Source organism: Artemia sp. Qi Xiang Cuo, chromosome 14 (genome assembly GCF_049724085.1).
Source record: "Artemia sp. Qi Xiang Cuo chromosome 14, ASM4972408v1, whole genome shotgun sequence".
NCBI lineage: Eukaryota > Metazoa > Arthropoda > Branchiopoda > Anostraca > Artemiidae > Artemia > Artemia sp. Qi Xiang Cuo.
This window is the reverse complement of record NC_142807.1, coordinates 60,145,626-60,433,983: the sequence shown is the minus strand read 5'-3', so window position 1 is coordinate 60,433,983 and position 288,358 is coordinate 60,145,626. Positions and strand designations below refer to the sequence as shown.

The 288,358-nt window shown below is 33.4% G+C and overlaps 1 protein-coding gene across 1 annotated transcript; it reads right to left on the bottom strand.

Moving 5' to 3' along the window:
* Positions 1–93,714: 93,714 nt before the first annotated feature.
* Positions 93,715–257,574, bottom strand: Rich (Guanine nucleotide exchange factor subunit Rich). Its single transcript, XM_089100826.1, has 22 exons — positions 257,316–257,574; positions 233,261–233,368; positions 231,565–231,711; positions 228,244–228,421; positions 220,633–220,855; positions 212,492–212,762; positions 210,731–210,865; positions 206,132–206,329; positions 197,407–197,779; positions 176,099–176,394; positions 159,129–159,369; positions 155,871–155,980; positions 148,606–148,737; positions 137,738–137,977; positions 135,686–135,800; positions 133,715–133,857; positions 130,430–130,628; positions 123,759–123,954; positions 120,864–121,078; positions 117,054–117,234; positions 99,304–99,492; positions 93,715–97,057 (listed from the first exon to the last, which is right to left on the bottom strand). Exons 1-22 carry the CDS (start codon positions 257,460–257,462, stop codon positions 96,775–96,777), a joined length of 4,320 nt encoding a protein of 1,439 aa, XP_088956952.1. The 5' UTR covers positions 257,463–257,574; the 3' UTR covers positions 93,715–96,774.
* Between the last annotated feature and the right edge of the window lie 30,784 nt (positions 257,575–288,358).

Genomic DNA, 288,358 nt, shown 5'->3' with positions numbered 1-288,358 from the left:
TTCTATTGATTGAGATGAAACTCTTCCATTGTAAACTCCACCATGTCTAAGTTAAATAAAAATATAAGAAGCAATTTAATCTCTAACACTGTGAAAAATTGGGTCTTAATTAATTCTGAGAGAGAGACAAGGGGAGGGTGGAAGTAGAATTTGATGTGTAATCCCGAGGACCGTACCGTATTCAGGACTTTTGTTTGGAGGTTATTCCTTTTTTTTGGGGGGGGAGGGAACAGAAGACACTTAAAACAGCATAAAAACTGTGTTTTTATACATTTGTATTACGTTTTTCAAAGTCAGACAAACATTTACAACCCTCATTGAGCCTTCGGGTAAATACAGAATTAGTTATAAAGAAGGGTCGGGGGAGTGGTTGGTAGAAATTGATATTTAATTCCTCCTAATTTCCAGGATTTTAAGGTACATATTTGGGGTTCGAGAAAACATTTCTTTCGAGAAAACGAGAAAACATTTAAAATACATTTGGTTTTCAGTAAAGTGCATTTGGTTTTCAGTAAAATACAAATTATGTGTGGTCTCTAGAATGCATGAAGGGTGTCAGCCCTACTCTTTTTAGTTGCATTACTTTTCCGTCTCTTGTATCTATTAAATTACTTTTGGCTCATCACTTATCAGCTGCCTTCTATTCAGGCCATCAACTATCCCCGAATTTTTGGGCATTTCCCCGTAAATCGCTTTGGTCTATTGATGCCTAGAACGCTTGGGCTTAGGGGTGCAAAAGACTTAAAGCCGGCTTTGATTAGGCTTGGACGACTACTTGACTTTATTTCTGATCATTTTGGTTTATTGTAGCTCGCTACTTTTTTTTGAAAAACTTCTTTCGTGGAAAAAGTTTTTAAAATTAATTTCAAGCCAAGTCTTTCGGTCCATACACATGGGTTCATTCATAATAGAATCATTTTTGAACCATCGGCAATGACTCTTGCTTTGCTCACTACGGTCATTTGAATTATTTTTTTCTATAATTTTCTTTTCCAGTGAAGTTAAATATTTGTTGCCTTTCTTGTTGAAATACTCGGAGGTCCCAGACATTATTCAGACATTTGATTTTGTAGCTTGAAGGGTTCATCGTTTTTTGTTCTTGTTTTGTTGTTCCCTCATTAGTGCAAACATTTTGAGTTCTAGTTCCATGTTGAAGCAAAAGAGGAAATCAAACTACACCAAACTAATATTTAAGGGCCATTTTATGACTCAAAGCAACAATGTTGGCTTGAATATCGTCAAAATCAACCTAAATTTCAGATAAGCAGGGGCGTCACGCATAGAGGGGTTAGGAACCCCTTCTTAATGCACTCGAGAAACCTATTTTATTAGGTACATGGGTTAATGGAAATAAATCATAACCTTAAACAGCCCCTGGGGAAAGGTATTTAAGTTACAAATTTAAAAACTGTCAACGTATAGTATTTGTTATTGGACGCATACATTTTTAGGGGGGGGGGGTCAATTTATCACGCAACCGTGATCTCTCTGTACCTTTAAAGGGGGTTACCCGGGCCCCAACCATTTAAACATTTGCCTCTCAATTACTTGGACTATCTATCTTGGTGTTTCTCTTTCTACAATTAGCCATGTCTTGATGCAACCTACTGCAAAATGATGCAACCCCTCCATAATAGCTAAAAACAAATGAAAAGATGCAAAGACGATTTGCTTGCCTATTCCGTAGAAAGGACAGAATGGACGCTATTTGTAAACTTTAATTTTGTTTTAATCTTGAAAGTTTCAAGCCTATCACACACTCAACGTCAAATAAGACTGTTCATCAATCTTCTTCTAGAGTCCTACCTGTTATCATCTTGTGATTTACTTTTAGTTTGTTAACCTCTTGAGATTCAAAATGGTTAGACAAAGACCGATCTGTCTTGAATGCAGATTAAGAGTGTTTTCTATTTCTGTTAAATGTGGAGGACGCAATTCTTTTTTCCTGTAGGAGCTGTAAAGTGTGCTGAAATTAATGCAGCTATATGAACAGAAAGTTGGTTGTATCAACTGTTCCTCTAAGGTTACTCCTGACATGCAGATGAACTTTCCAAAGTCACCTTTTTCGTCTTCTCCTCGCATCTCTTATCTTTCAAATTCAAGCGTTCGGATGTTTAGTTTCTTCAAGGAGATTATTACTGAATCACCGCTGACAATCGTTTCACAGAGGATGACTTCGATAGATAGACAGATAGATATTTATTGGGAAAAAGACTATCACAAACTCTAGTGGGCCGAATTCGCAGTTTTCCGTAAAAAAAAAATACAATAACAAAATAATAAAATAACATATTTTATTAGTATAAATGTTTTTACTTTTATAACTTTGACAAATCAAATAATATTAACATTTTCATTACTAAATATCAGTATATGTACATTAAACTGACAATGCACATTCATTTGTATTTTTTTCAGTAAAGTTCAAATTATGTTCTGGCTTTGGAAAGGCATAGGGGTTTTGAGCTCAACTCACGTTAATTTCTGCTCGTTTTGAGTTTGACTCGGTTATTTATTGTAATTTATGTTCGTTTTGGGTTTCATTTATTTATCGATGCTGATTTGCTGTGGTTTCACGCTTGGTAGATTATTTGATTTTATTTTTTCCAATTTTTGGTTTAATGGGGTTCTTTACTTTCCTTTGAAAAATATATTTTGTGGAAAAAGTTTTTTAAATTAATTTCTGTTCGTTTTATATTGACATAGTCTTTTCAGGGAAAAAGAAAATAATGCTTTAAATCTTTTTTTTTAACACTTTATACCGTAGTTTGGCCTGCTATTTGTATGCTGGAGAAACATTTTCAGCAATTTTTAACAACATACACCATTTTAAAAATCTGGGCACAAATAGTAGTGTTTAATTTAGTTTCGTACCTCCTCTAGTTGACCTGAAATGGAAAATTTGATATCATTCGCAAATAATTCTGTTTACTTTCTTTGATAGCTTGGATACACTTACGCTATTTTGATTTGGTTAAATTTTAAGAGCAGAAGTAGCCTCGAAAGTTTGAACATAATACCCTCAATCGATCTTGGGATACTGCTAAGATGCCTTATTGGGAATTAGCATTAAAACAGTGCATTTTAATTTAATCTTAAGGCAACATTTAGTTTTTAAACATAATGAGAAAATTGGAGGGGGGCGTGGGAGGTGATTATTTGCCCTCCAATCACTTTCGGCTATTAAAAAAGGCACCAGCCCTTTCTATTTTCATTCGAATGAGCCCTTTGCGAAGTTCCTATGACAACTCCTTTGATACGAAGTGCCCTGGTAAAAAAACAACAAAAAAAACACATTGTACCCACATCGATCTTTACTATAAAAATTTCAAGCCCTCCAATCAGTTTCGATTATTAAAAAGGGCAATAGACCTCCTAACTTCCAATTGAATTAACCCCTTTTGAAGTTTCTACGACAGAGCTATCTATACAAACATTATATGCCCCCAGGATATAACTTACAACCTTAGCCCTGGGGGCTCCGGGGGGTTGGTCATCCTCAAGTACATCTCCAGAACTTTCAACTACGTTGAACAAAATAGCTATCTCTAAACTTTGATTAAATGTGTTTGGGGAAATGGTGGGCGTGAGAGGGGGGTTAGTTACTCTCCACTCACTTTCGACTATTAAAAAGGGCCCTAGCCCTTTCAATTTCCAATCAAATGAGCCCTTTTTGAAATTTTGAAAACTACTCCCCATAGGCGGGGAGGAGTAGAATCAAGTAGAGATAGGAAGTGGTCAGAATAGAATCCTTCTTTTAAAACTTTGACCTCATGACTTGTGAACAACGCAACAACATGGTCTAAGTTAAACGTTGAGGAAAGGGGCCCAATGTATAAAAAGTTGTCACTCTTAGGCCATACAAAACAGTCGGGAGGTACGCAGACCCAAAAGATTTGTGATGGGGGAGACATTGTGTTAGTTATATCTAAATTAAAATCTCCGCTGATGATAACAGGTTTAGAGGCAACTTTTTTAAGAAAGATGCAAACCGTGAATCAGACTGTTCCTTGTTGTAATATTATGTCCCATTGCCCTGATAGCTGCAGAGGCAAAAAAAAAAGAAAGAAAAAACAAATATGCTGTCAATGCGAAATATTGTGCGACATCCACCTTTGTAGTTTTTCAAGCCAATGGATTTTCCTTGTTGTTCAAGCCAAGTTACTGTATGTTTCCCTTATACAGGTTTTGGACAGGGTGGTTTTAATAGTATGTTGTGTGTTTCAATCTGACTCTATTTATAAAAGTTATTGGCTGTTCTATTTCTTAGTTTGGGATGTGATCATCTCTTACTAGATTACCATACTAGCTACTGCTGCAACCAGAATAAAACCTGTGTGCAAACAATTGGCAGTTTGCACTATTTATAGCCCCTGCTCAAGGGGTTCTAGTGGTCATGCCATTCCTAGAGAAATGTTTATTGGACCTTTCAGCTATTTTAAACAAAATACCTTTCTAAAATTTTGATCAGACGTCTTGTGGGCTTACATGGGTGCCAAATATCAAAATAGGATATGAGAGGGGAGCTGGCTGCCCTTCAACCACTTTTGAAACTTGAAAAGAGCCCTAGAACTTTTGATTTTCAACCAAATGAGCAATTTATGAAGTTTCCACAACTACCCATTCCATATAAGGTGACTAGGGGAAAGAAATTATACTTTGCAGGCATAGCCTATGGCTCTTTTCTTAGGCAGCACTCTAGTAGTGCCTCTGACCTGATTTCTGTGCTATACCAAAATATTAATGTTTTTAGCATTCAAAAATGAGTTTTCTGCAATATTGGGGTAGGCCCCACAAACTTCACTAATAAAATCTACTTTAGGGTAGTTTAATATTAGATTTTGTAATTGTGCAGAATGATTCCCATTAAGAACTTAGCACTAAAACAATCATATCATGTCATTTACTATTCAGCACTTTCTAAATATAATGGTTTTTACTATAAGAATTGCATCCGAGTCCTTCTGGGAGTAGTAAGTGTGTGACGGCACTAGACCCTTAAGGTCCAAACCGGCGGTGCTGATCTCCATTTCGTGGCCCTTCAGCCAGGAAGTACAATGGGGGGCTGGGGGCCAGCCATCCTGTGCAAGATTCAAGACCCTTTTATTGCGCTGACAAACAGGATGAAGTATCATTAATCTAGCTTGCGGTTCACAAGCCTATCAATCAATCAATCAATCAATCAATTTATTAATACTAAAAAAAACAATACAATTACAAACTTAAAAATTTAAACACGCCCAAGAAGCTAAGCTTGTACAGGGCCAACAAAATAAATAAGACACTATTATAAAGCACTAAAAAAAAAAAAAAAAAAAAAAAAAAAAAAAAAAAAAAAAAAATTTCATAATATACATTTATGAAAATATTATAAATAATAGGATAAAATTGCAGATTTATTTTAAATATATTTAATTAAAAAAAAAAAAAAAAGACATAAATGTGGATAGAATGCAAAAAATGAAGAAAAAAGGGGGAAAATACTATACTGGAAATACCCAGCGAGAAAGTGCCTTTGCAGAAAGAGATAGAGGGACATCAGGAGGGATGGAGTTCCATAGTAAAATAGATTGATAAACAGGAGACCTCTGACCTGCTGTCGATGAACGATTAGGTAAAATGAACCTGCGATAAGAGCTACGTAAAGAAGAAGAATACCTACCTGAGCCTGACAGAAAGAAAAACTGCTGCAGAGATGGTGGGAGTCTACCTAGAAAAGCAGAATGTGCTAAATAAAGGTAACTTTTACCCACAATACGATCCAGCGGAGCTATTCCAGTATCATTATAAAGATCAGAGGAAGGGTAAAAACGAGGTAGAAGAAAAGTAGCCTTCACTGCCCTATTTTGGGCTCTTTGAAGTGAGCAGAGAAGAGATTTATTAGTACTACCCCAGACAGAACAGCAATAAGAAAGGTAAGGAAAAATAAAAGCATAATAAAGAGAAAGCATAACATCAGGGGGAAGAAATGAGTTAACCCTGTATAACAATGAAGATTGGCGGAGGACAAGGGAACGGGTATGAGTTATATGGGGTTTAAAAGAAAGAAAACAGTCAAGATACACACCAACAAATTTCACAATAGTAGCTTGCGGTATAATATCATTCCCATAAGTCAGGATGGTTGGTTCCCCTGCGTCTCTCATACGATAAGGGGTTCTAAAGTGTACAATGGCACTTTTTTGGCTGTTGAGAGTCATACCATTTGACCAGCACCAATCTTTTACTTTATCAAGAAGACCTTGAGCTAGGGAAATGGCAGATGGCAGGTCCACTGCAGCAATCAAGAAGTTACTGTCATCAGCAAAAAGTATAGGGTGCACAAGGGGATGAAGACCATCAACAAGATCATTAATATAAATTAAAAACAAAAGTGGTCCAAGCACAGAGCCCTGTGGGACGCCTTTCACAATCGGCAAGGAAGAGGAAGAAGTACCATTAACCGAAATCTACTGAGATCTCCCTGAGAGGTAAGACCTAAACCATTCAAGTGGGGCTCCATGCACTCCAAATGAAGATAATTAGGACAAAAGAACAGAGTGAACGACCATATCAAATGCCTTTGAAAAGTCAAGAAATAGACCCAAAACACACAAGCCCTTGTCAAGATTAACACGCACAAAATCTGTTGCATCTGAAAGTGCATGCAAGGTAGAGAAACTGGGACGAAAGCCATACTGATGGTTAGTTATGAGAGAATTACCTGCAGTCATATTAGTACTAAATACAAATGAAGAGAGTCTACAATACACTACTTTTTCAACAACCTTAGAAATTACAGGAAGGAGAGAAATAGTTCTATAGTTTGAAATTAGAGATGAATCACCTTTTTTAAACAAAGGTACAACATTAGCAACCTTAAATAAATGAGGAAAAACACCAGAAGAAAGAGAGAGGTTAGTTATGTGTGAGATGGGGTTAGAAACAAACTGACCAATTTTTTTAAGAACATTACAGCTCAAACCAAAACCATCAACTGAACAGCTACTTGAAAGCTGAGAAATAATGTTAGAAATTTTGGTATCAATGCATGGGAAAAGGAAAAATGACTTTTCTGCTAAGGGAAAACTACTTACTCTTCTGTAGGGTGGAATAGGAACTGAAGGAAGTGAGGTAAAATACGAATTGAAGGCGCTTGCTAAAGAATTTTTGTCCACAAAAGATCCACCAGCTTTCCTGTAACGACAAGGGGGGACTGTTTGAGTTTCTTGCGGGAAAGAGCTTCATTAACTGCAGTCCAAACCTTTCGTAAATTCCCCTTACACTCATCAATTCGACGCGAAAAATAGAGCTTTTTGGCTGCACGTACTGAAGAAGTAAGCACTAATTTTTATGAAGTTTATACTTCAAAAGATCATCCTGTGTCTTACTTTTACATGCAGCCTTAAACAGAGACGCCTTCATATGTGTAGCATTGATCAGACCTCTAGACATCCATGGACATTTAGGTATGGAATTCCTTGGCCTCTTTCTAAGAGGAAAATGCTTATCCAACAGAGCTCCCATACGACACAAAAATAAACTCGTTGCACAATCAACATCATTAGCTTCAAGAACACTAGACCAATCATTACTCTGAAGACTATGTATTAAATTAGAAATTTCTTTATCTGTGGAAGTTCTAAAAGAAAACTCACCCCGCTCATCCACAACAATCTCAGTTTGAGGCACAAAAAGTGAAACATAAATAGGGAAGTGATCAGAAAGATCAGTGAAAACAAGACCAGAAGTAAACTTCAAATTCGAAGAATGAGAAATGAAAATATTGTCTATTAAAGTGGCAGAATTTCTAGTAGGGTCAACACGAGAAGGAAAAAAAATTTAAGGAAGTAGACCAGCAGAAGAAAGCACATCAAAGAGATGGTCACATTCATCACTTGATCCAATATTTAACATATTACAATTAAAATCTCCCAAAACACAAATACGTTTTTTAGAGAAAGACCCCACACAAGAAAGTTGATCAAGCAAATCGCAGAACAAATGTGTTGGAAAAGGAGGGGGCTTATAAAACAAACAAACAGTGTCACATGCAAACTGGCTTTTCAGATCAATAACAAGAGAATAAACTGTCCTACTATTTGACACTACTGATGACACAGATTGTTGTTGGAAGAATGCTTTTTGAAATATGTATAGGTTTTAGTGTTGCCCCAAAATGAACCTCATGTAGGGACTCTTTCCAAAGTTGGACTGCTTACTCCATCTGTTTTCCTGTTAAAAAGAAGAATCACATCAATCCTATAGCAATTCTGACTCTTTGGCAATTCATACAAAAGGTAAGTTATGTCAAATACCAAAAACAGTTGGCTAATTAAGGGTAATACCAGACAAACAATCCCTAGACGTCGATAACAAGGCCTTTATCAGTGCTATACATAAAGCTCACTGTAAGGAGGAGGAGGAAGCTCCATCACTTCTTCATACTTTGGAGGACTATCAGATTTTGCATCGTAGGGCGTGGCATTTTGTATCACGGGAATGGTATTCACTGCTGTATCTTGGCGTTTGATCAACAATTTGCGAACCAAAACGCCTAATATAAGTAATATAAAAGGTATTAGAGCTATTATGAACAGGATGTTCTCAAATATAAGAAAACTCATGCATACAATATAAATTACAAAAAAAACAGCCATATAAGCATATAAAAAATCATAAGCAATCTTTACTGTATCTTTGTAAACACAATTGCAAACACAAGCGATCATTATATACGCTAATAATACAAGCGTTAATATACTGAATATTAGAAATATTAGTTCTTTTACGGGCATAAGCAATGTTTGCTTAGTTCAACTCTAAAACGATACTAGAATCTACTATTCGTCAGAATGCTTAAAAGTTCTTCAAATCTTGCTTGTAGGACTGAGTTTACATAACTATTTTCTTTTATTTGAAAAGTATAGCCTATTATCATAGAATATTTTTGCATTCATTAGAAAAAATTATTGATGAAATTTAATGTCTCCAACTGTTTATTTAAACAACAGACTTTGATATTTCGTCATATGACGACTCCATTCTCAAACAAATTTCAATTGGTTATCGCTTGTTCCTAAGTTATCCCTTAAAGCTATTCTTAAGTTGTCGGTCGTTACTATCCGTAGAAGTGAGCAATAACTGTGTATGTATGTCTGTATTTATGTATTTAGTTATTTTGTCTCGAAAACAGCTCATTATTTCTTAGGAAAATTTTGTATCTTGGTATATTCTGGCCTAAAAAACGAACTAGATGGGTCAGAAGATTTAAAAAATTTGTTAAGAGCCTTAATTCTGGGGGAAAAATATTTATATGTGTGACGTAATTTTTAAACACATCAATGACGTCATGTACAAACGTAATTTTGAATTAAACTTAAAAGTTTCAAATTTTGTTTATATTGAATGTCCAATACAAATGAATAATGAATACATTCGAAAAGCATATATACGTCATATTTGACTGAGTAGTGGTTGCAATGCTGATTTTAAATATATAAGGTTCATCAAGTTTAGTCTTACCCATCAAAAGTTACGTACCTGAGAATATTTGCCTTATTTTCGAAAAAAGGAGGAAACACCCCCTAAAAGTCATAGAACCTAAATGAAAATCACACCATCAGATTCAGCGTATTAGAATACCTTACTGAAGAGGTTTCAAGCTCCTACCTACAAAAATGTGGAATTTTGTATTTTTTGCCAGAAGAAAGATCACAGATGCATGTTTATTTGTTTTTTATTTTTTTCCCAGATTGAACGTATCAACCCAGTGGCCCTTGAATATTGCGGGAGGGCTCATTCGAACGAAATTTAAAAGTTCTAGTGCACTTTTTAAGTGACCAAAAACATGGAGGGCAAGTAGGCCCCCTTCGACGTTCATTTTTTTCCCAAAGTCACCCAATCAAAATTTTGAGATAGCCATTTTGTTCAGCATGGTCGAAAAATATAATAACTATGTCTTTGAGGATAACTTAATCCCCCACAGTCCCCAGGGGAAGGGCTGCAAGTTATGAACTTTGCCCAATGTTAATATATAGTATTGGTTATTGGGAAATATACAGACGTTTTCAGGGGGGAATTTTTTCTGGTAGAGGGGGGGGGGTAGATCGGGGATTACGTGGGAGGATCTTTCCATGGAGGAAGTGTTCGTGGGGGAAGAGACATTGCTATGAAGGGGGCGCCAGATTTTCCAGCATTATTTAAAAAAACGATCAGAAATTAAATAAAAAAAGCAAGTTTTAAACTGAAAAACTTCTCAACATCAAAATTTAAAACAAACAGAAACTGTTACGTCTGTGATTGGGCTCACCCCCTAGTCAAAACTTCACTCTTTACGCTAAAGTGTTTTTTAGTACTTTCATAAGAGCTATTTATTCTAATTAACGGCCTTTGTGATTAAGGGTCATTCTTAAAGAATTGGAAAAAAAAAATTCGAACTTTAGCGTAAAGTACTAGGTATTGACTATGGAGGCGAACCCCCCTAATGTACGTAATTAAAATATGCGAATACAGAAGTTCGTTGCGTAAGTTAATTCGTAAGCTACGTATATTTATTACTAATAAAAACGTTCGTAAATAAAATTAAACAACTTTCGAGATAGCCATTTAGCCAAAAAAAAGGAAAATTAATATGCAAGTTTCGTTTTAATTATTCATGTAAGCCAAAATCAAAACCTGCATTAATTTTAAAACGTTCAGAAATTAAATACAAAAACAAGTTTTTTAACCCGAAAGTAAGGAGCGACATTAAAACTTAAAATGATTAGAAATTATTCCGTATATGAAAGGGGCTGTCCCCTCCTCAACGCCTCACTCTTTATGCTAAAGTTTGACTCTTTCTCACAACTCTATTTTTTAAAACAATAAAAAAATTTAGCATAAAGAGCGAGGCGTTGCGGCGGGGACAGCCCGTTTCATATATGGAAAAATTTCTGTTTGTTTTAAGTTTTAATGTCGCTCCTTACTTTCAGTTAAAAAAAACTTGTTTTTGTATTTAATAATATCATTGCTTGACAACATTCTTGTCTAAGGGCCCTTCTGAAGGAAAGACTACAATAATGAAATTCTTAATTCAAAATATGCAGAAAATCTTTGTGTTAGGGTGAACTTGGGTAATTCCGACCCCTTATCGAGTTTTTTTCAGCTTAATTTGTTCCCAAAATTTTTCTGGAGGTGCTGGCACAATTAAAACTATTTGACGTTGTTCTCGGTCATAGTTGTAATATTCTTCACAATCTAGAAAGTTCACAAGCATTGTTGTTTCCGTGACTTACTGCACTTACTGCACTCATCTCAGAGGGGTCGGACTTGCCCCCTAGTATGGGGTAAATCTGACACCCCTAGGCAGATCCTATGTATGCAAAGATAAAAATTCTGTCACCCTAAGACATGATAGAGGATACCTCTATGTACAGGGAAGTTGTACAAAACAAGAACTTTCGTTAATAGTTTGTATGTGCCACAGAGGAGCACAGGTTTTCTGCTTCTCTACTATGGGGTATTTCACTTCTCTACTCTACTATGGGATAATTCCGACAGTGTTGGTCTTACCCCATACATAGAATAAGTCTCTGAGAATGGTATTTTTCAACTTGTTATTGTAAATATGAAAAAGGTAACACTGTACTTCAAACAATGGGGAAAAATTGTAATTTCAATTAGTATAAGAGATTTTTTTTTTTTTTTTAGTTGAAAAAAATTAGTTTTTATTGAAAAAACAATTTCAATCAGAATTGGAGGGAGTCGACAAAGGAAACTTTTGATCACTTGTGCTTCTTAGTGTGATTCTTGTACAGAGTGACGACATGTCGAATTTGGAATGATGGTAGAGAGTGAAGGGACCAGCTGCAGAAAGCTTTAATGGTCCTGCAAAGATGTATTCTTCTTCAACTTCGTCAATGTCATCTTTTTTTAGCCAGTCATATGAATAGTCGCTAGGCTCAGGCAGCAAAGATATTTTATACAAACAAGATTTTTGTCAGGAAAATCAAGCACCCTTCCAATATACCAGCCTTATTGATCACGTTTGCTATCGTGTGCTACAGCATAGTATTCATTTAGCTGTATGTTTAGCTTCTTTTTCTGCTCTTCTTCATTCTTACTATCAACAATATAACTTATGTCCATTTGGTCAGTTGAGGAACCCAGAGAGATGTCAGAGTCTTCACTGGAAAGATCATCTTTCTTTTCCTTTTTCAGCTTTGGCTTGATTGTCTTCTCTTTTACTTTCCCTATTTTGTTCTTGAGCTTTTCTTTTTTCTCTTTCTCTTTCTGTTCAAGCACTATCAAATCCTCTACAAAAGTGATTATTTCAGCTTCCCAAGCAATTCTCTGCCTACCGGATGTCCCGGGTGCTGAGACATTAGGAGGAGGGCGGTGTGCTATAAATAAATGTATATTGTTATTCCAGCACGTATCAACTGCAATCTGATTGACAAGGCAAAGTTTAATGCAGCCAATTTAAAACAATATGTTGAGACAAAGAAATCAGAGAGTCAGAATTTAACAAGAGTGACAACCACAGTGAATACTGCAACTGCTCAGATTACTATGCATTGTTAACATTATGAATAGTTGGCAAATTTACTGATATCTAGGCTAAAATTGCAAAAAAAAAACTAGCCACATTGTATACACGGGGTAAATCCGCCCCCGTGTCGGAGTTAATCCTGTATGAAGTAAGTCCGACATGTCGGGTTTACCCCAAATTCTTGTTTTTCCGGGTAACTCCGACACCCCTTGTATCTCTTGACTGATTTGAGAACAAAATACTAATAAATTACAGGAATTACTTAAACTATCCTATTAACTTATCAGCTATTTAGAGTCGTTTTATCATCTCTCTATTCTTTGTCACTATCAGTTAAAAATTGCTATCTACCTCGTGGCCAACAAAAATGCCTTCCACAAAATTTTGAAATTCCTTTATGACAAAGCGATTGAAAATGGCGGAAATATTGAAGGCTGTTGTCAAGTACCCAAGCCAAAGGAAGAAGTTTGCATATGGAACCACAGATAGTTTAATCACTAAGCCAGATGAGACGGGGGTGTCGAAATTACCCCTGGGTCCAACTTACCCTAGTTCACCCTAAACATATTTTCTGAGTTTCTTCCAAATTTATTAATGCTTTCTCAACATTTACTTGTTTCATTTTTAATATAATGTTTTCTATTCTTCATTTTTGTGTGTACCCGTATTTGAAACTTTTGCAACAATACAGAATTATTTCTTAATAAAGATTTACAAATACCTGTCTCAAAGATTCTAGAAATTAAAAAGATTGTTATTTTGTTACATGTTCAGTTTGGCTATTTAAACACAAATTAGTCACCAATATGTATAAGTCACCAAGTATACATAAATTGTGCAAATTAGTAACCTGTAAGGTTTTCAATGTAATTTTAAATATGAGTACATTCAGAAAGCAATAATCATTCCAACAATAATGAAAATAAAACATAAATACATCCATATAACATAAATTTTCTGCATACTATAAAGTAATCTTTTTTATTACAGCCTTTCCACAAGAATAGTCCATAGACAAAAATGATGCCAGGGGTGAGGGCACAATCAGAAATTGCAACAATTATTATCTTTGGTAAAAGTAACATAATAAATAGAGAATCTAATGGTAGGGAGAATCTATCTCACTTTTTGGTATCACTTTATTGGTTATGAGCAAGCCTTAAATTTAGCGGATAGAAGAGCTTTAGCCAAGGTCCTATCTTTGTATGGTATTTCAGATAAATACATTAAAGTGTCTAGTGCTATGTATGAAAATATTATTGCTGCAGTTACAGTACAAAATGAGTAGCTTTTTACATTGGTTGCATGTATAGAAGCCCCAGTTCCCCTAGCCTTGAATCCTCCCTACTTGCTATGAGTACTTCAATTGATGTTAAAATGAAGCTATGAGGAAACATAATTATTGTTGGTGATTTTAATCTCCAAAATATTCAATGAGTGAACGGATTCGGTTTTTCTGAAAATAGTTTAATAAGACCATTCCTGGAGTGCCTATTTAATTATTCTTTGTACCAGGCAGTTAACTTCCCAACAAGATATACAAATGGTCAGAACCCTTTGCTACTTGATCTTCTACTAGCAAAAGACCAAGAGTCTATAATAAGCATCGAGCCCCTACCACCATTTGGAGCTAGTGACCACATTGTCATAAGTTGCAGTTTTAGACTGTATCCCCAAAGACTAGAATTTACAAAACACGTGTACACTGATTACAGTCATTGTACACTGATTACAGATTACACTGTTTACACTGATTACAGTCACATATTCGTCAGGAACTGACTCAATGTGATTGGTCTTTCATTGAGAATACAGATGTGGAAGAGTCATGGACAACTATGAAAACAATATTATTGAAGTCTATTGAAAATCACTCTTCTACAAAATGGAAAAGGAAACCAAAAACCCTCCCCTATATTACAAAAGAAATTAAAAGGCTAGGAACAGAAAAAAGAAATACTGGAAGCTGTACACAAAGAATCAAAACCAGGCTGGCTATTACACGAAATATAAACAGGCACGTAACCAGCCGAGAAGTCTCACCAGAAATACCACCGAGAAGTATGAGGAATCAGTGGCAGCTGCGAAAAATATCTGTGAGTCTTGGTTGATAACAAGCTCAAATTCAACTTACACACGCAATTTGCAGCAGCCAAAGCCAACCAAACTCTCGGTATAATAAAGAGAACGTTCTGCAGTAGATCTCCAGCAGTGATTACTAAGCTCCTAAAGGGCCTGATCCGACCAAAATCAGAATTTGGGATGTCCATTGCCACGCCAGTTAACAAGCTTGACCAATCAATTCTGGAATCGGTGCAGCAGCGAGCAACGAAATGCATAAGGGGTTTTCAAAATTTGTCGTATTCTACCAGATTCCAGAGGCTCAATATACCCTCTCTCACGTACTGACGTAAGGGAGAGGATGTATTGATGACATACAAATTGATCTGCAACCACGATATCATCCCTGACTTATTCCAGTTAGATACATGAGGGCACCCCCTGAAGCTCTACCAGAAACGTGCTAATACAAGGCTGCGAAACAAATTTTTCTCCAACCGTGTGGTTGGCCTATGGAATTCCCTTAGCCAGAATGCAGTCACGTCCCCTAATACCGAAGCCTTCATGTCAGCTGGTGCAGCAAGCCATGGCGCACTGTTTGAGATGCGCCCGATAACCAGAGTCACCATCATCATCATTGACTGGCGTCTACAGGATTCGTCCTTATCGCTGGCAAATGCGATTTAAGGTAAGGTAATTTAAGGTAATATAAAATCAGGATTTAAGCAGGATCGCATTCTATCCCGATTTATAGACTATGGATCATGTTGATGGACTTTGTCCTAAGGAGCACAGCAAAGGTAACAGAAAAACATGAGTCAAAGATGGAGGTAAAACTCTCCTAGACTTAGATTATGCTGACAATTTAAGCATTCTAGACAAAAATAAATGAACTTATCAAGATTCTGCAGGTTCAGGGTCCAAGAATAGGATTGAATATTAATGTCAAGACTAAGTTGATCAGACTAGGAATATTGTGAAGGCGAAGAAGTGAAATTGGATAATGAGAAGATCGATCAAGTGGACAGCTTCAGTTACCTAGGTGGTATTATTAGTAAAGATGGTGGGTGCAGTGAAGAGATTAAAAATAGAGTAGCCCAGGATGATTTTTCACAGTTGAAAAAAGTTTGACAGAATAGGAGGATAAGTCTGCAAACGAAGATTGAGCAAGAGTGATGACAGTGGTCAAGTATGGTTTTGAAATATGGATGCTCTACAAAATGGAGGAGGATTTGCTGGATATTTTCCAGAGGAATTTGCCTACAGATTGTTTTGGAATTTTGTGGTGCTTGCTTTAGTGCAGTGATGTAGGGTTCTAACTTGAAGATTTGTGGTGCCAAATATTTTTTCGCATCAACGGTGCAACCATGGTGATCTGTTCCTATGTGGGAACGTTGGGTGGTAATGTTGTCTAGGAAATATATGGATACATATCTTTTGTCATGTTTATTGAAATTTAGAATAAAAGACGAATCCAAGTTAGGCATGTAATTGCTCGTAGCAACGTTGCGAGTGAAGTTTGACGCAGCTCTCTCTGCACTCTAGCCGTGCATTTTTGCTTTGCATACTTGGCATGAACTCTGATTCTCTGCTGTCACCAGCACATGAGCCGTTGATTTCTTAGGGTAGATCCGCAGAGATCCTGATCTCCCACCATGACCTGGATGGTAGGTTTTGTTGTTGAAAGGACCCTGAACTTTTTTATGGAGAAATCCAATTTGTGGGATCTTTCCAGCCACGTCACCATCATGCAAGTGACGGTAAAACCGCCAAGCTGCGACCATGAGCGTGTAAAGAAGATTTTGGCTCATGATCCAATACCACTTTTTTCCTCGCAAAATTGGTCTGTATGCCGACAACAAATTATCGACTAGATCAACACCTCCCATTTCCTGATTATAAGGTTTCAAGATAATACCCTCAATTGTTGTCGATATATTGCTGAGGTTTCTTATTGGCACACAAACACAATATCTTTTGATTTAGTTTAAAGCAACATTTAGTTTTAAAGAATAATGAGCAAATTTTATAATTGTTGGGGGTTGACATGCCTAATATCCTCAAGGACATAGTTTCAATGCTGTTCAATTCAATTATACTGAACAAAATGGCTGCATTTAAATTTTGACTGGATGCGTTTGGAAAATGAATGTGCTTGAGAGAAAGGCTGCTTACCCTCCAATCTCTTTTTACTCTTAAAAAGAGCACCAGAACTTTTAATTGTAGACTAAAATTTCGATGATATTCTTAACTATTATGGAAGGGTGCTGCCTATGATATTGCTATATGCCCTTTTGAAAAGCTACATGCATACAGTTTTTTTCGTTTCTTTAAAACTCGTCCTAAATGTTCCCTAAAAGTTTCACCTTAATACGCTTTGCTAAATTTATTACAGTAACTGTAGTGGTCGTATTGGAAGTATACACACAGTGCATTCTGGCTAGTTCAAAATCCCCCACAACTTACCCCCAAAGGTCTAACTTAAAAATAAATGTTTTTCTTCAGATATTGCTTTGTCACCTTTTTGAAAGTCCACATGCTCATAGTTTGTTTTGATTTAGTTCAACAACCACCTAAATATTCCTTAAAAGCTACACCTTGATACCCTTAGCTTGTGAAATGACCCCTGGTAAAAAAAAAACAAAAAAAACAACAAAAACAGCAAATAAACACGTATCCGTGATCTGTCTTCGTGATCTTGCTCGTTTTGAGTTTGACTTGGCTATCTCTTGTAATTTCTTTTGGTTTTGAGTTTCATTTATTTATTAAAAGTGATTTGTGGTAGTTTTACACTTAGAAAATTATTTAAATTTGTTTTTGCTCGTTCTTGGCTTAATGGAGCTCTTTACTTTTCTTTGAAAAACTTGTTTTATACAAAAAAGGTTTTTTAAATTAATCCGTATGAAGGACAAGCGAAGCAAATGTGCAAGGGTGCTATTATGCACCCTTTCAAGATATTATTGATAATTACTTCTTCATTGACTTTTATTCTGTCATTCCAGCAGTTTATTTCCAGCTTCTTCAACCATTTATCTTTTTTAAACTGCTTTTTCAGCCATATCTAATGTAAATTTGAAGTTCTAGGGGGGGGGCGTAGCTAACCCCCTCTTCCCCCCTTCCGTACACTAATGTATATATATATATATATATATATATATATATATATATATATATATATATATATATATATATATATATATATATATATATATATATATATATATATATATATATATATATATATATATATATATATATATATATATATATATATATATATATATATATATATATATATATATATATATACATTCTTAGACCACACTGGCTATACATGACAAACGAAACTCAGAGAAGAGAGAAAGTAACAAAATGAAAAATAAAATCAAAAAGGGTGAAAAAACGAGGATTTTGTCAGCCAGCGAACCATGAAGAAGACAAAATATAAGCAAATATTTCGATATATTCGAATACTCTTTACAATTTCACCTCTGAAATTGGAGGTGAAATTGTAAAGAGTATTCTTGATTATAGGCCATCTTTGTCACTTTCAACTCAATCAAAGGAAGAAATTAAAATCCTCCGAAATTTAAAAAAAGACAAAAACACAGTAATTACGAAAGCGGACAAGGGAAACACAGTTGTAATTATGAATTCTGCAGATTATGAATTAAAAGTTAACACCCTTTTAATGGATAAACATATTTACAAAAAAATAAATTTTGATCCCACGGACAAATACACACAGAAGTTGAGAAATGAACTAGGAATTTTAAAAGATACTAGACTAATTACCCCTCAAATGTACAGAAACTTTTATCCTAAAGGTTGTTCAGCCCCCAAGTTTTATGGTCTGCCTAAAATCAATAAGAAAGATATTCCGTTACGTCCAATTGTAGCATGCTATAGTTCTCCGGCTACGGGTATAGGAAGTTTCTTAGCCACCATTTTTAAGCCTCTTTTAAGCACACAGAAATCCTATATTAAAAACTCCATAGATCTTGTTGAGAAGTTAAAAAATCAAAGTACAACAGCAAATACGGTTTTATCTAGTTTTGATGCAGTTTCTATGTACACTTCATGCGATGTTCATAAATGTGAGCAGGCTTTACAAAGAAAATTGGAGGAAAATTCAGCTTGGTTGGATTACAAAACTTTAGAAATTGATACAATAATGACCCTTGTCCGTCTTTGCAGCAAATACTCCTCGTATTTTAAATTCCAAAACAAATTTTATCTTCAAATAATGGGCTTATCCATGGGCACTGTCTTGTCTCCTTATTTTGCAAACTTTTACATGGATTTCATAGAACAGTCTGCTTTGAATAGTTTCCAGTTAAAACACTCAATCTGGTTTCGTTTCGTTGATGATATCCTTTCTATTTGGGAACATGGACAAGACTCTCTAAGAGATTTTTTTGCACATTTGAACTCTTATGATTCGAATCTCCAGTTCACAATGGAACTCGAAGACTCAGGTAAGCTGCCTTTCTTAGATGTTCTGATTATAAAAACTAATCCTAGTCTTGAATTTTCTATATATAGAAAGCCGACTCATAATGATCGATATCTACATTTCTCTTCCCACCACCCTCCTTCTGTAACAAGAGGGGTAAAAATCTCTTTAGTCGACAGAGTTTTAAAAATTTGTTCCCGTAATCATATAAATTCTGAACTAAATTATGTCAAAGATATTCTTTTTTGCAATGGTTACCCAATCAAACTCTTTGAAAATATAATAGATAGACGATTAAAAAAGATAAAAGAACAAAATAGGCAGCTTGTCCCTCTTGATTCAGTTACACCGGCAATTGAGAAAAAAACTTTCATCTTTTTACAATACATCCCGAAACTTGGCGATAAAATTAGAAAAATTTTAAATAAACATAATCTCTCTGTTTCTTTCAGAACCGAACAAAGGGTTGAAAATTTTTTTAACTCAGGAAAGGATAAAACAGACCCTGTACTGGGTAGTGGTGTCTACAGAATCCCGTGTTCTTGTGGAAAATTTTACATTGGTAGAACCCATCAACAACTAGGTGAACGTTTGCATGAGCACAAAATTTCAATAGACAAGTCCCTGAGATTAAAAAATAACAATGACAACTTTGATTCGGCATTGGCTTCGCATATTTTCGTAAACCCGACCCATCTAGTTCTGTTTGACGAGGCAACTTTAATATCAACTGTTAATGGCGTAACACAAACTTTTAAGGAGGTAATTGAGATAAAAAAATATATGAACCAAAATTTAGCAATAAATAGAGATACTGGAGATATTTCATTAAGCCCAATTTACGACAGTTTAATCTTGAAGGACTCAATCAATATTTTCACCCGAAAAAACTTAAAATAACCTATTTTCATATCTAATGAAAACCGAAATTGTAGACCAGCCAAAATTAATGCAAGACGAAAGATCCTTACACAATCATCTTGGTAAATTTCATTTTCATTGATTCCTGCCTGGTTTTTTATTCAGTGTCTATTCTGTCTTTGTACAGGAAACTTCGAATGGTTAGATTCTCGTTTTTTTTTTGTTCCCTTTTTTGTTTTTGTTTATCACTGAGGACGACTTGGCGGAGGTCCTTGTCGAAATATTTGCTTATATTTTTTCTTCTTCATGGTTCGCTGGCTGACAAAATCCTCGTTTTTTCACCCTTTTTGATTTTATTTTTCATTTTGTTACTTTCTCTCTTCTCTGAGTTTCGTTTGATATATATATATATATATATATATATATATATATATATATATATATATATATATATATATATATATATATATATATATATATATATATATATATATATATATATATATATATATATATATATATATATATATATATATATATATATATATATAAAAATATATATATATATATCAAAATCTTGCAAAGTACAATCGAAATCTTGGCTGGTATTTTTAGAATCTTATCTGAATTTATCAAACATTTTATGCCATCTATTTTGCAACAATTATAGATAGGAGCAAAACTGAATTTTAAGCTAGATTACACACATGATTTTTTTTTTTCCAAAGACTAAAATGTAGGTTAGTTTAAGAAGATCTAGGGGCAATATAGGAATCCAGTTAAATGTAAAAATGTCTTTTTGAATAGAAGAAAAAATGTGTGTACACAAAACATGCAGTGTTACAGTTTGAAAAGTTTTAAATAAAACTCTTGCACATTTGCTTCGCTTGTCCTTCATACGGATTAATTTAAAAAACCTTTTTTTATAAAACAAGTTTTTCAAAGAAAATTAAAGAGCTCCATTAAGCCAAGAACGGGCCAAAACAAATCTAAAGAGTTTTCTAAGTGTAAAACTACCACAAATCACTTTTAATAAATAAATGAAACTCAAAACCAAAAGAAATTACAAGAGATAGCCAAGTCAAACTCAAAACGAGCAAGATCACGAAAACAGATCACGGATAGGTGTTTATTTGCTGTTTATTTTTATTATTTTTTTCCAGGGGTCATTGCACAAGCTAAGGGTATTAAGGTGTAGCTTTTAAGGAATATTTAGGTGGTTGTTGAACTAAATCAAAACAAACTATGAGCATGTGGACTTTCAAAAAGGTGACAAAGCGATATCTGAAGAACAACATATATTTTTAAGTTAGACCTTTGGGTGTAAGTTGTGGGGGATTTTGAACTACCCTGAAGGCACTATGTGTATACTTCTAATACGACCACTACAGTTACTGTAATAAATTTAGCTAAGCATATTAAGGTGAAACTTTTAGGGAACGTTTAGGACGAGTTTTAATGAAACTAAAAAAAACTGTATGAATGTAGTTTTCAAAAGGGCATATAGCAATATCATAGGCAGCACCCTTCCATAATAGTTAAGAATATCATCGAAATTTTAGTCTACAATTAAAAGTTCTGGTGCTCTTTTTAAGAGTAAAAAGAGATTGGAGGGTAAGCAGCCTTTCTCTCAAGCACATTCATTTTCCAAACGCATCCAGTCAAAATTTAAATGCAGCCATTTTGTTCAGTATAATTGAATTGAACAGCATTGAAACTATATATATATATATATATATATATATATATATATATATATATATATATATATATATATATATATATATATAAACTAACCTCCGATTGGTCACAGTGTGTGTAGTGGGGGGAGTAGCGCGCCATTTGTGCATTCACGTGGTCAGCAGGTCTGTCGGCATCAAGCCGTAGTCGAGTGAACATCGTACCTGTGCTAGTTTAGTTATTGTGGTAGTTTGAAATGTGTGCTGCAATAGAAAATCCCGCCAAATGTGAAGTGCGTGCTGTTATAAGTTTTTTTACAGCCAGAGAATATTCTGCAGCAGCTATTCATCGTGAGCTTTGTGCCGTGTACGGACCAAAAGTTATGAGTGAAGGAGTTGTCCGTGAATGGGTACGTTTATTTAAAAGTGGACGAGAAAACGTTCATGATGAAGAGAGGAGTGGTAGACCATCCTTGGTGACTGACAAACTCGTTCAGACAGTTGATGCAAAAGTTCGTGAAAATCAACGTTTCACAATGGCGGAGTTGTCTACTGATTTTCCACAGATTTCTAAGACTCTTTTGTACAAAATAGTGACAGCAAAATTGGGTTACCATAAGTTCTGTGCACGATGGGTGCCCAAAATTCTTACCGACCACCACAAAACTCAAAGAATGGCCTCTGCATTAGACTTTCTGTCACGTTATGATGACGAAGGAGAACCATTGTTAAACAGAATCGTGACCGGTGATGAAACCTGGACTAAGTACGTGAACCCTGAGACAAAAGAACAGTCAAAGATGTGGGCACATTCAGATTCGCCTACCAAACCAAAAAAAGCCCGGCAAGATTTTTCTGCCAGAAAACTGATGGCAACGGTGTTTTGGGATGCCAAAGAGGTGTTGTTGGTTGAATTCATGGAACGTGGGACGACCATTAATCAAGACGTTTACTGTGAAACACTAAAAACATTACGACGGGCTATTCGACTTCTGGTATAATTTTTTCCCACGATAACGCCCGTCCTCACTCTGCTCGCAGAACAACAGCCCTTCTTGAGTCCTTCAAGTGGGAAGTTTTCCCACTAATGAATATATATATATATATATATATATATATATATATATATATATATATATATATATATATATATATATATATATATATATTGTATATATTATATATATTATGTATATATATATATATATATATATATATATATATAATATATATATATATATATATATATATATATATATATATATATATATATATATATATATATATATATATATATATATATATATATATATATATATATATATATATATATATATATATATATATATATATATATATATATATATATATATATATATATATATATATATATATATATATATATATATATATATATATATATATATATATTATCTCTTTAAACGACAAGTAATTATTTATGTATGCATCTTTTCTCGAAAAAGACTTTGCGGAAAATTGGGATCCTGTTATTTTCTGGCCTAAAAAAACGATCTATATAGGTTAAAAGTTTAAGAAAATTCGTTAAGATCCTTAATTTCTGAAAAATATTCATGTCAGTGATGTCATATTTATGAATTTATTTGAGAAGCATACAAACGTTATATTGGCCTCAGTAGTGGTTGTATCGTTTTAGTGTCTATGATGCAGGTAAAATTACACAAGAAATAAATGATTGACATAAAAAATCACATGATTGACGTCATATTTATGAGTAGGCCTTTATTTCAAAAGAAATAAATTTCATCATTTTTCCGCCTCTCCAAGAGTGAACGTATTGTTTTTATACCTATGACGCATGCATCATTACAAAAGGAACATAGCTAAGTATAAAATACCAAGTCTAATTAGTCTATTTGCAAAAGGCGTTTCATACCTAGTGGCTCTATCATACCTAGAGGATTGTGGCTGGCGTTTACCCCCCCCCCCCCCAGTGGCGGTCACCCGCCGGAAAATACCCCCCAGAAAATATCCTCCTGTGGAAAATACCCCACCCCCACGGAAAATACCCCCCCCCCATGAAAAATTTGCGAATTTTCCGCAAATTTCTGAATTTGTGAATTTTATTTGAGTTTTATTTTTTTTTTATTTCCGTAGGGGGAAGGATTATGCACCACTCACTCAAGTTTATGCTTTGTAAAACTCGAGAACAAACTGGTTACTTCTTTAGATTTTTTTCAGCTTAGTGATAGACAAGACAAAGACAATTGACATCATATATGGGAAATATATAATTTGGGCTTTATGTTTGAACTTAAGGAGGGGGGGGGTAATCATCAAACCCTGAAAGTTTCAACTTAATGCCATTAAAGAAAACAGTTTTCTTGGTATATAACCACTAAAAAATTTACAGAAGAATAGCGATGTATCTGGAAATTTTGTTAAATAAAATAAAATAGTTTCCAGGCAGTGAATTTTTCAAGGGGGTTGCTCACATTTGTGTAAATCTTCGTCAGAAACGCAGCCGTAAACACGCAACCGTGATCTTTCTGTACATTTAGGAAGGATTATGCGCCGCTCACTCAGTGCTTTAAGTTCTTTATGATGTTCGGTTATGGTATTTGCACCTTTCATTATTGTTATTTGACTGTGTTTATGGCCATATATTTGGCTTTAAAATACACTGGTCCTTGTATCTATGTATCTATCTATCTAATATGCAGAATAATTGTAACAAACACATTTTGCATGCAGACCCGCTATACTATTTCTAAAGTAATAGTTCTAAAGTAACGACAAAACTAACGAAAAAAACGGTTTGTTCTCGAATTTTACACAGCGTAGATTTGAGTGAGTAGCGCAAAAAACCCAAGCACCAAAATTTCTCCCCCCAACGGAAATAAAAAAATACAAACCTCAAATAAAATTATCAAATTTGGAAAGCCTTATTTTCCACGGAGGGGTACTTTCCAAAGGGTATTTTCCGCGGGAGTTATTTTCCACGGCAGGGTATTATCCGTAGGAAGCATTTTTCTCGGGGCGGTAGGGATTTTTTGCAGGGGGGGGGCTAATTGCCGTTGGCGGTATTTTCTGAGAGAAAGTATTTTCCCGGAGGTATTTTCCACGGGAGGGGGATATTTTCTGGAGGGTATTTTCTGGGGGGGGATCACCAGGGGGATAAGCACCTAGAACCCTAGAGGGCAATTGAACAACCTAGACCATCAAGCGTAACAAGAACAATCCGAGCAGCTAAGGTAAAAGGCATTAAAAATGTCTAAAGTAATGATAAATGAAAATGAAGAACAAGTATTATTATTATTATTTATTTATTTATTGCCTGTCAAAAATAAGGTACATCGACGGAGTAATCACTAAACAACACATCGACAAACACACAACCACAAAACAAGGAAACACAGACACACATCGAACTCCAAATATATCACACACAAAAAAAAAAAGATCCAATACATACATTACATTAATACGAACAAACTATTGTGAACTAATTGGTAACCATGGATGATTAAGCTTACTTTGGAAACGGGATAGAGATTTATTAATTATAATGTTAGAGACAACTAGCTTATACAAATAAATGATTTTACGGTTTCTTGTCCAAGGGGGAAATGTAAAAGACATTTAGCAAATCTGAAGAAGATTGGTCGTAAGTGTTTTTATCTGTAACTTTAAAGAAGGTGCTTGTCTATACAGTCAAAATATTTGTTCATTCACAGAGCTCTATTTTGCTTTTGACCTAGGCTATTGTGTAGGTTATCTGATATGCCAATTGTATTTATTCCTCGGTTTACTCATAAAAGCAATATAATAGGGCATAATAGGTTTAGGGTATGTGAAGAAAACATAGAGACCCGCCTCTCTGTTCACCATTACTTGAAAGTTTATGTCCAGAGTACTTTCTTTATTCAATTAGAGTTCAAAAAAGTTCGACACTCAAATGATTTTAACTAAAGAACTGTAAACCGATTCCCCACGTTAGTTTTTTTCAGTTTAGTGAGAGACAAGACAAAGACAAGTGACATCATATGTGGGAAATATATAATTTGGGCTACATATTTGCACATAAGGGGGGGGGGCAATATTCGACTCATCAAGCCATGAAAGTTTCAACTTAATGCGATCAGCTGTTCGTGATGACATCAACTTATAATTAAAATTATTTTTTTCAAAATTGACGTTATCAAAAGCTACAGCCGTAGGGAGAGGGGGAGATTGAAGTTATCAAATATTTTGCAGTAGGTTGCATCAAGACAGGGCTAATTGTAGAAAGAAAAAAGCCAAAACAGATAGTCCAAGTAATTGAGAGGCAAATGTTTAAATGGCTGGGGGGTGGGGTATTTTCCTGGGGGGTATTTTTCACGGGGATGGTATTTTCTGGGGGGCTATGTTCTGGTAGGATAATCACGGGGGGGAGGGGGGTAAACTCCAGCTACCATAAATATATATGCTGATATTAATTGCAGACAATTCTTTATAACTTTGGATTTCTTAAAGTTAAAAAACGAGAAAATGTTTAAAATGCATTTGGTTTTCTGTAAAGTGCAAATTATTTTTGGTGTCTAGAATGCATGGAGGGTGTCATTCCTACTCATCTTAGTTACATTACTGTTGGGGCTCTTGCATTATTTTTGGCTCATCACTCATCAGTTTGTTCAGGCCTTTAATTACTCCTGAATTTTCGGATATTTCCCCGTAAATTGCTTTGACCTATGGACGCCTAAAGCGGGGGGGGGGGGCGTGAATTTTCTGAACAATTTTAAGTCAGAAAAAAATTATTTCTAAGTATATGACCAATATCCCATTCATCAAGCCCTGAAAGTTTCAACTTAATGCCATGAAAACAATTCTTTCTAGGTATATGACCACTAAAACATTTCAGAAGAATAGCGAGGTATCTGGAAATTTTTTTACATAAGAAAATAGTTTCCAGGACGTGAATTTTTCAGGGGGGTTGCTCACATTCTTGTAAATCTTTTTAAGAAACGCAACCGTAAACACGCAACCGTAATCTTTCTGTCCCTTTCTGTACTTTTTCTATTTCGCAATAACAATCATCATAATATTATTATTTTTTATGTTTTACTCTTATAATAATGCATTATTTCAGTAATATCTTTCAGCATAAATCAGGCTTTATGAAGTACGACAGTAGAGTAGTACCTACCGTTTCTAGCAGACTATGTTCCTTCCGGTGTTATTTGGGGAGATTACGTTCCTTGGCACCTTTCCAGAGCATGTACCTTCCACTTCTAGCAGACTATGTTCCTTTCGGTGTTATATGGGGAGATTACGTTCCTTGGCACCTTTCCAGAGCATGTACCTTCCATTTCTAGTAGACTATGTTCCTTCCTGTGCTATTTGGGGCCATTACGTTCCTTGCTGCCTTTCCATGGCAGACAACGATAACAAACGATGATTACGATGACAACAGACATGTTGTCAATCAGACGGGTTTTTGAAAGCACAGTGTGTACATGTGTGTAGGCTTTGTTATTTAAAAAATTGGACGCTACAATCAGAATTGTTTGATTGGCATTTGCAAAAACGGGGTAATGGATTTGTGAATTGGAGTGTAGGTTTGACATCACCATGCACGTGCGAGGGAAATTTTTTGTTGGTGGGGGGGAGGCTTAAAAAGGCAAAAATGGGTGAACTACATTAGTTTATAAGACGGATCGTGAAAATCCCAAGGTTTTGTGTACCAAAAATGGACCGGAGGTAGCCTCCCCTACATACACGAATGGATATCGCTAGAATATTTTAAGACGGGCTTTGTTATTTAAAAAATTGGATGCTACAATCAGAATTCTTTGATTGACATTTGCAAAAAAGGGGTAATGGATTTGTGAATTGGAGTGTAGGTTTGACATCACCAGGCACGTGTGAGGGAAATGCTTTGTTGGCGGGAGACCTAAAAAGTCAAAAATGGGTGAACTTCATTAGTTTATAAGACGTATCGTGAAAATCCCAATGTTTTGTATACCAAGAATGGACCAGAGGTAGCCCCCCCCCCTGCAAGCACAAATGGATATCGCTTTAATATTTTAAGACGGCCTTTGTTATTAAAAAAATTGGACGCTACAATCAGAATTCTTTGATTGACATTTGCAATAAAGGGATAATGGATTTGTGAATTGGGGTGTAGGTTTGACATCACCAGGCACGTGCGAGGGAAATTTTTGTTGGTGGGGGGCTAAAAAAGGCAAAAATGGGTGAACTACATTAGTTTATAAGACGGATCGTGAAAATCAAAAGGTTTTGTGTACCATCGTGAAAATCCCAAGGTTTTGTGTACCAAGAATGGACCGGAGGTAGCCTCCCCTACATACACGAACGGATATCGCTAGAATATTTTAAGACGGGCTTTGTTATTTAAAAATTTGAACGCTACAATCAGAATTGTTTGATTGACATTTTCAAAAAAGGAGTAATGGCTTTGTGAATTGGAGTGTATGTTTGACATCACCAGGCACGTGCGAGGGAAATTTTTTGTAGGTGGGGGGCTTAAAAAGGCAAAAATGGGTGAACTACATTAGTTTATAAGACGGATCGTGAAAATCCCAAGGTTTTGTGTACCAAGAATGGACCGGAGGTAGCCTCCCCTACATACACGAATGGATATCGCTAGAATATTTTAAGATGGGCTTTGTTTTTTAAAAAATTGGATGCTACAATCAGAATTGTTTGATTGACATTTTCAAAAAAGGGGTAATGGCTTTGTGAATTGGAGTGTAGGTTTGACATCACCAGGCACGTGCGAGGGGAATTTTTTGTAGGTGCGGGGCTTAAAAAGGGAAAAATGGGTGAACTACATTAGTTTATAAGACGGATCGTGAAAATCCCAAGGTTTTGTGTACCAAGAATGGATCTGAGGTAGCCTTCCCTACATACACGAATGAATATCGCTAGAATATTTTAGGACCGGCTTTTTTATTTAAAAAATTGGACACTACAATCAGAATTGTTTGATTGACATTTGCAAAAAAAGGGGTAATGGATTTTTGAATTGGAGTGTAGGTTTGACATCACCAGGTATTGCTTGCCGCTATAGGACCATGCTATTTGCTAGCAGGTATAGGAAATCCCATGCTATTTGCTTGCAGGTATAGGAATTCCCATGCTATTTGCTTGCAGGTACAGGAATTCCCATGCTATTTGCTTGCAGGTATAGGAATTCCCATGCTATTTGGTTGCAGGTATAGGAATTCCCATGCTATTTGCTTGCAGCTATAGGAATTCCCATGCTATTTGCTTGCAGGTATAGGAATTCCCATGCTATTTAGTTGCAGGTCTAGGCATTACCATGCTATTTGCTTGCAGCTATAGGACCATGCTATTTGCTTGCAGCTATAGGACCATGCTATTTGCTTGCAGGTATAGGAAATTCCATGCTATTTGCTTGCAGGTATAGGAAATCCCATGCTATTTGCTTGTAAGTGTAGGAATTTCCATGCTATTTACTTGTAGGTATTGGAAATCCCATGCTATTTGCTTTCAGATATAGGAAATTCCATGCTATTTACTTTTAGGTATAGGAATTACCATGCTATTTGCTTGCAGCTATAGGACCATGCTATTTGCTTGCAGGTATAGGAATTCCAATGCTATTTGCTTGCAGGTATAGGCATTCCCATGCTATTTGCTTGCAGCTATAGGACCAAGCTATTTGCTTGCAGCTACAGGACCATGCTATTTGCTTGCAGGTATAGGAAATTCCATGCTATTTGCTTGCAGCTTTAGGACCATTATATTTGCTTGCAGGTATGGGAAATCCCATGCTATTTGCCTGCAGCTATAGGACCATGCTATTTGCTTGCAGCTATAGGACCATGCTATTTGCTTGCAGGTATAGGAATTCCCATGCTTTTATTAGGGTTATCTTCCTTCCTATGTTATTCAAGAATTCCCATACTATTTGCTTGATGCTCTACACCTTTTCAAAGAGAGTCAGAACTCCCTCACACAATTTCACGTGCAAAGTGCCAAAAAATTAAGTTTTGAGGAAATTACATTCCTTGGCACCTTTCCAGAGCATGTACTTATGGATTCTAGAAGGTCAGTAAATAATTCCTTTTGTGTTTTTTTTGTTAAACATGATTGGTTGAAATAAAAGCGGAACTTTTAAAATCACAACAACTGAAGGTCAGTAAATAATTCCTTTTGTTTTTTTTGTTAAACACGATTGGCTGTAATAAAAGCGGAACTTTTAAAATCACAACAACTAAAGGTCAGTAAATGATTCCTTTTGTTTGGTTAAACACGATTGGTTGAAACAAAAGCATAACTTTTAAAATCACAACAACTGAAGGTCTGTAAATAATTCCATTGTTTTTTTTGTTAAACACGATTGGTTGAAATAAAAGCGTAACTCTTAAAATCACAATTGAAGGTCAGTAAATAATTCCTTTGTTTTTTTTGTTAAACACGATTGGTTTGAAATAAAAGCGGTACTTTTAAAATCACAACAACTGAAGGTCAGTAAATGATTTCTTTTTTTTAAAACACGATTGGTTGAAACAAAAGCAGAACTTTTAAAATCACAACAACTGAAGGTCAGTAAATAATTCCATTGTTTTTTTTTGTTAAACACGATTGGTTGAAATAAAAGAGGAACTTTTAAAATCACAATTGAAGGTCAGTAAATAATTCCTTTGTTTTTTTTGGTTTTTTTGTTAAACACGATTGGCTTAAATAAAAGCGTAACTCTTAAAATCACAACAACTGAAGGTCAGTAAATAATTCCTTTTTTTTTTTAAACACAATTGGCTTAAATAAAAGCGGAACTCTTAAAATCACAACTCAAGGTCAGTAAATAATTCCTTTGTTTTTTTTTTGTTAAACACGATTGGCTGAAATAAAAGCGGAACTTTTAAAATCACAACAACTAAATGTCAGTAAATAATTCCTTTGTTTTTGTTTTTTTTTAAACACGAGCTATTGTAGAAAATAATTTCAAAGTACCAAGTCACATGATATTTACGTTATTATAGAAAATAATTTCAAAGTACCAAGTCACATGATAGTTACGCTATTGTAGAAAATAATTTCAAAGTACCAAGTCACATGATAGTTGCGCTATTGTAGAAAATAATTAAAAAGTACCATCACAAATGATTGTTGCGACATTTTAGAAATTAAATTCATAGTATCAATTGACTTGATATTTACTATATAGTAGAAAATAATTTCAAAGTACCATGTCAAATGATAGTTACGCTATTGCAGATAATAATTTAAAAGTCCCTTGTCACAGGATAGTTATTCTATTATAGAAAATAATTTCAAAGTACCAAGTCACACGATAGTTACGCTACTGTAGAAAATAATTTCAAAGTACCAAGTCACATGATAGTTACGCTATTGTATAAAATAATTTCAAAGTACCAAGTAACATGATAGTTACACTATTGTAGAAAATAATTTCAAAGTACCAAGTCACATGATAGTTACGCTATTGTAGAAAATAGTTTCAAAGTACCAAGTCACATGATAGTTTCGCTTTTGTAGAAAATAATTTCAAAGTACCAAGTCACATGATAGTTATGCTATTGAAGAAAATAATTTCAAAGTACCAAGTCAGATGATAGTTACGTTATTATAGAAAATAATTTCAAAGTACCAAGTCACATGATAGTTACGCTATTATTGAAAATAATTTCAAAGTACCAAGTCCCATGATAATTACGCTATTGTAGGAAATAATTTCAAAGTACCATGTAACATGATAGTTACGCTATTAGAGAAAATAATATCAAAGTACCAAGTCACATGATAGTTACGCTATTATAGAAAATAATATCAAAGTACAAAGTCACATGATAGTTACGCTAATAATGACAAAGCACCAATTCACATGATAGTTATGCTATTTTAGAAAATAATTTCAAAGTACCAAGTCACATGATAGTTACGCTATTGTAGAAAAAAATTTCTAAGTGCCTAGTCACATGATAATTACTCTCTTGTAGAAAATAATTTCAAAGTACCAAGTCACATGATAGTTACGCTATTGTAGAAAATAATTTCAAAGTACCAAGTCACATGATAGTTACGCTATTGTAGAAAATAATTTCAAAGGACCAAGTCACATGATAGTTACGCTATTGTAGAAAATAATTTCAAAGTACCAAGTCCATTGATAGTTACGCTATTGTAGAAAATAATTTCAAATTACCATGTCACATGATAGTTACGCTATTGTAGAAAATCATTTAGAAGTACCAAGTCACATGATAGTTACGCTACAATAGAAAATAATTTCAAAGTACCAAGTCACATGATAGTTACGCTATTGTAGAAAATAATTTGAAAGTACCAAGTCACATGATAGTTACGCTATTTTAGAAAATAATTTCAAAGTACCAAGTCACATGATAGTTACGCTATTATAGAAAATAATTTCAAAGTACCAAGTCAGATGATAGTTACGCTATTGTAGAAAATAATTTCAAAGTACCAAGTCACATTTAGTTATGCTATTATAGAAAATAATTTCAAAGTACCAAGTCACATGATAGTTACGCTATTGTAGAAAATAATTTCAAAGTACCAAGTAGCATGATAGTTAGGCTTTTGTAGAAAATAATTTCAAAGTACCAAGTAACATGATAGTTACGCTATTGTAGAAAATAATTTCAAAGTACCAAGTCACATGATAGTTACGCTATTGTAGAAAACAGTTTCAAAGTACCAAGTCACATGATAGTTTCGCTTTTGTAGAAAATAATTTCAAAGTACCAAGTCACATGATAGTTATGCTATTAAAGAAAATAATTTCAAAGTACCAAGTCAGATGATAGTTACGCTATTATTGAAAATAATTTAAAAGTACCAAGTCACATTATAGGTACGCTATCTTAGAAAATAATTTAAAATTACCAAATAACATGATAGTTACGCTATTTTAGAAAATAATTTCAAAGTACCAATTCAAATGATAGTTAATTTATGTTAGAATATACTTTCAAAGCACAAAGTCACATGATAGTTACGCTCTTTTATAAAATAATTTCAAAGTACAAAGTCACGTGATAGTTACTCTATTGTAGAAAATAATTTCAAAGTACCAAGTGACATGATAGCTACGCTGTTGTAGAAAATAATTTCAAAGTACCAAGTCACATGATAGTTACGATATTATAGAAAATAATTTAAAAGTACCAAGTCACATGATTGTTACGCTATTGTAGAAAATAAATGCAAAGTACCAAGTCACATGATAGTTACGCTATTGTAGAAAATAATTTCAAAGTACCATGTCACATGATAGTTACGCTATTATAGAAAATGACTTCAAAGTACCAAGTCACATGATAGTTACGCTATTGTAGAAAATAATTTCAAAGTACCAAGTCACATGATAGTTACGATATTGTAGAAAATAATTTCAAAGTACCAAGTCACTTGATAGTTACGTTATTGTAGAGAATAATTTCAAAGTACCAAGTCACATGATAGTTACGCTATTTTAGAAAATAATTTCAAAGTACCATGTCATATGATAGTTACGCTATTGTAGAAAATAATTTCAAAGTACCAAGTCACATGATAGTTACGCTACTATAGAAAATAATTTCAAAGTACCAAGTCACATGATATTTACGCTATTGTAGAAAATAATTTCAAAGTACCAAGTCACATGATAGTTACGCTATTATAGAAAATAATTTCAAAGTTCCAAGTCACATGATAGTTACGCTATTATAGACAATAATTTCAAAGTACCAAGTCAGATGATAGTTATGCTATTATTGAAAATAATTTCAAAGTACCAAGTCACATGATAGTTACGCTATTATAGAAAATAATATCAAAGTACCAAGTCACATGATAGTTACGCTATTTTAGAAAATAATTTCAAAGTTCAAAGTCACATGATAGTTAAGATACTATAGAATATATTTTCAAAGTACAATTTCACATGATAGTTATGCTAATATAGAAAATAATTTAAAAGCACCAAGTCACATGATTGTTAAGCTCTTTCAGGAAATAATTTAAAAGTAACGAGTCACATTATAGTTACGCGATAATATAAAATAATATCAAAGTACAAAGTAACATAATAGTTAAGAGTATATAGAAAAGAATTTATAATTAGACAGTAACTTGATAGTTAAACTATTGTAGAAAATAATTTCAAAGTACAAATTCACATGATTGTTTCAACATTGTAGAAAATAATTGACAAGCACCAATTCCATTGTTCGTTAAGCTATTGTATGAAAAAATTTCTAAGTACCATGTCACATGATAGTTACGCTATTGTAGAAAATGATTTCAAAGTACCAAGTCACATGATAGTTACGCTACTGTAGAAAATAATTTCAAAGTACCAAGTCACATGATAGTTACTCTATTGTAGAAAATAATTTCAAAGTACCAAGTCACTTGATAGTTACGTTATTGTAGAGAATAATTTCAAAGTACCAAGTCACATGATAGTTACGCTATTGTAGAAAATAATTTCAAAGTACCATGTCATATGATAGTTACGGTATTGTAGAAAATCATTTCAAAGTACCTAGTCACATGATAGTTACGCTATTATAGACAATAATTTCAAAGTACCAAGTCAGATGATAGTTACGCTATTATAGAAAATAATTTCAAAGTACCAAGTAACATGATAGTTACGCTATTATAGAAAATAATATCAAAGTACCAAGTCACATGATAGTTACGCTATTTTAGAAAATAATTTCAAAGTTCAAAGTCACATGATAGTTACGCTATTATAGAAAATAATTTCAAAGTACCAAGTCACATGATAGTTACGATATTATAGAAAATAATTTAAAAGTCCCAAGTCACTTGAAAGATACGATATTGTAGAATATAAATTGAAAGTAACATGTCACTAGATTTTTACGCTATTTTAAAAAATAATTTCAAAGTACTATGTAACATAATTATTACGCTATTGTACAAAATAATTTGAAAGTACCAAGTCACATGATAGTTACGCTATTGTAGAAAATAATTTCAAAGTACCAAGTCACATGATAGTTACGCTATTGTAGAAAATAATTTCTAAGTACCAAGTCATATGATAGTTACGCTATTCCAGAAAATGATTTCAAAGTACCAAGTCACATGATAGTTACGCTATTCTAGAAAATAATTTTAAAGTACCAAGTCATATGATAGTTACTCTAGTGTATAAAATAATTTACAAGTGCTAAGTCACATGATAGTTACGCTATTGTAGAGAATAATTTCAAAGTACCAATTTACGTGATAGTTACGCTATTATAGATAATAATCTCAAAGTACCAAATCACAGGATAGTTACGCTATTGTATAAAATCATTTCAAAGTACCAAGTCACATGATAGTTACGCTATTATATAAAATAATTTCAAAATACAAAGTCACATGATAGTTACGCTATTATAGAAAATAATTTCAAAGTACCACGTCACATGATAGTTACGATATTATATAAAATAATATCAAAGAACAAATTCAAATGATATTTACTCCATTTTAGAAAATAATTTCAAAGTACCAAGTCACATGATAGTTACGCTATTGTAGAAAATAATTTCAAAATACCAAGTCATATTATATTTAATACATTTTAAAAAATTATTTCAAATTACCAAGTCACATAATAGTTAATCTATTGTAGAAAATTATTTCAAAGTACCGAGTCACAAGATAGTTTGCCTATTGTAGAAAATAATTTCAAAGTACCAAGTCACATGATAGTTACGCTATTGTAGAAATGTAATAAACTCTTTATTGTTTTCACCTATTGGATACACAATACGGAAATTTCATTCAAGAAATTATGAAGAAATTGTAAATAGGTAACAAACTCTTTCTTGAAGTCACTTTTTGTATACATAAAGCAGAAATTTCATTCAAGAAATTATGAAAAAATTGTAAGCAAGTAACAATGTGTCTCTGTGTCTGCAAGGCAGAGCAATTTCATCACAAATTCCACTATTTAATGCCCCCCTCCTCCCCACCGCAGCAGCCCCCGTTGGCGTTCCTCGCCCCCGGTGTTTGCTAGAATTCTTTAAGAATGACCCCTGAATCAGTAAAACCGTTTAATTAGAATAAATAGCTCTTTTGAAAGTACTAAAAACACTTTAGCATAAAGAGCGAGGTATTGACAAGGGGGCGAACACCACCGATGTTTCTGATTGGCTCCTAAAAATGGTAAATTCCACTATTTAATGCCCCTCTCCGGCGTCGGAGGGGGTCATTAAATAGTGGAATTTACCATTTTTTAGGAGCCAATCAGAGACATCGGTGGTGTTCGCCCCCTAGTCAACACCTCACTCTTTATGCTAAAGTGATTTTAGTACTTTCAAAAGAGCTATTTATTCTAATTAAATGGTTTTTGTGATTCCTGGGTCATTCTTAAAGAATTCTAGCAAACATCGGGGGCGGGCAACGCCGCGGGGGGCTGCTGCAGTGGATTGGAGGGGGGCATTAAATAGTGGAATTTGTGAGGAAATTGCTCTGCCTTGCAGACACAGAGACATATTGTTACTTACTTACAATTTTTTCATAATTTCTTGAATGAAATTTCTGCTTTATGTATACAAGAGGTGACTTCAAGGAAGAGTTTGTTACCTATTTACAATTTCTTCATAATTTTTTGAATGAAATTTCCGTATTGTGTATACAATAGGTGAAAACAGTAAATAGTTTATTACATTTCTACAATAGCGTAACTATCATGTCACTTGGTACTTTGAAATTATTTTTTACAATAGCGTAACTATCATGTGACTTGGTACTTTGAAATTATTTTCTAAAATAGTGTAACTATCATGTGACTTGGTACTTTGAAATTATTTTCTACAAAAGCGTAACTATCATGTGACTTGGTACTTTGAAATTATTTTTTTACAATAGCGTAACTATCATGTGACTTGGTACTTTGAAATTATTTTCTACAATAGCGTAACTATCATGTTACTTGGTACTTTGAATTTATTTTCTACAATAGCGTAACTATCATATGACTTGGTACTTTGAAATTATTTTCTACAATAGCATAACTATCATGTGACTTGGTACTTTGAAATTATTTTCTAAAACAGCTTAACGATCATGTCAAATGTTTCTTTGAAATTATTTTCTATAATCGTGTAAATATCATGGGACATTGAGTTTTGAAATTATTTTCTACAATTGCGTAACTATTAAGTAACATGTTAACTTTGAAGTTATTTTCTAACATATAATAACTCTTATGTGACTTGGTACTTTGAAATTATTTTCTACAATATCGTAACTATCATGTGACTTGTTACTTTGAAATTATTTTCTACAATAGCGTAACTATCATGTTACTTGGTACTTTGAAATTATTTTCTATAAAAGCGTAACTATTATGTTACTTGGTACTTTGAAATTATTTTCTACATTAACTTAACTATCATGTGACTTGGAACTTTGAAATTATTTTCTACAATAGCGTACCTATCATGTGACTTGGTACTTTGATATTATTTTCTATAATAGCGTAACTATCATGTGACTTGGTACTTTGAAATTATTTTCTACAATAGTGTAACTATCATGTGACTTGGTACTTTGAAATTATTTTCTACAATAGCGTAACTATCATGTGACTTGGTACTATGAAATTATTTTCTATAATAGCGTAATTATCATGTGACTTGGTACTTTGAAATTATTTTCTACAATAGCGTAACTATCATGTGAGTTGGTACTTTGAAATTATTTTCCATAATAGCGTAACTATCATGTGACTTGGTACTTTGAAATTATTTTCTACAATAGCGTAACGAACATGTGAACCTTTAATTTTAGATTTTTTTCAACAGAATCGTAATAATCAAGAGACATTGCAATTAGATATTATTTTCAACAATAGCCTAGCTATCATGTGACTTGGTACTTTGAAATTATTTTCTACAATAGCGTAACTATCATCTGACTTGCTACTTTGAAATTATTTTCTACAATAGCGTAACTATCATGGGACTTGGTACATTGAAATTATTTTTTATAATAGCATAACTATCATGTGACTTGTTACTTTGAAATTATTTTCTACAATAGCTAGTGTTTAAAAAAAACAAAAAAACAAAGGAATTATTTACTGACATTTAGTTGTTTTGATTTTAAAAGTTCCGCTTTTATTTCAGCCAATCGTGTTTAACAAAAAAAAACAAACAAAGGAATTATTTACTGACATTGAGTTGTGATTTTAAGAGTTCCACTTTTATTTCAGCAAATTGTGTTTAACAAAAAAAAACAAAAACAAAAGGAATTATTTACTGACCTTCAGTTGTTGTGATTTTAAGAGTTCCGCTTTTATTTCAGCCAATCGTGTTTAACAAAAAAAACAAAGGAATTATTTACTGACTTTCAGTTGTGATTTTAAAAGTTCTGCTTTTGTTTCAGCCAGTCGTGTTTAAAAAAAGGAATTATTTACTGACTTCCAGTTGTTGTGATTTTAAAAGTTCCGCTTTTATTTCAGCATATCGTGTTTAACAAAAAAAACAAATGGATTATTTACTGACCTTCAGTTGTGGTTTTAAAATTTCTGCTTTTATTTCAACATAAAGTTTTTAAAAAAAAAAAACAAAGGTATTTTTTAATGAACTTGAGTTTCTTTGATTTTAAAATTTCTGCTTTTATTTCAACCAATCTTGTTTAACAAAAAAAAAAACAATGTAATTATTTACTGACCTCCAGTTGTTGTGATTTTAAAAGTTCTGCTTTTGTTTCAACCAATCGTGTTTAACAAAAAAAAGGAATCATTTACTGAATTTAGTTGTTGTGATTTTAAAAGTTCCGCTTTTATTTCAGCCAATCGTGTTTAACAAAAAAAAAGGAATTATTTACTGACCTTCAGTTGTTGTGATTTAAAAGTTCTGCTTTTTTTTCAACCAATCGTGTTTAACAAAAAAAACAAAAGGAATTATTTACTGACCTTCTAGAATCCATAAGTACATGCTCTGGAAAGATGCTAAGGAACGTAATCTCCTAAAAACCTAATTTTTTGGCAATTTGCACGTGAAACTGTGTGAGGGAGTTCAGACTCTCTTTGAAAAGGTGTAGAGCATCAAGCAAATAGTTTGGGAATTCTTGAATAGCATAGGAAGGAACATAACCCTTATAATAGCATGGGAATTCCTGTACCTGCAAGCAAATGGCATGGTCCTATAGCTGCAAGAAAATAGCATGGTCCTTTAGCTGCAGGCAAATAGCATGGGATTTCCTATACGTGCAAGCAAATAGCAAGGTCCTATAGCTGCAAGCAAATAGCAAGGGAATTACTATACATGAAACCAAATAGCATGGTCGTAAAGCTGCAAGCAAATAGCATGGTCCTATAGCTGCACGCAAATAGCATGGGATTTCCTATACCTGCAAGCAAATAGCATGGGAATGCCTATACCTGCATGCAAATAGCATTGGAATTCCTATACCTGCTAGCAAATAGCATGGTCCTAAAGCTGCAAGCAAATAGCATGGGAATTCCTATACCTGCAAGCAAATATAATGGGAATTCCTATACCTGCAAGCAAATACCATGGGAATTCCTATACCTGCAAGCAAATAGCATGGGAATTCCTATACTTGCAAGCAAATAGCATGGGATTTCCTATACCTGCAAGCAAATAGCATGGGATTTCCTATACCTGCAAGCAAATAGCATGGACCTATAGCTGCAAGCAATGCCTGGTGATATCAAACCTACAATTCACAAATCCATTACCCCTTTTTTTGCAAATGTCAATCAAACAATTCTGATTGTAGCGTCCAATTTTTTAAATACCAAAGCCCGTCTTAAAATATTATAGCAATATCCATTCGTGTATGTAGGGGAGGCTACCTCCAGTCCATTCTTGGTAAACAAAACCTTGGGATTTTCACGATCCGTCTTATAAACTAATGTAGTTCACCCATTTTTGCCTTTTTAAGCCCCCCACCAACAAAAAATTTCCCCTCGCCCGTGCCTGGTGATGTCAAACCTACACTCCAATTCACAAATCCATTACCCCTTTTTTGCAAATGTCAATCAAAGAATTCTGATTGTAGCATCCAATTTTTTAAATAACAAAGCCCGTCTTAAAATATTCTAGCGATATCCATTCGTGTATGTAGGGGAGGCTGCCTCCGGTCCATTCTTGGTACACAAAACCTTGGGATTTTCACGATGGTACACAAAACCTTTTGATTTTCACGATCCGTCTTATAAACTAATGTAGTTCACCCATTTTTGCCTTTTTTTGCCCCCCACCAACAAAAAATTTCCCTCGCACGTGCCTGGTGACGTCAAACCTACACTCCAATTCACAAATCCATTACCCCTTTTTTCAAATGTCAGTCAAACAATTCTGATTGTAGCGTCCAATTTTTTAAATAACAAAGCCCGTCTTAAAATATTCTAGCGATATCCATTCGTGTATGTAGGGGAGGCTACCTCCGGTCCATTCTTGGTACACAAAACCTTAGGATTTTCGCGATGGTACAAAAAACCTTGGGATTTTCACGATCCGTCTTATAAATTAATGTAGTTCACCCATTTTTGCCTTTTTAAGCCCCCCACCAACAAAAATTTCCCTCGCACGTGCCTGGTGATGTCAAACCTACACTCCAATTCACAAATCCATTACCCCTTTTTTGCAAATGTCAATAAAAGAATTCTGATTGTAGCGTCCAATTTTTTAAATAACAAAGCCCGTCTTAAAATATTCTAGCGATATCCATTCGTGTATGTAGGGGAGGCTACCTCCGGTCCATATTTGGTACACAAAACCTTGGGATTTTCACGATCCGTCTTATAAACTAATGCAGTTCACCCATTTTTGCCTTTTTAAGCCCCCCACCAACAAAAAATTTCCCTCGCACGTGCCTGGTGATGTCAAACCTACCCTCCAATTCACAAATCCATGACCCCTTTTTTTGTAAATGTCAATCAAAGAATTCGGATTGTAGCGTCCAATTTTTTAAATAACACAGCCCGTCTTAAAATATTCTAGCGCTATCCATTCGTGTATGTAGGGGAGGCTACCTCCGGTCCATTCTTGGTACACAAAACCTAGGGATTTTCACTATCCGTCTTATAAACTAATATAGTTCACCCATTTTTTCCTTTTAAAGCCTCCCCCCACACCAACAAAAACTTCCCTCGAACGTGCCGGGTGATGTCATACCTACACTCCAATTCACAAATTCATTACCCCGTTTTTGAAAATGTCAATCAAAGAATTCTGATTGTAGCGTCCAATTTTTTAAATAACAAAGCCCGTCTTAAAATATTCTAGCGATATCCATTCGTGTATGTAGGGGAGGCTACCTCCGGTCCATTCTTGGTACACAAAACCTTGGGATTTTCACGATCCGTCTTATAAACTAATGTAGTTCACCCATTTTTAACTTTTTAAGCCCCCCACCACCAAAAAATTTCCCTCGCACGTGCGTGGTGATGTCAAACCTACACTCCAATTCACAAATCCATTACCCCTTTTTTGCAAATGCCAATCAAATAATTCTGATTGTAGCGTCCAAATTTTTAAATAACAAAGCCCGTCTTAAAATATTCTAGCGATATCCATTCGTTTATATAGGGGAGGCTACCTCCGGTCCATTCTCGCTACACAAAACCTTGGGATTTTCACGATCCGTCTTATAAACTAATATAGTTCACCCATTTTTGCCTTTTTAAGCCCCCCACCAAAAAAAAATTTCCCTCACACGTGCCTGGTGATGTCAAACCTACACTCCAATTCACAAATCCATTACCCCTTTTTTGCAAATGCCAATCAAACAATTCTGATTGTAGCGTCCAATTTTTTAAATAACAAAGCCCGTCATAAAATATTCTAGCAATATCCATTGGTGTATGTAGGGGAGGCTACCTCCGGTCCATTCCTGGTACACAAAACCTTGGGATTTTCACGATGGTACAAAAAACCTTGGGATTTTCACGACCCGTCTTATAAACTAATGTAGTTCACCCATTTTTGTATTTTAAGCCCCCCACCAACAAAAAATTTCCCTCGCATGTGCCTGGTGATGTCAAACCTACACTCCAATTCACAAATCCATTAACCCTTTTTTGCAAATGTCAATCAAACAATTCTGATTGTAGCTTCCAATTTTTAAATAACAAAGCCCGTCTTAAAATATTCTAGCGATATCCATTCGTGTATGTAGGGGGGGCTACCTCCGGTTCATTCTTGGTACACAAAACCTAGGAATTTTCACGATCCGTCTTATAAACTAATGTAGTTCACCCATTTTTACCTTTTTAAGCCCCCCCACCAAAAAAAATTTCCCTCGCACGTGCCTGGTGATGTCAAACCTACACTCCAATTCACAAATCTATTACCCCTTTTTTGTAAATGCCAATCAAACAATTATGATTGTAGCATCCAATTTTTTTCAAAAAACAAAGCCCGTCTTAAAATATTCTAGAGATATCCATTCGTGTATGTATGGGAGGCTACCCCCTGTCCATTCTTGGTACACAAAACCTTGGGATTTTCACGATTCGTCTTATAAACCAATGTAGTTCACCCATTTTTGTCTTTTTAAGCCCCCCAACAACAAAAAAATTCCCTCGCACGTGCCTGGTGATGTCAAAACTACACTCCAATTCACAACTCCATTACCCCTTTTTTGCAAATGCCAATCAAACAATTCTGATTGTAGCGTCCAATTTTTTTCAAATAAAAAAGACCGTCATAAAATATTCTAGCGATATCCATTCGTGTATGTAGGGGAGGCTACCTCCGGTCCATTCTTGGTACACAAAACCTTGAGATTTTCACGATGGTACACAAAACCTTGGGATTTTCAGGATCCGTCTTATAAACTAATGTAGTTCACCCATTTTTGCCTTTTTAAGCCCACCAACAAAAAAAAAATTCCCTCGCAAGTGCCTGTTGATGTAAAACCTACACTCCAATTCACAACTTCCTAACCCCTTTTATTGATAATGTCAGTCACACAATTCCGATTTTAGCATCCAATTTTTCAAATAACAAAGCACGTCTTAAAATATTCTAGCGATATCCTTTCGTGTATGTAGGGAAGGCTACCTGCGATCCATTGTCGGTATACAAAACCTTGTGATTTTCACGATACGTCTTATAAACTGATGAAGTTCACCCATTTTTGCCTTTTAAGCCTCCCACCAACAAAAAATTTACCTCGCACGTGCCTGGGGATGTTAAAACTACACTCCAATTCACAAATCCATTAACCCCATTTTTGCAAATGTCAATCAAAGAATTCTGATTGTAGCGTCCAATTTTGTAAATAACAAAGCCCGTCATAAAATATTCTAGCGATATCCATTCGTGTTTGTTGGGGAGGCTACCTCCGGTCCATTCTAGGTACACAAAATCTTGGGATTTTCACGATCCGTCTCATAAACTAATGTAGTTCACCCATTTTTGCCTTATTAAGCCCCCCACCAACAAAAAATTTCCCTCGCACGTGCTTGGTGATGTCAAACCTACACTCCAATTCACAAATCCATTACCCCTTTTTTGCAAATGTCAATCAAACAATTCTGATTGTAGCGTTCAATTTTTTAAATAACAAAGCCCGTCTTAAAATATTCTGGCAATATCCATTCGTGTTTGTAGGGGAGGCTACCTCCGGTCCATTCTTGGTACACAAGACCTTGGGATTTTCATGATGGTACAAAAAACCTTGGGATTTTCACGATCCGTCTTATAAACCAATGTAGTTCACCCCTTTTTGCCTTTTTAAGCCCCCAACCAACAAAACATTTCCCTCGCATGTGCCTGGTGATGTCAAGCCTACACTCCAATTCACAAATCCATTACCCCTTTTTTGCAAATGTCAATCAAAGAATTCTGATTGTAGTGTCCATTTTTTTAAATAGCAAAGCCCGTCTTAAAATATTCTAGCGATATCCATTCGTGTATGTAGGGGGGGGGGCTACCTCCGGTCCATTCTTGGTACACAAAACCTTGGGATTTTCACGATCCGTCTTATAAACCAATGTAGTTCACCCATTTTTGCCTTTTTAAGCACCCCATCAACAAAAATTTCCCTCGCAGGTGCCTGGTGATGTCAAACCTACGCTCCAATTCACAAATCCATTACCCCTTTTTGCAAATGCCAATCAAACAATTCTGATTGTAACGTCCAATTTTTTAAATAACACAGCCCGTCTTAAAATATTCTAGCGATATCCATTAGTGTATGTAGGGGAGGCTACTTCCAGTCCATTCTTGGTACACAAAACCTTGGGATTTTCACGATCCTTCTTATAAACTAATGTAGTTCACCCATTTTTGCCTTTTTAAGCCCCCCACCAACAAAAAATTTCCCTCGCACGTGCCTGGTGATGTCAAACCTACACCCTAGTTCACAAATCCATTACCCCTTTTTTGCAAATGTCAATCAAACAATTCTGATTGTAGCGTTCAGTTTTTTAAATAAAAAAGCCCGTCTTAAAATATTCTAGTGATATCCATTCGTATATGTAGGGGAGGCTACCTCCGGTCCATTCTTGGTACACAAAACCTTGGGATTTTCACGATGGTACACAAAACATTGGGATTTTCACGATCCGTCTTATAAACTAATGTAGTTCACCCATTTTTGCCTTTTTAAGCCCCCCACCAACAAAAAATTACCCTCGCACCTGCCTGGTGATGTCAAACCCACACTCCAATTCTCAAATCCATTACCCCTTTTTTGCAAATGTCAATCAAAGAATTCTGATTGTAACGTCCAATTTTTTAAATAACAAAGCCCGTCTTAAAATATTCTAGCGATATCCATTCGTATATGTAGGGGGCGCTACCTCCGGTCCATTCTTGGTACACAAAACCTTGGGATTTTCACGATCCGTCTTATAAACTAATATAGTTCACCCATTTTTGCCTTTTTAAGCCCCCCACCAACAAAAATTTCCCTCGCACGTGCCTGGGGCTGTAAAACCTAGACTCCAAATCACAAATCCATTACCCCTTTTTTGTAAAGGTCAATCAAAGAATTCTGATTGTAGCGTCCAATTTTTTAAATAACAAAGCCCGTCTTAAAATATTCTAGCGATATCCATTCGTGTATGTAGGGGAGGCTACCTCCGGTCCATTCTTGGTACACAAAACTTTGGAATTTTCACGATCCGTCTTATAAACTAATGTAGTTCACCCATTTTTACCTTTTTTAGCCCCCCCCCCACCAAAAAAAAATTTCCCTCGCACGTGCCTGATGGTGTCACACCTACACTCCAATTCACAAATACATTACCCCGTTTTTGCAAATGCCAATCTAACAATTCTGACTGTAGCGTCCAATTTTTTAAATAACAAAGCCTACACACATGTACACACTGTGCTTTCAAAACCCATCTGACTGAAAACATGTTTGTTATTGTAATCTGCCTTGGAATGGTACTAAGGAACGTAAAGGCCCCAAATAGCACAGGAAGGAACATAGTCTGCTAGAAATGGAAGGTACATGCTCTGGAAAGGTGCCAAGGAACGTAATCTCGCCAAATAACACAGGAAGGAACATAGTCTGCTAGAAATGGTAGGTACTACTCTACTTACGACTCGTTAGTTTATATCGGCAAAGCAGAGATAAGCATACACTTCTTTTTTTATTTCAAAGAATAAAGTCTACAAATTATTTTTCAAAAAAGTATTGTCATACATCATTTCCAGTTTCGTCGTCTAAATGGTTTGAATGTGCAGTTAGCTTTTTGAGAAAATCCAAACAGGGCTTTCTCACTAAGCTAACCTAACCCAAAATGATTGCAACAATTGCTATTCTCCTTCTATTGATTGCAATGAAACTCTTCCATTGTAAACTTCACCATGTCTAAGTTAAATAAAAATATTAGAAGCAATTTAATATCTAACACTGTGAAAAATTGGGTCTTAATTAATTCTGAGAGAGAGACAAGGGGAGGGTGGAAGTAGAATTTGATGTGTAATCCCGAGGACCGTACCGTATTCAGGACTTTTGTTTGGAGGTTATTCCTTTTGGGGGAGGGGGAGGGAACAAAAGACACTTAAAATCGCATCAAACTGTGTTTTTATACATTTGTATTGCGTTTTTCAAAGTCAGACAAACATTTACAACCCTCATTGAGCCTTCGGGTAAATGCAGTATTAGTTATAAAGAAGGGTCGAGGGAGTGGTTGGTAGAAATTGATATTTAATTCCTCTTAATTTCCAGGATTTTAAGGTACTTATTTGGGGTTCGAGAAAACATTTCGTTCGAGAAAACGAGAAAACATTTAAAATGCATTTTGTTTTCAGTAAAGTGCATTGGGTTTTCAGTAAAATGCAAATTATGTGTGGTCTCTAGAATGCATGGAGGGTACCAGCCCTACTCTTTTTAGTTGCATTACTTTTGCGTCTCTTGCATCTGTTAAATTACTTTTGGCTCATCACTTATCAGTTGCCTTCTATTCAGGCCATCAACTATCCCCGAATTTTTGGGTATTTCCCCGTAAATCGCTTTGGTCTATTGATGCCAAGAACGCTTGGGTTTAGGGGTGCAAAAGACTTAAACCCGGGTTTGATTAGGGTTGGACGACTACTTGACTTTATTTCTGATCATTTTGGTTTATTGTAGCTCGCTACCTTTTTTTTGAAAAACTTCTTTCGTGGAAAAAGTTTTTAAAATTAATTTCAAGCCAAGTCTTTCGGTCCATACACATCGGTTCATTCATAATAGGATCATTTTTGAACCATCGGCAATAACTCTTGCTTTGCTCACTACGGTCATTGAAAATATTTTTTTCTATAATTTTCTTTTCCAGTGAACTTAAATATTTGTTGCCTTTCTTGCTGAAATATTCAGAGGTCCCAGACATTATTCAGACATTTGATTGTGTAGCTTGAAGTGTTCATCGTTTTTTGTTCTTGTTTTGTTGTTCCTTCATTAGTGCAAACATTTTGAGTTCTAGTTCCGTGTTGAAGCAAAAGAGGAAATCAAACAACACCAAACTAATATTTAAGGGCCATTTTATGCCTCAAAGCAACAATATCGGCTTGAATATCGTCAAAATCAACCTAAAGTTCGGATAAGCAGGGGCGTCACGCATAGAGGGGTTAGGAACCCCTTCTTAAAGCACTCGGGAAATCTATTTTATTAGGTACATGGGTTAAAGGAAATAAATCATAACCTTAAACAGCCCCCGGGGAAAGGTATTTAAGTTACAAATTTAAAAACTGTTTACGTATAGTATTTGTTATTGGACGCATACATTTTTAGGGGGGGGAAGCGGTTAAATTTAACACGCAACCGTGATCTCTCTGTACCTTTAAAGGGGGATACCCGGACCTTAGCTATTTAAACATTTGCCTCTCAATTACTTGGACTATCTATCTTGGCTTTTCTCTTTCTACAATTAGCCATGTCTTGATGCAACCTACTACAAAATGATGCGACCCCTCCATAATAGCTAAAAACAAATGAAAAGATGCAAAGACGATTTGCTTGCCTATTCCATAGAAAGGACAGAATGGACGCTATTTGTAAACTATAATTTTTGGTTTAAATTTTTATTCTTTGCTCTTCTCCTCTCCCATTTTCACAACTGTGGCCAGTTCGTGTTTCTGAAAGCTTTAAAAAGCTTTCGAATTTTCTTAAGAGTATTGGTCCTGACTTTTGCGCGAAACTTTTGCCAAATTTACAATTCGCATTACGAGCACTTGACCCCTATTGTCAGCAGAAAAGAATTTTGATGATCTGGATAATAAGAGGAATGGCAAACTTTTTGTTTAGATTGCGGTCTTATCACAAATTGTATCCCTTGAAAATTTCTTTGACCTTACACAATTTTATTCATTTTGGACAGGAGAGAAATTTTTGACAATCCAATAGGTACGTGTTTTTTTTTTTTTTTTTTTTGTATAAAAGTAGGCAAAACAAATAAAATATGTCACAATTTTATTTGCACAATTAATATAAAAAAAATTTTGATTATAGTTCCGAAAATTATTTATAATATCCTTCACCTTTGTTGCTTGTCTTCCTAAATCTGAAATAAACACTTTAAAGTGATATTTTTTTTTAAAAGCGTGGGAATTATGGGATCCGGTAATATGAGATCCCGTCTTTGAGTCAACTTGCATTTCTGTCGACCCTGTGATGAGCTTTTCTTAAAACGTTTTGCATTTGGCATCAACGGAGGAGTAAAAACTTGCACAAAACACTGTAAGGCTGAACTTTCACATCCTAAAAGTCATGGAACCTTAATGAAAAACACACCATCAGATTCAGCGTGGTAACGAACTGTAAGTAAGGAGCGACCCGGCTCAATAGTAACCGAAACTTTAAAAAACGGAATTTTGATACCAATAGATACATCAAAGGAATCAGATTTTTATGCTAATTTCAAATTTATAAGTTTCATCAAGTTTAGTCTTACCCATAAAAAGTGAGAAAATTTGCCTTATTTTCGAAAAAAGGGGAAAACACCCCGTAAAATTCATGGAACACACACCATCAGATCCAGCGTACCAAAGAACACTACTAAAGAAGTTTCAAGCTTGTATCTGAAAAAATGCTAAATTTTGTACTTTTTTGCCAAAATAAAAATCACGGAAACGTGTCTATTTTATTATTTTTTCCCCCCAAGGGCGATCGTATCGACCCAGTAAGTCCAATAATATCGTACGAGAGTTCATTCGAACGGAAATTAAAAGTTCTTGTGCCCTCTTTAAGTGACAAAAAAAATTGGAGGGCAACTGGGCCCCCTCCCACGCTTATTTTTTCCCGAAGTCAGCCAATCAAATTTTTGAGATAGCCATTTTGTTCAGCATAGTCGAAAATCTAATTAATATGTCTTTGAGGATGACTTAATCCCCCACAGTTCCCAGGGGAAGAGCTGTAAGTTATAAACTTTGCCCATTGTTTACATATAGTGTTGGTTATTGGGAAGCATACAGGCGTTTTCAGGAGGAATTTTTTTCTGGTGGGGGGAGGGAGGTCGGAATAGGGGTTAAGGGAGAGAATCTGTCCATGGAGGATTTTTTTCTTGGGGGAAGGGACATTTTTATGAAGGGGGCGCCATATTTCCCGGCATTCAACAGCTATCTATTCTAATTAACCGGCCTTTGTGATTCAGGGGTCTGTAATTCAAACAAAATTCGAACTTTAGCGTAAAGAGCGAGGTATTGAATAGGGGGCGAACTCTCTAATATACGTAATAAAAAAATACGAATATAAAAATTCGTTACGTAAGTTAATTCGTAAGTTACGTCAGAACAAAATTTCGAGAAAGCCATTTAGCGAAAAAAAAGAAAATTAACATACGAATTTCGTTTTAATTATTCATGTAGCCTACGGTGAGCCAAAATCAAAGCTGCATTAATTCAAAACGTTCAGAAATTAATTTTTTTTTTTTTAACTGAAAGTAAGGAGTGACATTAAAACTTAAAACGAACAGAAATTATTCTGTATATGAAAGGGACTGTCCCCTGCTCAACGCCTCGCTCTTTACGCTAAAGTTTTTTATTGTTTTAAAAAATAAAGTCGTGAGACAGAGTCACTCGTTGGCGTAAAGAGCGAGGCGTTGACGAGGGGACAGCCCCTTTCATATACGGAATAATTTTTGTTCGTTTTAAGTTTTAATGTCGCTCCATACTTTCAGTTAAAAAAAAAACTTGTTTTTTTTTATTTAATTCCTAAAATAAAACTATATGTGTCTTGATACAGTCTTGGCAAGAACTAATAAAATGAAACTGAATATTTGATATATAATGATATTAGTTGCTCAAAGCTCAAGATTTTATTTCACTCCAATTTTCATTTTATTTTCAATGTTGTAATAAGTACCAAGGAAAAAATTTGTAATATGTTTCGTTTTAGTAAAGCGCAAAATACTCAGAAGACTTTATACTTTTACCGTTAGCGAAACGGCTTGAACAATCTTTGAAAGAGTTAATAAAATTCAAATAAACTCCCATGATTTTTGGAATAAAATATCGTTAATAGTTTTTTTTATGGGGGGGGGGAGGGTCCATGATTTTTGAAATAAAATATCGTTATAAGCTTCTTTTTTGGGAGGGAGGGGGGGGGGGTCGAGCCATGGACGGAGGGCCAGGGGTCAGCTCAAATGATTTTTGGAATAAAATATCGTTCATATTTTTTTTGAGGGGGGGGGGGGTAGGCCGTGGAGGGAGGGCCTGGGGTCAGCTCCCACAATTTTTTGAATATAATATCATTGTTAGTTGTCTTTGTTTTGGGGGGGAAGGGGGGATTCCTGCCATGAAAGGAGGACCAAATGTTAGCTCCCATGATTTTTGGAATAAAGAATCGTTAATGTTTTGTTTTTGCTGTTTTTTTTGGGGGGGAGGGGTCGGGCCATAGAAAGAGGACTAGAGATCAGCTTCCGTGATTTATCGTTGATTAGTTTTTCGGAGGGGGAGGAGATAGAGGCCATGGAGGGTCAGGAGTCACATCCCACAAGTTTTGGAATAAAATATCGTTAATGAATTGTTTTTTTTGGAGGGGGGGTGGAGGATATTGCCATGGAGGACCAGGGGAGTAGTAACCATCTATTGAATTTGCTGGCCCCTCCGTACCAAACCCGTTTTTCTGGTAGGTATTCTATTCTACAGGGCATTACACTCTTTCAAAGAGGAACGAGTATAACTTGATCGGTGATTAGGATTTGAATAAAAGGAATAGTTTTCGTTACAATTCATATTAGTAAGAGAAGTGAATTCAAAGAGAATAGTTTTTACTTGCAAGGATATTCATGGAGAAAAAAAAAATTAGTGCTGCATTTACATTATTGGAGATTAATGATGGAACCAACAGCAGCAGCAGCAACGATATACAAGTACCCAATGTAGATGTGGAAATAACCACTGGCTGTAGACTATGTCTTGAATGGGACACTATGTGTGCTAGATACGTGATATCATTAAGCAAATTTAAGCAGGAGGAGCAACTATGTTTTGCTGGAAAAGTGAATATTCTCCAAATAAATAAACTTCGGTCAGCATTAGATGTCCTATCGAAATATATTGATGAGAACAAAAATGCATCAGTGAATATTATTATTATTGTAACTATGTTCAATAAAATTGTTTCTAAATCAATGGTTTTTTTCTTTCTTTCTATAGTAGACTAGCGTATATTTTTTAGAGTAGAAAAAAAAAATTCTGGTTAGTCTGAAGTTGGTTGTGAGAGAGTTAGGACTCTAAAAAATGGATAGATTCGAGAAAGATCGAATCATGAGAAATCTAGTTCTCATGGAAAAACGTTTAGTTCTAGACGATGGTTTTCTAGAGTTGTCTATTCAAAGGAAGATATTTTCTCGGGGAATGCTTGTCGATATAATGAAAACTGATTTTCCATAATAAGACTATTGTATGAAGCTTCTACATCGTGGTCCAAATGTATTTACACAATTTATTGATATATTGATCACGACACGACAAAATGATATTGTGGATATGCTTTTAAACATTAGTTTAGAAATTTAGGACTTTTTTTTCATGAGAAAGATGGTGCTCAAGGATGATTTACTCCTCTCTCTCTATCTCAGACAATTTTTTGTTGTTGCTTGCTCAGTTTCATTGTGACAGTGAAAGCGTCAACACAAGACGAAATGTTCCATACATGTCTACTATGTATGTACTCACTAGGCAGCTGGTCATCATCATGTGAGAATCGCACAAGGATTGAGGAGTGTGATGAAAAGTGTAGATTATGCAACCCGTGTAAATTGCATAGAGGATATGCTGTACGTCTTGAAGAGGTGTGTGACTCTCATCCTAGAGGTTACCTATGCTCCAATTGTCATTATGATAAATGTAAGCAGTGGGAGAGTACATATCCCGGTATGATTGGAAAGAATCCTATCCGTGATTTTAGTTTATTGGTACGATATTGGTATCGTCGTGGTTTTAGATTGTTCTGGGAGGAGGAACCAGGTCAATGATTTAACTGTTGGAACAACAAGAGAATATGATTTCTATGTCATTGTTGTGAAGAAAATGGATGTTTTGATTATAAGCCCACTGACTTTTATTTGGCAGTGACGGAATATGATTCGGCACTAGAGGACTCTGTTTGTGAAATTGCTTCAAATACGCAAATTGAAACACGTGAATTCTATAGAATGAATGAGAATAGTATCATTGACTATACAAAGAGATATGACAAGAGTGAAGTTACACTCTACTGTAGAAAATGTGACCCTGACATTGCAGAACATCAGGATCAGTACACTGTGAATTCAGATAATCTACCTGCACTAGTTGTTGTCTACAAATAACTATTAGTGGATAAAATATAAATAGTAGAAAATTCGTTTTTAAAATTTATATAATTTTATTTTTTATTAAAAAAAAATTAAAAAAAAAAATTATAAAAATATATTATAATTACCAAAAAATAAAAAATAAAAAAAAGTTTAATTATTTTATACACTATAAAGTAGTTCAATTGATGTAAGTCAACGTAGATGTTGAGAAACTGCTTGTAGGTGTAGCCACGACATCGGAACATGAAAAAGAGTAGTGCATGAAAGCCACATGTCTTAGTCGTTAAATCCTGTACTCTTCGTTGATTTTGAATAATGGTTTTCCCCCTGCTTTCAATAAAGTTGCTGATGTATGGAACGTAGAATTTATATGATAGGCCAAGAGGATCAAAAAATTCAATATTCTTCGCTGTTTGAAAGATGCATAGCCAATGGCCGGTCTTCAAAGTCGATGTACTGTTACTAACAATGATTAAGGTATTTTTAATACTTGGAATTTTTTCAATGAAGTCCGAAGGTATGCAATAAGACATGTAATGGGACATGCATGAATCCATACTAAATATATCGATTATTTGGTTTGTGTTCATGGTGCAAGGTCTAGTAGAAAGCTGCCGTCGGGTTTGATTTCCCAATAGGTTTTAAATTGACTCAGTGATATTAGCGTGATACTCTCAGCCAGAGCATCTGCAAATTTACACTCTAAACGTACATTCTCAGTTCGTAATATGCTCATATCCTGTTTGCCCGACAAGTCCAAAACAATAAACCCATGATTTTCTGAAAACATTGAATCGGTTATTTCATTTTCAAATAGTTGAGAGTCATGATCTACGGACTATGTGCTCAACTCGTACAGAGTTCTACAGAATTTTTTGTCAAATAATAGAGTGTACAGTGGAATACCGTTCACTTTGCACACAATGCTATATAGACCGAAAAAATTAAAATCAGGGGGGAATTCAGTCCAGGATCCAACGGCACTGCCACTCTTCACAAAGGCCAAAGCCAATTTTGATGGAATTTCTCCAATGCTAAATGATGAATCGCTATAGCTACGAGAACCGGCGGCAATGTGACGTTGATTGGTGATTGCATGGGGGACAAGAAGTTTAATGTTGTTACCATTGGCTCTTAGCTTTTCCACTGCCAATGCAACAGATCTTATAACCTGTTGTTTTCGGACATGGAGAATTGCCGATGTGATAATAACATTTGCATCGGGTGCTGCAGGAAGTGTTTTTCCCAAAATGAAATTCGATGGGGCCATCTGTAGCTTTATGTCAATCTTGACATTGGCGGGTAGCCATTGGGATATATTGAATATCTCATGATTTACTTTTCCAACTAGATGATACTCCTGGGTCACTGCAGTAGTCAACTCACCGTCAGTATCAACACCTGTTCGATATTCATAGCCCAATGATTGTCCTCTCCTCTCCTTGTACGACTTTGGCGTCATCATAATAAATTGTATGTAGCTAGCATAGTTTGATAAATTATTGCTAGTGCTCACCAATGTCCCATTAATAAATACATTAATTTGTTTGAATTGGTTCTATAGAATATAGTTTTCATAGGAGAGACCCTTGCTGGCATTTGGAGTTGTATTATCTGACTTTTTTTTCACCGCAACATTTAAATCAATAAATGTTGATGGAAAATCAATAAATAGTCTTCATTGGAAATTATTTGAAAATGTATATTCTACGAAAGGTGCGGTTAGGGGTGAAATTGTTCATAGTGGCCATGCTTGACACTAACCTGGGCGTTTTCAGCATTGAATAGATTTAATGAGGAACTAACTGATGGATATGCTTCTTTGTGGGGGAGATAAGTCATCTTAAGAGAAGAAATCCTTCTTTGATCGAACAATCTTTTTCTTCTTCTTCTTCTTCTGCTTATTGGCCTTCGTTATTTTATTTCTCAAAGTCCTTGTTGATGTCCTTTGCTTCCTGCCTGGGTAGAGACTGATGAGTGAATGACGCGAACGCATCCTTTTCAATCCCTCCCCATTTTGTCGAGATTTTAATTGTTCAGCAATGGCTCCTGCTGAAGATCTAATATTTTCCTTAACACTCTCCTTGAAATTCTTACCTGAACACCAGACCTGTAGTATAGAGGCAGCAAAATTTGATGCAGCAGGTACAAAATATTATTTTGCAAGGGGTAGTGCAGAACGAAATAGCCTAGCAAACTAGCTACCAAGACCATAGCCAGACAGTGTAGTACACCCCTTGTAGTAGTTCAATCCATTGCATATTTGACGTGGACTCAAAGCACCAACAAAGCAATCGATATTGGGATAGGCACATGGAATTCTCCTATTGTTCATTTTAGGTTATTGTACCGTCGTCGTTGACAATGGGTCGAAAATGACAGGTAATCACTGCTAAGCCTTTGTTTATTGCTAGAGGATCACCCAATTCACTTCTTAGTGTTAACTTACAGAGTTCCAAATACGAAGTGTTTATAGGAACATACTGAAGATGCGTTATATTATAGTGATGAACAAGTTCATGAGTTGTTTTTCGTTCAAGAACACGTAGGAGGGGGACATTTGAATTACCGACTCTCGACGTTTCCACAAAGGATGCATAGAGAAATATGCAAGAGTCCGAGGCAAAACCAGGTGGATAATCAGCAAAAATAACTTGATCCATCCCGTAAACGGTGCCAGCATTTTTCCCATGAATCATATTCTGTTTAAAGCCAAGAATATCTCTCAAATTGTCATTGAGAATAACTGTTTCAGTGTCAACAGGTGAGCTAATGTAAATCCTATCATGTTCCAATGAATAATTAAAATGGAATGTACCATTCCGACGATATGAGATTTTTCTATTGATTGTACGACACAAATACCCCATATTATCATATTCAATATATTTCAATTCGACATGTGGTTATTCACTAGATTTAAGTGATTCAACCCATTCATAGTCGGCATAGCCCATCCCGTGCATAGTCCAATTGAATGGTATAACTGTTATATCATACACACGATCCTTTCTCAGGATGTCATAGGTATTTTTGAGAATACAGTCGACAAGAGCCCCTTCATATGCACCGTCAAATTTGATCGCGGGTGAGAATTTTGTCCAAAAATCACTTGTCGTATTCAAGTCATTGTAGAGAGGATCGGAAACGTTGGACATGAAGGTTACGTAGAAATCATTGGGTATTGTCAATATCTTCAACACCGATCCAAGAATCAAAATCAGAGTTGTATCCTAGCCACCGAACAAGTAACTGTTTCTTACCCCCGCGAGTACGTGTCTTTAATATCTTTTCAATTTGATAGATTTCACTAGAATTTTTAACTTTTTGCAATTCATAGTCATAAAAGCAGCCGAGAATCCCTTCATCTTTGGTATCACGCAGGCGATAAGTTATGGGTTTATTTTCTAGGATTTTTGCCACTTTAAAAAGTTCAGTGGACCACAAGTAATTCCCTTTTTCAAAAACATTTGTTGTTCTATTAATTCGAACAGTATCACCAACATTGAATTTATTTTTCTTCTTCTTCTTGACTGTTGATTCATTGGAATATTGTTTAAGAAAGGTGTCAATTGTATCATGATCCGAATGATGAACTTCCGTTGGTGTAGAGTTGGACAATGATCAATGAGGTCGTTGATTATAAATCAACATGATTTTATCTAGATCATAAATAAAAGTCGATGTATTTTTCAATGTACAATATCTTGAAATTAAAAGTCGAATAGTTCTTATCAATCGTTCGGCCCATGCAGCCTTTATAGGACTCTGACTATGATAGAACAGTGTACTATATTTCTCTAGTACTTTTGCAACATGAGGATTAACAAATTCACTACCGCGATCCGTTTGAATTTTTTTATATGAATCCTGTTCGAGAATACTTTCAATGGCCTGAGCAACGTCAGCACCTCTCTTTGATCGCAATGGGATCGCATATGCATAGCGACTAAAAACACTGATTTCAAGTAGAATGTACTTGTAGGGCGTATTGTGACGTCTTTGAAGTTCATCTAGAGTCAGGAGATCTGCTTGCATTATATGCAATGGGTAAAAGGCTTTAGTTTTTCGATATTGATTGGCACGAAGTCTATGATTTCTATGCAGAGTGCAACTTGGTTCATTTTGTAGATAGTCTTGTACACTTTTAGTGCGAACACCCGTGACTTTGGAAAGAGTTGTGGGGGAACTTAAACTCCCCGCCTCATCAATATTTTCATAAACACCTTTCGGAACGTCAGCCATTTTAAACGTAAACACGTTGTGTAACGATCATTACCCCTTTTTATGTTGGATGCTGGTGATCACGGTGACTTGATACGTCTTCCGTTTTCGCTAGCCACCAGTGGTATGACAGTATTTTCCAAAATTGATTTAAAATCTTCTTCTTCTTCAAGTTTATATTTTAATGGTGTCAATGTTGTTGATGATGATGCATGTTCATTTATTTTTTTTAGAATTTGTCTATTGCAAATAAGACTTTTGGGGAAGTTTAATGTATTTAGAAAGTTTTGTAGATGAGTGTCAAATGATAATAGTCCTTTACGATTTGTAACCATGTCATACATTAAATCAAGTCGATTATAGCTCTTGCCCTGATTTATAATCTTTTCCCCATTACCCTCAGCTTGAATTTGACCATTTTCCAAGAGATAGGTTAGGAGTCGTGTTCTTTTTTCAACAAATTTTGGGGGGCATATATTTCCAAATATAAAAAAAAATTAATACAAATCCTCCTTCTTTAATTGTGTTCCAGCAGCAGTAGACTCTTGAGAAGATGATTCTTTTTTTGAATCAGCAGCAGCAGCAGTGGGCTTCGATCGATAGGGTTTTTCCACTCGGCGAAGTGAATCTTGAAGTAAAATCAGCTTTTTATCATCCTCAATAGTTTCATTGTCGAGGAATTTACTCAGATTGTCCTCAAAGTGTTCGACGGGTGAGAGAGCGAGTTCTTTTGGAGTCAATTTATAGGGTTTTGCCAATCTCACTAGAGAAAACTGTTTACAAGTCCTGCAATTATTGGCGTTGAAAGTGTGAAAAATCTACCGCCTGCCTGAAGAAATTATTGCATTTTAAATTCTTTGATTTAATTTTTGAGGCCCAAGTACGTACAATGGAATGATGTTGCTTAGCCTGTTGCTTAATTAGTTCTGGTATTTGAACACAAACCACGGTCAAACTTAAACAAAGTTCAGATATTAGATTAATGAAATCATTGTAAATACCATGTTTGAGCATTGCTTTTCCAAGCTTAGGTTTTGAAGTGCTTAGAACTGAAAACGTACCTATTTTCATGTAGTTTCTTCAGTGTCATGATAGCGACAAATAGGTCTTTTTAGCGTTCACAGGGAGATTTATTGTAATTTCATGGTCGAAAACTTCTGTGACTACACGCAAGTTCTCGGGTGTATTTTGATTAAGTTCCTGCAGAATATAACTGTTAGGTTTATTGTTTGCATGATTGTATGCTGAGAGCAGAAATTTAGGAGCAACTGGATAGAGTCTTTTATTGAGGGTTATTAGCGAGCTAGAATCACGAACAACTCTGTAGATGATATAGTAGGTACAGTTCAAAGCAAGTGTTCGCATACATTTGCTCTGATGAAAGAGATTGTGTAGAACCAGAGTAACGGAAATATGTTCATGATGAGAGCGAACAGTGAACAATTGCAGCATTTGCTGGGACCATTGTTTAATAGATTCAGCCAGATCGTCAATGATCAGCCAAGAGTTTGGTTCAATAATGTTGAAAACATCAAGTCCCTGTATGAACTGTATCTGTACCGATCCCATGGCAGCAATTGCTTTTATTTTATCGTGAGACTCCTGCCAAATACTATAGCAATCGTAGATTTTTTTCGGCTTTTCCGCAAACATTTTATCACGATTTTTAATTATTTTAGTTAAGAGCGTTGTTTTGCCCGACATTGAGGGCCCACACAGAAACGATCTGAATGGTGTTTTAAATTGATACATGTTCCCTTCAACAGTTCACCTGGACAACTAACTGTAGAACATAATTGTCTAATGACTAAATAATTTGCCTACTACTACTCTGTTCTTCAAGACGAAGACGAATAAAGAATCATATTTTTCTTTTATTATATGCACATAAAAAAGTAACAATACACTTAAAGAAAATACACTTTCTTAAATTTATTTATAAAAAATACAACATTTACATGGGTACACACAGAGAAAAAACACTTTTTTTTGTTTACTTATAGAGAAAAAAAAACATTAAATTAGAGAGAGCACTTGAAAAAAAAAATCTGCTCTAAGTCCAAAAAAAAGATAACTTTGATATTGTGGCGGTGCGCCCCCGCACTGGCGGTGGCCGCCCCCCCCCCAAAGGCCGCAAGCCCCCCCCCCCCCCAAAGGCCGCAAGCCCCCCCCCCCCCCTCAAAGGTTTTTAGGAAATAATTTACAGGACTTTATTTAAACCGAGACTTTCCCTATGGGCAATACATTCGGTCCGGTCTGAAGTTAAATAGTGTCCAAGGGGGAGGGTAGTCACACCATCTTGACAAACATAGACCTTGTCGGAAATAGTACTCATGGCTATTTTTTCTACATTTACAGTAAAGTTTCTGTAGTTGAGAGAACGAATTGCCAACAATTTGGCTCGTGGAATTGTATTTTCAACAATACAATTCCTATAAATGTTCATGTTGAAATTCTTATCCACATAGCACGTGGGTACTGCTTTGCATTGTTTCTGGATGTGCTCGTCGTGTGTCTGTATAAAGTACACCTTCGGACCTAGAAATATACCGCGGGAAATAAAGTCGCGTAGCGGTTATGATTTAAAAAAAAAAATCATATTTGGTATCCGACGGTTCAATATCTACGGGTAAATAAAACTCCCATTTGGGTAGTACAAACGTGAACAGAAAATGTAAACGTGCGCCACAACATCCAATAGATTCGGTGTTTTTACTTTTAACAGTAAATAATCCGTGTCACCTTAGCAGACCTCTATTTGCCCCTTTTCAGGCCACTGTACCCTAGCCACATTGTTGTAGAATTCTAACTTGAGCTTTTTTGAGATCTCCAAGATAGCACTGCCTGCAGCAATATTTTTATTCAAGACAATGCGTCTTTTTTTCCTATTCAAAAGTACCATTTCCGGGCCAATGATTGTGAAGGAAGTGAAATTCGGATCGGCAATAATTCGAACACATTGTTCAGGATCGGTCACAACGTCACAACGATTCCTATTGCGAACACTCTCACACATTTTGCCGAAAGCCGAATTCAAAATGAGTTTTTAAATTTTCTTTTTCGGCTTTCGTCTGTGCTGCAGAACGTTTGCTAACAAAAGTGTCAACAAATGTTTTCAAATAGGGTTTTTGACTAAACTCGAGTGCTCGGTGAACCTTTGTGAAATTTAAACCGTTGTTGTAAATTCATTTTAAAGCTACATAGTGCAAAACTATGTTTTTTTCGGCATACTTTCGTCAATCAGTTTTTGTTTTGTATGTGCCCATCATACTCTTTCATTCTTATCTTAATGCATCTGGTAAGGGTTCATAGAGATCTATTTCAAAGGCCTATTAACGAACGGAAAAACAATATATTTTACTGAATCGTGAAGCTAGACTGGTATCTCTCCATCAATTTCAAAAAACCATACAACCGGTCCATTCTACTCAACACTGTTATTGTTTGGGAAACGGGGAGCTTGAGGGTCGTTGAGCCATTTATAGTTGCTTCATGATAGTTCATATTGGGACATGGCCGAGGGGTAGAGAGAATTCATATCGATGATAACTAAATCCGACTCTGTCCTTTTATTCTCTCCCGCTGGACCACTTTCCATGAAACAATCTCCGTGAAAAACAAAACCCCCCCTAATTAAACTTGCGATGACCATGTGCTGATTCCTGTAAGTGATTAGCCCAATTTTTTGCCCACTAATTTTTAGGATAAGGTCCATCACTAGATGAGGCGAAGAAAAATAATAACCCAAATCAAGATTAAATTCATCATAGATTTTGTCCGTATTTTTACACATAATGTCTAACAGGGTTAACACGTCACTCGACAAATACATCTTGCAGTAGTCATAGCCATTTTTACACCCTCCCTCTGCCCAAACTTTTTTAGCAAAACTGTATTCCTCGGGGGTGCAACTACGATCGTGAAGACTCTCGTAAAACGATTCAATTGGAGGAATAGATTCTTCGGCGAATCTCGACATGGAACAATAATGGTCATAAGGATAGACGTCCTTAACCGTCAACAAATCATATGAATCATTTTGAAATTGTTGCTTGAGAAAGTGGGAAGCATTGCGGCCGTTCTCATTATTCTACAAATGAATCAATTCACTCAATGATTTTGGGAAAAAACACCGTGAATCTAAAACGTGAATTTATTCGTCTGGTCAATGCTGGCTTTAACAAATTTCCATATAAATTCCAAAACAAACAACTTTTCCGATGATTTAGGTATGATTTTGTATGTAAAGCTGTCTATCACCCATGCATCATCTATTGTTCCATTTCTTTGAAGATGTGCCAATGCAGGTAGCACATACTTTAGATCGTAGTTAGCATTATGTATAAAAACAAGAAGAAAAAGTTGTTGTTCAATTTTTAAATTACACGAATTGTGAGCCCACCCTCGAAAGTTACTTTTTCCCGCTGAATTAGGGTCAATAAGGTGGTTATGGTCCTGGACGGCGTCTTTTGGGGCAAGGGCACCCCTACACACCCAGAAAATTGTTCCTTTTTCCAACGCTAGCGGCTCTGTATCCGAAAATGTCATTGGGTAGTTGATGTGACATAATCCTGAAATTGCCTTGTTTGCCGTTTTTATTAAAGAAACCAATAGCTTTTCCATGCTTTCTTCCTCACCCTTAGTAAAAAAAACTCTTCCAATTAAGTTTTATTGTTGCAATCGCGACGGGCATGTGCATCGGAACATGCAACAAGTGGGTGTTGCTTGACTATATAGATCATGGACAGAGTTGAAGCCTCATTTAGTATTGTTTCACAGCCCAAACACTGTTTGTCAAATTTCAGCAGAGAATTTTGAAAATTTTTAAATTGCAAAATTTTTTTGTGATCCTCCGATAGTTCAAACAGCTCAGGCACGTGAAGTGTGTTCGACTCCATGTAGTCTTAGGACGTCTGCTTATGTCTACACAGGTAAAGTCGCCGGGGATGCTGGAAACGTTCTGCTTTGTTCTTGACTTGGCAGAAGAGTTGACTGATCGCTGTAACGGTAAAAAAATGACCATAAGAATTTACATCTTTGGGAGGTTTGTAAATAACCCATACACAATTTTTAACATTATCTACTGACGGTGTCCTCACTGAATACAAAACTCCTTTTTTATTCGGTTTTTTCCCCCATCTACAAATTCAGTGTCGTATTGGAGAACAACAACCCCCATCCACAGATAGTTAGGTGCTTTCTCACCCGAGGTTGTTTATTTAAGAGACAATGGGTACATCCCTTCTAAGCCGAACACAACTACTTCAGAATTAATTTTCATACCATAGTGAGCAAAATTATCAAAATTTTTCATTGATGATTCATTTTACAGTGTTTTATGGAATGCCATTAAAAACGTGTACTTAAAACAGTGCAACCCTATGTAATATCCGAAACCCGGAACTCCTCCTGTAGCCGACAACTCTGGATGGCATTTTATTCTTTTACCCGCTCACCTTAAAATAAAGTTTTTTTTAAATCTACTGAAATTCAGATCAATTTGTTAAATGTCTAAAATTGTGAACCCACTTCCCATCTCGGTAAATGTATCCAAAGTTGAAATTAGTTTATTCACCCAGTTGAAAAAGTTGTCTTCAAATTCGTTTAGACCTGGGTAAAAAGTCAGATTGCCTGTTGAAAAGTTAAAATAAAAAATATCCCTGGATGTCCCCTTTTGTAAATAAACTTTTTGATTCACCGCCGCTTTAAATCACCCTTGGCCACTCCAATTCTGGATCAGAATCTCAATTTTTTCTAGAATTCTATAGATATAGCTATGGGTGACTTTAACGAGGTCATTTAAAATAATGCTAGTGTTTTCCTTGTGGGGGCTAAAATCTATCCTGTATGTTTGTGTGCAGATTCTAGCAAATAAAGTTTACATAATTCCGGGCACATAGCACCATTTTCATATCCTGTCCCTGTTTGTTCAGGTCACAATTCACTAATAGTAAAGATGTCGTTAAAATATCCCCTGAAGAAGTTAATCCAACAATTTGCATAAGACTGTCCATTTCTTCCGCTATAAATTGAAAATCCAGAGGGATATCAAATAACGTACTTTCACTAACATCATCCGGCGAGAGGGGGCAATTACCCATGATACTATGAAGTCCTGGACCAGGGAAGGCAGAAGTTTTCACAGCTTCCCCCTGAAACTAGAAAATGAATAGATTAAGTTTTTGTTGTTTTTTTTTGACGAAAGTTTTATCACAATTATAACAGACTTTTCTTTTTTCTTTTTTTTATCAAACAATTTTTTTTTTTAGATAAAAAGTTACACCCCCCTCCCAACCCCTCCCGGGGAGGACCCTTGGGAACCGGGAGCTTCCTTTGAGGTAGGAGGATCGATGCCCTTTCGAGTTGAGATATCAGACTTTACAACACTGTTCAACTGGAACAGGCTCAAATTCTTTCTCAAATGCATCTGTAAACGAAAATAATTGCTTGAAATGATTTCGCCCCAAAATAATGTTTCTTCGCATCATTGTGAAGACATAATCGGTGATTATTAAAAAAAGACCTTCTTATCGCAAAGACACCTTCTCAGGAATGAAACCCCTGCTTAAATTGAAAGCGGATTAAGTAGTAATGGGAACAATTGGATTGCATCGGAGATGCGTAAGAGTTAATTACAAAATCTAAAGTCGTTTTAGAATAATTTGTTAAATATGAAACAGTGAATTGTTTATTTTTAATATTGTTAGTTTTTGTTTAAAAGGAATATTCGAATTTTTGCATCAGAATGTGTCTTTGTTAGCAGTTACAAGGTAAGGTTTTTTTTTATATAGAAATGCATGATAAGCTATGCGTGATAAACTTTCCTTTATATACCGCTAATTTGGTTAATGAAAGAAAATGAAATAGGATTATTATTATAGAAACAAATTTTAAGTTTTACTCATCAAAAGCTATGCGCCTGAGAAAATTTTGTTTTATTTTTGAAAAAATAAGAAAAAAAAATATATACACTTACAAGTTCTGGCTGCACATCAGAAGTCCCTGGCATGGCGTGAAGAGGAGTGTTCCCACCATCTTGATCGGATGAGGCTGACTCGAATTTCTTGCTAGGTTGCATAGAGTCCTGGCCGGTCCGATGAACTAGCAAATCTGATTACTGTTGCCCTTGCAACTTGCATTGATGCAGTATCGATGTCACTAGCTTGTATAGCAGAGATTTCCACCCGTGTGGTCCATTGTCTTTTCGGTTTTTGACCGGACTGCCTTGGGACTGACACTGACCGGGCAGCCTCGTCATCTCGCGCTTTCTTTGATGGAGGAGGGGTACATTATTCGCAATTTGCGGTAGCCATAGCTCTCTTTTCAGCTGGGGCAGCAGCAAATTCTTCATAATTTGTCTTAAAAAGAAGAGAAATAATTTGTATCAAAAGAATTTCCCCCCTTTTTTTTACAGAAAGAAAGTCGGCACAAAGAACCCCACTCTAACCACATAGAATCGAGGAACAGATTCTCTCTCAAACTCCATAAAGCTCTCTTAAAATATAAAAGAATTACTTACTTAACACAAAAATTTCGTTTTTAACGGATACCAAGTAAAGAAAAACTGTGTTAGAATTGATTCATTGCCCTCTTCCCAGTCATATATTTTTATAAAAGCTTCGCGTACATACGAATATCATGGTACTAAACTCCCAAAATTTGAAAAAAAAAAATAAAAAAATGACAAAATTTAATTAGCTAGCTCAATTATTACTCATTCAGAATATTAATGGAGGTCATTGAGCCTTCAATTCAATATAATAAAAACACAAAAAGTTGATAATTATATATTTTTTTTTATATGAAAATATTTTAAAACTTTTATAAATAAATTATTAAAGATTTAAAATCACAGAAAAAGGAAGAAAAAGACTCATGTAAATATCATAAAATAAAAAATTATCAAGTATATAAAGGGTTCATACAGAATATAAAATGAGTGCATAGAGCTTTCAATTCCGTATTATAAAAACACAAAATGTTTATGATTATATATTTTTTTTATATTCAAAGCTTTTAAAAATTATATACCTAAATTACGAAACAGTTAAAATCACAGTAAAAGGAATAAAAAGACTCTTGGACATAGCATTAGCAAAAAAATTATTAAGTTTAGAAAGGGTTTGCCATCTAGACTATATCTCACCATATACCTCGCTAGCACAATTCTTATGTATTCAAAATATTAACAGGGGGGCATAGGATCATCAATTCCATAGCAATGAAACACAAAAAAAATTCTACAATTATTTGCAAAGCTTATAAAAGCTATATACATAAATTACGAAATATTTAAAATCACGGAAAAAAAGGAAGACCAACCTTTGGGATTTGAACGAAATTCGAACTTTAGTGTAAAGAGCAAGATCTTCAGGAGGGGAGGGGCGACCTTTCATATCTGCCGAAACTAATATGCAAATTCTATTTTAATTTTTCATATACAATGAACCAAAATCAAAGTGAACATGCCTCTCTTTTTTGAATATTTACTAAAATTGAAATACATGGATCATTTAATATTTAATGATGAAGGAAGCTTTTTAAAAGAGGTAACCACACAGTGTAAGGAAAGAATTTCTTCCTTAAATTAATGACGAGACAATTTCTTTTTATTATAATAATAAGAAAATTTTACTCACCAGAAATTGCTTAGAATTATTCATTTTCTTTTAAATTTTCACAAAAAACTTCAGTAGTGCTAAGTTGAATGAACTATACAAAACTATTTAAAAACCTAATTTGTAATCTGAATATATACAAACAATAATTGCATAACAGCGAAACAAGACGCACTGGTTTTATAATACAGGTTTATCACTAAAAAAAAGACATGTATATACCTTGAACTAGAAATTGCGTAAATCTCTTGGCAAAGGTGTAATGCCCCTGTAGAATAGAATACCTACCAGAAAAACCTACTAGCAAATTCAATAGATGGTTACTACTCAGGGGTGAGTTCCCATAATTCCAGGGGTGTCACCCACAAGGAGCGACATTAAAACTTAAAACGAACAGAAATTATTCCGTATATGAAAGGGGCTGTCCCCTCTTCAACGCCTCGCTCTTTACGCTAAAGTTTTTTTTAATTGTTTCAAAAAATAAAGTTGTGAGACAGAGTAAAACTTTAGCGTAAAGAGCGAGGCGTTGAGGACGGGACAGCCTCTTTCATATACGGGATAATTTCTTTTCGTTTTAAGTTTTAATGTCGCTCCTTACTTCCAGGTAAAAAAAATTGTTTTTTTTTATTTAATTTTGAATTAATGCAGCTTTGATTTCGGCTCACCGTACATGAATAATTAAAACGAAATTCGCATGTTAATTTTCCTTTTTTTGGCTAAATGGCTTTCTTGAAATTTTTTTCTGACGTAACTTACGAATTTACTTACGTAACGAATTCCAATACTCGTATATTTTTATTACGTATATTAGGGAGTTCGCCCCCTATTCAATTCCTCGGTCTTTACGCTAAAGTTCGAATCACAAACCCCTGAACCACAAAGGGCGGTTAATTAGAATAGACAGCTCTTTTGAAAGTACTAAAAAAACTTTAGCGTAAACAGCGAGGAATTGACTAGGAGGCGAAAACCCTCATATACGTAATAATTTCTGTTCGTTTTAATTTTTAATGTTGCTCCTTACTTTCAGTTGAAAAAACTTGTTTTTTATTTAATTTCTGATCGTTTTTTAAATAATGCTGGGAAATACGGCGCCCCTTTCATAGAAATGTCCCTTCCCCCAAGGAAACATGCTCCATGGAAAGATTCTCCCCTTTAACCCCTACTTCCACCCCCCCCCCCACACTAGAACAAAATTCCTCCTGAAAACGCCTGTATAATTCCCGATAACCAATACTAGCCTATATGTAAACAATGGGCAAAGTTTCCCCTGGGAAGTCATCCTCACACTTCCCCAGGGAAGTGTGGGGGATTAAGTAATCCTCCAAGATATATTAATTAAATTTTCGACTATGTTGAGCAAAATGGCTATCTCAAAATTTTGATTGGCTGACTTCGGGAAAAGAATGAGTGTGGCAGGGGGCCCAGTTGCCCTCCAATTTTTTGGTTACTTAAAAAGTGCGCTAGAACTTTTAATTTCCGCTCGAATGAGCCCTCTCACGATATTCTAAGACTACTGGATCGATACGGTCACCCCTGGGAAAAAAAAACAAAAAAAAAACGAATAAACACGCATCCGTGATCTTTCTTCTGGCAAAATTTTTTTTACAAAATTCCACATTTTTGCAGATAGGAGCTTGAAACTTCTATAGTAGGGTTCTCTGATACGCTGAATCTGATGGTGTGTGTTCCATGACTTTTAGGGGTTGTTCCCCCTTTTTTTGAAAATAAGTCAAATTATCTCAGGCGCGCAACTTTTGAAGAATAACATTTAACTTGAAAATTAGGTGTTTAAAATAAACATTAACATTTGATGACTTTAATCTATCTATTGGTATCAAAGTTCCGCCTGTTAAAGTTTCGACTAGTATTAACTCGGGTTACTCGTTACTTAACTGTTTGATGAAACCAGTTTTCTGTGTCCACTCGGAGATGATCAGCTCAGCCTGAGCGAGATAAACGGTAACTATGCAGGTATATTTTAATTAAATATTTAATATATAGATGTGGTTTGGTATTTGTTATGATGCGTTCTGGGCGGCCTGCTGTCCATAATTCTCTATTTTAGTGTTCATAATTTTGTTGCTAGATTATTTTATTTTCATCTTACTATTGTATACTTCATTATGAATAACATCACTTTAATTCTTTAGTGTGGTCGCTATAACACGTAAGTACCCAGAAATGCATTTGTGACTACAGGAATTTATTTTGGAGTTTATAATCATATTGGAATATATTAAATGAAATACCCGAAGCTCATTTCTTCCTTCATTGATAAACACTACTTTTCAACTGCAAAGGTTCTTTCACCTTCAATGAGGCAGTTGGGACAAAAATTAGGTCCAAGCATTTCCACGCCGAAATCGATCCACCCCAGTCAAATATGACTAATTTTGTAGAATATCAAGTTCAATCAATCGAAACTCAAGCAATAGAAATAGGGAAATTTTAGGGAATTTTAAGGTCCAACTATTTTTATCTTTAAAACTAGGAATTCTTCGGGGATAGTGTCTGAGGACCACAGGTGTGGAATTCTTCCCCGGACAATATAAAGCTAGCAGATAATGTTAGCCAGTTCAAGATTCGATGGGAACGTGATCTTCTGAGAAGTTTTTAACGATCTAGATAAAGATTTATTTATTTGCCTTGATTATTTTGTTATTTGTTTTAAATTTTGTGATTTTTAGGTAAGGTATGAATATATAGTTGTAGTAGGTCATGAGGAGAAGTAGGAACATAAGTTATTTGTTTTACATTTTGTGATTTATAGGTAAGGTATGAATATACAGAAGCAATAGGTCATAAGGAGAAACATAAGTTATTTGTTATACATTTTATGATTTATAAGTAAGGTATGAACATATAGTAGTAGTAGGTCATAGGGAGGAACATAAGTTATTTGTTTTTCCTTTTGAGATTTATAGGTAAGGTATGAATACATAGAAGCAATAGGTCATAAGGAGAAACATAAGTTATTTGTTATACATTTTATGATTTATAAGTAAGGTATGAATACATAGTAGTAGTAGGTCATAGGGAGGAACATAAGTTATTTGGTTTACATTTTGTGATTTATAGGTAAGGTATGAATAATTGAATATATAGTAGCAATAGGTCATAAGGAGGAACATAAGTTATTTGTTTTACAAATTATGATTTATAGGTAAGGTATGAATATATAGTAGTAGTAGGTCATAGGGAGGAACATAAGTTATTTGTTTTACATTTTGTGATTTATAGGTAAGGTATGAATAATTGAATATATAGTAGTAGTAGGTCATAAGAAGGAACATAAGTTATTTGTTTTACAAATTGTGATTTATAGGTAAGGTATGAATATATAGTAGTAGTAGGTCAAAAGGAGTAACATAAGTTATTTTTTTTACATTTTGTGATTTATAGGTAATGTATGAATAATTGAATATATAGTAGTAGTAGGTAATAAGGAGGAACATAAGTTATTTGTTTTAAAAATTATTATTTATAGGTAAGGTATGAATATATAGTATTAGTAGGTCAAAAGGAGGAACATAAGTTATGTTATACATTTTCTGATTTATAGGTAGGGTATGAATATATAGTAGTAGTATGTCATAAGGAGTAACATAAGTTATTTGTTTTACATGTTATGATTTATAAGTAAAGTATGAAAATATAGTATTAGTAGGTCATAAGGAGGAACATAAGTTATTTGTTTTACATTTTGTGATTTATAGGTAAGGTATGAATAATTGAATATATAGTATTATTAAGTCATACGGAGGAACATAAGTTATTTGTTTTACATTTTATGATTTATAAGTAAAGTATGAAAATATAGTAGTAGTAGGTCATAAGGAGGAACATAAGTTATTTGTTTTACATTTTGTGATTTATAGGTAAGGTATGAATAATTGAATATATAGTATTAGTAAGTCATAAGGAGGAACATAAGTTATTTGTTTTACAAATTTTGATTTATAGGTAAGGTATGAATATATAGTAGTAGTAGTTCAAAAGGAGGAACATAAGTTATTTGTTTTACATTTTGTGATTTATAGGTAAGGTATGAATAATTGAATATATAGTAGTAGTAGGTCAAAAGGAGTAACATAAGTTATGTTATAAATTTTATGATTTATAGGTAGGGTATGAATATATAGTAGTAGTAGGTCATAGGGAGGAACATAAGTTATTTGTTTTACATTTTGTGATTTATAGGTAAGGTATGAATAATTGAATATATAGTAGTAGTAGGTCATAAGGAGGAACATAAGTTATTTGTTTTACAAATTATGATTTATAGGAAAGGTATGAATATATAGTAGTAGTAGGTCAAAAGGAGGAACATAAGTTATTTGTTTTACATTTTGTGATTTATAGGTAAGGTATGAATAATTGAATACATAGTAGTAGTAGGTCATAAGGAGGAACATAAGTTATTTGTTTTACAAATTGTGATTTATAGGTAAGGTATGAATATATAGTAGTAGTAGGTCAAAAAGAGGAACATAAGTTATTTGTTTTACATTTTGTGATTTATAGGTAAGGTATGAATAATTGAATATATAGTAGTAGTAGGTTATAAGGAGGAACACAAGTTATTTGTTTTACAAATTATGATTTATAGGTAAGGTATGAATATATAGTAGTAGTAGGTCAAAAGGAGGAACATAAGTTATGTTATAAATTTTCTGATTTATATGTAGGGTATGAATATATAGTAGTAGTAGGTCATAAGGAGGAACATAAGTTATTTGTTTTACATTTTATGATTTATAAGTAAAGTATGAATATATAGTATTAGTAGGTCATAAGGAGGAACATAATTTATTTGTTTTACATTTTCTGATTTATATGTAAAGTATGAATATATAGTATTAGTAGGTCATAAGGAGGAACATAATTTATTTGTTTTACATTTTTTGATTTATAAGTAAAGTATGAATATATAGTATTAGTAGGTCATAAGGAGGAACATAAGTTATTTGTTTTACATTTTATGATTTATAAGTAAAGTATGAATATATAGTAGTAGTAGGTCATAAGGAGGAACATAAGTTATTTGTTTTACAAATTATGATTTATAAGTAAGGTATGAATATATAGTATTAGTAGGTCAAAAGGAGGAACATAAGTTATTTGTTTTAAATTTTGTGATTTATAGGTCATGTATGAATAATTGAATACATAGTATAAGTAGGTCATAAGGAGGAACATAAGTTATTTTTTTTAAAAATTATGATTTATAGGAAATGTATGAATATATATTAGTAGTAGGTCAAAATGATGAACATCAGTTATGTTATACATTTTCTGATTTATAGGTAGGGTATGAATATATAGTAGTAGTAGGTCATAAGGAGGAACATAAGTTATTTGTTTTACATTTTATGATTTATAAGTAAAGTATGAATATATAGTATTAGTAGGTCATAAGGAGGAACATAAGTTATTTGTTTTACATTTTGTGATTTATAGGTAAGTTATGAATAATTGAATATATAGTAGTAGTAGGTCATAAGGAGGAACATAAGTTATTTGTTTTACATTTTATGATTTATAAGTAAAGTATGAATATATAGTATTAGTAGGTCATAAGGAGGAACATAAGTTATTTGTTTTACATTTTGTGATTTATAGGTAATGTATGAATAATTGAATATATAGTAGTAGTAGGTCATAAGGAGGAAAATAAGTTATTTGTTTTAAAAATTGTGATTTATATTTAAGGTATGAATATATAGTAGTAGTAGGTCAAAAGGAGGAACATAAGTTATTTGTTTTACATTTTGTGATTTATAGGTAAGGTATGAATAATTGAATATATAGTAGTAGGATGTCAAAAGGATGAACATTATTTATGTTATACATTTTCTGATTTATAGGTATTTTATGAATATATAGTAGTAGTTGGTCATAAGGAGGAACATAAGTTATTTGTTTTTCATTTTGTGATTTATAGGTAATGTATGAATATATAGTATTAGTAGGTCAAAATTAGGAACATAAGTTATTTGTTTTACAAATTATGATTTATAGGTAAGGTATGAATATATAGTAGTAGTAGGTCAAAAGGAGGAACATAAGTTATTTGTTTTACATTTTGTGATTTATAGGTAAGGTATGAATAATTGAATACATAGTAGTAGTAGGTCATAAGGAGGAACATAAGTTATTTGTTTTACAAATTGTGATTTATAGGTAAGGTATGAATATATAGTAGTAGTAGGTCAAAAGGAGGAACATAAGTTATTTGTTTTACATTTTGTGATTTATAGGCAAGGTATGAATAATTGAATATATAGTAGTAGTAGGTTATAAGGAGGAACACAAGTTATTTGTTTTACAAATTATGATTTATAGGTAAGGTATGAATATATAGTAGTAGTAGGTCAAAAGGAGGAACATAAGTTATGTTATACATTTTCTGATTTATAGGTAGGGTATGAATATATAGTAGTAGTATGTCAAAAGGAGGAAAATAATTTATTTGTTTTACATTTTATGATTTATAATTAAAGTATGAATATATAGTATTAGTAGGTCATAAGGAGGAACATAAGTTATTTGTTTTACATTTTATGATTTATAAGTAAAGTATGAATATATAGTATTAGTAGGTCATAAGGAGGAACATAAGTTATTTGTTTTACATTTTATGATTTATAAGTAAAGTATGAATATATAGTATTAGTAGGTCATAAGGAGGAACATAAGTTATTTGTTTTACATTTTGTGATTTATATGTAAAGTATAAATATATAGTATTAGTAGGTCATAAGGAGGAACATAAGTTATTTGTTTTACAAATTGTGATTTATAGGTAAGGTATGAATATATAGTAGTAGTAGGTCAAAAGGAGGAACATAAGTTATTTGTTTTACATTTTTTGATTTATAGGCAATGTATGAATAATTGAATATATATTAGTAGTATGTCAAAAGGAGGAACATAAGTTATTTTTTTTACAAATTATGATTTATAGGTAAGGTATGAATATATAGTAGTAGTAGGTCAAAAGGAGGAACATAAGTTATGTTATACATTTTCTGATTTATAGGTAGGGTATGAATATATAGTAGTAGTAGGTCAAAAGGAGGAACATAAGTTATTTGTTTTACATTTTATGATTTATAAGTAAAGTATGAATATATAGTATTAGTAGGTCATAAGGAGGAACATAAGTTATTTGTTTTACATTTTGTGATTTATAGGTCAGGTATGAATAATTGAATATATAGTAGTAGTAGGTCATAAGGAGGAACATAAGTTATTTGTTTTACATATTATGATTTATAAGTAAATTATGAATATATAGTATTAGTAGGTCATAAGGAGGAACATAAATTATTTGTTTTACATTTTGTGATTTATAGGTAAGGTATGAATAATTGAATATATAGTAGTAGTAGGTCATAAGGAGGAACATAAGTTATTTGTTTTACAAATTGTGATTTATAGTTAAGGTATGAATATATAGTAGTAGTAGGTCAAAAGGAGGAACATAAGTTATTTGTTTTACATTTTGTGATTTATAGGTAAGGTATGAATAATTGAATATATAGTATTAGGAGGTCAAAAGGAGGAACATAAGTTATGTTATACATTTTCTGATTTATAGGTAGGGTATGAATATATAGTAGTAGTATGTCATAAGGAGGAACATAAGTTATTTGTTTTACATTTTATGATTTATAAGTAAAGTATGAATATATAGTATTAGTAGGTCATAAGGAGGAACATAAGTTATTTGTTTTACATTTTTTGATTTATAAGTAAAGTATGAATATATAGTATTAGTAGGTCATAAGGAGGAACATAAGTTATTTGTTTTACATTTTATGATTTATAAGTAAAGTATGAATATATAGTATTAGTAGGTCATAAGGAGGAACATAAGTTATTTGTTTTACATTTTGTGATTTATAGGTAAAGTATTAATATATAGTATTAGTAGGTCATAAGGAGGAACATAAGTTATTTGTTTTACAAATTGTGATTTATAGGTAAGGTATGAATATATAGTAGTAGTAGGTCAAAAGGAGGAACATAAGTTATTTTTTTTACATTTTTTGATTTATAGTTTATGTTTTAATATTTTAATATATAGTATGAGTAGGTCATAATGATTAAAACAAGTTATTTGTTTTACAAATTTTGAATTAGAGGAAAGGTATGAATATATAGTATTATTAGGTCAATAGGATGAACATAAGATATGTTATAAAGATTCTGAGATATAGTTCGGGTCTGAATATATATAAGTAGTATGTCATAAGGAGTAACATAAGTTATTTGTTTTACATGTTATGATTTATAAGTAAAGTATGAATATATATTATTAGTAGGTCATAAGGAGGAACATAAGTTATTTGTTTTACATTTTGTGATTTATAGGTAAGGTATGAATAATTGAATATATAGTAGTAGTAGGTCATACGGAGGAACATAAGTTATTTGTTTTACATTTTATGATTTATAAGTAAAGTATGAAAATATAGTATTAGTAGGTCATAAGGAGGAACATAAATTATTTGTTTTACATTTTGTGATGTATAGGTAAGGTATGAATAATTGAATATATAGTATTAGTAGGTCATAAGAAGGAACATAAGTTATTTGTTTTACAAATTGTGATTTATAGGTAAGGTATGAATATATAGTAGTAGTAGGTCAAAAGGAGGAACATAAGTTATTTGTTTTACATTTTGTGATTTATAGGTAAGTTATGAATAATTGAATATATAGTAGTAGTAGGTCAAAAGGAGGAACATAAGTTATGTTATACATTTTCTGATTTATAGGTAGGGTATGAATATATAGTAGTAGTAGGTCATAAGGAGGAACATAAGTTATTTGTTTTACATTTTGTGATTTATAGGTAAGGTATGAATAATAGAATATATAGTAGTAGTAGGTCATAAGGAGGAACATAAGTTATTTGTTTTACAAATTATGATTTATAGGTAAGGTATGAATATATAGTAGTAGTAGGTCAAAAGGAGGAACATAAGTTATTTGTTTTACATTTTGTGATTTATAGGTCAGGTATGAATAATTGAATACATATTAGTAGTAGGTCATAAGGATGAACATAAGTTATTTGTTTTACAAATTTTGATTTATATGTAAGGTATGAATATATAGTAGTAGTAGGTCAAAAGGAGGAACATAAGTTATTTGTTTTACATTTTGTGATTTATAGGCAAGGTATGAATAATTGAATATATAGTAGTAGTAGGTTATAAGGAGGAACACAAGTTATTTGTTTTACAAATTATTATTTATAGGTAAGGTATGAATATATAGTAGTAGTAGGTCAAAAGGAGGAACATAAGTTATGTTATACATTTTCTGATTTATATGTAGGGTATGAATATATAGTAGTAGTAGGTCAAAAGGAGGAACATAAGTTATTTGTTTTACATTTTATGATTTATAAGTAAAGTATGAATATATAGTATTAGTAGGTCATAAGGAGGAACATAAGTTATTTTTTTTACATTTTATGATTTATAAGTAAAGTATGAATATATAGTATTAGTAGGTCATAAGGAGGAACATAAGTTATTTGTTTTACATTTTATGATTTATAAGTAAAGTATGAATATATAGTATTAGTAGGTCATAAGGAGGAACATAAGTTATTTGTTTTACATTTTATGATTTATAAGTAAAGTATAAATATATAGTATTAGTAGGTCATAAGGAGGAACATAAGTTATTTGTTTTACAAATTGTGATTTATAGGTAAGGTATGAATATATAGTAGTAGTAGGTCAAAAGGAGGAACATAATTTATTTGTTTTACATTTTGTGATTTATAGGTAAGGTATGAATAATTGAATATATAGTAGTAGTAGGTCATAAGGAGGAACATAAGTTATTTGTTTTACAAATTATGATTTATATGAAAGGTATGAATATATAGTAGTAGTAGGTCAAATGGAGTAACATAAGTTATGTTATAAATTTTATGATTTATAGTTAGGGTATGAATATATAGTAGTAGTAGGTCAAAAGGAGGAACATAAGTTATTTTTTTTACATTTTATGATTTATAAGTAAAGTATGAATATATAGTATTAGTAGGTCATAAGGAGGAACATAAGTTATTTGTTTTACATTTTGTGATTTATAGGTCAGGTATGAATAATTGAATATATAGTAGTAGTAGGTCATAAGGAGGAACATAAGTTATTTGTTTTACATTTTATGATTTATAAGTAAATTATGAATATATATTATTAGTAGGTCATAAGGAGGAACATAAGTTATTTGTTTTACATTTTGTGATTTATAGGTAAGGTATGAATAATTGAATATATAGTAGTAGTAGGTCATAAGGAGGAACATAAGTTATTTGTTTTAAAAATTGTGATTTATAGGTAAGGTATGAATATATAGTAGTAGTAGGTCAAAAGGAGGAACATAAGTTATTTGTTTTACATTTTGTGATTTATAGGCAAGGTATGAATAATTGAATATATAGTAGTAGTAGGTCAAAAGGAGGAACATAAGTTATGTTATACATTTTCTGATTTATAGGTAGGGTATGAATATATAGTAGTAGTAGGTAATAAGGAGGAACATAAGTTATTTGTTTTACATTTTGTGATTTATAGGTAAGGTATGAATAATTTAATATATAGTAGTAGTAGGTCATAAGTAGGAACATAAGTTATTTGTTTTACAAATTATGATTTATAGGTAAGGTATGAATATATAGTATTAGTAGGTCAAAAGGGGGAACATAAGTTATTTGTTTTACATTTTTTGATTTATAGGTAAGGTATGAATAATTGAATATATAGTAGTAGTAGGTCATAATTAGGAACATAAGTTATTTGTTTTACAAATTATGATTTATAGGTAAGGTATGAATATATAGTAGTAGTATGTCAAAAGGAGGAACATAAGTTATTTGTTTTACATTTTGTGATTTATAGGTAAGGCATGAATAATTGAATATATAGTATTAGTAGGTCATAATGATGAACACAAGTTATTTGTTTTACAAATTTTGATTTATATGAAAGTTATGAAGATATATTATTAGTAGGTAAAAAGTAGTAACATAAGTTATGTTATAAAGTTTCTGTGTTATAGGGCGGGTATGTATATATAGTAGTAGTATGTCATAAGGAGTAACATAAGTTATTTGTTTTACATGTTATGATTTATAAGTAAAGTATGAAAATATAGTATTAGTAGGTCATAAGGAGGAACATAAGTTATTTGTTTTACATTTTATGATTTATAAGTAAAGTATGAATATATAGTATTAGTAGGTCATAAGGAGGAACATAAGTTATTTTTTTTACATTTTATGATTTATAAGTAAAGTATGAATATATAGTAGTAGTAGGTCATAAGGAGGAACATAAGTTATTTGTTTTACATTTTTTGATTTATAAGTAATTTATGAATATACAGTAGTAGTATGTCATAAGGAGGAACATAATTTATTTTTTTTATAAATTATGATTTATAGTTAGGGTATTAATATATATTATTAGTAGGTCAAAAGGAGGAACATAAGTTATTTTTTTTAAATTTTATGATTTATAAGTAATGTATGAAAATACAGTATTAGTATTTAATAAGGAGGAACATAAGTTATTTGTTTTACAAATTTTGATTTATAGGTAGGGTATGAATATATAGTAGTAGTAGGTCAAAAGGAGGAACATAAGTTATTTGTTTTACATTTTATGATTTATAAGTAAAGTATGAATATATAGTATTAGTAGGTCATAAGGAGTAACATAAGTTATTTGTTTTACAAATTGTGATTTATAGGTATGGTATGAATATATAGTAGTAGTAGGTCAAAAGGAGGAACATAAGTTATTTGTTTTACATTTTATGATTTATAAGTAAAGTATGAATATATAGTATTAGTAGGTCATAAGGAGGAACATAAGTTATTTGTTTTACATTTTATGATTTATAAGTAATGTATGAATATATAGTATTAGTAGGTCATAAGGAGGAACATAAGTTATTTGTTTTACATTTTATGATTTATAAGTAAAGTATGAATATATAGTATTAGTAGGTCATAAGGAGGAACATAAGTTATTTGTTTTACATTTTATGATTTATAAGTAAAGTATGAATATATAGTATTAGTAGGTCATAAGGAGGAAAATAAGTTATTTGTTTTACAAATTGTGATTTATAGGTAAGGTATGAATATATAGTAGTAGTAGGTCAAAAGGAGGAACATAAGTTATTTGTTTTACATTTTGTGATTTATAGGCAAGGTATGAATAATTGAATATATAGTAGTAGTAGGTCAAAAGGAGGAACATAAGTTATTTGTTTTACAAATTATGATTTATAGGAAAGGTATGAATATATAGTAGTAGTAGGTCAAAAGGAGGAACATAAGTTATTTTATACATTTTCTGATTTATAGGTAGGGTATGAATATATAGTAGTAGTAGGTCAAAAGGAGGAACATAAGTTATTTGTTTTACATTTTATGATTTATAATTAAAGTATGAATATATAGTATTAGTAGGTCATAAGGAGGAACATAAGTTATTTGTTTTACATTTTGTGATTTATAGGTCAGGTATGAATAATTGAATATATAGTAGTAGTAGGTCATAAGGAGGAACATAATTTATTTGTTTTACATTTTATGATTTATAAGTAAATTATGAATATATATTATTAGTAGGTCATAAGGAGGAACATAAATTATTTGTTTTACATTTTGTGATTTATAGGTAAGGTATGAATAATTGAATATATAGTAGTAGTAGGTCATAAGAAGGAACATAAGTTATTTGTTTTACAAATTGTGATTTATAGGTAAGGTATGAATATATATTATTAGTAGGTCAAAAGTAGGAACATAAGTTATTTGTTTTACATTTTGTGATTTATAGGCAAGGTATGAATAATTGAATATATAGTATTAGTAGGTCAAAAGGAGGAACATAAGTTATGTTATACATTTTCTGATTTATAGGTAGGTTATGAATATATAGTAGTAGTAGGTCATAGGGAGGAACATAAGTTATTTGTTTTACATTTTGTGATTTATAGGTAAGGTATGAATAATTGAATATATAGTATTAGTAGGTCATAAGGAGGAACATAAGTTATTTGTTTTACAAATTATGATTTATAGGTAAGGTATGAATATATAGTATTAGTAGGTCATATGGAGGAAAATAAGTTATTTGTTTTACATTTTGTGATTTATAGGTAAGGTATGAATAATTGAATATATAGTAGTAGTAGGTCATAAGAAGGAACATAAGTTATTTGTTTTACAAATTATGATTTATAGGTAAGGTATGAATATATAGTAGTAGTAGGTCAAAAGGAGGAACATAAGTTATTTGTTTTACATTTTGTGATTTATAGGTAATGTATGAATAATTGAATATATAGTAGAAGTAGGTCATAAGGAGGAACATAAGTTATTTGTTTTACAAATTTTGATTTATAGGTAAGGTATGAATATATAGTAGTAGTAGGTCAAAAGGATGAACATAAGTTATGTTATACATTTTCTGATTTATAGGTAGTGTATGAATATATAGTAGTAGTAGGTCAAAAGGAGGAACATAAGTTATTTGTTTTACATTTTATGATTTATAAGTAAAGTATGAATATATAGTATTAGTAGGTCATAAGGAGGAACATAAGTTATTTGTTTTACATTTTTTGATTTATAAGTAAAGTATGAATATATAGTATTAGTAGGTCATAAGGAGGAACATAAGTTATTTGTTTTACATTTTGTGATTTATAAGTAAAGTATGAATATATAGTATTAGTAGTTCATAAGGAGGAACATAAGTTATTTGTTTTACATTTTATGATTTATAAGTAAAGTATGAATATATAGTATTAGTAGGTCATAAGGAGGAACATAAGTTATTTGTTTTACAAATTGTGATTTATATGTAAGGTATGAATATATAGTATTAGTAGGTCAAAAGGAGGAACATAAGTTATTTTTTTTACATTTTATGATTTATAAGTAAAGTATGAAAATACAGTAGTAGTAGGTCATAAGGAGGAACATAAGTTATTTGTTTTACAAATTGTGATTTATAGGTAGGGTATGACTATATAGTAGTAGTAGGTCAAAAGGAGGAACATAAGTTATTTTTTTTACATTTTATGATTTATAAGTAAAGTATGAATATATAGTATTAGTAGGTCATAAGGAGGAACATAAGTTATTTGTTTTACAAATTGTGATTTATAGGTAGGGTATGAATATATAGTAGTAGTATGTCAAAAGGAGGAACATAAGTTATTTGTTTTACAATTTATGATTTATAAGTAAAGTATGAATATATAGTATTAGTAGGTCATAAGGAGGAACATAAGTTATTTGTTTTACATATTATGATTTATAAGTAAAGTATTAATATATAGTATTAGTAGGTCATAAGGAGGAACATAAGTTATTTGTTTTACATTTTATTATTTATAAGTAAAGTATGAATATATAGTATTAGTAGGTCATAAGGAGGAACATAAGTTATTTGTTTTACATTTTGTGATTTATAGGTAAGGTATGAATAATTGAATATATAGTATTAGTAGGTCATAAGGAGGAACATAAGTTATTTGTTTTACAAATTATGATTTATAGGTAATGTATGAATATATAGTAGTAGTAGGTCAAAAGGAGGAACATTAGTTATGTTATACATTTTCTGATTTATAGGGAGGGTATGAATATATAGTGGTAGTATGTCATAAGGAGTAACATAAGTTATTTGTTTTACATGTTATGATTTATAATTAAAGTATGAATATATAGTATTAGTAGGTCATAAGGAGGAACATAAGTTATTTGTTTTACATTTTTTGATTTATAAGTAAAGTATGAATATATAGTATTAGTAGGTCATAAGGAGGAACATAAGTTATTTGTTTTACATTTTTTGATTTATAAGTAAAGTATGAATATATAGTATTAGTAGGTCATAAGGAGGAACATAAGTTATTTGTTTTACATTTTATGATTTATAAGTAAAGTATGAATATATAGTATTAGTAGGTCATAAGGAGGAACATAAGTTATTTGTTTTACAAATTGTGATTTATATGTAAGTTATGAATATATAGTAGTAGTAGGTCAAAAGGAGGAACATAAGTTATTTGTTTTACATTTTATGATTTATAAGTAAAGTATGAATATACAGTATTAGTAGGTCATAAGGAGGAACATAAGTTATTTGTTTTACAAATTGTGATTTATAGGTAAGGTATTAATATATAGTAGTAGTAGGTCAAAAGGAGGAACATAAGTTATTTTTTTTACATTTTATGATTTATAAGTAAAGTATGAATATATAGTATTAGTAGGTCATAAGGAGGAACATAAGTTATTTGTTTTACAAATTGTGATTTATATGTATGGTATGAATATATAGTAGTAGTAGGTCAAAAGGAGGAACATAAGTTATTTGTTTTACATTTTATGATTTATTAGTAAAGTATGAATATATAGTATTAGTAGGTCATAAGGAGGAACATAAGTTATTTGTTTTACATTTTTTGATTTATAAGTAAAGTATGAATATATAGTATTAGTAGGTCATAAGGAGGAACATAAGTTATTTGTTTTACAAATTGTGATTTATAGGTAGGGTATGAATATATAGTAGTAGTAGGTCAAAAGGAGGAACATAAGTTATTTGTTTTACATTTTATGATTTATAAGTAAAGTATGAAAATATAGTATTAGTAGGTCATAAGGAGGAACATAAGTTATTTGTTTTACATTTTGTGATTTATAGGTAAGGTATGAATAATTGAATATATATTATTAGTAAGTCATAAGGAGGAACATAAGTTATTTGTTTTATAAATTATGATTTATAGGTAAGTTATGAATATATAGTAGTAGTAGGTCAATAGGAGGAACATAATTTATGTTATAAATTTTATGATTTATATGTAGGGTATGAATATATAGTAGTAGTAGGTCATAAGGAGGAACATAAGTTATTTGTTTTACATTTTATGATTTATAAGTAAAGTATGAATATATAGTATTAGTAGGTCATAAGGAGGAACATAAGTTATTTGTTTTACATTTTGTGATTTATAGGTAAGGTATGAATAATTGAATATATAGTATTAGTAGGTCATAAGGAGGAACATAATTTATTTGTTTTACAAATTATTATTTATAGTTAAGGTATGAATATATAGTAGTAGTAGGTCAAAAGGAGGAACATAAGTTATGTTATAAATTTTCTGATTTATAGGTAGGGTATGAATATATAGTAGTAGTAGGTCAAAAGGAGGAACATAAGTTATTTGTTTTACATTTTATGATTTATAAGTAAAGTATGAAAATATAGTATTAGTAGGTCATAAGGAGGTACATAAGTTATTTTTTTTACATTTTGTGATTTATAGGTAAGGTATGAATAATTGAATATATAGTATTAGTAGGTCATACTGAGGAACATAAGTTATTTGTTTTACATTTTATGATTTATAATTAAATTATGAATATATAGTATTAGTAGGTCATAAGGAGGAACATAAGTTATTTGTTTTACATTTTGTGATTTATAGGTAAGGTATGAATAATTGAATATATAGTAGTAGTAGGTCATAAGGAGGAACATAAGTTATTTGTTTTACATTTTATGATTTATAAGTAAAGTATAAATATATAGTATTAGTAGGTCATAAGGAGGAACATAAGTTATTTGTTTTACAAATTGTGATTTATAGGTAAGGTATGAATATATAGTAGTAGTAGGTCATAGGGAGGAACATAAGTTATTTGTTTTACATTTTGTGATTTATAGGTAAGGTATGAATAATTGAATATATAGTAGTAGTAGGTCATAAGGAGGAACATAAGTTATTTGTTTTAAAAATTATGATTTATATGTAAGGTATGAATATATAGTAGTAGTAGGTAAAAAGGAGGAACATAAGTTATGTTATAAATTTTCTGATTTATAGGTATGGTATGAATATATAGTAGTAGTAGGTCAAAAGGAGGAACATAAGTTATTTGTTTTACATTTTATGATTTATAAGTAAAGTATGAATATATAGTATTAGTAGGTCATAAGGAGGAACATAAGTTATTTGTTTTACATTTTGTGATTTATAGGTCAGGTATGAATAATTGAATATATAGTAGTAGTAGGTCCTAAGGAGGAACATAAGTTATTTGTTTTACATTTTATGATTTATAAGTAAATTATGAATATATAGTATTAGTAGGTCATAAGTAGGAACATAAGTTATTTGTTTTACATTTTGTGATTTATAGGTAAGGTATGAATAATTGAATATATAGTAGTAGTAGGTCATAAGAAGGAACATAAGTTATTTGTTTTACAAATTGTGATTTATATGTAAGGTATGAATATATAGTAGTAGTAGGTCAAAAGGAGGAACATAAGTTATTTGTTTTACATTTTGTGATTTATAGGCAAGGTATGAATAATTGAATATATAGTAGTAGTAGGTCAAAAGGAGGAACATAAGTTATGTTATACATTTTCTGATTTATAGGTAGGGTATGAATATATATTAGTAGTAGGTCATAAGGAGGAACATAAGTTATTTGTTTTACATTTTGTGATTTATAGGTTAGGTATGAATAATTGAATATATAGTATTAGTAGGTCATAAGGAGGAACATAAGTTATTTGTTTTACAAATTATGATTTATAGGAAAGGTATGAATATATAGTAGTAGTAGGTCAAAAGGAGGAACATAAGTTATTTGTTTTACATTTTGTGATTTATAGGTAAGGTATGAATAATTTAATATATAGTAGTAGTAGGTCATAAGGATGAACATAAGTTATTTGTTTTACAAATTATGATTTATAGGTAAGGTATGAATATATAGTAGTAGTAGGTCAAAAGGAGGAACATAAGTTATTTGTTTTACATTTTGTGATTTATAGGCAAGGTATGAATAATTGAATATATAGTAGTAGTAGGTCATAAGGAGTAACATAAGTTATTTGTTTTACAAATTTTGATTTATAGGTAAGGTATGAATATATAGTAGTAGTAGGTCAAAAGGAGGAACATAAGTTTTGTTATACATTTTCTGATTTATAGTTAGGTTATGAATATATAGTAGTAGTAGGTCAAAAGGAGGAACATAAGTTATTTGTTTTACATTTTATGATTTATAAGTAAAGTATGAATATATAGTATTAGTAGGTCATAAGGAGGAACATAAGTTATTTTTTTTACATTTTATGATTTATAAGTAAAGTATGAATATATAGTATTAGTAGGTCATAAGGAGGAACATAAGTTATTTGTTTTACATTTTTTGATTTATAAGTAAAGTATGAATATATAGTATTAGTATGTCATAAGGAGGAACATAATTTATTTGTTTTACATTTTATTATTTATAAGTAAAGTATGAATATACAGTATTAGTAGGTCATAAGGAGGAACATAAGTTATTTGTTTTACAAAGTGTGATTTATAGTTAGGTTATTAATATATAGTAGTAGTAGGTCAAAAGGAGGAACATAAGTTCTTTGTTTTACATTTTATGATTTATATGTATAGTATGAATTTATAGTATTAGTAGGTCATAAGGAGGAACATAAGTTATTTGTTTTATATATTATGATTTATAGGTAATGTATTAATATATAGTAGTAGTAGGTCAAAAGGAGGAACATAAGTTATTTTTTTTACATTTTATGATTTATAAGTAAAGTATGAAAATACAGTCTTATTAGGTCATAATGAGGAAAATAAGTTATTTGTTTTACAAATTGTGATTTATAGGTAGTGTATGAATATATAGTAGTAGTAGGTCAAAAGGAGGAACATAAGTTATTTGTTTTACATTTTATGATTTATAAGTAAAGTATGAATATATAGTATTAGTAGGTCATAAGGAGGAACATAAGTTATTTGTTTTACATTTTTTGATTTATAAGTAAAGTATGAATATATAGTATTAGTAGGTCATAAGGAGGAAAATAAGTTATTTGTTTTACATTTTATGATTTATATGTAAAGTATGAATATATATTATTAGTAGTTCATAAGGAGGAACATAAGTTATTTTTTTTAAATTTTGTGATTTATAGGTAATGTATGAATTATTGAATATATAGTATTAGTAGGTCATAAGGAGGAACATAAGTTATTTGTTTTACAAATTATGATTTATAGGTAAGGTATGAATATATAGTAGTAGTAGGTCAAAAGGAGGAACATAAGTTATGTTATACAGTTTCTGATTTATAGGTATCGTATGAATATATAGTAGTAGTAGGTCAAAAGGAGGAACATAAGTTATTTGTTTTACATTTTATGATTTATAAGTAAAGTATGAATATATAGTATTAGTAGGTCATAAGGAGGAACATAAGTTATTTTTTTTACATTTTATGATTTATAAGTAAAGTATGAATATATAGTATTAGTAGGTCATAAGGAGGAACATAAGTTATTTGTTTTACATTTTATGATTTATAAGTAATGTATGAATATATAGTAGTAGTAGGTCAAAAGGAGGAACATAAGTTATTTTTTTTACATTTTATGATTTATAAGTAAAGTATGAATATATAGTATTAGTAGGTCATAAGGAGGAACATAAGTTATTTGTTTTACAAATTGTGATTTATAGGTAATGTATGAATATATAGTAGTAGTAGGTCAAAAGGAGGAACATAAGTTATTTGTTTTACATTTTATGATTTATAAGTAAAGTATGAATATACAGTATTAGTAGGTCATAAGGAGGAACATAAGTTATTTGTTTTACAAATTGTGATTTATAGGTAAGGTATTAATATATAGTAGTAGTAGGTCAAAAGGAGGAACATAAGTTATTTTTTTTACATTTTATGATTTATAAGTAAAGTATGAATATATAGTTTTAGTAGGTCATAAGGAGGAACATAAGTTATTTGTTTTACAAATTGTGATTTATAGGTAGGGTATGAATATATAGTAGTAGTAGGTCAAAAGGAGGAACATAAGTTATTTGTTTTACATTTTATGATTTATAAGTAAAGTATGAATATATAGTATTAGTAGGTCATAAGGAGGAAAATAAGTTATTTGTTTTACATTTTATGATTTATAAGTAAAGTATGAATATATAGTATTAGTAGGTCATAAGGAGGAACATAAGTTATTTGTTTTACAAATTGTGATTTATAGGTATGGTATGAATATATAGTAGTAGTAGGTCAAAAGGAGGAACATAAGTTATTTGTTTTACATTTTATGATTTATAAGTAAAGTATGAAAATATAGTATTAGTAGTTCATAAGGAGGAACATAAGTTATTTTTTTTACATTTTGTGATTTATAGGTAAGTTATGAATAATTGAATATATAGTATTAGTAGGTCATAAGGAGGAACATAAGTTATTTGTTTTATAAATTATGATTTATATTAAAGGTATGAATATATAGTAGTAGTAGGTCAAAAGGAGGAACATAAGTTATGTTATACAGTTTCTGATTTATATGTAGGGTATGAATATATAGTAGTAGTAGGTCATAATGAGGAACATAAGTTATTTGTTTTAGATTTTATGATTTATAAGTAAAGTATGAAAATATAGTATTAGTAGGTCATAAGGAGGAACATAAGTTATTTGTTTTACATTTTGTGATTTATAGGTAAGGTATGAATAATTGAATATATAGTATTAGTAAGTCATAAGGAGGAACATAAGTTATTTGTTTTACAAATTATTATTTATAGTTAATGTATGAATATATAGTATTAGTAGGTCAAAAGGAGGAACATAATTTATGTTATACATTTTCTGATTTATAGGTAGGGTATGAATATATAGTAGTAGTATGTCATAAGGAGTAACATAAGTTATTTGTTTTACATTTTATGATTTATAAGTAAAGTATGAATATATAGTATTAGTAGGTCATAAGGAGGAACATAAGTTATTTGTTTTACATTTTGTTATTTATAGGTAAGGTATGAATAGTTGAATATATAGTAGTAGTAGGTCATAAGGAGGAACATAAGTTATTTGTTTTACAAATTATGATTTATAGGTAAGGTATGAATATATAGTAGTATTAGGTCATATGGAGGAACATAAGTTATTTGTTTTACATTTTGTGATTTATAGGTAAGGTATGAATAATTGAATATATAGTAGTAGTAGGTCATAAGGAGGAACATAAGTTATTTGTTTTACAAATTATGATTTATAGGTAAGGTATGAATATATAGTATTAGTAGGTCAAAAGGAGGAACATAAGTTATGTTATACATTTTCTGATTTATAGGTAGGGTATGAATATATAGTAGTAGTAGGTCAAAAGGAGTAACATAAGTTATTTGTTTTACATGTTATGATTTATAAGTAAAGTATGAAAATATAGTATTAGTAGGTCAAAAGGAGGAACATAAGTTATGTTATACATTTTCTGATTTATAGGTAGGGTATGAATATATAGTAGTAGTAGGTCATAATGAGGAACATAAGTTATTTGTTTTACATTTTATTATTTATAAGTAAAGTATGAAAATATAGTATTAGTAGGTCATAAGGAGGAACATAAGTTATTTGTTTTACATTTTGTGATTTATAGGTAAGGTATGAATAATTGAATATATAGTAGTAGTAAGTCATAAGAAGGAACATAAGTTATTTGTTTTACAAATTATGATTTATAGGTAAGGTATGAATATATAGTAGTAGTAGGTCAAAAGGAGGAACATAAGTTATGTTATACATTTTCTGATTTATATGTATGGTATGAATATATAGTATTAGTAGGTCATAAGGAGGAACATAATTTATTTGTTTTACATTTTATGATTTATAAGTAAAGTATGAAAATATAGTATTAGTAGGTCATAAGGAGGAACATAAGTTATTTGTTTTACATTTTGTGATTTATAGGTAAGTTATGAATAATTGAATATATAGTATTAGTAAGTCATAAGGAGGAACATAAGTTATTTGTTTTATAAATTATGATTTATAGGAAAGGTATGAATATATAGTAGTAGTAGGTCAAAAGGAGGAACATAAGTTATTTGTTTTACATTTTATGATTTATAAGTAAAGTATGAAAATATAGTATTACTAGTTAATAAGTAGGAAAATAAGTTATTTTTTTTACATTTTGTGATTTATAGGTAAGGTATGAATAATTTAATATATAGTAGTAGTATGTCATTAGGATGAACATAAGTTATTTGTTTTATAAATTATGATTTATAGGTAATGTATGAATATATAGTAGTAGTAGGTCAAAAGGAGGAACATAAGTTATTTGTATTAAATTTTATTATTTATAAGTAAAGTATGAAAATATAGTATTAGTATGTCATAAGGAGGAACATAAGTTATTTGTTTTACATTTTGTGATTTATAGGTAAGGTATGAATAATTGAATATATAGTAGTAGTAGGTCATAAGGAGGAACATAAGTTATTTGTTTTACAAATTATGATTTATAGGTAAGGTATGAATATATAGTAGTAGTAGGTCAAAAGGAGGAACATAAGTTATTTTATAAATTTTCTGATTTATAGGTAGGGTATGAATATATAGTATTAGTAGTTCATAAGGAGGAACATAATTTATTTGTTTTACATTTTATGATTTATAAGTAAAGTATGAAAATATAGTATTAGTAGGTCATAAGGAGGAACATAAGTTATTTGTTTTAAATTTTGTGATTTATAGGTAAGGTATGAATAATTGAATATATAGTATTAGTAAGTCATAAGGAGGAACATAAGTTATTTGTTTTACAAATTATGATTTATATGTAATGTATGAATATATAGTAGTAGTAGGTCAAAAGGAGGAACATAAGTTATGTTATACATTTTCTGATTTATAGGTAGGGTATGAATATATAGTAGTAGTAGGTCATAAGGAGGAACATAAGTTATTTTTTTTTCAAATTTTGAATTATATGTAATGTATGAATATATAGTAGTAGTAGTTCAAAAGGAGGAACATAAGTTATGTTATAAATTTTCTGATTTATATGTATGGTATGAATATATAGTAGTAGTATGTCATAAGGAGGAACATAAGTTATTTGTTTTACATTTTATTATTTATAAGTAAAGTATGAATATATAGTATTAGTAGGTCATAAGGAGGAACATAATTTATTTGTTTTACATTTTTTGATTTTTAGTTAATGTATGAATAATTGAATATATAGTAGTAGTAGGTCATAATGAGGAACATAAGTTATTTGTTTTACAAATTATGATTTATAGGTAAGGTATGAATATATAGTAGTAGTATGTCATAGGGAGGAACATAAGTTATTTTTTTTACATTTTGTGATTTATAGTTAGGTTATTAATATATAGTAGTAGTAGGTCATAAGAAGGAACATAAGTTATTTGTTTTTCATATTATGAATTATAGGTAAGGTATGAAGATATATTAGTATTAGGTCAAAAGGATGAACATAATTTATGTTATACATTTTCTGATTTATAGTTATGGTATGAATATATATTAGTAGTATGTCATAAGGAGGAACATAAGTTATTTGTTTTTCATTTTATGATTTATCAGTAAAGTATGAATATATAGTATTAGTAGGTCATAAGGAGGAACATAAGTTATTTGTTTTACATTTTGTGATTTATAGGTAAGGTATGAATAATTGAATATATAGTAGTAGTAGGTCATAGGGAGGAACATAAGTTATTTGTTTTACAAATTGTGATTTATAGGTAAGGTATGAATATATAGTAGTAGTAGGTCATAAGGAGGAACATAAGTTATTTGTTATACATTTTGTGATTTATAGGTAGGGTATGAATATATAATAGTAGTAGGTCATAAGGAGGAACATAAGTTATTTGTTTTACATTTTGTGATTTATAGGTAAGGTATGAATACATAGTAGTAGTAGGTCATAAGGAGGAACACAAGTTATTTGTTTTACATTTTGTGATTTATAGGTAAGGTATGAATATATAGTAGTAGTAGGTCATAAGGAGGAACATAAGTTATCTGTTTTACATTTTGTGATTTATCAGTAAGGTATGAATATATAGTAATAGTAGGTCATAAGCAGGAACATAAGTTATTTGTTTTACATTTTGTGATTTATAGTTAAGGTATGAATGCATAGTAGTAGTAGGTCATAAGGAGTAACATAAGTTATTTGTTATACATTTTGTGATTTATAGGTAAGGTATGAATAATTGAATATATATTAGTAGTAGGTCATAAGGAGGAACATAAGTTATTTGTTTCACAAATTGTGATTTATAAGTAAGGTATGAATAATTGAATATACAGTAGTAGTAGGTCATAAGGAGGAACATAAGTTATTTGTTTTACAAATTATGATTTCCAGTTAAGGTGTGAATATATAGTAGTAGTAGGTCATACGGAGGAACATAAGTTATTTATTATACATTTTGTGATTTATAGGTTGGGTATGAATATATAGTAGTAGTAGGTCATAAGGAAGAACATAATTTATTTGTTTTACATTTTGTAATTTATAGGTAAGGTATGAATACATAGTAGTAGTAGGTCATACGGAGGAACATAAGTTATTTATTATACATTTTGTGATTTATAGGTTGGGTATGAATATATAGTAGTAGTAGGTCATAAGGAGGAACATAAGTTATTTGTTTTACATTTTGTGATTTATAGGTAAGGTATGAACGTATAGTAGCAGTAGGTCATAAGGAGGAACATAAGTTATTTGTTTTACAAATTATGATTTCCAGTTAAGGTGTGAATATATAGTAGTAGTAGGTCATACGGAGGAACATAAGTTATTTATTATACATTTTGTGATTTATAGGTTGGGTATGAATATATAGTAGTAGTAGGTCATAAGGAGGAACATAAGTTATTTGTTTTACATTTTTTTATTTATAGGTAAGGTTTGAATAAATAGTAGTAGTAGGTCATACGGAGGAACATAAGTTATTTATTATACATTTTGTGATTTATAGGTTGGGTATGAATATATAGTAGTAGTAGGTCATAAGGAGGAACATAAGTTATTTGTTTTACATTTTGTGATTTATAGGTAAGGTATGAACGTATAGTAGCAGTAGGTCATAAGGAGGAACATAAGTTATTTGTTTTACAAATTATGATTTCCAGTTAAGGTGTGAATATATAGTAGTAGTAGGTCATACGGAGGAACATAAGTTATTTATTATACATTTTGTGATTTATAGGTTGGGTATGAATATATAGTAGTAGTAGGTCATAAGGAAGAACATAAGTTATTTGTTTTACATTTTGTAATTTATAGGTAAGGTATGAATACATAGTAGTAGTAGGTCATACGGAGGAACATAAGTTATTTATTATACATTTTGTGATTTATAGGTTGGGTATGAATATATAGTAGTAGTAGGTCATAAGGAGGAACATAAGTTATTTGTTTTACATTTTGTGATTTATAGGTAAGGTATGAACGTATAGTAGCAGTAGGTCATAAGGAGGAACATAAGTTATTTGTTTTACAAATTATGATTTCCAGTTAAGGTGTGAATATATAGTAGTAGTAGGTCATACGGAGGAACATAAGTTATTTATTATACATTTTGTGATTTATAGGTTGGGTATGAATATATAGTAGTAGTAGGTCATAAGGAAGAACATAAGTTATTTGTTTTACATTTTGTAATTTATAGGTAAGGTATGAATAAATAGTAGTAGTAGGTCATACGGAGGAACATAAGTTATTTATTATACATTTTGTGATTTATAGGTTGGGTATGAATATATAGTAGTAGTAGGTCATAAGGAGGAACATAAGTTATTTGTTTTACATTTTGTGATTTATAGGTAAGGTATGAACGTATAGTAGCAGTAGGTCATAAGGAGGAACATAAGTTATTTGTTTTACATTTTGTGATTTATAAGTAAGGTATGAATACATAGTATTAGTAGGTCATAAGGAGGAACATAAGTTATTTGTTTTACATTTTGTGATTTATCAGCAAGGTATGAATATATAGTAATAGTAGGTCATAAGGAGGAACATAAGTTATTTGTTATACATTTTGTGATTTATAGGTAGGGTATGAATATATAGTATTAGTAGGTCATAAGGAGGAACATAAGTTATTTGTTTTACATTTTGTGATTTATCAGCAAGGTATGAATATATAGTAATAGTAGGTCATAAGGAGGAACATAAGTTATTTGTTATACATTTTGTGATTTATAGGTAGGGTATGAATATATAGTATTAGTAGGTCATAAGGAGGAACATAAGTTATTTGTTTTACATTTTGTGATTTATCAGCAAGGTATGAATATATAGTAATAGTAGGTCATAAGGAGGAACATAAGTTATTTGTTTTACATTTTGTGATTTATAAGAAAGGTATGAACATATAGTTGTAGTAGGTCATAAGGAGGAACATAAGTTATCTGTTTTACATTTTGTGATTTATAGGTAAGGTATGAATATATAGTAGTAGTAGGTCATAAGGAAGAACACAGCCACTAAACACAACCCAATGAGTCTCCCTGGTGATTTTTGAAAGATGATGTGTTTGTTTTTGTTAACAAATTCATCTGTCTTTTTTTTTTTTTGTAAAAAAAAAAACAAACAGATGTTGCAAAGTTTAATAAGACTCTAGAAATCTTTCTCTGTAAATTGGGCACTTTTCCCCGTAAAGGAAGGTGTCTTAGACAATAAGTCCCCCTTCCTGGCGGGCCTTCATACTTTATCATCGATGAAAATGTTTTTACTCAGTGATAGCAACATGTTCAGAATTTTTTATTAGTAACAGAAAAAACATATATTATTTCCAATTGATAAACAGTAACTAAAGAGTAAAATGGCAATGCGCACTAAAAAAAGATATAACTCACAAATAAGGCCGTATCCAGAGGGTTCAGAGTTTGAACCCCAATCCCCATCCAACAATTTGCCCGACTCGTAAAAACGTAAAAAATCCAAATAAACACATTTTTGATGCGTTTTTTAAGTTTTTTCGCACCCCCCTCGAACAAAAATCCTGGATACGCCCTTGCTAAAAAACTACCTTAGTATTGCAGGATAACTTAGTGCACAAATAATATACCTAAAAATTTTATTCACATGGCATTTAATCACTTTTTAAGGAGAAATAAAACTAAAAATAAAGAAACTAAGATTAATTCACATTCACATAAAACATTTTAAACTGGCTCACAATATAATGTAAAATAAAACTCAAAATTATTGCAAATTTCGAGAAACTCAGAAAAATTCTTGTTTCTCCATAAATCTCAAAAGAAAACCTAATAAAAAAGGCGAAAAGTCAGGAATATAAACATGGAAATTAAAAAAGGGACGATTTTTAATTTTGTCCTATAAAAGGATTAGTCTATTAACTAAGGGGTAAAATTACAACTAGTTTCAGAAATTGTTAAATATAACATACATTCAGGCAAGGATTTATCTTTGTTTTATAATTTTTCATGGAATTTAACGTAATTCAAAATTCCTGCCAAAACTAAATACCAATTTTTCGTTCATAGAAAAAAAAAAAAACTGGCCTAATATACCGGCCACCGATGACAGCTTCTTGAACTCGATTATTGACGTACAATTTCGGCAAAATACAAAAATTGGTATGTCTTTGAAACAATTCGTGATGATTTAGGAAGAATTTCCCCCGAGATTGACTAAAATATCACCTTCTGACAAAAAAGGAAAATAGTGGCATGAAAATGTGTTTTCGGGCAAGTTCAAACACTACTACCCCTGAGAAAATCCTTCATTCATCATTAGGTAAACCCAAGAATAAACTGAAGTTTTTCTTGAGCAGGAAAACTACCAATTTAAAGATTTTGACTTTGTGCCATTTTTGACTTTCCTTTTTTTGAAAAATATAACAATTGCTCTACCCTGGGAAGGTTCCAGTTAATTTATTACACTTGAGGAAACCTTAAGGAATTGTGAAACTACTTTAAACAGTCATAAATACTTATTATCTCATTCCCAAAGCGCATTACTTCACTTTAGCCCCGCCTCCCCACTCAACGGAGATGTATATACCCCTTTATATATTGTCATTATACTTTACAGTAGCCTACGCTAATATTTTACAAGAGCAAACGAAAATGATGTGGCGAAGAAAGAATGGCACAATTGTAAAATATAATGGCAATATTTAGGATAGGCTAAATATTTATCGGTTAGGGGGAGGGGAGAAAAGTGAAGCAATGTGCATTTAGGAATGAGATGAGTTAGTATCGTTTTAAGGTCGTTTTCAGAATTTTTAGGGCTTCCATCAAATGGTTCAATGGTCTTAACTATTACCCAAATTTCAAAATAAAGTGACTTCCTCCATATGCTCCTCCATCCTCCTTTCCGAGTTCATATGTTATTCATTTTTGAGTCTCTTTTCAGAAAGTAAAACATTATTTTATTTCAAAGCACCAATATCGAAAGTTTTTGATTTTTTTTTTTTTTCTGTTGATCAATATTCCTGAAAAGTAGAACTTCAACTTTTGAGTGTTTAGATATTAGCGAGAGACTATTAGCCTCAATAAATAGGTATACATAGTAGAGGTTCTGGAAGTCAGCCTATGAAGCTTAGGAATTGGTACTAAACCTCTGGGAGCCCGAGATTCAAATCATGAAGTTCGATAAGTTGACCCACTCCCTGAGCTCCAAAGTCCTGGAACTGGCAGCCCCCTGGTTAATGTTTAACGAAAACTAAAAATTGGAAGGTTTGCGTTCTCCTTCTCAGAGAATGTTGTACAACACAATCAATAGCATACAAATCAGAATTTGAATAGATCTTGTTTTAGATTTCAAATAGCCTATCTAGTGCAAAAGACATAGCATATTTCGTAAAAAGAAATTTTCCAACCACTCCAGGAATAGAGCAATTTTTATAGTTTGCCATAAATCTAAAATAAGAAATGGTACAAAAGCTTAGAAGCTGAAGCCAAAAAAAAAAGCTTAAAATTCGTAGTTTTTCTACTCAGGAAACAGATTTTATAGAACGACATCACAAGAATTGGGATTCATGTTTCCAAATAAAGGGCAGTAATGACTTGTAATTTATTTTCTTTTAAAGGAACAAGTTAATTGTTCTTTCTGGCCGTCTATTTGATGCTAAACGAAAAGTAGGTAGTTTTTAAACGGGGTGGAAAGAGGTCATAAAAAGAACTTAAAGGAAATTGGAACGTCAAAGGGGAGGGTAAATAATGAAGCTTTGAATAGATTGAAGTGTAGGAGAACCGTGTACAGCTGTATTTGGCTTCGGTAGTTTGGTGGAGCAATGATCTGTTATCAACAATAGTAGTAGTATCTAGAACCGTACTATTGATCTGTTTTGATACTTTAGCCATTGATCTGTTTCTTTTTATACAATGGTTGTAGTATCTAGAACCGTACCGTTGATCTGTTTTGATACTTTAGCCATTGATCTGTTGTTTGATACAATAGTTGTAGCATCTAGAACCGTACCATTGATCTGTTTTGATACTTTAGCCATTGATCTGTTTTTTGATACAATAGCTGTAGTATCTTGAACCGTACCATTGATCTGTTTTGATACTTTAGCCATTAATCTGTTTTTTTTTATGCAATAGTTGTAGTATCTAGAACCGAACCATTGATCTGTTTTGATACTTTGTTAAAATACTCCTCAAGAAGATAGGTTCAAGGAGCTGTTTTTAGATGCCGAGATCACGAATAAAAGAAGGGGGAGAGCATTTAGTTTTATTCACAAATTTAAACATATCTTACATTCAAAGAAATTTGAGAAAATAAAGGTAAAATAGAGTCTTAATGTATGTGAAACCAGTCAAAACAAGGTCACAATAGTCGTATACATTCATCTTCACAGGAGCCGGCATTCCTCCCTGTGGAAAATTGCCCCGCACGCATAATTGAGCAGCCATAGAGAAAGTACAAAATTGGTACCTCTAAATGTCGACCACATGCCCTAGGAGGTAACAAAAGGACCAGACACCAAAAACAGTTTTAGGACAGGAGCTGGTTGGTCTCCTGTCACTTTCGACTTATAGAAAAGGACTAGAACCCTTAATTTCCGACCGAATGAGCATCCCCCAAAGTGTCTACCACCACGAGGAGGATGTCGGGGGTGAGGAAGGGGCAGCTCCTCTTCTATAGGGAAAAAACTCTACTAATTTTGGAGTTTAATGTTGCTCTTTACTTTCAATGACAGCTTACACTAGAAATATTCCCAGAAATCAAAAGGGATTAAATATTGGTTTCTACATTTGAGGAAAATGGAGGGATTAATCCGATGGGGAGGGGGATATTCCCAGGGAGAAAACACCTTTACCAAATCTCAACACACCCTTAGCGAACTTGTAAATGACGTCGTATCCCAGCTTCAACCATAAATTGTAATTTTAGTGGTAACTGTGAATAGGAGCGTAGCTAAGAGGGGGTGGGGGCGGGAGCCCCCCCCCCCTCCCAAAGTTCAAAGGCGGCAGAACGGAGTACTAACGCTTTGGAACCCTGGGCGTCTTAATTTAGCTTATGTGCCGCATTTGTCAGCACACTGTACAATTTTGTTGGCACATTCTTTATATACCCCCCCCCCCCGCTCCAAACCCAAAACACTAGCTTCATCCCTGACTGTCAACGGTAATTTTTTTTCCTATAAATGTCACTGTTGCAACTGTAAATAATATTTTATTATGCATTTTTCAAGATCAGAAAAATTCCTTAGCATTTGCAATTTAGGGAACGCAATTCGCAATTAGGGATTTTGGGAATGTTTGTGGTATCTCAGTGTGACAATGTATGTAACAAAAAACCTTTTGAGTTACCACAGCCGTACTCATTCCATAAAATACCCTAAATTCCATAAATTCCATAATATCATTTCAAGGATTCTAACTCCCAAGTTAACTTTAAGTGAGGGTGTACAAAGCATTAAAGTACCAAAGAAAGCGAAAATGAAAGTGAAATGAAAAATGAAAGCGAAAAAGAAAGTGAAAATGAAACCCGACTTTTTGAATGGGTTAAGTGGAAACCTTATATACATCTTCAAATGTATATCTTCAAAAACTAGGTATATCTTCAAATACATCCATGTATATCTTCAAATACATCTTCAAAAAACTAGAAAAAATCAGAAATAAAAAAATCAGAAATCCAATTTTATTGAAGCAAACCTCCATATGCACTTTTTGCACTTTTTTGCAGGTTATGCACTTTTTGGTAGTAGTGGGTAAAATGGTCAAAAAGGCCTATCAGCCATCGGCCAGAAAGGCCGATGAAAAATCAGCAGAAAATGACGGAAAAGCACATGGCACCAAACAGATTTTGAAGATAAAGCTTTTATTTGAATTTTCTTTGGGAACCAATTCCCAAATAAAATTAATTGTCGTTGGGAATCGACAAAATTATGAAAATGTAATAGAGCCCTAAATCTTCATGATTTTGAGATAACCAAGAATTTCTTTTAGAAAACCACAGTTTTTATAAATGGACCTAGGAGGATTCAAGGGACAAGATTTTATTACTCTGACATCCCTGGAAATTAAAAAAGATGGACAGGTGCAAATTATCGCAATGAATTGTAAAGGGCTTTCTATCGTATCTTATTTCTATCGACTTATTAACTGAATGGATACCAGATAATATTGAAGATTGCATTGCAAAGCAATAGGGTAAACTGCTACCACTGGTACTATCTAACAATAATAGTGTCAATTAAGTAGGAAATAGTGATAAAATCAAGCCACTAGTCTAGCAAAATTAGTGCCAATTAATCAAGACCTAAATAACCGGTTTTGCCTGCTTGAAAAACTTTAAGAAACATTTTCTCGTGGCATGGGCATGACAAAGCGAGGAGCTCATCAAAACACATACAATTGTTATTGCTGTAACTATAGTTAATAAATTTTAATTTAATTAGTTATAAAATTTAATTAAATCAATTTTAATTTAATTAATCTTAATTTGATTAATTTAAACTTTATTAATTAATTTCACTGGCTTGATTATTTTAATTAATTGGTTTTAATATATTTAACTACGATTAATTATTTTTGATTTAATTAAATTTGTTGTTGTGATTGCTTGATTAATTTAATTAAACGATCTTTTAAATTATATAATAAATTAATCCGGGTGCAAAAAAATTTTAGCGTTGGCTCAAATGAAAGAGGCACTTGTAGAGTTAAAAGGCACCCACTACTTCACTGAATACTACATCGGGAATCCTTTCCTTCACTTAGACTCTTTGTCTCGACGTCAACAGCACCAATAACACTATTACTATTAGAAGCAAATGCCATTTCGCTAAAACTCCTTGTTAGATGCGCAGGTTCAAGTAAGGGTGGTAAAGTTGGACCTTCCGTAGGCAGCAATGTTGAAGTTAATGGCTCAATGGGATTGTCCACTTCTGCTATTCTTGGCACAGATTTTAAACATATAGAAATGTGGTTAGTAGCTGCTGCAAGGACTGGACGATATCCAACACTTAAAAAAACAAATTATTTAGCTTTCTATATTCTTTTTTAATTACTTCGACTATATATAGTACAGTTTCAATTATCATTAATTAGCCTATACATAAAGTATTCGACCACGTAGTAGATGTACGTTCTTACGGGTCATTCATGTTGTGTTTTATGTTGTATTTGACTTGGTCAATTTGGTAAGTCTTTCTTTATGCTCTCATTACCATGTATTTGTACCTTAATTTAGCTTTTGGTTTATGTAGGTGTATTTTAAAACCTTTTATATATTCTTTTTGCTTACTTCGACCATATTTATTACAGTTTCGACAATATATACTTCACCTACATATGGACTATTCGACTGTGTAGTAGTCGAATGTACTATATAAATGTATATGTATGTTCTACATACTGGATACTACATATACACACAAGTATGTTCAACATGAAGAAAGAGCAGATAGGGAGATAAATGTCCGATGAATCAGCTGAATGACAGACACCAGGGAGTTTCTAATATACAACGAAACAATAATAAAAAAAGAGAAAAACGAGGATTATACAAGCCAGTGAAACATATGAACTAAAATGATAATATTTCGGTCAAGACCTCCGCTTGACCGTCCTCAGTTACCCTTTCACCGTTACATGGAGAGGGTCTTCGAATTTTAGTTGCGTTTCGTTTCAAGGTTTGAATTTTTTTTTTTTTTTTTTTTTTTTTTTTTTTTTTTTTTTTTTTTTTCTTTATTGTATCCATGGAGTTTTATTAGTAATTTTGATGTTATTATCCTGCACTTAGGACGGTCAAACGGAGATCTTGACCGAAATATTTGCATTTTATTTCATATGTTTCACTGGCTTGTATAATCCTCGTTTTTCTCTTTTTTTATTATTGTTTCGTTGTATCATGATTAGCCAGTGTGGTCTTAGAAATTATTTGTTTCTAATATAAAAAAATAATTTTTTTTTCAAGTAATAACATAAAAAGTAAATGAAAAGGAACAACAACTTTATTAAATAACAATAAAAAATAAATTAAAAAAGCTAAAATACTTTTAAAAAATTTCATACTAAAAAAAAAGAAGAAAAATGAAGCCTTACTTGATCTAAAATTAAAAGTAGGCAACACGGAGAGAACTGAAGTAACGAATAATTTTACGCCGCATACAAGAGCCTCTCAATTGTGTACGTTACAGAAATCAACTGGTCTAGATAACTAAGATAACTATAGGCTAAGATAACTTAGCCTACGTGCGGAAAAAATGGCTCTAGTGCACTTTTGCAAAAGAAAAAAAAAACGCCATTTTAAGTCATCCGTTTTGCCGGAAAATAGGAATGATGGCTCAAAAAGGCTCAAATTGGCTTAAAAAACCAATTGGATAACAAACTACAAATAAAACAATGTATTACTTGCTCTCCCCTAGTTGTCAATGTACTATTCCGCAGCAGCATTTAAAATAATTTACTTAACTTTCATTCTACATTACTTGCAGACATTTGAATTAGACAAAATTACGTTTGTTTTGTTTCTTTTTCTTTTTCATAAGCAACAGCACCATCTGGATTTCTTGAGCAGAGCCCAATGATAGCTATAAGTGAGCTAATATTAACAGCATAAGAAAATGTCCCCCCCCCCCCTTTCCGAATGTACACGTTAAAGTACAATTTACTGCTTATTCAAACTAATAAAACAACCAAAATACTTTATTCTAGAGGCTAAAACCTATTTACAACTAGCCCCCCCCCCATAACCCCATATGTGCCACAAAACAAAATAACGTTTTCGTCTTTAAAGATGATGGGGTGGGAGTTGATAGCGATGTTTACATTATGTGTATTTATAATTTTGACCTTAATATAAACTACTTTTGATTTTTTAGCAGAAAGTTTTCAAATCGTACTAGTTTTGCAATAAAAGAATATTTAGCTTTTTAAAGATTTAACAAACAATAATTTTTCAAAAATTTAATATCAGTCGTGACGACTGATATAGTTTCTCTGTTCTTTTCTTTTTTAGATTTCTGTCACCTTTTGTGCTTGGGTGCTAAGGTGCCACAAACATCATTCTAAAAACTAGTAGAAAAGGTTGATTTAAGGAATTCAAATAAAACAAGCTTCTTTTGAAGCAAGCAACTAATATAGATGTCATATATAGACGTTAATATAGATGTCATATATAGACGTTAATATAGATGTCATTGTTGGTGCACCTGATGGTGCCTTAAACTTTGTTCTAAAACACAGTAGGATAAAATATGGCCTTACCAATGCTGATCTACCCAGAATTTTAGTGAAAGAAGTTCATTTCGAAGCCGCATTGGCACGTCATTATTAGAGCAGACTCGAAAGACTTCGCTAATCACACGGAGAACAGCAGAAACGTCACGCAAAGCGATAGCTAACAAAAGTCCCCAGTCATAACAATTCGCTTCTACAAATAAATCCATTAAAAACCTAGAAAAAACAATTAGATACTGTCAAGAACTTGCAGGTATTTAAGGGTGTCGTTAAAGGAAGTTGAGAGAAAAAGAAAAAAACAAGTTTGTTGATATTTTTTTTATTTTTATTTTTATTATTTGTTGATATTTTCTTATATTTTTATAGTTTGTTGATTTTATTTGGCATTATGAACCAATGGTAAATGAGCAAGAAAATGATACTAGCCAATAAAAACAACTAACTCTTGCATAAAATCTCGGGGTATATCTGGGCAGTAATAACGAGGGGAAGTTGGCCTGGGACGTAGCTAAACTAAAAGCAGCTCTAAAAATCCGATAAGTATAGATATTCTGAATGTAATGAAATCGGAACTTTGCTTTTCTAGTGTTCGATTCAGAAGAATGTATAAACTGAACATTCCGCCTCGTTCCTAACATCCCACTGAACATATATTAGATAATATATATATATATATATATATATATATATATATATATATATATATATATATATATATATATATATATATATATATATATATATATATATATATATATATATATATATACATGCAATTAACGCTAGTAGCCATATACACCAAAAAAGACAGAGAAAAATATATATAAGAAAATTAACAAATCTAACAGTAGCACTCAACATATTGAAATCATAGCTTCCGTAGCTCTAAAACATTATCAATAAAATCTTCCACTACAATAACTGGATCCCTAGATAAGGTCTCCAGGATACAATACGAGTAAAAAAAAACAACTCTTGCTTAAATTACATTTATAAAGTTATTACTTATTGTATTTACTCGTATTCAAAGTAATGCGAGTTCCAATTTAACACAGCTCAATCCCACTTCTAATATATATTTATAAAAAAAAAACCTGAAAGGTATTTAACCCCGTGCCGAGTCTTTTCCACTCAGCGGCCCTGTTTATGCATGAATTTTCACTTTGGAATTCGATCCCAATTAATATCTCTCTCCCTTTCTTTTAAAGCCACATTCAGGGTTCTTCTTATATTTTAGACACTTTGTCTTTTTCTATTCAAGGTTGATTTATATTAACTAGGTCTTCTCTGTTTTTTCTACTTTCTCTGTTTCTGATAATTATTAATATTGATTATATTGCTATTTTCACCATATGGTGAAATGTTGCTTGAAAAAACTAAGTAAAAGGGAGAGACTTCGTCACCTGAAAGCGGTTTTGCCAAAAATGATAATTTTTGTTAAAAAAAAAATTGTTTATACAATCATCCCTTCCTTAAAAATCTTAAATACCCCCGGGGTATAACTTACTACCCTTGCCACCAGACTCTGGTGGTTTTTAACAACCACAAAAGCCTTGTTATATGATCTTTGGACTATTTTTAACAAAATGGCTATCTGAAAATTTCTATTGTCTGCATCTCGGGAAAAGACGACGTGAGGCAGGAGGGGGGGGGGGCAGTTAACCTTCTGATCACTTTGGCTCTTAAAAAGAGCACCAAAGTAGAAGGGCCTTATTGACTCCGAACGGGGCACCATATATGGGCAAAGAGTCCATATGGAGAACACGTGGTTAATGGGGTCAATGACCTCTTTTTCCAAGGTCGATTTATTTGTTGTTGTAGTTATAAGTGCACGCTCTCAGCGAATGTCAAGGTCAATTTATTTGTTGTTGTTGCTCAAGCCAAATTTTATGAGTTTCCCGGAAACAGTTAGATCACGTGTTTCCTTCTCAGCCAATCAGCGAGTCGGTTACATCCCCCTTCTCAGCCAATCAGAGGGCTTGTTACATATGGTTTTCCCCGTTACATAACAATTCACCCTTGAGATTTCAAATATAACGGACATGCAAGGTGATTAAATTATCAGAAAGTATTGTGAGACAATGAATAGAACAATTAACATAATTGATGAGCTTGAGGCCTTGGCAGCCGCAATTAGCAATGTAAGTGCATTTTTATTTTCAAACGAATTTTCCTTGGACATCCTCCAGTATAATCAGCTAAAACGTAAATATATTCCTTTACCCCAAACCCCTCACCCCCCCCCCACCAAACCATACAAACATCATTATAATCAATGGAAAACATAAAATATATTCTTTTTACCCTAACCCCCTCCCACCATTGTTTTACAACCCCAAATTCTCGCAAAAAGAAATAATTATCCTCTCGTTAAATTTTGGCTTTTCTCAATTGTAATCTTTTCACTAACTGAGACATCCATCGCTCTGTTGTTATTAGCTCGCTCTGGTCTGACACAAGGCTCTCCGGCGCGAGGCCTATAATTAGCTCTGACCCTTTTTAAAGCATTTCCCGCTCGTTAGCAGTTTAGTTTCCAAAGATTTCACAGATTCAAAAGGACGCGACTAAAAACAAGTTTTTATTTATTTGATAAATTAAAAAGAACCATATCTCATATCTCTACTTCGATGTGTGATTTACGAGGTACATTGTCACCTTTTAGAATTCGGGGGGATTTTCTACAAACAAAATCGGCCGGCTGTTTAACGACTCCTCGAGCCGGAATACTAAGGGTAAAAAGGATGAAATATCTTTCGGTGGGGGGAGGGGGTTTTTTTCCATGTCTTTTCTCAGGGATATTTTCCGTGGTGATTATTTTCCTCGGGGTGTTTTTTCTGGAGGTTGGGTAAATACCAGCTATCGTAAAAGGATATGGAAAGATAAAAAATACCGTTAATACTTTAAATGCATCAAACAAGGCATGCTCAATGCAGATTAAAACCAGAAAAGAACAGAAACGCCTAAAAATAAGAAATTAGGCTGACTCATATAGGCCGACTTTTGAACGGCTCAGTGAGCCGTAATTCTCAGATTCAACAGGATGCGATATCTTTCGGTGGGGGGTGGGGGTATTTTTCCATGTCTTTTCTCCGGGATCTTTTCCGTGGGGATTATTTTCCTCGGGGTGTTTTTGCGGGGGGGGGGGAAAATATCAGCTATCGTAAAAGGATATGGAAAGATAAAAAAAACCGTTAATACTTTAAATGCATCAAACAAGGCATGCTCAATGCAGATTAAAACCAGAAAAGAACAGAAACGCCAAAAAATAAGAAATTAGGCTGACTTATATAGGCCGGCTTTTGAACGGCTCAGTGAGCCGTAATTCTCAGTTTCAAACGGATGCGATATCTTTCGGTGGGGGGAGGGGATATTTTTCCATGTCTTTTCTCAGGGATATTTTCCGTGGGGATTATTTTCCTCGGGGTGTTTTTTCTGGGGGTAGGGTAAATACCAGCTATCGTAAAAGGATATGGAAAGATAAAAATACCGTTAATACTTTAAATACATCAAACAAAGCATGCTCAATGCAGATTAAAACCAGAAAAGAACAGAAACGCCTAAAAATAAGAAATTAGGCTGACTTGTATAGGCTGAATATTGAACGGCTCAGTGAGCCGTAATTCTTATGGGTAATTTCTAGTCAATTAATGCTCACCATTTGAAACTCAAAATCCCCTATTTTTCACAATTGAATATCACAAAGTTTTAAGAGAAGGAACTGAGAGATTATTCCCATTTATCTATCTGTCACATATGGATCCCGTAATTTGCGCAAGGATATTTTTAAAATAGCTTTCAATCTTACAAACCCTTGCCAATATTTTAGTGATGGGGAAACATTGTTGACAATATACTGAGTTAACGGTTTACAGCATTTAATTGTACTGTTTCCTCGTCTGAAGTTCGCTTGAATAAAACGCATGATTAACCCAATGAGAGGGTAGCCTTAGGGTGGGATAATTTTCCTACATTTAGGGGGGGGGGGGCATGACTCCGTGATTTTTGTTGGGGAGCGGGTTAGCACTTTTAATAGTGACAAAATAGAAATGAAAAGATAAATGTTTCTTACTTCAGTGTCTAACCATTTCTCTTCGAAATTTAGCGATTTTAGCTATAACAATTTTTCTAAATTTAGGGGAGGGGGCGTGTATCCGGTATTTTTGTTGGGGAATGGGTTAACGCTTTTAATGGTAAAAAAATAGAAAATGAAAAGATAATTGTTTCTTACTTCAGTGTCTAACCATCTCTCTTTGACATTTTAGAGATTTTAGCTATATCATTTGAATAAAAGGTAGTAAGACATATGCGCTTGAATAAAAAACTGAACGTTCGTATAATAATGCATTGAGTTATTTTTGTGAAAAGTTGAATTTATTATAATCAAATTATGATTTTCAAAGTTTAGGCTGCTTTCGACAAAGATTTCTGTTTACATATGGCAAATTTCCACAAGGCGATTGATCCATGGTCCTTCTAAATGTGATAGAAACTACTACACCCTGCTTTAATCTCCTTTTACGTATTCAAACTGAATGTTCGTATAACAATGCTTTGAGTTATTCCTCAGAAAATTGACCCCTCCAAATATTTACTCAGTGGAGCGGTTGCTGAAATGTAAAACGTTACTTATTTGCCAATCATTTTCACAGTTTTCAAGTTGAGATCATTGAACACACTCCCTCCTTCTCAGTTTATTCTATGAAAGTGAGCTGTATTTGTTATAGTTTCAGAAACATTACATATTTATTTAATTTAAGCACTTTTTTTTAAGATATAATAATGTTTGGTATGATTGACACAGAATGTATTGGTCTGAAATATTCCTCAACTGGAATTATTTTCGAAGCATCTTTCTTACTCCTAGACAATCAACGACGTGAAATTCATTGCTCTAAATGGAACATCAGATACAATATGTAAGAGTACGAGAAAAACAGATGGAGTCCTACTCTAAATTTTATAAATCGAAATGGCTTTTACACCAAAACCATACGACCACATAATGAAAATGGCTATGAAATAAAACATGTACAAGAAGAAATTCAGGAAATATGCTGTTTTTTCGGTGTGCAAGCTGTTTTTGTTAAGGGAAACGTGCCAACTGATAAACTCTTACTAGAAAAATGTGATAAAAACATAGTATTATTCAATTTAGAAGACTTCAAATGTGAGAAATACCTGCATTCAGTCCATGACCCAGAAGATGAAGTTAGATATTTCGCTCAATGGATACCAGAAAAGATACCTTACATGGAAAAATGCATCAGATATCCAAAGTCCTAAACTTGCTCCTCCTCATATCAAATGGATTAAGCTTCTTTATTTTTTTTTTAAATGTGTCATTATTTTTTTTCAAATGTTTTTAAATATGTTTAAGCAATAAATATCTTAAGTCTCAACCGTTTTTATTCTTTAGAATAGTCCATCGCCATGAAAATTATACTTTCAGATTCAACATGCCGGGGAACACACTTTCAAGTTCAGCATGTTGGAGAACCCTAAATAGTCACCCATAAAAAGGTAAGTTAACCCTAAAAGGTTAAAGAATTTCCTTGAAATTACACTTTCAGATCCAACAGGTCAGGGAACAAACTTTCAGGTTCAGCATGTAGGAGAACCCTAAATGCTCATCCTTAAAAAAGGTAAGTTAACCCTAAACGCTTAAAGAATTTCTCTGAAATCACACACTTTCAGGTTCAGCATATAGGAGAACCCTAAATGCTCACAAAAGTTATAAAAAATACAAAATAGTAATTTATTAACTATGAAAAACGTATAAAAATGAATAATTCATACACATTTTCAACTAGATAAGTGTAAGTGTTTTAAATATGATCGATTCTGTTGCGAAAACACTCGAAAGTTAGAAAAAATACAAAATATTACTTTATTACCTCTGCAAAACGGGTAAAAATGAATAATTCATACACATTTTCAACTAGCTAAGGTTAAGTGTTTTAAATATGAGCCATTCTGTTGCTAAAACACGCAAAAGTTAGAAAAAATCAAATATTACTTTATTACCTCTGCAATACGGCTAAAAATGAACAATTAATACACATTTTCAACTAGCTAAGGGTAAGTGTTTTAAATATGAGCCATTCCGTTGCGAAAACACACAAAAGTTTGAAAAAATACAAAATATTCCTTTATTACCTCTGCAAAACGGATAAAAAGGAAGAATTCATACACATTTTCAACTAGCTAAGTCTAAGTGTTTTAAATATGAGCCATTCTGTTTAGAAAACACACAATAGTTAGAAAAAATACATAATGTATCTTTATTACCTCTGCAATACGTCTAAAAATGAAAAATTCATACGCATTTCAACTAGCTAATAATAAGTGTTTTAAATATGAGCCATTATATTGCGAAAACACACAAAAGTTAGAAAAAAATACAAAATGATCTAATATTACCTCTGCAATATGACTAAAAATGAAGACTTAATACACATTTTCAACTAGCTAAGAGTAAGTGTTTTAAATATGAGCCATTCTGTTGCGAAAACACACAAAAGTTAGAAAAAATACAAAATATTCCTTTATTACCTCTGCAATACGGCTAAAAATGAAGAGTTCATACACATTTTCAACTAGCTAAGGGTAAATGTTTTAAATATGAGCCATTCTATTGCGAAAACACACAAAAGTTAGAAAAAATGCAAAATTATCCTATATTACCTCTGCAATACTGCAAAAAATGAAGAATTAATACACATTTTAAACTATCTAAGTGTGAGTTTTTTAAATATGAGTCATTCTGTTGCGAAAACACACAAAAGTTAGAAAAAATACAAAATATTCATTTATTACCTCTGCAAAACGGCTAAAAATGAAGAACTCGTGCAAATTTTCAACTAGCTAAGGGTAATTGTTTTAAATATGAGCCATTCTGGTGCGAAAAACACACAAAAGTTAGAAGAAATGCAAAATGTTCCTTTATTACCTCTGCAAAATGGTTAAAAATTAAAAATTCATACACATTTTCAACTAGCTAAAGGGTAAATGTTTTAAATATGAGCCATTCTATTGCGAAAACACACAAAAGTAAGAAAAAATGCAAAATGATCCTTTATTACCTCTGCAATACGGCTAAAAATGAAGAATTCATACACATTTTCAACTAGCTAAGGGTAAGTGTTTTAAATATGAGCCATTCTGTTGCGAAAACACACAAAAGTTAGAAAAAATACAAAATATTCCTTTATTACCTCTGCAAAACGGCTAAAAATGAAGAATTCATACACATTTTCAACTAGCTAAGGGTAAGTGTTTTAAATATGAGCCATTCTGTTGCGAAAACACACAAAAGTTAGAAAAAATACAAAATATTCCTTTATTACCTCTGCAAAACGGCTAAAAATTAAGAACTCATACACATTTTCAACTATATAAGGGTAAGTGTTTTGAATATGAGCCATTCTGTTTCGAAAAACACACAAAAGTTAGAAAAAATACAAAATATTCCTTTATTACCTCTGCAAAACGGCTAAAAATGAAGAATTCATACATATTTTCAACTAGCTAAGGGTAAGTGTTTTAAATATGAGCCATTCTGTTGCGAAAACACACAAAAGTTAGAAAAAATACAAAATATTCCTTTATTACCTCTGCAAAACGGCTAAAAATGAAGAATTCATACACATTTTCAACTAGCTAAGGGTAAGTGTTTTAAATATGAGCCATTCTGTTGCGAACACACACAAAAGTTTTATAAAATAAAAAATATTCCTTTATTACCTCTGCAAAACTGCTAAAAATGAAGAACTCATACACATTTTCAACTAGCTAATGGTAAGTTTTTTGAATATGAGCCATTCTGTTGCGAAAAAAACACAAAATTTAGAAAAAATACAAAATATTCCTTTATTACCTCTGCAAAACGGCTAAAAATGAGGAATTCATACACATTTTCAACTAGCTAGGGGTAAGGGTTTTAAATATGATCCATTCTGTTGCGAAAACACACAAAAATTAAAAAAAATACAAAATATTCCTTTATTACCTCTGCAAAACGGCTAAAAATGAAGAATTCATACACATTTTCAACTAGCTAAGGGTAAGTGTTTTAAATATGAGCCATTCTGTTGCGAAAACACACAAAAGTTAGAAAAAATACAAAATGTTCCTTTATTACCTCTGCAATACAGATAAAAATTAATAATTAATTAACATTTTCAAATATCTAAAGGGTAAATTTTTCAAATTATTTAATTAATATATCGTAAACACACAAAATAATTAAATTTAGCTTTATGTTCCATTTAAGAAAATTAAGTACGTAACTAAAATTCGTAGTAAAAAAAAAAATAATATAGCTAAGCGTAAGTATTTTAAATATGACACATTCTATTGCGAAACCACACAAAACTTTGAGAAAATGCAAAATGGTTCTGGTTGGCATCTGCAATACATTAATAACGGAAGGTGAACGATCATAGTTAAAACACGCTAAAGGGTAAATGCTTTTTATCTGATAATATCTATTGCGTAAACACACAAATCTTGGAAAAAATGAAAAAAGTACAGTTATACCAAATGAATTAATGCTAAAAATGAAGAATAAAACACAAATTTAACAAATCTAAAGGTTAAATGTTTTTTATATGAGCCCTTATATTGCGAAAAAACACAAAATTTAGACAAATAGCAAAATGTTCCTTTATTACCTCTGCAATACGGCTAAAAATGAAGAATTCATACACATTTTCAACTAGCTAAGGTTAAGTGTTTTAAATATGAGCCATTCTGTTGCGAAAACTCACAAAAGTTAGAAAAAATACAAAATATTTATTTATTACATCTGTAAAAAGGCTAAGAATGAAGAATTCATACACATTTTCAACTAGCTAAGGGTAAGTGTTTTAAATATGAGCCATTCTGTTGCGAAAACACACAAAAGTTCCCACAACTCAACTTTTCCAGAGGATTTCAAAATCCCCACTCCCCCCCACCCCCTCCAAACTCAAAAATTTCTAGGAACGTATTTTCATCATATTTAAATATTTACCTACGTACGCATCACTTAGGTCAGATTAGATTAGGCGAGAGACAGGCAAAAAGTTAGGTGTATGGTTAGGTTAGGTTAGATTATGTTAGCTTAGGTTAATTTAGGTTAGACTAGGTTAGCCGACGTACGATGGTTAGGTTAGGTTAGGTTAGGTTAGCACCAAGGTCAGGTTAGGTTAGCTCACCTAACATTTCTAGGTTAACTTACATCAGGTTAAGTGGCGCGCCACTTAACCTGATGTAAGTTAACCTAGAAATGTTAGGTGAGCTAACCTAACCTGACCTTGGTGGCGAGGGTCTCATCCGTATCAGGCTACCTAAATTAACCTAACCTAACATAATCTAACCTAACCTAACCATCGTACGTCGGCTAACCTAGTCTAACCTAAATTAACCTAAGCTAACATAATCTAACCTAACCTAACCATACACCTAACTTTTTGCCTGTCTCGCCTAATCTAATCTAACCTAAGTGATGCGTACGTAGGTAAATATTTAAATATGATGAAAATACGTTCCTAGAAATTTTTGAGTTTGGAGGGGGTGGGGGGGTGGGGATTTTGAAATCCTCGGGAAAAGTTGAGTTGTGGGAACTTTTGTGTGTTTTCGCAACAGAATGGCTCATATTTAAGACACTTACCCTTAGCTAGTTGAAAATGTGTATGAATTCTTCATTTTTAGCCGTTTTGCAGATGTAATAAAGAAATATTTTGTATTTTGTCTAACTTTTGTGTGTTTTCGCAACAGAATGGCTCATATTTAAAACACTTACCCTTAGCTAGTTGAAAATGTGTATGAATTCTTCATTTTTAGCCGTTTTGCAGAGGTAATAAAGGAATATTTTGTATTTTTTCTAACTTTTGTGTGTTTTCGCAACAGAATGGCTCATATTTAAAACACTTACCCTTAGCTAGTTGAAAATGTGTATGAATTCTTCATTTTTAGCCGTTTTGCAGAGGTAATAAAGGAATATTTTGTATTTTTTCTAACTTTTGTGTGTTTTCGCAACAGAATGGCTCATATTTAAAACATTGACCCTTAGCTAGTTGAAAATGTGTATGAATTCTTCAATTTTAGCCAAATTGCAGAGGTAATAAAAGAACATTTTTCATTTTTTTTAACTTTTGTGTGTTTACGCAATAGAATGGCTCATATTTAAAACATTTACCCTTTAGCTAGTTGAAAATGTGTATGAATTCTTCATTTTTAGCCGTATTGCAGAGGTAATAAAGGAACATTTTGCATTTTTTCAAAGTTTTGTGTTTTTACGCAATAGAATGGCTCATATTTAAAACATTTAACCTTTAGATATTTTAAGATGTGTATTAATTATTAATTTTTTTCAGAATTTAATAGGTAATAAAGGAACATTTTTCATTTTTTATAAATTTTGTGTGTTTTCGCAATATAATGTCTCATATTTAAAAAATTTACCCTTAGCTAGTTGAAAATGTGTATGAATTCTTCATTTATAGCCATATTGCATAGGTAATAAAGGAATATTTTGTATTTGTTCTAAATTTTGTCTGTTTTTGCAACAGAATGGCTATGATTTAAAAAACTTACACTTAGCTAGTTTAAATTGTGTACGAATTCCTAATATTTAGCCGATTTGCAGAGGTAATAAAGGAATATTTTGTATTTTTTCTAACTTTTGTGTGTTTTCGCAACAGAATGGCTCATATTTAAAACACTTACCCTCAGCTAGTTGAAAAGGTGTATGACTTCTTCATTTTTAGCGGTTTTGCAGAGGTAATAAAGGATTATTTTGTATTTTTTCTAACTTTTGTGTGTTTTCGAAACAGAATGGCTCATATTTAAAAAACTTACCCTTAGCTAGTTGAAAATGTGTACGAATTCTTAATTTTTAGCCGGTTTGCAGAGGTAATAAAGTAAGATATAGAATTATATATAAATTTTGTGGGTTTTAGCAACAGAATCGATCAAATATAAAACACTTAAACTGATATAGATCAAAATGTGAATGAATTCTACATTTTTATCAGATTTGCAGAGGTAATAGACGAATATTTTGTATTTTTTCTAACTTTTGTGTGATTTCGCAACATAATGGCAAATAAATACCTCCCGTCCCCGGAGCTAGATTAATAGTTGTATAAAGTCTAGATGTAGAGCCATAGTTCAGTTTTTATAATTGTAGATTGTGCATTTTTTCTATCATTTGTGTGTTTTCGCAACAGAATGGTCCGTATTTAAAACACTTACCCTTAGCTAGTTGAAAACGTGTATGAATTCTTCATTTTTAGCCGTTTTTCAGAGATAATAAAGGAATATTTTGTATTTTTTCTAACTTTTGTGTGTTTTTCGCAAAAGAATGGCCCATTTTTAAAACACTTACCCTTAGCTAGATGAAAATGTGTATGAATTCTTCATTTTTAGCCGTTTTGCAGAGGTAATAAAGGAATATTTTGTATTTTTTCTAACTTTTGTGTGTTTTCGCAACAGAATGACTCATATTTAAAACACTTACCCTTAGCTAGTTGACAAAGTGTATGAATTCTTCATTTTTAGCCATATTGCAGATGTAATAAAGGAATATTTATATTTTTTATAACTTTTGTGTGTTTTAGCAAAAGAATGGCTCACATTTAAAACACTTAACCTTAGCTAGTTGAAAATGTGTATGAATTCTTCATTTTTAGCCGTTTTGCAGAGGTAATAAAGGAATATTTTGTATTTTTTCTAACTTTTGTGTGTTTTCGCAACAGAATGGCTCATATTTAAAACACTTTCGCTAGTTGAAAATGTGTATTAATTCTTCATTTTTAGCTGTTTTGTAGAGGTTATAAAGGAACATTTTGTATTTTTTCTTACTTTTGTGTGTTTTCGCAACAGAATGGATAATATTTAAATCACTAAACATTAGCTAGTTGAAAATTTGTCTGAATTCTTCCTTTTTATCAAATTTTAATAGTTAATACCTTAATATGTTGTATTTTTTCAAAATTTTGTGTGTTTTCGCAACGGAATGGCTCATATTTAAAGCACTTACCCTTAGCTAGTTGAAAATTTGTATGAATTCTTCATTTTTAGCCGTTTTGCAGAGGTAATAAAGGAATATTTTGTATTTTTTCTAACTTTTGTGAGCATTTAGGGTTCTCCTATATGCTGAACCTGAAAGTGTGTGATTTCAGAGAAATTCTTTAAGCGTTCAGGGTTAACTTACCTTTTTTAAGGATGAGCATTTAGGGTTCTCCTACATGCTGAACCTGAAAGTTTGTTCCCTGACCTGTTGGATCTGAAAGTGTAATTTCAAGGAAATTCTTTAACCTTTTAGGGTTAACTTACCTTTTTATGGGTGACTATTTAGGGTTCTCCAACATGCTGAACTTGAAAGTGTGTTCCCCGGCATGTTGAATCTGAAAGTATAATTTTCATGGCGATGTACTATTCTAAAGAATAAAAACGGTTGAGACTTAAGATATTTATTGCTTAAACATATTTAAAAACATTTGAAAAAAAATAATGACATATTTAAAAAAAAAAAAAAGATTAATACATTTTATATGAGGAGGAGCAAGTTTAGGAATTTGGATATCTGATGCATTTTTCCATGTCAGGTATCTTTTCTGGTATCCATTGAGCGAAATATCTAACTTCATCTTCTGGGTCATGGACTGAATGCAGGTATTTCTCACATTTGAAGTCTTCTAAATTGAATAATACTATGTTTTTATCACATTTTTCTAGTAAGAGTTTATCAGTTGGCACGTTTCCCTTAACATAAACAGCTTGCACACCGAAAAAACTGCATATTTCCTGAATTTCCTCTTGTACATGTTTTATTTCATAGCCATTTTCATTATGTGGTCGTATGGTTTTGGTGTAAAAGCCATTTCGATTTATAAAATTTAGTGTTGGACTCCATCTGTTTTTCTCGTACTTATACATATTGTATCTGATGTTCCATTTATAGCAATGAATTTCACGTCGTTGATTGTCTAGGAGTAAGAAAGCTGCTTCGAAAATAATGCCAGTTGAGGAATATTTCAGTCCAATATATTATTTGTCAATCACACCAAACATTATTATATCTGAAAAATAGTGCTTAAATTAAATAAATATGTAATGTTTATGAAACTCTAACAAATTTAGCTCACTTTCATATAATAAACTGAGAAGGAAGGAGAGTGTTCAAAGATCTCAACTTAAAAACTGTGAAAATGATTGGCACATAAGTAACGTTTTACATTTCAGCAACCGCTCCACTGAGTAAATATTTGAAGGGGTCAATTTTCAGAGGAATAACTCGAAGCATTTTTATATGAACATTCAGTTTGAATACGTAAAAAAATATTAGAGCAGGGTGTAGTAGTTTCTATCACATTTAGAAGGACCATGGATCAATCACCTTGGGGAAATTTGCCATATGTAAAGAGAAATCTTGGTCGAAAGCAGCCTAAACTCTGAAAATCATAGTTTGATTATAATAAATTCAACTTTTCACAAAAATAACTCAATGCATTATTATACGAACGTTCAGTTTTTTATTCAAGCGCATATATCTTACTACCTTTATTCAAATGCTATAGCTAAAATCGCTAAAATGTCAAAGAGAGATGGTTAGACACTGAAGTAAGAAACAATTATCTTTTCATTTTCTATTTTGTCACCATAAAAAGCGTTAACCCATTCCCCAACAAAAATCCTGGATACACGCCCCCTTCCCCTAAATTTAGGAAAATTGTTAGAGCTAAAATCGCTAAATTTCGAAGAGAAATGGTTAGACACTGAAGTAAGAAACAATTATCTTTTCATTTCTATTTTGTCACTATTAAAAGTGCTAACCCGCTCCCCAACAAAAATCACGGATTCATGCCCCCCCCTAAATTTAGGAAAATTAACCCACCCTAAGTCTACCCTCTCATTGAGTTAATCATGCGTTTTATTCAAGCGAACTTCAGACGAGGAAACAGTACAATTAAATGCTGTAAACCGTTAACCCAGTATATTGTCAACAATGTTTCCCCATCACTAAAATATTGGCAAGGGTTTGTAAGATTGAAAGCTATTTTAAAAATATCCTTGCGCAAATTACGGGATCCATATGTGACAGATAGATAAATGGGAATAATCTCTCAGTTCCTTCTCTTAAAACTTTGTGATATTCAATTGTGAAAAATAGGCGATTTTGAGTTTCAAATGGTGAGCATTAATTGACTAGAAATTACCCATAAGAATTACGGCTCACTGAGCCGTTCAAAATACGGCCTATATTAGTCAGCATAATTTCATATTTTTAGGCGTTTCTGTTCTTTTCTGGTTTTAACCTGCCTTGTGCAAGCGTTGTTTGATAAATTGAAAGTATTAACGGTATTTTTTATAGTTCCACATCTTTTTTCGATATCTGGTCTTTACCCAACCTCCAGAAAAAAAACCCCGAGGAAAATAATCCCCACGGACAATATCCCAGAGAAAAGACATGGAAAAATATCCCCTCCCCCACCGAAAGATATCGCATCCGTTTGAATCTGAGACTTACGGCTCACTGAGCCGTTCAAAAGCCGGCCGATATCAGTCAGCCTAATTTCTTATTTTTAGGCGTTTCTGTGCTTTTCTGGTTTTAATCTGCATTGAGCAGGCCTTGTTTGATGCATTTAAAGTATTAACGATATTTTTTATCTTTCCTTATCCTTTTACGACAGCTGGTATTTTCCCCCCCCCCCGAAAAAACCCCCCGAGGAAAATAAACCCCACGGAAAATATCCCTGAGAAAAGACATGGAAAAATACACCCTCCCCCCACCGAAAGATATCGCATCCTTTTGAATCTGAGAATTACGGCTCACTGAGCCGTTCAAAAGCCGGCCGATCTAAGTCAGCCTAATTTCTTATTTTTAGGTGTTTCTTTTCTTTTCTTGTTTTAACCTGCATTGAGCATGCCGTGTTTGATGCATTTAAAGTATTAGCGGTATTTTTTATCTGTCCTTATCCATTTACGATAGCTGGTTTTTAACATACCTCCAGAAAAAACACCCCGAGGACAATAATCCCCACGTACAATATCCCTGACAAAAGATATGGACAAATTTACCCGCCCCCCACCGAAAGATATCGCCTCCTTTTTAATCTGTGTATTAAAGCTCACTGAGCCGTTAAAAAGCCGGCCTAGTTTGTTTGAAGAAAATCCCCCCCCCCCTAATACTAAAAGTTGAAAATGTGTATATTAAGTCAAACATCGAAGTATTGATCTGAGCTATGGTTCTTTTTCAGTTATCCAATAAATAAAAACATGTTTTTAGTCGCGTCCTTTTGAATCTGTGAAATCTTTGGAAACTAAACTGCTAACGAGCAGGAAATGCTTTAAAAAGGGTCAGAGCTAATTATAGGCCTCGCGCCGGAGAGCCTTGTGTCAAATCAGAGCGGGCTAATAACAAAAGAGCGATGGATGTCTCAGTTAGAGAAAAGATTACAATTGAGAAAAGCCAAAATTTAACGAAAGGATAATTATTTCTTTTTGCTAGAATTTGGGGTTGTAAAACAATGGTGGGAGGGGGTTAGGGTAAAAAGAATATATTTTATGTTTTCCATTGATTATAATGATGTTTGTATGGTTTGGGGGGGGGGGGGGGGTGCGGGGTTTGAGGTAAATGAATATATTTACGTTTTAGCCGATTATACTGGAGGATGTCCAAGGAAAATTCGTTTGAAAATAAAAATGCACTTACATTGCTAATTGCGGCTGCCAAGGCCTCAAGCTCATCAATTATGTTAATTGTTCTATTCATTGTCTCACAATACTTTCTGATAATTTAATCACCTTGCATGTCCGTTATATTTGAAATCTCAAGGGTGAATTGTTATGTAACGGGGAAAACCATATGTAACAAGCCCTCTGATTGGTTGAGATGGAGGATGTAACCGACTCCCTGATTGGCTGAGAAGGAAACATGTGATCTAACTGTTTCCGGGAAACTCATAACATTTGACTTGAACAACAACATCAAGTAAATCGACCTTGACTTTCACTGAGAGTGTGTACTTACAACAACAACAACAAATAAATCGACCTTAGAAAAAGAGTTCATTGACCCCATTAACATCGTGTTCTCCCTAGGGACTCTATGCCCATATATGGTGCCCCGTTCGGAGTCAATAAGGCCCTTCTACTCACCAAAACTACTGATTACCTCTCCAATGATACCCCTCAGAAGTATATACAATCACCCTCTCTATAAAAATCTTACATGACCCCAGGGTATAACTTACAACCCTTGCCTTGAGGGCCGTGGGATGGTCGTCATCTTCAAAGACATAATTTGAACAAAATAGCTATTTCACAATTTTAGCCAGATGCGTTCGGCGAAAAGAAGGGAAGTCGGGGGGGGGGGGGGGCTAGTTACTTTAACTTCTAATTTTCAGCCAAATGAGACTCCTCTAAAGTTTATGCAACCATCTCTTCCATGAAAACCTTAAATGCCTCCGGGGCATAACTTACAACCCTTGCCCTGAGGGCTGTGGGGGAGTTGTCATCCTCAAAGAAATAATTTCGTCACCTTTCAACTACATTGAATACAATGGCTATCTCAAAATTTTGATTGGATGTGTTTGGGGGAATGGTAGGGGGGGGGGGGGGTTAATTGCTCTCCAATCACTTTCGACTATTAAAAAGGGCACTAGTCCTTTCGATTTCCAATCGAATGAGCCCTTTTCGAGGTTTCTATGACAACTCCTTCAATACGAAGTGCCCTGGTCTAAAACCGAACAATAAAATAAAACAAAAATAAATAGTACACTGTGCCAACATTGTTCTTTACTTAGGCTACGCTATTGCGTTGCCTATGAAATATAATAACCAGCAATTGCTATCCAGTACCCCCCCCCCCCGCCAGGCCAGGATATACCCCTTGGTTATATAGAAAAGCCTTAGGGAGAAGGGGTATCTAACATGGTATCCCTGGTGATAAACCACAAGTCATTTCTAGAAAGATTAGCATCAATAAGGACAAAGGAGTCTCAGGGGGTCAATTAAAAAAAGAAAAGGAAAAAAGTTCATGATTGTAAAACCAAGCAGAATTTTCAAGAATTTACCAGAAGAAGATCTGAATTATTTTATTGGCAAGTATAGACCTATAAGGGAAACACTTCGTCACCTGTAAGCGGTTTTGCCGAAAATAGCAATTTTTGTAAAAACTGAGTTACAAACCATATCTTGTATAAAAAAATCTCTTGCTAATGGTTTAATTGACGTTGCCGTAAGACGTGTCTAGCTGCCTGTACTTTGCATTCTCCTTTGCCAAACTGCAAATTCTTTAAAGCAGTTGTACCGAATCACATACAGCATGATCCGTTTTGCCGGAAGTTGCTGATTTGCTGAACGAAAGTTGTTTACATGGTCAGAAAAGCAAAATTCTAGCTATAGCCGATTCTGACTTATAAATGTCAAAATTTTCAAACTAGTTTTTCTCGGGTTTTTGGAAAAGCAGATTCGGCAAAACCGCTTTCAGGCGACGATTTCCATCGTTGGGCAATCATACCCAAAATAGACACGGAACTGACCAATACTGGCTGGATTTACATTCGACCACTGGCCAATAGCATTTACTTCTACTTTAATAGTTCAAAACTCACTATGCATTGACGTTATTTCAACCAGCACTTGAAAGGGATACTGGACGATGCATAGCTTTATTGGTATCGTATGACATAAAAGGTAAATTTTTCTTTTTTGCGTCCCAACTTTGAAAAATTTCGTAAACTATCCGACATAAAACGTGAAAAATTGTATTAAAATTGTGAGAGTACCTCAGTTGCCTTTCGACATCAGCAATAGGCTGAGCACCGCTTCTTGATATTTTGATTTCATCAGCAAAACTAAGCTGCGAGAACATTGAATCACTCAATATATCACTGTTTGAATCTTGCAGCTCCTGCTCTGAGCTACCATAACCCAAAGATCTTTCTCCACTTAAGCATACGCTGTCCCCTAAAAAAAAGTAGAAAAAATATAAACTAAGAAGCTCATAATACAAGGTCCAAAAGTGCCCCTAAAAGATAAAGCGTCCCCTAAAAGGGAAAGAGTCCCCTAAAAGTGAAAGTGTAAATACATATAAACTAAACAGCACTTGGAATATGGTCCAAAAGTGTCCCCTAAAAGGGAAAGTAGAAAAAATATAAACCAAAAAGCTCATAAAACAAGGTCCAAAAGTGTCCCTAAAACATAAAGCGTCCCCTAAAAGGGAAAAAGTCCCCTAAAAGTGAAATTATAAATAAATATAAACTAAACAGCACATAGAATAGGGTCCAAAAGTGTCCCCTAAAAGGGAAAGTAAAAAAAAATATAAACCAAAAAGCACATAAAACAAGGTCCAAAAGTGTCCATAAAAGAAAAAGCGTCCCCTAAAAGGGAAAGAGTCCCCTAAAAGTGAAAGTATAAATAAATATAAACTAAACAGCACATAAAATAGGGTCCAAAAGTTTCCCCTAAAAGGGAAATTATAAAAAAAATATAAACCAAAAAGCTCATAAAACAAGGTCCAAAAGTGTCCCTAAAAGAAAAAACGTCCCCTAAAAGGGAAAGAGTCCCCTAAAAGTGAAAGTATAAATAAATATAAACTAATAAGCACATAAAATAGGGTCCAAAAGTGTCCCCTAAAAGGGAAAGTAGAAAAAAAATATAAACCAAAAAGCTCATAAAACAAGGTCCAAAAGTGTCCCTAAAAGAAAAAACGTCCCCTAAAAGGGAAAGAGTCCCCTAAAAGTGAAAGTATAAATAAATATAAACTAAACAGCATATGGAATAGGGTCCAAAAGTGTCCCCTAAAAGGGAAAGTAGAAAAACAAATATAAACCAAAAAGCACGAGAGACAAGGTCCAAAAGACCCCCCTAAAAGGGAAAGTAGGAAGATATGTAAACCAACAAGCACACAGAACAAGGTCCAAAAGTTTATGCAAAGCAACTTTCTGGGACTTTTTATTAAAAGGTTTGGGGAAATTTTCTTTTCAGAAAAAAAGGTTCCTCCTTCTCCTCCTCTTGGACCCACAAAACCCGCAACAGAAGTTTATCTCACAACAAGTTAAACAACTGAGCATTTTTTATGCACTGTTTTTCACAGCCATAATGAGAAATACAAGAATTATCTAATTACTGTTTCAAATAATCTTTTTTTTATATTTTCTAATTATTTAATTATCCTTTGTTACATTTCTATTTTTTTATGGTTATTCATTTGTTTAGTAGTTAATTGAATGTAGTCTGGAAGTATGTTCGTAGCTTTTTGAGCGGGAGGGAGGGGGTTTCTGTAATTTAGTTGATGTCCAATTTTGTTAGTGATGAACAAAGTTGTTGGCACTCTGGTTTCACGCAATTTTCACTTGTTAAAAACTAAGTTTTGAGGAGGAAAGATTAAAGCCAAGATCAATCTTAAGATAATTATAGCACAAAGACAAGTATAAAGCACATGAAAGATAAACCATATCTAAGTTGGAGGGGGAGAGATATTGAGCTTCAAAAAAATAAAGATTAAAGCACAAATAAATAAAGAGCACATAAGTAGAGGGAAATATGGTTCTAGAGGAGGAAGGTAAACAAGAATATTTACAGTTTGAGCCTCTCCTCCTTAGGCTATATGCCATGAAGCAGAGAGGCATAAATAATGCATAAGTAATCCTAGATAATCACTCACTCGCCCCCCTCCCCAACACAAATTTCCCTGAACGTTTCAAATCGATACCCCAGCCGCAAGACAAAACAGGATAACTACCAAAATTGCAGCTTTGGATATACTCATTTACAAAGAGTAGACACTCTGCCTTCCCATCTTTAATAGAAGTCTTCATCCATCTGCATGCACAGTTTAATCAAATTTCGAACTCCCCAAATGCAACGTTCACCCAAAAAAAATACATAACTAAAAATTGTTGGAAGTACGTAAAGTATGCGGCTCGAGGGCATAGGCCTATGTTTTAGTGTCTTAAGGTTATACGCTCTACCAACAGATTTGGCAAGGCTTGTTAGATGTTTTAACATTTGTTGCATAGATACGGGTTTCCTAAAAACGGGTTGTCACAAGGGTTATCGACATAAGCTATATAAGTATATTTATCACCTATTATACAGTCAATTTATCGTCAATCATTCTAGGTGAAAATCTCGTTTCACATAACGAGTTTTTCAGGGGGGAAAATTATCCTTCCTGCCCCACCCGCCACTAATTAAATCCAATTAAGTGGGTACTGAAATTAAGGTTTATGGTCTTTTTGCAAATTTTTGTTCTGTTATTTTTCTGCAATCCTTAGGTTTTTATGTTTAAATATCAGACAATATTAATGATTTACTTATTCACCCAATTTTCTTTGTTTTTTTTTATTGACAAATATTTTGGGAAAAGGCCAATAATATTAAAAAAAGAAGAAAAATCATTGGTAAAAAAAAAGTCTAACAAATTCGATACAATTTGAACTCGAATTTAAAAAAGACACAATTCGAACTCGAATTTAAAAAAAGACACAATTCGAACTCGAATTTAAAAAAAGACACAATTCGAACTCGAATTAAAATTCGACACAATTCGAACTCGGTGAAAAGATGAATGGTCAATAAATACATTTATTTTTCTGTTACCTACAAGTCAAATGAAGAATGTGGTTCGATCCTACTAACTAGGGCTATACCGAAAGAAAGGTTAGGGTGGATAGGCTGCATTTTACAGATGAAAGATGGCAGATTGGCAAAGACTGTGCTTTTTAGCAATCCAACTGGGGCCAAATGGAAAGGAGGTAGAAAGGGCCAAACAAAAAGAGCCAAACGAAAAAGAGGTTCGAATGAGGTAGGAAGAGATTAAAATAAACAGGTTTAAAGGAAACTGGAACTTCATGGGAGAGAGTAAAGAGTGAAGGTTTAAGTAGATCAGGGTGGAGACAAAGGCGGTTTTAGGTGAGGGATAGAGGAGGCACTTTCCCTGGGCACAGAAATTTTATAGGCACAAAATTTCAAATAAATACTTTAACGGTTATAATTATTTTGTATTTTGAAATTTTATTAATAAAGTAGAGGGATGCAGCTAATAAAACAAAAATGATTAATAAATTATTAATTAATAAATGAAAGAAAATAAATGAAAAAACTAATAACAGTAATTAAAATTATAACAAATTAAATAATATAAATAGCACATTAAAAATACACAAAAAAATAAAATTATTAATTAATTGATAAATTTAAAATAATTCCTTCAATAAATGAAAATTTTGTTAAAACTTAGCTTGAAAATTATGGGGTAGACAGATCTATAATTTAGTTTTAATGTCATTATAATTTAGTTAAACTTATAATTTTAATACTTTAAATAACACATTACAAAATAACTAAAAAATATAATTATTAATTAATTGATACATTTAAAACAATTTTGTTAATAAATGAAAATTGTGTGAAAATTTCGCCTGAAAATTTTTCGGTAGACAGAGGGGGGACAATCATGATTTTGCACAGGGCACAAGAGGGGCCAGAACCGCCAGTGGGTGTAAAAGGAGCGAGTGCAGCTGTATTGGCCTCAGACGGCTTGGTGCAGCAGCGAACTGTTAGTAGTGGTATTATCCGATCTATTTATCTACCTTGCATCATTCTCGGTGCCAATCTCGCTTCATCTGCAGCCACATCAAAATTTGATAAGTCATCACTACCTCTGGGTGTTGCATCCAACGTGGGTGTTGCACCCACGTTGAAATCAAGAGGTGTTATGTCCGTTATGTCTTTGTCAATTTGATGTTGGGATATGATCCCTTTTCCAGCTGTTTCTGGGAATGGCCACTGGAAGTCTGTATGGATCCTAAATGGAGAAAAAACAGAAAAAAATAAATAATGCGATTTTGTTTCATAAATGAAACTTTCAGTGTTGAAAGGAGTTGAATGATTGATAAAACCACTAACTTTCGTTTGTGAGAAACAACAATGAAAAAATGATTTTTTTATAGCATTAAATATAGTAAATTACAGTTTTAAAAACTAGAATCAATCTAGTTTTTAATATAAATGGATTGATATTAAGCCTTTTGTTAATCTAGCTTAAATTAAAGACAGGCATTATTTGAAGTGGAGTTTCTGACATCCAGTATTATTATCATACTTGTGTTTCACCTTAGTCCAAACACTATGCTTCATAAGCAAACCTTATTAAATTCATTGAGGGAGAGGGCCAATTATAAAAAAAAAACGGGAGAATTAAATGAAAATTGTCGTGTAAAATTAAAAAATATATTGACAATTCAATTGGGGGTTGGGCATGATTTGTGCTAAAAATTTCTCAATAGAAAATATTTGTGGGAATTACTAGTTTTAATGTTTTACCTTATTTTCGTCAATATTTGCTTTCTTTAAATCTTATTCCTTTCAAATATGAAATAAAAAAAAAAAATACCATTTTTCATGTATTTAACATTTAAAGATAAAATACATGAAATCAAGAATTCACGTGGAATGAGGATTTTCCTCGAAGAAATTTATTAAAATAAAAATTAGTATAATGACAGTACGGCAGTACGGGTCTCCGTCGTTACTAGACACGACAAACATATTTGCACGAACGATATTTGCACGAACGAACATATTTCCACGAACGATCCAGATTTTCAGTGGAATACCATACCTTACGATGCAGTCCAAATTATGAATCTGCAATCTGATTTGTCAGTGAATAATACTTTCGATTGACTTGTATTTGAGAGTTTACACGTCTCGCGTTGCTGCGACCTTAAACGAAAAGAAATTCAAGAGAAGTTCATTCCCAGAAAATTTACCCTTGCAGAAAACACCCCTGCAGGAGCATCACCCCAGAAAATTGTTTCCCATTCCCCGAAATAAATTCCTCCGCGTTTGAATAATGTTCACCTTTTTCAACTTGAAAGTATTTCAAAAATTTCTCCGGGAAAAATCTCCCCACGGAGAAAATCATCGCCGGGAAATTCCCACCACCCCTCCCCCAGCGATTCCCCTTCATTAGAGAATTGAGTCCATAAATTAAAAACACAAAAATGCACAGACTCAATATGCACGAACACTGATTTTTTTTTTCAAACGTCCTGCTTTCCACAATAGAGTTAATCATAGACTGAACAAAGTTGTTCTTTACTCTGCATTTATATAAATTCCCTAATTAATCTTTTTGATCACATATAATGAAACAGAGGTAATTACTTGGTTAAAAAAAGAAAGAAAAATACAAAGCAAATTCATTTTGGCATGGAAAATCCCCTCCCTCCCCAGAGTTAATTTCATATATAGATTTGATGAATGTCTGTCTTTATATTTGATAGACTTATATTAGACTAATATATTAGACAAATTTGCACTCACCAGCAGTATAAAATTCGGTTACAAATCAAGGATTGCTCTAGCAACAAAACAAATATAATTTTTGAATTTATAGTTTCCCAATTTGCTTAAAAAAAAAAAAAAAAAAAAAACGCGAATCTGGCTCTATCCGTTGGTAAAGTTAATGTTAAGATAATTGTTTGACACATCTTCTTTGGAGAATGGAAAATTTTACCGACATTGTTTGAATTTTTGTACAAATTGTCATGTGTCAAGGTTAGGCAGTAGTCTGAAAATTCCCTATTCACAAATGCTTGTTTCTGTTTTACTTTCGTTCCTTCAGTGAAAACACACTTTATTTTGTTTCTTTAACTGTTCTGTTTTTTAGTCACAAGTCACAACAGTTAACATCTTAATGGATTCCTAGACTTGAAATTTTAGACTTTTGAGAATAATCATTCTCAAATCTTTTCCTGTTTCTGCAGGAATTGTTGATGTCATAATTATAGTCGGTTCATGTTAGCAATCACTGAGAACATCGCTAAAAAAAAGTTTTTTCACAAAAAAAAAAATAACAAAACATATCAGTTTTATTTTTATTCTCCCTTACTTGACTAAAATACCAGAAAGTATAAAAAAAGGTGGTTTATCGATTTGACCTCTGTACAGCTTAAAACAATATAGACTTAAATAAAAAAAGAAGAAACTAATTTTAAGAATTAGAAGTTGAATATTCGGTTGGTTAACAGCGTTAGCAACAGTTAATTTGTCAGCTAATATTAACACAAAAAAAAACAATAATAATAATACAAGAACAAAGCCATAGCAAGTCTCACGCGAATATAGAAAAAGGGAGAAATACAACAAAAATAAAAATAGTAAAGAAATGAAAGAGAATGGCTTGCAGACCGTAGAATCAATATATTTACGTCTATTTAACCTGTACAGAGGGTGATTCTGAAGAGCTTAAATACCAATATGAATAAAGTAATGAAAAGGAAACTTATCAATGAAAAGAAAACTGGACAGTCACTGAAATCGTAAAACATTTGAACAGCATTTCTGAAATGAGCCTTGACAACCCAAAAACAAACAATCCAACAATCCAAAAACAAAATAAGGCAAGTATCCTATACAAAATACAAAAAAAGGACCCTTTATTTGAAAGTTGATGAATACTATAGAACATAAGTAAATACCTGCGCAATGCTTTGGAGAAATCGTCAATGATTCCAGCTCTATTGGATTCTCGTTTTAGCCACTGGTCAAGTGGTAAGTCCAAATATGCCGATATCAGACCTATTTCATATATTCTTCCAGATATGAGTAGATGACGAACGTGACGGTGAAGTATGACTTCCAAGTACATACCCTCTGAACTTACCGTTCCATTATCTAAAATAATATATATATATATATATATATATATATATATATATATATATATATATATATATATAAAAACTTTCCGAAGAAAATATTTTTATTATCTATAATATACATGTAATAATAATAATAATTCATTTATTACCCACTATAAAAAAGAAGTAGAGTACATAAAGAACAAAAAAAAAAAAAAAAAAAAAAAAAAAAAAAAAAAAAAAAAAAAGCAAACTTGCACACTAAAAAATTATTTAAAAAAAACGACGGAAATTTTGGTGCGCAGAAAGACCTACAGATAACGACAGCTTTCCTGCAAGCACAGTCACTTTTTCCTGTAAATCAGGGAGGCCGAATCACGATATTAGATGCTGGTTCCGGAACCACGGAGGGAGGCACAAAAGGTACCGAGAAAATTTAAAATAATAAGTTCGGATAGAATTCAGATCTTTATGCTTCAGAATTGGAAAAAAACAGATAAAAAAAAGAATAGAATGATCACAAAATGAAGAAAATAATTTCCCAATTGCTTTTCTATTGTACCTCCCTCTCTTTGCAACAATTTTTGAATATCATATCTGATTTTTTTTTTTACATTAGAAACTGTCAGAGCCCGATGTGTTTTGAGATTATTAGTAATGTGAAGACCAAGCCACCAAAAAGAAGAGACACAGGGAATCGAGAAAAAACCACAGTTAAGAGAGAGACTCGCACTCGAATTAAATGAAGTATATTCGCACTTATCAACGTCCAACATAGGCCCAATCCGTCTGAACTGGTCTGAGATCCAGCTAACAGAATGTGAGAGCCCAGCCCTAGAACGACTGACAAGGAGAACATCGTCCGCATAAGCAAGATACGAGACATCAATACCATCAGAAATGAAAGTCGAAGGCAAGGATGAAAGGATAGGAGGAATACATAACTTAACAATAGTCGGAGAAAGCACACCCCCTTGACGGACCCCACGCCGAAGAAACACCTTTGAATTAGAAACTATCTATTACATTTTACCCGAAAAAAAGAGTTAGAATATCAGTACCGTAACAAACAACAAAAGAAAGGTTAATATTGTTGGAAAAAGTGAATAGAGAGCATGTGAGTGGACTATACTATCGAAAGCTTTCGCAAGATCAAAAGCACAGATATGAAGAGGAGATTTATCATTAACAGATTGCAACAGGGGGGAAGCTAGAACACGATAGGCGTGCTGACATCCCAGCCTTTTTTGAAAGCCAAATTGGTTTTCACCAAAATTAACATTTTCTGAAATGAAAGGGAGAAGAATATAGTCAAAAATTTTGCTAAGATTGCACGAAACAGTAATTGGTCGATAAGAACTACACTCTGGCGAAGTTTTTCCACGCTTTAAAACCGAGGTGACAAAACTGTCGGGAACCATAGAAGTAGATAAACACATCTGAAACAGTAACTGAAGGTGATCTATCAAAGTTGGGCAAACTACTTTTAGACGATAAGAAGAAATTACGTCTTGATCAACAGAGCTAGATTGCATTTTCTTAATAGCTTGAACAATATCAACAGTAGAAACTGGTAATACATTACTCTGAGAAATACGATTAGGCAAACACGACTCAAGAAGGTTACTAAAAAGCTTTTCAACTTCACGGTTCACCTTAATACTTCCCAGTAATACGACACCCAAGCATGAACTGCTATAGGACTTTCAGAAAAATCACTACTAAGCTTATCCGAATTCAGAACATGAGACCACTCCTTTCTCGACGCAGGAAAATAAAAACCAGATACCCGTACACGTTTTTTATAAGCACGCTTGGTGCTTTGCTTCAGATCGAAGACAACTCCTCGATTTGGCCGACCACAAGACACCCATATTTGTAGCCAAAACTTGGCTTTATTCTTTACAACTTTTAATCTCAGTCCCGAGACATATTCAAGTTTTCTTTTTTTAACTTTAACTTTTTCTACTGGAACAGAAGTTACCTCTGCTTATTTTAAGTACTAAACTAAATAATCGAAATAATCATTTATAGATTAATTATTATTTCAGAAACGGTAAATAACTTGAAGCAAATGGTAAGGAACTTTTATAGAACCCAATAACGCGGACAACGCAGTAATATAAAGTGCAAAATTAGCTCTACTCCAGTTTTTCCTGTAAAACCACTTAGAACTTTGTGTAAATGGTCTAGTAGAACGGAAAGTGACTAGTGAAGCAGTGAACGAAATCGGGAGGTGGTCAATATCACGATCGTCTTCATGAGCAAGAACAATCGATACATTAATATTTGGCGAGGAAACTACATGGTCAATATTAGACAAACTTCCAGATTGGTGAACATATGAATAATCAACACTTTTCTCGACTATTTCATAAGCAGAAAAAGCATCAAGGACTATATCAGATCGAACTGACTGACTTGTAATACATGTGTTAAAGTCACCAACCCCTATGAAATCATAACCAGTCGATACAACAGACGCAAGAATAGCCTTAAGATTTGCCGAGGCTTTCATATACGCGTTTAAAGAGGAAATAGTTTTTTTGTTACACGGGAGATACACATTTATCAGCACAGTATTACCAAACTGAACCGCAAGGAAGAATTTATCACTGTGAAAACACACTGGAGAGAGCAAACTCAGGTTATTCTTAACAATGCACGCGAGGCCTCCAGAAGGTCTACCAAAAGCGACCTCAGCATTAGTTGTAAAACCGGAATGATTACGACTTCTTTTTAACACGTTAATACTAGTAGAAGTCAGGAGGTGTTCTTGAAGGCATACTATGTCAAACTGGTCACACAATTCATCAATCATATGCTCCTTTAAACGAGTATCATTTATATTAAGCGAAACAATCGAAACAAGCACAATCATTTATTCTTGGCAATGATATCTCTCAGCACTTTGCATCTAAGACTAAAGGAGGCATGATTTTCACCACAATTGGCACATCTTGCATCAAGCTGGCAGGGAGCATCCTTGGTGGAAATATGAGGGCCCGCACAGCGTGCACACTTCACAACCAAAATTGCACAATCAGCTACTCTATGGTCTGATGAACGGCATTTTAGACAGCACTGAGGTGCGGACAGATATTCTTTCACAGATAAATATTCATATCCAAGTTTAACACCATTTTGCATAGCCTTGGCTTTTGACATGGAGTCACAAAACTCAAACTTAACCGTGCCAGTGTCACCGAACCGCATAGCTTCCACCACACCTGGATATCCTTGAAAGAATAAGAGGTCTAAGTCCTTCAATATTCCTCTGACTATCCCGAAAAACCGCTTAGTGATTATCTTGGATATAGATTCTGCTAAAATCACTGAGAGTCTTTGAATTCTTCAGCAGCAGATTTTTTTAACATTGATTAGCCATTTGTCACCTCGCAAACTCAGCTTGGTAACTGCATCATGACAGCTCACTTTATCGAGCACTTCTTTGCGTTTTATCGGGTCATTTAGTGTTTGCGGCACTTTAGAGACAACAACAGTGGTGTGAGAGTCAGTTGACGGCGTCACACGGGCAGGCAGTAGTGGAAAGTGATTATCATACGAATCAAACTTACTTGAAACGGTCTTTAGGAAGTGTTCCATTCTATTCAATTTCACGTTCAAACTCAAATATACCAAAGCAAGAATGGCAGGTACAAAATTTGGAGAACGAATTACAAACATCGGTAGGTCTATTTCTTCATCGTCACATTTTTCGAATATACTTAACATATCCATCAGATGGCTGTCCAAAGCCTTCGGCCCCTATCGTCTCGGAAGCTCAGTCCCAGGTACAGCCGCATCGTAAAGGAGTTTTTTAGCTTCGATTACACTCGGCAAGTCCAGAAAAAACTCATTTCCAAATTTCAGTATTTCATTTTCATTCCCCCCATTGTCATTGTTTAATTACAAAAAAATTGAAACCGGCGAAACAACAAGTCCATTATACCTTTTTCACTATACACATCAGATGAACTAGATACCAACAAGCGAAGAAAGTGTAGTTTCCTGCTACCAGATCCCTATAATTTAACAAACTAACGCTCCCAACTGGTACAACGGCCCTTACGACAAGAAACTCCCTTCTTCTGCTCGCTTATTAGCAAAATTTAAATACAATCAGATTATCAAATCAAATTAAAAGATAGTAAAATAATAAATGACCTTATATGAGTGACTAATATATCCAAATCGTAAAATAGTCCGTAAATATCAATTTATTATTTCACTTATTTCGAAACTGATATATACCTCGAACATATTTACATTTGGAAGGTGACGCTGCTCAAAAAGAATATTTTTTTCAAAATAATAGAAATTTTTTCGTCCTCAAAAAGATGCAATTTCGATGGTGACGCTGTTATATAGAGCCCCATCGAGTTTTAGAGGTGTTTGAGGACTATCACAGTCACCTTTGTTCAACAGAAGACACGGTTCTCAGAGCAACTACTGAGAAAGTAATACAAATTTTCAGGACCAGACCTTTTCAAACCTTACTTGGAGACTTCGTTTCCTCTACTCCAAATTATACTTGTTGGTGTCAATAATGGTCAGTTTTATATTTCGGTCCATGAAATATAGATGCCCTGATAATCTCGAAGAAGTGTGAAATAGCAAATATTTGAACTCAAATTCTTGGAGGAATGACAGAAAAGGAAATAGCAAAGTGAATAAACAGGAATCATTGGCAGTTTAGCATGAATCCGTTAGGAATGATAAGCTATTGGAATCTACAGTGATGACAGTGGCCAAATATGGTTCTGAAGCACGGGCTTTCCGAAAAGCGGATGAAGATTTGCTAGATGTTTTCCAGAGAAATTGCCTAAAGATTGTTCTGGGTACCCCGCTGACTGACCGTGTTTCAAACAGTAGGCTGTACAAAAACTGTGGTTCAATCCCGCTTTCTAGGGCTATAATGAGAGAAAAGTTGAGATGGCTAGTTCACCTTCTACAGATGAAGGGTGAAAGATTGCCAAATATTGTCCTTTTGGGCCAACTGTCTAGGGCTAAACGAAAAGCAGGTCCTCCGCGGCTGGTGGTGTGAGGATGTCGTCAAGAAACATTTAAGGGAAATGGGAACTTCCTGGGAGGGTGTAAGGAGAGAGGCTTTGAATAGATTAGGATGGAGAAGGAGCGTCCGTAGCTGTGTTGGCATCAAGCAGGTTGGTGCTGCGGTGAGTTGTTAGTAGTAGTAGAAATTTGTTGAAGTTTTCTAATACGGTGGGTTTTTTAGGGGAGCGAGAGTTTGTCCCTCCCAAATCAAGTTACCGCGTAAACGAGTCCATCTAATAAACATATTGAAAGTAATAATTAAACATAGGATTTTAACGGTAAAGGGTTTTCCTTAATTTACAAAGGCAGCAGCTGAATGGGGCAGCTACAACCTTCTTAATATAGCAGATTAGAATATACAATATTATTATAATTTTATTCCATATAAGATTCAGATTAGTTTCTACAAATCAATTAGATTTTTTAATTAATTATAAAGATTAAATATATATTACGTTATATTATGCTCAAATCAATTAAATCTTTAAATAAAACGATATTTACGACCAATTACTTGTTTTCACTTCTTTTTTTTTGTCTCCACACGGTATTACTTATTTTTCTCGACGACGATGTTGAGAAAACAAACTAAGATAATAAAGATTGAAAGATGATCATAGAAAAACGTACTTAGGTTAATACAGACAATAAACAAGAAACTAATACATGTTTATAACTTCCACAATTCCCGCTTGTATAATGTCCCATAATGTCCTGAACTTACAAGATAGGTGTGCCTATCTACTTAGGTATACCTATATCCTAACATAGGGTAAAATATCCATGAATAGTAAATTAGTAATTGACAACTCTATCGAATATTAAATCATAACGTTGAGAGACACAATAATTTTCTTAATTTTTTACTATTATTTTTACTATTAATTTTTTACTTAATTATTATTTATTATTTTTTACTTAATTACTTAATTATTATTTACTTAATAATTTATTAATTTTTTACTTAATTATTTTTACTATTTATTTTACTTTTTTGGTTAGCTCCTCATTAAATGGGTGTTTAATTATATTAGCAGTTTTATTAATTAGCAGTGATCATGTATCCAGTAAACTTCAGAAAACTTCAGGATCGACGGCTTCTTTCCTGGTCTCGACGAAAATTGTCAAAAATGTTCTGAAGTTACAAGATCTAAGAGAAAATGTGCCATAGTTAAAACAGTTAACATCCGGCCTTTGGCAAATGAATCATTTCTCTTATTTTTCTGAAAAGGCCATTTTCGTTAGAAATTCTTACTTGTTTAACTTTAATATTTCTCTGCAGCATTTTCATTTTCAGTGCATTCTGAATTCCCACACATCCATTATGATTGGTTGCCAGTTTCTGATCTTACTGTGAGATAGTAGGTTTTAAATAGTTGTTAGTTAAATATAGTTAAAAAAAATTTTTTAGACTGTATTTAGCCGAATCATATACAGCAAAAAAAAAATCTTACCAGAAGATGATGAGTTTTGTACTGGGGCAGAAAACTTCCTAATGACACCTTTTCCAACATCAGCAGGCTCACTGGTGACACCTAGCTTTGCATCACTAGTACTGCGAATTACTTCCTTTCTAACCAGCTTATTACTAGGTGGTAATACAGATGGCGCTGATTGCTGCTTACTCGGTGCCGTTATATTACGCTGTCGCACCTATTGAAAAAAGCGGTATTTAGCATCGGTACTCTTTTCGAAAGAACCCATCCGGAATAAGATTTTACTAATAATGAAATTCCGCCCGTCCCGAAACCCAATATTTCTCTGGATGATGTTAGTCAACATATTTTGCTGTTTGCGGCAAAATATGGCAAAATATTTTGCCGTCTGTGGCAAAATTAATTCAAACAATGACATCAACTAGTACCATAATTACAAGGGCGGATCCAGAATTTTTTTAGGGGGCGCAAAATAGGTTGATCCGATAAACTTGCGTTAGGAGCAAGCTTAATTAGCGCCAACTTGCGTTAATTAAGAAAATTATACTACTTTTGACTACGTGGGGGGGGGGCGCCCCCTTACCCCCTTGGATCTGCCACTGCATAATTATGCCACGTATCTCATCATTATGAGATACAGACCCAATAATTATGAGGTCTTAACTCAGACCACATATACTTCTTGTTTCTCTTTTCGTATGTTTGTCCTTGAGCTCTGACGAGCTTCAGTAGCTCCTCCCAATTTTTCACTTTTTTATTCTGCTTTTCCCTTTTTAGTAGTTTCTTCTCTATCTGGCTAAGCTTATGGAATTAGACAATCGGAAAATTGGATGAAAAATTATGATAGACTTTGGCTTAAAAAGTTCTGATCGTTTGAATTTAATTTTGGCTCGATCTAGTTCGGGACGCTAGCTAAATCTTTATTGTAAGTTAGTTTGGTTTCAAGTAACATCCAAAATACTGAGATTTCGCTTATTTAAACCATTCCAAATTTTTTCAAACAATCGGAAAATTCTATGAAGAATCTGATTGGCTGCAAATAGCGGTAGATAAACCTCGATATAAGCAAAGTCTCATTATTAATGGGCCTTAACCGGACGAGTAATTGTGGACGGGGCCTTAACTTCACCGGACGGGCCTTACCGGATAAAACAAAAGGCCAATTCTAGCGCTCAAACAAGGTTTGGAAAAGTGTCAAATTTCACTTCTGCAGCCGGATTTGGTATCCAACCGATGAAGAAAAAACTACTAATATAGCTGAATATCCGGTCCGTTAAATTTTTTTCGGCCGATAAAAAAAATATACTAAGACACTTTTGTTAACATTCAGTTTAGAATTAGAAATAATACGTAAATTTTACGAAAAACTTAGAACTTCGGCAAGAAACTCCTCGCACTTAAAAAGAATAAGGATCTATTCTTTCTAAGCGTTCGCAAAATCTCTGAGGTCTTCCGGAAGACGCGTAACAGCGTGAATCTCGTTCTAACAAGAGACTTTCTCACATCTTTTAGTAGAAAATGCATTAAAATCAGTCTAGAAACCAGATGAGCAAAAATATAACAAAAAATAGTCTAATTCTAGATCTCCGGCTACATTCAGAGAGAACTTGAATTTCACTTATGCAGCAATATTTCAGGGTGTATAAGGAAAAAATTGGCTCCGCTTTGTTTAGCATCAGGATAAAAAAAAAAATTCTCTACCGAGAAAGATTTTGTGTACAAAAAATAAAAGCTTCCTGTTTATATAGGCCTACTGGTAAAATAGATTTTTCCCTTTTCGTACTATACGGCTCATTTTTCATTTTTCCCTTGGTCATTTATACTTGACTTGGAAAAACTGGTCCCTACTTTGCCCCCACCCCTAGATTTTGGTGAAATTACGCTCCTGTTAGTAATGGACGTCGTTATAAATAGTTATCCCTCTCAGTAAAAAAATAAAGTAAAAGCCCGATGCCAGAAAAATAAGGCATAAATTTTTTTGGATGATCATAATTTTTATTTAACAAGAAGACAGAGGAATTAAAAAAACAAATAGAAAAAGCGACCAAGTCATTTTTGAAGCAAAAGAAACACAAAAGAAAATACGGCTTTTTCAGAAACTTTTTTTAAATTTATGGGTCTAAAATATCTATCTAAATTAAAATACTTACCTATTTTAAAAAGAGAAAGTTTCTAAAAAGACATAAGCCGGGTTTATACCTGAAACATTAGGCGGATTTAACATGACGACGTTATATCGTCCGTTTTTGCTCGACAACATTTATTGTCATATGTCAGAATTTCGCTTAAAAGCATTAGTGGTCTGTATTAGGTCGGTTTAGACTCTTGGCTCTTACATAACTTTGGCTCTTGATTTTTTATATTTTGTTGGCTCTTGTAACGATTGGCTCTTACATATTTTGGGTTTTTATACGTTGGCTCTTATATAACTTTAGCCCTTGATTTTTTATATATTTTGTTGGTTCTCGTAACGATTGGCTCTTACATATCTTGGGTTTTCATACATTGGCTCTTCCATAACTTTAGCTCTTGATTTTTTTTATACGTTGGCCCTTAGCTCTTCCATAACTTTAGCTCTTGATTTTTTTTATACGTTGGCCCTTAGCTCTTACATAACTTTGGCTATTGATTTTTTTTATATTTTGTTGGCTCTTGTAACGATTGGCTCTTACATATTTTAGGTTTTGATACATTGGCTCTTCCATAACTTTAGCTCTTGATTTTTTTTATACGTTGGCCCTTAGCTCTTACATAACTTTGGCTATTGATTTTTTTTATATTTTGTTGGCTCTTGTAACGATTGGCTCTTACATATTTTAGGTTTTGATACATTGGCTCTTCCATAACTTTAGCTCTTGATTTTTTTTATACGTTGGCCCTTAGCTCTTACATAACTTTGGCTATTGATTTTTTTTATATTTTGTTGGCTCTTGTAACGATTGGCTCTTACATATTTTAGGTTTTGATACGTTGGCTCTTACATAACTTTAGTTATTGATTTTTTTTATATTTTGTTGGCTCTTGTAACTATTGGCTCTTACATATTTTGGGTTTTGATACGTTGGCTCTTGGCTCTTAATTTTTTTTTAAATTTTGTTGGCTCTTGTAACGAAAAATTGTTGGAATGCGGCACCACCTGTAGTGAAGCTCAGTCATCCCTAAAATATACGCTGAATACAAATAAACTACAAGATTGAAAAAACGACAAATAACCAATAAAAAACAAATACCAGAAAATACACTAAAAGTACAACAAAAAAGGCCATAAAAGTGCCGATTTATGGCCATAAAAGGCCGACTTACTTTGCCATGAAGAAGCATTTCATCATCATTGTTTGTCATTGGTGCTGGAGTAACGCAGTTCATACTATATGGTCCTGGGTAGGGCGCAACTGAAAAATTTGTACTCTGTGTTGTCTGCTTTGGCGACTCAACCTCATTGGAATCTAAAAGATACAAAAACAGAATTTAAAATTAATAAGTGATTTTCACCATTACATACTTCATGGGTCACGGCTCAGCATAAATCAATAAACAGGCATAAGCCAAATACATATTAAATCATAATAGTCAGCGGATGGTCGAATTTTTTTGCCACCTAAGAGGACTACTAAGAGAAATTAACAGGACTACTCCATGCGGAAGACACCTTCTAAAGATCAGAACACTGATTGTACTTTACTGAAAACAAAACACATTTTAAATATTTTCTCTTTTTGAACTTTAATAAATCCAAAATTATTAAGATTTTCGTGAATGAATATCAGTATATATATTAAACTGTCAATCCAAATTCATCTTTTTCCAGTTATTTTGATAATGATGGTGATTTCTTTTTCTTTTTTTATGATGTGATAAACAAAAACACATCGCTTGAAATAAGGATTGTTTTCAGTAAAGTACAAATTTCGTTTTGGGATTCACAACGAAACTAAACATATATATATATATATATATATATATATATATATATATATATATATATATATATATATATATATATATATATATATATATATATATAGCAGGGCTCTCCTGCTCCATTCGACAGGCTCTGCTTCCTCAGGCTCAGCTGCTTCTTTTGAAAAATTGTATCAGAGCGACGATAAACCGTCACTGTCATAGTGACAATGAGAAATCGCTTTCATAGCAGATATAAAACGTCACCGTCATAGTGACGATTAAGTTAGAATGCATAATTGAGGAAGGGGAAATTTAATTGCCAATGTGAACTGTGGAATTGGGCAGTTCTCATTTTTTTTAATTCTTGCTAGAAACTAAACCTTGTTTTGGAACGGTGAAAAGATCAAGTACATTAATGGATTTTCCTTATTAAATCTATATTGGTCCCAGGGCCCTTACCATGTTCTCATGCATACAAGATGGGTTTTTCATTAGTGTCAGTATTTTGTTGAAATGTACGTATCAAGGATGTGTAAGTGGCTGTGATTTACTGTATTTCGTTATTTACTGTAATTTCTGTTTGTTTTGGGATTCATTAATTTATTGATGGTGATTTACGGTAGTTTTACGCTAAAAAATTATTTGACTTAATTAATGATCATCTTTGCTGTAATGCAGCTCTTTACCTTTCTTTTGAAAACTTCTTTTGTGGAAAGTTTAAAATCAATTTTTGATAAAAACGTGAAATTCATTTTTTTTTTTCTGGGAGAACTTCTAGAAATTTCCATCTCATTGATTTTGTTTATGTGTATGTTTCGCTACCAGTTATACGACTCAATTTCTTGTAAATGGCCTAAAAACACTGAAATACAATATTATTATCCGAAAGACATTTGCTCTCTTTTTAGAATGTCCCCCAAACAAACATCGCAAATATTCATACTACATGGACTGGAAATGAAGATAAACGTACAATTTTCATTAAGACAGGTTGTAACAAGATTATTTGCTTAATCCCAGCGACTCATTGCCTAAGAAACATCCAGCAACTGTGCAGTAAAACCTAGCAAATATCGCCACCAAACTTACCGATGGCTTCCGTAGGGGCGTAGTAAAAGATTCAGAACATCCAAATCATAGAAATGGAAACAGACTTACCAATGGCTTCCAGGAAGCGTGGAGTAAAAGGTTCAGAATATTCAAATCATAAAAATGGAAAACAAACTTACCAATGGCTTCCAGGAAGCGTGGAGTAAAAAGTTCAGAATATCCAAATCATAGAAATGGAAAACAAACTTACCAATGGCTTCCAGGAAGCGTGGAGTAAAAGGTTCAGAATATCCAAATCATAGAAATGGAAAACAAACTTACCAATGGCTTTAAGAAAGCGGACAAGGTCCTTTGCTAAATCCCAGCGACCGTTTTCCAGAGCAGCATCCAGTAACTGCGCAGTAAAATGCCGACTGATGCTTAATGGTTCTAACGTCTGTAATTATCAAATCGATTTTAATCAAATGATTTTAAATATCAAATATTAAAAGTCATACATTTCAAAAGAGCAGGGAAGGACTAAATCAAGGATAAAATCAACGAAATGAAAGGGTAAATCGAACTAAATGAACAAATTAATCAAAGAGTTCGAGCAACTGAAACGAGCAACTTAGGAACTTAAAAAAAAAAAAAAAGAGACAAAACATTACCATCTAGTATTATTAAGCAAAATTAAAAGTTAATAATTAAAACATTAATTATAACTCGGGGGGATTCTGGAAGGGTTCTGAATTTTTTAAACGTTTTGACTGTATTTTAAACTTGTTGACAGTTTTTGTTCACTTTCATAGTAGATTTCTTTTTCATTATATTTTATGAGCAATTAGAAAAAGTTGTGCGAAAATGACAGAGTTGAAAGTTCAAAATACAAATGAAAAACTTTATCTAATGGTAATGTCTTTTGTCTTGTAAGATAATGCAAAATTATAATTTCATTAAGGTTTTAATAAGAGTAGTAGTTATTAATTTGGGAGGAAGAAGTTTCAGAGTACAAAGAAGGAATCTGAGTGAAAAATTACTTTTTTGACATATATCAACTCAATAATCGACTCGCAAACATCGATGGAAAAATCAAACCATGTGTAAAAAATCACAAATATCCAAGGAGTAATAAAAGAGTGAAGCAAAGGGTTTGAGCAATTGAAAAGAAAAGAAAATCAAGTTCGCCACTTAGAAAAAGGAACAACCAACGCCATCTGGTCTTAACCAGCACAATCACAAAGTTATAATATTTTATACACACACAATCACAAAGTTATAAATATTTTGTAAGTATATATTTTTTTATTAAATATATTTTTATTTTTATTTTTTGCCGTACATCTAACCGTAAAACCTGTAAATATTCAATAGTCTATAAAAGACGAATAAAATAATAATAAAAATAAACAAAGGATGAAAAAACCAAATCAATGAGCATGAAAAATTTGCGCAAACTATTTGCCTTTTTGCCTCGCTTAGTAAATACTGAATATTTCCTGCTTCCATTGCCAACTGACAAATTCTTAACCTTCCCAAAACTTAATTTCATGGTTCCTGTCTGCCCCTAGTCACATTTATGGCGAAACTTTATGGCAAACATTTATTTATAGCGAAACATTTATGGCTGTTTTTCCTTGGTACTGGTCAATTGTGTAAAGAAACACCCTTCAGCTCAAAATACTAGGGCTCAGTCCGAGTGAGCTACCATATACCTTTTAGAATTTATATGAACATTCCAGAAACTTGATTACTAACAATTAAAAATCTCAACCATTATGCATTAAACGATCAATTAATGATCATGTGATTTAATTAATTATTTAATTATGTATCGATAAAAAAATTTTATACTACGTAAAAAGCTACTCTAAGCCCATATTTGGAATACTTCAATTCAGTTCTTAATGGAGATTAAAAGTTCATTAAATTCTTTTTCAAAATATCAGCAATATTTGAAAATTAAAAGGATCACAAATTGGAGTTATTTAAAATATAAATATGTAAATTTTAAATTTAAATAAAATAAAAATAAAGTATGTATTAAATAAATAAATAAAAAACAAATATAAATATATAATAAATATAAATAAATCGGAAAACATATTAGAAATAAATGAATTGGAAAATACAAATAAAAATATAATGTTATTCAATAATTTTTAATGTGTAACAAAGAAATTCTCGTCGCAAAGAAAAAAAAAACTCTTTTTGGGGTGGAGGGCAAACAATAAAATAACGTAAATTTTGACCATATTTGGACAGAGTAGCATTTCATATACAATAAGACATAAACTTCTGCTTATCATTCTACTGAATTAATCCGTTCAGGGTTCATTCCGTTCCGTTCAAAAGTGGACTTTGGCCCTTTTTGCAAAATGCCACGGAATTTACCTGTAAGATAATTAAGTAGGAGGCCGCTGTATTGAGATTCTTGTTCTCTAAACATTTCTGAAATAGAGTCCTAGGATTTGCCACTGTGGTAAATAAATATGGCCAATGGGCCACTTCTGTTTTCCTGGCACACAGAGGAATTATTTGTAAGTAGACAGGGAACTCTTGAATAAACTCTATAACGCTTGGCAACAATGGATCTGGTATGGGCTCCTTACTTGTTGCTTCTTCTTCTAGTACCTAGAGTAAAAAAATTAGTAAAATTAAATTAAGAAAAAAGATTACAATAAAGGCTGAGTTGCCGTCCTTGGCGATGTTCGCCAATTTTATCCACTTTTGCTAAACAAAAAATAAAGAACACAAGGATCAAAATAAAGGCTGGGTTGCCATTTGTAGTTATTGATCGCTCATTTTTATTAATTTCGCTAGATAAGAAATAACAGCAAGAAGAATAACATAAGGGCTGAGTTGATGTCCTTAGTGATTTTCACTAATTTTACTAGCTTTTGTTATATAAAAATATATAAAAATAAAGAGTAGAAGGATCACAATAAAGACAGGATTACCGTTTGTAGTTATTTATTAATTTGACTAGATAAGAAATAGCAGCAAGAAGAATTACATAAAGGCTGAGTTGCCATCTCTAGTGATTTTTCAGCAATTTTAGTAATTTTCGTTAAATAATAAAAAAGACCAAAAAGACTGCAATGAATGATGGTTCCGTCTTGGCTGGTTTACGAATAATTTCTTCCGTGTAAGAATTGAAAGTGTGAGCAAAATGAATAAACTTCTAAAGGTTTTGCGAGCTCAGGGTGCTAAAATAGGTTTGAAAATCTATGTTAAGAAGACTAAGTCACTAAGGCTTAGGAATAAGTGAAGATGAAAAGGTGACGTTGGGTAACGAAAAGATTGATCAGGTGGGTAGCTTCACTTACCTTGGTAGTATTGTTAGTAAAGACGGTGGAAGCAGTGAAGATATTAAAAGTAGAATAGCAAAGGCCCAGGCTTTGTTTCACAGTTGAAAAAATGTTTTGAAGAATAGGAGGATAAGTCTGCAAACCAAGATAGAATTTGGGAAGCCACAGTGATGACAGTGGTCAAATACGGCCCTGAAGCATGGGCGCTCCGAAAAGCGGATGAAGATTTGCTAGATGTTTTTCAGAAAAATTGCCTACGGATTGTTCTGGATACCCGGCGGACTGACCGTATTTGAAACAGTAGGCTCTACAAATAATGTGGTTCAATACCGCTTTCTAGGGCTATAATGAAAGAACGGTTGAGATGGCTAGGGCACGTTCTGCGGCTGAAGGATGACAGACTGTCGAAGATTGTCCTTTTTAGCCAAACCGTCTTGGGCTAAATTGAAAGCAGGTCGTCCTCGTCTGGGATGGGAGGATGTCATAAAGAAAGATTTAAAGGAAATGGGAACTTCCTGGGAGAGTGTAAAGAGGAGGTTTTTGAATAGATTAGGATGGAGGAGGAGCGTGCGTAGCTCTGCTGGCCTCAGGTGGCTTGGTGCTGCGGTTAGTTGTTAGCAGTAGTAGTAGTACTAGTAGTGCAAGAATTAAGAGTGAAAACACTAGGAAAAAGGCTTAGATAATTTCGGAGACCACACTGCCTTTCCATGACAATAAAATAAAAGTTCAAAATAGGGATAAAATTCTTTTTAATAGACTGTGTATAATAAATTTCACAAAAAATACCAGATATTTCTGTGTTGCCGTCCCTCGTGATTTACTACTAGTAATTTTCTCTAGCTTGAAAATAAGAGTAAATGCATTACAACAAAGGTTGGCTTGCGGTACCACGTGATTTTTCACTAGTTATAGTAAATTAAGCATGACTATTGCAAAAAAGGTTGGGCTGGATTCCCTAGTGAGTAATCGATAACTTTACTAATATTCCCTAGGTAAGAAATAAGACTGAACATTTCAAAAAGGGCCTTTTTGGGTTTCCTTTACGGTCGTCGGTCAAACTAGCCCCGCGGTCAAACTCCACCACTACACGCATAGACATGAAATCACAGTACTGAAACCAAGTAAGGGACGACCACGTCCAATCTTAAGAAATAGAATAACCCATAACTACTAAAAATACACTCAGATCAAAACAAAAAGCACACCATTAGAACCGCATTGTTCAAAAACCTTATGTAGGAAACTTACTTTCCCTTGGCTTGAAAATTAAAAAAAGTGGCAGGTACTACAGCATTCTGCCTAAACGGCGTCTTTTTTTTTCCACATATAGCTTGACACTGGAACATCGTAGGGAGATGTTCAATGGCTTATTTTAAAGGAAATAAATAGATCTAGTGCCATTTGTAATTAATTTTTTTCTTAAATAGAATTAATTCTTCCACTAAAAACTGAATTTTTATGGCCAATCTTTATAAATGACGTCATAATCGTAGGTAGTAACCATATATGAAGCAATAAGTGAATACAATATTTATACACGCTTATCTTTCGACATTAAGATACAGAACTGGTATTCCAAAAGCCATAGGTTCAAATGCTATCGATGATTAAATATTTATAACAAATCTCTATAATTTGTATTAAAGAACAATACAAATACTATTCAATCCAATGTTCCAGCCAAACGTCTATTAAAACAAATATCACACAGGGAAACCACAAAACAACAAAATAAGTAACAATAATAATAAATAGTAAAAATAATAGTAAAAATAGTAAACAATAACAGTAAAATAGCAAACAATAATAGTAAACAATAGTAAACAATAATGGTAAACAATAATAGTAAACAATAGTAAACAATAATAGTAAACAATAATAGTAAACAATAGTAAACAATAATAGTATACAATAATAGTAAACAATAGTAAACAATAATAGTAAACAATAGTAAACAATAATAGTAAACAATAATAGTAAACAATAGTAAACAATAATAGTAAACAATAATAGTAAACAATAGTAAACAATAATAGTAAACAATAATAGTAAACAATAGTAAACAATAATAGTAAACAATAATAGTAAACAATAGTAAACAATAATAGTAAACAATAGTAAACAATAATAGTAAACAATAATAGTAAACAATAGTAAACAATAATAGTAAAACAATAATAGTAAACAATAGTAAACAATAATAGTAAACAATAATAATAAACAATAGTAAACAATAATAGTAAACAATAATAGTAAACAATAGTAAACAATAATAGTAAACAATAATAGTAAAATAGTAAACAACAATAGTAAACAATAGTAAACAATAATAGTAAACAATAGTAAACAATAATAGTAAACAATAATAGTAAACAATAGTAAACAATAATAGTAAACAATAGTAAACAATAATAGTAAACAATAATAGTAAACAATAGTAAACAATAATAGTAAAATAGTAAACAATAATAGTAAACAATAATAGTAAACAATAGGTTCAGGTTCAGGTTCATTTATTATTCAATGTTACATAATGACACTAAATATATACAGATATCTGGCAGTGAGACAAGCTCGTTTTGCACAGATAAAAAAAGAAAAACAATAAAGAAATATACGGATTTTCATTCAAAATGGTAGACTTCACAAACAAATATAAATAAATCAATAAATGTAAGGTTAATTACTCACCACATCACGGCATACACCCACCCGACGATACATAAACAACTCACAACCAGCAATGGGACAATAAGAAGGATATAAAGATCCGAGAGAGATCAAAAAATAAGAAGAGAGAAAAAAAAAAAAAAAAAAAAAATTAAAATATTATTTGACTAATAAATGTCCAAAAGGAATGATTTTATTTTATTTTTTAAAATTCCGATCGACACATCAAAATCAAAAATAGATTCATATTGGTTCCACGCGGCGACCACACTATTTCGTAGAGAAAACCGGGACCTCTCTGAAATTATCAACGGCTGGCGTAGTTTGCGTATGCTGCGAGCTAGATGAGAAGATGGCAGAGCAACTGGGAACAAATCAAAAGAAAAGAAATAACTGAGCAGTGACAGGAGATTATGATTAACCTTGAATAATATCGAATTAAAAGTAACTGCAAGTTCAACAGGAAGAATATTCAATAAACAATATAAACTCTTTGTAGAAGACTTACTGGGGAAAGACGATGGGGAAGGAAGATAACTTTTTAAAATACGAAGCGCCTTATTTTGTTGCCTCTGAAGCGGAATTAAATGGGATCTGAAAGTATTCAAGTAAATAAGTGGGCAATAATTTAGATAAGAATGAACAAGAGCAAAATAAATAGAACGCATAGCTTCGAGCGGCAAAATGAATTTCATACGTTGCATAATACCCACGTTCCTTCCAAGCTTCAATCTTATACCATTTATATGCGGCTTCCAACTCAAATTTGAGTCAATCAGCACACCAAGGTAACGAATAATTTCAACACGTGATATATCCATACCTGAAACAGATGACTTAATCAACTTCAGGCATGGAAGTGCCCGTGACGTACGCGAAAATACCATAAACTTTGTTTTTGAAGTGTTCAGAGCTAGCTTATTTGCCGTAAACCCTTCTACTAGTCTATCAAATACTAGACTTAAATTATGTTTGACACGATCTTCATCGATTCCAGAGACACTACAGGTTGTGTCATCTGCGAAGAGAACGGTCAGCCCTAGGTACTCAACTGAATTACTAATATCGTTAATATAAATTAGAAACAACAGAGGGCCGAGAATTGAACCTTGGGGCACTCCAACTTTATTTGACTGGTTCGAAGACGTTGATATAACATCGCCCCCATCAATACACTGGACTCTATCGCTTAAATATGACAATATTATCGATTTAGCCGGACCACGTATACCACAATTAGACAATAATTCATTTAAAATCATGTGACAAATAGTGTCAAACGCTTTCCGTATATCCACGAATATAGAAGCTGGAATTTCACCCTTATCCAAGGCATCATGAATAAACTGGGTTACTGCCAAAATAGCATGCTCTGTAGAATGTCCTTTTCGAAACCCGAATTGGGACTTACTGAAAAAACTATTCTTGTCTAGAAAATTTACAATCCTCACGTACAAACAACGTTCAATAATTTTTCCGAAAGCAGATAGAATAGATATGGGCCTATAGTTGGACGGATCTTTTATATCTCCCCTTTGTGTAGTGCAATGACACGGGCGGACTTCATACATGAAGGGAAGATACCATTCTTGAAACAAAGATTAATTATGTGCACAAGAAAATTTACTATACTAGGCATAATCGATTTAAGCAAGTTCGTAAAAGATCCGTCGATTCCTTCTGAGTGTCCATTTTTGAGTTGATGAAGTACAAGCATCAATTCAGCAGACGAGACTGGAGTGAGGAATATGGATCGGTCAGTAGAAGAGGGTAGAAAACTTTTGAAATCAGCAGAATTTGGCGTTGATTTTTGGGATGCCTCTTCCGACGTCTTTTCACCTATTTTAGCGAAGTGCGTGTTGAGCATGTTGGCGACGTTAAGTTTTCCTTTAACAGCTGTATCACCACCTGGGGGCATCATTTCGTCCGGAAAAGAAATCAACTTTTTTTTGCCGATACAATCGTTTATTAATGTCCATACCTTCTTAGGAGATCCATGCGCGCTATTGAATGCCTTCAAATAGTAGAGCTGTTTAGCAGACCTGAGAGCTTTGGTTAAGCAATTTCTGTAAGCTTTAAAAAAGGCTTGATTTGTTTCATTTGGATTTGATAGATATATTTTATACAGCCTGTTCTTTGATTGGATCGACCTTAGTAGTCCTCGTGTAACCAAAGGCTTTTTAGATCTGTTGTAACGTCTTAGACGGGTTGAAGACATCGGACAAGCCACATTAAGTGCTGTGGTAAATTCGTTGACAAAATACTGTGAAGCTTGATTTACATCCTCGCAGTCTAAGCACGGAGAGGGGTCAATTTTAAGCAGCAGTTCATTCAACCGCTGAAGAGATGTAGCATCAAGCCTTCTAGTTGTTTTGATCGGAGTCGCCGTTTGTCGCCCAGTTTTTATCTCCATCAAAAGCATAAAGTGGTCTGACGTGTCATCGATAATAACATGACACGAATCAAAGTCTATATTCAGAAAAATATTTTCGACTACCGTTGCTGTCGAGCTTACCACTCGAGTTAGAATACGACAAGCTGGGAGAAGCCCCAGCGAAAGACAAAGTGTCAGAAAATCAACAGCCGAAGGCGAATATTGTGTAGATGAAAGATCATGACCAGCATTACTTATATCAATATTAAAATCCCAAATGTACATAATCTTCCGACTTCGCTCGATTGCGATCGAAGAAAACGCTTCCAGCTTACTTATGAAATGTTGCACCGAAGAGCTAGGTGGTCTGTAAAACAAACAACACAACACTTTTTCATTATCAAAATCAAGCTCGACAACCAAAAATTCAAACAACATTTCTTCATACGTAGAATCAAAATCCGAAACAATCCTGTAAGTAATATCATTATGAATAAAAAAACCAAGGCCTCCTCTCGATCTGTCATTCCTAGTCTTAGAAATAAAATTGTAACCTTTAATATTCGCTAGGTGACTAGTTGACTCATTTAAGAAAGTCTCACATACAGCTAATACATCAACTCGGCAGCATGGAAGGAACGAAGATAAATGGTCCAAACTACTCATCAACCCGCAACAGTTTAAACTCGCCACCCTCACACGACCATGAGAAACATATCTGTTAATCTCATTAGGGAGTAAATATTTGTTAATAGGGAGTGATCTAATAGAAATATCATATTCATCATCCGAAAAACCACAATCTGCAGAAATTTTTATTAAATCTAATGGGTCACTCTCAAAATCTCTCAACCTACTCGATGCCCCATCACCAGTAGAATTAATCATAATCATTTTGACTTACCAAACCGTCTGGTGGGAGTCTGTAGTGATGCGGTAATAAATCATCAACCAAACCTTGATGTGGAAGAGCACGGCACGTCTTGTGAAATATCTGATCTTCAACTGAAAAAACACACGAAGAAAAAACAGAACCTGATTTCTAGGCCTATGGAAAATAGAAAAAAAGAATAGCGACGATGAAGCACAATCTGGCATGGCAGACTTAACAAGTCGAAGTCGCATTGAGCACTGAACACAATAAGAAAGAAAAAAACAACGAAAAGAAAAAAAACAACACTGACTAGTGGTCATTTTCCCAATCATGACACACACCAACAAAATGAACTTGTTTTATCTCTCGATCGCGGACGTAATTCATTAAACAAATAAAACAAGTAATGGTCCGCGTATACACTACAAACAAACTAATTAATCTTTTCCCAGTCAGAAGAATCACTTTTTTTCACTTCTAACCATAAGTTAATACCCTTATGACGCACTCTGGATGAAACGATATGTTTCGACTCTTTCATTTCTTGTGCTTTCGAGAGTAGGGAGTTTCGAATCATGTTGAGAGCAGGGGGCAGGTCTGTAGAGATTATAATCCCACTACCTTTTAGCTTTTTAACATTGTTATTGATCGACTGGACATCACTCTCCGAGCTTAGTGAAATAAATACGGGGGACTCCTTGCGTCGGCTATTTTGCTTGCTGCGCCTATTTGTGATGTTTGCAGCCCGTGAAGAAATCCGATAGCACTTAGTCATAGATATGTCACTAGTTACACCCAGCTTTTCGCTAACTAATTTAATGACGCTATCTTCAACTTTCTTGTTAGGCTCTTCTGCCGGTAAACCATGCAGAATAAGGTTCAGACGGCGATCTTTCACGTCGATAAGTAGTAGCTGTTTTTCCAGGGCCTGGTACTTGTCGACATACTCGTCGATAGTTTTCTCAAAGTTATTAAGCCTCACATCTCGGCCGGCAGCCTCCGTTCTCAGCGACGCGATCTCAGAAGTAATTCCGTCAAGCTTATTATTTAATTCTGTCTGCGTAGCAATAATAGAATCTAGTTTTCCGCTCAAAACTTTTCTGAACTCGTCGAACGATTTTTGCGTAACATTAGCCATGATAAATCTCGATTATAAATCCGCTTCGGGAGGATTGGGGATTAGCAGTTCATTCGAAATAGCATCAAAAGGGACTTACTGGCAAGGGGTGTGTGTGAATACCCCCCGCTAACCAAATATAGCACGATTAAATCAGCTCTTGACTCCTACAGGCAATGCATCAAACAGGTTTGGTCAATTAACTATAAATAATTCAAGTTCAAAAATGTTGATTATGATAAGTCCATAGGGAATCACAATTGAGTCTTACTGTATAATGAGATTATATCCAGAATTGATTCTGTTGACTATGATAAGTCCGTAGGGAATCACAATTGGGTCTTATTGTATAATGAGATTATATCCAGACTATATCCAACAGAGGTGTTTACAGTATGAACTCCCAAACAAGACTGATAAACAATAATAGTAAACAATAATAGCAAACAATAGTAAACAATAATAGTAAACAATAATAGTAAACAATAGTAAACAATAATAGTAAACAATAGTAAACAATAATAGTAAACAATAATAGTAAACAATAGTAAAAAATAATAGTAAACAATAGTAAACAATAATAGTAAACAATAGTAAATAATAATAGTAAACAATAGTAAACAATAATAGTAAACAATAATAGTAAACAATAGTAAACAATAATAGTAAACAATAGTAAACAATAATAGTAAACAATAATAGTAAACAATAGTAAACAATAATAGTAAACAATAGTAAACAATAATAGTAAACAATAGTAAACAATAATAGTAAACAATAATAGTAAACAATAATAGTAAACAATAGTAAACAATAATAGTAAACAATAATAGTAAACAATAATAGTAAACAATAGTAAACAATAATAGTAAACAATAATAGTAAACAATAGTAAACAATAATAGTAAACAATAATAGTAAACAAGAGTAAACAATAATAGTAAAATAGAAAAACAATAATAGTAAACAATAATAGTAAACAATAGTAAACAATAATAGTAAACAATAGTAAACAATAATAGTAAACAATAATAGTAAACAATAGTAAACAATAGTAAACAATAATAGTAAAATAGTAAACAATAATAGTAAACAATAATAGTAAACAATAGTAAACAATAATAGTAAACAATAGTAAACAATAATAGTAAAACAATAATAGTAAACAATAGTAAACAATAATAGTAAACAATAATAATAAACAATAGTAAACAATAATAGTAAACAATAATAGTAAACAATAGTAAACAATAATAGTAAAATAGTAAACAACAATAGTAAACAATAGTAAACAATAATAGTAAACAATAATAGTAAACAATAGTAAACAATAATAGTAAACAATAATAGTAAACAATAGTAAACAATAATAGTAAACAATAGTAAACAATAATAGTAAACAATAGTAAACAATAATAGTAAAATAGTAAACAATAATAGTAAACAATAATAGTAAAGAATAGTAAACAATAGTAAACAATAATAGTAAAATAGTAAACAATAATAGTAAACAATAATAGTAAACAATAGTAAACAATAATAGTAAACAATAGTAAACAATAATAGTAAAACAATAATAGTAAACAATAGTAAACAATAATAGTAAACAATAATAATAAACAATAGTAAACAATAATAGTAAACAATAATAGTAAACAATAATAGTAAACAATAGTAAACAATAATAGTAAACAATAATAGTAAACAATAGTAAACAATAATAGTAAACAATAGTAAACAATAATAGTAAACAATAGTAAACAATAATAGTAAAATAGTAAACAATAATAGTAAACAATAATAGTAAACAATAGTAAACAATAATAGTAAACAATAATAGCAAACAATAGTAAACAATAATAGTAAACAATAATAGTGAACAATAGTAAACAATAGTAAACAATAACAGTAAACAATAGTAAAAAATAATAGTAAACAATAGTAAACAATAATAGTAAACAATAGTAAATAATAATAGTAAACAATAGTAAACAATAATAGTAAACAATAATAGTAAACAATAGTAAACAATAATAGTAAACAATAGTAAACAATAATAGTAAACAATAGTAGTAAACAATAGTAAACAATAATAGTAAACAATAGTAAACAATAATAGTAAACAATAGTAAACAATAATAGTAAACAATAATAGTAAACAATAATAGTAAACAATAGTAAACAATAGTAAACAATAATAGAAAACAATAATAGTAAACAATAATAGTAAACAATAGTAAACAATAATAGTAAACAATAATAGTAAACAATAGTAAACAATAATAGTAAACAATAATAGTAAACAATAGTAAACAATAATAGTAAAATAGTAAACAATAATAGTAAACAATAATAGTAAACAATAGTAAACAATAATAGTAAACAATAGTAAACAATAATAGTAAACAATAGTAAACAATAGTAAACAATAATAGTAAAATAGTAAACAATAATAGTAAACAATAATAGTAAACAATAGTAAACAATAATAGTAAACAATAGTAAACAATAATAGTAACCAATAATAGTAAAGAATAGTAAACGAAAATAGTAAAAATAAAAAACACAAACTAAGAACAAGCAAAGTGTAAAGAAAGTAGTCAAGCATGCAATACAATAAAACCAGCTAGAGGTATCCATATTTATGGCAGATTGCCAAAGATTATACTTTTTTGGCCACGCATCTGAGGCCAAACGAAAAGCAGTTTGTCCCAGAATGGGGTGAGGAAAGCTCATGAGGAACTAAAGGAACTTAGACCTTCATGGGAGGGATTAAAAAGTGAAGCTTTGAATAGATTGGGGTGGAGAAGCCTGTGCAGCAGTATTGACCTCAGGTGGAATGGTGCAGCTGTGTGTTGTTGCTAGTAGCGAAGGTAGTAATGATTTGTTTATTCTAGATTTATTCACAAATATTACCTCATGTAACAGCAGCTCTAAGGAATGTGAAAAGTAAGGAAGATCCATACATCCTCGTGCTAGTTCCCAAGCATGGATTCCAAGGTTTCGTTGAATCAACTGTCGGAATATATGATGCAAGCAAATTTGAGTCTGCAAAGATATAAATAAATAAAAAAAAATAAAAAAAAGAGTAATTATAAAGGCAAATGTAAGAAAAGATAGAGAAGGATTAACTCAACCGTTTATTGTCGGAGGAAGATGCGTCTATTGGAAAAACAAAACTATTCAAAAGTGTATAACGAATTAAGACATGTACACAAGAATACATTCCGAGCAGGGGAGGGGGGGGTGTCACCCTCTCTTTCATACGAGCATAAATGATCAAACATATTTAAATATCATATTTATTATGCAATTCCAGCCGTGAGAGCACAGAGTTCAAATTAATTAAAATACAAAATTCATTAGTACTAAGATTCTCAAAATACGAGAATTTTGATGTCTTATATCAGAATATTATATTCTAATGTGAATAATTTTAGTTCTTATCTATTATTAAATAAAAAAAACATTTTTTTTAGCTGGAAGTAAGGAGCAACGTTAACGATTAAAACGACCAGAAATTAGCCTGTATATGAAAGAAAATGCCCCCTGCGAAACACCTCGCTCTCTACGCTAAAGTTTTTTATTGTTAAAAAAAATAGAGTTATGAAAATTTCAAAGTTAAGAGTAATGAGCAAGGCTTTGAAGAAGGTACAGCCCCTTTCATATACGGAATAATTTCTGTTCGTTTTAAGTTTTAACGTCGTTCCTTACTTTCAGTTAAAAAAATTGTTTTTTTTTATTTAATTTTTGAACGTTTTTGAATGAATGCACATTTTGATTTTGGCTCACCGTACATGAATAATTTAAACAAAATTTGCATATTAATTTTACTTTTATTTGGTTAAATGGCTTTGTCGAAACTTGTTTAATTTTATTTACGAACGTTTTTATTAGTAATAAATATACGTAACTTACGAATTAACTTACATAACAAAATTCTATATTGATAGATTTTCAATACATATATTAGGGGGTTCGCCCCTAGTCAATACCTTGCTCTTTAAGCTAAAGTTCGAATTTTGTTCCAATTCTTTAAAAATGACCCTTAATCACAAAGGCCGTTAATTAGAATAAATAGCTCTTATGAACGCACTAAAAATTTTTGTCTTGAAGAGCGAGGTATTGACTGGGGGGTGAACCAAATCATATAAGTAATATTTTCTGTTTGTTTTAAGTTTTGATGTTGCTCCTTACTTTCAGTTGAAAAACTTGTTTTTTTTATTTAATTTCTTATCTTTTTTTTTAATAATGCTGGGAAATCCGGCGCCCCCTTCCTAGCAATGTCCCGTCCCCCATGAAAACTTCCGTCATGGAAAGATCCTCCCATATAGCCCCCAACCCCCCCCCCCTAACAGAAAAGCCCCCCTGAAAACGTCTGTATACTTCCCAATAATCAATACTATTGCTAACATTGGGTAAAGTTCATAACTTTCAGCCCTCCCCCCGGGGACTTCGGGGGATTAAGTCATCCTATAAGACATAGTTATCATATTTTCGACCATGCTGAACAAAATGGCTATCTCAAAATTTTGATCAGGTGACTTTGGGAAAAAAATGAGCGTGGGAGGGGGCCTAGTTGCCCTCCATTTTTTATTTGGTCGCTTAAAAAGGTCACTAGAACTTTTAATTTCCGTTCAAATGAGTCCGCCCACGATATCCTAGGACCACGGGGTCTATTCGAACACCCCTGGGAAAAAAAACAAAAAAAAAAAAAAAAATAAACACGCATCTGTGATCTTTCTTCTGGCAAAAAAAAAATGCAAAATTCCACATTTTTGTAGATAGGTGCTTGAAACCTCTACGGTAGGGTTCTCTTATACGCTGAATATGATGGTGTGATTTTCATTAAGGTTGTATAACTTTTAGGGGGTCTTTCTCCCTTTTTTCTAAAATCAGCCAAAAAATCAGTTCGAAAATCAGTCAAATTTCCTCAGGCGCGTAACTTTGGTGAGTAAGACTAATCTTGATGAACATTATATATTTCAAATCAGCATAAAATTTTAATTCTTTTGAGGTATCTATTGGTATCAAAATTCTGTTTTTTAGAGATTTGGTTACTATTGAGCTGGGTCACTCCTAACTTATAGTTCTTTACCACAAACTGTTTGATTATTTGTGTATGTGCCAAATAAAAGGCAAAATAAGTATAAATATTTTGACATATAAAAAAAGACAAGATTTTGATTATTAGTACAATACCTCCATTATTTTAACGAGGATTACTCAGCGTTGCGAAAATTGTAAACAATGGTACACACATATTAAATCGTCTGGGAGACATTGAATTGTACCAAGAAAAATGATTAGAGTCAATGCCGCATCCAGGGGGGTTAGAGGGCTTGACCCCCCCCCCCAGAAATGTCTGTCCAACTTGTTAAAACGTAACAAAAATGAATATAAACGCTTTTTTTTTGTAACCCTCCCCCCTCGAAAAAAATCCGTCTGTAAACCCTCCCCCCCCCTTCCCCCCACGAAAAAATTGGTGGATACGACTCTGAGTAGAATAAAAAACTTTTTATACACACAAAAAAAAATATTTTCCCAGTAGAAAGCAGAGCTCAAGGGGCTTGGAGAAAACTAGCACTAAGCATAAATAAAATACAATATACTGTTGAAATATCATAATGTATGGAATCATGAATCGTATATATACCATAAAAAATAAATACAGTGCAAAAGAATACGATAAGAAAAACGAGAGAAAGTACGAAGAAAGGAAAAAATCAAAAAGGATAATAAAATTCAAGCCGACATTATGTATTTTAAGTCAATGAAATGTAATCTAATAATAGTTTTTCTAAGATGGACAGGTCTCAATTTCAATAATAAGCAAGATAATTCAAAAAAGATTCTGATGCTGCTCAAATGTTTATTTCAAATGGCTATTATACAGTTCATGGTAACAGTAAGTAAGGCATGCCTTGGCCCAATAGTAACCGAAACTTTAGAAAAAGGAAATTTGATAACAATCAATACATCATAGAAATTGGCTTTTTATTCTGCAAACAAAAATATAAAATTCTTTAAGTTCAATGTTACCCGTCAAAAGCTACAAGCCTCAGAAAATTTGCCTGCTCTTCAAAACAGGAAGGAAACACCCCTAAAAAGCAAAGCGATCATGAAAAAATCACACCATCAGATTCACCATATCAGAAAACCTCACTATAGAGGTACCAATGTCCTATCTAAAAATATGTGGAATTTTGTGTAACCTAACCAGAAGAAAGATCACACATGCGGGTTTTTTTTTCTAGGGTGATCGTATCGAACCAATTGTCCTAGAACACCGGGAGAGGGCTCTTCGAAAGGAAATTAAAGTTCTAGTGCCATTTAAAAGTGTTTAAGTAAAAAAAGTTTTTTTTTCAACCAAAGTAAAGAGGAAAGCTATGTCTTGAGCCGAGTAAAAATAAATAAATAAATAAATAACAGAAATTGTAATGAACAATGAACTAAAAGTCAAAAGAAATAGATATTAGACTTAATAAAAATGAAACCAATAATGGACTTATAATGTACAAAAAATAAAACTGATATTCAACTCAAAACGAACAGAAATTACTAGATATGTGAACTGGGAAGTCGTCCCTTTTGTATCCCAATTGTAGCGCGAGTTTCATTCTTGCTTTAAGAAAAACAATATATATTTTAAGTGATTACTCCCATAATTAAGTTTGACTAATAAAAACAGCAACAAAAATACATATAAAACTTTTCTGACACATTTTGAGAAGAATTTTTTTGTAACCACCCCCCACTCCCAAACAAATCATACCCCCCCCCCCAAAAAAAAATGCTATACATGGCCAAATAAAAACTAAACTGTTTGAAATACACACTGTTTTCAATGAAATACAGTTTAGAATTTGTAAAACGAAAGAAATGCGATAAAATTATAAAAATTCAAACAAAATTATTTTTTAAATTAATTATTAAGTAAAATTTAAAAAAAAATGAAAACTAGAATTCTAATAACAATCAAGATCACGCAAAAGAAAATATACATGTTTAAAAAAACATTTATGTCCAAATTCTGCTTTTTCGGTCTATTTCATTTAAACATATAGAGCAATTGTGCCTAAATTAAACTTTATTTTTGGTGAATTATACGTTCATTATTCGCTTCATTTTTTATTAGGTCTAATAGCCTATCTGTTTCTTTTAACTTTAATACATGTCTTTTAATATCTGTTTGTTTTTTTATAACTATACTTGGGGTATAAGGGGGACGACTTCCAAGCTCATATATCTAGCAATTTCTGTTCGTTTTGAGTTTGAGTTGAATGTCACTTTTATTTTTGGTACATTATAAGTTTATTATTGGTTTCATTTTTTAATAAGAGTAATATCTATTTATTTTAACTTTTAGTGTATTGTTCATTATAATTTCTGTTATTTTTCAGTCTGCTCAAGACATAGCTTCGCTCTTTACTTTTCTTAAAAAACTTGTTTTTTTATTTAATCTCTGTTCGTTTTTAATTAATTTTTGTAAAAAAAATTTATGAAATAAATTGAAACTTAACCTACTTTAAATTACAATTAATTTTAAATTGGCCATTAATTTTCAATTAGTAAAATAATAGTAGTTTTTGCAATTATATTAAACACATTTATTTCCGGATTTCTCTGTACATTGAAATAAAGTTTTAACATACGAAGGGCACCTCATTCACAACTAATGAAAGAATAATTTTCTTGTCTGATTGAGCTTGAATTTTTGATAGAACATGAAACCTCATCAGTCAATTTTTAGTTAACAAACAAATAGCATTGAATTAAAGATTTAGTTCTCAAAATGCCATACCAAAACGTGAATATATCTATGAATGCTATTTATTATGAATCACTTGTTAAATTACTGATGAATCACGCTTCTTCTAATTTTTCAGCTAAATTGCCTTTCTCCAAACTGTGTTATTTCATTTTTTTTTCCATTTTAACTTGAAACAAAATCGCGAAGAAAGGAAGAAAACGAGGACAATTAACAACCAGTAAAAAAATTGAAAAATTATGCCAATATTTCGGCCAAGACATCCGCTTGACCGTCCTCAGTGCAGAATAAAACTGATAAAAATATAAAAACTAAACCTTAAAAAAAAATACGAAACTAAAATTTTATTACCCTTTCTTTCAAATTTTGTCTTGAGTTTCCTCTTGAGGTGTCTTGAGTTTCCTTCAATCCTGTCAAATTTTGTCATGCAATTCTTGCATGACAAAGTTTGGAGACAAATCAAAAGAGATCTTGCGCTCCCAGGATTTCAAAATTTCAATTAAGATCACTTCCTGTGTTTCTTTGTGAGATAATTCTATCGTGAGAAATCAAAACAATATGGATACTGCTGATCTATCAGATATGAATTTTCTCATTCTAGAAAAGTATTCTTAAAAAAAAAACAATTTGGAAGAATAATGTTTGATTAGTTTAAAAGAAGTTGATTTTAAGGTTAAGATTGGATTAAGAAACAGTCAACAACCCCCTCGTGATGCCCTGGAAGTTTCAGCTTGAAACGGTAAGCCGTTCCAAAAATATTGCTGACATGCCCTTTGGAAAATCTGTATGAACTTAGTATGTTTTGATTTAGTTCAAATTTCCCTTCAACACTGTCATAAATTTTCACTTCAATACCCTCAGCTTTGGTAGAACTTACATCAGTTGCATTAATTGTAGTGCTAATAGTTGAGTAGAAGTAGTATTAGCAGTAATAATAGTCATAGTAGCATGAGAATATTGCATTTTTGATCAATTGATCATACCCCTTATCATTTCCTGGAAGTTCCAAATTAATACACTCGGTAATTCCTGAGTTACGCCTTTTTGACAACCCGTATGTATAAAGCGTGTTGGTCAGTTAAACATCCCCGTCATGATGCCCCGGAATTTTCATATTGATACGGTAAGTCGTACGAAAAACATTGCTGATACGCCCTTTTGACCCCTTTTTACACCTTTTTCATCTTAATACTCTTAACTTTCGAAGTAGTAGCTGGATTGGTTTAGTAGCAGTAATAGTAGTAGTAGCAGTAGTAGTTGCAGCAAAAGTAGCAGTGGTAGTAATATTATCAGTAGCATGCACATATTACCTTTTTGGTCAATTAATCCTCCCCTTTAAGTATTTTCTGATATTTCTAACACAAACCCAAATCCATTCTTGAGATACGCCCTTTTGACAATCTGCATACACATAGTTTTTTAAGTCTGTCCAAATTGTCCCTCGTTATTCTCTCAAATCTCCACCGTCATACGCTTGATCTTAATAGTACTAATATCATAGTAGTAGTGGTAATAGTAGGAGCAGTAGTAGCAGTAGTAGTTACGTTAGTAGTAGTAGTGACAGCAGTAGCAGCAGTATTAATAGCACTAGTAGCATGTATATGTTATTTTTTGGTCAGAAGAACATCCCCCTCATGATGCCCCGGAAGCTTCATCTTGATTACGGTAAACTGTTCCAATAATATTGCTGATACGCCCTTTTGACAATCTGTAGGCACATAGCGTGTTTTGATTTAGTTCAACTTTCTCCTTAACTTTTCTTCAGATGTTCGTTTCAATATCCTCAGCCTTGTTAGTACTCGCTACGGAAGTAGTAGTTTTAGTGGTAGTAGTGGTAGTAGTAGTGGCAGTAGCAGTAGTAATGGCAGTTGTAGCAGTAGTAGTAGCGACCCAATATTGCCTTTTTGGTCACTTAACCATCTCCCTTATCATTTCCTGAAAGTTCAAAATTAATATACTCAGTCATTACTCTAACAAAATGAAAAGCGCTAAAAGCTCTAAAGTAGACCGCCATCTTAGCATTGTAGCAATGTCCGGTAAAAGGTTCAGAACAGCTATTGGTTACAAAGAAGTGGAGGGTGTGGTCCCTTCTAACAATTTTTTATGAAATCGTTTCACTTTTGCAAAGTAAGAACAACTTACTATACAAACTTTCAAGCACTTAAAAAAAGCTCAACCTAAATTAAAGTTGTTTCAAAATTTGTTTTAACCCTTACCGTTAATACAACGCTATTTGTGGCACGGTTATTTATACCTGATGACATGTTTAAGCGCCAACGACTTAACACTGTTGGATTTCCTATATTTCTTGGCCGGATTTCAATTCTATAATCTGCACAATAATTTTTTTTGTTTACTTTATAAGGAACATAAAATTTCGTCTGTTTAATATACAAAAACGTATAATTACCGTTCTCTCAAAAATGCAATAGGGGAAAGAAACTGGCCAACCACATTCGGAAGAAAAAACGGTTGAATCACTTTCAACACCAATAAGGGCTGCTTCTTCACACAAGACAGCTGTAAAAAAGAGGCATTTTAGAGGTAATTAGTGGTATCACAATTCGATATTTCTTCTTTTTTCCTTCCCTTTCTTTTCCCTTGTTTCTATTCTTTTTTAAAACGAATAGAAATTTCCATTATTTTTTATATTTTCTATCTTGTATGTATGCTTTTTTCTATTTTGGAGCGGTGAAATGGGCTGTGCAACGCTTCAAAAATCTGGGGATTTTGGCTCAAACCGGTTTGTAGCAATGTTTTCTTCCTCGATGAGTAGCGACTCTTGAGGAAAATATGGTTGGCAAACATGGTACATATGGTGGTAAATATGATGAATGAGGTAAACACACAAATTTGTGCTTGGTGAGTCTTGCGTGACTTTGTGCACTGCTGAGTTGTTATGCCAACTAGTCAACCACTTTCAGAAGAAAAAATGGTTGAATCACTTTCAGCACCAATAAGAACTGCTTCAGTATGCCACTCCAAAGAATAATAGGCCCATAAAAATAGGCTCTTTTTAGCAATAGGCTCAATTTACCATTTCTAATTTTATTGGAAATTGAAAACTATAAAGGTAATTTAAATCGGAAAAAACACAAATAAAAAAAGGAATACAGCATTGGTGTGTAAACTCAACCCATCTATTATTGAATCAGAATTTCAATGGGGCCGGGGGAATTGTCATCGCACCTAAACGAAAAGTATATATATATATAACACTTTTTGAAAATGATAAAATTTCCTTAAACAGATCTTCATAAGTTGTCGCATTTGGAGAGTCGTATTTACTTCAAAAAAGATAGGGGTGATCGGCCATAGTTTAGACAAAAAATTTCAAAGTGGCTGTAGCTAAAAAAATACCTGATATAATTTTACGCGTCATATTTAATTTTATACTACCATACCAAAATGAAACTATGACGTTAAGTGGCACATTGTGATTTTTTTCTTTTTTTTAATCCTCGAATAAAACTATTCCAACAAAAATTTAGAACAACTCATTTCACTCCTATGTAAAATAAAAAACATTTGATACACCCTTCTGTTTCCTACACGTCAATAGCGAAACTTCCCCACTAGGATCAGTGAATGGTATCGTATACCGCACCCCCTCCAAAAAACTCTAACAAGATCTTTTATCTTTGGAAAGCGTTTTCATCGCATTCTTTATGTTGGGTAAATTCAGATCGTTTTCAGTTTAAATTGAAGCATCAGTATATCATACATCCTCTCCTGGAGAGAGGAGGGGTTCATATTCACCAATAACCTATCTTTTAGGTTCAGCAAAAAATAAATATAATTATTATATAGAATAAGTGCGGTTTAATATAGCAAGTTTATGTGTTTCATCACTGAAACTGCAAAACACATTATAAGAAAGCAACTTTCCATATTTTCCTGCAACCCCCCCCCCCAAACATAAAATAATTTATATTCGTTTTGAAGCCTTAACTACGCTCAATGTTGCTCATTGCTGAAAGAGTAACTTGGTGCTTTTCTTTCTATAAGCTACCATTTATAGTTATGTTGTGGTATTTCTGGGGATCGTTTCAGTGTTCAAGTGAACCAAGTCCATTGCTGTCACAAAAAAAAGCCTCTTTCAAGAAAGTTGCCTCATAGCAATTTTCCATATTTTCCTGCAAACCCCCAATCCCCCCCCCCCCAACCCCAAACATAAAATAATTTATATTCGTTTTGAAGCCTTAACTAGACTCAATGTTGCTCATTGTTGAAAGAGTAACTTGGTGCTTTTCTGTCTTAAGCTACCATTTATAGTTATGTTGCGATATTTCTGGGGAGCATTTCAGTGTTCAAGTGAACCAAGTCCATTGTTGTCATAAAAAAAAACTCTCAAGAAAGTTGCCTCACAGCAATTTTCCATATTTTCCTGCAAACCCCATATACTCCCCCCCCCCCAACCCCAAACATAAAATCATTTATATTCGTTTTGAAACCTTAACTACACTCAATGTTGCTCATTGTTGAAAGAGTAACTTGGTGCTTTTCTGTCTTAAGCTACCATTTATAGTTATTTTGCGATATTTCTGGGGAGCGTTTCAGTGTTCAAGTGAACAAAGTCCATTGTTGTCATAAAAAAACCCTCTTTCAAGAAAGTTGCCTCGTAGCAATTTTCCATATTTTCCTGCAAACCCCCAATACCCCCCATCCCAAACATTAAATAATTTATATTCGTTTTGAAGCCTTAACTACGCTCCCCCTCTTTGCTTAAAGTAATGAAAACTACATTTTTTTCTTCTTTGCTTTGTACAATATTAGTTTCCAGAATATCTATAGAGATTAACAGAAACAAACATCAAAGTTATTAGAGGGCTTTCGCTGAGAACTTGAAACGCCAAACAAAAGTATTTTTATTCCACGAATTTTCTCTTCCTCCTTGAGTGACCAATCCGGTTCTAGGAGATAAATTTTTAAAGTTATCAGCTGAGGTGTTGAATTTGATGCGGGAAGCTGTTCTCATACAGGCTAGGCTAATGTACTGTAAGTAAAGAGCGACTTCCCTTAATTGCAACCGGAACTCTGTAAAAGGGAGTTTTGATAACAATACATACATCAAAAGAATTGGATTTTTATGATGATTCCTAATACATAAATACTTATATAATACATAAGTTTCGAGTTTCCCATCAGAAGTTACGAGGCTGATGAAATTTGCCAGGTTTTGGAAAAAAGAGGGAAACGCCTCCAAAAGCACAAGTGGTCTTCATGAATATCATACAGTCTGGGGGAAATTCTCTGTGAGGGAATTTCCAGGGGGAGTTCTCCGCAGATGGGAATTTCCCGGGTGTAATCAGCCAGACATCGACCGATCCACTATGATACCAACAGGTGAGCTCCCTATTGAGCAAACATATTAAACATCTAAGGTATAAAAAAACTGGTAAAAGAAAACATACATAGTGGATAAACTTGAGGTTCAAACTTCAGCATAATCCTCTTGGCAAAATGAAATAACAATAAAAAAAAAAAAACTGGTAACAATGCAAACATAGAGGATAAACCTGAAGTTTAAACTTCAGCATAATTCTCTTGGCAATACAAAATGGCAAAAAAGGGCGAAAAGCATGTCTAGTAGATAAACTTGAAGTTTAAACTGCATCATAATCCTCTTGGCAATACAAAATGGTAAAAAAACGGTAAAAAATCATACCTAGTGGATAAACTTGAAGTTTAAACTTCAGCATAATCCTCTTGGCAATATACATGTGAACATTGGTCCCAGGGTGGGTGAAAAGTGGAATCCATACTCGCATTCCCTCTATTCCGCAACATAGCCAAAGCGCATGCGTGAGATGTGATCGACCACCGTAATAGGATAATTTGCCCGGTGAAGGTGTCCAAAATGTTTCAACACATGATGCCAAAACAATTGGGGTGTTATAAAGAAAAACCTAAAAGCGAAAGCCATTGCAAGTGATGTAGGAAAATAAAATTGAAGCAAAAACAAAACTTTGAATAATTTCAAACACTTATTTTACATTTGTAACTGGAATGAAATGAAAATCTAATAGCGGGTAAAGCTTCTTTTTCCCCATTGGTAAAGGCTTCTGGACGTGAAGCCCAAATGTTCGCACTTTTATCAGTATTCGTGTATATTTTTTTTCTTCGTTCACCGTCTTAAATACAATTTTTACCTTAACTACATTTTCGTCTCATTTTAATTACAAAAAAAAATATGTAGATAGTCAAATCGAGGCATATTCAAAATTTTAGGGATGTTTAAGATTTTTTCAAGAAAGATGAAGCATGTCTCGGAGAGCAGAGTGTAAACATCAAGATTATCGCATATTTTAATATGATTTCCACAAGATTCTAACTGGAAGATGAGATGATTTTTACAAAGATAATCCCCCCCTTTTGCGCAGCTATATACAAAATGTACCAGAACATCCAATTGGTTGAAAAATAAACAAGTTCATTTCCTTTTACGCCATTTCCTATAAAGTTCCCATAGGAACTTAAATGGAACTTAAGTTCCTATGGGAACTTAAGTTCCCATGGGAACTGTGCTACTAAGGCAACTTTTTTTAAAAGAAATTAAACGGAATATAAACTCATAAACACTATAACTTAAACAGTGCTACCTGACATACGGAAAGAAAGAATTGTCAAATCGAAAAGCAGACTCCTACTGACTAAAAAAGAGAAATGCAAAAAATAGTACACAATGTAATTTGAAAGGATATTTGCAAGTGGTAATTTAGTAAGATCCTTAAAATAAAATTTATTTCTTTCAATGGTAATTTCCTAAGGAAAACAGAGACAACATTTAGTTATCAAAAAGATTTGCTGACCTCATAATAGCGTACTAAAATAGCATAAAGAATTTCTAAAATTTAACTCCCTTTTTATATTAAATTAACATCAATAAAAAACTAGCTAATATACTTTTCATTTCACGAAAAACAACATACATTTTCGTTTTGAATAACAAAATATGATCTATGTATATTGTCGGTTATTTAGAAAATTATATTTCAACTCTCAAATCTAATAAATACTAGAAAAAAATTGTTAAAAAGTTGATGCTGAGTTATTTTTCCTCACCATCGTCACTCAAGATCACTGTATATAAATATAATTCAGTATGATCATTCCCTATCTGAACCATTATACAAAGCCGGACCGAGATGCAAGTACTCCAAAGAACTTATAAACATAAGCAAAATTCGATTTTTTCACGGGTAGACAATCAGATTTCTCTTGAGCCTGAAACTTGGCTTCACCTTTGTAACACTAAATTTTAAAGAATCTAATTTCAAATTAATTTATTCCAATACATACATAAAAATCGGTAATTAGTAATATAATGTTATTATTAGAAGTTTTTAGAAATTACAAGTAGGTTTCGAAGTCTCGAGTTGGTTTCAAAGGCATTTTGAGTAAGTTTCTGCGAAAATACGTGTTCCAGGGTATTATACACTGGACCGCTGATGGCAGATTAAATGGGAGAAGCTGTTTGTACGCGCCGAGAATGTAGTAGCCAAAAATCACTGAGCTGTGATCTTACTGTATATTATTTATATACAGTGCTCAAGATTAATGTTTATTACTGTAGCTACATACGCTTCTTCTTTATGTAATCTGTTGAAAGCTTCACTCTTAACCTCCTCCCATGCAGTTCAGATTTCCCTTATATTCATTCTTATGACATCTTTTCACCCTATCTGGGGTGACCTACTTATAATTTAGCCCCAAACGGTTGGCCAAAAAGTACAATCTTTGACAATATGTCAAGAGCAGTGTCACCTCTCAAAAAATGGCCAAAATTTATCAAATTTGATGCTGCGAGCAGTAAGGGTATTATACAGTAGCGAAAAGTCCTATACTCTCCATTGGAAATTTCTGACACAGATCTAAAACCACACAAGCTTCATGACCCCGCCTTCGCGAACACGCAATGGCAAATGTTTTCGATGGAAAACCAAGTAGTAACTGAAACCGCTATGAACCGCTATGAAATGCGTATCATGTTTGGAGAAACATTTTGCTACTGTATATTACCTTTACTGTGATGTTGCGGTAGATGAAGCGAGACTGACACCAGGAATGATGCATGGTAGATACATCAATGTAAAAATCGATTCTCCACCCCAATCTATTCAATCAAAACCTTACTCTTAACCTCTCCAATGAAGTTCCAATTTCCTTTCTATCCTTCTTTATGTTCTCTTCCCACCCTGAACAGGAAAGACCTTAGACCTTTGGCTTTAGACAAAGGGTCTAAAAGGCCAATCAGTCACCCTTCGCAGGCAAAACATCCCTTTCCTTCTGTCGCTTCTTCTCTGTTTTTTTTTTTTCTTTTTTTGCTCTCTATTTTTTGAGCAGGAGTTTTTGAATTTTATTTGCTTAAATGATTAAAAATTTAAAACTTGAAACTCTTGTTTCGTCATCCCCCTCTTTTAAAAGCTTTGGAGCCACTGTGGGGGATTTGTGATTGTGCTACTGAGCAGCATTTTTTTTTTAGATTAGCTCCCTGTTGGTTTTATTCAATTATTTTTGTTTTTTTATTTTGTGTTAAATAAAAATATTGAATCTTGGTTGAAATGCATATCTTATCTATCATCTTAACCTTTCATCCATTATAGACCTAGCACGTGGGATTAGCCATATTTTTCACACAGTTTACTGTTTGAAAAACAGTCAGTCAAACAGGTACCTAGAACATACGTACATTTAAATACATGCTAAATACATTATATTTAGTACATACATACATACTTACTTACTTACTTGCCTACATACATACTTAGATTTGGGTACAGTCAAGTACCTAATGACAAGTAATGAGTAGTCAAGTAATGTCAAGTAATGACAAGTACCCTATCTCCATCAAACAAGTAACTAAAATCTACTTAGATAAGTCCTAGGAAAACCATTTAGTACATCTTCCTTAGTCTTTGGACGCACCCTCATTTCCGAACCGAGCTTCACCGTCATGACCATTGGCTTTCAAAATTCTAATCTTAGTTCGCAAGATTATAATCTTCCTATCCTTCACACTTTCTTCAACTCCAAAAAAAAAAAAAAAAACATTGCTATTCAAATTTTTACAAATTCACTAAATAATTCACCATCTTCACTAATAATACTACCCAAGTAAGTGAAGCTATTCACTTCAAACCTAATATCACTTTTTCACCCTCATTCACACCTAATATAAACGACTCAATCTTCTTAACATTAATTTTCAAAGGTATTCTTGTATCCTGAAATCTCAAACACTCTAAAAACTCATTGATTTTGCCAACATTCTTATCGAGGACACTCAGATCATCTGAATAATAAAAATGTGAAAGTTTTCCCTTCCCATTCAATTCCCTGATTTCATATAGCCTTTGCCAAGTTTTAAGGACAGAGTCCATTGGAATACTCCATACAAATGGGAATAGGACACGAGCTTACACAATTCATAATCCAGTGCTGCTACTATTACTATTAACGACTCAATTTTGCACCAGACCACCTGAGGCCAACACAGCTGCGCACGCTCGTCATCCATCCGAATCTGTTCAAAGCTTGCCTAGTCTTCTCAACCTATCTTTCATTATGTCTCTAGAAATTGGGATAGAACTGCGTTTTTCTTGCAGCTTGCTGTTTGACATAGGTCAGTCAAACGGGCACCTAAAACTATCCGTAGACAATTCTTCTGGAAAACATGTCAAAATTTTCCTCTGCCTTCTGAAATGCCTACGTTTCAGAAGCATATTTCACCGCTGTCATCACTCTAGCTTCTAGTATTCTAGTCTTGGTTGGCATACTTATCTTTCTATTATCCCAATTACTATGTGAAAAAAAAAAAAAAAATACCAAGAGACTTGACTATTCTACTTTTTAAATCTTAACTGCACCCACCATCTTTACTATTAATATTATCCATATACGTGCAGCCATCCACAACTCTGATCTTCTCATTGTCCAGTATCACCGGCTTAGAACCCAACAGCAGTAAGTCCCTGGGACCCCCATTTGATTGAATGTTTTGTGCAATCCTAGTTCGCCTTGGTCACTACTTGGTTCCACACTTGGTGATGCTCTTCAATCATCCAGAGTTGACGTCCTGTACAAGCAATCTCCAGCATATTACCTCTGACTCATTTTATATTTATGCATACAAATATCATACTGAAACGGAGCGCTTATTAATTTGCTTGCCATGGAATTCAACTTAATGTTTCTGCAGTAACTATACTCAACTTTATCACCATTCTTATACAGGGGTTTAATTAAAGTTGGCCTTGAATTCTTAGGTACTTCCGTTTTTTCAAAAGTCAAATTGATACTCTTTAGTAATTTGTGTCCAATTTCGCAGCCACCATAATTCTAAAACTCATTTAGCGCGATATCAGCACCTGAATGATTATTTTACAATCTTGTCAGTGCAATCTCTAATACCTTGCAAAGTAAATCCCTATTCTCTTCCAAACTGTCGGAAGATGTTTTATTCTTTACTATATCATTCCCAGGAATTTTATCGCGGTTTAACTTTAGTACTTTCTTTATCAGTAATCGAGGCCCCGTTCTTACCATTAATTTGCTAGATTGCAGCTACCACTGCAACCCCGGTAAGACAAGTCCAGACTGACTGCTTCCTCCCAACTTTTAAACATCCCACTGTAATATCTGACTATCGTCTGGCTGCACCTTCCAGATACTTAACTTTATCCATGGCCTGACTCAAACAATAATGTCTTACCGTGACTCACCAATACTCTTACCACTTTGACTCATGCAATAATATCTGCATATTAGATTTGCATATAAATTGTAGTAGGGGTTCGTTTTTGGGGAAACACGTAAATAAGGTAATACATAACGCTAAATAATGCTAATAACGCTTAATCACACTAATAACGCTTAAGCAGAACAACGTTCTACATTTTCAAATGTATTATCATAGGCAGCCCGATCGTGCTGCCTAAGTAAAGAACGATGTTGGCACAATGTATTATTTATTTAATTTTTTTTCTTTAGACCAGGGCACTTCGTATCGAAGGAGTTGTCGTACAAACTTGGAAAAGGGCTCATTCATTTGGAAATTGAGTGGCTTGTGCCCTTTTTAATAGTCGAAAGTGATTGGAAGGCAACTGACACCCCTTTCGCGCACACCATTTCCCCAAACACATCCAATCATAATTTTGAGATTGCCATTTTGTTCAACGTAGTTGGAAGTTTTGGAAATTAGGTCTTTAATGATGACAACCTCCCCCCAGCCCTCAGGGCAAGGGTTGTAAGTTATGCCCTTGGTGCATATAAGGTTGTTATTGAAAGGGTTATCGTAAAAACTTCAAAATGGACTTATCTGATTGGAAATTGAAATAGCTAGTGCCCTTTTTAATAGTCAAAAGTGATTGGAAGGCAACTAACACCCCTTCCACGCCCACCATTTATCCAAACACATCCAATCAAAATTTTGAGATAGCCATTCTGTTCAAAGTAGTTGAAAGGTCTAGAAATTATATATTTGAGGATGACACTCCCCTCACAGCCCTCCAGGTAAGGGTTGCAAGTTATGCCCTGGGGGCATATAAGACTTTTATTGAAAGCTTTGTCGTAAAAACTTGAAAAAGGTCTCATTCGATTGGAAATTCAAAGGGCTAGTGCCTTTTTTAATAGTCGAAAGTGATTTGAGGGCAACTAGCCCCCCTCTCACGCCCACCTTTTCTCCAAACACATCCAATCAAAATTTTTAAATAGCCATTTTGTTCAACGTAGTTAAGAGTTTCGAAATTAGGTCTTTGAGGATGATAACCCCCTCAGAGCCCTCGGGGTAAGGGTTGTATGTTATGCCCTGGGGGCATATAAGGTTTTTATAGATAGTGATGTTGTAGAAACTTGAAAAAAGGCTCATTCGATTGGAAATTAGAAGGGCTTGTGCCCTTTTTAATAGTCAAAAGTGATAGGAGGATAACTAACACCCCTCTCACGCCCACCATTTCCACAAACACATCCAATCAATATTTTGAGATATCCATTTTGTTCGACGTAGTTAAAAAGTCCAGAAATTATGTTTTTGAGGATGAAATTCCCCCCAAAACCCTTAGGGCAAGGGTTGTAAGTTATGCCCTGGGGGCATACAAGGTTTTTTTTATAGAAAGGGTCGTACAAACTTCAAAAAGGAATAATTCGATTGGAAATTGAAACGGCTAGTACCCTTTTTAATAGTCGGAAGTGATTGGAGGGCAAGTAACCCCCTCTCACGCCCACCATTTCCCCAAACACATCCAATCAAAATTTTGAGAAAGCCATTTTGTTCAATGTAGATGAAAGTTCTGGAAATTATGTCTTTGAGGATGACAACCCCCTCACAGCCCTCAGGGCAAGGGTTGTAAGTTATGCCCTGGGCCATATAAGGTTTTTATAGAAAGCGTTGTCGAAGAAGCTTCAAACAGGGCTCATTCGATTGGTAATTGAAAAGGATAGTGCTTTTTTTAATCGTCGGAAGCTATCGGAGGGCAACTAACCCCCCTCTCACGCCCACCATTTCCCCAAACACATCCTATCAATAGCAATTTTCTTCAACGTAGTTGAAAATTCTGGAAATTAGGTTTTTGAGGATGACCCCCCCCCCCCGCCCTCAGGGCAAGGGTTGTAAGTTATGCCCTGGTGGTATATAAGGTTTTTATTGAAAGTTTTGTCGTAGAAACTTCAAAAGGGCTCATTACGATTAGAAATTGAAAGGGCTAGTACCTTTTTTAATAATCGAAAGTGATTGAGGAGCAACTAACGCCCCTCTCACGCCCACCATTTCCCCAAACACATCCAATCAAAATTTTGAGATAGCCATTTTGTTTAACACAGTTGAAAGTTCTGGAAATTAGGTCTTTGAGGACGACAACCCCCTCACAGCTCTCAGGGCAAGGGTTGTAATTTATGCTCTGGAGGCATATAAGGTGTTTATAGAAAGCGTTGTCGTAGAAACCCAAAAGGGTCTATTCGATTGGAAATTGAAAGGGCTAGTGCCCTTTTTAATAGTCCAAAGTGATTGGAAGGCTTGACTTTTTTATGATAAAGATCGATGAGGGTACAATGGTTTTTTTTTTTTTTTTTTTTTTTTTTTTTTTTTTTTTTTAGACCAGGGCACATCGTGTCTAAGGAGTCGTCGTAGGAATTCGAAAAGGGCTCATTCAATTGAAAAGGCTAATGCCCTTTTTAATAGTCAAAAATCATTGGAGGACAACTAGTCCCCTTCCCACACCCACCCTCCAATTTGCCCATTATGTTTAACAACTAAATGTTGCCTTAATATATTACATTAAAATGCACTGTGTTAATGCTAATTCCCAATAAGGCATCCCAGCAGGATTCCAAGAACGACTGAGGGTATTATGTTCAAACTTTCGGGGCTACTTCTGCTCTTAAAATTTAACCAAATCAAAATAGCGTAATTGTATCCAAGCTATCATCTGGATCTGGAAGATGCAGCTAGACGGCATAATGGTAAAATATTGTACTGGTACGTTAACAAACTGAGAGGGAGTAGTCAATCCGGACTTGGCCCAGTTAAAGATAGGAATGGGGTCGCAACTAGCAATAAGGAAAAAACTAAAGAGAGATGGGCCAAACATTTTGAGAAATTGCTTAACCGAGATAGAGTTGCAGGAAATAATATAGAGGAAAATGAAAACGTTTGTGATACTTTGGATGTGAAGGAAAATTTGTTTTGTGAGGAGAAATTAGCAACAGTACTAAAAGCATTAAAGAATAATAAGGCTCCAGGTGCTGATAGGGTGGTAAATGAGTTTCTTAAATATGGTGGCTCTGAGGTCAGAAATAAGTTATTGAAGATTATGAATATGATTTTTGAAAAAGGGGAAGTACCTAACGATTTTAGGGAAACCTTAATTAAGCCACTTTATAAGAAAGGTGATAAAAGTCAGTGTGGTAATTATCGAGGCATTAGTCTGGTCTCTGTAGGTAGTAAATTACTTAGTTATATGATACTTTTTAGACTGAGAGATGCCGTAGACAAAGTTTTAAGAGAAGAGCAGTGCGGCTTTTGAAAAGGTAGAGGATGTGTCGACCAAATTTTTACTCTTAGGCTAATAATTGAGAAGTGCCTGAGTTTTCAAACACCTTTGGTCCTCAGCTTTATAGATTATGAGCAAGGGTTCGATTCTGTTGATAGAAGAGCTTTAGTAAAGGTTTTATCCTTGTATGGTATACCAGACAAATACATTAAGGTGATTAGTGCTATGTACGGGAATAACACTGCTGCGGTTAAGGTAGGGAATGAGGTTAGCAGCTGGTTCTGTATTAAATCAGGAGTTAAGCAGGGCTGTGTTCTATCCCCCTTTATATGGATTATTTTGATGGACTTTGTTTTAAGGAACACAGGATAGACAATGAGAGACAAGAAAATCAAACGGAGAGGAAAAAGTCTTCTAGACTTAGATTATGCTGATGATTTAAGCATCCTAGATCATATTGTGAGCAAAATGCATGAAGTTTTAGAGGTTTTGCTAGATCAGGGTGCTAGAATCGGTTTGAAAATTAATGTTAGGAAGACTAAGTCACTAATGCTAGGAATAAGTGAAGATGATAAGGTGACGTTGGGTAATGATAAGATTGATCAGGTGGGCAGCTTCACTTACCTTGGTAGTATGATTAGTAAAGATGGTGGGAGCAGTGAAAATGTTAAAAATAGAATAGCCAAGGCTCAGTTTGTTTTTTCACAGTTAAAAAACGTCTGGAAGAATAGGAAGATAAGTCTGAAAACCAATATTAAAATATTAGACGCTACAGTGATGACAATGGTAAAATAAGGTTCTGAAGCATGGACACTCCAAAAAGCGGATGAAGACTTGCTAGATTTTTTCCAGAGAAATTGCTTAAGGATGGTTATGGGTACCCGGGTGACTGACCATATTTCAAACAATAGGCTGTACGAAAGGTGTGGTTCAATACCGCTCTCTAGGGCTATAATGAAAGCAAGGTTGTGGTGGTTAGGGCACGTTGTGCGGATGAAGGATGAAAGATTGCCGAAGATTGTTCTTTTCGGCCAATCATCTAGGGCTAAAAGGAAAGCAGGTCGTCCCCGTCTGTGGTGGGAGGACGTCATAAAGAAAGATTTAAAGGAAATGGGAACTTCGTGGGCGGGTGTAAAAAGGGAGGCTTTGAAAAGATTGGGGTGGAGGAGGAGCGTGCGTAGCTGTGTTGGCCTCAGGCGGCTTGGTGCTGCGGTGAGTTATTAGTAGTAGTAGTAGTATCAAAGAATGTAAACAGATTTTTTTGCGAATAGTATCAAGTTTTCTATTTCAACTAGAGGAGGTATGAACTAAATTAAACACTACTATTTTTTTCCAGATTTAAAAAGGCTGTAGGTTGTTAAAAATTGCTGAAAATTTTTCTTCAGCATACAAATAGCAGGCCAAACTATAAAGTCTTAAAAAAACGAAAAGATTTAAAGTATTATTTTCTTTTTCCTTGAAAAGACTATGTCATTATAAAACGAACAGAAATTAATTAAAAAAAAAACTTTTTCCACAAAATAAGTTTTTATCGGAAAAGTAAAGAACTCCATTAAACCAAAAATGAGCAAAAATAAAATCAAATAATCTACCATACGTGAAACTTCCACAAAACAGCATCGATAAATAAATGAATCCCCAAAACGAACAGATATTACAATAAATAACCAAGTCAAACTCAAAACGAGCAGAAATTAACATGAGTAGGGATCAATACCCCTAGGCTTCCCAAGGTCAGAACATAATTTGCGCTTTACTGAAAAAACTACAAATGAATGTGCATTGTCAGTTTAATATACATATACTGATATTTAGTAATCAAAATATTAATTTTATTTGATTTATTAAAGTTATAAAAGTAAAAACATTTATATTTTTCAGTAAAGTGCAAATTTTGTTCTGGCCTTGGGAAGGCATAGGGGTTTTGAGCCCAACCTATGTTAATTTCTGCTCGTTTGAATTACAAATGGCTACTTTGATTGAATGTTTTTGGGAAAATGGTGGGCGTGAGAGGGGGGTTAATGACTCTCCACTCACTTTCGACTATTAAAAAGGGCAATTTCAATTTCCAATCAAATGCAACTTTTCAGAAATTCCTATGACCGCGCGTTTTATAAAAACCATTTTTTACCCCAGATCATAGTTAACCGCTCTCTTCCTGAGTATTATGGGGGGTTGCACCATGTAAGACCTCCTGTTCCGGGTTGCAAACTATATTTATTAAACTGTCGAAAGTTTGATTAGGTGTGTTTGGGGAAAACGTGGGCGTGAGAGGGGGGTTAGTTGCCCTCCAATCACTTTCGACTATTAAAAGGGCACTAGCTCTTTGAATCCAATCGAATGAGCCTTTTTTGAAGTTTATACAACGACGCCTTCTATAAAAACCTTATATTACCCCAGGGCATAACTTACAACCCTTGCCCTGATTGCTGTGGCAGAGTGTCCTCCTCAAAAACATAATTTTTATCTGGAAATCAACTTTGCTGAACAAAATGGCTATCTCAAAATTTTTCATTGGATGTGTTTCGGGAAATGGAGGGCGTGGAAGGGGTGTTAGTTGCCTTCCAATCACTTTCGACTATTCAAAAGGGCACAAGCCACTCAAATTTCCAATTGAATAAGCCCTTTTCCAAGTTTTTATGACAACTTATTCGATGCGAAGTGCCCAGCTCTAAAGGAAAAAATAATAAATAATATTTTGTGCTAACATCGTTTTTATATGCCGACAGGGCATAACTTAAAACCCCTGCCCTGAGGGTTGTGGGGGAGTATCCTCCTCAAAAACATATTTTCTATCTGGAAATCAACTACGCTGAACAAATTAATTGACTTTAAAATGAGCCCTAAAACTGCTCTCTTTGACGTGTTAGTTCCTCGCTAGCAGTTACAAAACAAAATTCAGAAAAAAAGAGGGCACATCAGTGCTACTTAAGCAAAAAATAGATTTTCCTTGTCGATCAAGATCTGGGTCTGTAGATTTCCTTTAAGGGACTCTCGACGTTGGCAATTCGAATGGTATACTATTCTTTTCAATACAACACCATTTTTTAAGGGTTTCTCGTTGTTTTTCAAAATCCTTAAATCTGTTTTTTTTTTTTCAAAACAGAGTTATACTATTAAGACAAATCGAAATATTAGTTACCATTCCTAAATTTGCAAAAAATGGCAATCTTTTTTTCATTAAACACCTTTTTAAACGCATTTTAAATTTTTGGTTACTATGGGCTGTCGTTCGTTCTTTATTAGGTTGCAATTATCGCTGCAATTGTGATGCAGTTGCCATAGAGATGAAAGAGGCAGTCTTTAGAGGACAAAATCTTCTGATGTCGAAAAGGATTTACCTTTTTAGACTTCGTAGAGAAATCGTGTTTAGAAAGCGTCTTACGATACATAATTTGTCTAACTTTAGTTTGGTTCATGACATTATTAGGAAGACATTACACTATACTACGTCACAAACTAAACGTCATAGATAAATCTATCAAGGATTTTTTTGTCTATTGATGAGGGAAAATAATTTATATTTTTGATTATTAGTAAAATCATCAGTTGAAAAAAAACTTAATACTTCAAAGCAAGTTTCCCATAAAATTCTTTAAATAATTGCTAAATGATTTGTTCAAAATAACAATTGAATAATGGCCCTAGTCTTACAAAGCATTCGAGAATTAAAAAAACATCATAGAGACTTTCAATCATGATTCCAAACAACTCAATACTTCTCCATATTTATGCTTCTCAGGGAAATCTGCCCGAATGTAAACAGCTAGTTTCATCTGATGTAAATATAAATGCTTTAGGATATAACAATGAAAAGGCTTTACACAGAGCTGTGGCCTGCAAGCATCATTTCATGGTTAAATACCTCCTAGAAAACGGGGTAAATCCAAATACAAGGACTATTCTAGGTCAGACAGTGTTGCACCATGCTGCAGAACAAGGAAGTCTTAAAATGTGTCAGTTCCTTCTGTCATCAGGAGCTATAATAGATATTTTAGACAATTTGATGAAAACGCAGCCTGGCAGTCAGTGCAGCCTGGAGAGAAACCCGTTTCGACGTGATGAAATATCTTCTTGAAAATGGAGCAAATGCGAATGCAATGAATGCTGGAGAAGAGACGGCTTTACATCAGGCTGCTAGACAAGGCAGACTTTGTCAGCTACTTGTCTCTTTTGGTGCAGAAACAAATAGTTCAAGTGGTTACCATGGATCACCTTTCTATTTAGCTGAACTTGGAAATCATTTTTGTGTGGCTAGATACCTTCTTGAAAATGGAGCAAAAACAAATGTTTAGGATCGCATTACGAAAGCTTTTAATGGTGCTCTAAAATAGAACCAACTTGATATCCTTCAGCAGCCATAACGTCTCGGATAATGGTGCAAATGGCAGCCATAATGTCTCGGATAATGGTGCAAATGGCAGCCTTGATATTTGTAAGCTAATAGTTGTGAACACGGCAACCTTAATATTTGTGAAATAATAGTGTCATCAAGGAGTCTAAAAAACTATTAGACTATTTGGGAAAAAGATGAAGCAGTTTCTGCAACTAAGATGAGCGTAATAGCTATGAATCCTTGAAGCAAAATAGCTTTACATCATACGACTTGACGGGACTGACTTGAAAAACCTCATAATTTTCAGCAAGTTGCCAAATTACATCCGATTATAGCAGAGAGCCTGACAACCTTAATATTTGTGAGCTAGGAGTTTCACCAAGGACTCCAGATTTTTAGATTATTCAGAAAATATTCCAAAAATTTCTGCAAAAAAGGATGGATCCAAATGTTAAGAATGATCGAGGCGAAACAGCTTTACGGCAGACATATTGGCCAGTCACTTGTCTCCAATGGTACTGAAATATTTCAAGCAGTTATTTATATTTTACGAAGTCCTCCAAGTGTCCTGGTCTTCGAGATGACACTTCTATAAATTCGATCTCTAACCCTAAAATTTGAATGAGTCAAAGGCTAAAATCATCGGCTTTTAATATAGTTCTCCTTGTTGTTAAGACTTACAATCACCGCGTAAAGTTTATCGGGTTTACCAAGATGACTGCATCAATTTTTTTCCAAACACAATCATTCCAAAAAAGCAAAAATATGATTTCAGGTCTTGATTACAAAAACCTTCTTTTGTGGTGACGCTTTCTAATTAAGTCAAATTTGGAATTTAGAAAAAAAAAACCTCGAATATTCCCAGCTGGTACGCCCCATTAGTCAGGTCCTAGCCTAAGGCACGCTACCAAAGTTTATTTACCTTAGGACCACAGGTATCTCCCCAATAAAGGGAGAAATAGAGGCATCAACTACAACTTCACCCTGATGCCTTAAAATTACTTTACCACACTTTTATTTAAAGTATCCTTTTGAAAGTTATTTCGTGGGGAGGGTTTCCATGCAGGGAGTAGGGGATTACCCGGCATTATTTGAAAAACAGTCCAAAATTAAAGCGATTTTTTAAACTCAAAAGCACGGAGCAAGTACCCGGATTGACGATCCGGGTTTCACGGTATGATTCCAGCTGCCGCAATGTTGGGTGACATGCTTGCTAGCTGCATCTGTAAAAAAGAAACCCAACTGAAACGCCAATTGGTCGCCCTATGCGCCATCAATGGCTCTGAAGGATCTATGTCCCTTATTAATGCTTACAAAAGGTACTAGATAAATCGATTTCCTTTCAAATTAGCCCTTAAAAAGCTGTCTACATTTTTTCAATGCCCTGCTGGCAGTAAAGAAAAAGTGATTTTCATTGTTGTTCGATATATGGTACTGCAACTTTCCTGTATAGGGTTTTCGGCAATAGTGACACCAATGGTATTCTTTTTATTTCGACCCAGGGCTTTTTTCGAGGTGTTTCATACTACTTTCCGAGTTCCCACAAATTTATTTTAAAAATAACATTTTATCTACAAGTCTAACAAAAATATTAGTTTCCTGAATCAACTTTGATCACGTCGTCTTCCGTCTTTATACATTAATTTCCCGAAAAACTGATGGATGAGAGGGGGGATTCTAAGATGAAGACTATGTATTGGAACTTTAGAGGCAATGGGCCTCGATCCAGGGATAGTGGGTCCACCCTCATCTTGACTGAAAGATCTTAAGCCGAACTGGCCAGCCATGACAAAATATCAACAGAGAGAAAATCTCAATAAAAAAAAACAACAAACGGGACTGTTGCCAGTGGAGAGAAAAGACGAAAAATGTAAAACAACGCGGTTATTTCGCCTGTATCAAAACAAGGCGTCTTCAGCACAGGAGAAACACAAGAAGAACAAGATAAAAAACGAAACTAAAACTAGAAACAAATAAAACCACCACCAAAAATATACAATTGGCGCAAACTAATCCACGAGGGGAAAAGCAGCTAGTAGAGTTACTTCAGTGAGAACAGTTGCTTTGGAGTTCAACAACCACAATTTTGTTGCTTGGTCATTCTTACTTAACGAAATTTATGGCCTTCTCCTAGAGCCTAGCTCCCAGATTCCTTTGGAATCTTTTTTATATCTTGGTGTGCCTTATGGACCAACTTAAGCTCTATACAGTGTTTCTATTTCTAAAGCAGTTAAAAGTAGAATAGCGTCTAGTTTCGGGGCAGTAATTCGTCTTCGCGAATTTCTTTCTCGGAAATCACTGGCTCGGGTATATAATACTGTCGCTTTGCCTCAGATTTTAGTTTTTTCCTCGCTTCTCCCGTTTTTTAGAATTAGTAATATTGCGCATGTAAAAATCACCTTTTTTAATTTTGCTAAGTTCCTTCGCCACTTTTCTAAATCTGAATTAATTACTTTTTTAACGAATACATATAAAATGAAAAACCCTGTTCATGTTTTGGAGAAAAAGCAAAAGAAATTTTTATCGAAATTACCTCTTTTTTCTCATAATTTATATAAAGCTGCGTATGAAGCTTTTTTTTTTTTTTTGATTTATTTATTAACCATTGAGTGAAGTGTTAATTTTTTAAGTGTTAGTTTATTAATTATTGAATGAATTGTTAATTTGTGTGGTAAGTTTGATTGAAGGCCTTTGTGTAATTGTTGTTATATAGTTTAAAAGAATTTTTTGGCCTGTTGATTAGCGGTTTTTTTTTTTTTTTTTTTTTTTTTTTTTTTTTTTACTCTTCGTATTTGGAGGAAATAAAAAATTTGAATTGAATTGAATACCTCAAAAGAACAAATCCCGCTGACCAAAAATTAAGGACAAAGAACAGCAGCAAAACTTTCGTTAGCTGACCAATGAGGTCGCGTAGTACAGGCGCTATGTTTAGTTAGGGGCAAGTCAACCGACACTCCCCTATTGCCCCTGAATTCCTCTAGGTATGCATTTGAAGCTAGGAGGACCTTTTGCTTGTCTTACAGAGAAACGGCCTCGCCACAAACTAAACAACAGCAATTACCGAGACTTGAGCTGACGACCCTTCACTTGTGAGATTGGTATGGTAACCATTCGGGCAGGACGGATCAGGATTCAAGAGCAACAGAAAAGAAGATAAATTAGAATTTCATCCCCTCAAAAATTAGAATCACTGTAGGACCCGGTTTTGGATTCCGGCGATGACATTATGCGAAAGCAGCTCCATAGCAATTCAAACAAGAGGAAGAAGAAGCTAAGAAGGTTTAGTTTCCATTCAAGAATGGAGTTGGTTTTCAGAATCAGTATATTTTAATATTTGAATGATCGGGCACGAAAAGCGTGGTCAAATTTAGCAAAATAGTTCCTTTTTCATAATTCAACGTGGCAACACCGAAGAAAATGTGATACTGCCCTACACACATAATAATTTTGACAAAACCAAAAGAGAAATATTAGAAAATCGCAGTATTAAGCTATGAATAGAATGGTATAAATAATTAGAAGATAATAGATATAATATAATTCGAATATAATTTGATAATTTTATTATATATATATATATAATTGACTAAAATAATGGTTAATTCCAAAAATGACAAGAAATTTATTTTTTAATGCTGGATTTTTTTTTCATAAGCCATTATAACCATCCCCACACTAAAATAAACTAGAACACACAGTAAATGCTGAAACTTATAAAAAAAATAAGAAGAAACCGAAGGCTTGTCCCTCCAGACTAGTTTTTTAAACTAATCTCCTTGTGCAGTTATTCATTTTTTGATAGTAGAGGCCGGCAAATTTAAAAAAAAAGAAATATGGATGATACTTAACATAATTTACAGTCTTGTCTCAGAGCCTAGCTTAATACCTCAAAAGCCCTAATTCAGCGGACTGCAAGCTAAGAATAAATAATTTTTTAGATCACACTACCATCCATTTACAATTGAAATGAAAATATATTATAAATGGGTAATTTTTTTTAATAAGACAGTGAAAACTAAAAACTAATGATAAAATTCCACAAAAAACATAAACAAAAACTAAAGAAAGTTTTCCTTCCGCTTTTTTGTAAAGTGTTCGTTGTGTTTTCCTTTATGTGTTTTTCTTATGTTATAGGTTTTATTATTATTAACTGTGTTACTGAAAAATTTAACCTGTCTTTAATATAATGAATTAATAAATTTGAATAAATTTATTTATGCTTCAAACCCATTGGCCATGGCAAAAAATTTTCGTTTCAATTGTACAAGTTAAGGATGTACAATCAACAGAAAAGAAGAAATGTTAGCATCTCACCCCCTCTTCACTGCCTTCTTGTGCCTTATAGACAACAGCACCAGCATCTTTTCTTGGTTGCAGAAGCAGCACCCTTCCGCAAATATTCAGCAGAATACTATAAACCTCTTCATCACTTACTTCAGGGGTCAGTCTTCCCCTTTCGAGTAGGATTTCATTGTGGGAGTCGTCCGAGCTTGAGAATTTTTGAAATTCGGCAGTCAGAGATGATAGAGAAACAGAGATCAAGCAGGCTGGGTGGAAGTTCCAGTCTCTGAAATCAATGGTTCGTAGTTTTATCAGATCTATATTGATCCCTAAAATAGCAAAGGAATTATCGGAAACTAAATTACAGTCATATATGTAAATAATTTATAATTTAAAACACGTTTAATTAGAAAAAAATGCCAGATAAACAAAGAAACGGCACTTTTAAAGGGGTAGAAATTCAAATTTTTAAAGGGATGAAATTCAAATGAATGGTAACCAATTTGGTCTAACTTCATTGATCTCTACAATAGTAAGAGGTACACATTGTCAATTAACCAAAATCATTAGATAATCGTACAGTAGTCTATTATTAAAACATAATAATGCATGTCACAAAAGTAAATATTTAAGTATGGTTTAGGTGTTTAAAGTAAGTTTAGGCAGTGTATAGAAGACACAAAATCATAATAGCATATTATTCTAAACACAATTAATTAGAGAATAGCTGCAAGAAGAGTACAAAATATTATTTTTCAAGGGGTGTTAATTAGATTCAATCAGTTAAATTGAAATTAATGTTGCTTAATTTGATTAAAAATATATTAATCCTAAAAATATTTTTGAAACATATTGGTGCATGTCATAGAAGTAAGTACCTAAGTTAGTTTTAAGTGTTTAAACTACATTTAAGTAGTGTGTAAACATATATTGAACCTAAACATATTTTTTAAACATATTAGTGCATGTCATAGAAGTAAGTACCTAAGTTAGTTTTAAGTGTTTAAACTACATTTAAGTAGTGTGTAAACATATATTGAACCTAAACATATTTTTAAAACTTATTGGTGCAAGTCATAGAAGTAAGTACCTAAGTTAGTTTTAAGTGTTTAAACTACATTTTAGTAGTGTGTAAACATATATTTAACCTAAACATATTTTTGAAACATATTAGTGCATGTCATAGAAGTAAGTACCTAAGTTAGTTTTAAGTGTTTAAACTACATTTAAGTAGTGTGTAAACATATATTAAACCTAAACATATTTTTGAAATATATTAGTGCATGTCATAGAATTAAGTAACTAAGTTAGTTTTAAGTGTTTAAACTACATTTAAGTAGTGTGTAAACATATTGAACCTAAACATATTTTTGAAACATATCAGTGCATGTCATAGAAGTAAGTACCTAAGTTAGTTTTAACTGTTTAAACTACATTTAAGTAGTTTGTAAACATATATTGAACCTAAACATATTTTTGAAACATATTAGTGCATGTCATAGAAGTAAGTACCTAAGTTAGTTTTAAGTGTTTAAACTACAATTAAGTAGAGTGTAAACATATATTGAACCTAAACATATTTTTGAAACATATTAGTGCATGTCATAGAAGTAAGCACCTAAGTTAGTTTTAAGTGTTTAAACTACATTTAAGTAGTCTGTAAACATATATTGAACCAAAGCATATTTTTGAAACATATTAGTGCATGTCATAGAAGTAAGTACCTAAGTTAGTTTTAAGTGTTTAAACTACATTTAAGTAGTGTGTAAACATATTGAACCTAAACATATTTTTGAAACATATCAGTGCATGTCATAGAAGTAAGTACCTAAGTTAGTTTTAAGTGTTTAAACTACATTTAAGTAGTGTGTAAACATATATTGAACCAAAACATATTTTTGAAACATATTAGTGCATCTCATAGAAGTAAGTACCTAAGTTAGTTTTAAGTGTTTAAACTACATTTAAGTAGAGTGTAAACATATATTGAACCTAAACATATTTTTGAAACATATTAGTGCATCTCATAGAAGTAAGAACCTAGGTTAGTTTTAAGTGTTTAAACTACATTTAAGAAGAGTGTAAACATATATTGAACCTAAACATATTTTTGAAACATATTAGTGCATGTCATAGAAGTAAGTACCTAAATTAGTTTTAATTGTTTAAACTAAATTTAAGTAGTGTGTAAACAAATATTGAACATAGACATATTTTTGAAACATATTAGTGCATGTCATAGAAGTTAGTACCTAAGTTAGTTTTAAGTGTTTAAACTACATTTAAGTAGTGTGTAAACATATATTGAACCTAAAAATATTTTTGAAACATATTAGTGCATGTCATAGAAGTAAGTACGTAAGTTAGTTTTAAGTGTTTAAACTACATTTAAGTAGTGTGTAAACATATATTGAACCTAAAAATATTTTTAAAACATATTAGTGCATGTCATAGAAGTAAGAACCTAAGTTAGTTTTAAGTGTTTAAACTACATTTAAGTAGTCTTTAAACATATATTGAACCAAAACATATTTTTGAAACATATTAGTGCATGTCATAGAAGTAAGTACCTAAGTTAGTTTTAAGTGTTTAAACTACATTTAAGTAGTGTGTAAACATATTGAACCTAAACATATTTTTGAAACATATCAGTGCATGTCATAGAAGTAAGTACCTAAGTTAGTTTTAACTGTTTAAACTACACTTAAGTAGTGTGTAAACATATATTGAACCTAAACATATTTTTGAAACATATTAGTGCATGTCATAGAAGTAAGTACCTAAGTTAGTTTTAAGTGTTTAAACTACATTTAAGTAGTGTGTAAACATATATTGAACCAAGACATATTTTTGAAACATATTAGTGCATGTCATAGAAGTTAGTACCTAAGTTAGTTTTAAGTGTTTAAACTACATTTAAGTAGTGTGTAAACATATATTGAACCTAAAAATATTTTTGAAACATATTAGTGCATGTCATAGAAGTAAGTACGTAAGTTAGTTTTAAGTGTTTAAACTACATTTAAGTAGTGTGTAAACATATATTGAACCTAAACATATTTTTGAAACATATTAGTGCATGTCATAGAAGTAAGAACCTAAGTTAGTTTTAAGTGTTTAAACTACATTTAAGTAGTCTGTAAACATATATTGAACCAAAACATATTTTTGAAACATATTAGTGCATGTCATAGAAGTAAGTACCTAAGTTAGTTTTAAGTGTTTAAACTACATTTAAGTAGTGTGTAAACATATTGAACCTAAACATATTTTTGAAACATATCAGTGCATGTCATAGAAGTAAGTACCTAAGTTAGTTTTAAGTGTTTAAACTACATTTAAGTAGTGTGTAAACATATATTGAACCTAAAAATATTTTTGAAACATATTAGTGCATGTCATAGAAGTAATTACGTAAGTTAGTTTTAAGTGTTTAAACTACATTTAAGTAGTGTGTAAACATATATTGAACCTAAACATATTTTTAAAACATATTAGTGCATGTCATAGAAGTAAGCACCTAAGTTAGTTTTAAGTGTTTAAACTACATTTAAGTAGTCTGTAAACATATATTGAACCAAAACATATTTTTGAAACATATTAGTGCATGTCATAGAAGTAAGTACCTAAGTTAGTTTTAAGTGTTTAAACTACATTTAAGTAGTGTGTAAACATATTGAACCTAAACATATTTTTGAAACATATCAGTGCATGTCATAGAAGTAAGTACCTAAGTTAGTTTTAACTGTTTAAACTACATTTAAGTAGTGTGTAAACATATATTGAACCTAAACATATTTTTGAAAAATATTAGTGAATCTCATAGAAGTAAGTACCTAAGTTAGTTTTAAGTGTTTAAACTACATTTAAGTAGTGTGTAAACATATATTGAACCTAAACATATTTTTGAAACATATTAGTGCATGTCATAGAAGTAAGTACCTAAGTTAGTTTTAAGTGTTTAAACTACATTTAAGTAGTCTGTAAACATATATTGAACCAAAGCATATTTTTGAAACATATTAGTGCATGTCATAGAAGTAAGTACCTAAGTTAGTTTTAAGTGTTTAAACTAAATTTAAGTAGTGTGTAAACATATATTGAACCTAAACATATTTTTGAAACATATTAGTGCATGTCATAGAAGTAAGCACCTAAGTTAGTTTTAAGTGTTTAAACTACATTTAAGTAGTGTGTAAACATATTGAACCTAAACATATTTTTGAAACATATCAGTGCATGTCATAGAAGTAAGTACCTAAGTTAGTTTTAAGTGTTTAAACTACATATAAGTAGTGTTTAAAAATATATTGAACCTAAACATATTTTTGAAACATATTAGTTCATCTCATAGAAGTAAGAACCTAGGTTAGTTTTAAGTGTTTAAACTACATTTAAGTAGAGTGTAAACATATATTGAACATAAACATATTTTTTAAACATATTAGTGCATGTCATAGAAGTAAGTACCTAAGTTAGTTTTAAGTGTTTAAAATACATTTAAGTAGTCTGTAAACATATATTGAACCAAAGCATATTTTTGAAACATATTAGTGCATGTCATAGAAGTAAGTACCTAAGTTAGTTTTAAGTGTTTAAACTACATTTAAGTAGTGTGTAAACATATATTGAACCTAAACATATTTTTGAAACATATTGGTGCATGTCATAGAAGTAAGTACCTAAATTAGTTTTAAGTGTTTAAACTACATTTAAGTAGTGTGTAAACATATATTGAACATAAACATATTTTGAAACATATTAGTGCATGTCATAGAAGTAAGTACCTAAGTTACTTTTAAGTGTTTAAACTACATTTAAGTAGTGTGTAAAAATATATTGAACCTAAACATATTTTTGAAACATATTAGTGCATCTCATAGAAGTAAGTACCTAAGTTAGTTTTAAGTTTTTAACTACATTTAAGTAGTGTGTAAACATATATTGAACCTAAACATATTTTTGAAACATATTAGTGCATGTCATAGAAGTAAGTACCTAAGTTAGTTTTAAGTGTTTAAACTACATTTAAGTAGTGTGTAAACATATATTGAACCAAGACATATTTTTGAAACATATTAGTGCATGTCATAGAAGTTAGTACCTAAGTTAGTTTTAAGTGTTTAAACTACATTTAAGTAGTGTGTAAACATATATTGAACCTAAAAATATTTTTGAAACATATTAATGCATGTCATAGAAGTAAGTACGTAAGTTAGTTTTAAGTGTTTAAACTACATTTAAGTAGTGTGTAAACATATATTGAACCTAAACATATTTTTAAAACATATTAGTGCATGTCATAGAAGTAAGTACCTAAGTTAGTTTTAAGTGTTTAAACTACATTTAAGTAGTATGTAAACATATTTTGAACCTAAACATATTTTTGAAACATATTGGTGCATGTCATTGAAGTAAGTACCTAAGTTAGTTTTAAGTGTTTAAACTACATTTAAGTAGTGTGTAAACATATATTAAACCTAAACATATTTTTGAAATATATTAGTGCATGTCATAGAAGTAAGTACCTAAGTTAGTTTTAAGTGTTTAAACTACATTTAAGTAGTGTGTAAACATATATTGAACCTAAACATATTTTTGAAACATATTAGTGCAAGTCATAAAAGTAAGTACCTAAGTTAGTTTTAAGTGTTTAAACTACATTTAAGTAGTGTGTAAACATATATTGAACCTAAACATATTTTTGAAACTTATTGGTGCAAGTCATAGAAGTAAGTACCTAAGTTAGTTTTAAGTGTTTAAACTACATTTAAGTAGTGTGTAAACATATATTGAACCTAAACATATTTTTGAAACATATTAGTGCATGTCATAGAAGTAAGTACCTAAGTTAGTTTTAAGTGTTTAAACTAAATTTAAGTAGTGTGTAAACATATATTGAACCTAAACATATTTTTGAAACATATTAGTGCATGTCATAGAAGTAAGCACCTAAGTTAGTTTTAAGTGTTTAAACTACATTTAAGTAGTGTGTAAACATATATTAAACCTAAACATATTTTTGAAACATATTAGTGCATGTCATAGAAGTAAGTATATAAGTTAGTTTTAAGTGTTTAAACTACATTTAAGTAGTGTGTAAACATATATTGAACCTAAACATATTTTTGAAACATATTAGTGCAAGTAATAGAAGTAAGTACCTAAGTTAGTTTGAAGTGTTTAAACTACATTTAAGTAGTGTGTAAACATATATTGAACCTAAACATATTTTTGAAACTTATTGGTGCAAGTCATAGAAGTAAGTATCTAAGTTAGTTTTAAGTGTTTAAACTACATTTGAGTAGTGTGTAAACATATATTGAACCTAAACATATTTTTGAAACATATTAGTGCATGTCATAGAAGTAAGTACCTACGTTAGTTTTAAGTGTTTAAACTACATTTAAGTAGTGTGTAAACATATTGAACCTAAACATATTTTTGAAACATATCAGTGCATGTCATAGAAGTAAGTACCTAAGTTAGTTTTAACTGTTTAAACTACATTTAAGTAGTGTGTAAACATATATTGAACCTAAACATATTTTTGAAACATATTAGTGCATGTCATAGTAGTAAGTACCTAAGTTAGTTTTAAGTGTTTAAACTACATTTAAGTAGAGTGTAAACATATATTGAACCTAAACATATTTTTGAAACATATTAGTGCATGTCATAGAAGTAAGAACCTAATTTAGTTTTAAGTGTTTAAACTACATTTAAGTAGTCTGTAAACATATATTGAACCAAAGCATATTTTTGAAACATATTAGTGCATGTCATAGAAGTAAGTACCTAAGTTAGTTTTAAGTGTTTAAACTACATTTAAGTAGTGTGTAAACATATATTGAACCTAAACATATTTTTGAAACATATTAGTGCATGTCATAGAAGTAAGTACCTAAGTTAGTTTTAAGTGTTTAAACCAAATTTAAGTAGTGTGTAAACATATATTGAACCTAAACATATTTTTGAAACATATTAGTGCATGTCATAGAAGTAAGAACCTAAGTTAGTTTTAAGTGTTTAAACTACATTTAAGTAGTGTGTAAACATATATTAAACCTAAACATATTTTTGAAACATATTAGTGCATGTCATAGAAGTAAGTATCTAAGTTAGTTTTAAGTGTTTAAACTACATTTAAGTAGTGTGTAAACATATATTGAACCTAAACATATTTTTGAAACATATTAGTGCAAGTCATAGAAGTAAGTAACTAAGTTAGTTTTAAGTGTTTAAACTACATTTAAGTAGTGTGTAAACATATATTGAACCTAAACATATTTTTGAAACTTATTGGTGCAAGTCATAGAAGTAAGTATCTAAGTTAGTTTTAAGTGTTTAAACTACATTTGAGTAGTGTGTAAACATATATTGAACCTAAACATATTTTTGAAACATTAGTGCATGTCATAGAAGTAAGTACCTACGTTAGTTTTAAGTGTTTAAACTACATTTAAGTAGTGTGTAAACATATTGAACCTAAACATATTTTTGAAACATATCAGTGCATGTCATAGAAGTAAGTACATAAGTTAGTTTTAAGTGTTTAAACTACATTTAAGTAGTGTGTAAACATATATTGAACCTAAACATATTTTTGAAACATATTAGTGCATCTCATAGAAGTAAGTACCTAAGTTAGTTTTAAGTGTTTAAACTACATTTAAGTAGAGTGTAAACATATATTGAACCAAAACATATTTTTGAAACATATTAGTGCATGTCATAGAAGTAAGTACCTAAGTTAGTTTTAAGTGTTTAAACTACATTTAAGTAGTCTGTAAACATATATTGAACCAAAACATATTTTTGAAACATATTAGTGCATGTCATAGAAGTAAGTACCTAAGTTAGTTTTAAGTGTTTAAACTACATTTAAGTAGAGTGTAAACATATATTGAACCTAAACATATTTTTGAAACATATTAGTGCATGTCATTGAATTAAGTACCTAAGTTAGTTTTAAGTGTTTAAACTACATTTAAGTAGTGTGTAAACATATATTGAACCTAAATATATTTTTGAAACATATTAGTGCATGTCATAGAAGTAAGTACCTAAGTTAGTTTTAAGTGTTTAAACTACATTTAAGTAGTGTGTAAACATATATTTAACCTAAACATATTTTTTAAAAATATTAGTGAATCTCATAGAAGTAAGTAACTAAGTTAGTTTTAAGAGTTTAAACTACATTTAAGTAGTGTGTAAACATATATTGAACCTAAACATATTTTTGAAACATATTAGTGCATCTCATAGAAGTAAGTACCTAAGTTAGTTTTAAGTGTTTAAACTACATTTAAGTAGTGTGTAAACATATATTGAACCTAAACATATTTTTGAAACATATTGATGCATGTCATAGAAGTAAGTACCTAAGTTAGTTTTAAGCGTTTAAACTACATTTAAGTAGTGTGTAAACATATATTGAACCTAAACATATTTTTGAAACATATTAGTGCATGTCATAAAAGTAAGTACCTAAGTTAGTTTTAAGAGTTTAAACTACATTTAAGTAGTGTGTAAACATATATTGAACCTAAACATATTTTTGAAACATATTGATGCATGTCATTGAAGTAAGTACCTAAGTTAGTTTTAAGTGTTTAAACTACATTTAAGTAGTGTGTAAACATATATTGAACCTAAACATATTTTGAAACATATTAGTGCATCTCATAGAAGTAAGTACCTAAGTTAGTTTTAAGTGTTTAAACTACATTTAAGTAGTGTGTAGACATATATTGAACCTAAACATATTTTTGAAACATATTGGTGCATGTCATTGAAGTAAGTACCTAAGTTAGTTTTAAGTGTTTAAACTACATTTAAGTAGTGTGTAAACATATATTGAACATAAACATATTTTGAAACATATTAGTGCATCTCATATAAGTAAGTACCTAAGTTAGTTTTAAGTGTTTAAACTAAATTTAAGTAGTGTGTAAAAATATATTGAACCTAAACATATTTTGTAAACATATTGGTGCATGTCATTGAAGTAAGTACCTAAGTTAGTTTTAAGTGTTTAAACTACATTTAAGTAGTGTTAAAACATACATTTAACATAATAATATTTTTGAAAAATATTAGTGAATCTCATTTAAGGAAGTACCAAAATTAGTTTTAAGTGTTTAAACTAAATTTAAGTAGTGTGTAAAAATATATAGAAAATAATCATATTTTTTAATAATATTATAGAATCTCATTGAATTAAGAACCTAATTTAGTTTTATGTGTTTAAACTAAATTTAAGTAGTGTGTAAAAATATATTGAACCTAAACATATTTTTGAAACATATTAGTGCATGTCATAGAAGTAAGTACCTAAGTTAGTTTTAAGTGTTTAAACTACATTTAAGTAGTGTGTAAACATATTGAACCTAAACATATTTTTGAAACATATCAGTGCATCTCATAGAAGTAAGTACCAAAGTTAGTTTTAAGTGTTTAAACTACATTTAAGTAGAGTGTAAACATATATTGAACCTAAAAATATTTTTGAAACATATTAGTGCATCTCATAGAAGTAAGTACGAAAGTTAGTTTTAAGTGTTTAAACTAAATTTAAGTAGTGTGTAAACATATATTGAACCTAAACATATTTTTGAAACATATTAGTGCATGTCATAGAAGTAAGCACCTAAGTTAGTTTTAAGTGTTTAAACTACATTTAAGTAGTGTGTAAACATATATTAAACCTAAACATATTTTTGAAACATATTAGTGCATGTCATAGAAGTAAGTATATAAGTTAGTTTTAAGTGTTTAAACTACATTTAAGTAGTGTGTAAACATATATTGAACCTAAACATATTTTTGAAACATATTAGTGCAAGTCATAGAAGTAAGTACCTAAGTTAGTTTTAAGTGTTTAAACTACATTTAAGTAGTGTGTAAACATATATTGAACCTAAACATATTTTTGAAACTTATTGGTGCAAGTCATAGAAGTAAGTATCTAAGTTAGTTTTAAGTGTTTAATCTACATTTGAGTAGTGTGTAAACATATATTGAACCTAAACATATTTTTGAAACATTAGTGCATGTCATAGAAGTAAGTACCTACGTTAGTTTTAAGTGTTTAAACTACATTTAAGTAGTGTGTAAACATATATTGAACCTAAACATATTTTTGAAACATATCAGTGCATGTCATAGAAGTAAGTACCTAAGTTAGTTTTAACTGTTTAAACTACATTTAAGTAGTGTGTAAACATATATTGAACCTAAACATATTTTTGAAACATATTAGTGCATGTCATAGAAGTAAGTACCTAAGTTAGTTTTAAGTGTTTAAACTACATTTAAGTAGTGTAAACATATATTGAACCTAAACATATTTTTGAAACATATTAGTGCATGTCATAGAAGTAAGCACCTAAGTTAGTTTTAAGTGTTTAAACTACATTTAAGTAGTCTGTAAACATATATTGAACCAAAGCATATTTTTGAAACATATTAGTGCATCTCATAGAAGTAAGTACCTAAGTTAGTTTTAAGTGTTTAAACTACATTTAAGTAGTGTGTAGACATATATTGAACCTAAACATATTTTTGAAACATATTAGTGCATGTCATTGAAGTAAGTACCTAAGTTAGTTTTAAGTGTTTAAACTACATTTAAGTAGTGTGTAAACATATATTGAACCTAAATATATTTTTGAAACATATTAGTGCATGTCATAGAAGTAAGTACCTAAGTTAGTTTTAAGTGTTTAAACTACATTTAAGTAGTGTGTAAACATATATTTAACCTAAACATATTTTTGAAACATATTAGTGCATGTCATAGAAGTAAGTACCTAAGTTAGTTTTAAGTGTTTAAACTACATTTAAGTAGTGTGTAAACATATATTGAACCTAAACATATTTTTGAAACATATTAGTGCATGTCATAAAAGTAAGTACCTAAGTTAGTTTTAAGAGTTTAAACTACATTTAAGTAGTGTGTAAACATATATTGAACCTAAACATATTTTTGAAACATATTGATGCATGTCATTGAAGTAAGTACCTAAGTTAGTTTTAAGCGTTTAAACTACATTTAAGTAGTGTGTAAACATATATTGAACCTAAACATATTTTTGAAACATATTAGTGCATGTCATAAAAGTAAGTACCTAAGTTAGTTTTAAGAGTTTAAACTACATTTAAGTAGTGTGTAAACATATATTGAACCTAAACATATTTTTGAAACATATTGATGCATGTCATTGAAGTAAGTACCTAAATTAGTTTTAAGTGATTAAACTACATTTAAGTAGTGTTTAAAAATATATTGAACCTAAACATATTTTGAAACATATTAGTGCATCTCATAGAAGTAAGTACCTAGGTTACTTTTAAGTGTTTAAACTACATTTAAGTAGAGTGTAAAAATATATTGAACCTAAACAGCTTTTTGAAACATATTGGTGCATCTCATTGAAGTAAGTACCTAAATTAGTTTTAAGTGTTTAAAATACATTTAAGTAGTGTGTAAAAATATATTGAACCTAAACATATTTTGAAACATATTAGTGCATCTCATAGAATTAAGTAACAAGGTTAGTTTTAATTGTTTAAACTACAATTAAGTAGTGTGTAAAAATATATTGAAAATAAAAATATTTTTTAAAAATATTGGTGCATGTCATAGAAGTAAGTACCTAAGTTAGTTTTAAGTGTTTAAACTACATTTAAGTAGTTTGAACACATATATTGAACCTAAACATATTTTTGAAACATATTAGTGCATGTCATAGAAGTAAGTACCTAAGTTAGTTTTAAGTGTTTAAACTACATTTAAGTAGTGTGTAAACATATATTGAACCTAAACATATTTTTGAAACATATTAGTGCATGTCATAGAAGTAAGTACCAAAGTTAGTTTTAAGTGTTTAAACTACATTTAAGTAGTGTGTAAACATATATTGAACCTAAACATATTTTTGAAACATATTAGTGCATGTCATAGAAGTAAGTACCAAAGTTAGTTTTAAGTGTTTAAACTACATTTAAGTAGTGTGTAAACATATATTGAACCTAAACATATTTTTGAAACATATTAGTGCATGTCATAGAAGTAAGTACCTAAGTTAGTTTTAAGTGTTTAAACTACATTTAAGTAGTGTGTAAACATATATTGAACCTAAAAATATTTTTGAAAAATATTAGTGCATGTCATAGAAGTAAGTACCTAAGTTAGTTTTAAGTGTTTAAACTACATTTAAGTAGTGTGTAAACATATATTGAACCTAAATATATTTTTGAAACATATTAGTGCATCTCATAGAAGTAAGTACCTAAGTTAGTTTTAAGTGTTTAAACTACATTTAAGTAGTGTGTAAAAATATATTGAACCTAAATATATTTTTGAAACATATTAGTGCATCTCATAGAAGTAAGTACCTAAGTTAGTTTTAAGTGTTTAAACTACATTTAAGTAGTGTGTAAACATATATTGAACCTAAATATATTTTTGAAACATATTAGTGCATGTCATAGAAGTAAGTACATAAGTTAGTTTTAAGTGTTTAAACTACATTTAAGTAGTGTGTAAACATATATTGAACCTAAACATATTTTTGAAACATATTAGTGCATGTCATAGAAGTAAGTACCTAAGTTAGTTTTAAGTTTTTAAACTACATTTAAGTAGTGTGTAAACATATATTGAACCTAAACATATTTTTGAAACATATTAGTGCATGTCATAGAAGTAAGTACCAAAGTTAGTTTTAAGCGTTTAAAATACATTTAAGTAGTGTGTAAACATATATTGAACCTAAATATATTTTTGAAACATATTAGTGCATGTCATAGAAGTAAGTACCAAAGTTAGTTTTAAGTGTTTAAACTACATTTAAGTAGTGTGTAAACATATATTGAACCTAAACATATTTTTGAAACATATTAGTGCATGTCATAGAAGTAAGTACCAAAGTTAGTTTTAAGTGTTTAAACTACATTTAAGTAGTGTGTAAACATATATTGAACCTAAATATATTTTTGAAACATATTAGTGCATGTCATAGAAGTAAGTACCTAAGTTATTTTTAAGTGTTTAAACTACATTTAAGTAGTGTGTAAACATATATTGAACCTAAACATATTTTTGAAACATATTAGTGCATGTCATAGAAGTAAGTACCTAAATTAGTTTTAAGTGTTTAAACTACATTTAAGTAGTGTGTAAACATATATTGAACCTAAACATATATTTGAAACATATTAGTGCATGTCATAGAAGTAAGTACCTATGTTAGTTTTAAGCGTTTAAACTACATTTAAGTAGTGTGTAAACATATATTGAACCTAAACATATTTTTGAAACATATTAGTGCATGTCATAGAAGTAAGTACCAAAGTTAGTTTTAAGTGTTTAAACTACATTTAAGTAGTGTGTAAACATATATTGAACCTAAACATATTTTTGAAACATATTAGTGCATTTCATAGAAGTAAGTACCTAAGTTAGTTTTAAGTGTTTAAACTACATTTAAGTAGTGTGTAAACATATATTGAAACTAAACATATTTTTGAAACATATTAGTGCATGTCATAGAAGTAAGTACCAAAGTTAGTTTTAAGTGTTTAAACTACATTTAAGTAGTGTGTAAACATATATTGAACCTAAACATATTTTTGAAACATATTAGTGCATCTCATAGAAGTAAGTACCTAAGTTAGTTTTAAGTGTTTAAACTACATTTAAGTAGTGTGTAAACATATATTGAACCTAAACATATTTTTGAAACATATTAGTGCATGTCATAGAAGTAAGTACCTAAGTTAGTTTTAAGTGTTTAAACTACATTTAAGTAGTGTGTAAAAATATATTGAACCTAAATATATTTTTGAAACATATTAGTGCATCTCATAGAAGTAATTACCTTAGTTAGTTTTAAGTGTTTAAACTACATTTAAGTAGTGTGTAAAAATATATTGAACCTAAACATATTTTTGAAACATATTAGTGCATCTCATAGAAGTAAGTAAATAAGTTAGTTTTAAGTGTTTAAACTACATTTAAGTAGTGTGTAAAACACAATAGTATACAAAACCATAAAAGTGTATTATTCAAAACACAAGTAGTTATAAAAAAAGCCACAAGAAAAGCTCAGTTTTTCTTTTTTTTTCAAGGGGTGTTAATTGAGCTCAATCAGTTAAATTTAAATCAATGGTGTGTAGTTTGTTCAATACTGATCCTAAAATAGAAGCGAAATACATTGTCAAAAAATGATATTACAATCATATATGTCAACAATGTATAATTGAAAACATAGTAAAATAGAAAAAAAACTGTCAGAAAAGCAAAGAAGCGGCAATTCTAAAGGGGGGAAGGAGTATGAAAAACACGATTAATTAGAGAGGAGCTGCCAGAACAGCAAGTATTTTTTTAGGAGTCTTAATTAAATTCATCAATTATATTCAAATCAACGGTGCGTAGTTTTATCAGATTTGTATCCATCATAAAAAAAGACAAACAAAACGCATTGTCAACAAATGGGATTACAATCATATGTGTCAACATTATATAATTAAAAACACAACTAATTAGAAAGAATCACATATTTTGAAACATATTAGTGCATCTCATAGAAGTAAGTACCTAAGTTAGTTTTAAGTGTTTAAACTACATTTAAGTAGAGTGTAAACATATATTGAACCTAAACATATTTTTGAAACATATTAGTGCATGTCATAGAAGTAAGTACCTAAATTAGTTTTAAGTGTTTAAACTACATTTAAGTAGTGTGTAAACATATATTGAACCTAAACATATTTTTGAAACATATTAGTGCATCTCATAGAAGTAAGTACATAGTTTAGTTTTAAGTTTTTAAACTACATTTAAGTAGAGTGTAAACATATATTGAACCTAAAAATATTATTGAAACATATTAGTGCATCTCCTAGAAGTACGTAACTAATTTAGTTTTTTGTTTTTAAACTACATTTAAGTATTTTTTAACAATATATTTAAAATAAAAATATTATTTAAAAATATTATTTCCTCTTATATAAGAAATTAAATAGTATACATTTATGTTTTTAAAATAAATTTTAGAATTTTGTAATAATACATTGAAAATAAATATCTATTTGAAAAATATAAGTGCATGTCATAGAAGTAAGTACCTCAGTTAGTTTTAAGTGTTTAAACTACATTTAAGTAGTGTGTAAACATATATTGAACCTAAACATATTTTTGAAACATATTAGTGCATCTCATAGAAGTAAGTACCTAAGTTACTTTTAAGTGTTTAAACTACATTTAAGTAGTGTGTAAACATATATTGAACCTAATCATATTTTTGAAACATATTAGTGCATGTCATAGAAGTAAGTACCTAAGTTAGTTTTAAGTTTTTAAACTACATTTAAGTAGTGTGTAAACATATATTGAACCTAAACATATTTTTGAAAAATATTAGTGCATCTCATAGAAGTAAGTACCTAAGTTAGTTTTAAGTGTTTAAACTACATTTAAGTAGTGTGTAAACATATATTGAACCTAAACATATTTTTGAAACATATTAGTGCATGTCATAGAAGTAAGTACCTAAGTTAGTATTAAGTGTTTAAACTACATTTAAGTAGTTTGTAAACATATATTGAACCTAAATATATTTTTGAAACATATTAGTGCATGTCATAGAAGTAAGTACCTAATTTACTTTTAAGTGTTTAAACTACATTTAAGTAGTGTGAAAACATATATTGAAACTAAACATATTTTTTAAACATATTAGTGAATCTCATAGAAGTAAGTACCAAAGTTAGTTTTAAGTGTTTAAACTAAATTTAAGTAGTGTGTAAACATATATTGAACATAAAAATATTTTTGAAACATATTAGTGCATGTCATAGAAGTAAGTACCTAAGTTAGTTTTAAGTTTTTAAACTACATTTAAGTAGTGTGTAAACATATATTGAACCTAAATATATTTTTGAAACATATTAGTGCATGTCATAGAAGTAAGTACCTAAGTTAGTTTTAAGTGTTTAAACTACATTTAAGTAGTTTGTAAACATATATTGAAACTAAATATATTTTTGAAACATATTAGTGCATGTCATAGAAGTAAGTACCTAAGTTAGTTTTAAGTGTTTAAACTACATTTAAGTAGTGTGTAAACATATATTGAACCTAAAAATATTTTTTAAACATATTGGTGAATCTCATTGAAGTAAGTACCAAAGTTAGTTTTAAGTGTTAAAACTACATTTAAGTAGAGTTTAAACATATATTGAAACTAAACATATTTTTGAAAAATATTAGTGAATCTCATAGAAGTAAGAACCACAGTTACTTTTAAGTTTTTAACTACAATTAATTAGAGTTTAAAAATACTTTTAAACTAATAATCTTCATTAAACATATTATTGAATCTCATTGAATTACTGAACAAAGTTAGACTTATTTGATTAAAATACATGTTATTTTATTGAAATAATACATTTTAAATCCACATATTTTTTAATAATATTCTTGAATCTAATTTACTTAAGTAACAACGTAAGTTTTATGTGTTTAATCTAAATTTAAGTAGTGTGTAAAAATATATTGAACCTAAACATATTTTTGAAAAATATTAGTGCATGTCATAGAAGTAAGTACCTAAGTTAGTTTTAAGTTTTTAAACTACATTTAAGTAGTGTGTAAAAATATATTGAACCTAAACATATTTTTGAAACATATTGGTTCAACTAATTGAAGTAATTAACAAACTTACTTTTAAGTGATTAAACTTCATTTAAGTAGAGTGAAAACATACATTGAACCTAAACATATTTTTTAAACATATTAGTGAATCTCATTGAAGTAAGTACCAAGGATAGTTTTATTTGTTTAAACTAAATTTAAGTAGTGTGTAAACATATATTGAACCTAAATATATTTTTGAAACATATTAGTGCATGTCATAGAAGTAAGTACCTAAGTTAGTTTTAAGTGTTTAAACTACATTTAAGTAGTGTGTAAACATATATTGTACCTAAACATATTTTTGAAACATATTAGTGCATCTCATAGAAGTAAGTACCTAAGTTAGTTTTAAGTGTTTAAACTACATTTAAGTAGTGTGTAAACATATATTGAACCTAAACATATTTTTGAAACATATTAGTGCATGTCATAGAAGTAAGTACCTAAGTTAGTTTTAAGTGTTTAAACTACATTTAAGTAGTGTGTAAACATATATTGAACCTAAACATATTTTTGAAACATAAAATCACAAAATCCAGAAAACCAGCATCATACCAGAAAATCACACCAGACCAGAAAATCAAACCAGAATCATAAACCAGAAAATCACAAAAACGGCACTTTTCAAGAGGGGTTAACGAAATTCAAACCATTGAACGTTTTAGTTAGGGGATTTAGGGACGTTTTCATTAGGGGACGACCTTACCTACTCCTCCTACCCCATTCGAGGACGACCGGATTTTCGTTTGGCGCTAAATAGATAGCCGAAAAGGATGACCTTTGGCAATCTGTCATCCTTAATCCACAAAACATATAATAGCCATCTCAAACTTCCTCTGATTTTAACCCTAAGAAGTGAAAGGTAACCACATTTTTCGCACAACTTACTCTTTGAGATACATTGAGTCGAACGGGTACCCGTAACAGATATATTGATATATTTAAAAGTAAGTGTTGAAGTTTGTTTTTAGGTGTTTAAAGTATTCTTAAGTAGTATATGTAAAACATAATAGTGTTCATAATCATAACTTTATTACTAGAAACACAATTAATTAGAAAATAGCTGCCAGAAAAGACCAAAAATGGCATTTTTCAAGGAGATAATTTTTACGTAGTTTGACTAAAAATAGGAAGCAGAATGCATTGTCAATAAATCAAATTTATATATTTTGTTTTATTTCATTTCAACAAATTAAATAAAAGACATTCAAATCAATTGGAAATCGTTTAATCATGTCTATATATTGATCCCTAAATTAGTAAGCAGAATAGATTGCCAGTAAATCAAAGTCATGAATGTTAATCGGGAAAAAAAATCAAACTTTAGCGTAAAGAGCTAGCCTTGAGCAGAAGCTAGCCCCCCTCAATTGCACAATAGTTTCTGTTCGTTTTATGTTTTAACGTTGCTCCTTACTTTCAATTGAATTTTTTATTTTTATCTAATTTTCATTAAAGACAGACAACTATCGATTGCTCTTGAGATGTTTAGCTGTTGTAAGAAGCAAGAAATACTTCTTGAAATGTTTAAATGATTACGTGTGACTAAGTTTCAACCAGGTAAAATGAAAATTCTGGTTTAAAACTTCAAAAGAATGAAAATTTCAAAGGTGAAACTAAGTTTAATAGCAATTTTATGAAAATAAAAATTCTGGTAAGCTAAAAAAAAATTAAATCTAAAACTAAAATAAAATGGAAATATTGAGAACGTATAAAACTTTATTAAGAAGGGGAGTGTTGAAAGAAAAACAGGCCAGAGCTTAGTATATTTATAATAATGAAAAAATTAAGAAATTTGGAACTAAAAAACTCAATCAACGAGAAAAAAAAATGTGCTCCAAGGCCAAAAGTTTTCCTTTAATGAGAACCCTTTAGTTATACATTGGCCTTAGAAACAGTCATTTTGTTGTTAAGAAATCTCGTATCAGATTATTCAAATAGCAAATTGGCTAGAATAGCAAAAAAATTCCTTCAATTTTGCAATGAAAGAAAAGTATGAAAGGACTTCTGACCTGTATCTGATTTTCATTAATTTGACCTAGGTTATACGAAAGAATTTTGAATAAGAAACTTCTATGAAATGTGCGTTTCTTTTTGTTTTTTGTACATCCTTTTTGTTAAATTTTTAAGCATGTGTTAATTTTTTTTTTCTTTCCTTTTTTCCCGGTTATAGAGGCTTTGGGATGTGACTTCCGAAATACTCGGACGGTAATTATTATTTGCTAAAAAAAAAAGTTTCACTCATTTTCAGTATTTTCATTTTATTTTAGATTTAAACGAAAAGGTAGAGCATACTCAGAGATTGTTTAAATTTCAAAAATAATAAAATAGAACGAAAATTAAAAAAATTATAAACAATAACAGAAATGATAAACTATTTTAACAAAAATATAAACTAACTAACGCCTGATTTTTCACTTTCAGTTTCATACTAGAAAGACAACCATAGATCTTAAATATATTAAGCCGATCCTTACATATACATAGTAATTGTATATTACATATAAACACATGTGACTTCATATAGTAATTACCCAAATGAAGAGTAATCCTTGAATAAACACGCATTTCATGTTGTTTCTTGAGATATCTAGTTTGAATTGAAAGATTCAAATTATTGCTCCAATACCATAAATATTTTTGTAGTTTACATAATAACTTTAGTGACTGAACTGAGAACAAAAGTAAAATAAAAACTTCTTTTCGAAAGATAAACGCGTATAAATATTGCATTCACTTATTACGTCATATATGGTTATACAAAAAAAATCAATCCCTTTATATCTTTTCAACATTTTGTAAACAGTAGCCTTTTCAACATGATTATATATAACTTATTTTCTTCAGGCAAAAAATACAAAATTCCACATATTTGCAGATAGGAACTTGAACCTCTACACTAAGGTTCTCTGATGGTGTGATTTTCATTAAGATTCTATGACTTTTAGAGGGTGTTTAACTCTTTTTTTTAGAAAATAAGGTAAATTTTCTTAGGCTCGTAACTTTTGATGGATAAGACTAAACTTGATGAAATTTATATATTTGAAATCAGCATAAATATCTGATTCTTTTGATAAATCTATTGGTGTGAAAATTCTTTTTTTTTTTAGAGTTTCGGTCACTATTGAGAACAAATCACTCTTACATTCCTTACCACGAACTGTTTGATTATCAAGACCATAAAAAAAGTTGTTCAGTTCAAGAGGAAAAAGTCGTAAAAAGGAATTGTATGGGTTTACCCTCACTCAAGCGCATGTTTGTTAAGCCAATGGAAAGGAAGTAGTTGTTCCCCTTTTCGTCTACTATGAAATTTTTTGAATCTTTTTAAAGTATCAAAGACAGAGAAAATTAAATCTGATTATTTGTATTGGTTAAGTGGGAACTTAAACAACCATAGCCTAATAGCCATAGCCATAGCCAAAAATTAAGGAAAATTGAGAATTCATGGTTAGTTTACACATTGCGGAAATCCATACGGAAATCCGCTCGTTTCTGTTCGAACTATGGCTAAAATAACGCTGCGTTTTAAGGCAAAGCTTTCAAATTATTGCAACAGCATGACCTTTGTTCTTACCCTCTTCTGAAACCTGTTGAGCAATAGAGCCAAATGACCGTTTTTCTTAGTTTTCTTATAGCCTGGGTGCGCAAGATCATAGAAGCTGGGTGTAGCCTTGAACCAAAATTACGAGATCGTGTAGTTTTTCATAATCCATACTCATGATTTTATTCATTTAAAAATCTTGCCAAGATTCCGTCCTGATTTGACCAAAACGTTGCGGAAAGCTAGAGATTTTTTCTAGCACAAAAACGGACGGAATTTCCGCATGGATTGCTAAATCCGCATGAATTTCCGCAATGTGTAAACGAACCATCAACTTTCAATGTAAAAGACCTCCTTTTGCCGTTTCTGGTAGAAGTGGGCACCAAATTTAAAAAAACAGAAATGTGGATGAAAAATCGGCAAAAATGAGATAAAAACGACTTAAGAAGGTACAATTTTCCTTTAAAGGTGTAACTGTCTTTGGAGTCAACAAATAGTTAGTGTTTAATTTTTTAAGGAGTATGTCAAGCTTAACTAATATGCTTATTTATTTTCAGGTTTCATCGTGGCAACACTGATGGAAATGTGGTACTGTCTAAAACATCATAATTTTTTCAATAAACAAAAGAAAACTTTTAAGAAATCGCAGTTTTCAGATATGAATAGAAGATGATACCTGAAATCCCAGATGGAAATCAGCAAAAAATAAGATGGATACGACTTAAGAAGGTAAAGCTTTCCTTTAAAGGTGTAGCTGTCTTTGGGAATTAACAAATAATTAGTTTTTCATTTTTTAACGAGCTAAAAGCCTCGTCAAATTTAACGACTAGTTATGTTTATTTATTTTCAGGTTTCAACGTGGCAACACTGACCGAAATGTGATACTGCCATAAAAACTTCATAATTTTTTACCAACCAAACGAAAATTTTTGAAAATCTCAATTTTCGGGTGTGAATAGAACTATGAGGGTGCCAGAGGGTAGTTTTCGGTTGTTTTGATGACCTTAGTACTGTAATGAAATTAGCTTTTTTTATTGTAAAGACTTTGTTCTTCTAAAATTTTGATAATAATAGTCTCATATATAAAAAGAAACTCACCTAGGCTCGATCCGTCGCTCACAATTTTCATAATAGAAAGACGACTATCGATTGTATATACGATAAGTTGATCTTTATACACATTTAGCAACAGTATTTGACATGAGAAAACATGGGACTTCATATAAGAGTTATCCAAACGAGGGGTGTTTCGTGAGTAAACACGTATCTCATCCTTGTTCCTGGAGAGATCATAGCAGCCACAAAGAAGTTGTTCAGATTTATACCAAGAAGGGCAAGTTACGACCACAAAGTCTTTCTCTTGTGCTTCGTTGCTGTATAGCTTCCAACGACGAGTGATGGCATTGTAATAAGCTATTCCAGTTCGACCTGCGATGGCTATTAATTCTGCTGCATTATCGACGGCACAATACTAAAAAACAAATGATTCAATTTTATTTGAATTCGTTGATATTTCGTTGTTGTTACGCCTAAAGGGCGTAACAGCCATTTAAAAATTTTCAAACTCATGAAATATTCGCCAAAAACCTTTGCCGAGCTGCATTCAAAGGGTGAACCAGAATAACATTTTTTGTTCAATCACACCTTGATCCACTTGATCTACGTTATACTGTTGATCCTCCCTTTGAGAACAGCTTGTCAAAATAAATTTGCTAACAGACGAGTGAAAATTTCAGATGCAAGTTTTAGGCGTAACAGCGACGATTTGTGTCCATAGACTAAAAATAGAGAGGGCAGTCAATCTTAAACTCAATTGAAACTAAAAAAAGGAATACGAAGCTTCTAAACCACGGATAGTTGCGTAATTTTGCATGGGTGAAACTCCACACTCTATAAACAAAGTTTATGCATGTCTTAAAATTACCCAAATAGAAAAACCTCGCTACCCTTGCCACCCAGCTGCCGAGAATAGATCGAAACTGACGGGAAAAGAAATCAGAATTCTTGACTAGAAAATCTGCTGAAATTTGAAAGGGCAAAGGCTACGATGATTGCGCAGGGGTTAGTACACTGTCATGAGATTGGACTGAGAAAACAATGGAGTAACTCGAGGGGATAAAACCACATTCATTCTTAATCTATATAAAAAAAAAGCATCGGTCGTATAAACAAAGTCTTTCTCTTCTTTGTTTGCCAAACAACTTCTAACGAATGAAAAGCGTTGTCAAATATAGCTAACTAGTTTTGCTCATTTATTTTCAGGGTTCAACGTGGCAACACTGATTGAAATGTGGCACTGCCCTAAAAAGAGTTCAACCAGCGATGTCTATTAATTTAGCTGCATCGTCAACAGCACATTTCAAGAATCTCGCTCGTTTGACAAAATATTCTTCAGTTTCGGATGGACTTTTTTCCCATAGTTCTAATTATATCGTTGTCGTTTCTATTGTTTCAGGACTGCCACCAAAGAAATTCAGATACAACATCACTTTTTTCAAGGTCGTAAATTCCGACAAAAGCCTGGCTCGATAAGGTGCTTTCTGCTGAAGTAAAAACCAAGTTTGGCACGTCAGAAAATACTGACCAATAGCTTTTAACTAAGTTTAAGAGAGGCATGCTTAACCAACTCTCCAAAAATTTGGATTACTTTATCCGTTTTCATCATCGACATATTACCTTGTCATTTACTTGTAAAATAAAAAAAAGAACATAACAGAAAAGATCCTCAGTAATGTTTGTGAAAACTACAAGTTATTCTTTGATTTCTTTGATAGTGTAATTATGAATTGTGACTTTCTTTTGCTAAGGTTTCTTTACAAAGCTTCCGGTTCTTTGGCCTTTGCTTGCACTCTTCAACTTGTTTTAAGGCAGCCTCTGGCATAAATTGGGCTAGGCCTATTTCAGTTAAGTCTTTATTCTTAATGCTTTCTGGAGTCTCCCGCTAATTTACTGAACTAGCTTCTCAGCAACTTCCTTCAAATTTATCACAATTATATTTCTTTCATCACGAACATTGTTATCAAAGTCTCGTATCTTAGTATTTTTACACGTTAACATCTTCTCTTCTTCTTTCTTAAGCCTCTCCTCTTCTCCAAGTTTTTTGTCATGCTTTTCTTTTGCTTTCTTCACTTTTTTCGTCTCTAGATATGCCTGGGGGGGGGGGGGCTAGAGATTTTAGCAACTGGCAGGTCATTTTTACCGACTGTTTTTTTGTCAATAATTAGCATAATGTCCATTTCGATTACAATATGTGGAATCACTGCACAAGTCGGTAAAACCGCTGCATTTACCAACCAAGATTTAGATTTCGGTACATATCATGTCACTATTTTAATGCTGTTTATTTAACCAAATGGAAAATCGTGGCAGGAGTCGGTAAAACTGCTGCGTTTACCGACCAAGTTCAAAATTTCTGTACATGACATTTGAATTGAATTTTTCTGAATTTTTGAATTGAACAAAGAATTTTAGCGGCGTCGGAAAATATTCTTATTACACAATCAACCAAAGATATAACTACTCCTCTTTTTACGCTAGGAGACTGGTTGGAAGAAAAATGTCAATACCCAACGTTATGTGTAGGCCTTCTATAAGTAGAAAACTCAAAGCTAAGAGATTTATTGAATATTAAGACGTCTAAAAAGGCAGCTTTCTTCTTCTAGTTCTAAGGTGAAATTCTAGTTCTAAGGTTATCTTCTAGTTCTAAGGAGAACGGAAGGTTATAATCCAAAGTGTTAAGATGAGTCAAGAAGGAGTCAAGAAGAATGAAGGTCTCTCTCAGAAGGTCTCAGCTGTGACTTATCCAATTAAGAAGGTCTCGACCTGACGCGTGAGCGGTGGCTCCCTGGCCAGAAATTTACCATGACATGCAGCTCTTTAACGGCTTCGATATTAGTTGTTTCATGGCGGAATCATGCTTTTGATTAAGGATACACCCTTACATGACTGTCCCTAATTAATTAAAGACAGCCAAAAACTCGCACGATATATATAAAATCGTCGAGGGCGAAAGCACTAAAGCCCTAGATTGGGTAAAAGCATAGTGTAAAAGCACTAGATTGGGTACAAAGAATCAGTGAGCACAAACTAGGAAGAAAAAGAATTTTGCTTCATTATGGGCCTATTTCTTTGAAAAATACACAAGTTAGCAAGAGAGTAGGTGTATTGAAAGAGAACAGAAAAATATTGAAAGAACAGCATCAGTCAAAAGTGACAAAAAGAAATAAAAAAAAATATAATCAAAAACGGTAACGAAGGGCAAAGAGAAAAGAGAGAAAAGGGATCTTTCACATCCTTCAGGGCCGAAAACATGGATTTCTCTTTCAACTTCCAAAATTTTGTAGAAAAACATTCTTTCCAAATTCTGACTTTAAGTAGATAACATGATTTGGTGGCAATACTGTTATTTGTTTCAATATTTTCCATTGAGATAATCCTCTCCAGGTGAAATTGGAGTTCATTTAGCAGTTAATGGCCGTTGTTATTCACGGTGGTAACCGTTTGTTTTATTTACTACTATTTTTTGTGATTTCTTTTAAACCTTGATTTAGTTTATTTTATGAATGATCAGCCTTGTTGTCTCTTCGTTTTTCCTTTTTTTTCCTTCCCTTTTGTTTTCAACAATTTAATTTTGTTCCAAGTCTTATGAACCATATTTATCTACCACGGTTTAAACCATATGTAGTCTGTTTTAAAAATGGAAGATAATAACTGAAATATACCAAAATACGCAGTCTTTTTGTGAAAGATTACATTGTACTTTAATCTAATCACTTTTGCCTCATAAAAGGGCGCTAGAACTTTCCAAACGAATGAGCTCTCTCCTACATTTCTGCACCCCCCCCCCTTATACAAGAAGTGACAGGAAAAAAAAGAAATATATAGGAGTCACACAGTTCTTTACTTAGTACCCCCGATAGGTGGCACTTTGATACTTCTATGTCGTCCAATTCAGAACTCTTAGTAAAGTAATATCAAAGCAGTTCTTCCTTTCCTAGACTTAAATGCCTCATATTTGAGTCAATAACATATTGAATATGTCATTAAACATATTCAACATATTAGATATGTTATTTTTGCAGGGCAATCTATTAATACTACAATCTTCATTGTTTGATATCATTTATACAAATTACAGGCTTAATAGCATCCTGGGGTTCCCAATTATTCTCTTTTTCGTACAGTTTGCAAACTGTTGGAAGAACTGAATTATATGAGCCAAAAATAACTCAGTCAATTTGTTATATATAACTTTTGTAAAATTGATCAATTTTCAGCTTCTTTTTTTTTAACACAAATTGTTTCATATAATGCACTAACTGAAGGTGTAACACATTACACAAACTGAATTGGCATGAACAGTTCAATATAGGAATAAGCTTATTATAAAATACACGTAGAACACGTATATTATATAGCAGTTTCTTATTCCATAATGTTTATATATTTTCATTTGATTTAGCAAAGAAAAAATGATACTTTATTATACTGAATCTCTAACCTCCCTCTAATAAACTGATTAGACATTCGCGAATTATCAAATAAATATGCAAATAAATAAACCAAATAAATATAAAATAAATAAATAAACAATCCTCAAATAAATAAATAATATCAGGGCGACACTAAAGTCAAATTAGATTAAGGCTAGAAGACTTTTTGCGTGCCTTGTGACACACATTAAAGCCTCAAGATACATTAGCAGAACAATGGGTCAACAGTCAAGGAAAAACAGTGCAGGGTTGGCACAATAATGATGGAATATACAAAATCAGAAGGACGTTACTTGAAAACCCACTTGTCAAACGGTAGTCTCACCTGTGTAAACACCCACGAGAAAACACTGCAGTAGTACCACAATAATAATTGAATATATAAATGTTCGATATATATATTTTATATCAATTAAATTATATTATAATATATAATATTTTAGAATATATAATATATTATATATATATATATATATATATATATATATATATATATATATATATATATATATATATATATATACATATTGGCCATATTATTATATGGCCAATATATAATATATGAATATATATATTCATATATGCCCAATATATGAATATATAATATATATTATTTTACAATATATATTCAATAAAAATCAGAATGACATTACTTCAGACTCAACGCATTATACAAAACTCAATTAAAAATGATTTAACAAACTACATTACAAAACCTAAAGCACATGAATCAAAAATACCATTTAGATTGGCTGCTAAAAAGCGAGAATGGCATTAAACATGTTCTTGATTTGTTTTTTTACCTAAATTAAATAAAAAAAACAAGCTTTTTCAACTGAAGTAAGGAGCAACGTTAAAACTTAAAATGAAGAGAAATTATTACGCATATGAAGGGGGTTATCGCCTCCTCAATATCTCGGTATTTCCGCTAAGTTTAAATTTTTTCCCATTCATATAAGAATGACTCCTGCAACAAAAGGGCCATTCCATTAGAATAATAACCTGTTTTAAAAGTTCTAATAAAAACTTTAGTGTAAAGAGCGAGGTATTGAGGAGGGGGCAACCCCATGGCCTACGTAATAATTTTTGTTCGTTTTAAGTTTTAATATTTCTCCTAACTTTCAGTAGAAAAAAATTTTTTTTTTTATTTAATGTCTTATCGTTTTTTAAATAATGCCGGGAAATCCGGCTCTCCCCCGCCCCCGTCTATGGAGAATTCCCTTACCCCAGGAAAAGATTATACCCTTACCCCTCCCCCCCCTTCCAGAAAAATCACCCTCCAAAATATGTCTGTATACTCCCTTATAACCAATTCCCAATTTGCCAAAAAAAAAAAATAAATAAATAAATAAACACGCATCCCTGATCTTTTTTCTGGTAAAATGCAAAATCCCACAATTTTGTATATAGGAGCTTGAAACCTCTAAACTAGGGTTCTCTGATATACTAAATCTGATGGTGCGATTTTAATTAAGATCATTTGATGCTTAGGGGTTGTTTCCCCTCTTTCAAAATTGGGCAAATATTCTTAGGCCCCTAACTTTCGATGGGTAACATTAAACTTGATGAATTTAATATATTATCCATTAGCATGAAAATTCGATTCTTTTGATGTATCTATCGTTATCATGACTGTTTCTTAGAGTCTCGGTTACTATTGAGCCACATCACTTCTTACTTACAGTTCGTTAGCACGAACTATTTGATGAATTGCCTTGTTTTGTGTTATTTTTCTTCAGTCTCAGTTGAACTGCCTCGAAGTAATGATTCAAGGGTTGCTTTAATTGCCTGTTTTTGCCTGTTTTTATACTGGTAAAACGGTTGCCCAGCCTTTGTTAACAGTTAGAAAAAACCGTCAACAGTTACTATTTTGTGAAGCAATTGTTTGGTATTATGAGGCTTCCGCAGTACTTAACTTACGTAAGAACTTACGTTATGAAGGTTTATGTAAAATGATGGGCACGGGGAAGCCTTAAGAGGGGGAAAAGGGGGTGGGAAAAGTACATCCAGAGATTTTATACGAAGAGCTGAACGAGTGCTATCCCACTTCAAAAACGAGCTTCTTTTATGTTTTTTAATGTTGTACCAAAATAATTTTAGTCCGGGGGGGGGGGCGGAAGATTATAGATATTAGTAAGATAATTTATGATTGGCCTACCAAAAAATACAAACTATCAGAAACAAGTTAACATACTCACAGACAATGGGTGAATCAATGTGAAAGTTGTATTGAAATATATCATAGAAGAAAAGAATGATAATTCTCTAGCAGAAACTTTTAAAGATGTACTCTAGCAAAGACGCAAAACAGCAAACAGAGAAAACTTTAATGGCTCCCTGTTTTTGATTATTTACGTATCGTGGTGACGCTTTCTAATTAAGTCATTTTGGAATTTAGTATAAAATTAAGACGCAAATACAAAAGTTTAGAAATACCACTTTTTATTAAGATAAGGAACATATCCTGGCAGGTGTAAGCTTAATAGGAAAATGGAGAAAATTGAGAAATCACCACTTCCTAGCTATGTAGTCAGTGGGCCGATAAGGTGTGGTTGATGAAATGTATAAAAGATACATTTTATGGGAATGGGGTGTGATATACTAATTTTATGCCGGACTGACCTCTGGTCCGTTGATTTAGAAATACCTGGGAATATTGTCGGATTATTGTAAGTGTCTAAGTATCTTATTGTATTATATCCTATTATAAATTTCTTATTCTTGTTGTCTCCCTTGGACCACCAGTCCCAGCAGAATATATATCTATTATAAAACCCTGTACTAGTGTATGTTAACTGAATAAAAGTACTGTGTTATAGCCAACCTCTCTACAATCTACATTACTCCCTGAATATACCCAGCTGGTACGCCTCATTAGTCAGGTCATTCCCTAGGGCACGGTACCAAAGTTTAGTTACCTTATGGCCATATTTTATCTCCCTTATAAAGGGAGTAAACAAAGGCATCAACAACAACTTCACCTTACAACCATAGAACCACTTTAAAACAGTTTTACCTAGTCTGGAGATTTTTTAGACATTTTAAGCAATAATTTTTCTTCTTGGAACAACAAAAACCTTGTTTGATCATAATTTCAAAAATGTCAGAAAAGTTGGCTCAATGGCCCCCTGGGAAAGTAGAAGATATTTTTAAAAAGGAAAAAAAAGGAAACTGAGAAATATTCCCATTTAAATCTTGGTAAAGATTAAACTCCTAATAACACTGGACCCCCTCCCCCCGAAAATTTCATGACAGTGCTCCTGTTCGCAGGAGTTTAACAGGGTTGTGTTCTATCCCTCTTTATATGGACAATTTTGATGGACTTGTTTCTATAGGAGCACAGAAAATGCAATGGAAAACACGGAATGGACTTAGATTATGCTGATGATTTAAGCATCCTAGATGAAAGTGTCAGCAAAATGAATTAACTTTTAAAGGTTGTGCCAGTTCAGGGTGCTAGAATAGGTTTGAAAATTAATTTTAAGAAAACTAATTCGCTAAAGCTAGAAACAAGTGAAGATGAAATGGTGACGTTGGGTAACAAAAAGATTGATCAAGTGAACAGCTTCACTCACCTAGGTGGCATTATTAGGAAAGACGGTGGGACCAGTAAAAAATTTAAAAGTAGTATAGCCAAGGCTCAGGGTGTTTTTTCACAGTTGAAAAATGTTTGGAAGAATAGGAAGATAAGTCTGCGAACCAAAAATAGAATATTGGACGCTATAGTGATGTCAGTGGTCAAATATGGCTCTGAAGCATGGGTGCTCCGAAAAGCGGATGAAGATTTGCTAGATGTTTTTCAGAGAAATTGCATACGGATTGTTCTGGGTACCCGGCTGACTGACCGTATATTTCAAACAGTAGGCTGTACGAAAAATGCGACTTTATCCCGCTTTCTAGGGCTATAATGAGAGAAAGGTTGAGATGGCTTGGGCACGTTCTGCGGATGAAGGATGATAAATTGTCGAAGATTGTCCTTTTTAGCCAACCGTCAAGGACTAAACGAAAGCAGGTCGTCCGCGGTCGGGGTGGGAGGATGTCATAAACCCAAGATTTGAGGGAAATGGGAATTTCCTGCGAGGTTGTACAGAAGGCTTTGAATAGATTGGGATGGAGGAGGGACGTGCGTAGCTGTGTTAGCCTCAGGCGGCTTGGTGCTACGGTTAGTTGTTAGTAGTAGTAGCTCCTGTTCGCAATGGATACACTAGCCAAACAATCGTCCACTCAGTCAAATCCGAGATTGAAAAAAAAAAAAAAAAAAACCGGATGGCTGTTTTTTTTTTTTTTTTAAATAAAGCAAGATATCAATATCAATAAACAAAACAACTTACTCTTATTGGCCAGTTCAATGCTAGATAGGAGTATGGAACTTGAACAGTAATCCACAATTTACTGTCAAGGAACGTGGATCCAGGAGTTCTGTTGAGAGATGGCGACACTGCTCGTCCTTCTTTTCGACTTTTCGACAAACCTGGATTGCTCAAATAAATTCTGTCGTCGCCATGTAAATACAAAGCTTGATCTACACTCTGAAAATCACACTAAAATGAGCAAAACACACAAACAACAGACTAGAACGTTGGAAATACGGTTTCCATAGTTTGATTTTTTCTGGTGCTTCCTAGAACAAGTGCCCTTCAAATTGAAAAACAAGGATTTTTTTTACAGAGGAGTTTTCGTTCGGAGGGGGGGGGGGAATTATCCAAATAATTGTTGGTTTCTTGGCTTGATTTCAAAAACGGTCATAAATTAAAATTTAAAAAAAGTTTTTTTAACTAAAAATAAGGAGCAACATCAAAACTTAAAACGAACACAAATTATTCTGTCTGAAAGGAGGCTACCCCTTCCCCATACCCCGCTCTTTACGCTAAAGTTTGTTTTTTTGTGTTCATTCTTTGAGAAAGAGTCCTGAAACACAGAACATGTCAACAAAATCTAAAACGGTTTGAAAAGACTATATCTGATTTTTTTCAAAAAGAGGGAGGAAAACGAGCATTGGCAGGCAAAATTACATAACAAACAAAACATAAAAAATAAACATAAATAACAATTGTATCAACATTCTTTTTTCTGTCACCGTTAAGTTTTATTAAAGGCCTATTCACAATAAGATTTTCCTAACAATAAGATTTAGCTAGCGCTAATTTCAGCCACTCAGATTTTCATATATTTTCTTGATTAGCTGAAAAATTCTATGACTTTTTATGAAAAATCTCTGATTGGCTCATATCCGCACTAGTTAAGTCTGGTTATTAGTCAAATTTCAGTGTCAATGGGCCATTTGAGGATAAAGACAATAGCAATAACAAACACTTGCAATCAATGACCGCTGTTATTTAGAGAGCGTCCATGTGCCTAAGCGTAATCTTTTCCGACATTAAATAAAAAAGAAATAAGTTTTTTCAACTAAAATTAAGAAGCAACATTAAAACTTATAACGAACAGATATTATTATGGATGTGAGGGGGGCTTCTCCTTCCTAAACCCTCGCTCTTTACGCTGAAGTCTTAAAGTTTTTAAATCAACGGCCCTTGTGTTTGAGTAGTCTTTCCTAAAGAATCAGGACAAAAAGTCAAACTTTTATACAGAATTAACAGAATAATTTTTGTTCGTTTTAGGTTTTATTATTGCTCCTTATTTTCAGTTGAAAACACATTTTTTATTTAGTTTCTTACTGTTCTTCAAATAATGCCATTAAATCCTTTCCCCTACCACCGTGTAACATTTCTTCTGAAAAATTCCCCCGTGAACTTTCCTTTCCAAGGACAATCCTCCCCCCTCCGTCCCCGTAAAAAATTATCCCCACAATTTTCCATACATTTCCCAAGAGTAATGTCAAATACTATATTAAAATAATACGGGCACATTGCGTAACTTACATCCCTTTCCCCAGGGACTATGGAGGGTCGTGTTATCACCAAAAGCATAATTATCGGACCTTTCAACTATGCTGAATCAAATGGTTATCTTAAAATTTTGATCAGACGTGTTTGGAGAAGAAATGGACATGGGGGGGGGGCTAATTGAACTCTATTTTTTGGTGACTTAAAAAGGGTATAAGAATTTTTAATTTCTGTTTGAATCAGTTACTTCTTATTTTCTAGGGCCTTTGGTTCGATATGACCACAGTTTATATAATTATCCAGTATGATCTTCCCCTATCTCACCCATTATAAAAACCCGGACCGAGGTGCGAGTGTTCCAGAGAACTTTTTTCCACATAGAAACACAAGCGGAATCAGATCTTTTCACGGATAGATAATTCAGACTGTGATCTAATCGGAAAAAAGTGGAAATCCGCTATTACGAATAATGCACTTTGTTGGAAACAATCGAAAACAGACTAACCCGCTAATGCAGAAAGAAGTAGGAGCAGCTTTTTGTTCGTACCGAGAATGAAGACCAGAAATGATCTGCGATAAACTTACTGGATAATTATATAAACTGTGGATATGACCAACCCTGGGAAAAAAAAAAACAACAAACAAATAAACACGCATCCGTGATCTTTGTTTTTCTAAAAATACAAAATGGGCTTGGTTGGAAGGCAAGCAGCCCTCCTCCCGAGCCCATTCATTTTTAAAACACATCCAGTTAAAATTTGGAGACAGCCATTTTATTCAGCATAGTAGAACGGTCCAGTAACTATGTCTCTAGAAATATTGGGTACCTCAACCCCCCAAAATTATGTAATTGGCCCATTATGCTTTAGAACTAAATGCTGCTTTAAAACTAAATCAAACAACACTGTTTGTATGGTTGCCAATAAGAAACCTCAGCAATATATTGAAAACGAATTGGGGTATTAAGTTGAAACTTTCAGGGCTAATGCTATTAATACTTCTGCTCTTACAATTTAAGTAAATCAAAAGAGTGTTAGTTTATCCAGGTTGTCAAAGTGCATTAACAGACGTTTTTGGAAATGATATTAAATTTGATTAGTCAGGTCAACTTGAGGAGATATAAAATTAAATTAAACAATACTATTTGTGTCAGGATTAAAAATTGTCGAAACGGTTTCTCCAAAATACAATGGATTCTTATAAAAAAAAAACCTAAAAGAGATAATTTTTTTCATGAAAAAGACTATGCCAATAAAAAACGAACAGAAATTAATTTGAAAAAGTTTTTTCCACAAAAAAAGGGTTTTTCAAAGAAAAGTAAAGAGCTTCATTAAGCCAAAAATGAGTACCTTAAGCGTAAAACTGCCACAACTCATCATCACTAAATAAACAAAACTCAATTTATATAAAAAAAAACACAGAAGTTACAATAAATGACCGAGTCAAACTGAAAAACGAGTAAAAATTAACATGAGTAGGGCTGACACCCCCTATGCCTTCTCAAGACCAGATTATAATTAGCACTTTACTGAAAACAAATACATTTTAAACGTTATCACTTTTTTACTTTAATAAATAAAAAATTGTTAAAATTTTAAGGAATATATATCTGAATATGTATATTGAGCTGACAATCCACGGTCAAATTTGTTTTTTTTTTTTCACTTAAAGCATGTGCCTAGTTTAAAAAAATAATTAAAAGCTAAAAAAGAAAATTAAAGTAAAAAGCAAAATTAAAAATGTAATTTAACAGAAACGTTTCAAAAGAGTTCAATTTCGATTCAATGGAAATCCTAAATAATAAATAATATTGCCAGGGACAGCACAGTTAATTTAAAAAAAATACGATAATAAAGACAAAATAAACATAATAGAAAATAAGAATAGCAAAAAGAAAAAAAAGGCAAAAAAAAAACTGTTCAAAGAACCCCACTCTAGTTACAATATCATATATATACCTCTAGAGTTTGAGCCGGTAACCCCTCGATATGCAGCCGAATGCTATACCACTGTGCTATGAGCTATGTAGACATTCCAATAACAAATTTGGTGTCGGTATTTTGAGAAATACGCAGCTTCGTGAAATAATCCCCCCTTCACGCTCACGTAAAGGGGGGAGGATCACGTGAGCATCTCCCTTCACGCTCACGGCTCCCGCAACAAGTAGCTGAACCGGTACCTAAAATTCAGTACCAGCACGACATATGCGTTACGCAAATAGTTTTGTTCCCTCGTTTGTCAATATTTTTAATACTACACTCATTCGTCAATGATTGTATATATTTATTTGTCTTGGCTGATTATACTTTTTATTCGCTGTTGACTTTAAAGGTTTTTTCCTTCAATTTGAACTTGGAGTTATTTTTTATTTACAGATAGTTGGATATTTCAATATATTAGGTTTTAGTTCGACTCTGTGATATTTCGAGTCAACATATAAATTTGTGTGACGATTTATAATAACTAAAATAGAGGATTTTAGAGCAATATTTGCTTCAAAAGAAAATGCTGTTAATCTTCACTACAAATTTGCTAAATGCGTTAATTTTAAATCAACTCTTAAATAAGACCATCAAGAATTGTCAGAGTGATCAATAGTTGTATAAGAAAATTTTATCAGTCTTATAAGCAGTGCTTATATGGCTGATATTTTTATTAGTAGTGCATCTTTTATTATGACAGGAACTGCCACTGATCGGCGTGACCGTGCAAGGCGCTTGACAATAAAATCATTTGAGTTTGAATTTGAAACAAGTACTGTATATGTGAATATGGACAACTTACAAACTGGGCGAATGGGCAACAATATGGGCAACTTATGGGCAACTACAAATTTCACTACTTACAAAAATGGCATCGGCATAACCTGTAATTTAACTGAAACACTTTCAAAAAGCTAAATTTCGATGAAAATGCAAAATAGTAAATAATAATTCCAAAGGGAGAATAGTTAATGTAAAAAAAATAGGATTATGAAGACAAAATAATTAAAGACGATATAAATAGGAAAAAGAGAAAAAAGGAACTCGCTGTTCAGAAAAAAAACAACCTTCAGTTACAAGGTCATATACAAGAAAAACTACTAACCGCACAAGAATTGTATGTATAAGGACTTTTAACAAAGGATATTTGATACAAGGACCCTTCCTCTAAGTTCAGATCTGTCCCATCATTTTGCTTTTTATTTGTAAACCACAGTTGATATCCATCGATCGCCCATTCCTAAAAGCAAACATTAACTAATAAGTAGAGTCCGCAAAAATATGCGTAATATAAATTTGAATTAACACATAGTAAAATAGAACATAGAACATAAAATAGAAAATAGAAATAGAAAATAAAATAGAAATAGAAAATAGAACATAGAAAATAGAACATAGGACAAATATAAAAAAGGTATGGTAAGTAAATATAGAGGTATAGCAAGAACTGAGTTTTATTTCTCGAGAACCAGCTTTCGAAATTTATTATTTTCCTGTTCATTGAAAAATCGGCTTTGACATGATTCTAATTTTTGAAGTAAGACAGAGGTACGGTACCCTTTATTCCTTTTAAATACTAAACTATTTTGGTTAAGACTGAAGAGTGGAATTATTGCTAAAGTGTAAAAAAAAAATGTACATTGATTTCTGAATAAAATCAACTTGATGGAAGTGATGAAAAACTTGAGAACCCTGGCTAATTAGTAAAACCAAAACAGATAGTCTCTGTGAGAGGCAAAGCTGACAAATCTTTTTCTATAATTGTAGAAAAATTATTCATTTCACTTGTTGATAGACAGTCTATCATCCATCCTAGGGTAGAACAAAGGTAGTAAGGCCCAAAGTTGGAAAAATGTCCAGTTTAAATGCTAAAATCCAGGCGTTAACATGTGACTCTCAGCTGTGACTCTCGCCAGCTGTAAGGGTTTGAATCACGAAGAGTGACTTGTAAGTAAGAATCGACACACATGTTTATCTCCAGGGGGAGGGATTAGATTATCAACTGCTTATTGTTGGTGTACTATATATACATCTAAGGATAAGAATCTATCACTGAGAATAACTTGTAATCAAAAATCGCAGGGCGCGTTCATCTTCAGGTGGCTAGGGGTTACATACTTTTTCTAATCGGTCTATCTAGTATTCATTCCAATACATTTCAGAGTAGGAAAACGTGTCTTCATACAAGTGGTAACTCAATGATTATCAGTAATACAGGAATGCAATGATATATATTTGGAATTATTAGTAAAATGTTTGTGTGAAAATCTCAGCGATAGAAACAGAACCAATTTTTTCAGAGCCAAACAGAACCAAATGCTTTATATTTAGAAATAATAATACAGATTATTTTAAATTTGTCTTAGTACAAAGTAACAAGGAATCAGCTGGAATACGTGATGAATCTTATAATTCAAAATATTGATTGGGCGTCAGGAAACAGAGAATAAAGTTAAATCTAAGTAGAAAGCAGAATTCAGAATTTAAAGAAATAAAGTAGAAAATAAAATTTGAAAAATAAAATGAAAAGTGGAAAAAAAACTGGAGAGCATGTTGATAAAAAGCAGAAAAATACAACGTAAAATGCAAATTTTATCTCTACCATCAGCAGCCAATTAAAATCAAATTCAGAGATTCAGAATTCGAAGAAATAAAATAAACCGTGGCTAAAAAAAAAATAATCATGTTGATAAAAATCAGGAAAATTCAAATTAGAAGGCTAAATGCTATCTCTAGGACCAGCAGCCAGCCATATTCAGAAATGCAGAACTTGAAGAAATAAAATGAGAAATAAAATGAAAAATGGCTGTAAAAAAGTAAATTTAAGCAGAGTATTAATTATGAAGAAAAGAAATGAACGACTCACCATACTGTCAATTACAAAATTGAAATTGGTTTGATGAACGTCAGGAGCCGCCTCCCAGGCAAGAGATGAAAACAAAAGACTTCCAAAAGTAGACCATACTGAAAGTCCAAATTTACTCCAGGCCACCGCCATCACAGCACCATCCGGTGACCATTTTACACAACTGACCTCACCGGGACTGCCAGGGTAATTGCGACTGGATAAAATAGTACTATGGGATAGCTGCAATCCTCCTGTTGAATCATCTATAGTGTATATGTAGCACTGAGACCTATGACAAGAAATATATTGAAAAATTGGATAATCAATTGTATCAAAAATGAAACATTCAGCATTCAAGTGAACTAAGTCAAAAGAGAAATCCAAATGTGAGATGGCACTAGTGGTTGGTAGCGCTGACAACTTTCTCGTAGTACCTCAGAAAATAGTGCGCCATGTTAATAACTTCCAACAAATAGGGGCCTACTGATGCTAATTTTAGTCATCACGCAGCCAATGGCCGTCCTAAAAAGTGCCTAGTCATGAGGAGTGGTATTTTTTAGACTATACTGCCAACCTTGGATGGACTGAAATTAGATGGGACTGCAAAAATTTAACTAGCAATATCTAGAACCCTATTAAAGAACTGTTTTCAACATGACTGTCATTCAACATGACACAACGACCATAAGGGTGAAATGATCATTCTTATTGAAGCTTTAACATACTAGAGATTCAGATAAATTTCTGTGATGAAAAGGCTTTATTAACCATATTATGAATGAAGATAATATATACAGTATCAACTTATTCATATAATATCAAATGAATTAACTAATATCAATGAAGAAACCCTGTTCAAAAGCTGAAGAGTCAAACAGTAAACTAAGTACATTTTACCGTACTTCGGATGCTCAAAGAAGTACCTAGGGAACTGAAGCCTCCGCTTCATAGAATTATCATGTTGTAAAAAAAGCGTCTTAAATGCAATAATTTTTTTTTATAATTTTTTAATTTGATCTAGTCAATTTTTGCTTTAAACAAATAAATTCAAAGTAAAAGACAAAGATTTACAAAATAAAAACTTGTAATTTTAATATATATAGATTTTATGTAATAACATATATGTGTAATTTTAGAAGCTTCTAATTCATTCTATATTGCTGTTAATTAAAAAAGAAACTTTCCGAAAAATAATTTTTTCAAAGAAAAGTAAAGGTCATTTTAAACTTAAGCTCTGCAGATACAAATATCTGTTAAAATTCAAACTCAAAACGACCAGAAACTACTATTAAAGCATAAATGAAGCCAAAACGAACAGAAATTAAATAAACAATCATAGCAAAAAACATACAAACAGTAATAACATAAATGAATAAATAGATATTAAAAGGAGTAATGTTTAGATTGAATATGAAAATCAAGCTTAAAACGAAAAAAAAATATTTTGCTATTGAAGCATAAAAAGAACTTAAAACGAACAGAAATTAAAAAAACAATCAATGCAAACAAACATTCAATAGATATTAATGTAAAGGAATAAATAAAACTTAAAATAAGTGAAACTTAAATTAAATATGTAAATCAAGCTTGAAACGAACAAAAATCACTACAAACAAGAGTTTGGATATCGCCTCCTTCTCTCACAGTAAAACTCTAAAACCTACTGCGTCGTTGGTGCTTTACTGAAAACCAATTTTATTACAAGTTTTTTCTTTTGTACTTAGTATTGAAAATAAAAACTAAAATTATAGTAAAACTTTGAACTGATGAGCTTTCAGCAATTAATATCATTATACATCAAATATTCAGCTTAATTTATTAGTTCTTTCTAAAGTTGTTCAAGACGATTATAGTTTCACTACAAACAAGAGTTTAAATACTGCCCCCTTCCTTAATTGTAAATAAAAACCAAAAGCCTACTGCGTCATTGACGCTTAACTGAAAACGAATTATATTACAAATAATTTCTTTTCCAGCTCTTACAGCATTGAAACTGAACATCAAATATTCAATTTGATGTTGTTTATACTTGTCAAGACTGTTCAAGACGCATATAATTTTCAGTGAAACACAAATGACGAGGTAGATTTTAGACTTTTACTGTGAGAGAACGAGGCGACACTCAAACACTTGTTCGTAGTGATTTTTGTTCGTTTCGAGCTTGACTTGCATATTCAATTTAAGTTTCACTTATTTTAAGATTTATTTATTCATTTACATTAGTATCTATTGTACGTTTGTTTGCATTGATTGTTTATTTAATTTCTGTTCGTTTTAAGTTTCATTTATACTTCAATAGCAATTTCTTTTTTCGTTTTAAGCTTGATTTTCATATTTAATCTAAACATTACTCCCTTTAAAATCTATTTATTCATTTATATGATTACTTGTTGTATGTTTTTTGCTATGATTCTTTATTTAATTTCTGTTCCTTTTGGGTTTCCTTTATTCTTTAATAGTAATTTCTGGTCGTTTTGAGTATGAATTTTAACAGGTATTTATATCTGCTGAGCTTAAGTTTAAAATGGCCTTTACCTTTCTTTGAAAAACTTATTTTTCGGATTCTATTCTTTTAATTAATTTTTGTTCATTTTTTATTGCAAAAAGTTTCAAGTTTTAAAAATCCCTTATTTCAAAATCGGACTTATTTTTAAAAATGAAATGTTCACCAGAGTATCAAAAATGGTATCAAAGTGAAAAAATGGGTTTGTGTCCACCTCGGAGTTTTTATTATCTGATGTTTGAACTATTTTTAACAAAATGGCTATCTAAAAATTTTTATCGGATGGGTTTGAGGAAAAATGGCGTGGGGGGGCTAATTTTTCTTCAGTCTCTTTTGAATCTTTAAAACTGAACTAGAACTTTCTATTTTCAATCAAATGAACCCTCTCTGAAGTTTATACGAGCATCCCTTCTATAAGAACCATTTATATCCCCAGAGTATAACTGAGAACGCCTGTCCCTGGGCCCTGGGAGTTGCGTCGACCAAAGAGATTTAATATCTGATGTTTGAACTATTTTTAACAAAGCAGTCATCTCAAATTTTTATCGGATGGGTTTATCCATCCAATAAACCCAAAGGCTTGGAATGCGGGAGGGGCTAGTTGCCCTTCGATCTTTTTTTACTCTGAGAAAAATGAACTAGAACTTTTAATTTTCAATCAAATGAGCCCTCTCTGAAGTTTATACGAGCATCCCTTTCATAAGAACCATATACGGCCCCAGGACATAACTTACAATGCCTGCCCCCCTGTGGCCTGGGGGGTTGTGTCGACACCGGACTTTTTGTTATCTGACCTTTGAACTATTTTAACAAAATGGATATCTCAATATTTGTATCGGATGGGTTTGGGGAAAAATGGTGTATCTGGGGGGAGGGGCTAGTTGCCCTCGGATATCTTTTGACTCTTAAAAAGTGAACTAGAACTTTCAATTTCCACTCAAATGAGCCCTCTCTGAAGTTTATAAGAGCATCCTTTCATAAGAACCATACACGCACCCAGGACAACACTTACAACGCCTACCCCCCAGGCCCTGGGGGTTGTGTTGACACTGGAGTTTATGTTATCTAATGTTTGAATAATTTTCAAAAAACTGGATATCTCCATATTTGTAGCGGACGGGTTTGGGAAAAAAGGGCATGGGGGGGGCTAGTTGCCCTTAACCCTCTTGACTCTTAAAAAGTGAACTAAAACTTTCAATTTCCAGTAAAATGAGCCCTCTATGAAGTTTATACGAGCATCCCTTTCATGAGAACCATACATGCCTTTAGGGCATAACTTAGAACACCTTCCCCCGGGCCCTCGGGGGTTGTATTGACACCAGAGCTTTTCTTATCCGACCTTTGAACTATTTTTAACAAAATGTCTGTCTCAAAATTTTCATCAGATGGGTTTGGAAAACGACGGCGTGGTGGGGGGGGGGTGCTAGTAACCCTTGGATCTCTTTTGAACCTTAAAAAGTGAGCTCGAACTTTCAGTTTCCAATCAACTTAACCCTCTCTTAAGTTTATACGAGCATCACTTTCATTAGAACCATATATGCCCCAGGGCGTAGCTTACAACGCCTGTCCCCGGGCCCAGGGGAGTTGTTTCGACACCTGAATTTTTGTTATCTGACTTTTGAACAATTTTTAACTTAATGGCTATCTAAATTTTTGTATTGGATACACTCGGGAAAAATAGGGCGTGGGGGGGTCCAATCACCCTCCAATCTCTTTTGACTCTCAAAAACTGAATTAGAACTTTCCATTTCCAATCAAATGAGCCCTCTCTGAAGTTTTTACGAGCATTCCTTCCATAAGAACCATATATTCCCCCAGGGCATAACTTACAACTCCTGTCCTCGGGCCCTGGAGGGCTGTGTCAACCCCTGAGTTTTCGTTATATGGTCATTGAACTGTTTGTTTTTAATAGCTATCTCAAATTTCTTATCAGATGGGTTTGAGAAAAAAGGGCGTGGATGGAGGGGGGTGGGGGGCTAGCTGTCCTTCAATCCCTTTCGACTCTTAAAAAGTGAACTTTCCACTTTGATTTCCAATCAAATGAGCTCTCTTTGAAGTTTATACGAGCATCCCTTCCACAAGAACCATAAATGCCCCCAGGGTATAACTGACAACGCCTGCCTCCGGGCCCAGGGGGGTTGTGTCGACACCGGAGTTTTTGTTATATAATCTTTGAACTATTTTTAACAAAAAAAGCTATCTCAAAATTTATGGGGGGGCTGGTTACCCTCCGATATCTTTTGACGCTTAAAAAGTGAACTAGAACTTTCTATTTCCAATCAGATGAACCCTCTCTGAAATTTATACGAGCATTCCTTCTATAAGAACTATGTATGTCCCCAGGGCATAACTTATAACCCCATGCCCTGAAGACTGTGCGGGGAGTGTCCTAATCAAAGATCTATTTCCAGAACTTTCAACTACGCTGAACAAAATGGCCATCTCAAAATTTTGATTGGATGTGTTTGGGAAAATGGTGGGCGTAGAAGGGGTGTTAGTTGCCTTCCAATCACTTTCAACTATTAAAAAGGGCACTAGCCATTTACATTTCCAATCGAATGAGCCCATTTTGAAGTTTCTACGATAACACTTTCTATAAGAACCTTATGTGCCCCCAGGGCATAATTTATAACCCTTGCCCTGAGGGATGTAAGGCGAGGGGGGGGAGTCGTCGTCCTCAAAGACCTAATTTCCAGAATTTTCAACTACGCTGAACAAAATGGGTATCTCAAAATTTTGATTGCATTTGTTTGTGCAAAAGGTGGGCGTGAGAGGGGGGTTAGTTGCCCTCCAATTACTTCCGACTATTAAAAAGGGCACTAGCCCTTTGAATTTCCAATCGAATGAGCCCTTTTTGAAGTTTCGACGACAAAGCTTTCTATAAAAAGCTTATATGCCCCCAGGGCTAAACTTACAACCCTTACCCTGAGAGCTTTGGGGGGAGTGTCCTTTTCAAAAACATAATTTCTATCTGGAAATCAACTACGTAGAACAAAATGGCTATATCGAAATTTTGATTGGATGTGTTTGGGAAAATGGTGGGCGTGGAAGGGGTGTTAGTTGCCTTCCAATCCCTTTTGACCCTTAAAAAGGCACTACAACTCTCGATTTCCAATCGAATGAGCCCCCTCCGAAGTTTATGTGACGACCCCTTCCATACAAAGTGCCTCTGGGAAAAAAAAATGATAAAACATTGGAGCCATATGGCCTTTACTATAGGCAACGCTATAGCGTTACCTCTGATACAAATGTGTAAGTTAAAATAAGTGAATACTACATAAAAGTAGGCGAAACTACTAGCCTCATCCCCACCACTCCAAAAAAGTTTTATACGTAGCCCCTTAGGCAAATTACCAGACAAGCAATAAAACGTTTCCGCGTTGCTCTAGGTGCAATAACAAATTTAAAGAGTACAATGATTAATACCAAGAAAATTCACAATCTGCTTGATTTTCTGTTTTGTTATTGTTTTAGCAAACTTACCCCTCCCCCCTTAAAGAAATCTTGAAAATAAATAAATTCTTGGCTGGTTTATATTTCGAGAATGAACTGAAATAAAGGTTCTAATACATTTTTGAAATATTAGCGATTTTTACATTAACCCTTTTTCCATTCTTTTTATCAAGTTACCCCTTGAGATGAATAAAAAAAAAACCTTTGAAAAAAAAAATGGTAAGAGGGTCGGCATGCGTTACTGATAATAGAAGATACATAACCATGAAGCAAAATTCCTTAAATAAAGTAGATTCCAAAAACATAAACTAAGAAAAAAGAAAGTCAAAAGAAAAAAAAAATCATAACAACACAAAGCCACCTTAGGCCAACACGCCACTAAGCTGCGTCAGTTTTTTAGATATATTTACAACAAGGGTCACAACTTCTCAAGAGAGGCTTTGCCAGAGGTAAGTTCAAACCGCAGCCCACACAATTTCCAAGTTCTTTCTAGAGAATTTACAGAATATCCGCTCCTCGGTCAAAAGGTAGCACTGCACAACGCTGCAGTGTCAAATAAACATAGCGTGAAGTAGGCATGGCCATATCCAACGGTGAGTACCTGGTTTGACCTCCCCTCCCCCACAAAAAAATAAAAAACTGTCCAGATTGCATAAAAGTAGCTAAAATACATGTACATGAGAAGATTTCTTTTTAACCCCCCCCCGCCCGAATAAGAATCCTGGATACGAACCTAGACGGAGTTTTACTCAAAACAGATCTAATAGCCAGTATGACAACCACATAAAATGGTTTACCATACCCTTTTCCAGAGTGAGGATTTTGCTACAAGACAGCAACGAAGGACCCTCCTCACGGAAACTGCAAAGTTGTTCCCTAACTGTACTTTTTGTCAGGAGCCATGAACAGGGTGGGGCTGAGAGCGAGTATTCTCCTCATGTGGCTTACCGCTAAAACAGGTTTGTAGTATATTCAAGTTATATAAAAGAAATGATAAATATCTTCCAGAACCAATAGCTTTACTTAGGGCGCCGAATCAACATTTCGGTTGCTGAAAATTATGCGAGTTAAGGAGCTTTATATTTATAAAAATGAAAATGAAATTAAAAAAAAATACCAAGAAGACCAATACTTGGGCTTGTATAGGACACTCCGAATATATAACGAGAAGATAAGATTTATTCATTATGAAATAGACATACATTAAATTTTACTATTTCCCCAAAGGCTCGTTAGCTTGTAAAAAAAGGGGGAAGACAAACGAGTCACTTACTCAGAAAAAAAATGACCACTTACTCACGGAGAGAAGAGCAAACAGAAGCAGATAAAAATAGCTAAATAGATTGAATAGATTAAATTAATTAAGTGGATTAAATAGACTCCAATAAAATAATAACGTATAAGAAAAATAAATAGATACAAATATATTCTAAGAGGCCAAACAAATTTAACAGTTTTTTTTTAACAAGCTGAAAAAGTGGCACCTTCGAGCTGATTCAGGCAACTTATTCCATACATTATGACTCGCCATTAAAGATTTAAAATTTAACCTTACACATGGAGCATAAGGAACTTGAATGGGATTTTTTATATTGCGAATATGATAATTATTTTTATCAAAGGTAAAAGACAGTGGAACACATAGGGACTGAGGAGGTCGCCATGAAGCTGAGAAAGTAAAACATGCACACGAACGAATATACAGTGATTCGATACCGTGTAAAGTGATAACTCCTGAACGATTAGTTTCCTGAATGAGGTTTCTAGCTTTATTATGAACCTTATAAAGTAGATTTAACAGAGACGGAAAGGTTGACATCCATACTATTGGACAGTAACAAATGTAAGATTGGATCAAGCAGTGAAAAAGGATCTTCAAAATTGATCCAGGAAAAGTAAGTTGAAGCTTCCTTAAAATACCGAGACTCTTGCATATCTACATTTTAATCAAATCAATGTGCCTATCTTATGAGTAAAATTTATAACATATAACAGTAATGTTTGAAGATGTATCACGGGTTCATAAACTAATCAAAACTATGTATATATATATATATATATATATATATATCGTATATATATATATATATATATATATATATATATATATATATATATATATATATATATATATATATTTTCAAAACTAATAAAAACATATATATGATCAAGCTAAACTGTTAAAAATGCTTAGTCTACGTACGTTGTTGATCCACATGCTATAAGTCTGTATCTATGGTTCATAGAAGTACAGGTAACATCATCCCTTGGTATCCAAAGACATATCAACTCTTTTGGGTGGTAAAAAAGACTAGCTGATGTCAACAGAGCACAACGACCATTGTTGAAAACCAAGGCATACCCTCCAATAAGCGCAGAATACTCGAGATTCTTGGCATAAATTGTAGGTTCAGATGGCAAAAATGCTGGAATAATATACTCAGGGTAAAATTATGAATGAATGAACGAATAAGTAAAAGATTTATTTTAAACGACTGCTCACAAGCTCGAATGTCCGAATTTGCAGTCTCGCCAAATAAATATAGATATTAGAAATAATACGGCCACGGGCTGAATGAAATACTGTCATACTGTATACTCTTGACTCTAAAAATCAGGCAAGATAATTTAACTGCACAAGATTGTTGCCGGTAATACTAAGGAAAATTAAGAGAGAAAAACAAAGAGAGACAAATTATTATTTATCAATACTTATTTGTTTGTACCGCTTGACAAGTGAGAGTATAAATGATTTCCTCCAGCAGTCATGGATACAAATCATAGGGCCAAGAACAAACTAGTGTATTTACTAGGATTAGGCAGGAGTAAAATCTGGCCTTGGCATCTGCATTTTAAGCCACCAACGAGGCCATTTTCTGTGTGGGTGGACTTCAATGTATTATCTTAATGCTTTTAAAGGAAACAAATATATTGTTCTCGAGGTTTTTGTAATAGTGTTATGGTCAAGAATTTCAATAAACATGAAAATAGTACTTTTGCATAATCCTAGAGACACACGGCAATATCATCAGTCGGTATATTTACACTAGTTTTTATGTTTTATGATATACGAGGCAAAAAGATTTTCATTGGAACTCATTTCGAAAAAAAAAAATGGCGTTGAAAATTTTCCAAAAATTGTACCAACTTTCCCAAGAAAGTTGGGTCGAAAAAAAATAAGAACAATGATAAACCAAAGTTGATACATAAAATTGGATGCTCAGAAGAAATTCCATCAAGAAATCCAAATTGACTGGAGTTGAAAACCGAATTTTATTAAAGAAAAAACCTACTTAAAAAGGAATCTAAAACTCTTCAAACAATTTGCATATAACCAGGAAGAATTGAAATAGGCCAAAAAATATTTAAATCATTCTCATCACCACCTTTATATATATATTATTTATATTACAGCCTTCACTAATTTACTTAACTTCTTTTAAATAATCGCATATAAAGTGGGGAAAACCAACCCCAAATAAGGGGAGCTTACGGTTAAAAAAAATTCCCACGAAAACATCTGAATTTCCGATGCTAGGTGAGGCAAAAAACGCCTGGTTCTGCTGCAAGCAATGAGGAAATTAATTTTGGAGAAGATTCGAATAAGGAATTCGAAGATTCGAATATTCAAAAAGTTCGAATAACCAATTTTTTTTTCAGGTTTTTTAGAAAGGTCAGTATCGATTTTTATTTTATTTTTCCCCTTTAATTGTGCCTCGCTTTAAATCTCTAGCCGTCCTAGCCGAGGATTAGCATGCTAGGCTTGAACCTTTTGTCAGTGGATCGACAGTGGAGGACAGTGGATCGGCAGTGGAGGACAGTGGATCGAGTCCAGGTCTTACTGGTTATTTGGTTTGGACCAGGGGTCAGTGGCGTGAAAGCTTAGGCAGAGTAAAGCCAGCTCTAAATGGGTACCTGGAAAAACATGGGGAAGGTAAACAGGAATGGTCTGCGAAAGAAGAGGATGGCTAGTCCCCAGCCCCTCATCGCAGTTCCTGGATGAGGGGCCATGAAAAGGAGATCATCACCGCTTGTAGGGACTGTAAAGTCCCAATGCCGTTTTTTTTTAAGATTCGAATATCAAACAGATCGTGGTAACGAACTGTACATAAGGAGCGACCCGGCTCAATAGTAACCGAAACTCTAAGAAATGGATACCATTTTGATATCTGCAGATACATAAAAAGAATCAGGTTCTCATGGTTGTTCAACACATATAGGTGTAATCTAATGAAGTCTTACGCTTTAAATATTCTGAGCCTGAAAAAATTAATCTTATTTTCGAAAAAAAGGGGGAAACTCCAGCTAAAAGTGATAGAATCTTAATGAAAATCAAACCATCATATTCAGCGTATCAGAGAACCCTACTGTAGAGGTTTCAAGCTCCTACCTAAAACATGTGGAATTTTATATTTTTTTGCCAGAAGAAAGATCACGGATGCTTGTTTATTTGTTTGTTTATTTTGTTTTTGTTTTTTTTTCCAGGGGTGATCGTATCGATCCAGTGGTCCTAAAATATCGCAAGAGGGCTCATTCAAACAGAAATTGTAAGTTTTAGTGCGCTTTTCAAGTGACCAAAAAATTGGAGGGTAACTAGGCCCCCTCCCGCGCTCACTTTTTTCCTAAAGTCACCCGATCAAAATTTTGCGATAGCAATTTTGTTCAGCGTAGTCGAAAACCTAATAAATATGTCTTTGAGGATGACTTAATCCCCCAGAGTCCCCGGGGGAAGGGCTCCAAGTTAGGAACTTTGCCCACTGTTTGCATGTAGTATTTGTTACTTGGAAATATGCAGACATATCCAGGAGGGATTTCTTCTGGTGGGCAGGGGGGTCGAAGGAGGAAGCTACGTGGGAGGATATTTCCATGGAGAATATTGTCATGGGGAAAGGGACACCTATATGACGGGGGCCGCCGGATTTCCCAGCGTTATTTAAAAAAAGATCAGAAATTAGATAAAAAAACAAGTTTTTTCAATTAAAAGTAAGGAGCAACATTAAAAATTAAAAGGAACAGAAACTATTACGTACATGAGGGGTTCTCCCCTAGTCAATACCTCGCTCTTTACGCTAAAGTTTTTTTGTACTTTCAAAAAAGCTATCTATTCTAATTAAACCGCCTTTGTGATTTAGGGTCATTCTTAAAGAATTGGAACAAAATTCGAGATTTAGCGTAAAGAGCGAGGTATTGGCTAGGGGGAGAACCCGTCATTTACGTAATAAAAATATACGAATATAGAAGTTCGTTACGTAAGTTATTTCGTAAGTTACGTCAGATCAAAATTTAGAGAATGCCATTTAGCCAAAAAAAGTAAAATTAATGTGCAATTTCATTTTAATTATTCATGTACGGCGAGCCAAAATCAAAGCTGCATTAGTTCAAAAACGTTCAGAAATTAAATAAAAAAAACAAGTTTTATTAACTGAAAGTAAAGAGCGACATTAAAACTTAAAACGAACAGAAACTATTCCGTATATGGAAGAGGCTGTCCCCTCCTGAACGCCTTGCTCTTTATGCTAAGGTTTTTCATTGTTTTAACAAATAGAGTTATGAGAAACAGTCAAACTTTAGCGTAAAGAGAGAGGCATTGAGGAGGGGACAGCCCCTTCCATATACGGAATAATTTCTGTTCGTTTTAAGTTTTAATGTCGCTCCTTACTTTCAGTTAAAAAAAAAAAAAAAAAATTTTATTTAATATATATAGAAGTTAATTAAACGACATTCTCACATATGAATTTAAAGGCTGCTTACATTTATAACCACTTCGTTATATTTCACAAAAAAGAACACTATATTTCATATTTTACTCTATTTTATTCCTATTTTTGCGAAACACATATTGTATATTTTACACAGCATAGTTTATTTAGAGATACTTTGAAATCCCAAAAATTAATTTCTATAAGACAAGTTTCATTAATAAGAAAAAAAACCCTCAAACAAGCTAGATGTCTGCTAGCATGTTGCTATATTTTATTCCGATAATATCTGGTATCTAATAAGGTAATAAATCCATAGTCAAGGCAAACAGCTATAAACCATGAAAGGGATCGGCCGCAGTCACTTTTTTCACTTTTGTCACTTTTTTTACGACGTGTCACTTTTTGTCACGTTTTCATTGAATTTGTCACTAAAGTCTTTTTTTTATTCATGTTTAGAGCTTTATTTTTTAGCAATTTAGTGAACTAACGGAAGGTTGGACATTCAAGTTCCTAGAAAAGGCAAGTTCACTCTTGATAAATAATCCTTCCGTAGCTGCTCATAGGCCTCCGTTCACGGAGTGTCCCCCCAAATTGGCTGCTCAGAAGATGGACATTTTGACCGAGATTTTCAAGTTATGTTTCCAGCATTTGCTTTTCTTTTTGTGTTTGGCTGTTGCTTCCAGAGGGTACAAATTAAGACCAAAAGTTTAGGGGACGTCAAAACGTAAGAAAGAATAAGCGTCTTTCGTCGGTTTTATGAGTTTATTCTTGTTTGCATAAATATAGGAGTTGGTGAGAAGGCTTTCTAAATCAGTTCTAACACCTGTTCTTTTTTCAGGTCTCTTTGAGTGATGGGTAAGACGAAACTTTCGGAAAACTGGTTTGGTAGGGAAGACGGTACTGGACGCATAGTCCAAGAATGGCTTGTCAAGATTAGTGATGGTGACAGTTCATTATACTGCAAAATATGCAAAAAAGAAACTCAGCTGTCAAAAAGGATTTCAAACTCTTCTCCAACGTGCCACCAAAAAGGAACACAAGACGAACGCGTCTACTGTGCTAAACACACTTCAACTTATATCCACTGGATCAACTTCAACCAAAAACAAGTCAAGCTGGAAATGCTGTACCAGAGAAGAAGCTTGAGATGTTCTGTGAGAGATATGCGGCTTCAAAGGCAGAAATAATATGGGTCTTGAAGATCATAGCCAGTTCTTTTGATCCGTCTTCGTGTGATTGTGTTGGCGATTTCTTTTGAACTATGTTCCCGGTTGCTGTCCCGGAAGTCTTCTCGTTAAATGCTATAAAAATGACCTAGGTGTTTACAGAGGCAATATATACTTATTTTAGGGAAATTTTAGTTGAAGACATCCAGATGTCTAACTTTTTACTGGAATATGATGAGACCACAAACAATTCTGGGGTGAAAGAGCTCCACATAAGGGTCTAGTACTGGTCGAAGGGGCAAAAACTAGTTATAAATAGCGACAAAGACTACACTACCTTTCCATCATAAACATCAACAACAAGAAGAGCAATAGGGATTTCTATTTAGTTTTTCCTCCTTCAAAAATTTAAACAAAAATTTTCAGTTTAATGGTCGTATTTTATCGTAAGTCTATTTTATTTCATATGTTTATGTTTTACTGAGGACGGCCTTCGGACATAGGGTCGAAACATTTATTCAAATGTAGAATTCCACTGTCTTGCGAAAAGAATTCCCTATTTTTATTCTTGTTGTTAATGTTTGAAAACTAGTTATTATTCGGCATCTTAGAACACATTATCTAGGACATGCTACTAGTGAGGATCTGAGCAAGAAGATGAAGTACATAGAAGTACATAGAAGTACATCTCCAGTACATAGAAGATGAAGGACTTCCACCTGAGAGACTGTTGATGCTTGTGAGCGATGGTTGAGCTGTCAATAAGAAAGTTTGGTCAATCGTTGACTTGGCAAAGGAAAAGCGGTATTCAAAAGATCTTTAAAATATCGGTACCTGCAACATCCACACAGTGCATAATGCGTTCCGAAAAGAACTACAGGAACTTGGAGAGAAATGTTCTGATATGATAATTGCCGTTTAAAATTTCTTCCGCGGATGGTCTGCTTATTGTGCCGATTTTAGTCAGTGCCATCTAAAAGTTAAGGCTCCGTGACGTAAGTTCCTAAAGCAGGTCACCACTAGGTGGCTTACCACAGGAGAATCTGCAAATCAATTGACCAAGCAATGGCCTGCACTGATTGAATATTTTCTAGAATTCGTACCAAATAAAGTGCTTAAAGCACTTTATTTCAAATTGGAAGTATCCGAAAATTGTCAGTTGACTAAGAAAGCCAACAATGAAAGCTGAAATCGAGTTTGTTGTGAGTTCTGTATTTGTGAGCCTGTTGTGAGTCACTGTATTCACCGGAGTGTTTCAACAACAAGAGCCGTTGATCCATGTGCTGAATTTTGAGTTGCATCGTTTATGTACAGTTCTTGCGGCAAATTCGCAAAATCGATACTTCAAAATCAAAAAAGCCACAGAACGAAAGTTATTTCGGGAAAACTAATGTTAGCTCCAGTTATCGGAATACCAAGACCTGTCCATCCGCGTTTGAAAAAAAAAAAACCTAATTTACCTAGAAAAAAGGTTACCTCTTGGGCATGAAAAAAAAATAATACGTCATGACAATTTTGGGAATTATTTCTAAGAGAACGAAGCAATGTCGTATATTGAAAAGTTCGTATTGTCTTGAGCCACAGGATACTTTTCTTAGTATTGCTCAAATAAATTACAAAAACCAGCGAATCAAAAATTTTATGAAACAGTACAACAATTCGAAACTGGCAACTGAGATCGACTTTTCTAGAATTATTTCTAAAAAATCTAGATGAAGATATGAAATTTTGCTATATGATTCTCAAAGAGATAATTGATGTTCTGCAGAAGTGCGACATAAAATTGTCCTGAAAAAGTTTCTTTTTCCCAGCTAAGGTGGGTTGTGTTGACACCATGTACAACATGAGAAAAAAAAAAAAAACTCTTTTCTGGAAAACAACTGAAAATTTTAAAAGCTTCACGAAAACTTTTTCTGTCCCATTTCACGATTCCCATTAGCAGGGAAAAATTCGAGTTTGTATGTCATATCGCTCCGGAGCTACAAATCGCTGATTACCAGAAAAAAACAAGAAAACAGCTGCCGAAGTAACATTGTTGCGGAGCAACAAAATGAACTTTTTGCTAGTAAATAAAGCCAGCAAAGTTGACTCTTAAGCTAGTGTTATATAGCCTTGACTATTGATCCGCTAATCTTAGTAGGAATCTTAAAATAGAATACTGTTGGCAGCTTGGTCAACTTCAAAATACCAACGGTAAATTGGTAAAAATCAAGGGTAAAGCGGCAAATCAACAGTATAGCGTAAAAATGACATACTGCTACCAGCTTTGTTAGTCGTAAGATGGCAAAACAACAACAAAAATGAAATACTGCTAGCAGTTTGGTAGATTGTAAAATGGTAAATCAACGGTAAGTTAGCAAAATTTAACGATAAAATGGCAAATCAATGGTAAATTTACATACTACTAGCAAACTTGTCAATGCTAAAATCGCAAATGAACAGTAAACTGACGAAAATCAGTAATAGAAAGATAAATCAACAGCTTATCAACATAGAAACGGGATTCTGCTAACAGCTTGATCAATGGTAAAATTGCATATCAATGGTAAACTGGAACATCACGGTAAAAAACAACACACTTTAAGCACCTCGGTAAATAGTAATTAAAACGAAATAAAATATTGAAAACAAGGAAAACTTGTAACAAGTCAGACTGTCAATATTTTCATTTTGTTTTAATTATGATTTGAAAAGCAGTGTGGTCTCAGAAATTATTTACTTAAAACCTAAAACTGGCTGAAGAGCAATTCTATCTTTTTTCCTTTTTTATTTTAATTTCACTGTTTTATTAAAGGTTTTACCCATTTTTAACAAATAGAAATACCATTTTCTACAAATTTCACTGTCTCAGAAATTATAGTCAATAATAAAATGATAAATAAAATAAACTTTATAGCATCGAATATTAATAAGTAAAACTTATGAATATACTTAAAACAGACTTACTTCTAGCAGTTAGCTGATCAACAGTGAAAGGAACTTCTTCCAAATCAAAGCAGAATTCATCATTTACAGTACCATCCCATCTGAATCGCAAAACTTGTCCGTTTGTGTTGGATACATAAATTTCATCCCTCCAGCAAGAAATGGATAGAATTGATCCAGGAACACGAGTATAAGAATACTATAATAACATTATTACTATAATAGCACTGTAATAATGCACAATATATATTACAATAAAAAATATAATAATTCTAATAAAATCAATAAAAATAATACAATACTAACAATTGTATAAAGATAGTAATAAAATATAAAATACTATATAATAATAATAATATACTTGTATTATTATAAACGAGTATAATAGTATAAAAATGCAATAATAAAGATTAAATTAAAAAAATATCATAAACATACTTATACGTAACAAACATAGAGAGTGGGGGGAGGAAGGGAATAAACCATAAAAGGCCTTAAGCCACGAAAAGATACAGGTTCCATTGTTTGTCTCATGACTTAAAATTAAACTGATGATAAAAATGAAGAGAAGTCAAATTTGCTTAAAAACAGGACAAAGGTCAGTTAAATAGAAAAATATAAATAAAACAAACGCAAAAAAGTAAAAAAATAAAAAAAAATTGTTTTTCCAATTCTAAAGTGATACAATATTATAATCTAAATCACAAAATTTGTTAACTGCATTAGAACCAGAAGGTTCATTTTGCTAAATAAAATACAAACAAAATTGATCAAGGAAAAGAAGCATAGGAATACTTTAGAAGAAGTTATTAAAATAAATAAAAAACAAAATAAGTATTAATAAAAATATATAAATGATCTAAGCTAAACTAGTTAGACGAATGAACAAAAATTCCAAATTTAAAAGAAGGAAAAAACGCGACAAAAGGAAATAAAAACAAACTATTATAAAAATATTACTTTTGCTATGCATCATCTAACAGTAATGTCACTTGAAGAATTCTAAGAGAAGAAGAAGAAGAAGGAAGGACAAAATTTAACATAGGAAGAATAAATTTTACATAGAGATAGAGAATAAATTTAACAACCTGCAAAATAAATTTAACATAGGAAGAATAAATTTAACATAAAGAATAAACTTAACATAGGAAGAATGTCTAAGAAGACATTCTATGGAAGAAGAAGGACAAAAGAATTCTAACCCTCACCTGGTCTTCAAGGAATGATGAAAATACCTTAGAAGACCCCTTTGAGTAAAAATGGAGCGTTTCAGATGAAGCATCATGTCACGATTCCGTGAAGAGGTTATGTATGCCTGCTGAAATTGGGTTCTAATTGGGGTCTAAAATGGGGTAAAATTGGGTCTTTCAAATTTCTTTAAAATTTACCACTAAAATCTATTTCTTCTCTAAAAGGTAACTAAATTCCATTTTAGAGACCAAACGTGACAACATATGATATAACGGCAAACTTCTTTTAATTTAGGATAGGAAATCATAATTTTCCTTGGAACTATTTTTTCTATCTCTATATTGGCAAAACTACCCGAAATCCTGGAATATGGGGGGGGATATAAACAAGGTCGGTAGGCTACTACCATCCTCCTTCCTCTTCCTTGGTGAATAAGCACCGATAAGGTGAACGAAACTTTATTGACTTCACTATTGCCAACCTGCTAAATTTGATTCATGTATATCTCGGCGTCTTCTTCGAAAAACGGAAATAAATTTATAAGCCATGGCAGTTACAGCATAATCTAAGATACCAAAGCTATTGTAGTAAATTTTGTAATGAATATACTGCTATAGAGGTTGCATCGTGTGCATTGCATACTGTTTTATTTGCCGTAATTTCATTTGAGTAGAGGAGCCACAATACAAATAGGAGAATGCGAGGGAAAAGGTTAAAACTTGGTAACCAAAAGTGGTATTGCAGTATGCTATTTCAACGTCAACCTGAAACTTCGAAATAGGAATAGTTGTTTATTATTAAACTTTCATAATTAATTGTTGGTCACGGAAAGAGATTCACTTGTATGTACAAGTTCAAAACTAGCAGACAGGATCACCAGACATGTCACGCACAAAGCACAGCCACAGTAATTTTACGTTAGTAATTGCCTCACAGTAATTTCATTTCCAAGGAGTGGCAACAAAGGTGTGGCAACTTTAAAGAAGTGACAACAATACCAACAACAGAGTGCGAGGGAAGAATTTAAACCTTGGTAACAAAATAATGCTGTTGTCTGCCATTTTAGTGTCAATATGACACTGGTGTAGTTTACTGTTTTTAATTATATTATTTGGTTGTCCAGTTCCAAAATCAGCCAACCAGACCGCTGTGTGCGTCATGCACAATGCAAACCCATAAAAATGTGTTTAATAAACCTAGTCTTTATTGTGTGTTCAAGTGTTTTTGTGTTTTGTGTTCATGTCTTTATTGTGTTTTTATTTGTAATTCCATTTAAGAGGCGTTCACATGCGTGCCTAGCTAGAATCCCATATCTAGACAATTGTCTGGCCAGAAATCAAAGCCTTGGTAACTACAGTTGACAAGTAGAATTCAGTGCTTAGCTAAAACTACAAATTTAGTTTCAAATGAATTACCATCGTGATTTCTAACCAATCAAGAGCTTATGCTGGCAAAACTTTCAAAATTGTAATTCCTGTTTTTATTGTCACTAAGATTTTAAATGAGAAAAGCAAAAAATTGCTTTAGCGTGCTTCACTATTATGTCTGACGTTGCATATTTGCTTAAAATAAAAAATAAAAATGAAAAAAATAGTTGAACTTGACACATTCTGATTGGCTGTAGTTGAAAATCGTAGACTTAGCTAAGCACTAGAGTTCTAGAGTCTAGAACTGGATACTTGGCTGCAACTTGTTTAGCTAAGCACCAAGTTTTACTTGTGAGTGGTAGGTGCCTAGACATTGATTTCTTGCCTGACACGTATCAAGACATGGCATTCTAGAGACACGCATGTGACCGCCGCCTTAGCAAAATAGAAATACAATTATCAGCACATAAGGAAAAAGAGTTTAAGGTCATTTTGCTAGTTTTCGTTCGCACTTTAGATCAGGTTAAGACTGAATTAGAATAAGGCTAAATCCTATACTCAAAATCAAAAATGGAAAAATCATAAGAACAAAAACAATTAATTACTATTTCAGAATTAAGCTCATAATTTTTCTTAGAGTTTCAATTAGCAAAAACTAACTTTCACTCTTCTGTTCAAGCCTAGATAATTTTTTCAGTTAAAATTCAAAGTGCTTCAAGGAGATACAGTGTAATAATAATGTAAAACACTTGAAAGTTCTAGGGAGGGGGGGGGATATCCTTACCAAAACTGATGAGTACTTAGGCAGTGGTTCTTTTGAAAACAGTTCAGCGCTTTCTCTTGCCAAATTCAAGCTAGGTGAGTCAATTTGTTCTAAGCATTGCTGATCCTCCTTCTTAAACGAGTGAAATAACAAGTAGCCAGAGGAAGTCTGCAAAAGAAGGTAATATTGGAACAATCGTGAATGGGGTGGGGGTTAAGGGATGAAGATATAATCAACAACCAAAAGATAGCATAGTTTTATTTGACGTCTCAGTAATGGAAATATTACTGATAATTATTACAAGACTTTTATGAAGAGGGAGCGGGATCCATCAATTCAATCTCCCCCTGGGCGTGCTACATATTTCAACAAGGTATGTGGAGACTTTACCTAGTAAAGATTTACATCCTCTAGGTTTTAGTGAACTGAAGATTTATTTTTTTCATCGATTTTTCAACGTAGAAAATTAGATAATAGCAGATGGCTTAAGTTTAAATGCTCAAAATACTGCAATTATTTTATTTACCTAGCTATGATTTTGTCCTGTAAAGAGGCTTTATATAAGGTTAAAAAAGGCAAATCAACTAAACCATTCAAAAAAGAAAAGCTATCCTACTTAAAAACTGGACTAGAAATGCCAGAAGCCCGGTAATTTTTTTCGGCAGCAAAAAAAAAGAGAAAAAATAAGCTTGTTAAGGTAATTAAATAACTCAGGTAAGGCCAAAAAAGGTTTTAGAAGAGCTCAGGACCTAGCTTAACTCTAAACAAGTTTAAAAGAAAAGAATATCCATAAACATAGCATTATGAATTTCAGTTTCTTGCAGTTTTGGATTCTGTTGGCAAGAGTCTTACTACTGCCCACTGCCACACATGGTTCAAAAGAGGGTGGTTAATTCTGTAATAAATTCTGGTAGCTTCAAGAGCAAAGAGGCTTTATATAAGGTTTAAAAACGCAAATTAACTAAACCATTCAAAAATAAAAAGCTATCCTATTTATAAACAGGACTAGAAATGTTTAATATAAATAGGACTAGAACCTGGCAATTTTACCACAAGTAAAAAAAAGGGAAAAAAAAAGCTTGGTTAGGTAATTAAATAACTCAGATAAGGCCAGAAAAGGTTTCGGAAGAGCTCAGGATCTAGCCTAACTCTAAAAAAAGTCTACAAGAAAATATTCTTTTCGTTTATTGATAAACATATCACTAAAAATTCTGTTTCTTAAAGTTTTGGTTTCTGTTGGCAAGAGTCTTACTTACTGCCCATTGCCACACATGGTCCAAAATAGGATGTTTAATTGTGTAATAAATGTTGGTAGTTTCAAGAGCAAAGAGGCTTTATATAAGATGAAAAATCAGATAAACTAACCATTCAAAAATGAAAATCTATCCTACTTCTAATTGGACTAGAAATGCGAGAAGCCAGGCAATTTAATCACAAGTAAAAAAAAAGAGAAAAACAAGCTTGGTAAGGCAATCAAATAGCTCAGGTAAGACCAGGTAAGGTTGTTGAACAGCTCACAGCCTAGTCTAACTCCAAACAAAGTTTACAATAATTTTTGTTTTTTATTGTGCACTGACACATAGCACAGTTAAATTTCTATTTTCAAGAGTTTTGACTTCTGACAAGATCCCTATTTACTTACTGTTAAGTCCTGAAAATGGTTGAAGTGTTGCTGTTAAGTAGTAATAAAAGGTTGAAGCATGTAAAGACAACTTACAGCAGTTACAATTGCTCCAGAATCACCCCTCCAAAAGGTAAATCGCAGCTTATCAACAATGTTGCTAAGATCTTCAGGAATCTTGATTTTGAGCAATGTAACTGAAGGCTAAAAGAGATTGAAAAGTATATTAAACCACATATGCATCTTATCTATTCCATTTTTCAAAGGAGCCTAACCGGTGACGTCCATTCACGGAAATTAAGGGGGGTGTATTTTTCTAAATCTAGAGGAATTTTTGTGGTTTTTTTTTTTTTTTTAAATACATTAGTCAAAATGCAAAAAAAGGAGTTTTTATTAAAATAACCCCCGAAAAGGTATTTTACAAATCTTGGGGGGGGGCGTACAAAAGAATCTAAAGAGGGGGACAAGTGCCACCTGACAACTGATGCTCCTGGGTCTAACTCCATCTATTAGTGAATACAGAATGGTAATCAATTATAATTATGATTATAATTTTCCTTATAATCATAGCACAACAAAACAAGTTTTGTTGTTGTTGTTTTCTCAATTCATTAGTCAAAATGCAAAAAAAGGCGTTTTTATGAAAATAACCCCCTAAAAGGTATTCTTCAAAACTTGGGGAAATACAAAAGAATCTAAACAGGGGGGGGGGGCCAAGTGCCACCTGACGATTGATGCTCCTGGGTCTAACTCCATCTATTAGTGAACATAGAATGGCAATTAATTATAATTAAGATTATAATTGTTACTTATAATCATAGCACAACAAAGCAAGTTTTGTTGTGTTTTTTTTTTTTCAATTCATTATCAAAATGCACAAGAAGGCGTTTTTTTCTAAAAAACAAAAAAAAAACAAAAAAATCTACAAAGCTTTATATTCATACATTAAAGAATTTCGCCTATTATTTTCAAATAAAAAAAATCAAATCCGAAGTTTCAAAAAAACAATTTAATAGTTTATGATGAAGATATTTTGAAAACAAGGTTTCAACTATGTAAATTATATTTATAAGTGAAAGCAGTATAAAGAAGTATCATTATAATGGTCATTACCCTGTTTTTACTGTGTAATATTGTTAGCCTATTATTATCATTACAACAATTATAGCCATAAAATTATTTCCATATAAAAAAATTAAATTCGATGTTTTATTACCTTTTGGATTGTTCATATTTATTTATTTGCTGCCCTGTAAAAGCTCAACTTCTGGAACAGTCTGTACTATTTCTGTCTAGTTTCTGAACAGCCATTTGTTTGTATTAATTAAAAAAAACTTTCAGAAACAGAAGTTTTTCAAAGAAAAGTAAAAGCCATATTAAACTTAAGACCAGAAAAAACAAAAACCTACAATAATTCATAATCAAAACGACCAGAAATTACTATTAAAGAATAAATGAAACCCAAAACGAACAAAAATTAAATAAACAGTCATAGCAAACAAACATATAACATTTACGAATATAAATGAATAGATAAATTTAAAAACGAATAAAACTTAAAATGAATATGCAAATCAAGCTTAAAACGAAGAAAAATCACACCAAACAAAAGTTTGGGCACTGCCTACTTCCCTAACTGTGGGAGTCTAACTACTGCGTCATTGGCACTTTACTGAAAACTATATGTGGCTTGAACAGTCTTGGAAATAACTAATAAAATCAAACAGAATATTTGACATATTAATTGTTGAAAGCTCATCAGTTTCAGATTTTATTTCACTGTAATTTTTATTTTCATTTTCAATGGTGTAATAACTGGAAAAGAAAATTTTTTGTAATATAATTCGTTTTCAGTGAAGCGCCAATGACTCAGTAGGCCTTGGACTTTTACAGTTAGGGATGGGGGCAGTAGCCCAACTTTTGTTTGTAGTGAAATTACGTTTGTCTTTAACAATTTTGGAATGAACTAATAAAACTAAACTGAATATTTGATACATAATGAGATTAATTGCTGAACGCTCATCAGTACAAAATTTTATTTTATTGTAACTTTTATTTTCAATCTTGTAATAAGTACGAAAGAAAATATTTGTAATATTATTCGTGTTCAGTCAATTCCAGTGACATTATGCACTGTATAAAAGGTTAATACCCTTACATTGCACTAAAGGTTAATACACTTAAAGGTTAATAAAAGGTTAAAGGTTAATACCCATGATCAAACAATCTTACATGTTAAAAATAGACAAAATTGTATAATCTACAGTGATTCAATAAAACAAGAGATTCCATAAATATTGGATTTGCCAATTATTGAATTTATTTGTATATTGCAGCAACTAATTTAACATTTAGTGCAAAGTAAGCATTTTAACCTCATTTTAAGTATAGCTGTTGTCTGTGAGAATGATAAAAACTTTATCTCTTGAGCTTTTAGCTATTAATATTATTATAAATTAAATGTTCAGTTTAATTTTATTACTTCTTTCCAAGACTGTTCAGGACACATATAGTTATAGTGATCTTTTTAACAGTTGTTGTGCCTGTCCAATACTAAATCTTCCAAACTATCTTGTGGTGCTAGACGTATTCCCTTCAGAAAACACCCCACAGAAAATTCTTCCTGTAAAATCCTCCCGTATCAAATCCTCACCCTGTGAAAAATTCCCCATACAAATCCCCCAAAAAACTTTCCCTCTGCCACAGGCATAATTGAGTCGCCATAGAGAAAGTATTAGGCCTACAAATAAAAATAATGAAAAAAGAATGAATTTTGATATATTCTACCAATATTTCAAAGTTAGGCCATGATTTGGGCCATGGAAAACCAGGGTCAGCTCCCATAGGTTTTGGAGTAAAACATCATTAATATTTTTTGGCAAAGGGGGGGGGGGGTCGGTCCAGGGGTCATCTTACATAAATTTTGGCATAAAATATCATTAATATTTTTTGTGGGGGGGAGGGGTTTAGGGTCTTTCCATGGAGGGTCAGCTCCCTTAAGTTTTTGGTTACTTGTGTATTATATGCCACTCCAGTTTATGCTGTCTAAAACTCCAGAACAAACCGGTTTCTTTGGTAGGTTCTTTCAGCTTAGCATGAGACAAGACAAAGACAAGTGACAGAATAGATGGGAAATACATAGTTTGGGCTATATATTTGCACATTAGAGGGGGGGATTCAAGTATTTGGACAGTGTGAAGTTAGAAAACAATTCTTGCTACGTAATATGCAGAACAATTGTACCTAACACGTTAGGCATGCAAACCGACTATACTTTACCACCAACCCCCTCCCCCTACCCCTAACTGGCACACAAGTGCCAGTTATGGAATAAAATATCATTAATATTTTTTGGGGTTGGGGGGGGGGGGGGGCATGGAGGGCCAGGAGTCAGCTCCCATAAGATTTGGAATAAACTATCGTTGATATTTTTTAGAGGGGGAGTGTTCGGGCTATGGAGGGTCAGGGGTAAGCTTCCATAAGTTGTGGAATGAAATATCATTAATAGTTTTTGGGGGGAGGGGGGCCGCGCCATGCGGGGCCGTCAGCTTCCTTAATTTTCGAAATAGAATATTGTTGATAAATTTTTTTCAGGGGGGGGGGGGCATGGAGGAACAGGGATCAGCTCCCTTAAGTATTGGAATAAAGTAAGTAATTACTTTATGTAATTACTAATTTTAAGTAAGTATTAATATTAATACTTACTTAAGTAAGTAAGTAAGTATTTTAAGTAAGTTTTTTATAGTGGGGGAGGGGGATCAGGCCATGGAGAGCTAGGGGTAAGTTCCTGTAAGTTTTGGAATAAAATATTGTTAACAAGTTGTTATTTATTTTTTTTTGGGGGGGGGGGGTCATGCCATGGAGGGTCCAGGGTCAGCTTGCATAATTTTCGGAATAAAATATTACTAATAAGTGTTTTTTGTTGTTGTTTTTTTTTTGGGGGGGGGGGCGTCAGGCCATGGAGGGGGGTTGGGGGTCAGCTTCGTTAAGTTTTGGAGTAAAATATCACTAATAAGTTTTTTTAGTGGGAGTGGGATTATCTTACCATTGAAGTATTTTAAAAGCCCTTCCATAAAAAACTTATATGCCCCTGGGGCATAACTTACAATACCTGTCCCTGGGCTCTGAGGGGTTGTTTCAACCCTGTAGTTTCTGTTATTTGATCTTTGAACTATTTCTAACAAAATAACAAGCCTACCTTAAAATTTTTATTTGAAGCATTTGAGTAAAACATGGCAGGGGAAGGCTAGTTGCCCTCCAATCATTTTTTGCTCTTAAAAAGGGCACTAGAACTGCCAATCAAATGACCCCCCTCCGAAGTTTTGTACAACCACCCCTTCCATATGAAATGCCTCTTGAAAAAAAAACAATAATAAAAGATTGAAGCCTTATGGCCTTTACTATAGGCAATGCTTTACCAACTAAATAATGTAACTTAAAACCACACCAACACAAAAAAAAAACTCTATTCCCCTTGAAGGACCTGTAATTTCCATTTACTTGTCCAAATAACAAAATGATATTAGATGTTGTCCTGCTTCTCATTTTTCTACAATCCAGGTTAAACATAACAGCTATAAGGACATAATAAAATATAAGGGATATAATAAAATCTTCAAAAATGTTCCTTCTATAGGACATATTAACAAACAGAAGAAACATTTAGGGGACAAGGACTTTTAAGGAAAATTATTTAATACCCATTAATGAAAAAACAGATGGAGCACAAAAAAGAAAAACAAAAAACACAAGACACTAATTCTTCCCACAGAAACAAAACAAAACACAACAACAAGAAACAAACAGCAACTACTGCTGTAAAACCTCTACCCACAAGGGGAAATTGACAGACAAATTATATCAATCAATTTGCAACATAACTGCTTCTTCAAGATTGGTAAAAGTAAACTGGCATGTAAAACACCTATTGTTTGTCCATGGTGGTAAACATAGCAAAAACTTTGCATACTTGTAGTACAGTGAGCGCAATTTCAGTTAATCTGTAGCTGCAAAAATGCACTGAAATGGGCTAAGGTGCAGATAATGCGGCAAAACCATAGCATTGTACACCTGGGCCAACAGACAACAGTCAAACTTCTGCTCATTTGCTACTATACATAAAAGACTGCTTCTGAATTGCCATGTCTCGAATATTCACTGTCCAATAAGAAAGCCCAGATATACAATTGCCATCTACAAGCTCAATAGTGGAATCACCAAGTGTGATGCTCCAACCAGCTTCAGATTTGAAATTAAAAGCAGTACTTCATACTTTTCAGCATTAAACTGGAGTCCAATAGTGGAGCTCAATAGTGGAATCACCAAGTGTGATGCTCCAACCAGCATCAGATTTGAAATTAAAAGCAGTACTTCATACTTTTCAGCATTAAACTGGAGTCCAATAGCCTAGTGGAGCTCAATAGTGGAATCACCAAGTGTGATGCTCCAACCAGCATCAGATTTGAAATTAAAAGCAGTACTTCATACTTTTCAGCATTAAACTGGAGTCCAATAGCCTAGTGGAGCTCAATAGTGGAATCACCAAGTGTGATGCTCCAACCAGCATCAGATTTGAAATTAAAAGCAGTACTTCATACTTTTCAGCATTAAACTGGAGTCCAATATGGACACATTCTTGTTGTAACTTGATAAAATTATCTTCTACTCCACACAGAAACCAGCTCAGGTTCAGTATGTCATCCTCATAACCAATCAAAGACAAATCAATACTTCAATGAAAATGTCCCAAGTGACTCTGAATGTGGCTTTACAATACTGTTATTAAATGATGTTAGTGACAAAATAGCACCTTGTCTTACTCCCTTCTGTAGGCTACTGGGAGAAGTTGATTTCCTTGCAGAGAAACAGCAAAGTCATATAAGAGGCTAGTACACTCATTAACTAGTAGAGAAATAATAAATTCTACTTTTAGATTTTCGTACATGTCGGCCAGCAGGGTTAGGATGCAGGGGTCAGCACCAGCCAAGCCCACATCCAATATAATCTCCTCGTGGAAAAGCAAATCAAATGTACGCCTTACATCTTGGGTAGCTAAAGCACTACTTTCACCCCATTCTGCTCCATCAACTAAAGCAGATACTAAAGCAGAAAGCACATTACTGCACCCAAGGCAAGACTGAAAACCAAACTCATGGGCCTGAACTGTACGCTACATTTAGTTTGCAACTCTACAATTATCAAATTCTCAAAAATTTTACATAACACAGTTGTAACTGTTATAGGGCAAAAAGACCAACACTCAAATGGAGGTTTATTCTTCTTAGGGATAGAAGTCGAACATCCAATTGAAAAAGAATCAGGGACAAAACCCAGATTAAATATCATAGGCAGCGCAATCGCGCTGCCTAAGTAAAGAACGATGTTGGCACAATGTATTATATTATCCTTCGTATAGAAGGAGTTGTTGTAGAAACTTGGAAAAGGGCTCATTTGATTGGAAATTGGAATGGCTAGTGCCCTTTTAAATAGACAATATTGATTGGAAGGCAACTATCACCCCTTCCATGCCCACCATTTCCCCAAGCACATCCAATCAAAATTTTTAGATAGACTTTTTGTTCAGTGTAGTTGATTTCCAGATAGAAATTATGTTTTTGAGGAGGACACTCCCTCACAGCCCTCAGGGCAAGGGTTGTAAATTATGCCCTGGGGACATATAGAAAGCGTTGTCATAGAAACTTCAACAAAGGCTCGTTCGATTGGAAATTCAAAGGGCTAGTGCCCTTTTTAATAGTCGAAAGTAATTGGAGGGCAACTAACCCCCCTCTCACGCCCAACATTTCTCCAAACACATCTAATCAAAATTTTGAGATATCTATTTTGTTCAACATAGTTGAAAGTTCTAAAAATTAGGTCTTTGAGGATGACACCCCCCCCCCCCCCACAGCCCTCTGTGCAAGGATTGTAAGTTATGCCCTGGGTGCATATAAGGTTTTTATAGAAAGCGTTGTTGTAGAAACTTCAAAAAGGGCTCATTTGATTGGAGATTGAAATGGATAGAACCCTTTTTATAGTCAAAGGTGATTGGAAGGCAACTAACACCCCTTCCACGCCCACCATTTATCCAAACACATCCAATCAAAATTTTGAGATAACCATTTTGTTCAAAGTAGTTGAAAGGTCCGGAAATTATATCTTTGAGGATGACACTCCCTCCACAGTAATCAGGGTAAGAGTTGTAAGTTATGCCCTGGGGGCCTATAAGGTAAGAGTTGTAAGTTATGCCCTGGGGGCCTATAAGATTTATATTGAAAGCTTTGTCGTAGAAACTTGAAAAAAAGGCTCATTCGATTGTAAATTCAAAGGGCTAGCGTCCTTTTTAATAGTCGAAAGTGATTTGAGGGCAACTAACCCCCTCTCATGCCCACCTTTTCCCCAAACACATCCAATCAAAATCTTTGGATAGCCATTTTGTTCAACGTAGTTAAAAAATTTTGAAATCAGGTGTTTGAGGATGATAACCCCCTCAGAGCCCCTGGGGCAAGGGTTGGAAGTTATGCCCTGGGGTTATATAAGGTTTTTATAGATAGTGATGTAGTAGAAACTTCAAAAAGGGCTCATGGATTGGAAATTAGAAGGGCTAGTGCCCTTTTTAATAGTCGAAAGTGATTGGAGGATAACTAACACCCCTCTCATACCAGCCATTTCCCCAAACACATCCAATCAAAATTTTGAGATAGCCCTTTTTTTCGACGTAGTTAAAAAGTCAGGAAATTATGTTTTTGAGGATGACAAATCACAGCCCTGAGGGCAAGGGTTGTAAGTTATGCCTGGGGGGCATATAATGTTTTTTTTATAGGAATTGTTGTCGTAGAAACTTCAAAAAGGAATCATTCTATTGGAAATTGAAACGGCTAGTGCTCTTTTTAATAGTCGAAAGTAATTGGAGGGCAACTAACCCCCATCACACGCCCACCTTTTCCCCAAACTCGTCCAATCAAAATTTTTACATAGCAATGTTGTTCAACGTAGGTTAAAGTTCTGGAAATTAGGTCTATAAAGATGACACCCCTCCCCCAGCCCTCAGGGCAAGGATTGTAAGTTATGCCCTGAGGGTATATAAGGTTTTTATCAATAGTGATGTTGTAGAAACTTCAAAAAGGGCTAATTCGATTGGAAATTAGAAGAGCAACTAAAGGCACCAAGGCGTGATATGCTCTTTGTCGCTGGAGACTGGAACGCCCGCCTTGGCAGAGTAGACCCCGACACAGCAGCAGTTATTGGCCGCCACACCGTCGGTAACAGATGCGTCAATGAAGAAAGGCTCTTACAGCTAGCCAGATACAATAACCTATGCGTCACAAACACTCTCTTTGAGCACAAGAGACTCCACCTCATGGCGTTCGAACGACGGCGTAACAACGGCTCAGATTGACCACATCTTAGTCAGCAGAAGATGGAGGAGCTCCTGCACAGATTCCCGGGTATACAGAGGAGCAGACACAGGATCTTTAAATGGATCTGATCACTATCTCCTCACTTGCAAAGTCCGTCACCGCCTTAGTAGACAGAAGCGACAGGAGGTAGGAAAGCACTTCGATGTGTCGAAACTAAGATGCCCGGAAATTAAAGCCGACTTCGGGTCAAAGCTAAGCAACCGGTTCGAAGCCTTGAACCGTCTTTCTCACGTCAACGAAGAATGGACGCAAATAAAAATTGCGACACAAAACGTAGCTGAGAAGGTGCTTGGTCACACAAAATGAAAACAACGAGCCTGGATCTCTGACCACACCATAGAACTAGTCGAGAAAAAGCGACCCCTCGTGGGAGGTGCAAAAAACCCTTAAAAGTAGCCCGCAAAGCAGTTAAACAGACCCTGAAACGGGACAGAGAAAAGTACTGGTCAGATCTGGCAAATGAATTGGAACAAGCGTCAAAGAACCACCAGCAGGAAAATGTTCAAACTCCTGAAAGAAGCGACAGGAGAAGTTCCTGTAGCGGTTGACACACTGAAAGATAAGTCCGGAGAACTCATCCGAACAGAAGAAGAACGTATAGAACGCTGGCGAGAGCATTTTTCTGAGCTACTGAACCCTGCCAAACCCCCGTGCGATCTACCTGCCTTCTTGAGTGCTGATAGAGAGCCCTATCAATAAACTTCGATCCGCCAAGCATTGCGGACGTACAAAAAGCGCTGAAGCGCATGAAAAACAATAAAACTCTAGGAAAGGATGGGATCCCTTTATGTTTAAGTCCTCGCCAACTCTACTATGCCGCCTAACCGACCTGTTTGTCCCAGGTATGGACGACGAAGACCTTCACAAAATACTGGAAAGTACCAGTCCTCATTCCGCTATCAGAGGCAACGCTGTAGCGTTGCCTATAGTAAAGGCCATACGGCTCCAATGTTTTATTATTTATTATTTTTTTTCCCAGAGGCACTTCATACGGAAGGGGTCGTCGTAGAAGTTCAAAGGGGGCTCATTCGATTGGAAATCAAGAGTTCTAGTTCCCTTTTTAATAGTAGAAAGTGCCCTTTTTTGAGGAGGACACTCCCCCACAACCCTTAGGGCAAGGGTTTTAAGTTATGCCCTGGGGGCATATAAGGTTTTTATAGAAGGCGCTGTCGTAAAAACTTCAAAAAAGTCTCATTCGATTGGAAATTCAAAGGGCTAGTGCCCTTTTTAATAGTCGAAAGTTATTGGAAGGCAACTAGCCCCCCTCCCCCCACACCCATCATTCCCCCAAACACATTCAATCAAAATTTTGAGACAGCTATTTTGTTCAGCTTAGTTGATTTCCAAATAGAAAATATCATTTGAGGAGAGCACTCCCCCAAAACCCTCGGGGCAAGGGTTGTAACTTGTGCCCTAGGGGCATATAAGGTTTTTATAGAAGGCGTTGTCGTAAAAAATTCAAAAAAGGCTCATTTGATTCGAAATTCAAAGGGCTAGTGCCCTTTTTAATAGTCGAAACTGATTGGAGGGGAACTAGCCCCCCCCCCCCCCACGCCCATCAAAATTTTGAGATAGCCATTTTGTTCAGCGTAGTTGATTTCCAGATAGAAAATATGTTTTTGAGGAGGACGGTCCCCCACAGCCCTCCAATCAAACACACTCTACTATGCCGCCTAACCGACCTGTTTGTCCGGGTATGGACGACAAAGACCTTCCCAAAATACTGGAAAGTATCAGTCCTCATTCCGCTATCAGAGGCAACGCTGTAGCGTTGCCTATAGTAAAGGTCATACGGCTCCAATGTTTTATGATTTATTAATTAAAAAACTTTTTCACAAAATAAATTTTTCAGAGAAAAGTAAAGAACTCCATTAAACAAAAAATGAGCAAAAACAAAATCAAATAATCTAACAAGCTCAAAACTACCAGAAATCAGCATCGGTAAATAAATGAAACCAAAAATGAGCAGAAATTAACATAAATTGGGCTCAAACCCCCTATGCCTTCCCAAGGCCAGAACAAAATTTGCACTTTACTGAAAAAAATATAATTTTTTTTACTTTTATAACTTTAATAAATCAAATAATTTTAACATTTTGATTACTAAATATCGGTATAATTAAATTATGTATATTAAACTGACAATGCACATTCATTTGTATTTTTTCAGTAAAGTGCAAATTTTGTTTAACTTAGTTTCATACCTCCTCTAGTTGACCTGAAATGGAAAACTTGATACCATTCGCAAAAAAATCTGTTTACTTTCTTTGTTAGCTTGGATACACTTACGATATTTTGAGTTGGTGAAATTTTAAGAGCACAAGTAGCATCGAAAGTTTAAATGTAATACTCTTAGTCGTTCTTTGGATACTGCTGAGATGCCTTATTTGGAATTAGCAGTATCAGAGTGCATTTTGATTTAATCTTAAAGCAACATTTAGTTTTTAAACATAATGAGCCAATGGGAGGGTTGGAGTGGAAGGGGGATTAGTTGCCCTCCAATCACATTCGACTATTAAAAAGGGCATCAACCCTTTCTATTTTCAATCGAATGAGCCCCTTTCGAAGTTCCCACGACAACTCCTTCGATACGAAGTGCCCTAATCTAGACAACAACAACAACAATAACATTACTAATCACTTTCAACTATTAACAGAGGCACTAGCCTTTGAATATCCAATCGAATTAGCATTTTTTGAAGTTTCTACGACAACGCCTTCTATAAGAACCTTATAGGCGCCCAGGGCATAACTTAAAACCCTTGACCTGAGGGTCGTGTGGGAGTGTCCTTCTCAAAAACATATTTTCTATCTGGAAATCAACTAGCCTACTCTAAACAAAATGCCTATTTCAAAATTTTGATTGGATGTGTTTGGGTGAAAGATGGACGTGGGGGGGGGCGAGTTGCTCTCCAATCAGTTTCGAATATCAAAAAGGGCACTACCCCTTTTAATTTCCAATCAAATGAGCCCGTTTTGAAGTTTCTATGAAAACACCTTCTACAAAAACCTTATATACCTCTGGACATAACTTAAAACCCTTGCCCTGAGGGTTCTTGGGGAGTGTCCTCCTCAAAAACATATTTTCTGTCTGGAAATCATCTACGCTGAACAAAATGGCTATATCAAAATTTTGATTGGATGTGTTTGGGGGAATGATGGGCGTGAGGGAGGGGCTAGTTCCCCTCCAATCACTTTTGACTATTAAGAAGGGAACTAGCCTTTTGAATTTCCAATCGAGTGAGCCTGTCTTGAAGTTTCTACGACAACGCCTTCTTATAAATACTTATATGCCCCCAGGGCATAACTTAAAACCCTTGCCCTGAGGGTTATCGGGGAGTGTCCTCCTAAAAAACAAATTTTCTATCTGGAAATCAGCTAGCCTACTCTGAACAAAATGGCTATCTCAAAATTCTGATTGGATGTGTTTGGGGGAATGATGGGCGTGGAGCGGCTGGTTGCCCTCCGATCACTTTCGACTATTCAAAAGGGCAATAGCCCTTTGAATTTCCAATCGAATGAGCCTGTTTTGAAGTTTCTACGACAACGCCTTCTATAAAAGCCTTATATGTCTTCAGGGCATAACTTAAAACCCTTGCCCTGAGGGTTGTGGGGGAGTGTCCTCCTCAAAAGCCTATTTTATATCTGGAAATCAACTACGTTGAACTAAATGGCCATCTCACAATTTTGATTGGATGTTTTTGGGAGAATGATGGGCGTGAGGGGGGGAGCTAGTTGTGGGGGGGCCTTTGAATTTCCAATCGAATGAGTCTGTTTTGAAGTTTCTACGACAACGCCTTCTATAAAAACCATCTATGCCCCCAGGGCCTAACTTAAAACTCTTGCCCTGAGGGTTGTGGGGGAGTGTCCTCCTCATAAATATATTTTCTATCTGGAAATCTATCTGGAAGTTTCTACGACAACGCCTTCTATAAAAACCTTATATGCCCCCAGGGCATGACTTAAAACCCTTGCCCTGAGGGTTGTGGGGGAGTCTACTCCTCAAAAACAAATCTTCTATCTGTAAATCAGATACGCTGAACAAAATGGCTATCTCAAAATTTCGATTGGATGTGTTTGGGGGAATGATTGACGTGAAGGGGTGGGGGGGCAGTTGCCCTCCAGTCACTTTCTACTATTAAAAAGGGCACTAGAACTTTCGATTTCTATTCGAATAAGCCCCTTTTGAAGTCTCTACGACGACCCCTTCTATATGAAGTGCCCTGCTTTAAAGAAAAAAAAATAATAAACTGTACATTGTCAACATTAATCTTATAGGCCCTCAGGGCATAACTTAAAACCCTTGCCCTGAGGGTTGTGGGGGAGTGTCCTCCTCAGAGATATTTTCTATCTGGAAATCAACTACGCTGAACAAAATAACTATCTCAAAATTGTGATTGGATGTGTTTGGGGGAGTGACGGGCGTGGGGGGGGGGGGGGCTAGGGGCCTTCCGATAACTTTCGAATATTAACATGGCTATTAGCCATTCACATATTCCAATCAAATAAGCCCTTTCTGAAGTTTCAACGACAGCTCCCTCGATACGAAGTAACTGAGTATGGAGAAAAAAAAACACATTGTGTCGATAGTGTTCTTTTCTTAGATAACAATCACGCGCTGCCTATGATTATTTTTTTTCCCACAGGCACTACATATGGAAGGGATCGTCATAGAAACTTCAAAGGGGGCTCATTCGATTGGAAATCGAGAGTTCTAGTGCCCTTTTTAATAGTCGAAAGTGCCTTTTTTTTAGGAGGACACTCCCCCACAACCCTTAGCGCAAGGGTTTTAAGTTATGCCCTGGGGGCATATAAGGTTTTTATAGAAGGCGTTGGAAATTCAAAGGGTTTTTATAGAACACGTTGTCGCAGAAACTTCAAAACAGGCTCAATCGATTGGAAATTCAAAGGGCTAGTGCCCTTTTTAATAGTCGAAAGTGATTGGAGGGCAACAAGGCCCCCCCCCCGCCCCGCGCCCATCATTTCCCCAAACACATCCAATCAAAATTTTGAGTAGTTATTTTGTTCAACGTAGTTGATTTCCAGATAGAAAATATGTTTTTAAGGAGGACTTTCCCCCATAACCCTCAGGGCAAGGGTTTTAAGTTATGCCCTGGTGGCATATAAGGTTTTTATAGAAGGCGTTTTCGTAGAAACTGCAAAACAGGCTAATTAGATTGGAAATTCAAAGGGCTAGTGCCCTTTTTAATAGTCGAAAGGGATTGAGGGCTGATTGAAAGTGATTTGAGTGATTTGTTCAGCGTAGTTGATTTCCAGATAGAAAATATGTTTTTGAGGAGGACAATTCCCCACAACGCTCCAATCAAACACACTCTACTATGCCGCCTAACCGACCTGTTTGTCCCAGGTATGGACGACGAAGACCTTCACAAAATACTGGAAAGTACCAGTCCTCATTCCGCTATCAGAGGCAACGCTGTAGCGTTGCCTATAGTAAAGGCCATACGGCTCCAATGTTTTATTATTTATTATTTTTTTTCCCAGAGGCACTTCATACGGAAGGGGTCGTCGTAGAAACTCCAAAGGGGGCTCATTCGATTAGAAATCGAGAGTTCTAGTACCCATTTTAATAGTCGAAAGTGCTCTTTTTTGAGGAGGACACTCCCCCACAGCCCTTAGGGCAAGGGTTTAGTTATGCCCTGGGGGCATATAAGGTTTTTATAGAAGGCTTTGTTGTAGAAATTTTAAAATAGGCTCATTCGGTTGGAAATTCAAAAGGTTAGGGCCCATTTGAATAGTTAGAAGTGATTAGAGGGCAACTAGCCACCACCCCCTACGCCCATCATTCCCCCAAACACATCCAATCAAAATTTTGAGACTGCCATTTTGTTCAGCATAGTTGATTTCCAGATAGAAAATATATTTATGAGGAGGACACTCCCCCACAACCCTCAGGGCAAGAGTTTTAAGTTAGGCCCTGGGGGCATAGATGGTTTTCATAGAAGGCGTTGTCGTAGAAACTTCAAAACAGACTCATTCGATTGGAAATTCAAAGGGCTAGTGCCCTTTTTAATAATCGAAAGTGATTAAAGGGCAACTAGCCCCCCCCCCACCGCCCATCCTTTCCCCAAACACATCCAATCAAAATTTTGAGATAGCCATTTTGCTCAGCGTCGTTGATTTCCAGATAGAAAAGATGTTTTTGAGTAGGACACTCCCCCAAAACCCTCGGCGCAAGGGTTTTAAGTTATGCCCTGGGAGTATAAAAGGTTTTTATAGAAGGCGTTGTCGTAGAAACTTCAAAAAAGGCTCATTCGATTGGAAATTCAAAGGGATAGTGCCCTTTTTAATAGTCGAAAGTGGTTGGAGGGTAACTTGCCCCCCCCACGCCCATCATTCCCCCAAACACATCCAATCAAAATTTTGAAGTCGCTATTTTGTTCAGCGTAGTTGATTTCCAGATAGAAAATATGTTTTTGAGGAGGACAATTCCCCACAACTCTCAGGGCAAGGGTTTTAAGTTATGCCCTGGGTGCATATACGGTTTTTATAGAAGGCGGTATCGTGGAAACTTCAAAAATGGCTCATTCGATTAGAAATTCAAAGGGCTAGTGCCCTTTTTAATAGTCAGAATTGATTGGAGGGCAACTAGGCACCCCAACGACCACCACTTCCCCAAATATATTCAATCAAAATTTTGAGATAGCCATTTTCTTTAGCGTAGTTGATTTTCCGATGGAAAATTTGTTTTAAGGAGGACAATCCCCAACAACCCTCAGGGCAAGGGTTGTATGTTCTGCCCTGGGAGCATATTAGGTTTTTATAGAAAGCGTTGTCGTAGAAACTTCAAAAATGCTCATTCGATTGGAAATTCAAAGGGCTAGTGCCCTTTTTAATAGTCAAAAGTAATTTGAGGGCAACTATCCCCCCTCTCAAGCCCACCTTATCCCCAAACACATCCAATCAAAATTTTGAGACAGCCATTTTATTAAACGTATTTTTAAGTTCCGGAAATTAGGTCTTTGAGGATGACAACTCCCCCACAGCCCTCAGGGCAAGGATTGTAAGTTATGCCCTGGGGGAATATAAGGTTTTTATAGAAGGCGTTGTCGTAGAAACTCCAAAACAGGCAAATTCGATTGGAAATTCAAAGGGCTAGTGCCCTTTTTAATAGTCGAAAGTGACTGGAGGTCAACTAGCCCCCCCCCCCCGCCCATCATTCCCCCAAACACATCCAATCAAATTTGTTTAGTTAGCAATTTTGTTCAGCGTAGTTGATTTCCTGACAGAAAATATATTTTTGAGGAGGACACTCCCCCACAACCCTCGCGGCAAGAGCTTTAAGTTATTCCCTGGGGGCATATAAGGTTTGTAGAGAAGGTCTTGTAGTAAACACTTCAATACGGACTCATTCGAATGGAAATTCAAAGGGCTAGTGCCATTTTTAATAGTCGAAAGGGATTGGAGGGCAAATAGCCCCCCCCCATCGCCTATTATTCCCCCAAACATATCCCATCAAAATTTTGAGATAGCCTTTTTGTTCAGCGTAGTTAATTTCCAGACAGAAAATATGTTTTTAAGGAGGACAATGCCCCACAGCCATCAGGGCGAGGGTTTTAAGTTATGCCCTGGGGGCATATAAGGTTTTTATAGAAGGCGTTGTCGTAGAAACTTCAAAACAGGCTCATTCCATCAGAAATTCAAAGGGCTAGTGCCATTTTTAATAGTCGAAAGTGATTGGAGGGCAACTAGCCCCCCACACGCCCATCATTCCCCCAAACATATCCAATCGAAATTTTGAGATAGCCATTTTCTTCAGCATAGTTGATTTCCAGATATAAAATATATTTATGAGGAGGACAGTCCCCCACAACCATCAGGGCAAGAGTTTTAAGTTAGGCCCTGGGGGCATAGAAGGTTTTTATAGAAGGCGTTGTCGTAGAAACTTCAAAACAGGCTCATTCGATTGGAAATTCAAAGGGCTAGTGCCCATTTTAATAGTCAAAAGGGATTAGAAAGCAACTAGCTCCCCCCCCCCTCACGCCCATCATTTCCCCAAACATATCCAATCAAAATTTTGAGATAGCCATTTTGCTCAGCGTAGTTGATTTCCAGATAGAAAAGATGTTTTTGAGAAGGACACTCCCCCACAACCCTCAGGGCAAGGGTTTTAAGTTATGCCCCGGGAGTATATAAGGTTTTATAGAAGGCTTTGTCGTAGAAACTTCCAAAAAGGCTCATTCGATTGAAAATTCAAAGGGATAGTGCCCTTTTTAATTGTCTAAAGTGATTGGTGGGCAACTTGCCCCCCCCCCCCCGCCCATCATTCCCCCAAACACATCCAATCAAGCTTTTGAAGTAGCCATTTTATTCAGCGTAGTTGATTTCCAGATAGAAAATATGTTTTTGAGGAGGAATTCCCCACAACCCTCAGGGCAAGGGTTTTAAGTTATGCCCTGGGGGCAAATAAGGTTTTTATAGAAGGCGTTGTCATGGAAACTTCAAAAATGGCTCATTCGATTAGAAATGCAAAGGGCTAGTACCCTTTTTAATAGTCGAAAGTGATTGGAGGGCAACTCGCCCCCCCCCCCCCGCCCATCATTCCCCCAAACACATCCAAGCAAAATATTGAGATAGCCATTTTGTTAAGCATAGTTGATTTCCAGATAGAAAATATGTTTTGAGGAGGACACTCCCCCACAACCCTTAAGGCAAGGGTTTTAAGTTATGCCCTGGGGGCATATAAGGTTTTTTAGAAAGCGTTGTCTTAGAAACTTCAAAAAAGGCTCATTTGATTGGAAATTCAAAGGAATAGTGCCCTTTTTAATAGTCGAAAGTGATTGGAGGGCAAATAGCCCCCCCCCCCATCGCCCATCTTTCCCCCAAACAAATCCAATCAAAATTTTGAGATAGCCATTTTGTTCAGCATAGTTAATTTCCAGACAGAAAATATGTTTTTGAGGAGGACAATTCCCCACAGCCCTCAGGGCAAGGGTTTTAAGTTATGCCCTGGGGGCATATAAGGTTTTTATAGAAGGCATTGTTGTATAAACTTCAATAAAGGCTCATTCGATCAGAAATTCAAAGGGCTAGTGCCCTTTTTAATAGTCGAAAGAGATTGGAGGGCAACTAGCCCCCCACGCCCATAATTCCCCCAAACAGATCCAATCAAAATTTTGAGATAGCCATTTTGTTCAGCGTAGTTGATTTCCAGATAGAAAATACCTTTTTGAGGAGGACACTCCCCCACAACCCTTAGGGCAAGGGTTTTAAGTTATGCCCTGGGGGCATTTAAGGTTTTTATAGAAGATGTTTTTGTAGAAGCTTCAAAAAAGGCTCATTTGAATTGGAATACAAAAGGGCTAGTGCCCTGTTTAATAGTCGAAAGTGATTGGAGGGCCACTAGCCCCCCACCCCACGACCATCATTCTCCCAAACACATCCAATCAAAATTTTGAGATAGCCATTTTGTTCAGCATAGTTGACTTCCAGATAGAAAATATATTTTTGACGAGGACACTCCCCCACAACCCTCAAGGCAAGAGTTTTAAGTGATGCTCTGGGGGAATATAAGGTTTTCATAGAAGGCGTTGTCGTAGAAACTTCAAAACAGGGTCATTCGATTGGAAATTCAAAGGGCTAGTGCCCTTTTTAATAGTCGAAAGTGATTGCAAGGCAAAAAGCCTCCTCTCCCTACCCAAAACTCCCCCGAACGCACCGAAACAAAATTTTGAGCTATTTATTTTGTTCAGCGTCGTTGACTATAAGAGAGACAATATGCTTTTAGCAAAGATACTGCCCCAGAACCCCCAGAGCACGGGTCGTAAGTTATGCTCTGAGGGCATATAAGGTTTTTAAAGAAAGCGCTTTCGTTGAAACTTAGAGAAGAGCACATTCGGGTGGAAATTCAGCGGGCTAGTGTCCTTTTTAATATTTAAAAGTTATTGGGGGGCAACTAGCCCCGCCTCCCACGCTCTTCCTACCCCCAAACGCATACACCCGCACTTGTTTGATAGCCATTGGGTTCAACATAGTTGATGTCCAGATAGAAAACATATTTTTGATGTGGACACTCTCCCACAACCCTCAAGGCAAGGGTTTTAAGTTAAACCCCGGTGGTATAGAAGGTTTTTACAGAAGGCGTTGTCACAGCCGATTCAAAAAAGGCTCTCTCTATTAGAAATTTTAAGAGATAATCCTTCTTTTAATAGTCGAAAGTGATTTGAGGGCAAATAGCCCCCATCTCACGCCACCTTTTCCCCAAACCCATCCAATCAAAATTTTGAGACAGCCATTTTATTAAACGTAGTTTTAAGTTCTGGAAATTAGGTCTTTGAGGATGACAACTCCTTAACAGCCTTCAGGGCAAGGTTTGTAAGTTATGCCCTGGGCGCATATAAGGTTTTGTATAGACAACATTGTCGTATAAACTTCAGAGAGGGCTCATTTGATTGGAAATTGAAACTTCTAGTTCGCTTTTTAAGCGTCAAAAGATATTGGAGGGTAACCAGCTATTTTGTTAAAAATAGTTCAAAGATTATATATCGAAAATTATATATCGAAAGATTTGATGTGGGTAGAAAACCCAAAACAAACAGAAATTACAATAAACAACCGAGTCAAACCCAAAACAAGCAGAAATTGACATGAGTAGGGCTCAAAACCCCTATGCCTTCCTAAGGCCAGAATATATTTTGCCCTTTATTGAAAAAAATACAAATGAATGTGCATTGTCAGTTTAATATACATATACTGATATTCAGTAGTCTAAACGCTATTATTATTTGATTTCTTAACGTTATAAAAGTAAACACTTTTCTAGTTTTTCAGTAAAGTGCAAAATATGTTCTGGTTTTGGGAAGACATAGGGGTATTAAGCCTTATTTATGTTAATTTCTGCTCGTTTTGAGTTTGACTTGGTTATCTATTGTAATTTCTGTTCGTTTTGGGTTTCATTTATTTATCGATGCTGATTTGCGGTAGTTTCATGCTTGGTAGATTATTTTATTTTATTTTTGCTCATTTTTGGTTTAACAGAGTTCTTTGCTTTTTTTTGAAAAACTTATTTTGTGGAAAAAGTTTTTTTAATTAATCATTTGGTAAAGGAGGACTATGTGTTCCATAAACAACTCACCATACAACAACAAATGCTGCACAGAAATCCCTTCATATCCTCTAGACTCTTTTTCTTCAGTTTACTCATTGCAGAAAAACAGACTCTTTGTAATAATCAGACCTGGACTGGATGCATGCTCAGAAAAATCTCAGAGTTTTACTTCATAACTATTTTGCACATGTGGTTTGGAGCAGAAAAGTTTTTTTAATAATGCTCAACTCATGAAGAAAATCATATACAAGGTGGTTTTGACTTGGCACTTCTTTTACTAGACTGGACCACAACTTATTTGGCTGTGACCAAACATCTTCCAAACAAAACAAAATAATCAGGCTCTGATGCAGAGAAAGTTGCTTTGCAAACTGGTGTTTAGAATAAATAGACAGTTTTTTCAGCCACCCATTGCATGTTTTATCTGCTTTAATCCAAACTGAAAGCCAAAATTTAGCAGAAAGCAAGGATTACACAAACTATAATTAGTTGACCAACCAGGCTATTCAGCTCCACTTTTGCTTGCCTAATAGGTGCTGCCTATTTTTCCTAGGATATAAGACATTAGGATATCTTAGGATATACAAAAAATATTAAGGTACTATGTGCTCCCCTACTTCTCCTCATTTTTTTCTACAATCCAAGTTAAACAACTAGGTCACAGTCATAGATTGAGAAGATGTAAGAAAATTTTCAAAAGACTTCCTTCAAAATGACATATTAACAAACAGAAAAAAAAATGTAGGGGAAAAAGGCTTTTAAGTAATTTACCAAAAAATAGACTAAAGGATATTAGATAACAAAGGATATCAATATAAGAAAATGATATTAGATATTGCCCTGCTTCTTTTTTTGCTTAAGTTTTTAAATTAAAATTTCTTTTTAAAAATTTAAACTTCATGCAATAGCCCCCACAATTAAGTTATCAATTGAATTATGCAATTTCTTACTAACAAGAAGCAAGTGGATAAAGTATTTGGGGATGGTCAATCAAATTTCTGCTCAGGATCAGCAGATGTAGAAAGCAGGGTACCCCAAGGCATGGTTCTTGACCAAACTCTTTATCAGTGATGCATCTTCAATCATAAAGATTTGCTTATGTGCAGATGATTCAAAAATAATTGGTCCAATAATGACCCCCAAAGTACCAATGAAATCCAAGCAGATCTCAATGTGTGGAAAAGCCTGGGGACTACAACTTAGTATCCATAAATGCAAGGTCATACACTTTTGAATAAACAACTCTCACAGCCAGCACTTTATGGAATCCAGCAGTTTTGAACAGCCACTGGAAAAAAAGGTCTGGAAGTCATAATTGATGACAAGCTAAAATGCAGTCTGAGTGCTTGTATGATACACCCTCAACCAGGGCTGTGGCTGTCCCAAGCCTCTTTCATGCGGGGGGGGGGGGAGGGAGGGGGGGGACTTTGTAGATTTTACAAAATTGCTACTTGGTTTTGGCCAAATTTTCAATAGAAATCAGAAATTTTACAAATTTCTGCCAAAATTCTTGCCTTTGGCAAAAATTTTACCAAATGAGAAAACAGCTAGGGGGCGGTTCACCCCCTCCGCCCCCCCCCCCCTAGAGACACCCCTGCCCCCAACTACTCAAAGTTGTCTATTCATTGACACATTGCAGAACTGGTTGTTGTTTTTTTAGTCTCTTTCAGCTTAACATGAGACAAGACAAGAAGTGATAGAATACATGGAAAATATATATTCTGGGCTATATATTTCCACATTAGGGGGGGTTAAGTATTTGGACAGTGTGAAGTTAGAAAACAGCTCTCATTTCATAATATGCAGAATAATTCTACCTAACATATTTGGCACGCAGACCTGCTATACTTTACCCCTACACCCCCCCCCCACCCCTAATGTGCAGATATATAGCCCAAATTTGTTTCTGAAGTATTATATTTTTATCATACTTAGGTATATTTCATTAGGATTGAGCATCAGAGAAACATATTAGAAAAATATTAGGCTGGGGGTGGGAAATAAATCATGCTAGTACTGTAGTCTGCAATAGCTAAGGCCAACCAAACTTTCAGTATAATAAAGAGAACATTCTACAGTAGATCCCCAGTAGTGATTACTAAGCTAATGAATGATCCAACAAAAACTTAAAATTTGGGATGTCCATTGATACTCCAGTTAACTGGCTTAACTAACCAATTCTGGAATCTGTGCAGCAGCCAACAACAATAATGCAAAAGGGGTTATCAAAACTTGCCATAATCAACCTAAGTACAAATGCTCAAAATCAACATAAGCAGAGCTGTTCCAAGGGTTGGTGGTACCCAGCACAAAATTAGGTACATTACCCAATCTTTCAACTCAAATAAATATAAGCAGAAAAGTCAAATCCAAGTAAAAAATTTTATCAATGTGGGCAATCCCCAAACCTGAGGCGGCTGACCTGGCTGCCCCTCTTTGAATGGCTCTGAACATATACAAGGGGATGTATTAATTATGTAAAACTTGATCTGTGACTTGATATTATCCCAAACCTATTCTAGATAGATAGTTTGGTACTGGTGTCTTAAAGCCACCAAACAAGATTTTGTATTGCAAACATGAGACAATAACTGGTTTTCATAGTCTTTACACCAGACAATATTAGCTTTAGCTTGGTAGGAAACTAAATTGTAGCTGTATTTTAATTAAATATTTTGTTGGTATTTTGATTAGGTTATGTATTTAATATGTTCTGGGGGTCCTTATTTCCATAATTCTCTGTTTTATTTGCCATAATCTTATTACAGAAGTATTTTACTTTCATCATACTTAGGTTAGGATTAACCTTCATCATACTTAGGTATTCACTTCTTGAGTGTGGTGGCTATAGGGCACAAGTACCAATAGTTCTTTAAGAAAGAAAGGACACCCCCTAAAGCTCTACTAAAAATGTGCAAATACCAGGCTGCAAAACAAATTTTTCTCTAACTGTGTGCTTGGTCAATGGAACTCACTTAACCAGAATACAGTCATGTCCCCAGAATAATGGTGGCTGTTGGTAGAGAATAGTGCAGAAAGGCACAGTGCACAGTTTGGGATGCTCTTAATGAGTTGAGTCACCATCATCAGCAACTGTCACCAACAAGATCTGTCTTTATTGCTAGCAAGTGTTATTGGAGGTAATAACCCTAGCCTATATAAAAAGTAAAGATTATAAATGATGAATTTTACTTTACATTATCCAATAAGTATAAATTAGTCACATAATCATCTTTTTTCAATTTTCATTCATATATCTAAAGCATCTTTTGATCATATAACTCCATTTGACAGGCAGCAATCAGACAGAAATCTATTTGAAAAATAGATTCAGGTTTGATTCAAATCTGAAAGCTTAACAGCTTTTGATCATATAATTTCATTTGAAAAGCAGCTATCATATTTGAAAAAAAGATTAAATTTACCTCTCATTTGCATCATAAATAAACTTTACCCCCACCTCCCTAATGTGCAAACATATACTCTGAATTGGTATATATAGGGGTGGGGGTAACATTCATTTCTGACCAAAATGATTAGTATATTTGGAAAGAGCATAAAAAAGGGGGTAAATTTTTTGTTATTCATATTACTGATTTACAAATAAAGTAAGCATACCACTCTGTTGGTATGCCTTTGTTTATGCTCTTTCCAAATATAATAATCATTTTTGTCAGAAATGAATTTTACCCCCACCCCTATATATACCAATTCAGGGTATATATTTGCACATTAGGGGGGTAGGGGTAAATTTTATTTCTTATGTAAATGAGAAGTAACTTTAAACTTTCCCCTTGCCCCCCTAATGAGCAAATATATACCTTGAATTGGTATATATAGGGGGTGGGGGTAAAATTCATTTCCAACAAAAATGATTATTATATTTGGAAAGAGCATAAAAAAGGCATCAAGTGGTATGTTTACTTTATTTATAAGTCAATAATATGAATAACAAAAAACTTACCAAAAAAAGACATTGAGTGATATGTTTACTTTATTTGTAAGTCACTTGCCAAGAAATTAGGTCAATATACACAAAATCATATTATAGAGTTAGGACTAAAGTGAATACACCATTCGATGCCTTTTTTTATGCTGATTACAAATATAATAAGCATTTCTATTGGAAATAAATTTCAGCACCCCCCCCCCTATATATGCCAATTCAGGGTTAGGTTAGGTATAGCCTATATAGGGGGAGGGGCTGAAATTAATTTCCGATAGAAATGCTTATTATATTTGTAATCAGCATAAAAAAAGGCATCGAATGGTGTATTCACTTTAGTCCTAACTCAATAGCCTAATATGATTTTGTATATATTGACCAGAATTTACCCAGGTTTGATTCAAATCTGAAAGCCTAGCTGAGTTTCAGATCAAATAGAATTAGGCTATATTATATTATCAAAAAATAACTTAAAAACATGGATGAGAATAGGTTATGGTTAGTTGATACTTACTGCACAAGAAACCATCAGGGTTTCAGGCTACAGATGAACTGTAATAAATGTGAATTAAACCATAGAAATGAGCATAAGACTAGGCTAGCAAATTTAAAATTTTCTTTTTTGTTCAAGCATTTCTGCTTCTGGAGAACCACTACTCCTAACCTTTACCATGAATTTATTAGGTACATATTTTCTTACTTAATACATGTCCAACTTACCTTACAATTCAAGATGTAGATTGCATCCTCATATGTTAAACTCAATAGGTCTTTGTCCCTGTTAGTAGCTAATCCACTTTGATCAGGTTGAAAGTGGCCATCAAGTGATAAATTTATTAATTTCGGCCATCCTACGGGAAAGTACATCTTTTATGCATCAATTATAGAACAAAATAGCTGTTTATCCAAATGTAGGCCTATGCTAATTAATATCCTTATTAATCATCTTCCTACAAGTTTGAAATTTTTGCCTTTTGGACAGGGCTGCCTCTCTGACCTGGAAGAATTTACTAAATCGGAGGGGAAAAATTTACTAGATCGCTTTTGTTTTTACTAAATGCTCAAAAAAAATTTTTGCACGTGCGGCTACGCCGCACACGCACCATCAAGCATCGATTTTACTATAGGAGGATAATCAAAACGATCTTCACAATCTTTTTTCCTTTTTTCTTCTTTTTTTTCTCTTTTCCTCTTTTCTTTCGTTTTGATAGTATGATTGAAAAATCCGGAAACCTACAAGTTCAAAAATCCTTTTTTTTAAATTTGTATTTACTTTTAATTTCTCTCAGCAGGCTCCTTTCTCCTCAATAAAGATTTCAAATAACCTCATAAATTTTCAAACTGAGGAGATTCACCTAATAACCTTGGGTGGTTGGCTTTTGTTTTGATTCCAATAGATTCCCAATCATCACAAATCCAAGTGTCATTATAGCTTCATTTTTAGTTGGTAAGATTTGATACATAGAAAGCTGATTTTGTCGACCTTTAGAGGCCGGAAGTGAACTGTCTGTTTATGAAAATAGGTGACTGCTTGTCTGTCTTTGAGACAGACAAGCAAAATTGTAAATTGTAAAACAGACAAGCAAAAATTGTAAATTGTCAAGTTTACGATAATTTTGTTCCCTGAATTCATGGAAAATAAAAAAAAGTTTTGTTTACTATAAATAATGACTTTTTACTAATTTTTACTGGATTTCGGGAAATTTACTAGATCCTCTAAATTTATTAGATTTTTTTTACTAGATCTAGTAAAATCCTACTGACGGTGGCAACCCCGCTTATGGATGTATGTCAAATGATCCCTAATTTTAGGGCCATTCTTTTACTCATCTTTGTGCTAAAGGGATGGGCACACGTAGCTGATTTCGGGAACTGATTTCCAAATCAGCGCCGATTTTAAAAGAAATCGGCTTCGATTTTAGCTTGAAAATTTTTCTAGTTTTCGGCACCGATTTACAAAATCAGCGCCGATTTTCATCATGATCGTCATAAAAAAAACAGAAATACAAATAAATAGTCAGCTAGAGGTGTTTGTGGTGAAAGACCCCGCTACTGAGCTGAGAAATAAACTGAGAATTAAGTTGGGATCAATCATGCAAGTATTAAGCGGGGCTCCCATGGCGTCAATAAAGTTAATAAAGCTGTCCATAAAGTTAATAAACCGTTTTCCTCTTATAACTTTATTGAATTTATGGTTGTCGGAAAGAAGTTAAACTTTATTTAACTTTTTCAATAAGGTCCGGAAAGTTTAGCCAATAGAACCGTGAGCAAAATGCAATATATTTAAAATACAAAAATAAAGTTCCTTCTTTCTAAGGATAATTCCGTTTTACTCTAATTAAGTTTAAATCTAGTTTCAAAAAGAAAGAAAAGTCCTTAATCAGCAAAGAGAAAAATTGCCGTTAGCCTCAGACAAAGAACGGCGCTATCCAACTATGGATTTCACTAAGATAGTGGGCAATAAAAAAGATGCTACACACAATATTCCTAAGGAAGTTCAAATTATAATAGACATGTGAACTTTTGAATCATCATAAATAATTAAGACATATTATCGGATAGAGTGTTCGGACCACCTCTGGACTTAGGCCAATCGTGGGGTAGCTCCCGCTGTACCTGGTAAGGATTTAGTATATATAGCGAAGAAGCGTTTTTCATGCTCTCATTATTATCGACAGATTTATTTCGGCATTCAGGCTTTGCAATTCTATCATTGTTGTTATCTTAGTCACCGTTGTTGTAATTGGATGTGGCCCACTGCTGTTCACCTAATTATGTAAGTCTCAATAAATCTATTGCTTTTTACATGTGTTTATTTCATTTTATATGTCTGTATCTAGTCTAACGACAGGTAAATAGTTCGCAGATCTCCAAGGTACGTTCCCAAAAATATGATCTCCAGATACCTCGAGGAAAAGAGGCCACATTTATATGGCAACACATTTTATTTTCTCTCAATGATTGAGGGTGGCGCGGTCCTAAATTTACTTCACTCCCCATTGCTGTGGCGCAGGCCTTGATGGCACAATCTTTAGCGCTATAAGTGGCCCTATCGGAGAACTTATAAGGTCTAAGATCGCAGCTTTAAAGTACGATATTAGATTTGACGCGGTCAATATTTATTACCGCAATTAAGCCCAGTCCTCTCTTTAATAGCTACAATTTCCTTTTATTGCTACAAATGGGACGGTCGGAAATTGGAGGAAAACTTGCGAACTAGTTAGGCTATAAACCTTGCAATTTAAATTTCATCTTTGGAAAGATACAGACATATAAGTAAAGCGATTAGGCCTATAACCGCTAAGCTACTACAGGAAACCCTTTAGAATATCTCATAGGAGATAATAGCCTCCCCCAAAATAGGTTAAGTGAAATAATAAATTTATTTTGAGTTTATTCAAATGCAAAAAAAAATGTCGGAAGACCTAAGCGATTTATTAATGGCGCAGAAGTTGGTCGCAAAAAATATAGAAATAGCAAAGTCTATCCCGGAGTACAATGGTCAATCAGATATTGACGAATTTAATATCCAAATGGCCCAGTTTGTAGAACTAACAAAAACAGAGCTAGAAACGTTAGTCGACATGCTTCTATTACGATTAAAAGGCCAGGCCTTAACCTTTCTAAAGCAGATTGAACATACCATAGGCGCTGACGCCAGCTTGCCAATAAATACGGTGGACAAATTGTTAAAAGCATTTAAACATAGATTTATCGAAACCAGTTCCATAAATAAATTAAAACACGGAATGGTGTGCTTTGACTATTCACAAAATATAAGAGGATATCTTGATAATATACGCATTTCCGTAGAGGTAAAATACGGAAGAGGTTCAGGACAACTGTATGAAAAAGTCATACTAACTACCTTTTTGCAAGGGCTACCCCCAAAACTATATAGAATGGTAATATCCAAAAATATTCAGTCGTTGGATCTTGCAGTTCAGGAAGTAGAGCGATTGATCGAAGTTGATACGATGGTGGCTAATCACACTAAAGCAAAAATAAATAGCCTAAGCAAATCAAACGCAAGTATGGCCTTCAAGGGCGATCAGGCGTCTCCCAATTTATTTTCAGGGGAAAACTCTCCAGTACCACAAATAAATAAAACACAAGAACCTGCTAGGCAGAAAACAGTACGTTTTCAGCCCATCAAACAATGTAGTTACGAAAATAACCCTACAATAATAAGATGCTATATTTGTAATCGTGTTGGGCATATCGCGAGAGAGTTTGCCGTAATGTCCCCAATTGTATATCAAGAATTGCTGTTAGTAGTACGCAAAATTATGGCAATCATTTGTTCGGAAGAAAAAATTTTAGCGCCGGTGATGCACTAGGCTATAGCCAGGGAAGAACCAAATTTGTATAACCCTCCCCCCAATAGACAAATTAATTACCGGTTTGAAAACCCAAATACTCGCCAAAGCCAATATAATGCGAGAATGCTATATAGAAATTACGAAAATTTACAAACGGGAAATGAAAATTTTGCAAGCCAACGGCATTGGCAGTCACCGCCAGCAAGCGGCACTGACGCAAGACATCCAAATTACCGTGATAATACATGGCGAAGGCAGACAGATGTAAATCAATTAGATATGCCTACGGAATCTCATATGTCTGAATATCCGTTGCAGGCACCGACGCATGAAATAAATCCTCAGGGAAACGTTTCAGGCCCCTCAGAAATGTAAATTGGACCTGGAGTGTGCCCAGAATATTTAATAGGTCCAAATTGATAGTAGTTCCGTCTTGTAGTGATAGTATTAACAAGTTATCTATATTTAATGATTTTTGTGTAGAAAACGTTTACTTTAAGGCTTTAGTTGACAGTGGAGCTACGGTTAATATCATAAGCTCATGCGTATTAAATATGGTGCCTCTGCATATTAGGCAACAAAATAATTTTAATAATCCCAATTTAACTAGTGTGGCAGGACCTAAATTGGATGCAAGAGGTTCAATTTACCTACAAGTAAAATTTGACAACAGAATTTTTCCGACAAATTTTACAATATGCGATAATATTTAGTACGAGGCCATAATAGGTCCAAATTTTTAAGGTCTAATAGAACGCTATTAGACCTGAAAAACGAGAGACTTTTTTACTTGGCTCAGATAGGGGAAGAAATTTCTACCTTAAGAAATTGTAACAGAGGTTACGAAGACAACGTAACAGTAAATAAAATTTCTGGTGGTATAATGTCGCAATGTTTTGAACCTCATGTCTCGCAAAAAGGACATGGCATAGTTAGAAATTTGTTCAATTATTCTGAGAGACATTGCAGAGATGAAGTAAATTTAAAACATAAGGATATTGAATCTGCGAAAATAAAAATAGGAGATATGCGACAGTATAGGTCAAACGAAATTAAGAAAAGAGCGGAATTATGGAAAAATATAGTAAAACCCAAAGTGACGCCGCAAGATGCCGCAATGGCACAGCATAGTGCCAGTATGAATCTAATAAACAATGTAAATAAAGAGAAATATTACGGATTTGCGATAAGGAAAACAAAAGTCCCTCCCAAAACGATGCAAACAATTCAAATATCACAGATGATTGAACCAGTAGTTAGCAAATCAGAAATATGTTTTGTGACCCCGTCAAATGAAATTCCTGAAAATCTGTTATGCGAGGAACAGATTATATCTTACGACAAAGGAGAAAGTTTTATTTGGGTAACTAATAAGCACAAAAATGACACAATTACAATAAAAAAGGGGACGTGTTTAGTTCAAATCCAAGTTTTATCAGAGAATGATTTAAATACATGGGAAAATTCTAAAAGAAACCTAGTTAACGGAATTTAAACTTCAAATAACAAATATCCTGTAACTAAATCGCAATTTTTAAACAAATTTAATATGGATCATATTACGGAGTTGGAACTTCAGAAAAAATTATGCGAATTATTATGGAATTTTAAAGATGTATTTTCCGCATCTGAAGATGACATCGGACTGATACTATTTTATGAACACTCAATTTTAATGACTGGTAATCCCTTAGCAAAACAGCCATATCGTGTGCCATATAAGCAAAAAGAATGGTTAAAAAATAAAATCCATGAATTAGAAAAAAAATGAAACTATATGTCCCAGTATAAGCCCGTATTCTGCAACAGTGATCTTGGTACCAAAAAAAAATGGTGATCTTTGACTTGTAGTAGACTATAGAGCCCTTAACAAACAAATAGTTAGTGGTAAATTTCCTTTACCAAGAAAAGATGAAATTCTTGACAAAATTTCAAGTAACAACAAAATTTTTACTTCTTTGGACCTCACCCAAGGCTATCACCAAGTGAAAATACCCGAAAAAGATGTCTATAAAACTGCGTTTTCAACATCTGAATGTGGCTCATATAAATAATTAAGGGCACCTTTTGGACATAAAACAAGTTCAAGCGCGCTATGTAGACCCCTATTACATCTATTAAGACAATTAAAGAATATCATTCATTTTGTTGATGATGTCATATGCGTGGGAGAAAACACTGAACAACACTTAGCAACATTAGCTAAGGTGTTCGAGAAATTCAGACAGGGCAATCTAAAATTCCAGCCTGAAAAAGTAAATTTATTTCAACCCAAAATTAAATTTTTAGGAGTAGTAGTAACACAAGGAGAGATATCCCCAGACCCTGATAAAATAAAATGTGTTGAAAACCTCAAACCCCCCAGAACTATGAAAGAATTAAGGGGAATTTTAGGTCTTACTGGCTACTTTAGAAAACTTGTGCGCAATTACGCCCAAATTGCGAAACCCCTCACGGAATTAAATAAAGGGAACTCCCAAAATGTTACCTGGTCCCAGAAAGCTCAAACTTCCCTAGACCGTCTCAAAAATGCACTTACTTCTGAACCAATATTATCACTTCCTGATTTCGAAAACGGACAATTTGTGGTCACAACCGATGCTAGTTCAAAGGGCATTGGCGCTATTCTTTCGCAAGTAATCCCGGTAGAAAACCCTAATCCTCTAGAGGGAACGCCTAAACAAAAGCAAATAGTAAAAGTTATATGTTATTCGAGTAGAACTTTATCAAAAGGCGAAAGTAGTTATTCCGCCACAAACTTAGAATTATTATCTATAATCCACCACTTCGACAAATTTAGACACTATTTAATCGGTAGAAAATTTATGATACTACGATACCATAGAACTTTGCAGCATCTCCGTGAGTTAAAAATCTACAGAGAAATGCTATTGAGGAGGATTATGCTAGCTAATTGTATAAATTACGAATTTGAACATCCATAAGTCCAACAAAACGTAACTTGTTACGTTATAATTATCCACCAAAAAAATAGGCCGTCGGAAAATGAGGAAAATGAAGTTAACACTATCAATGCTAAGAGTAAACATAAATGTAAGAAAAACAAATTCAAAGACACAGTAAAAGAAAAATAGATTAACTATTGTCCCTTGTCTTTAGAAAATATAAAAAGAGAGCAAAAAAAGGACGAAAGGTGTGTAGCACTAATCAATTATTTTTTTGAATGACGATACGCTACTTTATAAATTCAAAAATCTTAGAGAAGAGAGATAATTTTTCTATGATCTGGATGAAGAAATACTATGTAGAATCGTGACTGCTGAGACAAATAGAAACCAAACCTCAATAATACCTGAATTACCACAAAACTTAATAATACCTGCCTTCAAATATTTTCATTAAGATATAAGTGGACACTTAGGAGTAACGAAAACTTTCCATAAATTAAAACAATATTTTTACGTGCCGTCGGCAATAACAAAACTTAAAGAATTTGTAAGTACATGCGAAGCGTGTAACTTAAGAAAAATCTCCCAAACTTATCCTAATCCTCCAATGGGAAGGGTCCCGGTAGCAAAGTACCCCTTCGATATTATCTCATTTGACTTATATGGAACCAGCGGAGGCTTGTCTGTTTCCAGCAGAGGCCATACTTGTGTTCTTTCGGTTATAAATCACTTTTCTGGATTTACTTTTGCAAAAGCTTTAAAGAATCAAGGCGCTGACGCCACTAGTAAGGCGTTTGTGAAATTAATTTTACAATTTGGCGTTCCAAATAAAGTTTTAAATGACAATGGAAGCAATTTTGTTTCAAAAATAACACAAGACTTAATGAATTTTCTTAATATAGAGAAAATGGTGACAGCTCCGTACCACCCACAATCTAATGGTAAAATAAAAAAAAGGCATAAAATATTTTCTAACGTACAAAGTATTTATACAAAAGGTAATAAGAACGACTGGGAACAATTCTTACCTTATTTAACTAACGTAATCAACACTGCTTATTCAGAAACAACCAAAGACAATTCATTTTGTATACTTTTTGGTCGTGATTTTTGAGTCCCGTATGATGAGATTATTGAATCTTGGCAGTATTATAATAACTCGGAGGATTAAAAACAAGAATTCATAAATAGGATGAGGAAAGCTTATAAAATAGTTAGGCAAGAGTTGGAAAAATGTAAAATAAACCAAGAGCTAAGAAACCAACCCAAAGTCAAGGGGAGTATAGACTTCAAGATAGTAGACTGCGTCTACCTAAAGAACGAGGTAAAAGAGGAAGGAAAGTAACTGTCCACCAAATATTCCAGACCGTACAGAATAGTCAAAAAGTACGACAACGGCTATACTTTTAAAATGGAGAACCCTGGTAGTGGAAGAACTTACCAGGCGCATGTTAGCCGAATAAAAAGAGCCAAATTTCCAGAAAGATGGGAACCACATCCCTCCTCTACTGATTCGTCAGATGCAGAAAATGAGCCCCCTAGATCAAGATTGGCCGAGCTAAAACCCTTTAATTTCAAGCAAGACTATTTCGAGGATTAGAGCGATGAGAAAAATTTTGAAGAATTTTTAGCCATGAAAAATTTAGTTATTCCTAAAGGAAAATCTCTACTACCAGAGAAAGTAGAAATGCTAAAATATTCAAAAAGTTCATCATCAGAGAGCGCGGGCGCATTGGATTATACAATATCTCCGAAAACCCAATTTTTCCCCGATAGAATTTCAACCCCTTGTCCCCCCAAAAGATTTCCAGACGATATGGTTTCCCCTGCAACACAAATAGAAAGGCCCCTGTCTTTACAGGAGGAATTAAACAGAGCTGTAGAAACTCTCGGTAAGACTGCAAAGAAAACTCCTCCCAAAGATTCAACTAAAAAAAATCTGCGAGAAGCTATGTATTTAATAAATTTCCCCATAAAAACGAGTCAAAGTACTTTGCCCGAGAATAAAACTCCCAAGGATGACCAGCAAGGAATATATCATGATATAACTGTGTCCAAGGTCAAGCCTAAACAGTAAACTTCATGGAGGGAAACCCTAGTGCAAAAAATGCCCCATCCCCCTGAAGACATGGCATTCAAACAGTGGAGGAACCCCGCAAAAACTCTTGATTCCTCCCAAAGCTCTCAAGAATCTTTCAAATCTCCCGAGTTGAAAACTCAAGGTGAGGACTTAGGGAATAAACCTTCTACTTCCAGAGGAGTAGAAATTTACGAAGGAAAGGGAGGTGAAACCTCAAAAACACGAGGTGCAACCTCTAAAAGTTCTAATGCGGAATAATTGGAAATCGGTTACGAATAGTCTGACGGTGAATCAGACCAGATAGTAGTTTAAGAAATAGAGAAATCAAATCCGACTTCAGCAGCTGTGCACGCAAAAGAAAAAGAATTAAAAGGGCAAGAATTTTTAAAAAAAAAACAATGCAAAAAATTTGATCTCAGTTCGCTATCAAAAACTGAAAAGAAAAACCGCAAGAAACAGAAGAAAAAGTAACGACACAGTCAGGTAGAACGGTTAAGAAACCGGAAACAATAAAGTAACCATAAAAATACAAAAAAAGGGAATTTAAGGAATAGGCGTCATGAAGGAATAATAATTTAAAAACTTTTCCTTTACGAATAAAAATTATATGATTATAAAAATGATACAGATATTTTTTTCTCAATATATATCAATTCCCAAAAACAAATTCTAATTAAAAAGTAGCACTGCATATAACTATTTCAAATAATTTCCTTTAATATGAAGAGTCTACCCGTACCATTCCAGTACGAGGTATCCAGGCCAACTGAAAGAAGTCGTAATAGGAAGTACTAAGCGAGAAATATTCATACACCTTAGAAATTATCTTTGGTTATTTTCGGTTCCAAGAGAAACTGTTGGAACTTTGTCTTGTTACAATAATACAGAAAGAATAGACCCAAGTTACAAAACAGAATTACTGTTACAAAATGTGGGTACGATAACCATAAGACAAGGATTTCGATTTATAACTAAAGAGTCAACTGTTCGAACGCCGTTAATTGCCACGAGCACAAAGATAATAAGTCCCAAATTAATCAATTTCAAGGCAATTAACCTGTCGTACACTGTTTCCAATATAGGAAAAGAGGAAGTGAAAACATCGGTATGGACCAAAATTGAAAAAACAAAGAGGAACCACAGCTTACAAAATCAGCGAAGCATTAGACTCTCAGATCCCCCTATTTACGAACGAAGACCAGATATTAACGTATGTGGATGATAGGTACGGATTATTCTCAGCCAATTTTTTTGGAACATACTATTGACCGTATGTTTCGTATTCGTGATATCCCTGACCATGAGAACCTTACTAATTTTTGATTATGGAAAAATCCTGAGACTAAAAAGGCGAAAACCAAGAAAAGAACACGGGGAAACAGCTGAAATCCAGAGGTTAAACCCGGAACCCCCTGAGAACGTCTAAGCCAAGAAAAAGGGAAGACGTTTGAAAAACAGTGGGTATAGAGGTCTCCACTCGTCCTTGCTATGTCTTGTTCCCTCATTGTAAGGTTGTTTACGTAAAACCGTGTGGTTATGACGCTGCAACATGCGTTTCTAAAACAGCACGGACGTGCGTGAACAATGCAAACATGAAATATGTTGTAAAATTAGACCTCAAAATTAATCATGTAGCGAAACTCTGTTTAAATGATTATTTTAAATCCAATGTAAAATTAGCTAAGTGTTGAAAGAAGTTAAAATAAAGTGTATATAGTAGTGTATATTAGAAAGCATAATAAGAGCCCACACTTAAAGTTAAAGAATTAAACTTTTATATCGTCGTTAGGCTATAACAACTTAGAAGAAACTTCTATGTATTGAATTTTCCCATAGGATCTTTAATTAAATATATTCGCCAGCATGATAAAAACTTAGTTTTGTGTATTAATATTAGTATATTTGTTAAACTCTGTCTCGTAGCGTAAAAATAATGTACCCAATCGATATGTGAATTATTTGTACTATGAGTATTTACCTTAAAGAACGTGTGATTCTGCCTTGTTATTTTTATTACAGGAAGTGGATTGACATATTGGACATCGATCATTACAATGAGTTGTCCAGCGCAGATGCAACCTAGTAGCATCTATTTTCATCATATCTCAACCAATGAAGAGTACTCACCAAAGACTCCAGCAAATTTTCATCCCAGCTACGTCTACGAAAATTACAGTTACCTTTTGATCGTTGTTTCCTCGACCATGAACCATATTAAGTATCAGGTAACATTATACTTGAATCTCAGTATATGGTGCATTATAGAACTATATAATCACATAAATTCTGAGTACCCCATCGATCAGAACAAGATATAAGTACATAAATATCGCCTTTGATAATCATTATGGACCCATATACCATATGACCGTATAGTTATGATATTTGATTACTCCAAAAACTATTTATGTGTCACAGAATCACGCGTCCAATCCCTTTCGACCATCTCTCGGAATCCATCCTATCTCCTTTGTGTGGAAAGTTCATATCTCTATTATCCCATAAATGTTACGAGATAATTTCTGAAAAATTGACCTGGAAACCAAAATTAGCCCCAGTGACCAACCCCTCAGTGACAAACACCCCTCCCACAAGTTAAAGACAAAATGTTGAAGGAGTCACTATAGTTTGATGTCGACCTGTTCCAAATCCAAACTTCAGTTCCCCTGTGATTAACCTAGGAATCACCGCAAAGGTTAATAGACGCAAGCCATAAACTAACAATTTTATAAGAGAACTGTGATCCCTAAGTGCACGAATGAACAATTTTATTCGAGAAATACATTCTCTATGTGCCTTAAAATATCCCAAAAAATGATATGCTGAGAAGAAAATGAACGCACTCCCAGTGTTCGACCCCTTAATGACAAGGCACCATATAAACTATCAAAAAGCAGGTGAGAATGAACTCTGATAGCATATTCCCACACCTGTAGTTGGAAGCATAATTTCTCAATTGAAAATTAGAGAAAGCTAATCGTGTGAAGACAATCATGCTCGAACTGTTCCATGAAGAAACTATATTGTAAGTGCTTTAAAAAATTTTGCCAAGACGAAAAGAGTGAAGGACAATAATTTACAACAGAAGAATTGAGTAAAAGACTCAAATGGTGATGAAATAGATGTGAAGTTACATATGTTACTTCTTAATAACTTTAAGTTAACTATATGTTACCTCCAATATCCTATCATTAACGTTGCGTAGCAAACATCCCCAGTGAAAATGTTCTAAGGTTACCAGTGAACATGGTAAATCTAATATTGTGTGTTTTAATTCGTTCTTGTATGTAGTGTTAGATGTCCAGATAGAGTTATATGTAGCGTTGTCGAGCTATTCATTTAATGTAGCGTAGATAGAAAGCAGTGTGCCCTATAGACAGCAAAATAAAAAAAAGGCCTTGTAAAAAGTGAATTTCAAAAAAAAAAAATCTTATGCAAAGGTAGAATAGCCCCAACCTTGTTGGAAATGTAAAAGAAATCAGTGTTAGATGTAGAAAAAAAATCTTTACCATAGTAGCTAGCCTAGAACCATGAATAATCTTAGTCCGGTAGATGAATTTTAGATAGGGACGTAGAATAAAATAAGAAGAGTAAAAGAGAAAATTTTTAGCACTCCTGAGTAAGCCAAAATATAAACATAAAATAATACAATGTCAATGAAAATTATGTAGAATAAATAGTTAATAAATTGCGAACATTTCAAAAGCCCAAAGGCAAGCAAATCCTACTGACGGGACGTCATTAAATAATGGGAAGGGTAATATGTGCCGTGAGTAAAATGATATATTTAAAATACAAAAATAAAGTTCGTTATTTATAAATATAATTCCGACTCCCTCTAATTAATTTTAAATCTAGTTTAAAAAAGAAAGAAAAGTCCTTAATCAGCAAAGATAAAAATTGCATTTAGCCTCATACAAAGAACGGCGCTATCCAGCTTTGGATTTATCTAAGATAGTGGGCAATAGAAAAGATGCTACACACAATATTTCTAAGGAATTTTAAATTATAAGAGCCGTGTGAACGTTTGAATCATCAGAAATATTTAAGACAGATTATTGGACGGAGGGTTCGGCCCGCCTCAGGACTTAGGCCAATCGTGGGGTAGCTCCCACGGCACATGATCAGGACTTAGAATATATAGTGAAGAAAAGTGTTTTTCGTGCTCTCATTATTATCGACAGATTTATTTCGGCGTTCAAGCTTTGTAATTCTATCATTGTTGTTATCTCAGTTGCCGTTGTTGTCAATTGAAGTGACCCACTGCTGTTCACCTAAATATGTAAGTCTCAATAAATCTATTGCTTTTTTATCTGTGTTTATTTCATTTTATATGTCTGTATCTAGTCTAACGACAGGTAATTAGTTCGCGAATCTCCAAGATACATTCCCAGTAATCTGATCTCCAGATAGCTCGAGGAAAAGAGGCCACATTTATATGGCTACACATTTTATTTTCTCTCAATGATTGAGGCTGGCGCGGTCCTAAATTTACTTCACTCCCCATTAATGGGGTGCAGGCCTTGATGACACAATCTTTAGTGCTATAAGCGGCGCTATCGGAGAACTTATAAGGTGTAAGATCGCAGCTTTAAAGTACGATATTAGATTTGACGCGGTCAATATTTATCACCACAATTAAGCCCAGTCCTTTCTTTTATCGCTACAAATTTTCATTTATCGCTACAATAGGAGAAGACTTGTGGAAAATTTCAATTCAGCTAAAAGAAACTAATTAGATAGCCAGTCTTGAACTTTTTTCTCTAATCTATGGAACATTGTAGCAGAAGACTTGCTTATTTCACTAGTGAGAAATAAACCTTTAATATACAGTTCCTTACAAAGGGAACATAAGGACAGAGTTTGTGTTGAAAACGTATTCAAGGAAATAAGTGAAGGAATGTGTCAAGAATTGGGTCCTCATTTTTATCTGTGAGCCTTCTTTAGGAAATTTTAAAGTAAAAACAACATATAACTAAAGGCTAATTTATTAAATTGAAAAATTTATCAAAAAATAATGTCAGATATATTCAAGAATGAACGTGTGAATAATTCAAATTAATTGCTTCAAAAAATTTCCATAAAGTCAGTAAGGTAAAATTCATATGTGAGAGCGACGAACTTTACGGTATGTAACTTTGCAGAATACTTTATTAACTTTATCCTCTTGAGACCTGACCATAGAAATACTTTTCTGATTATGTTCATTTCTTTTTTAGTTGACTTAAAAAAAATCATTTTGACAATTGATCAACAAAAAAAAAGTTGACTCCCCATCTCTCCCTCTGGAGGGTGTCCATGGGTGTGGACATTGGGTCCCTGTCGAGCTAAAAGTATAGTAAAAATCTGTTTCGTCTATAAAAGAGATTTAAACATTACTCTTCATGAAATTTCTTGAAGCAGTTGTTGTCTCGTGTCAAGCAGAGAATGATTTTACACTGCGAGCACATCCATTCTAACCTTTTGCAGCATCCAGCCCTTCTGCACTGGGCAGCATTCGCCAAGTCACGAAATTCTGGTAGATGCAGTGCAGCTCTGGCATGTGGTGGAGGGATTGACCTGTTTTTCACAATCCAAACACGGTGCTGGGTTTCACCCAAGAGTTCTTCGTCGCTGTTTTCTTGACCTCTTGACTCCAAGCTTCCAGAATTGAGCAAACAATCGGTTACCTTGTAACGAAGGTCAATGAGTTGTTTGAGGTCACCAAAAACTTCTGGGCCATGACTCTTCAGCTCATGAAAAGCATTGGCTAGTGCAGCGTCCACAAAAATATGAAACAGGCACACAGTTCATTTTTTAGCACGCGTCTCAAACCGGTAATAGCTAACCATGCGGTCCACAGGATCGACCCCAACCATGTAGGTGCTGTAGTTGGAGACTACTCGTGGACATTTGACTTGCACGTAAGACCCCTTGAGCTTGTAATACCGTTTGACCTCTGTCTCTTCTTCTATGCCTTTGCAGTTTGAAGACAGGATTTGAGCCACTTTCTTATCATACCACTGGGTCACGGCTACTTTTCTATCTGAGCACACAGATATGATAGAGGTTCCTCTTCCCTTTCTTTTCATCTCTGTTTTGAAAAAAAGCGTTGGGCCGTTGGCGTCCATACGGTTCTTCATGATAGTTCCGGTTGCATTTATTTTTCTTTCAGTCAGCATGTTGAGGAGCTTAACAGACGAGAAGAATCGGTCAAAATAGAGGTATGTACCATCTGGTAGGGTCTCAGACAAGCGCAGTACGATCCCAGCTGACAAGCCATGTGCTGCCAGCTCTTCTCTCAGGGTGGTGGCTCCTTGGTAGATTTGGAAGACAAGTATCAGCCCTGAGAAGCTGGCAAGGACGAAACTCTTTAATCCAACCGGATTTGGCTTGTTAGGGATATTTTGCTTAAGAGTCGACATACCCTGGAAGGGTATCATCTGTTCGTCAATTGAACAGTTCCTGTCACGTGGAAACTGGAGACAGATATTCCTGAAGTTGTCAAGGATCGGCTGCACCTTCCAAAGTCTGTTTTTGGTTTTTTCTTCGTCTGAGATTTCTGAATCAACAACAAACTTCAGGTTCGACCGGATTGTGATGAGTCAATCTCGACTCATCTTTTGTGATATGGCTTCCACCCTAAACTTCCCAGACCAGTACATGCGGATCCGAGGAAATTTGATGTTTCCCATCAGGATGACGATGCCAACAAAAATTTTCAGCTCGTCTGGAGTTACATTCAAGCTATTTTGGTCGGCCAACTGATAGTAGTACTTCAGGCAAAAATCTCTACGTCCGAAAAAACTCTCCGGGTAATATTGCAAAAAAAGAATTGTTCTGTACTTCAGTCGTCGTAGTCCTGGAAATGAGTGGGGCCCAAATCCAGGCCATGATGATGATTGAACCGTCGAGACTTCCTCCAGGACAAGGTTACTGCTGCTTTGTCAGCCTTCAAGCGTTTGGAGCGGGTTTCTAAGGGTACGTCATCATCAGAATCTTCACTTTCAACATCTGGAAGAACAGCATAACTGCTTGATGACGGAAAGGCTGCAACAGCTGGTTCTCCACCGGAGTCGGAAGACGCCAAAGAGTGGTTTTTGATCCATTCCTCATCATCATCTAAATCAGAGAGGTCCAGGTCGCTCTCATCGAGCATTCCGAGGGTGTCATCAAGGAAAACTACACTGAAGGAACGGGTTTAGTAAGCTTAAGACTAATAGGTTGTTGCCAATTTAGTAAATAAACAATCACTGGCCTCTGCTATCTCAATTAGAATCAAGATTTGAGCAACGAAAAATCAACCCGAGCTTTTTGCTCGATTGGAACCGCCTGTCCACAGACGTGGACATGGAGGTTTTCCAAGTTCCAAAAGATGGCACTTATCAAACTAACTGCTTATAAAACTATCTAAGCACTGTCTACAGTCAAGAGAGTACACCTGATTTTTGTCATAACTCGTTCTCACCACTTTCTTTGTTTTCTCTTTTTTCTTACCTTTGCTTGTTTTCATATCCTTATTTTAGCCTTTTCTAGTTTGTAAAAACACCAGTAAAAGTCGCAAAAACTTTCTGAAAAAAACCAAAGATGGTATTTCAGGTCCAAAAAGCACGTTGAAATAACGAAACATTTGCTAGATGGCGAGGCCTTTGCACAAAAAATATTTTATTGGGATGTCCACAGACGTAGACACCAGGTCTCAGGAGGTTATTGACGCTGTGGAAGCCCCGCTTTAATAAACTCCAGTTGACTATTTGTGTCCATGATTTTTCGTTTCGAAAATCTCGCGCAAACAATTTTTCTTTCAACAAATTTTTCTTATTGCTATCGTTTGTCCGCTGCTGCTGAAATCGGTTCCCGAAATCAGTTACGTGTGCCTAGCCCTTAAGATCTTACATCTTTTGACAAAGAACGTTTAAAAGTGAAATCTTAGCACTTAGATCTTAACTTCTTATAGCGTTCTTTTGCAAACATCATTCTGCTCTGATCAGCGGTTTAAGAACAATGATGAGTATATCATCAAGGTTCTCTCATCATTGTTCTATATATACATTGTTCTCATCATTGTTCTTTTCGTTTCTTTTTAGTAATGGGCTTTTTTCGTTTCTTTTTAGTAATGGTGGTCCTGCACGGAAAATACCTCAGCTCAAATCATGTTAAGGTAATGGACACGGTTACCAGACTCCAACTCAAGACTGTTCCTGCAATAAAGTGAAAATTCTTAGACTTAGAACTGAAATCCGGAAGAATCTTCCATACACACAGTTAGCTTACAAGCACTTGAAAAAAGTTTTGGTCCTGAACTTAAATCAGTTCCCTCGGTAGTAAATCCTAACCTAACATCTTAAAAAAAACTAGTTTAGAAGACGAATCCTGCACTTCATGATCCAGCCAAGGATTTTCTAGATTCAAAACTGAAAACCCTTGCATCAGAAATAAAACCCTTGACGTTATTGTGGAAAACGGGATGTCTGTAACAAGCCACAAAACAAAAGTGGAATGCAAACATGAACAAAAGAATCCAACGAATAGTACTCAAAAAGCCTTTAAAAAAATGTCGCGGAAATTACATCCGAGAGAAATAAGAGATGACACTCACAGGGTGTACAAAAAATTCAAAACAGTCAACAAAACCATCAGCCAGTCCCACTAATATTCTGGATAAAGTTGTTAGGCCCCTTTGCGACAGAAAGACCATTGAAAAATAAAGAAAAAACGAAGTTGTAGAAAGACTAAATCCGCATTTTACTTACAATACTACCGTACCATCAAAATTCCTAACTGGAGTGAAACCCTTATCCCCTGACATAGTCAATTAAGGTTAAAAATGTCATACGCTGGATCAAGAATAGCGATGTCCTTGGTCCTGTTGGTATTCTTTCTGAGCTACTTAAAATTGATTCCACAATGCTAGAGAACATACTTCATAAAAAGGGTTTTGACACTTGCACAAGAGGCTATCAGAGGCAACACTGTAGCGTTGCCTATAGTAAAGGCAATACGGCTCCAATGTATTATAAATTTTTTTTCCCAGAGGCACTTCACACGGAAGGGATCGTCGTAGAAACTTCAAAGGTGGCTCATTCGATTGGAAGTCGAGAGTTCTAGTGCCCTTTTTAATAGTCAAAAATGATTGGACGGCAAATAGCCCCCCCCCAACGCCTATCATTCCCCAAAACACATCCAATAAAAATTTTGAGATAGCCATTTTGTTCAGCGTAGTTGATTCCAGATAGAAAATAAGTTTTTGAGGAGGAAACTCCCCCAAAACCCTCAGGGAAAGGGTTCCAAGTTATGCCCTGGGGGCATATAAGGTTTTTATAGATGGTGTTGTCGTCAAAACTTCAAAAAAGGATCATTCGATTGGAAATTCAAAGGGATAGTGCCCTTTCTAATAGTCGAAAGTGATTGGAGGGCAACTAGCCCCCCCCCACACCCATCATTCCTCCAAACACATCCAATCAACGTTTTGAGATAGTCGTTTTGTTCAGCGTAGTTGATTTCCAGATAGAAAATATGTTTTTGAGGAGGACAATCCCCCACAAATCTCAGGACAAGGGCTTTAAGTTATGCCCTGGGGGTATATAAGGTTTTTATAGAAGGCGTTGTTGTAGAAACTTCAAATAAGGCTCATTTGATTGGAAATTCAAAGTGCTAGTGCCCTTTTTAATAGTCAAAAGTGATTGAAGGGCAACTCGCTCCCCCCCCCCCGCCCATCATTCCTCCAAACACATCCAATCAAAATTTTGAGATAGCCATTTTTTCAGCGTAGTTGATTTCCAGATAGAAAATATGTTTTTGAGGAGGACACTCCTCCACAACCCTTGGGGCAAGGGTTTTAAGTTATGTCCTGGGGCATATAACGTTTTTACAGAAGGCATTGTCGTAGAAACTTCAAAAAAGGCTCATTCGATTGAAAATTCAAAGAGCTAGGCACTTTCTAATAGTCGAAAGTAATTGGAGGGCAACTAACCCCCCTCTCACGCCCATTATTTTCCAAAACATATCCAATTAAAATTTCGAGATAGCCATTTTGTTCAACGTAGTTGAAAGTTCTGGACATAAGGTTTTTGAGGATGACAACCTCTCCCCCCGAGCCCTCAGGGCAAGGGTTGTAAGTTACACTCTGGGGGCATATAAGATTTTTATAGAAAGCGTTGTCGTAGAAACTTCAAAAAGGGCTCATTTGATTGAAAATTGAAATGGCTAGTGCCCTTTTTAATAGTCGAAAGTGATTGGAAGGCTACTAACACCCCTTCCACGTCCTCCATTTATCCAAACACATCCAACAAAACTTTGAGAGAGCCATTTTGTTCAAAGTAGTTGAAAAAATCGGAAATTATATCTTTGAGGATGACAATCCCCCCACAGCCCTCAGGTTAGGGGTTGTAAGTTATGCGCTGGGGAATACAAGGTTTTTATTGAAAGCTTAGTTGTAGAAACTTGAAAAACGGCTCACTCAATTGGAAATTCAAAGGGTTAGTGCCCTTTTTAATAGTCGAAAGTGATTTGAGGCCACTAACCCCCCTCTCAAAACCACTTTTTCTCCAAACACTTCCAATCAAAATTTTTAGATAGTCATTTTGGTCAACGTAGTTCAAAGTTTTAGAAATTAGGTCTTTGAGGATGAGAAAGCCCTCTGAGCCCTCGGAACAAGGGTTGTAAGTTATGCCCTGGGGGCATAAAAGGTTTTTATAGAAAGTCATTTTGTAGAAACTTCAAAAAGGGCTCATTCGATTGGAAGTTAGAAGGACTTGCGCCCTTTTTAACAGTCAAAAGTGATTGGAGGATAACTAGCACCCCTCTTACAGCCACCATTTCCCCAAACATATCCAATCAAAATTTTGAGATAGCTATTTTATTCGACGTAGTTGAAAAGTCCGGAAATTTTGTTTTTTAGGATGACACTCCCCCACAGCCCTCAGGGCAATGGTTGTAAGTTATGCCCTGGGGGTTCATAAGGTTTTTTTTCATGGAAAGCATTATCATAGAAAATTCAAAAATGAATCATTCGATTAGAAATTGAAACGGCTAGAGCCCTTTCTAATAGTCGAAAGTGATTGGCTGAAAAATATCCTTTGTAGAAAAAACTTTCTGGCATACTAACAAATATAACATTAGAAGTAAGTTTACAGAAAATTTGTGCTTGAAGAATTATTCGACTTTATTTCTGCTCATCTTTGATTTAATGTAGCAGGTCTTTACTTTTTGTTGAAAAACATCCTATGTGGAAAAGAAAAAATTTCTGCCATACTAACTAATATACCATTAGAAGTAAGTATACAGAAAATTTGCGCTTGAACAATTATTCGACTTTATATCTGCTCATCTTTGATTTAATGTAGCAGCTTTTTACTTTTACTTGAAAAATATCCTTTGCGAAAAAAAATGTTTCTACCATACTAAAAAAAAATAAAAAATTAGAAGTACGTTTACATAAAATTTGTGCTTGAACAATTATTCGACTTTATTTCTGTTCATCTTTGATTTAATGTATCAGCTTTTTACTTTTACTTGAAGAATATCCTTTATGGAAAAAAGAAGTTTCTGTGATACTAATAAATATAACTTTAGAAGTAAGTTTACAGAAAATTTGCTCTTGAACAATTATTCGACTTTATATCTGCTCATCTTTGATTTAATGCAGCAGCTCTTTACTTTTAGTTGAAAAATATCCTTTACAAAAAAATGTTTCTAACATACTAATAAATATAGCATTAGAAGTACGTTTACATAAAATTTGAGCTTGAACAATTATTCGACTTTATTTCTGCTCATCTTTGTTTTTGTGTAGTAGCTCTTTACTTTAAGTTGAAAAATATCTTTTGTAGAGAAGAAAAAGTTTCTGCAATACTATCAAATATAACATTACAAGAAAGTTTACAGAAAATTTACGCTTGAACAATTATTCGACCTTATTTCTGCTTATCTTTGATTTAATGTTGCAGCTCTTTACTTTTAGTTGAACAATACCCTTTGTGGAAAAGAAAAGTTTCTGCCATACTAACAAATATACTATTAGAAGTAAGTTTACAGAAAATTTGCGCTTGAACAATAATTCGAATTTATTTATGCTCATCTTTGATTTATTGTAGCCGCTCTTTACTTTTAGTTGAAAAATATCCTTTGTAGAAAAGAAAAGTTTCTGCCATACTATCAAATATAATATTAGAAGTAGGTTTACAGAAAATTTGCGCTTGAACAATTATTCGAATTTATTTCTGCTCATCTTTGATTTAATGTAGCAGCTCTTTACTTTTAGTTGAAAAATATTCTTTGTGGAAAAGAAAAGGTTTAAAAAGATACAGCTCAATTCAAATTTTTTCCAAAGAAAATAATAAATCTCCAACTTTTTAATAAACAGTCTACGTGTTTGACGTGCTAGCATACCCTAAAAATAATGGAAATATAACAAAGTAATGCATAAAATATTTTTATTGAAATAATGAAATGTATAATATTAGCATAACGATATTTTACATAAATTATTATACATAATTAATAGTAATGTGCAATTTTGGACATTTTGATTCTGCTCCATAAAATAATTCATCGTGTTCTTTCTTGATAGTGCCCCCTGTAGAGATATCCATATTCTCTATGTCTCTCCTTTGGGTCTTTCTTTTCTACCATATCGAACATCCTTTTTTTAGACCTTCCTTGTGCTCCAGATCTTCCTTGAAATGGAGAGGGTGTCCTTTGTTTGTATTGTTTCTTGTGATATTGGTCGCTCCTTATATTCTTTATATTAAAACCTTATATTCCCCAGGACATAACTCACAACCCCTAACCTGAGGGCTGTGGGGAGATTGTCAGCCTCAAATATACAATTTCCGGACCATTCAAGTACTTTGAACAAAATGGCTATCAAAGTTTTGATTGGATGTGTTTGGATAAATGGAAGGCGTGGAATGGGTGTTAGTAGCCTTCCAATCACTTTCGACCTTTAAAAAGGGCACTAGCCATTTCAATCTTCAACCAAATGTGCCCTTTTTGAAGTTTCTACGACATCGCTTTCTATTAAACCCTTATATGCCCCCAGGGTTTGACTTACAACCCTTGCCCTGAGGGCTCTGGGGGGGGGGTTGTCATCCTCAAAGACCTTAGTTTCAGAATTTTCACCTACTTTGAACAAAATGGCTATCTCAAAATTTTGATTGGATGTGTGTGGAGAAAAAGCGGGCGTAAGATGGGGGTTAGTTGCCCTCCAATTATTTTCGACTATTAAAAAGGGCACTAGCCCTTTGAATTTTCCAATCGAATGAGCATTTTTTGAAGTATCTACGACAACACTTTCTATAGAAACCTTATATCCCCCCAGAGCACAACTTACAACCCTTTGTGCTGAGGTTGTGGGGGGTGAAAAACATAATTTCTATGAGAAAATCAACAACGCTGAACAAAATGGCTATTTCAAAATTTTTATTGGATGTGTTTGGGGAAATGACGGGCGTGGAAGCGGTGTTATTTGCCTTCCAATCACTTTTGACTATAAAAAGGGCACAAGCCACTTCAATTTTCAATCGAATGATCCCTTTTTGAAGTTTCTAAGGCAACTTCTTCGATACGAAGTGCCCTGGTCTAAAGGAAAAAAATAATGCATTGTGCCAACATCGTTCTTTACTTAGGCAGCTTCATAAACTTGCCTTAATAAGATATTTTAATATATTTAATATGGTCTAATGGTTGTAGCCAGCAACCTAGCAAGAGACGATCACGTCCAATGTTAAGAAATTTAATAACCCATAGCTTTTAAAATTAGAGTCAGATCCAAACAAAACGTACGCCATTAGAACTGCCTTGTCCGAAACCCATATATAGGAAGATTTCTGTCCCTTGGCTTGAACAGCAAGGGAAATATATTGGCTTGAAAATCAGGAAAAGTGACAGCTACTGGACTATTCTGTCTAAGCATCGTATATTTTTTCCTTTTTCTTTTTTGTCTTTTCCACAGATAGGTTGGCACTGGAACATCATAGAATGTTGTTCAATGACTCATTTTTATGAGTAATTGAAAAATTATCTCATTAATTTCAATAATTAATTTCGAGAAAATTAATGGGGTTAAAAACCTTTTGTAATTAAAACAAATTATTTTTAAAATAGAATAAATTTTTTAAGAAAAACCGCATATTTAATGTTAAAGACTGATCAGTGACATCATAATCGTAGGCTGTAGCCAGGTTGTCTCTTGCTATTCCAATTAAAAAAAAACCATAGACTTTTTCCTGCTCTTATTTTTTCATATAACAAAGAACATCTATATTAGAGAACAACCAGCTTAAGTTCATCCCATTTTTGTCTTTCTGTCTTTGCCGGGTTGCAGCGGTAGCTAGCAACCTGGTAAGAGACGATTACGTCCTATGTTAAGAAATACAATAACCCATAACTCCACAAACGATATTTGGTATATATTCTTCATACCTTCAAAGATTCTTTCATTTTTATCAAAGATGCTCCAACCATCTGCGTAATGAAGGTCAAAGAGATTTTTTACATGTCACAGAGACATATAAAAAAGTTAGGTTTATTTAAGTTCACTTAGTACGCTAAGTGAGCTTAAATAAACCTAACTTTTTTGCATGTCTCTCTCACTATACCGGTATGTCTGAGCGACTCTGCCACCAGCCATAACTATAGTTGTGAAGATGGCAGCAGTAGTCTCTAGATTCTGTGAAATGTTGTAAGATCCTTTTGATGTTAAGTTATACCTGTGTAGTTGAATTTGTTCTACATAAAAGTACTTTTTTTAAATTAATTTTTGATACTCACTCAATAAGTAATACAGTTATGAGTCTGCTAGTAGCATCTGTGTCTATGAAAATTCCTTTTCTTACATCTCTGAATTTTTAATAAACATTCTAAACGTTTGACTTGCTAGCTTACTAAGTTGCACGCACATAGATATTCTCCATGAATATTTTATGGGCAGGAAATTAAGGTTATTTTTGTTTTTCCAAATAGATTATCCTAGTTTTAGTCCAAAATGCATGGAAATATCTAAATTGTAGACATACATTCGCAAAATTAGTGATTACAGATTTTCCCCATGAATAGTTTATGGACAAGCAATTAAAGTTTTTCTGTTATTACCCAATGAGTTGCCCAAGCTTTAGTCCAAAATGCAATGAAATAACTAAATTGCACACACATTCGAGATATTAGTGATTGCAGACATTCTCCATGTATGTTTAATGGGCAAGAAATTAATGCTATTTCTGTTGTTTCCCAAGGGGATGCCCTAGCTTTAAACAAAAATGCAAGGAAATAACTAAATTGCAGACACACATTCACAATATTAGTGATTGTAGATATTCCCCTTGAATGTTTTATGAGCAAGATATTAAGGTTATTTCTGTTGTTTCCCAAGGGGTTGCCGTAACTTTACTCCAAAAATCAAGAAAATAAATAAATTGCACACATACACACAGATATTGTACATGAATGTTTTAGGGGGATGAAATTAAGGTTGTTTCCCAAGTGGTTGCCATAGCTTTAGTCCAGAATGCAAGGAAATAACTAAATTGCACGCACACATAGATATCACCCATGAATGCTTATGGTCAAAAATTAATATTATTTCTGTTGTTTCCAAAGGGTTTATCCTAGATTCAGTCCAAAATGCAAGGAAATAACTAAATTAAAGATACACTGTTGCAATATTAGTGAATACAGATATTCCCCATGAATATTTTATGGGCAAGAAATTAAGTTTATTTCTGTTGTTTCCCAAGGGGTTGCCCTAGCTTTAGTCTAAAATGCAAGGAAATAACTAATTTGCACACACACACACATTCACAATATTAGTGTTTGCAGATATTGCACATTTTTATGTTCAAACAGTTCAGTGGAATAAAATATTAGTAAAGAGCAATCTATGTCCTTTGAATTGACTATTACATACGAGACCACTGTCCAAATCATTTATAATAATATACGAACTTAAGAAACAAAAATTATAATGAAAAGTTGTATTTCAATAAAAATATTTTATGCATTACTTTGTTATATTACCACTATTTTTAGGGTTACGCTAGCAAGTCAAAAGTTTAGAGTGTTTACTAAAAATTCAGCTCCTTACTTTTAGTTGAAAAATATCCTTTGTGGAAAGAAAAAAAAGTTTCTGCCATACTAACAAATATAAAATTCGAAGTAAGTTTACAGAAAATTTGCGCATGAACAATTATTCAACTTTATTTTTGGTCATCTTTGATTTAATGTAACAGCTCTTTACTTTCAGTTGAAAAATATCCTTTGTGGAAAAAAAGTTTCTGACACTCTAACAAATATGATATTAGAAGTAAGTGTACAGAAAATTTACGCTTGAACAATTATTCGACCTTATTTCTGCTTATCTTGTTTTAATGTAGCTGCTCTTTACTTTTAGTTGAAAAATATCGTTTTTTGAAAAGAAAAGTTTCTGCCACACCAACAAATATAACATTAGAAGTAAGTTTACAGAAAATTTGCGCTTGAACAATTATTCGACTTTATTTCTACTTATCTTTGATTGAATGTAGCAGCTCTTTCCTTTTAGTTGAAAAATACCCCTTGTGGAACAAAAAAGTTTCTGTCTTACTAATAAATATAACATTAGAAGTAAGTTTTCAGAAAATTTACGCTTCAACAATTATTCAACCTTATTTTTGCTTATCTTTGATTTAATGTAACAGCTCTTTACTTTCAGTTGAAAAATACCTTTTGTGGAAAAGCAAAAGTTTCTGCCATACTAACAAATATAACATTAGAAGTAAGTTTACAGAAAATTTGTGCTTGAAGAATTATTCGACTTTATTTCTGCTCATCTTTGATTTAATGTAGCAGGTCTTTACTTTTAGATGAAAAACATCCTATGTGGAAAAAAAGTTTCTGCCATACTAACAAATATAACATTAGAAGTAAGTTTACATGAAATTTGCGCCTGCAAAATATTCGACTTTATTTCCGTTCATCTTTGATTTAGTGTAGCAGCTCTTTACTTTTAATTGAAAAATATTCTTTGTGGAAAAAAAAAGTTTCCGCCATACTAACAAATATAACATTAGAACTAAGCTTACAGAAAATTTGCACTTGAACAGTTATTCGACTTTATTTCTGCTTATCTTTGATTTAGTGAAGCAGCTCTTAGCTTCTAGTTGAAAAACATCCTTTGTGGAAAAGAAAAAGTTTCTTCCATACTAACAAATATAAGATTAGAAGTAAGTTTACGAAAAATTTGCGCTTGAACAATTATTTGACTTTATTTCTGTTCATCTTTGATTTAATGTAGCAGGTCTTTACTTTTAGTTGAAAAATATCCTTTGTGAAAAAAAAAAGTTTATGCCCTACTAAAAAATATATCATTAGAAGTAAGTTTACGGAAAATTTGCGCTTGAACAATTATGTGACTTTATTTCCACTCATCTTTGATTTAGTGTAGCAGCTCTTTACTTTTAGTTGAAAAATATCCTTTGTGGAAAAGAAAAAGTTTCTGCCCTATTAACAAATATATCATTAGAAGTAAGTTTACATAAAATTTGCGCTTGAACAATTATTCAAATTTACTTCTGCTCATCTTTGATTTAATGTAGCAGCTATTTACTTTTAGTTGAAAAATATCCCCTTTAGAAAAAAAGCTTCTGCCATACTAACAAATATAACATTAGAAGTAAGTTTACAGAAAATTTGCGCTTCAATAATTATTCGACTTTATTTCTGCTCATATTTTATTTAATGTAGCAACTCCTTACTTTTAGTTGAAAAATATCCTTTGTGGAAAAGAAAAAGTTTCTGCCCTACTAATAAATATATCATTAGAAGTAAGTTTACAGAAACTTTACGCTTGAACAATTATTCGACTTTATTTCTGCTCATCTTTGATTTAATGTAGCTGCTCTTTACTTTTAGTTGAAAAATATCATTTGTGGAAAAAAAGTTTCTGCCACTCTAACAATTATAGCATTAGAAGTAAGTTTACAGAAAATATTCGCTTGAACAATTATTCAACTTTGTTTATGCTCATCTTTGATTTAATATAGCAGCTCTTTACTTTTAGTTGAAAAATATCCCTTGTGGAAAAAAAAGTTTCTGTCATACTAACAAATATAACATTAGAAGTAAGTTTACAGAAAATTTGCGCTTGAACAATTATTCGACTTTATTTCTACTCATCTTTGATTTAATGTAACACCTCTTTAATTTTATTTGAAAAATGTCCTTTGTGGCAAAAAAAAGATTCTGCCTTACTAACAAATATAACATTAGAAGTAAGTTTACAGGAAATTTGCGCTTGAACAATTATTCGACTTTATTTCTGGTCATCTTTGATTTAATGCAGCAGCTCTTTACTCTTAGATGAAAAATATCCTTCGTGGAAAAAAAAGTTTCTGCCATACTAACAAATATAACATTAGAAGTAAGTTTACAGAAAATTGACGCTTCAACAATTATTCGACTTTATTTCTGGTCATCTTTGATTTAATGTAGCAGCTCTTTACTTTTAGTTGAAAAATATCTTTTGTGGAAAAAAAAGTTTTTGTCATACTAATAAACATAACATTAGAAGTAAGTTTACAGAAAATTTGCGCTTGAACAATAATTGGACTGAATTTTTTCATCTTAGTAGCTCTTTACTTTTAGTTAAAAAATATCCTTTGTGGAAAAAAATCTTCTCTCATACTATCAAATATAACATTAGAAGTAAGTTTACAGAAAATTGGGAGCAGTAAAGATGTTAAAAGTAGAATAGCCAAGGCCTAGGGTGTTTTTTCACAGTTAAAAAAAGTTTGGAAGAATAGGAAGATAAGTTTGCAAACCAAGATTAGAATGTTAGAAGCTACAGTGATGATATTGGTCAAATATGGCTCTGAAACATGGACGCTCCGAAAACCGGATGAAGATTTGCTAGATATTTTCCAGAGATATTGCTTAAGGATTGTTCTGGGTATCCGGCTGACTGACCGTATGTCAAACAATAGGCTATACGAAAAATAGGCTATACGAAAGATTTTGTTCAATTATAATTTTTCCAAAGAAAATAATAAATCTCCGACTTTTTAATAAGCATTCTAAGCATTTGACATGCTAGCATACCCTAAAAATAATGGATATATAACAAAGTAATTCATAAAATATTTTTATTGAAATAATGAAATGTAGAATATTAACATAACAATATGTTATATACATTATTATACATTATTAATATCATTGTGCAACTTTGGACATTTCGAATCTGCTCCATAAAATAATTCATCGTGTTCTCTCTAGATAGTGCCCCATGTAGAGATATCCATCTTCTCTATGTCTCTTCTTTGGGTCTTTCTTTTCTACCATACCGAACCTCCTTTTGTGAGACCATTCTTGTGCTCCTGATCTTCCTTGAAATGGAGAGGGTGTCTTTTGTTTGTATTGTTTCTTTTGATATTGGTCGCTCTCTTCCACTGCAGAAACTGATGAGCCTGCCCCTTTTCTCTCCATTTCATCAAAGATTCTTCTTTTCATTTCATGCAGAATGTCCTCTTCTATTTCATTTTCTACAATTTCTAAATTTACTGCATTATTCTGATATGAATTACTGAAGTCATGATAGTGGCCATTACAAATCGTGCAGTCACAATAAAAAGATATTTCTAACTCAAAATACTGATCCATGTTAAAATCTACTATATTCTTGTTTGATGTAACTCTAGTTCTCAAATGGTACAGCCGGATAGTGTCGATAACCGCCCATAGAGTACCAATGGGAAAGCTGCGTCGTGTCTGTGAGCAAGCATGAAGTTCGATTGGTGCACCCGCAAGCATATTTCATGTCATTTTGAGAAAAAGTTGGAGGAAGGGGGCTACTTGGAGGTTCTGGAGAGGGATCCCTTGGAGCTTGAGGTCCTTGGGGGTTAGAGTTATTGATGAGTGCGGTTCTTGATTGTTCAAATCCATAACCATCTTACTAGTTGATTTTTAAGGATTTATAAGTATTATCCGGAACTTCTATATTAAAATTCTTTTCTTGGCATGTACAACTTTATTAGTTTCAACTTTTTTAGTATACTCCATTGCTGAAGAATATTATACATTATCCCCATCCCTCAATATGTACTTGTGTACTATAGCGAGCACAGCCGAGAAAATAAAGCTAGGTCAATTCACGTGATCCTTTCTTAGTGCCTACGACTCCATTAGTTTCAAATTTTTTGCATACTCCAATGCTAAAGCATATTTAATATTGGGAAGCCGCAAGCATTTTTCGTTTTGAGAAAAAGGTGGATTTCTAAGGATTGTCATGAATTTTTATATTAAAATTCTTTTCTTGGCATCTACAACTTTATTAGTTTCAACTTTTTAATATACTCCATTCCTAAAGAATATTATACATTGCCCCCATCCCTCATTATGTATTTGTGTATTATAGCGACCACAGCCGAGAAGTGAAAGCTAGGTCAATTCAGGTGATCAAGTCAGGTTTTTGTCGTACAAAAGTGCGACAAGTCAGGCTTTTGTCGTACAAAAGTGCGACAAAAGTGCAAGCCTGATATCTGTATTCACTGGTATCTTTGATCATAGTTTTTGGAACCCAGTGATTAAAATCTATCCATTAAATATTGAACATAATGTATTACACCATATAATGAACTCTCTCGGAAAATTGACCGCCTTTTAGAAAATGCGAAGTCAATTCTCTTGTACTAAACTGCGTGAAAGTTTCACAGTGCGGAAAGTCCCGAGTGTTCAAGGTCTACTTTGAGTCGTAACAAAACCTGGATCAGTTCTTGAAAGTGTCTGTGAAAGTTGGGTACGTAAAGCTTTCTGCACAAGCATTTGTATATCAGACAAAGCGTTGTTTCTCGTGTCATAAAACTGGGCATCTGGCCTCACAGTGCTCCAATCGAGCCCTCTGCTCTTGCTGTGGGTCATGCGATCACACCTCTAAAAGTGCCTCTCTGTGTTCGGAAAAAACGTTCTGTCTAGAATGTAAAGTTGCCAGCCATACTTGTTACAGTGTAAAGTGTCCTAATAACAACAGCCAACTAGCAAAGCCCCCGGTTTGATATGAATGCGTCTACTGCAAGCTGTACTTTCATTGAATATTAATGGTTGAATTTTAGTCAGAATTCATGTGATAAAAGGTTTGCTTTCGAGTTGTGACGTATTTTGCTTTCAAGATATTTTTTTGACGAGTCACTATTTAGGTCTTCTGAAAATTGACTAGCCCTCCGGTGCCTGCTAAGCGATTCGCTTCCAATGGCCACCCCTCGGGTGGTATTGCGACACTTGTTAGGACCTCGTGCCGGTCGATGTTTCTGATTCATGTGATTTTTTCTTGCTGTCCGTGTGGAAGAGTATGTTATTGTAAACATATATCTCCCGACAGATTACCGCAATAACCGATCGGAATTTTTATTTACTTCTGCTTGTGAGAAACTAGGGTCTTGCCTTCTAAAGATTCACCTGTTAGGTAAGTGTTGTATTACTATAGGATATTTTAACTGTAATTTAATTGACGCCTCGTTATTGCGTACTTCTATTTTGTCTGGTATTTTTGACGATTGACTTAGGATATTGCCGAAAGATCTCGGTAATACTTACAAACACCATTCAAATCACGTGTCGCACCTCGACCATGCAGTTTCTTCAAAAAATTTCCTAGTGTCGCTTGTTCACGTCGTTACTGATTTCCAACTATCAGACCACCTTCTAATATCTGCATCTATTCTTTGCCCCTCTGATCAGTCTACTCCCACCCCACAGCCACATCAGCCTCACGCCCAAGTTTACAGGGATTGGAGAAACTTTCAAGGTGATATTTTTGTTACAGTTACTAATTTTGTCCTACATAAAATTTATTTTCCGTTCCAGGTGCTAATGAGAAATCCTCAAGTTGAAGCAAATAAAATACGGGTGATGCTAGCTATCTATGTTGCACAAATCTGCCATGCTCTGCGATGTGCTGAAAAAGCAGCTATACCTCTTAAACATATACGTCTGGGTGTCACGAAGTATTGGTCCAGTACTCCGAGCCTAGTTGAAGCTTGGAGAAAATCCAAATTTTGGTAGCATTTGCGGCTCCACTGTGACTGTCCTCGCTCTGCTTGGGCTTCTGACATTCGTATTTCTACCAAAAGAAAGTTTGCAAGACAAACTATCTATCCACATGAACCAGATAATTGAAGAGACGTTCCAGCAAGCTTCTCTGTCTCAACCTTCCTTCTATAGAAATGTATCTAGAGATCCTCTTAGCGCCCACCTACCTGCTCAAGCTATTCCTGATTCTGAATAAAATTCATACTTCTCTGCTGAATTCTCCCCACGAGATGCCGGCCTATGGTCTGAATATGAAGATAAGCTTGATAAATTTTTGTCTAGTTGTCAAACCGACAATTTTTCTGTTTCGGTTGCTTCTGTACAGCAAGCAATCCAACGCCTAAGGCGTAAGAAATCTTCTGGTATAGATAAAATGAGCGCTCTTCACATTCTGCATGGAAACGAGCTGCTGGCAAA

What these genes read in the sequence shown, in the direction of transcription:
- Rich (XM_089100826.1), bottom strand. Translation starts at nt 257,462, where the DNA reads ATGTACTTTCCCGTAGGATGGCCGAAATTAATAAATTTATCACTTGAT. An exon ending in CTAAGTACTCATCAGTTTTG is followed by an intron (nt 228,422 to 231,564) that starts GTAAGGATATCC and finishes ATGTTATTATAG; the next exon opens with TATTCTTATACTCGTGTTCC. An exon ending in ATACATACAATTCTTGTGCG is followed by an intron (nt 206,330 to 210,730) that starts GTTAGTAGTTTT and finishes TGTGATTTTCAG; the next exon opens with AGTGTAGATCAAGCTTTGTA.